Genomic DNA, 288,358 nt, shown 5'->3' with positions numbered 1-288,358 from the left:
TCACCCTATGGCACCCCAAAGACACCCCCGGTTCTCAGATGCCGAACTCCGGGTCATGGTGGAGGAAATAGTTCGGGTAGAGCCCCAGCTCTTCGGGACACAGGTGCAGCACACCACCATTGCCAGGAAGATGGAGCTATGGCAAAGGATAGTCGACAGGGTCAACGCTGTGGGACAGCATCCACAAAATCGGGATGACATCAGGAAGCGCTGGAACGACCTACGGGGGAAGGTGCGTTCCATGGTATCAAGGCACAACATTGCGGTGCAGAAGACTGGCGGCGGACCCCCACTTACTCCCCCAGAATTTATAGCATGGGAGGAGGAAGTCTTGCACATCCTGCATCCTGAGGGCCTCGCAGGAGTAGGCGGACGAATGGACTCTGGTAAGTCAAATCTTAACTACTTCTTCCCAACCCCACCCCACCTGCATCCCAAATCATACCCCCACCCCCATCACACCTACTCCCTGCAAATGGCTCACCATCACAACCCACCCATCCCAACACCAAGCCCTGCATGCGTCCACAAAGCATGGACACCCATCACCAAAGCATGCCCACTGCACATACACATCTCTCCCACAAGCCACCCTCACAAACGCCCACACACAGGAATGCCAGCCCTGGGGTACACGGGCACCCACCCATTGACCGACATGGCACATACTGAAGCAATAACCATACCTCTATACCCCTGCAGGACCCGAACGCCACTACACCGCCCAGGAGGGTCCAGAAATGTCCATCCCACCCCCGGAAGAGGCCACCAGTGATGGCAGCAGCTCTGTCTCCCTGGACCCAGATGACCAGCCTGGACCATCGGGGACCTCGGGACAGTCGGTTCCCCTCACACAGCCACAGGCCACAGCAGACCCAACCCACTCTGGGAACACCAGCACAGCTCCCACCCAGCGGGACCATGCCTCTGTCTCCAGGACACGTCAATCAGCGGTGTGTCCACCACTACAGGGCACCCAGGTTAACCCACCACCCCAACAACAACAGGGACCTGGGGGCAGTGGTAGTGGGCACACGCTCCAGGGGACAGAGGCACCTGGAAACAGGGGAACTGGGAGGGCTGCTGTGCGACAGGGGGGGGCCAGGCCCAGGGAACCCACTCTCCACGAGGCCCTCTCCTCCATCATTGGAGCATACCACCACTCCCAGGAGACGATGGCGACGGTACTGGCCAGGTTCCAGGAGATCCAGGTCATGCAGGAGCAACAGTACATGGGGTTCAGGGAAGAACTTAGAAGCATCAGTTCCGCAATGGGCACCATCGTAGGGGCACTCAACATGATTGTCACCACATTGCAGGACCATGTGGCACCACAAAGGGCCCCTGTCACTAGCATGGACCAAGAACAGGCAACCACCTCCGCCGGCGCTAGTGGACAGGAGGCCCCCACACAACAACAGGCCACCAGAACCCCACCTCCTGCAGAAGAAGAACCACCCCGCAAGCGGGGCCTGAGATCTCGTAAGAAGACAGAGTAGGATGTCAAGACCCCCGCCAGCTAAGGATACCCCCTGATGTCATCCCACTGTCCCACATTGTCACCCTGTCCAACCTTTAACTGCCCATGCTCCACCTTCCACAGGCACATGGACAATGCACCTGTGAGACTGAAAAGCTGGACTCTGCCATGGACATTCCTCCACCATCACCCATCACCGATTTCCCACCATGTCCCTAAATTCAGCATTTTAATAAAAACACTTATTGCACAAAAACAAACTGGAGTCTGCCTGTATTGTGAACAAATGTATTGAACATAATGTTGCCAAAATGTCCAGTTACACAGTGATGAAAACATACCAATGTCATACAGCTGTAGTCCTGTAGTGCTTTCCTCTTATCTAGTTTCTAAGCACTAACATAACACAACAGAAATGCACTTCTGAGGTCAAAGAAGACTTTTGTTGTTGTTATATGAATGACGAATTAGTAGCTTTCAAGTCCGCGTTAATCAAACAAAATATATCAGTTTGCAATATACACAGCAGGTTATATTTATAAGATATTGAATGCAAAGCAAAACAAATACTTCACCGTGTAGGAACTATTTACAGCTACATCTTTCTAAGGTCTGCAAGCTGATGACCCCTGTCAGCCGCGAGAAAGAGTTTCATCTACCCACACGGGATGCTGGCAGCTGGCGCCAAGCTCCAGCACGAGGTCCGGCAGATTCGAATCTCACCCCCTGCAGCCTGTTACATTCGTTACAAAGGTGTGCCCCCTCCTCTCAGACCTGGGAAACTGAGCAAGCCTTTTGGAGACTGGCCAGGTCTCCAAGACTACTCCTGTTCCCAAGCTCAAGCAGAGAGAAAAACAACACCCATGTACCCTCTCTTATCAGGTCTAGTCTACTGTGAGAGCAAAACATCTTGGTTCATCTGGTGCAAAAACACAGCTTGGAAAAATACAGCTTGGATTCTCAACTGCAATGTCTAACTCCACGTTAAAGGCAATGGGCAGCTAACCTAAATATCAAATGCAATGTCATGTTAAAGGCAATAGGCAGCTAACCTAAATATCAAATGCAATGTCTAGTGTCATGTCAAAGCCAATAGGCAGCTGAGCTGAATACAAAATGCAATGTATAATATCATGTCAAAGCCAATAGGCAGCGGAGCTGAATATCATGTCAAAGCCAATAGGCAGTTAAGCTGAATACAAAATGCAATATATAATATCATGTCAAAGCCCATAGGCAGAATATCTAATAGCATGTCAAAGTCAATAGGCAGCTAAATTGAATACATCGTGTCAAAGCCAATAGGAATGCAATGTCAAAGCCAATAGGCGGCTAGACTGGATACAGCATGTCAAAGCCAATAGGCAGAATACAGAATGTAATGGCTAATGCAATGTCAAAGCCCATAGGCGGCTAAACTGAACAAAACATACCATGTGCTACTGGTGAACATTGAGCAACTAATATGCGCAGTGGTGAAACACAAAGTCATTGGTCAAAACAAACTTTATCAAATGGCAGTACAAGTCCATGGGAAAACAAAGCAGAGGTCACGCAGTGGGGGCCACATCGCTGAAATTGGAAGGGAAAGTCACAACTCAGTTAACATACATTGGGGGAATAGGCCAGACAGTAGAGAGGCAGGAGACTGTAAGTAATAGTAAAATGCCAGTGTTGAATCTTACCTGTGTGTTATTGAAAATACTGTAGTATCACTCTGTCCCTGTTGTCTGTGTTGTCCCCGTCGTCTTCCTCCTCTTCACTCTCCACAGGTTCCACCGCTGCCACAATACCACCATCTGGACCATCCTCCTGCAGGAAAGGCACCTGGCGTCGCAAAGCCAGGTTGTGAAGCATACAGCAGGCCACGATGATATGACACACCTTCTTTGGTGAGTAAATTAGGGATCCACCTGTCATATGCAGGCACCTAAACCTGGCCTTCAAGAGGCCGAAGGTCCGCTCGATCACCCTCCTAGTACGCCCATGGGCCAAATTGTACCGTTCCTCTGCCCTGGTCCTGGGATTCCTCACTGGGGTCAGTAGCCATGACAGGCTGGGGTAACCAGAGTCATCGATTAGCCACACACGGTGTCTCTGTAGCTGTCCCATCACATAAGGGATGCTGCTATTTCGCATGATGTACGCGCCATGCACTGACCCTGGGAACTTGGCATTTACATGGGAGATGTACTGGTCAGCCAAACAGACCACCTGGACATTCATCGAATGATAACTTTTTCTGTTCCTGTACACCTGTTCACTTCCTCTGGGGGGTACCAAAGCCACATGGGTCCCATCAATGGCACCAATGATGTTGGGAATATGTCCAAGGGTATAGAAATCACCCTTCACTGTAGCCAAATTCTCCACCTCAGGGAAAACAATGTAGCTCCGCATGTATTTCATCAGGGCAGACAACACTCTGGACAAAACCTTAGAAAACATAGGCTGAGACATCCCAGATGAAATGGCCACTGTTGTTTGGAATGATCCACTTGCCAAAAAATGGAGTACTGACAGAACCTGCACTAGAGGGGGAATCCCTGTGGGTTGGCGGATGGGTGACATCAGGTCTGGCTCCAGCTGGGCACACAGTTGCTGTATAGTGGCACAGTCAAGTCTGTAGATGAGTATGACATGTCGTTTTTCCATTGTCGACAGGTCCACCAGCAGTCTGTACACGGGAACAGCCCTCCATCTCCTCACAAGTCCCTGCGGACGGTGCCTAGGAAGGACAACATGGAGCACAGAGTCAATCAACCCACAGGTACGTTCACACAGCTTGCACTGTACACGATTCTCTATGCATTGAATGGCTTGTATGAGTGGCAATGCAAGGCCTAGGCCTGTGTGACGCAGTAGAAATTAAGCCATGTGGGCCTTTTAAATGGCGGCTGCCTGACCTGTGAAGTGTGACAATGGGATGTGAGCTCATTGCGATGGCATGGCACACCGTGGCGGTAGGTGGTCGAAGACCGCGGTGCAAAGCCGCATTGGTTAACATTGAACCCTATGGGTTTCAGAAGCCAATGAGGATGTGCGCCGGCGGTCGCGGTACGCACCGCCGGGATACGCACCGCCGCGGGCGTGACCGCCATTTTCTATCTGCTTAATCACTCGAGACCTGATCATCCACAGGAGAGGACCTATACTGCAAGTGCTGCTGTGACCTCGGTCTGGAAGTGACAATGGTTGCTGCGACTGGGGAAAGGGCCCCTGCCTTCACTTCAGAAGAGTTGGAGACACTCGTGGATGGGGTCCTCCCCCAGTATGCACTACTCTACGGTCCTCCAGACCAACAGGTGAGTACACTGGGACCATGCTTAGTGGGCAATGCCTGGGTTGAGTGGGGTGAATGAACAATGGTGGGGAGGGGAGCGAATGAGGAATGCATCGCACGACAGATGAGAGCATGTGACACATGGCAAGGGTGGGTAGGGGGGGCCACTCACATCGACCATGCAGAAAAAAGATGATGTTTCTTTTCCCACCCTGTACATGTCACATAGGTCAGCGCCCATCAGAAGATCGACATTTGGCGTGCCATTGCCAAGGACGTCCGGGCCCTGGGGGTCCACAACAGACGGGGCACCCACTGCCGCAAGAGGTGGGAGGACATCCGCCGCGGAAGCAGAAAGACCACCGAGGCTCTGCTGGGGATGGCCTCCCAACCTAGGAGGGGTGCCACACGGCAATTGACCCCCCTGATGTCCCGGATCCTGCCGGTGGCCTACCCCGATTTGGATGGGCGCGTGAGGACATCACAGCAGACACAAGGGGGTGAGTATCAGCACATTCTGCTATATTAGCGCACAGTGGAGGTGTCTGGGTGGGGGAGGAGGGCTGTGGCTATCTCTAGGCCAGGGCGGTTTCTGTAGGCTAGGCCCTCCGTAAGGCATGGCCCTGTGCCCCCGCCCCCCCACCTCTGTAGGGTGCTAAGTACAGCTATCCATGGCCCGGGCTCACCTATGTGTGCATTTGTCGTCCATAGACTTGTAGGCCAAGTCACAATAATTGAGTAGTGTACCCCGAGTGCGCGGCATAGTGCAGGGGGCTTCTGTGTCTGTCCTCTCCGCCAACGGTGTCGCCAATGCATGCACTCAACATGTCTTTCTTTCTTCTCCCCCCCCCTTTTTTTTGGTTTTCCTGTTCATGTGTGCATTAGCATCATCAGGCGGAGGAGAAGTGGCATTGGCGCACGAGGGAGCTGCATCTCACATGGCCCCGGAGGGCCATGCAACCGACTCCGAGTTCACCAGTGAGACGGAGGGCGAGGGGAGCTCCACAACGGGGACCCGTGGAGACGTCAGCGACACCGACACGTCCTCGGAAGGGAGCCACCCAGCGCACCAGCTCCACCCTCCCAGCAGCCCCTCAGCGTTCGCCCCGTGCCCGCTCGGCCAGGAAGCCGGGCATCTCCTTCGCCCCAGGCACCTCAGGCCCTGCCCCAGTTACCCCTGCTGCCCTCAGTGCGGAGATCATTGACCTCCTCCAGACGCTCATTGTTGGGCAGTCTACCCTTTTGAATGCCATCCAGGGGGTAGAAAGGGAGGTGCATCGGAGCAATGCATACCTGGAGGGCATTCATTCGGGTCAGGCTGCCCATCAGCGATCGTTCAATGCTCTGGCCTCAGCACTGACGGCAGCCATTGTCCCTGTCTCCAGCCTCCCTCCTCCAACTCCCTCCACCCAGTCCCACTCCCCTGTTCCTTTGCCTATCCCAGCCACACCTACAGACCAGCCTGCACACACCTCAACACCCAAGGGCAGCTCATCCAGACATAAGCACCACAGATCACACAAGCATTCACCCAAGCAACATCCACATGCAGACATGCCAACAGCCACTGCCTCCTCTGTGTCCCCCTCCTCCTCGTCTCCCTCCTCCCTCCCTGTGACGTCTCCACTCACACCTGCATGCACACCACCATCAGGCAGTACGTCCATCACCAGCACACCCACCAGAACACTCCGCACACGTGCAGACACCACCCCCACTGCCATTTACACGTCCCCTGTGTCCTCTCCCAGTGTGTCTGTCACCCCCTCTTCCAAACCACACAAACGCAGGCAGCCACCCACCCAACAGCCATCCACCTCACGACAGCCTCCGTCACAAGCACCTGCACCCAAAGACAGCACACTTGACTCTCCTACAACCACATCCTCTTCCTCCACTCCCATACCCACTGCAGCTACCCTTCCCATTGCTCCTAAAAAACTTTTCCTCTCCAAAATTAACCTCTTTGCATCACCTGACCCACCCCCTCCATCTGGTAAGAGTCCAAACAGCACCTCAGCCACCACAAGCCCTGCACCTACTAGGACCATAGTTCAGGGCTATTGGAGTCCACCAGATCTTAGGGCAGGAACATCGGCCAGCAGCAAGGGGACAGCCAGCCCACCCCCTGGGAAAAGAACCAAAAAAGGGAAGGGAAGGGCCGGCGCGACAGGCCTGAGACGGCTGCCCCCAAGGACACTACCCTTGCACCGTCACCTAGCACATCCACAAAGGGAGGCAAGGGCCCCAGAGATTCGGCGAAAGAGGGCAAGGGCAGCAGGGCGGACAAGTCCGGCAGCAGGCGAGCTGCCCAGGAGGGCCCCACCAGCCCCATTTCGGGTGTGACGGAGGACACCCACGGTCCCAGGACTCCAGCACAGGAGGGCCCCGCAAGCGAAAGGTCGGATGGCGACTGAGCGGGAAATATTGGCCAGGTCTGGTTCCCTAGGAACACAAGACAAGCACCGCTGAACAGGGCCCCGCCGTGACAAGCACCGCTGAACAGGCCCCGCCGTGACAAGCACTGCTGAACAGGGCCCCGCCAAGACAGGCACCACTGAACAGGGCCCTGCGAAGACAGGCACCGCTGAACAGGGCCCCGCAGTGACAAGCACCGCTGAACAGGGCCCCGCCGTGACAAGCACCGCTGCGCTGGGCCCTTCCTGTCAAGCACCGCTGCACTGGGCCCTTCCTGTCAAGCACCGCTGCGCTGGGCCCTTCCTGTCAAGCACCACTCCGCTGGGCCCTTCCTGTCAAGCACCGCTCCGCTGGGCCCTTCATCTCAAGTACCGCTCCGCTGGGCACCGCCGTCTCTGAACTGTTCCGCTGGGCCCTTCCTGTCAAGCACCGCTCCGCTGGGCCCTTCATCTCAAATACCGCTCCGCTGGGCACTGCCGTCTCTGAACTGCTCCGCTGGGCCCTTCCTGTCAAGCACCGCTCCACTGGGCCCTTCATCTCAAGTACCGCTCCGCTGGGCCCTTCCTGTCAAGCACCGCTCTGCTGGGCCCTTCATCTCAAGTATTGCTCCGCTGGGCACCGCCGTCTCTGAACTGCTCCGCTGGGCCCTTCATCTCAAGCACCGCTCCGCTGGGCCCTTCACTTCAAGCACCGCTCCGCTAAGCCCTTCATCTCAAGTACCGCTCCGCTGGGCCCTTCATCTCAAGTACCGCTCCGCTGGGCACCGCCGTCTCTGAACTGCTCCGCTGGGCCCTTCATCTCAAGAACCGCTCCGCTGGGCCCTTCATCTCAAGCACCGCTCCGCTGGGCCCTTCATCTCAAGTACCGCTCCGCTGGGCACCGCCGTCTCTGAACTGCTCTGCTGGGCCCTTCCTGTCAAGCACCGCTCCGCTGGGCCCTTCCTGTCAAGCACCGCTCCGCTGGGCCCTTCATCTCAAGTACCGCTCCGCTGGGCACCGCCGTCTCTGAACTGCTCCGCTGGGCCCTTCATCTCAAGCACCGCTCCGCTGGGACCTTCATCTCAAGTACCACTCCGCTGGGCCCTTCATCTCAAGTACCGCTCCGCTGGGCACCGATGTCTCTGAACTGCTCCGCTGGGCCCTTCATCTCAAGCACCGCTCCGCTGGGCCCTTCATCTCAATTACCGCTCCGCTGGGCACCGCCGTCTCTGAACTGATCCGCTGGGCCCTTCCTGTCAAGCACCGCTCCGCTGGGCCCTTCATCTCAAGTACCGCTCCGCTGGGCCCTTCCTGTCAAGCACCGCTCCGCTGGGCCCTTCCTGTCAAGCACCGCTCCGCTGGGCCCTTCATCTCAAGTACCGCTCGGCTGGGCACCACCGTCTCTGAACTGCTCCGCTGGGCCCTTCCTGTCAAGCACCGCTCTGCTGGGCCCTTCCTGTCAAGCACCGCTCCGCTGGGCCCTTCATCTCAAGTACCGCTCCGCTGGGCACCGCCGTCTCTGAACTGCTCCGCTGGGCCCTTCATCTCAAGCACCGCTCCACTGGGCCCTTCATCTCAAGTACCGCTCCGCTGGGCATTTCCTGTCAAGCACCGCTCCGCTGGGCACAGCCGTCTCTGAACTGCTCTGCTGGGCCCTTCATCTCAAGCACCGCTGGCCCATTGGCAGGGCCGGATCTGTGTCGGGCAGGGCTTCACGAAGCACTCTGGCCAACATGCCTCCTCCATAACCAGTGGAGTCTGTAATCCACCTGATGGACTGTGGCTTTGCACTTCCCAGGATGTAACAGTGGTCAACCAACCCACTGTATAGACTTGAGAGACTGTGGCTTTGCACTCCCCAGGATAAAGCAGTGGGCAACCCACCCACTGCAGAGACTTGAGAGACTGTGGCTTTGCACTCCCAGGATAAAGTAGTGGGCAATCCACCCACTTGGGAGACTTGAGAGACTGTGGCTTTGCACTCCCCAGGATAAAGCAGTGGGCAATCCACCCACTGTAGAGACTTGAGAGACTGTGGCTTTGCACTCCCCAGGATGGTACAGTGGGCATGGAGGCCCCTCGTGGATCTGGCGTCGTGGACTCATGTGGCTGAGGTGCCCCCCCTTCCGTTCCCCCTGAGGTGCCTGTAGTTTTATTATCTGATGCCCCAGCAGTGTTCTCTCCAATGGAATCGGGTCTCGTGTGTGGGCTTTGCCCATGTGTTTAAGCACATTGACCCACGAACAATGGAAGGTTGCCAAAATGTGCCAGACTTTTGGGCTATGTATATATTGTTCATGTTGTTATTAATTTTATTTATATATTTATTATTTCACTTAACTTCAAATGTGCTATAATATACTTCAATTTTAATGATAATTTTATTTTGTCTTTGCATTATTCTGTGGGGTTTGGGGGGTGTCACTCTGACTTGTTGCTCTGCATTGGTGTGTAGGGATTGGGGGGGGGTGGGTGTGTCGCGTATGTGTGTGCCCGTAACCTTTTCTCCTCCCCCCTCCCCTGTGTCGTAGGTGCAGTACTCACCGTTGTCGTCTGCGCCGGCGTTCGTGCTCCTGGTAGAGGAGCAGGTAGACAATAGCTGGTAGGATGTTTAATTCGGGTTCCATGCTGTCCAGATTCCTCGTGGAGTGTATAGAGGTGAGCGTTTTCCCGTTCGTTGTCTGTTTCCGCCGTATTTTTATCGGTGGGGCTCCCGCCCCGGAAAAGGTGGCGGATTGGTGAGTTGTGATAGGGTGGGCGGTACATTGTCTGCCGCCTGTCTGTTGGCGGTGACCGCTGCGCTGTTTGTTTGTCCCGCCGTGGCGGTCGGAGTGTTAAAGTGGCGGGCTGTGTTGGCGGTTCCCGCCAGGGTCAGAATTCCATTTTTTTTACCGCCTGCCTGTTCGCCAGTTGGCCGCCGCTTTAACACCGACCGCCAGGGTTGGAATGACCCCCTAAGTCTTTTTTGGTTGTGAGACTTCAGGGAAGAAGAGGCAAGCTCTATCCAAGCACTTGGAGAGCACTTCTCAGCACAGCCAGAGAGCAGCAAGGCAAAAGGGCAACAGCAAAGCAGCAGTCCTTCTTAGAAAATCAGTCAGGTGAGTCCTTTGGGCAGCCAGACAGTTCTTCTTGGCAGGTTGCAGGTTCTGGTTCAGGTTCTCTTCTCCAGAATGTGTCTGTGACAAGAGTGCCTTGTCAAGAAGTATCTATCTCAGAAGTGTCTGAGTTGGTAGGGTGAGAGACCCTGATTAAATACTCAAATGTGCCTTTGAAGTGGGAGAGACTTCAAAGAGTGGCTTAGAAGTGCACATGGTCCCCTTTCAGTTCCATCCTGTCTGCCAGGGTCCCAGTAGGGGGTGTGACAGTCCTTTGTGTAAGGACAGGCTACTGTCCTTTGACATGTAAGTGTCAAGCCCTCCACCCGCCCAGCCCAGGAAGACCCATTCAATATGCAGACGTATGCAAGTGTGACTGAGCATCCTGTGTTTGGGACTGTCTGAGTGAATGCACAAGGGAGCTGTCAACCAAACCAAGCCAAACGTGGATTGGAAGGCACAGAAGAATTTAAGTGTAGAGAAATGCTCACTTTCTAAAAGTGGCATTTCTAAAATAGTAATATAAAATCCAAATTCACCATTAAGCAGGATTTTTATATCACCATTCTGGCCATACTAAATTTGACCTGGCTGCTCCTTTCAGATCAGGATCTACCACTCAAACAGTATATGAGGGTAACCCCAGTGCTATCCTATGAAAGGGGCAGGCCTCACAGCAGTGTAAAACAAATTTAAGAGTTTTACACTCCCAGGACATATAGAACACACATGTCCATGTCCTTCCTTTTACCTACATAGCACCCTGCCCTATGGTCTACCTAGGGCCTAGCTTAGGGGTGACTTATAGGTCGAAAAGGGGGAGTTTAAGGCTTGGCAAGTACTTTCAAATGCCAAGTCGAAGTGGCAGTGAAACTGCACACAAAGGCATTGCAGAGGCATGCCTGAGACATGGTTAGGGGGCTACTTATAAGGGTGGCACAACCAGTGCTGCAGCCCACTAGTAGCATTTAATTTACAGGCCCTGGGCACATGTAGTGCACTTGACTAGCAACTTACAAGTAAATTAAATAAGCCAATTGGGTATGAGCCAATGTCACCATGTTTTAAGGAGAGAGCATATGCACTTTAGCACTGATTAGCAGTGGTAAAGTGCGCAGTGTCCTAAAGCCAGCAAAAATGAGGCCAGAAAAAGAGAAGGAGGAAGGTAGAAAGTTTGGGGAAGACCCTGCAGAAAGACCATTTCCAACAGTCCTCCTATGGATCGTGCCCTTCCGCAAGCAGTCATGGTACAAGTTGGAGGGAGGTATGAACTACTGGTATCTGAGTCTGTATGAGAAGATTCAGGAAGGGATTGTGGAGAGCGAAGCTGTAAATGTGCTAGGTCATGGGTGTGGCAGTGGTGAAGGGGAACAGTTAGGGGCAGGGGAATTAGTGGTAAGCTTGTGGCACTGCCCTAACCCTTGTGGGCACAGGAGGTGTAAGAGGCTTAAAAGGTAACTCCTCTTCAAAGGTCTGTTTCTTATGGATACAGTAGGGTCTGTTTTTGGGCTTAGGAGCAGGAGACATATGCCCTCATTATGATCTTGGCGGTCTGGGCCTCCATGGCGGCGGTGGCGGGAAATCCTGCCATCCGGCATGGCGGCCCAGACCTCCACATAATGAAGACAGGGAGGGCCGCAATAGGCGGCCCTCCTCCACCGCGAGGCTGCCTCCGACAGGCAGCCTGACGGTGGACGGCATCATTATCCGACAGGGCAGTGCTGCTGCCCCTCGGATAATGAACCCATTTACCCCAGCTGGTAGAAGGGGTGCTCCGGGGCCCCCCTGGGGGCCTCTGCACTGCCCATGCTCTTGGCATGGGCCGTCCAGGGGCCCCAGTGCAGTGCCCCATCGTGCAGGTCACTGCCCGATTTACAGACAGTGATCTGCGTGACAGGTGCAGCTGCACCAGCCGCACAGAGGCATTGACGGCGGCTCCATGTGGAGCCACCGGCAATGTCCCGGCTAGGCATTCTGCTGGGCCGGCGGGCAGAAACAATGTTTCCGCCCGCCGGCCCTGCAGAATGTATATTATATGGCCGGCAGGGTTCCAGGGGGGCTGGCGGTCTATAGAAAGACCGCCAGCATGAACACAGCAGTGTTAACCGCCGTGATCATCATGACCCCCTTAGTGAGGATGTTCCTCGTACAGAGGTGGATGTATATTTTTTCTGTCTACTGTCAAGAACCTCAGGCATCTATAGCTCAAATAATCCCTCAGTGGTATCATATCTCGGCAGCAAGGTTTCCTTCTGCACTGGTCTTAAGGCTGGTTTAAACGAGGGCATGAGATGGCAGTGATGAAGGGGGTATGCCTAGGAGCATGGGAAGTAGTTGGTAAACTCGTGGCACCACCTCTAACCTTTTTGGGCTCAGGAGCTGTAAGAGGCTCAAAGGGTGACTCCTCTTCAAAGACCAACCTATGTTTCTTAGGGATACAGAAGGGTGTGTGTGGTATGTGAGCTCAGGAGCTGGAGGCTTCTCAAGAATACCTACTGTAGAGAGGAGGATGCATATTTTTTCTATCTGGCAAGATCACAGGCAATTGTAGCTCGAATGATCCCTCTGTGTTGTCACATGTTGCCATCCAGAACTCTGTCTGTGATGGTCTGGAAGCTCGTTTAGCCAGGTGTGCGAAGGTATGTGGTGAAGGAGAACAACTGGGGGTAGGGTAAAGTGGTGGTGGGCTTGTGGTGGAGGGTTCCGTCTGTGCTGGTCTTGAGGCTTGTTTAGGCAGACCTTTTGGGGTCAAAATCTGCTATGAATCTGGCTGGTCAATGCCTCGGTATTGAGGGGCGGCAATGGGCATCATGTCTCACAACCCTTAGGTGGAGGCTTAATTTACATCAAACAAGGCTCTTGGAGTCGACCAGTGTTTGCTGGCGGAGCTGGACTTTAAGTTCTGTGCCTTTTCAGGTTGGACTCTGGGCACAATGCCCAACTCCCTCATTCTTTCAGCCCTGCTTCAGTCTGGGGACACTTCAGATGTTGAGATTGCTGTGTCTTTGACAGGAATGAGGACCTATGCATGGATCTGGTCTTCAGTTCCGAGTGCTTCTGGGTTGGACACTCAGCTTCTTCCTGCTCAACGTCAGAGGCCATCATCTCTGGGCTCTCGACCCCTGGTGGCTGCAAGGACAGATGGGCTTGCTTCTTCCTCCTAAGTGCCAAACAGATCTAGTTGGGAGAATTGGGGGTCTCAGGGAAGGCTTTGCTTTGCAGTTTGTGATGGGCCCAATATTTCTATATTCTTTGCTGGAGGGCTTGCTTATGCTTGCAAACTTTGTCATGTTTCAGACAGGCGCAGGTTACACATGGCATGTTGGCCTGACAAGGAGTTCTTGGTGTTGCACCTAGGGTAGTTCTGGTAAGTTATCGGTTCCATAATCCCCCCTCACAATCATTCTATGGATTATGAAGTGAAGTGCATCAACATCCCACTGATGCTGGTTGTTGGTGGGGGTGTTTGGCCGTGATGCATTGAAACAGTGTTCACACATCAGTGAAGGGTTCTCCCACTAGCATGGGCTAGGCAGTAATTATTTTCTAAGTTGCTGAGGTCAGAAGAACACATCAGTCATGAAACTGGCACTCAAATGTCCAAATCTGACTGCACAAGAGAACAATCTGAGGTGCAGTAGTTGTCCTGGTGCACTGTGGATTAAGAGCCGCAACAGATCATGAAGAACAAAAACGTCTTTGAAGAAAAGAAAAAACACCTACAAACTCTGTACAAACCATGGTGATGGGAAAAAGAAACTCTACAGGGTGCAAGTGAGGATGTGCACAAGACGTATTAAGACAGGATGCGATTTTCAGCAATGAAAACAATGAATTATGAGTCACACGTTGCCCTTTTAAGTTGTCCTTTTTAAACAAGTGTCCTCTTCCATGGTTTAGATGGTATTTTCCTAATCCATAGGCTTTCATCTTTAGCCTGAAATGGTAAACCTTTTAGGAGGTACCTGGCTCGGCATGGATCATATTTTCCCGATCTAGTATTAAAAAACGATGCCAGTATACAGACTTTTGAGTGACTTAAGTGTCATTTGTACATTTCATCTGGAATTCACGCCTCATAAAACATCAACAACATTGGATTCCTCTACTTTACACAACGTAATCAGTTTTTTTCGACCCACCGTTTTTGTCTATAAATGTATTAATTAACAGACCCGCCACTCTGGGAGTATGTGCTTTATAAGTTTATTTAGAAATCAAAATGGTTAGGAAACCTAATTACAGTCTGAACTGCCTGTGTGGTCAACTGTGATGTCATGGATAGCATGAACGTACTGGAACAACACACCTGCAACATACTGCCGGAGCAGTAACCATCTTATGCTGACATTTGATTTCACTTTTTTTTTTAAGATACCAGCAGATTCGACAGATCATCATGTTTTGTACAAGCAGTTGCTTTAGATCTTCTTGATGAGTAACTAAAGAACAACCACTTTGAAATCTAAAGCACAGACAAGGAAAAAAAGAGCTGTATTTAGGATTTTAAGGAGAAGTCCTATGATGCAAACCTAGGAATATACTGAGTAACTTTTCCTTCTGCATCCTAAAGCTTAGGTTGGAGTAACACGCACATCCTCTGAGATGAAGAGGGATAGCTAGATGGTGGTACAAATGTAGGATCAAAGAAAAACATTTATCTAAAAAGATTCTTGAAACTAACCTCGCCGACTTTGGTAGAATCTGAACTGCACTTCCACATAGACAAATATAAAAATCTTTCTGTAGCTTCTCTGCATATATTCACAGTAGGGACATGTGCAATAAGGTTTCCGCTTCCCTGACAAGGAATTACTTTCTGACACACCTCCATTACACATGAAACAATCCACCTTGACATACACTGTTTGGAAGCAGATATCCTGATTCTAACACAACCATAACTCTCAAATAGTTACCGATACTCTCAAACACCTTGGGTCTCAGGCCTATGACAACAAGAGTATGTAATGATCCTGCTGGAGAGTTAGGATGTTTTTAAATATATGAAAATAGGTTGGTGGACATAAAATTCCAAGGCAAATTTAGGAAAGAAAGAAGGCGGAGTTCTCGTTTCAGACAACCTGCACTGGAAAACATGGTTAAAATCCTGGGAGAACAGACCTTGAAATTCACATTAACTACGTGACCTGAAGTTACTGCTCCTTAAAAAAGCTGTCTTCTATGAAATATACTGCAATGCGAATAGTTTCAAATAGTGGAGCCATTCATTTTGTTAAAACAACATTATGCGCCTAAGAGATCGTGTCCTAACAGGTTGAGAAACACCTTTGAGCACTTAATAAAGTCGTTTATAACAGCAATTGTCAAAAAAGTGCAAGATGGTCTTTTTCTGTAAGCTGAGATAAATGTATACTATACCTCAATAGAAAAAAACCCAGAAGTATTCATTTTGCCAGATACAGAATATATGGAAATACAGCCTACTTCTGGCAGATCAAAAGGCTGCCAGTACTCTGCTTGTCACTTTAAAATGTGTTTTTTCCAGTGAATTTCTGTTTTTTTTTTTTATATCATTTTCAAACTTGAGCATATGCTCAACACCTGCTTTGGCAACCTTCATCCTACCCCTTAGTCCATGTACAGTAGGGGCTGTGCCAAAACCCCCCATCCTCCTCCCTTCACCCCCAGGGAAGCCAACCCACTAAGTGCATGATCTCCAGCCTTGCCCAGCAGAGGCTTGGCTGCATGGCCTGGCCTTTGGCCAAGCCGTGCCCAACAACCAGCATGGGGGCAACCCCTGCTAGACACATCCTTCACCTGTGAACACCCAATCAGAATTCTCCCCTTTTCTGTCATTTTTTTCAGGTACAGTTGTACTTTTGTGGTGCCTGGCACGCAAGTTACCAGATCATAGAACTGCAGTGAAACTTCCACGGTAGTGATGTACCACGGCGTGGAGGTCTGTATGATAGCTCTGGCAAGATTACCACCATACCTCATGGGAAAACTGTGCTTGGTCACGCCAGAATAGTGCAGTATCAGTTTCCCAATGTAGGTCCCTCTGGGTTCTCCATCCCAACCAAATTCCTAGGGGGAAAGGTGTCCCTACCGTGTTCCTGTATGCCCTTTTCAAAACTTTGTGAGAACATGGGATGGAGTCCCCGAGTCCTGTAATGATAGCCGCAACATTTTTTTTCAGATGTGTGCCTAGTCAATTAGGTCAATCGACACTGGTATCACAATATCAATACAATAGCCGATGGGAGAAAAAGCTCCCTCCCCAATCAGAAGGCCTTATATTATTTTAATTTGTCAGTACTCTGGGACTCCCACCAGACCAACAGTTTAGATATAAATAACGTTTCCTGTATGTTCTTCATTCCCAACCTGAACACTTCTTTAAATGCTAATTTCGCACAAATGGCTGGACAGATTTACAACAAAACATAAGAGCAAGCTTTTTGAATGAAGTTCTGACTATTTGCGAAAATCAGTGTAATTCCATTTAGCCGTTTTTCTGTATTGGAGAGTAAAGTTTCCTAAGAAACATAGGAAATCAAAAGTCCCGTCCCCCCCACTGCTTTTACTTGGTCCCCGCCAGACAGATCAGCATAAAAGTTCTCATGAAAGAACTGAGGTTGACGAACTTTGTATTTGGAAAGTTCCACGTAGATTTGCCAGAGAAATACTCTTCCTAGGGAAACGTTGCCCTCATTATAACTACACAGAGCCGATGTCTACAGAGTAATATCAGATTTATATAGCTACACACATTTATTTTTAATTCCATATACTGTTAATAAATGCCTAATGTCACCCCTCCTGCCAGCATGTTCCCAATTCTGCATAATCCTCTGCATGTCATCTCCTTGCAAACCATTGTCTGGCAACATAGAAATACTGTCCCTCTGTTTAACATTAACGTGAAGCTCTGAAAGACAACCACAACTTCCAGCCAAGTACGACACCATGAGCAGTTGCTACTGGTTAATATGGTTATTTTCATTGATAAGGGCAAGTCAACACTTTGAAGGGTAGCCACCAAATTACTCTCACAAATTATTATTGAAATCAGTCTAATCTTGGGGGAGCTTTTACATGGGACCAAATAGAGAGCAGGTGTGGCACCAGTGCCAGCACCAAGAGTTCGGAAGGAGTAGGACTGGGACATGATCCAAATTGCCATACCTTTACCCTGTGAGTGGAGTAAGATTTCAATGATGCTCTAATCAAAACCACGGGTACAACCAGGTTCAAAAGCCCCAACAATACCTGCACTGCACAATTAGAGGGCTGCAGCACCTCTATTCCTCAGGCACAAAGGTTTAAAGAAAGGCTATTTGAAACTCCATGGTGTCCATCTGTGTAACATTAAAAAAGGAGACAAGACAATAGGGGAAAGGGGTAGCTAAATTGGACGTCTTTACCATTCTCAGTATCGTCATATACGTTGGTTGGGGGAGGGCGAGAATAAATGGCTACTATCAATAATCCTGTTAAGGATGAGTGGGAATTAAGAGTGGCACCAAATAAATTTGCAAAGTTGATTTGGAGCAGTCTTTTGGGATATCCCAGATCGGAATTCTCCGTGGTTTAATGAATAGCTAAAAGAACCCTGCAAATGGGTTTCTAACAGTAAGGTCATGTAATTTTGTGATTCCATCAAGCCTCTGGACTTAAACAGGCGTGTCCAAGGAATAAAGAAAAGTGATGGACAAGAGGTGTGCAAGTCACTTCCAAAGTGTAAGTGGGTTCTTCTTGGGGTCAAGAAGCAGAGCCTTTCTCCCAGGGGCAAAGCCCACTTTTTAAGGGTCGACTCATAGCTGAGGGACTTGTTCTTTGTTTTAGGGTCTTCGATGTCCATCTCCCCTGAATGCTGACCGACACTCACAATCTATGTTCTGACAGCTGCAAGACTTGGGCACTGTTTCGGCAATGACTGCATACAGTAGTGCATTGTTCAAATGGAAGATACAATAGTGTAATTCTGCCATTTTGCAGTAAAAATGAATGGACTCATAACAGCCTTAAGTTATTTACTCAAGAAATCCCATAGGCCCCGAAAATCATCAGTAGCAATTGTTCAAAGAATGACCGAAGAAAAAGACACTGATGAAATCGCAGGCAAGAAAAAAACACAAAAAATGTTAGCTCTGATTTGAAGAATGTTCACGGGGGAAGGAGTGTCACCCTTTGGGGCCTATGATCCATGCCAATGCTCAGTAGTAAAGAAAATGTAAATGGGAGATCTTTCCCCCTGAAATGGCTCCTTTTGACATAGGACGAGTGTTTGGAAAGTGGGCAAGAGTGTCGAACGGGCAAAGTTCCACCATGCCCCAGCGGCAGGTCGGAGATAATGCCACTTTTTATAAGGAAGGATTCTGTTTTGGGGAAAAATGAAAACAGAAGGAGGAAGGTAGAAAGTTTGGGGGAGACCCTGCAGAAAGACCATTTCCAACAGTCCTCCTATGGATCGTGCCCTTCCGCAAGCAGTCATGGTACAAGTTGTGAGGGAGGTATGAACTACTGGTATCTGAGTCTATATGAGAAGATTCAGGAAGGGATTGTGGAGAGCGAAGCTGTAAATGTGCTAGGTCATGGGTGTGGCAGTGGTGAAGGGGAACAGTTAGGGGCAGGGGAATTAGTGGTAAGCTTGTGGCACTGCCCTAACCCTTGTGGGCACAGGAGGTGTAAGAGGCTTAAAAGGTAACTCCTCTTCAAAGGTCTGTTTCTTATGGATACAGTAGGGTCTGTTTTTGGGCTTAGGAGCAGGAGACATAGGCCCTCATTATGATCTTGGCGGTCTGGGCCTCCATGGCGGCGGTGGCGGGAAATCCTGCCATCCGGCATGGCGGCCCAGACCTCCACATAATGAAGACAGGGAGGGCCGCAATAGGCGGCCCTCCTCCACCGCGAGGCTGCCTCCGACAGGCAGCCTGACGGTGGACGGCATCATTATCCGACAGGGCAGTGCTACTGCCCCTCGGATAATGAACCCATTTACCCCAGCTGGTAGAAGGGGTGCTCCGGGGCCCCCCTGGGGGCCCCTGCCCTGCCCATGCTCTTGGCATGGGCCGTGCAGGGGCCCCAGTGCAGTGCCCCATCGTGCAGGTCACTGCCCGATTTACAGACAGTGATCTGCGTGACAGGTGCAGCTGCACCAGCCGCACAGAGGCATTGACGGCGGCTCCATGTGGAGCCACCGGCAATGTCCCGGCTAGGCATTCTGCTGGGCCGGCGGGCAGAAACAATGTTTCCGCCCGCCGGCCCTGCAGAATGTATATTATATGGCCGGCAGGGTTCCAGGGGGGCTGGCGGTCTATAGAAAGACCGCCAGCATGAACACAGCAGTGTTAACCGCCGTGATCATCATGACCCCCTTAGTGAGGATGTTCCTCGTACAGAGGTGGATGTATATTTTTTCTGTCTACTGTCAAGAACCTCAGGCATCTATAGCTCAAATAATCCCTCAGTGGTATCATATCTCGGCAGCAAGGTTTCCTTCTGCACTGGTCTTAAGGCTGGTTTAAACGAGGGCATGAGATGGCAGTGATGAAGGGGGTATGCCTAGGAGCATGGGAAGTAGTTGGTAAACTCGTGGCACCACCTCTAACCTTTTTGGGCTCAGGAGCTGTAAGAGGCTCAAAGGGTGACTCCTCTTCAAAGATCAACCTATGTTTCTTAGGGATACAGAAGGGTGTGTGTGGTATGTGAGCTCAGGAGCTGGAGGCTTCTCAAGAATACCTACTGTAGAGAGGAGGATGCATATTTTTTCTATCTGGCAAGATCACAGGCAATTGTAGCTCGAATGATCCCTCTGTGTTGTCACATGTTGCCATCCAGAACTCTGTCTGTGATGGTCTGGAAGCTCGTTTAGCCAGGTGTGCGAAGGTATGTGGTGAAGGAGAACAACTGGGGGTAGGGTAAAGTGGTGGTGGGCTTGTGGTGGAGGGTTCCGTCTGTGCTGGTCTTGAGGCTTGTTTAGGCAGACCTTTTGGGGTCAAAATCTGCTATGAATCTGGCTGGTCAATGCCTCGGTATTGAGGGGCGGCAATGGGCATCATGTCTCACAACCCTTAGGTGGAGGCTCAATTTACATCAAACAAGGCTCTTGGAGTCGACCAGTGTTTGCTGGCGGAGCTGGACTTTAAGTTCTGTGCCTTTTCAGGTTGGACTCTGGGCACAATGCCCAACTCCCTCATTCTTTCAGCCCTGCTTCAGTCTGGGGACACTTCAGATGTTGAGATTGCTGTGTCTTTGACAGGAATGAGGACCTATGCATGGATCTGGTCTTCAGTTCCGAGTGCTTCTGGGTTGGACACTCAGCTTCTTCCTGCTCAACGTCAGAGGCCATCATCTCTGGGCTCTCGACCCCTGGTGGCTGCAAGGACAGATGGGCTTGCTTCTTCCTCCTAAGTGCCAAACAGATCTAGTTGGGAGAATTGGGGGTCTCAGGGAAGGCTTTGCTTTGCAGTTTGTGATGGGCCCAATATTTCTATATTCTTTGCTGGAAGGCTTGCTTATGCTTGCAAACTTTGTCATGTTTCAGACAGGCGCAGGTTACACATGGCATGTTGGCCTGACAAGGAGTTCTTGGTGTTGCACCTAGGGTAGTTCTGGTAAGTTATCGGTTCCATAATCCCCCCTCACAATCATTCTATGGATTATGAAGTGAAGTGCATCAACATCCCACTGATGCTGGTTGTTGGTGGGGGTGTTTGGCCGTGATGCATTGAAACAGTGTTCACACATCAGTGAAGGGTTCTCCCACTAGCATGGGCTAGGCAGTAATTATTTTCTAAGTTGCTGAGGTCAGAAGAACACATCAGTCATGAAACTGGCACTCAAATGTCCAAATCTGACTGCACAAGAGAACAATCTGAGGTGCAGTAGTTGTCCTGGTGCACTGTGGATTAAGAGCCGCAACAGATCATGAAGAACAAAAACGTCTTTGAAGAAAAGAAAAAACACCTACAAACTCTGTACAAACCATGGTGATGGGAAAAAGAAACTCTACAGGGTGCAAGTGAGGATGTGCACAAGACGTATTAAGACAGGATGCGATTTTCAGCAATGAAAACAATGAATTATGAGTCACACGTTGCCCTTTTAAGTTGTCCTTTTTAAACAAGTGTCCTCTTCCATGGTTTAGATGGTATTTTCCTAATCCATAGGCTTTCATCTTTAGCCTGAAATGGTAAACCTTTTAGGAGGTACCTGGCTCGGCATGGATCATATTTTCCCGATCTAGTATTAAAAAACGATGCCAGTATACAGACTTTTGAGTGACTTAAGTGTCATTTGTACATTTCATCTGGAATTCACGCCTCATAAAACATCAACAACATTGGATTCCTCTACTTTACACAACGTAATCAGTTTTTTTCGACCCACCGTTTTTGTCTATAAATGTATTAATTAACAGACCCGCCACTCTGGGAGTATGTGCTTTATAAGTTTATTTAGAAATCAAAATGGTTAGGAAACCTAATTACAGTCTGAACTGCCTGTGTGGTCAACTGTGATGTCATGGATAGCATGAACGTACTGGAACAACACACCTGCAACATACTGCCGGAGCAGTAACCATCTTATGCTGACATTTGATTTCACTTTTTTTTTTAAGATACCAGCAGATTCGACAGATCATCATGTTTTGTACAAGCAGTTGCTTTAGATCTTCTTGATGAGTAACTAAAGAACAACCACTTTGAAATCTAAAGCACAGACAAGGAAAAAAAGAGCTGTATTTAGGATTTTAAGGAGAAGTCCTATGATGCAAACCTAGGAATATACTGAGTAACTTTTCCTTCTGCATCCTAAAGCTTAGGTTGGAGTAACAAGCACATCCTCTGAGATGAAGAGGGATAGCTAGATGGTGGTACAAATGTAGGATCAAAGAAAAACATTTATCTAAAAAGATTCTTGAAACTAACCTCGCCGACTTTGGTAGAATCTGAACTGCACTTCCACATAGACAAATATAAAAATCTTTCTGTAGCTTCTCTGCATATATTCACAGTAGGGACATGTGCAATAAGGTTTCCGCTTCCCTGACAAGGAATTACTTTCTGACACACCTCCATTACACATGAAACAATCCACCTTGACATACACTGTTTGGAAGCAGATATCCTGATTCTAACACAACCATAACTCTCAAATAGTTACCGATACTCTCAAACACCTTGGGTCTCAGGCCTATGACAACAAGAGTATGTAATGATCCTGCTGGAGAGTTAGGATGTTTTTAAATATATGAAAATAGGTTGGTGGACATAAAATTCCAAGGCAAATTTAGGAAAGAAAGAAGGCGGAGTTCTCGTTTCAGACAACCTGCACTGGAAAACATGGTTAAAATCCTGGGAGAACAGACCTTGAAATTCACATTAACTACGTGACCTGAAGTTACTGCTCCTTAAAAAAGCTGTCTTCTATGAAATATACTGCAATGCGAATAGTTTCAAATAGTGGAGCCATTCATTTTGTTAAAACAACATTATGCGCCTAAGAGATCGTGTCCTAACAGGTTGAGAAACACCTTTGAGCACTTAATAAAGTCGTTTATAACAGCAATTGTCAAAAAAGTGCAAGATGGTCTTTTTCTGTAAGCTGAGATAAATGTATACTATACCTCAATAGAAAAAACCCCAGAAGTATTCATTTTGCCAGATACAGAATATATGGAAATACAGCCTACTTCTGGCAGATCAAAAGGCTGCCAGTACTCTGCTTGTCACTTTAAAATGTGTTTTTCCAGTGAATTTCTGTTTTTTTTTTTAATATCATTTTCAAACTTGAGCATATGCTCAACACCTGCTTTGGCAACCTTCATCCTACCCCTTAGTCCATGTACAGTAGGGGCTGTGCCAAAACCCCCCATCCTCCTCCCTTCACCCCCAGGGAAGCCAACCCACTAAGTGCATGATCTCCAGCCTTGCCCAGCAGAGGCTTGGCTGCATGGCCTGGCCTTTGGCCAAGCCGTGCCCAACAACCAGCATGGGGGCAACCCCTGCTAGACACATCCTTCACCTGTGAACACCCAATCAGAATTCTCCCCTTTTCTGTCATTTTTTTCAGGTACAGTTGTACTTTTGTGGTGCCTGGCACGCAAGTTACCAGATCATAGAACTGCAGTGAAACTTCCACGGTAGTGATGTACCACGGCGTGGAGGTCTGTATGATAGCTCTGGCAAGATTACCACCATACCTCATGGGAAAACTGTGCTTGGTCACGCCAGAATAGTGCAGTATCAGTTTCCCAATGTAGGTCCCTCTGGGTTCTCCATCCCAACCAAATTCCTAGGGGGAAAGGTGTCCCTACCGTGTTCCTGTATGCCCTTTTCAAAACTTTGTGAGAACATGGGATGGAGTCCCCGAGTCCTGTAATGATAGCTGCAACATTTTTTTTCAGATGTGTGCCTAGTCAATTAGGTCAATCGACACTGGTATCACAATATCAATACAATAGCCGATGGGAGAAAAAGCTCCCTCCCCAATCAGAAGGCCTTATATTATTTTAATTTGTCAGTACTCTGGGACTCCCACCAGACCAACAGTTTAGATATAAATAACGTTTCCTGTATGTTCTTCATTCCCAACCTGAACACTTCTTTAAATGCTAATTTCGCACAAATGGCTGGACAGATTTACAACAAAACATAAGAGCAAGCTTTTTGAATGAAGTTCTGACTATTTGCGAAAATCAGTGTAATTCCATTTAGCCGTTTTTCTGTATTGGAGAGTAAAGTTTCCTAAGAAACATAGGAAATCAAAAGTCCCGTCCCCCCCACTGCTTTTACTTGGTCCCCGCCAGACAGATCAGCATAAAAGTTCTCATGAAAGAACTGAGGTTGACGAACTTTGTATTTGGAAAGTTCCACGTAGATTTGCCAGAGAAATACTCTTCCTAGGGAAACGTTGCCCTCATTATAACTACACAGAGCCGATGTCTACAGAGTAATATCAGATTTATATAGCTACACACATTTATTTTTAATTCCATATACTGTTAATAAATGCCTAATGTCACCCCTCCTGCCAGCATGTTCCCAATTCTGCATAATCCTCTGCATGTCATCTCCTTGCAAACCATTGTCTGGCAACATAGAAATACTGTCCCTCTGTTTAACATTAACGTGAAGCTCTGAAAGACAACCACAACTTCCAGCCAAGTATGACACCATGAGCAGTTGCTACTGGTTAATATGGTTATTTTCATTGATAAGGGCAAGTCAACACTTTGAAGGGTAGCCACCAAATTACTCTCACAAATTATTATTGAAATCAGTCTAATCTTGGGGGAGCTTTTACATGGGACCAAATAGAGAGCAGGTGTGGCACCAGTGCCAGCACCAAGAGTTCGGAAGGAGTAGGACTGGGACATGATCCAAATTGCCATACCTTTACCCTGTGAGTGGAGTAAGATTTCAATGATGCTCTAATCAAAACCACGGGTACAACCAGGTTCAAAAGCCCCAACAATACCTGCACTGCACAATTAGAGGGCTGCAGCACCTCTATTCCTCAGGCACAAAGGTTTAAAGAAAGGCTATTTGAAACTCCATGGTGTCCATCTGTGTAACATTAAAAAAGGAGACAAGACAATAGGGGAAAGGGGTAGCTAAATTGGACGTCTTTACCATTCTCAGTATCGTCATATACGTTGGTTGGGGGAGGGCGAGAATAAATGGCTACTATCAATAATCCTGTTAAGGATGAGTGGGAATTAAGAGTGGCACCAAATAAATTTGCAAAGTTGATTTGGAGCAGTCTTTTGGGATATCCCAGATCGGAATTCTCCGTGGTTTAATGAATAGCTAAAAGAACCCTGCAAATGGGTTTCTAACAGTAAGGTCATGTAATTTTGTGATTCCATCAAGCCTCTGGACTTAAACAGGCGTGTCCAAGGAATAAAGAAAAGTGATGGACAAGAGGTGTGCAAGTCACTTCCAAAGTGTAAGTGGGTTCTTCTTGGGGTCAAGAAGCAGAGCCTTTCTCCCAGGGGCAAAGCCCACTTTTTAAGGGTCGACTCATAGCTGAGGGACTTGTTCTTTGTTTTAGGGTCTTCGATGTCCATCTCCCCTGAATGCTGACCGACACTCACAATCTATGTTCTGACAGCTGCAAGACTTGGGCACTGTTTCGGCAATGACTGCATACAGTAGTGCATTGTTCAAATGGAAGATACAATAGTGTAATTCTGCCATTTTGCAGTAAAAATGAATGGACTCATAACAGCCTTAAGTTATTTACTCAAGAAATCCCATAGGCCCCGAAAATCATCAGTAGCAATTGTTCAAAGAATGACCGAAGAAAAAGACACTGATGAAATCGCAGGCAAGAAAAAAACACAAAAAATGTTAGCTCTGATTTGAAGAATGTTCACGGGGGAAGGAGTGTCACCCTTTGGGGCCTATGATCCATGCCAATGCTCAGTAGTAAAGAAAATGTAAATGGGAGATCTTTCCCCCTGAAATGGCTCCTTTTGACATAGGACGAGTGTTTGGAAAGTGGGCAAGAGTGTCGAACGGGCAAAGTTCCACCATGCCCCAGCGGCAGGTCGGAGATAATGCCACTTTTTATAAGGAAGGATTCTGTTTTGGGGAAAAATGAAAACAGAAGGAGGAAGGTAGAAAGTTTGGGGGAGACCCTGCAGAAAGACCATTTCCAACAGTCCTCCTATGGATCGTGCCCTTCCGCAAGCAGTCATGGTACAAGTTGTGAGGGAGGTATGAACTACTGGTATCTGAGTCTATATGAGAAGATTCAGGAAGGGATTGTGGAGAGCGAAGCTGTAAATGTGCTAGGTCATGGGTGTGGCAGTGGTGAAGGGGAACAGTTAGGGGCAGGGGAATTAGTGGTAAGCTTGTGGCACTGCCCTAACCCTTGTGGGCACAGGAGGTGTAAGAGGCTTAAAAGGTAACTCCTCTTCAAAGGTCTGTTTCTTATGGATACAGTAGGGTCTGTTTTTGGGCTTAGGAGCAGGAGACATAGGCCCTCATTATGATCTTGGCGGTCTGGGCCTCCATGGCGGCGGTGGCGGGAAATCCTGCCATCCGGCATGGCGGCCCAGACCTCCACATAATGAAGACAGGGAGGGCCGCAATAGGCGGCCCTCCTCCACCGCGAGGCTGCCTCCGACAGGCAGCCTGACGGTGGACGGCATCATTATCCGACAGGGCAGTGCTACTGCCCCTCGGATAATGAACCCATTTACCCCAGCTGGTAGAAGGGGTGCTCCGGGGCCCCCCTGGGGGCCCCTGCCCTGCCCATGCTCTTGGCATGGGCCGTGCAGGGGCCCCAGTGCAGTGCCCCATCGTGCAGGTCACTGCCCGATTTACAGACAGTGATCTGCGTGACAGGTGCAGCTGCACCAGCCGCACAGAGGCATTGACGGCGGCTCCATGTGGAGCCACCGGCAATGTCCCGGCTAGGCATTCTGCTGGGCCGGCGGGCAGAAACAATGTTTCCGCCCGCCGGCCCTGCAGAATGTATATTATATGGCCGGCAGGGTTCCAGGGGGGCTGGCGGTCTATAGAAAGACCGCCAGCATGAACACAGCAGTGTTAACCGCCGTGATCATCATGACCCCCTTAGTGAGGATGTTCCTCGTACAGAGGTGGATGTATATTTTTTCTGTCTACTGTCAAGAACCTCAGGCATCTATAGCTCAAATAATCCCTCAGTGGTATCATATCTCGGCAGCAAGGTTTCCTTCTGCACTGGTCTTAAGGCTGGTTTAAACGAGGGCATGAGATGGCAGTGATGAAGGGGGTATGCCTAGGAGCATGGGAAGTAGTTGGTAAACTCGTGGCACCACCTCTAACCTTTTTGGGCTCAGGAGCTGTAAGAGGCTCAAAGGGTGACTCCTCTTCAAAGATCAACCTATGTTTCTTAGGGATACAGAAGGGTGTGTGTGGTATGTGAGCTCAGGAGCTGGAGGCTTCTCAAGAATACCTACTGTAGAGAGGAGGATGCATATTTTTTCTATCTGGCAAGATCACAGGCAATTGTAGCTCGAATGATCCCTCTGTGTTGTCACATGTTGCCATCCAGAACTCTGTCTGTGATGGTCTGGAAGCTCGTTTAGCCAGGTGTGCGAAGGTATGTGGTGAAGGAGAACAACTGGGGGTAGGGTAAAGTGGTGGTGGGCTTGTGGTGGAGGGTTCCGTCTGTGCTGGTCTTGAGGCTTGTTTAGGCAGACCTTTTGGGGTCAAAATCTGCTATGAATCTGGCTGGTCAATGCCTCGGTATTGAGGGGCGGCAATGGGCATCATGTCTCACAACCCTTAGGTGGAGGCTCAATTTACATCAAACAAGGCTCTTGGAGTCGACCAGTGTTTGCTGGCGGAGCTGGACTTTAAGTTCTGTGCCTTTTCAGGTTGGACTCTGGGCACAATGCCCAACTCCCTCATTCTTTCAGCCCTGCTTCAGTCTGGGGACACTTCAGATGTTGAGATTGCTGTGTCTTTGACAGGAATGAGGACCTATGCATGGATCTGGTCTTCAGTTCCGAGTGCTTCTGGGTTGGACACTCAGCTTCTTCCTGCTCAACGTCAGAGGCCATCATCTCTGGGCTCTCGACCCCTGGTGGCTGCAAGGACAGATGGGCTTGCTTCTTCCTCCTAAGTGCCAAACAGATCTAGTTGGGAGAATTGGGGGTCTCAGGGAAGGCTTTGCTTTGCAGTTTGTGATGGGCCCAATATTTCTATATTCTTTGCTGGAAGGCTTGCTTATGCTTGCAAACTTTGTCATGTTTCAGACAGGCGCAGGTTACACATGGCATGTTGGCCTGACAAGGAGTTCTTGGTGTTGCACCTAGGGTAGTTCTGGTAAGTTATCGGTTCCATAATCCCCCCTCACAATCATTCTATGGATTATGAAGTGAAGTGCATCAACATCCCACTGATGCTGGTTGTTGGTGGGGGTGTTTGGCCGTGATGCATTGAAACAGTGTTCACACATCAGTGAAGGGTTCTCCCACTAGCATGGGCTAGGCAGTAATTATTTTCTAAGTTGCTGAGGTCAGAAGAACACATCAGTCATGAAACTGGCACTCAAATGTCCAAATCTGACTGCACAAGAGAACAATCTGAGGTGCAGTAGTTGTCCTGGTGCACTGTGGATTAAGAGCCGCAACAGATCATGAAGAACAAAAACGTCTTTGAAGAAAAGAAAAAACACCTACAAACTCTGTACAAACCATGGTGATGGGAAAAAGAAACTCTACAGGGTGCAAGTGAGGATGTGCACAAGACGTATTAAGACAGGATGCGATTTTCAGCAATGAAAACAATGAATTATGAGTCACACGTTGCCCTTTTAAGTTGTCCTTTTTAAACAAGTGTCCTCTTCCATGGTTTAGATGGTATTTTCCTAATCCATAGGCTTTCATCTTTAGCCTGAAATGGTAAACCTTTTAGGAGGTACCTGGCTCGGCATGGATCATATTTTCCCGATCTAGTATTAAAAAACGATGCCAGTATACAGACTTTTGAGTGACTTAAGTGTCATTTGTACATTTCATCTGGAATTCACGCCTCATAAAACATCAACAACATTGGATTCCTCTACTTTACACAACGTAATCAGTTTTTTTCGACCCACCGTTTTTGTCTATAAATGTATTAATTAACAGACCCGCCACTCTGGGAGTATGTGCTTTATAAGTTTATTTAGAAATCAAAATGGTTAGGAAACCTAATTACAGTCTGAACTGCCTGTGTGGTCAACTGTGATGTCATGGATAGCATGAACGTACTGGAACAACACACCTGCAACATACTGCCGGAGCAGTAACCATCTTATGCTGACATTTGATTTCACTTTTTTTTTTAAGATACCAGCAGATTCGACAGATCATCATGTTTTGTACAAGCAGTTGCTTTAGATCTTCTTGATGAGTAACTAAAGAACAACCACTTTGAAATCTAAAGCACAGACAAGGAAAAAAAGAGCTGTATTTAGGATTTTAAGGAGAAGTCCTATGATGCAAACCTAGGAATATACTGAGTAACTTTTCCTTCTGCATCCTAAAGCTTAGGTTGGAGTAACACGCACATCCTCTGAGATGAAGAGGGATAGCTAGATGGTGGTACAAATGTAGGATCAAAGAAAAACATTTATCTAAAAAGATTCTTGAAACTAACCTCGCCGACTTTGGTAGAATCTGAACTGCACTTCCACATAGACAAATATAAAAATCTTTCTGTAGCTTCTCTGCATATATTCACAGTAGGGACATGTGCAATAAGGTTTCCGCTTCCCTGACAAGGAATTACTTTCTGACACACCTCCATTACACATGAAACAATCCACCTTGACATACACTGTTTGGAAGCAGATATCCTGATTCTAACACAACCATAACTCTCAAATAGTTACCGATACTCTCAAACACCTTGGGTCTCAGGCCTATGACAACAAGAGTATGTAATGATCCTGCTGGAGAGTTAGGATGTTTTTAAATATATGAAAATAGGTTGGTGGACATAAAATTCCAAGGCAAATTTAGGAAAGAAAGAAGGCGGAGTTCTCGTTTCAGACAACCTGCACTGGAAAACATGGTTAAAATCCTGGGAGAACAGACCTTGAAATTCACATTAACTACGTGACCTGAAGTTACTGCTCCTTAAAAAAGCTGTCTTCTATGAAATATACTGCAATGCGAATAGTTTCAAATAGTGGAGCCATTCATTTTGTTAAAACAACATTATGCGCCTAAGAGATCGTGTCCTAACAGGTTGAGAAACACCTTTGAGCACTTAATAAAGTCGTTTATAACAGCAATTGTCAAAAAAGTGCAAGATGGTCTTTTTCTGTAAGCTGAGATAAATGTATACTATACCTCAATAGAAAAAAACCCAGAAGTATTCATTTTGCCAGATACAGAATATATGGAAATACAGCCTACTTCTGGCAGATCAAAAGGCTGCCAGTACTCTGCTTGTCACTTTAAAATGTGTTTTTCCAGTGAATTTCTGTTTTTTTTTTTAATATCATTTTCAAACTTGAGCATATGCTCAACACCTGCTTTGGCAACCTTCATCCTACCCCTTAGTCCATGTACAGTAGGGGCTGTGCCAAAACCCCCCATCCTCCTCCCTTCACCCCCAGGGAAGCCAACCCACTAAGTGCATGATCTCCAGCCTTGCCCAGCAGAGGCTTGGCTGCATGGCCTGGCCTTTGGCCAAGCCGTGCCCAACAACCAGCATGGGGGCAACCCCTGCTAGACACATCCTTCACCTGTGAACACCCAATCAGAATTCTCCCCTTTTCTGTCATTTTTTTCAGGTACAGTTGTACTTTTGTGGTGCCTGGCACGCAAGTTACCAGATCATAGAACTGCAGTGAAACTTCCACGGTAGTGATGTACCACGGCGTGGAGGTCTGTATGATAGCTCTGGCAAGATTACCACCATACCTCATGGGAAAACTGTGCTTGGTCACGCCAGAATAGTGCAGTATCAGTTTCCCAATGTAGGTCCCTCTGGGTTCTCCATCCCAACCAAATTCCTAGGGGGAAAGGTGTCCCTACCGTGTTCCTGTATGCCCTTTTCAAAACTTTGTGAGAACATGGGATGGAGTCCCCGAGTCCTGTAATGATAGCCGCAACATTTTTTTTCAGATGTGTGCCTAGTCAATTAGGTCAATCGACACTGGTATCAAAATATCAATACAATAGCCGATGGGAGAAAAAGCTCCCTCCCCAATCAGAAGGCCTTATATTATTTTAATTTGTCAGTACTCTGGGACTCCCACCAGACCAACAGTTTAGATATAAATAACGTTTCCTGTATGTTCTTCATTCCCAACCTGAACACTTCTTTAAATGCTAATTTCGCACAAATGGCTGGACAGATTTACAACAAAACATAAGAGCAAGCTTTTTGAATGAAGTTCTGACTATTTGCGAAAATCAGTGTAATTCCATTTAGGCGTTTTTCTGTACTGGAGAGTAAAGTTTCCTAAGAAACATAGGAAATCAAAAGTCCCGTCTCCCCCACTGCTTTTACTTGGTCCCCGCCAGACAGATCAGCATAAAAGTTCTCATGAAAGAACTGAGGTTGACGAACTTTGTATTTGGAAAGTTCCACGTAGATTTGCCAGAGAAATACTCTTCCTAGGGAAACGTTGCCCTCATTATAACTACACAGAGCCGATGTCTACAGAGTAATATCAGATTTATATAGCTACACACATTTATTTTTAATTCCATATACTGTTAATAAATGCCTAATGTCACCCCTCCTGCCAGCATGTTCCCAATTCTGCATAATCCTCTGCATGTCATCTCCTTGCAAACCATTGTCTGGCAACATAGAAATACTGTCCCTCTGTTTAACATTAACGTGAAGCTCTGAAAGACAACCACAACTTCCAGCCAAGTAGGACACCATGAGCAGTTGCTACTGGTTAATATGGTTATTTTCATTGATAAGGGCAAGTCAACACTTTGAAGGGTAGCCACCAAATTACTCTCACAAATTATTATTGAAATCAGTCTAATCTTGGGGGAGCTTTTACATGGGACCAAATAGAGAGCAGGTGTGGCACCAGTGCCAGCACCAAGAGTTCGGAAGGAGTAGGACTGGGACATGATCCAAATTGCCATACCCTTACCCTGTGAGTGGAGTAAGATTTCAATGATGCTCTAATCAAAACCACGGGTACAACCAGGTTCAAAAGCCCCAACAATACCTGCACTGCACAATTAGAGGGCTGCAGCACCTCTATTCCTCAGGCACAAAGGTTTAAAGAAAGGCTATTTGAAACTCCATGGTGTCCATCTGTGTAACATTAAAAAAGGAGACAAGACAATAGGGGAAAGGGGTAGCTAAATTGGACGTCTTTACCATTCTCAGTATCGTCATATACGTTGGTTGGGGGAGGGCGAGAATAAATGGCTACTATCAATAATCCTGTTAAGGATGAGTGGGAATTAAGAGTGGCACCAAATAAATTTGCAAAGTTGATTTGGAGCAGTCTTTTGGGATATCCCAGATCGGAATTCTCCGTGGTTTAATGAATAGCTAAAAGAACCCTGCAAATGGGTTTCTAACAGTAAGGTCATGTAATTTTGTGATTCCATCAAGCCTCTGGACTTAAACAGGCGTGTCCAAGGAATAAAGAAAAGTGATGGACAAGAGGTGTGCAAGTCACTTCCAAAGTGTAAGTGGGTTCTTCTTGGGGTCAAGAAGCAGAGCCTTTCTCCCAGGGGCAAAGCCCACTTTTTAAGGGTCGACTCATAGCTGAGGGACTTGTTCTTTGTTTTAGGGTCTTCGATGTCCATCTCCCCTGAATGCTGACCGACACTCACAATCTATGTTCTGACAGCTGCAAGACTTGGGCACTGTTTCGGCAATGACTGCATACAGTAGTGCATTGTTCAAATGGAAGATACAATAGTGTAATTCTGCCATTTTGCAGTAAAAATGAATGGACTCATAACAGCCTTAAGTTATTTACTCAAGAAATCCCATAGGCCCCGAAAATCATCAGTAGCAATTGTTCAAAGAATGACCGAAGAAAAAGACACTGATGAAATCGCAGGCAAGAAAAAAACACAAAAAATGTTAGCTCTGATTTGAGGAATGTTCACGGGGGAAGGAGTGTCACCCTTTGGGGCCTATGATCCATGCCAATGCTCAGTAGTAAAGAAAATGTAAATGGGAGATCTTTCCCCCTGAAATGGCTCCTTTTGACATAGGACGAGTGTTTGGAAAGTGGGCAAGAGTGTCGAACGGGCAAAGTTCCACCATGCCCCAGCGGCAGGGCGGAGATAATGCCACTTTTTATAAGGAAGGATTCTGTTTTGGGGAAAAATGAAAACAGAAGGAGGAAGGTAGAAAGTTTGGGGGAGACCCTGCAGAAAGACCATTTCCAACAGTCCTCCTATGGATCGTGCCCTTCCGCAAGCAGTCATGGTACAAGTTGTGAGGGAGGTATGAACTACTGGTATCTGAGTCTGTATGAGAAGATTCAGGAAGGGATTGTGGAGAGCGAAGCTGTAAATGTGCTAGGTCATGGGTGTGGCAGTGGTGAAGGGGAACAGTTAGGGGCAGGGGAATTAGTGGTAAGCTTGTGGCACTGCCCTAACCCTTGTGGGCACAGGAGGTGTAAGAGGCTTAAAAGGTAACTCCTCTTCAAAGGTCTGTTTCTTATGGATACAGTAGGGTCTGTTTTTGGGCTTAGGAGCAGGAGACATAGGCCCTCATTATGATCTTGGCGGTCTGGGCCTCCATGGCGGCGGTGGCGGGAAATCCTGCCATCCGGCATGGCGGCCCAGACCTCCACATAATGAAGACAGGGAGGGCCGCAATAGGCGGCCCTCCTCCACCGCGAGGCTGCCTCCGACAGGCAGCCTGACGGTGGACGGCATCATTATCCGACAGGGCAGTGCTACTGCCCCTCGGATAATGAACCCATTTACCCCAGCTGGTAGAAGGGGTGCTCCGGGGCCCCCTGCACTGCCCATGCTCTTGGCATGGGCCGTGCAGGGGCCCCAGTGCAGTGCCCCATCGTGCAGGTCACTGCCCGATTTACAGACAGTGATCTGCGTGACAGGTGCAGCTGCACCAGCCGCACAGAGGCATTGACGGCGGCTCCATGTGGAGCCACCGGCAATGTCCCGGCTAGGCATTCTGCTGGGCCGGCGGGCAGAAACAATGTTTCCGCCCGCCGGCCCTGCAGAATGTATATTATATGGCCGGCAGGGTTCCAGGGGGGCTGGCGGTCTATAGAAAGACCGCCAGCATGAACACAGCTGTGTTAACCGCCGTGATCATCATGACCCCCTTAGTGAGGATGTTCCTCGTACAGAGGTGGATGTATATTTTTTCTGTCTACCGTCAAGAACCTCAGGCATCTATAGCTCAAATAATCCCTCAGTGGTATCATATCTCGGCAGCAAGGTTTCCTTCTGCACTGGTCTTAAGGCTGGTTTAAACGAGGGCATGAGATGGCAGTGATGAAGGGGGTATGCCTAGGAGCATGGGAAGTAGTTGGTAAACTCGTGGCACCACCTCTAACCTTTTTGGGCTCAGGAGCTGTAAGAGGCTCAAAGGGTGACTCCTCTTCAAAGATCAACCTATGTTTCTTAGGGATACAGAAGGGTGTGTGTGGTATGTGAGCTCAGGAGCTGGAGGCTTCTCAAGAATACCTACTGTAGAGAGGAGGATGCATATTTTTTCTATCTGGCAAGATCACAGGCAATTGTAGCTCGAATGATCCCTCTGTGTTGTCACATGTTGCCATCCAGAACTCTGTCTGTGATGGTCTGGAAGCTCGTTTAGCCAGGTGTGCGAAGGTATGTGGTGAAGGAGAACAACTGGGGGTAGGGTAAAGTGGTGGTGGGCTTGTGGTGGAGGGTTCCGTCTGTGCTGGTCTTGAGGCTTGTTTAGGCAGACCTTTTGGGGTCAAAATCTGCTTGAATCTGGCTGGTCAATGCCTCGGTATTGAGGGGCGGCAATGGGCATCATGTCTCACAACCCTTAGGTGGAGGCTCAATTTACACCAAACAAGGCTCTTGGAGTCGACCAGTGTTTGCTGGCGGAGCTGGACTTTAAGTTCTGTGCCTTTTCAGGTTGGACTCTGGGCACAATGCCCAACTCCCTCATTCTTTCAGCCCTGCTTCAGTCTGGGGACACTTCAGATGTTGAGATTGCTGTGTCTTTGACAGGAATGAGGACCTATGCATGGATCTGGTCTTCAGTTCCGAGTGCTTCTGGGTTGGACACTCAGCTTCTTCCTGCTCAACGTCAGAGGCCATCATCTCTGGGCTCTCGACCCCTGGTGGCTGCAAGGACAGATGGGCTTGCTTCTTCCTCCTAAGTGCCAAACAGATCTAGTTGGGAGAATTGGGGGTCTCAGGGAAGGCTTTGCTTTGCAGTTTGTGATGGGCCCAATATTTCTATATTCTTTGCTGGAGGGCTTGCTTATGCTTGCAAACTTTGTCATGTTTCAGACAGGCGCAGGTTACACATGGCATGTTGGCCTGACAAGGAGTTCTTGGTGTTGCACCTAGGGTTGCTCTGGTAAGTTATCGGTTCCATAATCCCCCCTCACAATCATTCTATGGATTATGAAGTGAAGTACATCAACATCCCACTGATGCTGGTTGTTGGTGGGGGTGTTTGGCCGTGATGCATTGAAACAGTGTTCACACATCAGTGAAGGGTTCTCCCACTAGCATGGGCTAGGCAGTAATTATTTTCTAAGTTGCTGAGGTCAGAAGAACACATCAGTCATGAAACTGGCACTCAAATGTCCAAATCTGACTGCACAAGAGAACAATCTGAGGTGCAGTAGTTGTCCTGGTGCACTGTGGATTAAGAGCCGCAACAGATCATGAAGAACAAAAACGTCTTTGAAGAAAAGAAAAAACACCTACAAACTCTGTACAAACCATGGTGATGGGAAAAAGAAACTCTACAGGGTGCAAGTGAGGATGTGCACAAGACGTATTAAGACAGGATGCGATTTTCAGCAATGAAAACAATGAATTATGAGTCACACGTTGCCCTTTTAAGTTGTCCTTTTTAAACAAGTGTCCTCTTCCATGGTTTAGATGGTATTTTCCTAATCCATAGGCTTTCATCTTTAGCCTGAAATGGTAAACCTTTTAGGAGGTACCTGGCTCGGCATGGATCATATTTTCCCGATCTAGTATTAAAAAACGATGCCAGTATACAGACTTTTGAGTGACTTAAGTGTCATTTGTACATTTCATCTGGAATTCACGCCTCATAAAACATCAACAACATTGGATTCCTCTACTTTACACAACGTAATCAGTTTTTTTCGACCCACCGTTTTTGTCTATAAATGTATTAATTAACAGACCCGCCACTCTGGGAGTATGTGCTTTATAAGTTTATTTAGAAATCAAAATGGTTAGGAAACCTAATTACAGTCTGAACTGCCTGTGTGGTCAACTGTGATGTCATGGATAGCATGAACGTACTGGAACAACACACCTGCAACATACTGCCGGAGCAGTAACCATCTTATGCTGACATTTGATTTCACTTTTTTTTTTAAGATACCAGCAGATTCGACAGATCATCATGTTTTGTACAAGCAGTTGCTTTAGATCTTCTTGATGAGTAACTAAAGAACAACCACTTTGAAATCTAAAGCACAGACAAGGAAAAAAAGAGCTGTATTTAGGATTTTAAGGAGAAGTCCTATGATGCAAACCTAGGAATATACTGAGTAACTTTTCCTTCTGCATCCTAAAGCTTAGGTTGGAGTAACACGCACATCCTCTGAGATGAAGAGGGATAGCTAGATGGTGGTACAAATGTAGGATCAAAGAAAAACATTTATCTAAAAAGATTCTTGAAACTAACCTCGCCGACTTTGGTAGAATCTGAACTGCACTTCCACATAGACAAATATAAAAATCTTTCTGTAGCTTCTCTGCATATATTCACAGTAGGGACATGTGCAATAAGGTTTCCGCTTCCCTGACAAGGAATTACTTTCTGACACACCTCCATTACACATGAAACAATCCACCTTGACATACACTGTTTGGAAGCAGATATCCTGATTCTAACACAACCATAACTCTCAAATAGTTACCGATATTCTCAAACACCTTGGGTCTCAGGCCTATGACAACAAGAGTATGTAATGATCCTGCTGGAGAGTTAGGATGTTTTTAAATATATGAAAATAGGTTGGTGGACATAAAATTCCAAGGCAAATTTAGGAAAGAAAGAAGGCGGAGTTCTCGTTTCAGACAACCTGCACTGGAAAACATGGTTAAAATCCTGGGAGAACAGACCTTGAAATTCACATTAACTACGTGACCTGAAGTTACTGCTCCTTAAAAAAGCTGTCTTCTATGAAATATACTGCAATGCGAATAGTTTCAAATAGTGGAGCCATTCATTTTGTTAAAACAACATTATGCGCCTAAGAGATCGTGTCCTAACAGGTTGAGAAACACCTTTGAGCACTTAATAAAGTCGTTTATAACAGCAATTGTCAAAAAAGTGCAAGATGGTCTTTTTCTGTAAGCTGAGATAAATGTATACTATACCTCAATAGAAAAAAACCCAGAAGTATTCATTTTGCCAGATACAGAATATATGGAAATACAGCCTACTTCTGGCAGATCAAAAGGCTGCCAGTACTCTGCTTGTCACTTTAAAATGTGTTTTTCCAGTGAATTTCTGTTTTTTTTTTTAATATCATTTTCAAACTTGAGCATATGCTCAACACCTGCTTTGGCAACCTTCATCCTACCCCTTAGTCCATGTACAGTAGGGGCTGTGCCAAAACCCCCCATCCTCCTCCCTTCACCCCCAGGGAAGCCAACCCACTAAGTGCATGATCTCCAGCCTTGCCCAGCAGAGGCTTGGCTGCATGGCCTGGCCTTTGGCCAAGCCGTGCCCAACAACCAGCATGGGGGCAACCCCTGCTAGACACATCCTTCACCTGTGAACACCCAATCAGAATTCTCCCCTTTTCTGTCATTTTTTTCAGGTACAGTTGTACTTTTGTGGTGCCTGGCACGCAAGTTACCAGATCATAGAACTGCAGTGAAACTTCCACGGTAGTGATGTACCACGGCGTGGAGGTCTGTATGATAGCTCTGGCAAGATTACCACCATACCTCATGGGAAAACTGTGCTTGGTCACGCCAGAATAGTGCAGTATCAGTTTCCCAATGTAGGTCCCTCTGGGTTCTCCATCCCAACCAAATTCCTAGGGGGAAAGGTGTCCCTACCGTGTTCCTGTATGCCCTTTTCAAAACTTTGTGAGAACATGGGATGGAGTCCCCGAGTCCTGTAATGATAGCCGCAACATTTTTTTTCAGATGTGTGCCTAGTCAATTAGGTCAATCGACACTGGTATCACAATATCAATACAATAGCCGATGGGAGAAAAAGCTCCCTCCCCAATCAGAAGGCCTTATATTATTTTAATTTGTCAGTACTCTGGGACTCCCACCAGACCAACAGTTTAGATATAAATAACGTTTCCTGTATGTTCTTCATTCCCAACCTGAACACTTCTTTAAATGCTAATTTCGCACAAATGGCTGGACAGATTTACAACAAAACATAAGAGCAAGCTTTTTGAATGAAGTTCTGACTATTTGCGAAAATCAGTGTAATTCCATTTAGCCGTTTTTCTGTATTGGAGAGTAAAGTTTCCTAAGAAACATAGGAAATCAAAAGTCCCGTCCCCCCCACTGCTTTTACTTGGTCCCCGCCAGACAGATCAGCATAAAAGTTCTCATGAAAGAACTGAGGTTGACGAACTTTGTATTTGGAAAGTTCCACGTAGATTTGCCAGAGAAATACTCTTCCTAGGGAAACGTTGCCCTCATTATAACTACACAGAGCCGATGTCTACAGAGTAATATCAGATTTATATAGCTACACACATTTATTTTTAATTCCATATACTGTTAATAAATGCCTAATGTCACCCCTCCTGCCAGCATGTTCCCAATTCTGCATAATCCTCTGCATGTCATCTCCTTGCAAACCATTGTCTGGCAACATAGAAATACTGTCCCTCTGTTTAACATTAACGTGAAGCTCTGAAAGACAACCACAACTTCCAGCCAAGTACGACACCATGAGCAGTTGCTACTGGTTAATATGGTTATTTTCATTGATAAGGGCAAGTCAACACTTTGAAGGGTAGCCACCAAATTACTCTCACAAATTATTATTGAAATCAGTCTAATCTTGGGGGAGCTTTTACATGGGACCAAATAGAGAGCAGGTGTGGCACCAGTGCCAGCACCAAGAGTTCGGAAGGAGTAGGACTGGGACATGATCCAAATTGCCATACCCTTACCCTGTGAGTGGAGTAAGATTTCAATGATGCTCTAATCAAAACCACGGGTACAACCAGGTTCAAAAGCCCCAACAATACCTGCACTGCACAATTAGAGGGCTGCAGCACCTCTATTCCTCAGGCACAAAGGTTTAAAGAAAGGCTATTTGAAACTCCATGGTGTCCATCTGTGTAACATTAAAAAAGGAGACAAGACAATAGGGGAAAGGGGTAGCTAAATTGGACGTCTTTACCATTCTCAGTATCGTCATATACGTTGGTTGGGGGAGGGCGAGAATAAATGGCTACTATCAATAATCCTGTTAAGGATGAGTGGGAATTAAGAGTGGCACCAAATAAATTTGCAAAGTTGATTTGGAGCAGTCTTTTGGGATATCCCAGATCGGAATTCTCCGTGGTTTAATGAATAGCTAAAAGAACCCTGCAAATGGGTTTCTAACAGTAAGGTCATGTAATTTTGTGATTCCATCAAGCCTCTGGACTTAAACAGGCGTGTCCAAGGAATAAAGAAAAGTGATGGACAAGAGGTGTGCAAGTCACTTCCAAAGTGTAAGTGGGTTCTTCTTGGGGTCAAGAAGCAGAGCCTTTCTCCCAGGGGCAAAGCCCACTTTTTAAGGGTCGACTCATAGCTGAGGGACTTGTTCTTTGTTTTAGGGTCTTCGATGTCCATCTCCCCTGAATGCTGACCGACACTCACAATCTATGTTCTGACAGCTGCAAGACTTGGGCACTGTTTCGGCAATGACTGCATACAGTAGTGCATTGTTCAAATGGAAGATACAATAGTGTAATTCTGCCATTTTGCAGTAAAAATGAATGGACTCATAACAGCCTTAAGTTATTTACTCAAGAAATCCCATAGGCCCCGAAAATCTTCAGTAGCAATTGTTCAAAGAATGACCGAAGAAAAAGACACTGATGAAATCGCAGGAAAGAAAAAAAACACAAAAAATGTTAGCTCTGATTTGAGGAATGTTCACGGGGGAAGGAGTGTCACCCTTTGGGGCCTATGATCCATGCCAATGCTCAGTAGTAAAGAAAATGTAAATGGGAGATCTTTCCCCCTGAAATGGCTCCTTTTGACATAGGACGAGTGTTTGGAAAGTGGGCAAGAGTGTCAAACGGGCAAAGTTCCACCATGCCCCAGCGGCAGGGCGGAGATAATGCCACTTTTTATAAGGAAGGATTCTGTTTTGGGGAAAAATGAAAACAAACATCCCTCAATCGATGAGTGCTTTTTTGCTGCGCGTAAAGGAAAATCTTTGGACCTGTTCGAGACCGACACAGTTGGCACGGTAATCCGAGAAAGAAAAGACGCCAGCGGGAATGCTGTACGCAGTGCAGTACATTGGGCAGACAATTTTGCAAATATCCTGCTTCTGCCCTCCCCTAGACTTTGGGTTTATATGGATTTTCTCAAAGGTTCTTAATCGTTGTTCTCATTACTGGAAGACATTTGGTTTGTGTTCTCAAATGAGCTGCAAGTGGTCTGTGAACTGGGACCACCATCTAACAGACTGTCAGGAGCAAGTGGAGGCGTCAGTAGGACAATTAGGAGTTTAGGACAGATGACATTTCAAGATTTATAGTGGGAACAGACTGCGTTGTGCTTTGAAACTCACTCAGCACATATGGAAGAATATTAAGATAATGGCTCCAGACCTCACCATTCGAGTCAGGGCAGACATTAGTGAAGAGCATGGTAAATACGAACAGTGTCATACTTAGCTACTGTAATATAGTGCCTCCACATGAGTGAAATACATTACGTTGCCTTGAAGTTTGTAGTACTGAAAATTCTGGACCCGTGTTATAAACATCGTCGTATCACAACGATTTTGGTATCAGCAGACCAAGAATGATTAGAATAGTATGCACAAGCATTGTATTCATATTCAGGTGACGAAATCACCCGAATATCAGAGTTTCCGTCCTGAAACTCTGAGGTTCCATTTGAACGACAGCCATTTTGTGATTGCCCTCACATAGGCCAATGACTAATGCTGAAAACGAGTCTGAAGGACACGCACATCTTTGCTGACTCCTCTGTGACCTGAGCAAGCTGACTCCACTGCCTGAAGCCAAACCTGTTCGGCTTGTTTCTTTCCCAGTGGCCGAATGAGATTAGTATCAAGGCACAACACATCATAAAACCTTTTCATCACATCCAAACCATGCCTAATCTTACACACACCTGTCCCTGTTTCTTTCTTTATGACTTGCTTTACAAGGAGGAGGTGCCTGTTTATATTGGGGGTCCGTCGATATCTGATGAAAGTAATGAGCCTTGCCGGGTAATTGATTGAGGGCTGGACAAACTGAAATATGGCTTGTCATCATAACCCTGCTATTTCTTTGTAGTGAAAATATGTGAATGGTCAACTGTAAAATAAGGAATGTTTGGCTAAAGCATAATATTTTGTATAAAAGAGAAGGTTAGCTTTGCAAGGAGAGCAGTCTCCTGAGAATATACACCGTGTCGTACTTCTAGGATACCTGTTACTGGCTGCAGCCAATAAACAAGATCTTTGACTTCACCAAGAAGACTCTGTGTTTCTGTAGTCTGAAACAGGAAGGACTCAAGGTCTTAGGGTGTGTTCCCTGGCACCACTGGGTTCTGAAAAACCCAGTACTTCAGTTGGCGCCCAACGTGGGGCGATTTCAGCGGTACCAGTCCAAGCCAGAGGTTCGTGAGGAGCTTCGTGTGAAAATTCTGGAGGGAGGCTGCCACTTCATCGACCCCTGTATGTCGATGTGGTCCGAAAGTCTTTGCTGCAAGGTTCCCCGCTTTCCGACGGCTACGAAGGACTGCTGCCCTGACTATCGCCCTGTTTTGGACCCTTGATGATTTGGTAGAGCGAAACGATAAACGAGTCTTCTGGTGACGTCATCGATACCTCAGTTAAGTATAAGTGGAGTGTCTCCCAGTCCTTAGTTTGGTTCTTAGTTTGGTATCCCCTTGGGATCTTTGATTTGGAACTTGCAAGTTCCCAAGCCGAGGGATTCGTGTATTCACGAGAGTATCGTATTCGATAATCCTTTTAAGTTTGACGCTAAACTGGAGAGCGAAGATGCCTGGTCTTAGCAGACATGGAAATTTGTTTTGTCTTGGTTATAATAGGGATTCCCGATTGGAGGACTCGTGTCCGGTTCCTCCGATTGGAACTCCAACCTATGAACTATATGTGAAACATGGCATAGGCCCCCTCACATATAATGAAGTATGGATCCGATACACCAGGAAAGATGGTGTTTTAAAATGGCCCCAATATGGTAGTTTTGACACAGAGATTCTGGATAATCTGGAGGTTAAACTTTTTAAGAAGAAAGCCCGTCCGGCGATGTTTGACTCTTTCCGCCTATGGCGTAAGGAAGCCAAACAGAAGGAAATTAAATTAGCAAAGAGAAATAAGAGGGAGGAGGGTATCTCGATAATGCAAGCTGCCATGCAGTTTAAAGATGATGAAGAAGAACAGATGTATGAGCAGTTGCACAGGAAACGTAAAATGGTGACCGATAAATGTTATCCAGTTTTTCCGCTTCTTCAGCAAGATGCAGCAAAAGAACTTGAGAAAGATCCTTTAATGTCACACTTGTTGAGTTCGTCACCCCCTTATGCGCAGAATGCTACAGCACCTCCGCAACCTTTAGCTGTGCAACCTCCGGTTATTGTGCCTCAGGTTCTTCCACAGCCGCCAGCCCCTCTTCAGTTGGCTCCTACTACTATGGCGCAGCCCCTTCAAGGGCCGCCGACTTCGCTACCTGCTCCATCTGTACCTCCTACAACTTTATGTACTACATCGACTGCCTCTTCTGGTATTCTTCCTGATACTGCCTCTGCGTCTGCCTTGCCTCCCTCTGTTTTTCCTCCTGTTCTTTCATCAACTTCTCCTTCTGTCTGACAGAGAATGACAGATACTGTTGCCAGCCTTATATTTCCTCTCTTTGGGTCATCTGGTGTGACCCCAGATTCGGAGCGTAAGCAGTCGCGTAGTCAACTGCCTAATTCTCGAGAGAGAGAAATGTTTGACCGTATGGCGCGTAAATGGGTTGTTTACCCTTCAAGATACGATGTAGAGTCTGTTATGGATGTCTTCTGTCAATGGGAAGCACCGAAACAAAGATACGTTTTTGAGAAAATGTGTGCTTTCCTTTGTGAGGAATTGGAGGATAATGATTTGGAAACAAATCCGCCTGATTTGTGCCATGTACGGTTTGAGTTTGCAAAGGGCACGATTGTGGGTTCCGATGTTGAGAAAGCAGTTGCGACGTTGTTGTCCTTTAGGAATAAGGATCCTTCTCAGTCATTGTTCGAACATGACTCCTCTGTTACAAAAAAAGGTGCGACAGTACCCAATGAGAGAAGTCCCTCCGGTATGGAAGGACGCCGTTGAGGCTGATGTTGCTAATCAAATTGATGCCGTCCCAGCTCATTTTCAGCGTGTTTGGGTACATGTTCCGTGGAAGCGAGCTGAAGTTTTAGCCCTTAAGCAGACTTTGCCTGATCCCCGTAAAAACCCTGCAGGGTATTATAAGGAATTATCACAGACTGCAGACTCATGCATTATGAATTTAGCCGACATAGACATGTTATTTGGGAATGTTGTTCCACAGCCTTTGTGGGGATTGATTCGCCATACAGATCATGCGCAAGAGTTAGGTGACTCATGGGCTAATATTAGTGCTGCAAATGATAGACAAGTTGGTGGTGCCAAGCCTGAGCCTTTGGTAGCAGAACTGCCTGCTAGAATCATTACTTACATGAAGACTTTAATGCCTGCGATGCGTGTGAATTGGGATAAATTGTCTGCGTGTAAGCAGAAGAAAGATGAAACAGTGTCTGATTTCTTCACCAGGTTTGAGGAAACGTTTATCGACCACAGTGGTCAAGATATGAGTACAGAAGGTGGTCAACGGTTGTTCGTCGACAAGTTTGTGCACAATTTGCTTGCCGAGCTGTGTAAGAAATTGAAGGATTCAGAGAGTTCTTGGGCCGTTTCCTCTTCAGCACAAATATTGGCTACTGCACAGTACTACGAAAATAGGGATAAAGATGAGAAGGATAGAGCAGACAAGAAAACTAAAGAATTAAAGACGAAGGTTCTTTTACAACAGGCGTATCCGCCACGTGGTGGTCAGAGTAACTATCAGCAACCTCAACAGTTCCAGAGAAACTCACAAAGGTTCGAGTTTTCTCAACCACGTGTTCCTGTAGGTCCCAATCAGTGTTCATATTGTAAAGAAGAGGGTCATTTCAAGTATAGTTGTCCTATTTTGTTACAGCGTATGAATGATGCTTCTGGCGCAAGAGGTCGAGGTGTTCAACAAGCTCCTAGAGGTAGAGGACGTGGAAGTTTCCCCAAGAACACGCGTTCCTTTCCGTCTCAAAACTCAATGAATAGCTTTGACCAGCAACATAACGCGTCTGGTAGGACGGCTCAGTACTATGCTGACGACTACTATACAGAAGATGAGAACCTGGAAGGTAATAATTGCTAGGACAGCCATAGACGGAGAGAGGGATTTCTTTTTTGTTCCAGTAGATCAGAATGGACCTTATGTTAAGGTGATTACATCAGGTGTGTCGGAGCCTTTTCTGTTGGATACTGGTGCTACAAAGAGTTCTATTATGCACTCAAAACTCCCCGGCGCACCTTTGTCTGGCGAGATGAATGTTTCAGTAGGTTTTTCTGGCGCCCCGGTTAGGAACCCGATTTCTAGTCCTATGTCCCTTTCTGTTGGACCTTGTGAATTGGAAGCACCCCTTATTCTGACGACAGGTTGTGGTGAAAACTTGTTAGGATTGGATTTGTTGAAAAGATTGTATGCGACATTATATTGTTCTCCTTCGGGAGTACAACTTACACTGGGTAGGAAAACGGTCTCTCCAATGTATTTGTCGAAGGATAAACTTCCGACCGAATTGTCGTTTCTTCCTGATATCATTTGGGCTACTGGTCCTAATGATGTGGGTCTTTTGGAAATACCGCCTTATGTTGTGACATTGAAAGCCAATGTTAAATTACCACGCATTCAACAATACAAGATCTCTAGTGAAGGTGAAAAGGCTTTGCTAGCGATAATTTATGATTTAATTGAAAAAGATGTAATTGAAGAGACAAGAGGCAACGTTTGTAATAGTCCTGTTCTGCCTGTTTTGAAACGTACTGACCCCTCTAAGCCACCTGTTTACAGGTTCGTGATTGATCTTAGAGGTAAATAAAATAGTTGTGCCACAGTTTCCAGTTGTTCCTGATATCACTGCCATATTAACTATGATTCCAGCTTCCGCCACCTGGTTCTCGGTGATTGACTTAAAGAATGCTTTCTTCAGCATCCCGATTGCCGAGGAGAGCAGGGATATTTTTGGCTTCAGTTTAGGAGGCCGAAGTTTCCGCTTCAAACGCGCTCCTCAAGGCTACTGTGAAAGTCTATCAATATATAGTCAGGCTTTAAAAACACAGCTTGATGCAATTGTTTTACCTGACTGCGCTACCCTTATTCAGTACATTGATGATTTGCTAGTCGCTACAGATACTGAAGAGATTTGTAAAGAAGCCACCTTGTTGTTGTTGCGTCATTTGTCTGATTTACATCACAAAGTGTCCCTTTCAAAACTGCAATATTGTCGACAAGAAGTGACCTACTTAGGTCATCTCTTATCGAAGGAGGGAAGGAAACTGACCTCAGAAAGAATTCAGGCAATTGCAAAATTGAGGGTGCCAAGGACACAGAGAGAAGTACGTGCTTTCTTGGGCATTACATCATACTGCAGACAATGGATACAGAATTTTTCTTTGCTGGCCAAACCTTTGGTAGCATTGACCTATAAAAGATACACCGAATCCCGTTCCGTGGTCTGAAGATTGTCAGAAAAGTTTTTCCGAATTGCGTAATGCATTGTGTTCAGCTCCTGTGTTGGGTACCCCCGACTACAGTAAGCCCTTTACACTGTATGTCCATGAGAGAGAGGGTTGTGCATTGTCAGTGCTGACACAGTCTTTTGGAGACAAGCAGCGCCCATGCGCATATTTTTCGTCGACTTTGGATCCGGTAGCTAAAGCATTGCCGAGTTGCTTGAGAGCCACAGCGTCAGCAGCTGTTTCTATTCGACAGTCTGCTGGGTTAGTGATGAATAATATGTTGATTGTGATGGTTCCACATGCAGTGGACACGTTGTTAAACAGGACCAAGACACAGCATTTAACTAGTGCTCGATTGTCAGGTTACGAGTTGACACTGTTAGCGAGTCATGTGCACATAAAGAGGTGCAATACGTTGAATCCAGCCACGTTATTGCCGATTTCAGTAGAAACAGATGATGTTGAACAACATGATTGTTTTCTTAGGACAGAAGAAGAAACGAAAGGGAGAGTAGATCTTAAAGATACTCCTCTTGTAAAGTGTGATGGTACCTTATGGGTGGATGGTTCATGCTTCAAGCTTCCGAATGGTGATACGACTGCAGCATATGCTGTCACAACTTTGCATACGATTGTTGAAGCTGCACGTATACCACATAATTCAGCTCAAGCAGCAGAGCTTATTGCACTTACGAGAGCGTGTGTGTTATCGAAAGGAATGAAAGTGACCATATATACCGACAGCCAGTATGCATTTGGTGTGGCCCATAGTTTTGGACGATTGTGGAAAGAACGTGGGTTCCTGACTTCACATGGAACTAAAATTCAGCATGGTCAGTTGGTGAATGAGCTTCTTGAGTCACTGACCTTGCCATTACAAGTTGCGATTGTGAAATGCAGTGCACACAAGAAGGTTACTGATGATGTCGGTCGTGGCAATGCATTTGCTGACGAAATCGCAAAAGAAACAGCAAAAGATGTGATGAATCGAATGTATGTTGCAGGCCCCGCAAGATGGGTTGGTGACGTTGTAATGTGTGAAGATACGATAGAGGGTGTGAAGTCTCTTCAAGCTGAAGCTTCAGAGAAAGAGTTGAATGTGTGGAAAGAAAGTACGGGTAAATTGGATGAAAATGGTTGTTGGGTTGACTTGTCAGAACATCAGCGATGGTTGTTACCCGATACGTATGTACTTGCAGTGGTGACATTGGCTCATGGAATGGCCCATATCAGTGTGAAAGGGATTTGTAAGTTGTTGGCTCCAGTATGGCAAAATGCTGGAATTCCTAAATGTGCAGAGAATGTGGTCAAGAATTGCATGGTGTGTCTGAAATACAATCCTGGTAGGGGAACCCCAACTCCAGCTGGTCATTTTGCGCCTCCAACGTATCCGTTCGAGGTTTTGCAGCTAAATTTCATCCACATGGAAAGGTGCAACAATCTGAAATACGTACTCGTTGTTGTTTGTGCCTTTTCAAGATGGGTAGAAGCATATCCCTTAAAAGACAACACTGCCTTATCCACAGCTAAAGCCCTTGCCAAATAATTCTTCCCTAGGTTTGGAATGCCGAGAATGGTCTGGAGTGATAATGGGAGTGAATTTGTGGGTCGAGTGATGAAAAAAGTATGTGAGGGGCTAGGTATCCAGCAAAAATTCCACGCTGCAAATCACCCCCAATCAGCTGGACTAGTAGAGTGCTATAATGGCACGCTAAAACTGAAGTTGGCAAAGATACAAGCGAGCTCTGGTCTTAAATGGCCTGACGCTCTGCCTTTAGCACTCCTATCAACAAGAATGACTGTGCATTCGCGAGTGGGACTTAGTCCCTATGAAATTGTGTTCGGCCGCCCGGCCAACATATGGGGAGTGCCAAGACCAACAAAATTCAGTGAGATCGAACACCCTGTACTGCTTGATTATTTGTATGAAGTGACGGCTAAATTGCGTGTTCTACACCAACAGGTTCACAATACTCTGCCTCAGGTCTCTGAAGCTCCAGGACATCTTATCGATCCTGGATCATGGGTGCTGGTCAAGAACTTCCAGCGGATAAAGAATGACCAGCCCCGTTGGACTGGCCCCCACCTCGTCCTTCTCTCAACAAGATCAGCTGTTCGAGTGGAAGGGAAAAAGAACTGGATCCACGGCGTACACTGCAAGAAGGTCCCTTTTCCTCTACCGTACGACCGGTGGGTCCAGGAGGGGATCGCTGACTCTGAGACTGTGCCTCGTTTTTTGCCATTTAGCGATGCACATGTAAAAGGAACAATTTCTGAACGAGAAAGTGACAATAATTTGCAAGAAGCTGTGCCACCGTCAATTCAATTGAACACTACAGAGCCTGAACTCTTGTTCCAGAACCAGACAGTACCTGGAAAAAGCCGTTATAATTTGAGACCAAGAACTAAGGACAAATAATTTTTTCCCGTTCCTTTGCTATTTTTTTGAAAGTGCGTCTCTCTCATCTGAGAAACTTTCTTATTTATTTTATTTTTTTTCTTTTCGAACCGCCATCCGGGTTCAGCTGTAGGGTCGTGGTTGCCCAAGTCTTTGGAGTGCAGCTGAAGACGTTAGGTCGACAGTTCTGGTTGGTCTAAGGGAGTTGCCCTGGACTGACAGAAGCATTCCCTAGCATAGAACACCCTACCACCGCGAGCAGCAATTAGAGAGGATGGAGTTTTTCAAGAATGAGAGACCTGCCAAACAGATGGATTTTAAAGCCAGAATGTGTATAATAATGACAAAGAAACGATTTTTGATATTATGTATTTTCATGTTGCTCAGTGTGATGACGTTTTTAATAGGATATGTTTTATTCTCTTTTCAAGTGACATTTGCACCCATTACACAGCCCATACCTCCTTCTACTGTTTCCTCGCATTCTTTTCACCCCCTGCCTGAACACGAGTCTGCCAGAAGATTAGAATTTGTCAACAATTCATTCATTCAGCTTCTACACCAACACCAATTAGTAGTGAACACAACTAACTGTTGGGTGTGTGGTCTTATGCCTCATACTACTGATAAAGGTATTCCTTATCTGGTCCTGCCTTTCAGCCATAATGGTTCTGTGTGGGCATATAGAACGGTGTTCATATACGCGTATGAAGCCAACCCCCTACGTTCTGTGAAAGATAATCCTAAGAATAGTGCTCTAGCTAAGGGTATAGTAGATATGATTAGGGAAGATATTTCCTATGAGACTATCCCGAGAGATGAGACACTAGCATATATTGGATGGAACATAACAGGATATGGAGTTACTCTGAGTGGAAACCAGCGAGCAAAGAGATCCTTTCCGATTTGGATTGTACCCCATCAGGGTCACCTATGTCTGCAAAGTAATGGCAAGAATCCCAGAGCTCAGTTAGGGAAAAGTATCTGCACTGAAACATATGTTTTTGCATCTCAGACTTCTCCTTCGTTATTAGCAGCTAAGGGTACCTATTTCATCTGCCATAATAGAGCCTATACATGGTTGCCCCCTGACTTCTCAGGCACATGTTTTGTTTCGTTCCTGTTACCTCCCACCTACACGCCGCGGCAGATTACCATAAGACAAGGATAGTTAGAGGTGTCATAAGTAAAGAAGACACCACAGGACAAGAATTTGGAGATTTCGTAAAGGGTTTTCTGCCGTTTTGGGGTCCTATGGTTAACAGCAGGAACATAAGGCAATTGACAAGGGTGGTTGAATCCACGGTAGTTGAAACCGCCGGTGCCCTTGGTAATTTGACTGCTGAGCTCCAGTCGGATCGCCTTATGACTCTTCAGAACAGGGTCGCATTAGACGTCATACTTGCAGACCGAGGTGGGGTATGTAAAGTGATCCAATCAAGTTGTTGTGTTTTCATCCCAGATAATGCTCCGACAGTCTCCAGGCCATTTCCAAACTGCATAAGATCTCCGAATCTATTCACGTGGATAAAGGAGATTGGTCATTGATGGGGTGGTTCTGGGAGCTGATATCCGCCTGGGGATAGAAGACTCTGGTAGTCATTGGGATGATCTTAGCCATTCTTTTCCTGTCCTGTTTGTGTGTACAGTGTGCTCCTGCAATATGTGGCCTCTGTGCTACATCGTGTGTAAGGAAACCTGTATCAAAAGACGAGCTAAGTAATAGGATGATGCTACAGCAACATCTCAACGACTTTATGAATATAGACCTGGACTCAGATTAGCGTGAGTATGGGTTATTGCCTATGTAAGGGCAAAAGGAGGGTCTGTGGTACTGAAAATTCTGGACCCGTGTTATAAACATCGTCGTATAACAACGATTTTGGTATCAGCAGACCGAGAATGATTAGAATAGAATGCACAAGCATTGTATTCATATTCAGGTGACGAAATCACCCGAATATCAGAGTTTCCGTCCTGAAACTCTGAGGTTCCATTTGAACGACAGCCATTTTGTGATTGCCCTCACATAGGCCAATGACTAATGCTGAAAACGAGTCTGAAGGACACGTACATCTTTGCTGACTCCTCTGTGACCTGAGCAAGCTGACTCCACTGCCTGAAGCCAAACCTGTTCGGCTTGTTTCTTTCCCAGTGGCCGAATGAGATTAGTATCAAGGTACAACACATCATAAAACCTTTTCATCACATCCAAACAATGCCTAATCTTACACACACCTGTCCCTGTTTCTTTCTTTATGACTTGCTTTACAAGGAGGAGGTGCCTGTTTATATTGGGGGTCCGTCGATATGTGATGAAAGTACTGAGCCTTGCCGGGTAATTGATTGAGGGCTGGACAAACTGAAATATGGCTTGTCATCATAACCCTGCTATTTCTTTGTAGTGAAAATATGTGAATGGTCAACTGTAAAATAAGGAATGTTTGCCTAAAGCATAATATTTTGTATAAAAGAGAAGGTTAGCTTTGCAAGGAGAGCAGTCTCCTGAGAATATACACCGTGTTGTACTTCTAGGATACCTGTTACTGGCTGCAGCCAATAAACAAGATCTTTGACTTCACCAAGAAGACTCTGTGTTTCTGTAGTCTGAAACAGGAAGGACTCAAAGTCTTAGGGTGTGTTCCCTGGCACCACTGGGTTCTGAAAAACCCAGTACTTCAAGTTGATTGGCCCAATCGTCGATTCCCAAATTATGTTTGTGTGGTGGTGGCACAGAGACAGCACCGCTCCTCAGCAAGACGGCACTGGAACAACTGTGCAACAATGCAATGTGATAGTATAAAATAATCTACAAACAGGCTACTGATCAACAAGAGCACAAACACCAGGAAGTACGGGCTGGGGTAATTTGTCTAACGAGCAGTACACAAACACTATAAGTAATAGGATGGTTATGTGGATCATAAGCGACTGTGAAGCAAAGAAGGCAAATATTCAACATAAATGACCCAGGACAATGTGCTTTGACAGAAAAGGGGGAAAAACACAGAAAGAAGGCATCTATTGCTACTGAGCACGAAAATGTAAAACAAAAAGGGAAATGCCGAACAGAAAGAAAAATGGGCTTTAATAATATTGGTACTGACAGTATGCGGCAACACTACCACCAAGAATAGGTACGAGGAGGATTTTCTAAATAAATGCACAGATGCATCAACAAAAAAAAGTATGTTTTAGTAAAACACTGCAGCAGTTCTGCTCAATGATAAGAAGTACTCTTTATTGGTGATTTTAGGGAAGTCCATCGAGTAGATGACTTTGAAATCCATTCTTGAATTTCAACTTTGAGGTGTTTTCCCCTAGCATCTTGGTGCTCTACAACCCAGAGCTCAAACAAAAATATCTCAGGTAAAAATCAGGGAGAAAGGTATCCAGAACTAAAGAATCCCATTTTTTTTTAACAATGGAAACCATTATCCCACCACCCCTAAGGACTGACAAAGACACATGCTTAAAACTCCAGTTCCTCTATTCAATTAAACATGAGATTACTGAGTCTAGAAATTGAGGCATAAGACAGGAACCCCTAACAAAGTAAGTCGAATTGACCCATTGTTAAGTTTATTTCACCTCTGTGTAACACAAATAACCATGACTAGATAGGCTTGAGAAGTATTTGTGGTCTTCCTGATGCAGAACAGGTAAGCACTGAAGTGTTAAGGTCTACATTGAAAAGGACACACACTGGAACAAACACCTCATTACTGAGAGCAGAGGAGGTTTTCGATGCAGTTTATTTCCTGTTGTGTTTGATGCTGTCAGTAAAAACATGGTGTAGTGCCAACTTTAAGCCCTTTTCCCTGCTACATTCTCACAAGCCTATGCCAGCATTCTTTGGTGGGTTCTAAAACAAAGCTGGCCAAATATTATTAATAATACAAGTCCTCGTGCACATGACAAGATAGACACAAGGCCCGCAGAGGTGTTCTGCCAGCTCTTGCTTAATGCCAGCCCTTTTTTAAACTGGTCATGCCTTATCCTGGGATGTCAGAATCTGTCAAGCAATTTCATAATAGTTTTCTATGTTAATGTCTATTCGGTGCAGGCCTTAGATCGGGTTTTGATAGTCAAGAGCAGCCCTAGGTGACAACAACTTGTATTATGGAACCGGTCATCCCTCGATGGGTCTTCTTGTGCTGGCTTAGGGCTGATGTGTGGTGGTAGCTCTTGTCACACACTGTGCACTTATATGGCCTCTCCCCAGTATGGGTCCTAACGTGCTGAGTGAGGTCTGAGCTCTGACAGAAGCTCTTCCCACAGGCCAAACATTTGTAGGGTTTGAGGCCTGTATGTGTCCGCTGGTGCCGAATCAGATTGGAGCTGCTGCTGAAACCCTTCCCACACTGCTTGCAACGGTAGGGCCTCTCGCCGGTGTGCGTTCGGTGGTGCAGCTTCAGGCTTGGTTTATCACTAAAACTTTTTTCGCATTCTGTGCACTTATAGGGCCTCTCCCCAGTGTGAGTCCGTTGGTGAATCACCAGACGCGAGTTGTTGATGAAACTTTTCTTGCAAATAGTACACTGGTACAACCTTTCCACTGTGTGGGTCTTCAAGTGCAGAGTGAGGTGTGTGTAAGTGGTGAAGGTTTTGTTGCAAGCTGTGCACTGGTATGGCCGTTCCCCGGTGTGGTTCCGAAGGTGAATCTTCAGCTTGGAGCTGTTGATAAAGCTCTTCTCACACTCTGTGCACTTGAAAGGGCGCGCCAACCTGTGAGTCTTTTGGTGGCGGATAAGGTTGGTGCTGTCACCAAAGCTTTTGTCGCACTCATTGCAGGGGTAGGATTTCTCTCCACTATGTGTTCGCAGATGGATTACCAGCAAGGCACTTTTTGTGAAGCTCTTATCACATGCGCTGCATTTGAAACGCCTTTCTATTGGTTGCTGCTTGGGTGGTACAGCATAGTTTATGGGCCGGCTGCAATCCCGTGCATACTCATGTGATTGCTCTAGTCGTGATTTTTCTAGCTGGTATCTCGTCAGATTAATCGGCTGCTGCATTGGTGTTTTTTCAGTTTTCTCAAAGACCTTTTCTTCATAGAAGCACGTAGGATTATTTTCTTTGGTTTTCCCTGAGGCTTGTCTCAGGAATAGTTTTTCAGTGGTTCTCTTGGGGTCTTGGTCTCGATTCTTGCCCGTTCGCAAGTCTCCTGTGGAACAAAGTGGAGAGACGGTTTGATCAGTTTTTGAAAAAATAAATAAATAAATAAATAAAATAAAAATAGTTCTTCTAACTATATTGAAACAACACTGAGAGGGTGAAAGCCCAATTAGGTATCCCATCCGACAACTGATTACTTTGTAACCCATATATTTTACTGTGATTTTTAACATTTTGGTTAGGTATGAAGTAACCGAAACAGGTGATATCCTAAATTTGTATCCCCACCGTAATGCCTCAAGTGGTTTTCTTCATTATTTAACTTCTGGTTGGCGGTAGCACGGTTGTAGTATTGAGGAATATTAGTGAAATGTGCTCCTTGCGTAATAGTCAGTGGCCTCTGGGAACAGTGACCCATTTGGTTAATACATTAAAAAAAAAAAAATTGTGACGGTCACAATTGTTATCTGGAATATAATTACAGCATTGATCATTATCATTGAAAGGCGCACATGTGAAGAAATAACGATCTCTAATACAATCACATCCGATCATAGACATCTTTGTGTTTACATGGACTGCAAGACAGGTGCTGTTCAAAGTACAAAGTTCTGACTCTATACAGCGCTCCATTACCTTTTGGCTGAGTTTGCACTATACAAATACCACATACATACGAAAAGTGCCTATCTGTTTCTCCCTTCTTCCCAGCGATTGTATTAAGGAGAGAGAGCAATCTCTTTATGCGAGGACACATAGCTGCCAGTGATGCAGTACACGTGAGCAGATAATCAAAGACCCACTTCAAACAACCATGCATAAAACCTATGTCTTCATTCACTCTATAGAACCCGAGTCGGGAGTCATTACTTGAGAGAGTAGAATTCAGTAGATTCAGGTCCTATTCAGTAACATAACATTGGTTTTTTTGGTTCTTCTTTCTTGTGACCTTAAATACGAACCTCACAGTGACTGAGGTCATGACAATGATCAAATAGGCATATTTTTATTTAAATCTGGGTATCATGTGTTGAAACTATGTTTTGTACATATATCGTATTGTGTGTTCTATACTGTTTGGGTTTCATTGTACTGTGCACGTATTTCAATTTCCTTTAAAAAGTAACAACTTGGGTTAGACACTTCATCGTTGCTGATATTGCATCAACAGTGTAATACTCTAAGTAAGCTCACCCTTCACAACACCTCCTGGGAGCTAGGCCTTGTATTGCGACCCTCTTCTATCCTAGAGTCAAGGAGGCTTTGGTAGGAAATTTGTGTATCGTAGACCAAGTGCCAAATATCCTGGTCAGTAGGGAACACATGCAATCCTACCTTTAGTATTGCAAGTTGGTTCCAATCGCTTCAACCACCTTGGAAAAAGATTGGCAACTACTGAGCAGTATTTCAAAATAATAATTCAATGAGAAAACAATAGTAAGTCTTGTAGTAACTGTTCTGCTCTTAGTCCCGGGCAACACCATGACTCACAGCAGAGCTGTGAGTGAGGACAAATATGCTTTGTTGGCCTTTCAAATAGTTCTGTCCTCACTGCTATGCTTCAAAACTGTTTCCAGACAAGAACCCAAACGCAATGTATCAGTCTTCAAAGACAATAGACATATGCCTTTGTGGCATAGGTGGGTATTTGTATTAATTGATTAATTTTATTAATTGATTTGCATTGTTTCCAAAAGGAGGGGCCTTTACCTCCCCACTCCAAACCACAAAAAAAAAACATAAGGCATGTTAGACTGGTGCTAGGCATTCAAGAGGCACTTAATATGTTCATTACTCACTGCTACTGCATGGAGGTTGGGATGTGGATTAAAGTGGCCATGCTGATTTTTGTCATTTTTTAAGTGGTTCAAATTGTTCAGTCAGGCCAACCTGAATAAATTACATAAAGCTCATGTATTTCTTTAACCATAAAGAGTCTGTAGTAGAAGCTCTGCCCCAACCACACCGAAATCAATGGCTTACCGGTCTTGGAATCTGACCATTTACAAGGAGTTCTGCGTGGTACATCTGCTGACTTAGGAATTCCTTGAAAAGAGGTTCACATCTTGTGGGAACTTGCAAAGGAGACCGAGATTCAGTGAAAAAATGATTTGCCTAAGCCACGGATAGGATAGGTAACCCTTCCAGAAAATCTGAGACTTTTTTTCTCTAGGTTTATCTTGCCTAAGAATTTCTCTCTAAGAAGCTTATCTGCAATTACCAGTAGTGTTCCCCTGTAGAGCTCAACGAGCACTATCAGGGGGCACAATGTCAGCTTTGGTAAGAATTACTCAAGAAAATATCTAATACCACTTAATTTGACGAGGTACGCCTCTTTCACACTTCAATAAAGAAGTTGTTTAGTTGTAGGTTCAAGAGATACCAGCTATGTCCACTACCATTACCCTGTTCTGGCAGCATAGTAGGTAAGGGAACTTAGTAACGCCCAATTTGGGACTGGCTTATCTGCTTTTCAAGGGCAAGGAACAAACACAAAAAACTCTCAGTTGGAAGAAGGTGGAAAGTCCAGAATGCAACTTGAATGCTGAACAATGGACAGTATGAATAATACCCCCCCTTGATCTATGATCACCAGAACAATGTTCCCTAAGGGTTACACCAAATAATTATTTGTCCTTGTATGTACGAATCAATTTCTCCAAGGAGTTTGGGCAGCCCAGCCTGATTGAGCCTGCCTGTCCCTTGCACATCGGAGGAGCTGTAGGGGGACGGTGAATAGGGTGGGGGGGATATGGGTAAAAAGAAGCAACAGCAGCTAGCTAGCCATCTGGTGACAAAAGGAGTTGTATTGCTAGGTGAGAAGCTGGCCTGGTCCGATTGTCCAATGGAAAGTACACCGGTGCCCCACACCTGGAGGCATGGCTTCTATGGTTGCTTCGCAACTGTAATTAATGTAGAAGAAAGACTAACACTTAATGTTAGCATTTGGAAATATTTACTGATACATGGATTTTGACAGTTTAAAGCAAACATTGTTGGGTCAAGGAAAGGTTATACCATCTTGAAAGTGCTCCAGTACTGAATTGTATTATGTTTCAAAGTTTATATTGTGCAACTGATTTAATCTGCAACACCCTAACAAAGCTTGTAGCCGGCCATTTTTATAATGCATCTCTCACTGTGTTTTAGGGACATGGGGTACATCGTCTCTAGGGGTTAGGTCTTGCTGGTGTGCAGGTTGTTAGGGGTACCCCCAGTGCGGGTGGCCTGGTTACATTGAAGGGAGTATTAGACTGGTTGGACCTTTCTTTGCGGTGTGACCATCACCATTAGTATTTCTTTTTTGGGGAAGTTGACAACAGAAAAACCAAAAGACTACCGCACATTCCTATATTACAGAGTGTTGTTAAGGTGCTCAAACATTCAAAACATGCCCGTTGTCAAGCATGTGTATCAGAACAATGAGCCTTGTACCTGCAAGTTAGTTCTATTAGAAAAAAAAAAAATGGAGCACACAAATAGTGATGTCATTCTATGAATAGTGTTCAGATAGTTATGACTCATTGAGTGTATGAGAGAAACATGGTGTAAATCCCCATAAAGGTGGTATCAATATAAGAAGTATTCATTAAGAAATTACAGAAGAAGATCATAGTTAGGTGATTAGATAAATCATAAATATTGAGTTTAATGTGTACATGGAAAGTTATTATACAATAATTTCTAAAAAAGTAATAAACAATATAACTATAGTTCCATAACAAAAAGCCTATTCATAAATGAAGTGGATGCACTAACAAATATATGTGTTACATCAACCAACGGGTGATTCATCCCCTGAAAGAGAACATATATAGTCCCATAGATTGATGAAAGGAATGGAATTATCCACTTGGAAGATTGAGAAGCTGAAGGATATTATCTTCATCCAATTGACAGAAGGATAGTTCAGTTCATCCAAGTTCAGCCGACAAGTGTTTCGTCCTCTAAGGGACTTTATCAAGGCTGACAAAAACAAAATTCCAAATAATTTGTTTTTACCCCTAGTATCATTTATGTCCAAGATGATACAAACATAAACATTGGAGGTGTCCCGCAATAAGTCAGCATGGTAGTGACAATGTGTATGTCATAAGAGTGTGAAAACCACCATAATACCACCGATAGATATTTCCGATTCTTAGGTATTTAACACAAACAGAGACCATGCTTCCAGAGAGTATTACTTAGTATCAGAAAAATTGTTACCGTCAAAAGAAGTGATGAGAGGAAATGAAGAGGGTGAAAATCCCATATTTGAAATGAAGAAAACACCGATAGGCAGAAAGAGCCTAGTGCATATTTGTTACACTCTATTTTGAAAATCCAAAAATTTGTGATGATTGCCCCAACAGATTAGTGGTAGTACATGATTATTCATTAGGTTCAAGACTGTGTGCCCAAACATATGTGTTGACGACTGAAAAGATACATTAGATTTTATACCTTACGGTTTCTAGTAATTTCTCAATGTCTTTATAGCCTTCATAGTTTGAGGTAGATACTGTGGGTCCAGAATGTTTCAAAAGTCCCGGAAAGTCTGTAAGAGAGGCAATCACAACTGTCCCTTAATTCAAAAAATATAAAAAGTCCTATGGGGAATGAATTTGTAAAAAATGGTGTGTCTGATCATTAACTGACCTGTGATAGGATTCTCCTAAATTAGAAGTCAATTGATATGAGTTCAATGTGGTCCCAGCATCCAAAAATAGAGTGCCTAAAGCGAACAGAAATGAAAAAAGGTTCAATATATTGTTCTTAAAAAGAGAGATGAAGAGGATTCCCCAAATGCATCTGTGGAGTCCTACGGTTGAGATGACGGATATTAGTCGTACATGACATTTAGACTAAGAGTAACTATCGGGGAGTTCCCATGTGTTGCCTATCACCCCTCGTTGTCTATAGAAATTGTGCGCTGTCCCATGTCAGTCCTTCGGTGGCAGTTATCAAAAAATCGACTGCCTGTTTGACTCGTTTTGAGCGTAAGAGAAAAAAGTAACAAAAAGGACTCTTGTCTTTTAACCGGCGTCTCCATGTGACGATAGCCATCGTAAGGTGAGAATTCCCCAAATTTATCTATGGAGTCCCATGGTTGAGACGACGGATATTGATCGTAATTATCATCTAAACTAAGAGTAACTACCGGGGAGTGCCCGTATATTGCCTATCACCCCTCGTTACCTTTGAGAATGGTGCGCTGTCCTATGTCAGTCCTTCGGTGGCAGTTTTCAAAGATCGGCTGCCCGTGAGACTAGTTTTAAGCGTGAAAGAAAACAGTAAAAAAGGACTCTTCTTTTTAATCGGCGTCTCCAAGTAAAGATAGCCATCGTAAAAAGACCGCCATCTTGGAATCGCCAACCGGTAATTGAGTATAATCCCCGGTTGGTTGGTTAACAAAATAAATATAGCAGTCCTTCTAGAAAAAGGAATTGTAAAGAGGGGGGCAGTTGTTATCCACTAATCTCCAAAAAACAAAAAACGTCAATGCTAGGCTCGACGCAAAGGCTCGTGCGCTACCTGGTTTTGTAGCTAGGAGCAAATAATAAGATCAGGCGATTGCTCAAATCTAACCTCCCTATTGAGTGTGGTAGTTCTTAGTGAATATAAGACCAGTACTCATATAAGGGGGCGATGTATATCCACGGTCAGTTTAACTGAGAAAGTATAGAAAAGAGACTAGACCGCAGTCAAGAAATCATGGAATAAGTGGACGCCATCTTGAATAATCTATGGAAAAAACGATCACCGTAGTGATCGTCAGAGATGCTATGGCTAGAAAGCGTGTATAAAAATGTATAAATGACACAATCGCCAAAATGGCGTGTGGGTAACTGTGTTCCTTTTGGTACCAGGTCAGCCAAAAACGGTCAGAGCAAATATAAACCTGAAGTTCATTATGGATATGACCAAGAACAAAATAAATTATGGATGCTTTTCTTATAGGTACCTCTCAGGTCATAATGAAAAGGTAATAAAAATATCACAGTAGTGATAAGAATAAGCGACTATAACGGTCATATTATCTACAGGCTGAGATGATTGTGTCATATGAAACCGTGACGTGAATTACTAGTCAATGCTAAAGAACATATCCAAAGTATCTGTTCCTAGTCGTCAATAAGAAAGGATGATGTAGTGTATATGTAGAGGACTCAGAAATTCATATAGTATATTGTTATCCCCTGATGGACTAAAGGGCAAATGTTAATTCCGTGTGTGATAAGAAGATTGTCATATGTGGAGAAATCATGAGACCCAAGAGGTGATGCATTATACAGGTGAAATAACATCTGTGCGTACATAAGAAAAACCGATCAATCGATTATTGACAAGTATATCCATTATTCCTAGAACACTTAACAACACAGTTCTGACAGAGTTTTTTGACAACATGAACAATCATAGAAAATAATGCAATTCATGATCAATATTAATTCCCATTCTTATGCTCTTAAGCCTAAGTATCCATTTCGCCTCGTTTCTTCTAAGTTCCAACTCACGGTTTCCTCCCCTAGGATGTGCCTGTGTTTGACTGATACCCATGTATTTTAGCATCGGGACCTCTGTACCAGAGTGTTCCCTATTGACATGGCGTACTATGGGTGACAGAGGGTCGTTGTTTCTTAGGGCAGTTTCATGTTCTTGAATCCTTTCCTTTAGGGGTCTAATCGTACTCCCAACATAGATTTTTTCACAATCGCATATAAGTAGACTACATACTTGGTATTACAATTGATAAACTCTTGTATTTTGTATGTTTTGCTACCATTAAAATTAAAGCTGAAAGTCCTGTGCAGGGCAAGATTACATACATTGCATCTACTACAGTTGAAGATACCCTTGGGTTTATTGGGTAACCAGGTAATAGATTTGTCCTTGGACAGTGGTAGATAGCTTTTACATACAAGGTCTCGAATTGTAGTCCCCCTTTTGTGAATCATTGTGGGTTTGGTCAGCAATAGATGTTTGAGAGTATTGTCAGTGTGTAAGATGCCCCAGTTTTTGCAGAGGATTTTATAAATGTCCTGGCTGTTCTGACTGAACGGGGTACAGAATGTCACCAGTCCTTTTGATAATCGATTCTTATTATCACTCTTTTTTAGGAGGGAAGATCTTTGAATTTTGTTTATTTTCTTTCAAGCCTTGCTTATGGTTTGTGCAGAGTATCCTCTCTGAAGAAATCTGTTTTCTAGTTTATTGAGTTCATAATCACATAATTTGCTATCGCTACAGTTTCTTTTAACCCGAATCATTTCTCCAAATGGGATGGCATTCTTTTGAGAGGTGGGGTGAGAACGTCCTGCATGTAGTAGTGCATTGCAAGCAGTAGATTTTCGGTAAAGGTTAGAATGTACATAGTTATTCTTAACATATATTTCCAGATCTAAAAATTGGATACGATCCTTGTTATGTTCATAGGTCATCTTGATGTTAAAGTCATTTGCATTAATGTGATCTATGAATTCCAGCAAATGTGGCTCATCGCCAGTCCAAATCATGAGTACATCGTCGATGTACCGTCCCCAAAATAATATATGTTCTGTCAAATGGGGGGATATTAAATTTAGATACATTTTTGGGGAATTCTCACCTTACGATGGCTATCTTCACATGGAGACGCCGGTTAAAAGACAAGAGTCCTTTTTGTTACTGTTTTCTCTTACGCTCAAAACTAATCTAACAGGCAGTCGATTTTTTGATAACTGCCACCGAAGGACTGACATGGGACAGTGCACAATTTCTATAGACAACGAGGGGTGATAGGCAACACATGGGAACTCCCCGATAGATACTCTTAGTCTAAATGTCATGTACGACTAATATCCGTCGTCTCAACCGTGGGACTCCACAGATACATTTGGGAAGTCTTCTTCATATCTCTTTTTAAGAACAATATATTGAACCTTTTTTCATTTCTGTTCGCTTTAGGCACTCTATTTTTGGATGCTGGGACCACATTGAACTCATATCAATTGACTTCTAATTTAGGAGAATCCTATCACAGGTCAGTTAATGATCAGACACACCATTTTTTACAAATTCATTCCCCATAGGACTTTTTATATTTTTTGAATTAAGGGACAGTTGTGATTGCCTCTCTTACAGACTTTCTGTGACTTTTGAAACATTCTGGACCCACAGTATCTACCTCAAACTATGAAGGCTATAAAGACATTGAGAAATTACTAGAAACCGTAAGGTATAAAATCTAATGTATCTTTTCAGTCGTCAACACATATGTTTGGGCACACAGTATTATTATTTGGTATTATGGTGGTTTTCACACTCTTATGACATACACATTGTCACTACCATGCTGACTTATTGCGGGACACCTCCAATGTTTATGTTTGTATCATCTTGGACATAAATGATACTAGGGGTAAAAACAAATTATTTGGAATTTTGTTTTTGTCAGCCTTGATAAAGTCCCTTAGAGGACGAAACACTTGTCGGCTGAACTTGGATGAACTGAACTATCCTTCTGTCAATTGGATGAAGATAATATCCTTCAGCTTCTCAATCTTCCAAGTGGATAATTCCATTCCTTTCATCAATCTATGGGACTATATATGTTCTCTTTCAGGGGATGAATCACCCGTTGGTTGATGTAACACATATATTTGTTAGTGCATCCACTTCATTTATGAATAGGCTTTGTGTTATGGAACTATAGTTATATTATTACTGTTAGACCTGACAGCCTTAGGGTAGTCACCCCTAACTTTTTGTCTGCCTCCCTCCACTTTTTGGACATTGTTTTTGCTGGTTTTTAGACTCTGCGCACTTTACCACTGCTAACCAGTGCTAAAGTGCATATGCTCTCTCCCTTAAAACATGGTAACCTTGAATCATACCTGATTGGACTATTAATTTACTTATAAGTCCCTAGTAAGGTGCACTTCATGTGCATAGGGCTGGTAAATTAAATGCTACTAGTGGGCCTGCAGCACTGGTTGTGCCACCCACTTAAGTAGCCCCTTTTCCTTGTCTCAGGCCTGCCATTGCAAGGCCTGTGTGTGCAGTTTCACTGCCACCTCGACTTGGCATTTAAAAGTACTTGCCAAGCCTAGAACTCCCCTTTTTCTACATATAAGTCACCCTTAATGTGTGCCCTAGGTAACCCCTAGAGCAGGGTGCTGGGTAGGTAAAAGGCAGGACATGTACCTGGGTAGTTATATGTCCTGGTAGTGTAAAACTCCTAAAATCGTTTTTACACTACTGTGAGGCCTGCTCCCTTCATAGGCTAACATTGGGGCTGCCCTCATACACTGTTGAAGTGGCAGCTGCTGTTCTGAAAGGAGCAGGAAGGTCATATTTAGTATGGCCAGAATGGTAATACAAAATCCTGCTGACTGGTGAAGTCGGATTTAATATTACTATTCTAGAAATGCCACTTTTAGAAAGTGAGCATTTCTTTGCACTTAAATCTTTCTGTGCCTTACAATCCACGTCTGGCTGGGCTTGGTTGACAGCTCCTTGTGCATTCACTCAGACACACCCCAAACACAAGGTACTCAGCCTCACTTGCATACATCTGCATTTTGAATGGGTCTTCCTGGGCTGGGAGGGTGGAGGGCCTGCCCTCACACAAAGGACTGCCACACCCCCTACTGGGACCCTGGCAGACAGGATTGAACTGAAAGGGGACCTGGTGCACTTCTTAGCCACTCTTTGAAGTCTCCCCCACTTCAAAGGCACATTTGGGTATAAAACAGGGCCTCTGCCCTACCTCATCAGACGCTTGCTGGAGAAGAAACCTGAACCAGAAACTACATCCGGCCAAGAAGAACTGCCTGGCTGCTCAAAGGACTCACCTGTCTGCTTTCTACAAAGGACTGCTGCCTTGCTGTTGGCCTGCTGCCTTGCTGAACTCTTGTCTGGCTGTGAAGGTGCTCTCCAAGGGCTTGGATAGAGCTTGCCTCCTGTTCCCTGAAGTCTCAGGACCAAAAAGACTTCTCTTTATCACTTGGACGCTCCGTGCGCCGAAAATTTCGACGCACAGCTTGTTCCGCGGCGAGAAAAACGCCGCACACCGACGCTGATCGATGCGACGCTTTCGGGACGACCGGAAAACCGACGCACGGCTTCGCAAGGACAACGCCGCCCGACCTCTAGAGGAGAAATCGACGCGACGCCTGCCGTGAGATCGTAATTTAGACGCGCAGCCCCGCAGAACGACGCGCAGCCGGAAAACAAGCAGGAAAATCCACGCACAGACCCGGGACATCTGGTAATCCCCGCGATCCACAGAAAGAGACTGTCCGCGCGCCGGAAAACGACACCCGACTCCCCGCGTGAAAAATAACGACGCAAGTCCGTGTGTGCTGGGAAGAAATCGACGCACACATCCTTTTTCCACGCCTCTCTTCTTTTGTGGCCCTCTGAGGAGATTTTCCACTCTAAACCAGGTACTTGTGCTTGAAAAAGACTGTTTACCTTTTAAAGACTTAAGACACTTTATATCACTTTTCAGTGATATCTCTACAATTTCGCATTGCAACTTTATTCTTTTTGACCTACAATTATCCTGATAAATATTATATATTTTTCTAAACACTGTGTGGTGTATTGTTGTGGTGCTATATGGTGGTATTGTATGATTTATTGCACAAATACTTTACACATTGCCTTCTAAGTTAAGCCTGACTGCTTGTGCCAAGCTACCAGAGGGTGGGCACAGGATAATCTTGGATTGTGTGTGACTTACCCTGACTAGAGTGAGGGCTTTTGCTTGGACAGGGGGTAACCTGACTGCCAACCAAAAACCCCATTTCTAACAATTACTTTTTCAGAAATTATTGTATAATAACTTTCCATGTACACATTAAACTCAATATTTATGATGTATCTAATCACCTAACCATTAGTATTTCTACCTGCTATTCTGTATCACCTAACCATTAGTATTTCTACCTGCTATTCTGTAAATATTTGTAAAATTGTGTACAGTATTTAGTAGTATGTTTAATAAACCATTTTTCTTTTCTGATAAGAAAAAGCACTGACTGGACAGCAAATGAATAAGTGCTTAGCTATGTTCTGAGTATCTAGCCTACCATACCTCCTGTGAGTAAGCCTAGACTACTCTGCTCCTCTACCCTGAGGGCCAAGTACAAAAAAGTGCACTTTTGCCCCCCTTTGAAGTTTACAGTCGTATCCTCTGTTCGCCATAGTATCCAGATTTTTCACAGCCTACAGCTCTGTTTTGCCATATCTACTGCCCGTACAACCTTCTTCTCATTACCTCAAGCAAGAAATAATTTCTCACACTGCGTCCGGATACCTAGTGAGACCACTAACAAAGAATTTTCCAATTTCTAGAAGGAAATATTGAATAACCTGCACCCCCACTCTGCTGCCTGGTTTTAACTCACTCAGGGGAGGGCTTTTTTCAGTGCCAGGGAGTACCATGCCAAGTCAGCTGAGCATCCTACCACTGTACTCTAAATATCGATTTCACAGAGATTAGTATATCTGGACCCTTTCCAAGATGGGACTGGCTGACTGCTTCTCGAAGAGGTAGCCTGTCTACCCTGTAGGAAGACAACAACAGAGTATGAAAAACACCCTCTATACGATCAGAAGCAGAGGAAGTCAGAATGGGGGTGACTGTGACAACCGCACACTGGTCATTGTTCACCACGGAGAGGGTCCATGTAGTGTTGGTGTTATGTTCCCAGCGGGACACAGAAGACACAACGAAGAGGTGCGTTGACTTCCAAAACTTTTATTCAGTGTGGGAAATGCTGCGTGTTCCTCAACGACCCACCATGTTCACCAACGCTGCCCCGAACTGTCTTCGAACCTCATATCCCGATCAAACCCAAACATTCCACTTGCTGTTCCCGTGCACACCACAAGCCAGGTGCAGCACGAGAACACCAAATGGGACAATATAACAGATGGTGATCTGGATGAGGAAGAAAAGCCTTCCTCACCCAGTCTTTGTACGAGTCTAGGGGATCAGGCACTTTCGTCCCCTGACCGGTGTCCTCTTTGTCCATCTGCCTCATCTCTAGTATTGGGCACTTTAAATTTGTGCATGGTCTAATTCAAGGAGCTTACAAAGAGAAACTTTCTTCTATGATTATGAAGGATATTACGTCGTCCACTAATTAATTCTCACGAATGGTCCTATCGTCAGTGGTAAAGTGGAGTTAAGGATAGATATAAGGTATGCTCTGTAGTCAGTGACGGACATTAGCTGGCCTCAAAAAGCTCTGTAGTGAATTTGTGGGAGTACCTTGGAGCAAGGGTTTTGTTTCCTTATTTGTCTCAGGTCCCCAATAGGAGATTGAGAATCGCTATTCAACATCTTTGTATTGGTATTGACTCTGGTTGGAGCATGGTTGGTTAGAAAAAGAGAGTTTTGGAAAACAATGGATGCTGTTTTTGTACTTTAAAATTAAGTACTCCATAACTCATTTACTGCTAGACTGCAAACACTTTTCAATGAAAGGAAAAAAAGATGTTGCATCCACATTTTATGAAGTAGTGTAAGACAGCGGAGTGAAGCACGTCACTTTATTTGCTATGAAATAATCTGAACTTTCACCACAATTTAAAGATATATACAGCTTATCCAAAAACTGGAGTTTTAAAGAACGGTATGGGGGAAGGGTATTCTATTGTCAGCAATGCTGTTTTATTCTAGTTGTTTTTAGAATCAATTTGGCAATAGAATACAGTATATTTTGAGTGATATAGTGATGGAATTCCAATGTTTCTCTCTGTTTGATAACTTGTAAGTATATATTTTTATAAGATGAATGTCTTGGGAATAAATATTGTTTATTACCTACTAGCTGGGAAAGAGGAGGTCAGGCCAGTATCTCTTGGATGAGTCAGAAATTTGTATGAGACTGCCTGCCTCGAACTGGTGGAGGACCTCTGCATATTTCGCACTGAAGAGGAGGCGGATGACTTTCTCCCTCATATCTGCTTCAGATCTGACCACTTCAGCCAAGACTGAAGAAGCATGGTTAGAGCTAAGATCCAGGCCCAGGTAGTCAGGTTGATGAGGTCCCCGGATATCAGTATTTTTTTTTTTTAAATTAACATCTTACTCACCAAAGCTTCCGGAGCACAGGATCATACTGATCAAACTTGTGCAAGAGGTGGAAACCGTAGCAGCATATGATGGCATTGCCTTGCCACTGGGAGAGGCTAATGGACTTGTAGATCTTCCCACATGCTTCCGAACACAAGTATTCTGGACTGGTACATCATCTTCCCTGATGTCTCCATGCACAAGTCTTCATGAGCATGTGGGTGGACAATGCTTTGTCCTTAAGAGAAGTTGCTATCATCACAGCAGACGAAGAGCTTGGTGATTTCTGGACATAAATATACCTGGGAGATTCCTGGGCACAAACAAAGTCCATTAAAGGACAGGTATTTGTTGCCCAATTGTAATGAGATTACAGGTTGGGAGACAGGTGTCTTCCACATTTCTTGAGCCCTCTTGAGATCTTAGGGTTCTATAACTAGGGTAGGTCTGGGTGGGGTGCCACTGCGGCTCCAAAGTCCTCACTATCTGGCGCTAATGTAGTCATTGTTATGGACAATGCCATCAAGGCCTTGGTTACAGCAGCATGATAAAGTCTGGTTGAAAACAGGTCTGCATGGCCGCTGGTTCAACAAAATGTGCTCCCCTGGATTAGTATTATTATTTTACAAATAATATATTCTATATGCAAAATGATCACAATGCATCTCAAAATATGACTTATTTGAAAGTATAATTCCGTCTTAAAATTTCCTTTACTGTCAAAAATCCTTTTTTCACCCATGTATATGGGGAACTAAGAAGTATTAAAGTATGCCTATACTTAAACTATTACATGTACTATTACTCACTCTGTAGATTCTGTTTTACAACACCCAGGTTTTCTTTGTGAAAAGTTGCTTAATCAAAGATCACAAAGACTGTGCTAACAATAATCTTCATCATTATACTTGTTTATCAAAAATAGTTCTAAGATAGGTTTACATATTTAAATACAATAATTTCATAATACAAGGTGATAGTCGTGCATATTGAACATATATTTTGTGAAATAATAATAATGATCAACTGGAGTATATTTTCTTGAAATTGTATTCTGATTTGAGATTCAAGGTTACAGGTACCAGTCTCCAAGCCAATGCCTGCCTCTCACATGCACAGCCTTTTGCAAGGAGAAGGCTTCTGAGGCAGATCCGAAGAGCAATTGTTATTCCTGAAGGGCCTTCAGCTGCAACTGAAGTCAGTCTGTTAATTGGACCCGGGTCGACAGTGCAAGTTCGCGAATGGGTACCCCTGTCAGTCCTGATTCTTTGGTCTAAGGAACTGCACCAGAGCTTGCAAGATCTGCATTGTATTTCAAGGCAGTGGGGCCACTGGCTTCTCTTTGGCTTACAACTTTATACTCAGACAATGCATCACCCAGTTATCTGAACACTTGTTCCAGCCACATAATTATAAAATATAGGCAGAGTGGGAAGAGGAGATCATTCTTTGAAGTGAGGGATGGGTTGTCAATTCTTCAGGGGAATCACAATAGAGCTTTGAAATCAGGATTGCAGCTCCCTGGAGGGAAACCACGAGGAGTTCTAGGAGGGAGCTGTTCCCCGATTGCAAGAAATGGAACAATCCAACCTGCCCACCAAGGAGTAAAATCCGATCATGGGGGTAAGGGTGTCTCCTCCCCCAGCCCAATTAAGACACTGGGCTGTCTGGTGAAAATCTTCTTATTAGGAGGTTTCCACCGGCCAGCCCAGTGGAAACCTACATAGTTGTGGGTAGTGCAGGGGTAGTGCCCCTCTGTGGACCATAGCACTGCGTTTCCACCAGCCTTTTCATGGCGGGACCCCGTCATGAAATGGCTGGCGGAAAGTGAAGTCGATGTGGCTGGCCACGACTTCGACCGCTGCCATCCCATCAGGATCTATTATACTGGCAGTGGCAGCTGTTTAATGGCGGTCAGATCGCCAGAGTCGTAATTTGGTGGTCGGACCGCCAGGAGTGCGATGGTCTGACCGCTGACAGCTAGATATTGTGTCTACCAGATAAGGCGTCACCTTAGGTGACTAACTTGTTCATCTGATAGAGACTTCTAGCTGCAGATTCCTTATCTTTGAATAGATGCCCAAGATGCCCAAGCAATACCATCCACGGAGGTGAGTCAGCAAACCAAGTCCATACTAGAAAGTCATACCTGACCGAACCGTCAAGGTACCTTTCCCTTCGGACAGCCCTGACCGGACTGTCCAGGTAGTAGTGTTTGGTAAACATGTGCAGAGATGCCCACATTGCCATCTAACAGATACATGTCAAAGACTGGACCTACCGCAGTGGTCTCACCTTTAGCTCGGACAAAATGAGCATGCAAACCCTCAGGGGGTTTGCTTTTTGGCCAGTGCCTAGCAGATCTTAAAGTAGAGTATGACCCATCTGGAGATGGTCTGCTTCTGCACTGCCGGACCTTTCTTTGCACCCACATAATCTACAAAGAATTGGTCATCCACCTTGAACTCCTTTGTACGATCAAGGTAGAATACCAATGCTCTTTTTGTGTCCAGGCAATAGAGTCTCTATTCTTCTTAAAATGGACGTGGGTGTGCAAAAAGTAGTGAAAAAAGGTTTTCAATGCCAGCCGGATCACACGGAGCAGGTTGATGGAGTCTGGTTTCCATTGGAGACTAGATGCTTCTGATCTCCACCTCTCCCAGGTGGCCGCTCCATCCCAGGAGTGGCGCATCTGCCACTATTGTCACGTCTGGTTGGGGAAGGGAGAGGGATATGCCTCTGACCCAATCACAGTTCATTAACAGCCGCTGCAGATCGTTTGCAGTTCCCTCCGACATCTGAAGGAGAGATACCTCAGATGCTGCACCCACTGGAACTTCAGGTCCCACTGCAGAGCCTGCATATGCCATCAGGCATGTACCTAAAGCAGGATGCAGGAGGCAATGAGGCCCAGCAGCCTCAGAGTCATTCTCACCGAAATCCTAGATAGAGGCTGAAACATTGTTATCATAGCTGAATATCCTGGACTCGCCACTTGGGTGTATAAGCCAGAAAATTCACAGTTTCCAATGAAAGGGATTGTCCGATAGGGATTCGAGTGTGACTTTGGCACGTTTATAGCCCGCTTTAAACAGCCAGTCGTCAAAATAGAGGGAAGGGAAGAGTGAAATCCCTTATCTCCGCAGATGAGCCACAACCACAGCCATCACATTGGTGAACACCCGAGGGGCTCTGTTAAGGCCAAAGGGGAGCATAGTGAATTGAAAGTGTTTGGGGTTGACCGTGAACTGCAATGAACATCTGTGGGCAGGTAGGATGGGGATATGAAAATAAGCATCCTGTTAGTCAAATGCTACCATCCAGTCTCATGGGTAGAGGGCAGTTAGAATATGAGCCAAAGTGAGCATCTTGAACTTCTCCTTCTTGAGGAAGGATTGAGAGACAGAAGGTCTTGGATAGAGCGGAGGCCCTTTACATTTTGGGGACCAGAAAGTAGCACGAATACCAACCATGATCTACTTTTGGCAGGAGAACCCTCTCAATGGCTCCCTTGGCCAAAACAGACGTAACTTCCTTGTGGAGAAGGAACAAATTATCCTCCGTTATCCGACTGTAGGATGGTGGCATGGATAGAGGGGTAGTCTCGAAGGGCAGGAAGTAGCTCCTCTCGACATTCTGAAAAACCCACCTGTCTGACGTGATGGTTTGCCAATGGAGGAGGGGATGGCGAATCCTGCCTTCAACTGGCCCATGGTGGGGGAGAGAGTCAGACCAGGGAGGTTAAGGGGCTCCTGCAGAGGGGGTAGAGTGGGGGTACTGTCCAGACCACTCGCCACCTTATCCACAAGATTGGTGGATCCTGCGCCCTTGGCCTCACAGAGACTGGTCAGCATGCATGGCACAGTGGCTGGCCAAGAATGGACGTGGCTGGAGGCCCCTTCCATAGAAGGGAGCAAAAGACAGAATGAGGGGATGTGGGGCACTGCGAGGCCCAAGGGCCTGGCCGTATCCCAAGAATCCTTGAAGCTCTTTAGTGCCGAGTCTGCCTTGTCTCCGAAGAGACGGGTGTCATCAAAGGGCATGTCCATCAAGAAGCTTGGACATCCCCTGAAAAGCCAGACATCCTCAGACAGGCGTGGCGCCCCACGGCCACTGTCAATGAAACCCTTCTGTCTAGTAAGCTGGTCATTTCCAGTCCGCAACAGATTGTGAAACTTCGCTGTATCTCTCCAGTCAGCAACAGCCTGAGAGACTACAGCCCTAGGCATCCTCCAGGACCTGTGGCAGCACTTGTACAACCATCTACCAAAGCATGTGGGAATAATGGCCCAAAGGGCATCCGGTGTTCATGGACCGCAATGCAAGACCAGTGGAAGAAAGAATCTTTGTCCCAAGTGAGTCCAAAGTTTGGGATTCTCTATTCGGGGGAGCAGAAGGGAATGTGTCCTGGAAGGTAGAGGCTTGGTCCACCAAGCTCTCAGGGGCAGGGTGATGTGTCAAACTTGGATCCTCAGGTGCAGGGCAATGGCAGCGGTCAAGCATCCTGTTCACAGGAACCCCTGTGCTAGGGTTTGACCAGGTACCCAGTAGGACGTCAGGGAGGGCCTCATTAAATGGGAGCAGGGGTTCTGAGGTAGAAGCTCCCGGTTGCAGCACATCTGTCAAGAGACTGGTCTTGACTGTCACTGAAGGCAGTTGAAGTTCTAGGACCTCAACCACTCTTCTCACCACCATAGCATAAGATGCTCCCTCCTCCAAAGCCACGGTAGAGGAAGAAAGCCTGCCAGTACCTGGAAAAGTATCCAGTCTGCTGTCCTAACTCAAGTCCTCATGCCAGTCCATACCTTCATGGGGCTGGTATTCTAAAGGGTCCAGCAACACCTCTCAATCAGCCTAACGCATAGTAAAGGGGCTCAGGATCCGATCTAGGATGAAAGGCTCCTGCTGGCATCAGAGTCGGCTCCCATCCGGCTCTGTGTCCAAGCTGGGGATTACAACGGGGATGGCACCGGGAGCACCAGGACCAGCGTTGGGGAAGGTCATGGTGGTACGACCAATGCCTGTCCGGTTCCAGGAATGGATCCCTGGGTGCACCTTGGCACTGAGACCGAAGCCAGCGGTGCTGACCCCGAAAGGCCGCCTTTCGACTCTGTGGGGCCCAAAAGCGAACCAGTGGTGACAGGCTGCCCAAAAATGAGGCACATGGTTCTGTAAAACTTTTGGAGTTGGGCAAGAGTCACTCTGGCTCCCAAAAACCTGAGGAGGCGTGGAGTTGGCCCAGGCATAGGTTCGGCAGAATGAGGCCTAGATTGCATATGCTCCCTTGTCTCGTCAGCTGATGTACGAGAAGAAGTCAAAGAATGCTTTGTCTTCTTAGACATCTTCTACTGCCTCGATGTAACAGATCCCCCTGAAGACACGTACTGGGACGACGATGATGGAGGACTCTGAAACCGATGCCGGGACCTTCCTCTCAACTGAGATCTTGACTTTCTTGGAGTCGAGCGTCGGGACTCCATCAGCCACTGGGACTGCTCCCTCAAAGCCTTCGGATGCATCGCCCGACACTCAGTACATGACTTTGGGTCGTGGTCGCGTTCCAGGCACCAAAGACATATGAGGTGCGGATCAGTCACGGACATTGCCCGATGACTGGATCCACAGGGCTTGAAGCCGGTCTTTCTGGAGGACATCCTTGATGCAACAGGAGTAGAACACTCGAAAAACGTGACAAAAAGTTTTTAAAAAGTCAGTCAAAAATTGACTGAGGGGTAGCTCTCTTCGGATAAGCACTTGCTGGCGCGGAAATAAAAGAACCAACAACAGAATGTCAGGATGGCACCTATCTAGGAACCGCAACGTCATATCCGGCGCAGAAGATGCCAATGACAGATGTGGAACAAATCAACACCACCTATCTGCCAATGACAGATGTGGAACAAATCAACACTACCTAACAGCGTGCAGGGGATTTTGCTCACAAAGATCTTGCAGATCCAGTCGGACGCCTGGGGAGAAATCAAAAGCAAGGAATATGCAACTAGAAGTCAGTCAGATACAGTGGGCCAGACATATTAAAGCACAACTGTTATCTTATTTTAGTTTTAGGCTTGCTCCCCACCCAGCCCCACACAAACAGTTATGACTACAGCAGCGAAAGGCAAGTTTACAAACACAGTAAAATAAAAGGCTCAATACATCCAGAAAATTCCCCAAAGCAATCCAAACAACTGCAAAGCATAACAGTGGTCAAATGGCCCATCTGACAGAAAACAGATAAGCACTATGAAACCATTTAGCTGTCATTACTACAGAAGATGCTAGCTCCTTCTGGTTTTTCTGTTGGTCCAATTTTAGCTGCTCCATTTACTTACATGTAAACACAAGAGCTATATCTATTTAAACATTGTTGCTTTAGTATTATTTACTGTGTTCGAGTCGCTGTCCATATCAAGTCATACAGTGAACCTTGACTGCTCAATCTTGCTACCCTAGGAGACTCACATGCCTAATGAGAACAAATGGATTAGTAACTATCTAACATGAGTGGTAACCGACACTAGCCACACAGTAGACTAAAATGTACAGTCCTCTGCATATATTACTGCTTCCTAAGTATTTTCCCTTTTTAGAATTACAGTCTTTTTGCCTCTGTTACAATGTGTCTTCCCAAATGACCTTGCACATTTATATTCTTCTGACAGTTGTATTCATTAGTAAGGGGAAACTCTGAGGCACTTACAATGGCTAGCTAATGTTGAAGTCGTAGACCAGCTTTTTTTGTAATTGACAGTGTTACCTGGTAATTTGATCAGTTCTGCAGTAAGTCACTGTTTGACTGGAGCAGTAAAACTGAATAATGCAATATCAAACTAAAGATACAAACCTGTAAATAAGTAACATTTTAACAATCTTAATAAGTGAGTAACATTTTTAAGGTTTTGAAAAATTTGATATTTTAGTTAAAATGTATGGTGATTGTATTCTTGTTTATTTAGGTTTTGGTTTTCCAAACCATTCAAAAAAACATAATTGACAATGACAAAAAAGCACCATTTAGGAAACTTAAATCCACCTTATAGTTGCTGCCATCCTACCATGGAGTATTAACTTAATATACGAGAAATGAAAAATGATAGTTCTATTATCACACAGTAAGTAAGGTATGGCTATCAGGGCATTTCCCTAATTTACCCACCAATCTTTCAAAATCTGATTATTACTACTCACTAGCTGTGAAACTGGTCATGTGGTCCTTAGTCATGGGATCATGATAGACACTGGAAGAATGCTCAGTTTCTTGTTTGATCCTTAATAAGCTACCAGGTGTCAGGATCTGGTAGGCAGCCCCTAGAGACAAAGTGCAAAATAAGGTCACTTTAAGACTTGACTGATTGGAAATATTTTGAGTAGAACATAAAACAAATGCAGCTATATCCCTCCTTTCACATGCACATGTTCGGATAAGAATCCAAGTATCTTTAGCTTCTTGCAAGCTATCCCAAAAGGTAAATGTAATTTGTAGCCACCTTTAAAAACCTGTCGCCGGCACGGTAATTCACTTAACATGACAAAATCACAGGGTTGATACAATCGAGAAAAGCGACCCGTCATCAACACGAGAGGATGCCACCCTTCAACAAAAGTACCAAAGTTACAGATCTTCGAACTCTCAACTTTGCCACATCATTGGGAAAAATGTTAGAGCTAGAATGGCACTGTGTACGCCACAAATAACACCTTTAAACATGAAGGATAAATTGAGCTTGTTGCTTAGGCTCAGAAGACTAGTGGGAGGCTGAGTCCTAACTGATTACCAAATGACAAGGAACAGCCTTTGCAAAGCAAGAATAATCACTAGCGAATTTCAGAACATTTACTTTGCCCATATATTGCTCTATCACTGCATGCAGTATATCGGTTTTAAAAAATCATGTGTCAACAAAGTAATGAGCAATACTGTAATAAAATAATCTAACCCAACATTTATTTTGCCCACACAGTGCTTCATCACTTCATGTGGTGCATTGTTTTTTCAAAACCATGTGTCAACGTAATAATTAGCAATACTTCAAGGAAATACCACAACACACCATAAACCAAGGTTGTTACGTATTGAATTAATGTAGAACAACATTAGCTATAAAGCAGTGAAGCCCTGTGCATTGAAGGGGGTCACTAAGAAAGAAAATGTAAAGAGGAAGCCACCCATATCGGCGGAAAAAAAGAAAATGTCTCCCCTCTGGGGCATCATAATGGGGGGTAAGCATGTCTTAAGCTATACATTATGAGGTTTTTGCTTTGAAAGCAATGCCTTTTTTGAACAAGAGAATGAATAGCATTTGGTGCGTTTTGACTGAGATGGCACTTTAATGTCTTTTTCTTACAACTCCTGAGTTCCAGACTGCTGACGCTGATGGTTTTCCAGAGGCCCCTGGAAAGTCTGGATTTGTGAAGACTTCTATTGTTGATGACTTTGAAGGAGCTCTTCCAGAGTTGGCCGAATTTTTAAAACTCCTTAAAAGGCAAGTTAGTACATGGAAAAAAAAATATTCAGAGAGGGCAGGTGGGCCTCTGTATTTATTTTTTTATTTGCGCTGTTTCATACAGCGCATATGGCCCACCTCATTATGCACTGAACTATGGAAGGGCATAAGAGACCAAAATGCCCTGCAAGAGACCAACAAACAATTTTACCATAAAATGTTGAAGCAATGCCAGTGTGTGACATTGTAGTGAAACGACTAGCAGAATGTAGCATGCGTTCCTAGTGAAGCATCGAGGAGGGTTAAAGCAAAATACATACAACTACACATAAAAGAAGTCAGGCATGAGAAGGGTGGTCAGATTACAGCATCGGTGAGGTAAAGATAAATTGGGTCATAACTTGGTTAGGATTTACGGTTATTTTTTTAATGTAGATAAACAGGGCAGCAGAGGAGAACTCTTGTGTTTCTAGATAAGTCTCGAGCTATTGTTTTTTTTTTTTCAATTTAAAATACAAGGCTTTTGAACAGCAACAAATTAGAGTAGCGCAAAAGACACTGGCCACCTGAGAATTTCAGTTTTTCCGCCAGACAGCTGGGGTAAACTCTGAGAAGGGTTTGAAGGTGATGCACACTAACAAGACCTGAGCTCTAGCTTCAGTGGGAAGCGACTGTAACGCAAAAAGCATAGGGCTAATAATATGCCAGACTTTTTGCCTCGGGAGACAAATCGAACAACAGCATTCAACACTACTTAAGAGGGGACAGGTAGGCTTTGAGTAGACCTATGAAGAGTTGCTTCCAGTATTTAAGCTTATTGGGAACGTGGACTTCAACCACGAATTTCAGTTCCTCTTCAGAATGATTGGAGGGGACACTGATCACTTCTGGCTAGGGCATTGGTTTGGAACTGGAGCTCCCAGTGATTTGCCATTCTCAACTATGGTGGGGTGGCAGTCAAGAGTCGATCCAGGAACGTACTGGTAAGTTGGTTAAATTAAGAGAAATTCTGGTGTTTCATTTGGCTTTTTGAGGTTTGAGTTTTAGGTGGACAGTGTGCATCCATCTTTTAATTGTTTCCAGTAGTTTAGAAAAGAGAGAAATGTTACAGAGGGAGGACAGCTTTCGGTCCAGCAGAGTGTCAACAGCAAATCAATAAAAGAGGATACCCAAGTTTTTCAGAAGAACTCTGAGAGGTGCCATGTAGAAATTAATATGTTGGGTGAAACAATAGAGTCTTATGGAACCTCTTGTAGTATCTTGTAAAAAGTTGTAAAAGAAAAGTTGCACAAAAAAACTCCCGGTTTTAACTCCTAGGGGCCGATTGGGCACATAGGAAGGAAACCATTCAAGAACAAATTCCCTCAAAGACCATTCCCTCTTTGTGGATGCTGACAAACAGAATTAATGACCGTATCAAAGGCAGCAGACAGGTCTAGGAGCACTAATGTGCAGGAGTTCCCAGTGTCGAGCAGTGGTAAATCATTTGTCAACAATTTAGAGGATGAAGGATTCCGTGCTCCAAACCTGTAGGAAACAGTGTTGACAGCTACTGAGGAGATCATTGATTTTGTTGTGTTGTGTGAGCTGCAGAGAGACAATGTTCTATCATCTTTTCTAGTAAGGGCAGACTAGAGATACAACAAGGTCATTAGATAGTTTAAGTTCGCTAAACGATTTGTGGATATTCCACTGCAGGGAAAACACAGACACACAATTGACACCGGTGTTTGCCCCGCAGTCTTTTTTTAATGTATTTGTAAAGGGGGTGCCCCTCCCATGATCTTGCTGCCCTTCCCACCCTGCCCCAGGGCATTTCGCCATCTCCAACTGCAGTGCTGGTTAATTAGACGCTGCAGGCGGCGAAATGTCCATCAGCAAAATAAACGCAGCACAAAGCCTGCATACCCTGCTAAACACTTCTTTAAAAGGGGTGAGACCTGGCCAGTTTTAAGGCAGTCAAGGAAAGAGCCTTGTGAGATTGAAGAGTTTGATGACAAGTAGAATATTGCTACCATCAAGGCGGAACGAGCCGAAGGCTTGCTCTGAATTCAACTTTCAACAGAAAAGATTTCACTTTGACAACAAGGGAGAGTTTCTGCGATATTGTCCTGGTGTTGGCCTGCGATATATGATGCAAAGCTTAAGTTGTTGTTAATGTGAAAGCAGAAGAATATGGCACTGTTGACGAGGCTCTGGCTGAAGCCACTCTGGCTTGTTTCGTCCAACTATCATTGGGCCTGTTGTTCTCTGACAGCACTGGCACGGAGGCCATACTCTGTCTTGGGTGGCTTGAGATATAAATGGCAACTAGGTTTGGAAAGTTGAAAGACAGGTATTCAGTTGGGTGCTGTGGCTAGTGCATGCAAACAAAGGCATGCAAAAATGGTGTACTTTCTGCAGTGTCTCTGTACAACCTGTTTCTTTCTGTGCCCAGATTCATGAGGATGATGCACAGTACATAAATTATCTTTTACAAAGGGAAACTATGAAACGTCTATAGTAAACTTAAGGAATCAACTTCAGAACAGTAGTCTTCTAGGGCGGTACTGAAGAGAAGGCAACTCAATTGAATGAGTGTGTTCTATGATTGGTGTAGTCTGGAATTCCAAGGAAGGGCTCACATCTAATCCTTACAAAAGCTTGAAAAATCTACAGTTCTAAAATAAAAATTACAAAAAACTGTTTTCTGTATACAAAGCATTAACAAGTGCTTCCCAAACGTTTTAGAACTACGGGCCAATTTTAAGAATCACATTCTTTTGTTACTGACCTAACTTTAATGGACATGAAGCAGGTGATTTTTTTTATGTAATTAAAGCATTGTGTGGTAGCGCGCGGTCTTTTCCAGAAAGCACATTTTTCATTGAAATAGACACTTGATTATGATTTCAGCGGTCTATTATGTAGACGGCTGCAGTCACAGCCGCCACATGACCGCCAGTGTTGGCGTCCTGAAAACCAGCATAGTATGACTGCTGGCTGCTCTCCGCCACAATCTGGACAGAAAGCCGCCAGCAGCCATACTGGCAGTCGGCGGTCTAGTGTAGGTTGCTCCATCACCACCGCCACGTCACCACAACACCGCCCGCAGTATTACAACACTGTAAACGGAGTGGCGGTGTTGTGTTGGCGGGGCGCTAGCGGCGGAGCAAGCGCCATGGACCCCGTTCGTTCCCAGACGACCTCTGTGACCACCAGGTAAGGTGATCGTCCGACTGGGGGAGGGGGTATGGGAGTGGTTGGGGTGTAGTGGGGGGTGCTGAATGTTTTGTGTGTGTGTGTGTGTGAATGGAGGGGGGTTGGGGGCATTGTATATGTTGGTGTGTGTGCATGTGTCTGTGTCAATGCGTATAAGCGGGGAGTGTGTTGTGGCCGTGTGTGTATGTGTGAACGAATGAGTGAGTGTGGATGTGTGCATGTATGTATGGTATGTGTGGTGGGGGTCAGTACGTGGACCGGGGGGGGGGGCTTCGCTGCTTGGGTGGGTGGGGTGCGTGTGATGGGGTCATGGGTGGGCTCTTAGGGGGGTTGGGGAGTCCTGTTGTAGCAACAGGAATTTGAATTCCTGTTGCCATTATCCTTTCCACCAGCTGCCACCACGGAATCCCTGGCAAAAAGGATACTCTTAATACCGCAGGCAGTGTTAGGTAGACCGCCGGGTCAAAGGTGGTCAACCTTCAGCCAGGCAGTCTCACCACCCTGGCTGTACAGGCGGTGAACAGGCTGTGATGCAACCAGTTCACCGCTGCGATCATAATTTGGCAGTCCTGCCCTGCCAGGCTGTCGGCGGTCTGACCGCCAAACACATTGACCACCATAGTTTTACTGAATAAACTATATGTGGAAATTGGGCTTCGGTGAATATTTGTTGTTTGTGCACCACCAAGTAACGTGCCTTGATTTGTTTTCAATTTATTAAATCTTAATTTTTGCTTTCCTAACTGAATATGTACAGTTAATCTACAGGCATTTACATTGTGTTGTGTGTTACAAAAAATTACATTCCACAGCCTTTCCTTTCACAATCCCTGACCCCAGCAAGACTGTCACATAATTCAATTCACTTTCGGCGACTGCAAAGTGAGAGGTGCTTGTAAACACCAATACTCTTGTTAAAAAATAAGCAGCAATGTGTCAGAAGACATAGCCTGACATTCGACCTCTGTCTTTGAAGATCAGTACATGTTGCAAGATAAACACAGACTTTAGAAGCATCTTTTTCCACGAACCACAGTTTGAGAAATGCTGACATTAAACAATTGAAAGTGTATTCAACGATAATTTAGTGTACTTCTATTATCATAGATTGAAACACACGCACCTTGTAGGAGAAAAATGATACATTAAACAGCGTGAGGTGAGAGAGTACTTCCAAAGTCCATTTTATGCATGTTTAAGGAATTGGTAACAGTAGGTGCTGCTAAGAACTTCGCTGCCAGGCTGGACCCCTGAATGTTGCAAAATGCAAACATTGTTTGTAACCATGGCAAGGCTTCCTCATAGATCTGTGCACATTCAGTCGTGGCTCTGAACCAGGCCATTGAGAGAAGAGAATAAAATATGTGCCAATGGGTTGGTAATAACACCCCCATTAACATTTCTGTCACATGCTTTAAAATAGGTAACCAAAGACTGATACTTTCATCCTTGCAAAGAGCAAGTTCAAAGTTTAACTAACGTAGTAATTAATGGCACTTATTATTAACCTCAAGGCCAGGCGATCTTCTAATTCAGACTAAACATATGGTCCTACGAGGTCGTTTAGAAAAAGCATGTTGCTTAAAAAAATATAAAGTGAGTGATAATGCCCTTTTAACAATGTATACTGGTTCTATTTCTCTTAACCAATCACAAACAAGTTAGCCAAACTGGCTTTCTCAACGAGTTCCTAGTCACCTGTAGGCGCCTGCAACATGGACTCTCGTACACCAGAGACTTGGTAGTCCAAACATTTGAGGTCATGCTCTTGTTTGATCCGGCACAGGATGTCCGGGCTGATGAAGGGGCGGCCTGTAGGAAAAGAAGGCAGCAGATGAGGAAGTGTCACTGTTAAATTATGGAGAATGCAGACTGCATTGAAAGGTGACGTACACTGGAAGTATCAACAAGAAAAAAACAGACACACCAGTTAGAGCAACTTAAAGCACGTCCTTGCAGGCAGTACTTTTAAGCCTACAAGCCCCATACATTGGAAAGTTGAATAGTAGGGTTCCATATGTTTATCTTAGGACCATTTACTTTGTAGAGACTAAGCTCAGGTGATTAATTTCTGCATAATTATTTTACAGGGTCTTACTTTTGTGTCTGTCTTATCAACATCAGAATAACACCACCTTTTTGATGTGATGTTACAACGTTTTACCCTGTAGGTGGTAGTGTTGCTTCATCTAGAAGCATCCGTTGTGCTTTAATTATAACCATTCTTTTAAACAGCGGAGTTGTCTGCTAGTGTGTTGTTAACAAATCTTTAAAATATACATAGTGGGATTTGACTCTTCCAACAAGGGTATAACTCTCAGTGAATGCCTGTTTGGTGTATCATTCTGCCTTTCAGGAAGTGCTTCCAGAGAGATACATGGGGGACTATTAGATATGCAAAGAATATCCACTAGTCATGCTGTCGTCACAATCAATTCTTGATTTCTTACATATATTCTGAACAGGAAGCTATACTTTCAATGTACTTTTTCAGAGCACTTGCAAAGCCAATAGGAAAGGATTTAATTATATAAACAGCATGTGTGCACACAACACATGTACACAGCATTGGTGAAAGCCTGCGTTACAAGCTTTGTCATCTAAAAAAAAAACAGACCTATTACCTCTGCCAACACTTGTACTGCTATATGTAACATAAATCCATTTATTTAATTACTAGATGAATACCCCTGTACTTCCCCTTTTAAGACTATTCAGTACTCCTTTTCCGCACCACTTTTACACTACCCCGTACTCCCTTTTCCGTTACAGTACCCCTATTATTTATTGTGCCGCTAACCCTATTTATTATTCCTTTCACAATATTTTAACCCTGCCTTTCCGATATTTAAATAAAATAGCTCTGGGGTGATTACATTCTGACAAATGGAACCGAAAATACACATCACCACTAGGGTTCGAATGTCCTCACACTGAGTATTGTTAGCAGTTAAGTTTCTTTATGAACATCATTGAAATAGGAGGTCCACTGCTGGAACTGCCACACCTATTCTAAACAGCACCCTCACAGAAGGCTGGTGAATCTTGATGGTATTCGGAAATGTGTGATTTATACATAACCATTACCTCTGCATTTTAGAACTCAACGGTCTCATTGTGAAGATCAGGCCTATTTACCAGCCAGGAGAATATAGACATGCAGGACAATGGACAAAACAGATATTCTGCAAATGTGATAGTCAGTGCATCACGGCTTTTACCCGAGGTGTCCTTAGCAGCATCCACACAATGCCGATCTCTTGAACTTGGCTTATCTGCCTCCTTAACTCGAAGCAAAGTGTCGCTGTTGACAATTGTGTAGCCTGATGGAGCAAAATAAAAAATATTTACATTTTACATAATCATATAATGAGCCATGCAAGAGGTCACTACTTTTCACATTTTCGTGGCATGTACGCACTGAAAAAGAAACCTCTGCCTTGTTTCCTCTTGAAAGGTACAGAAACTGAGCACCAAATGTGAACAACAGGAGTATCGGTAGATGCAATTACTGCCCTCTATGGAGAAAGTGGCCTTGAATAGCAGGTGAGCTGTGACTTGCACATGAAGTCAAGTCCGGTATATAAACAGCCATAAATACGCAACTATGATTAAAGACACACTATTGATTTGACATTATGGTGTGCTTTTTTTAGAACTCGTATACTATGAGCAGACTGTACCACTTTTCAGTATTTCTCTGAAGTACAGTAGAGTTTTGCTCCCATGCATATTGTTCGAGGGAGGATACTTCTGCAGGTTCAAATGCTCTAGACTATGTGCAAAGGTTTGTGAGGAAGGCAGGAACAAGAATTTGTAAGAGAAAACTCCAGTGGAAGCGAACAGCCTCTAGGATTAAATTTCCAGACATTCCAGAGGTATGATAACTTAAGAAATGAGACAACGAAGGAATTTGTCTTTATCAGGCAAGATTCTACCCGAAATGCTCTATTGTTCCACTTCTATTACCTGCCTTTCCATGCGAACACTATGGAGACGATTATTGATTCTAAGGGTCATGACCCTCAAAGCTAATGATTCCGACATTAGCAAGGTCTACTCAATCTCATTACAGGAGTAGTTTATAACATAACATAACATCTGCTTACTTTGAAGATATGTTTATCCTAAAGTTATGCAGAATGGTTGTACAGAACAGTACATCTATACTTACCTCCATATAATACCTTCCTTCCACATTTACTTACCTTGTTCCATTTCTACATACCCTGATGATACACCTTAGACTTGACAGCCTTATGGTGGTCTTCTCTCAACTTTCTGCCTGCCTCCCCCCATTTTTCTGACCTCGTTTTTGCTGGTTTTAGGACTGTGTGCAGTGTACCACTGCTGACCAGTGCTTGTGCTCTTCCCGAATAGAAGGTAATATTGGCTCACACCCAATTAGTATATTTAATTTACTTATGAGTCCCTAGTAAAGTGTACTACATGTGCCCAGGGCCTGTAAATTAAATGCTACTATTGAGCCTGCAGCACTGATTGTGCCAACCACATAAGTAGCCTCTTAACCATGTCTGAACCCTGCCATTGCAGGGACTGTGTGTGCAGTTTAGTGCCACTTTGGTTTGGCATTTGAAACCCCTTCCAAAGCCTTCAATGACAGTAGAGCATGGTGCTATGTAACTAAAAGGTAAGACATTTACTTTTTTGATTTACCTGTCCTGGAAGTGAAAAACTCCTAAAGTCTTTTTTCACTACTGTGAGGCTTACCTCTCTCACAGGGTAACATTGGGAATTCCTTAATCCACTGTTAAATTGTAATTCCTGATTGAGAAGGGGTAGCTACACCATGTTTCATCTCTTTGAAATGGTAATGATACATCCTATTTACTGGTAAAGTTGGATTTAACATTACAATTTTAGAAATGTCAATTTTAGAAAGTATGTATTTCTCTGCTCTTACAGCTCTATGTGCCTGCAGCATGTCTCCAAAACACGTCTGGGCTGGGTGACAGCTACACTTTGGGCATCACCCCCAGACAGCCACAAACAGAGGAAGATTAGGTGTGTCCGAGTACTCATCTGCATTCAGATGGCTTTTCCTGGGTAGGAAAGGCGGGAGTGAATGATATTTACACGTGAAAAGGCAGTGCCTGTCCCCACACAAAGGGCTGATTACCCCTTCCTGATATTCTGGAGCCAAGGCTGGGAAGAAAGGGCCTCTTTGCATTTCAAAAACCCATGTTTGAAGTCTCCCCGACTTCAAAGGCACAACTGGGTATAAGTACTGGGTCTCCAACCCCACTAAATCAGACACCTCTAGACCTACAACTGGGTGCTGTGCTGCAACAAAGACTGTTACTCTGATGGTCTGTACTAGATAGGACCATATTATCCAATAAACATTATGTTTATTCTTATGATATGAACATGATGTGCATGTTGTACCTGAACCAAGGCCTGCCATCACATATTGTTTGAAACATGAAGCATACAATCGTAAAAACATGAGTTTAGACCAAGATTACGCAGGAAGATGCAGCTACAGATGGAGTTACAAATGTTTAACAGCATACTGCGTGAATATCAAAGGACTTGTTTTCAATGAAGATTTGAAATTTGCAAATCTGTCTATTGAAGAACCTTGTGCAAAATGTAACCAAATGACTTAGATATATATATATATATATATATATATATATCTCCATAGATATAAATATATATATATATATATATATACACACACACACACACACACACACACACACACACAGTCTCACTAAGAAAACAAAGGTTACAGGGATGTTATAGTTAGGTTCACATTTTACATGCACAAAACCATAGAAATTCAGCAGTTATAGTTACAGTTATCTCAAGTAACCATAACTTGTGCCCAGAGTTAACTATAACTCAAGCCCCCACCATCCGCAAATTTCTTATCAATAATTTTACAGCAAATGTTGCTGAGATATCAATGATGTCATATAAGATGTTATGAGTGTTGCAATATGTAGGGTGATTAGCAGTACATGGCAATATTGAATTGATGGGGCTTTTATTTTAGAGATAAATACCTCAGTGCTTCATTTGTTCACCTCGGTGCCCCAGTCACAGACTGGGTCATAAATCTGACTGAGCACTGCTTGCTATGAGGTCCTGCTATCTGCAGCCTGATTATAATAATGAAAAATAAACACAGCCTTCTCTTAACTTCAAAAGGAAAATGTGACCTTGTGCATATTTAAAAATGAACTCAAGGCTGTGAGCTACTCTTAAGGTGTCTGGGAGCTACTGGTTACTTGCGATCAACTGGTTGGAGACACCTGTTCTAGTTAGTTGAGATAACTGGAACTATAACTGCTGAATTTCCATGGTTTTGTGTGTGTACAATGTGAACCTGAATATAACGTCTCTGTAGCCTTTGCTTTTTTAGTGAATTTTAAAGCTTTTTTTTTATGTTTTAACTATAAATTCCCTGTAGTCTTTGATTTTTTTACAGTGAATTTCTATGTTTTTTTAATGTTAAGTAATAATATTGGCCCTGGGAACTTCATCCCCTGGGACCTGCCCAGCATTTAAAGGAGCAAGGGGAGCACACAGACCCCCTCCCCGGGCCAATATTGGCCCCCGGCACCCAATCCCCAGTGGCCTTCCCAGTATTTAAAGGAGGGGCACACAGCACCCCTCCCTCCCTGGGCCAATATTGGCCCCGGGGACCCCAAATCCCTCTGGGCCTGCCAGCATTTAAATGGGGGCATGCAGCCCCCCAATCTCTGGGTTAATATTTACCCCGGTGACCTAATTCCCAAGGGCCTTCCCCGTATTTATAGAGGGGGGGGGCACACAGCACCAAATACCCAGGCCAATATTGGCCCAGGGGACCACATTTCCCGGTGCCTGACCTTAAATTGTTGGGTGCCCTGTCCCGCCCAGGGCACCAATTTCCATCTTGTTGGAGGCTGCAGTGGTAGCCCCAATGTAGGTCCTGGGAGGTGAAAGGGGCACTGTGAGGCGGTGGGCAGGCTAGGCAGGAAATAGCAGGCAGAATGCAGGAGCGGCAATGAGGGAAAAAGAAAGGAGAAAGCAGTGAAAACGAGGGCAAAGCAAGGAGAAGGCACTCAAAAAACAGGGGGAAAAGAAAGGAGAAATAGTGGAAATGAGTGAAAAATAAGGAGAAGGCACGAAAAGTGGTGGAAAAAGCAAAGAGAAAGCAGTGAAAATGAGGAAAAAGCTAAAAAATATACATATTAACATTTGTACCCGGGACCTGACCCACCTGGGGGATGTAGTATATATATATTTTTTTTATTTTTGCATGAATTTGCAGGTCATACTCAAATCTGCAGCAACATTTAAAAACAAAAAAAAAAGGTTTTGCCCCCCAATTTCAGATATTGCAGTGATGACATGAGTGATGTAATATGTGCAGTGCATGGTGGGGGGTTTTGAGGATGTGGTGGCAGCCAGTAAGACATCCACGGAGCCGCCACGGCATGATGTATACATACATTTTGAATCCTAATTTCTAAAAAAATACTGAACGGATTCACCTCAAATCACAAACAGCACACTTTTTGGACCAAGATTTAGCTTTCTTCCAACTATAGTGTAATGTCGTTCAGCGTTTTGGATGTAGCTGTGCCTAATTTTCCTATAAAAAAATTGCATTATGAAAACGAGTTTCGGGACCCTCTGCCCTTTCCTGGCTCCTGCATGATGGATCACCCTGAAACTATCCAGGAAGGAGCTTAGGTGGATGAACGGTTGGAAAGCTTTGTGAAGATTCATCAAGAGGCAGAAAAGCTATTAGCAAACCAAAAAAACAATTTCCAATCGAAACATGGTGCACTAACTATAACTACCCAGTATCAACGGCCACTGTGAAATATACATATGAAACATATGTTAGGAAAGTGTCTTTTTGGATGATACCCCGCTTCAACTCTGCACTATACTGGACCCTGCTGTACAGGCCCCAGTGCTTGTGCTCTGATCCATCAAAAGTGTAAGAGTGATTGGCAAATACCTGATTACCATAGTTAACATATGATTACTATAAGATCATAGTATATGGAAGTTAGGTGTCACCAGTGGGCTAAAGCAGTTATTTTACCACAACTGTTGTGACAAAGGGACAATATAACTCTAGGTCTGCCATTGCAGCCTAGTCAGGCAGCTTCTGAACCTGCCATCTCATTGTAGCAAAATAACCCTTTTACCAGGTTCAAACCTACCTTTTTAATATCTATACGTCACCCATAGGGTAGGCTGTATAAGCTTACAGGACAGGATGACACTATTAAACAGACGGACATTTAAATTATATCATACATGACCGGACAGTAAAAACTCAAGACTGTCAGGTTTACTGTAGTAAGGCAAGTGGCCCCATTGGCTAACATGGAATTTCATTTTCCCATGCACTAAATGCTAACTTCCATATAAGACCACTAATCATGGTACTTCACAGTATCAAATTAATCATTGTATTAAATTAAGACTTACTGCTGAATTTTGGATTTAAGGAAACCTTTAATGCAAAGGTGACTTTTGAAAGTCACCACTTTGGAGCACAAACTGTGGGAGCCTTTCCTGATTGTCCGCTGATGTTGTCCCCCGACAAAACATGCTGCCCCTCCGACTAAGAAGCATGAAGCGCTTCCAGAAACAAGGAACAAAGGGAACTTTAGGTGGGAGGAGAAATAACCTTCTCCAGTAGGATGACTACGAGGCAGTGGCCACAAATGGCCAAGCTTCAAAGATGCTACCTCCTCAGTGAAGCAAATGGCAATCGCACCTCAGCCTGCCCGTTCCTTTGCGTAGGTAGATTGGCTGACATCTCCTCTAGAAGGGGAATATCCGCTGTAGAACCGTTTTCCCAGGAGGAGCATCTCATTTTACTGGGTATACTCTAGAGGTGTGCCTAGATCGCTGCACAGTGGAAGAGGACCTGAGCCATCTTGGATTCAGGCAGAGAAAGATACCCTGGGACTGTTTTTTAGTTAAACACTCAGGAAGTGATGTAAAGTGGAAAGGAGTGCCCCATGGGAACTGGTGCCCATTGGCTAGTGAGTCCTTTCCCTCCCACAAACACAAAGCTGGCATAAAAGTGGTCCCTCTTGCAGTCAGTTCTTAGATCACTAGTGGACTGGAAAGACAGAAGAAGGACTGTTCTGTTGCTCCCTGAACCTAGCAAAGGAAAGCTGCACCTAAGACTGGACTGCACCTGAGGGACCTGCAAAGAGGACTGTGCCTGTTGTGCCCACTCATGGAAAAGAGGTCCACTTGTGCCAGGACATAAGAAGTGGCTGAAAAGTCTAGGTGGCTAGTCCCCGTTAAACATCAGGGCTACAGAAGCTAATGAAGTCTGCACCCTCAAGAGTCCAGCTGCCCATGAACACCTGCCCGCTCCTGGATGCCAAAGTGCAGACCCTCGTGTGGTGCCCCCCCGAGGTCGTCGGACCTGTGACCAAAGTCAGCATGGACTCTGAACCTCAAACAACAAATATATGCTTACCTGTAGGGGACCACTGAGTCATCTGTGACCAGGAGAATAGTTGCCAGTGGCGAATGGACCTGCAATGGACTCCAGTGGTGCATTGTGGGTGATAGAGACCTGAGGAGAGGACCCCTAGCACTCACTGATAACAGCATAGCCCCAGGAACACTCATCGTATCTCTGTATCCCCAGCATCAGAACCACTTCTTTGCTGGACTGAAGTCAAGGATATTAATACAGCGAGGACCTTGAGGCTTCTGCTGGACCTGAAAGGTAACTGTCTCCTTGAACCTAAGTGGTCCCTTGGTGACTGGCTCCCAACTCGTAATGATCGGTCCAGGTGATTATTAGTAGTTGTTCTTGCCCACTCGTGCAGAAACCGCTAAGTGATTTACACTGATTTTTTTCGATTTTTGAAGTGAAACCACAGTATTTTACTTACCTTGAAAAATCATATCTCCAGTTTTTTGGCGACAGATTTTTGTTGTTTTGGTGTATTAAATTTTTTCCTTTGATTAAGACTGACTGCTCTGTGCCAGAGCTACCCAGTACTGAGTTAAGTGTTCGATTAAAGAAACCTAACTGACCCTGATAGAGATTGTGATGTTATTACATGGTGAGATCTCACAACCACACCACATAATATTCCACTTTCCTACATACTCACACACATTTATATTTTACAGTTCACTCCAAACCCATATGACCAAGGTTGTCAGACCAAGTGGGGAGATCCTTGAGCACCAGTAGGGGTAAACTATACCTTTCACTCCATGATACAAGACTAGAAAAGCACCTAGACATGGGTGTCAGAGATTCAAAAAGTGCAATTTATTTCAGCGATCCAGACTCAACCTTACGAGCCTTGCTCACGGATGGGCATCGTCTTATCTTTGGTGATTCATAAACAAACGTGCAGTGAGGAACAAGAAAAAAAACAAAGACAAAAACACAACCAATTACTTAATTTTCCTCATATGCGCCACAACAAGTTTTAAAGACAGTAACATTTTATCATTTGCAATTCAGTTCTCTACTCAATATAATATTCAATTGATTTAAACATAGTTCATCCTTATTCTATCATACGTATCCAACACATACATAAATAGGTAATCCCTGACATACTTGGTTTATTTCCTAAAATTATTGCCCTGTGGATATTATACCCATAACAATCAAGTTGATTCAACATAGCTCATGTCTTGTTTATGCAAAGCATGCTTTCCAAAATAATTTCTGCCAGAGTTGGCTTACTCTATCAAGTATCTCATTGTGGATTTCATATTAGACTGAGTCAATTATCCAACTATTCTCCACCGTTCAGTCACACAGAGGCATATACTTCTAGATCCTTCCATAATTGGCTTACTCTGTCAAAATATTTTGCTCTGGAAATTGTATTAGACAAATTCACACATTCCTCTATTCTCAATAGCTCATTCACATGGCATAGAATACTAGAAATGTGTTTAAATCTAAGTTATAAAGAAGATTAAAAAGAAAAGAAACTGCAAAACAGACCTAAAATGCAGATACCCATCTAATGCAAAGCTCGGTAAATGTACTGCTAGTTCCTCACTCGTATTCAAATCAATAGGTACACAGGTGCCAAATCTAACATGTAACGTGACTCAAGCCTGCATTATCAACAACAATTATCTCTGCCTCTAGGGTGAATTTCAATTTTATCTGCCCCAAAGAACGTCAATTTTGTCCAATCCCCTTGATGGAAATTATGGAACGGTGCGCCACTGGGTATTTATTGTTTCTGTTCAAAATTGCCTGGATATGTCCCAATATGTGTTTTTTTTACTTGGAACACAGTGTTCCCAATATGCTTCTTTTTGCAAGGTATTCACTACAGTAAATTACAGGATCCGTTTTACATCAAATAAATTTCTCAATGCTGTGTAATTTGTTTTCATAAATTACCTCTTAACTAATTTTATGGCTACTGCATTTACATGCCTTGCACTTAGCCAAATAATAAAACCTTTTGGTTTATGACCCAACAAAGTAACAGAACATGTGCACTCCTCCTAATCAAGTAGTCTTGTAGTTTTTACTTCTTCTGTTTCTTATACTAGGACGTAGTCCAGTCTAATCTCTTAGCAGCTTCTCATTTTTGAGTAACCCTCAATGTTTAGTTAATATCCTCCCAGCCTTAGACAGATAGGGCCTGATTCTAACTTTGGAGGACGGTGTTAAACCGTCCCAAAAGTGGCGGATATACCACCTACCGTATTACGAGTCCATTATATCCTATGGAACTCGTAATACGGTAGGTGGTATATCCGCCACTTTTGGGACGGTTTAACACCGTCCTCCAAAGTTAGAATCAGGCCCATAATGTATTATATGTGGCAATATTTATAATTTGTTTTTTTGTGGGAACTCTAACTTTATCTATATTCTTAGACATTTGTTGTTGTTTATACATGCGGTCATCTCTAGTAACCATTTTATTCTTCTGTATAACTGTACCTAATACCTTTAAAGGATAGTCTCTTGCTGAAAACTGTTTGAGCACATCTTCTTGAACTATAGAGGATTTAATCTCAGTGCTACAATTTCGTTGGTGGAGGATAGGTGCTTAGAGCATGCACCTCCGTATTCCCTGTGGTTTGTTTCCCAATAGGGAAGTCATTATAAGAACTCACTAATCTCTAGCCTTATATCCAGTATATCTATGGAGGTTTTTGACTGTGCCGGAGCAAATGTTAAAAATCAAAGTATTCTCATTCAACCGTGAAACAAAAGCTCATGAAGTTCTTAATGAACCACTCCAAACTATGAAGATGTGATAGATGCAGTGTAGTCATACTTCAAAATCCTCCAAGAAACATTCTAGGCTACAATCCCTGGACACCTGTTCCTCTCACCAGTCTGGTATAGCTGTGGAAGAAGCAGGTGCCTATGGCAGTGTCCTGTTTCTATTTGTACATGGAGTTATTGTACAAAAATACATTCTCATAAAGACAAAAAGTGGTCATGGTCAAGAGCAACCTATTATGTTCAAATAATGTAAATGGTCTTCCTTTCAGATAATGCTCACAAGCTCTCAAACCATGCTATGTTTAATACTGATATAAAGCAACTGTTCATTGAGCCTTACAAGCCAGAAGCGCTCTTCCATTAAACACAATGAAGACACTCAACAAACGGGAACAAAAAATAATACATATAAATTAATGTCCTTTCAAAAGGTCTACTTCTAACAGAAACTAAAGGTCACCCTGGTGGGTTCTCTTTACCTCTGTGGGGTTGGGGAGTAAATAGAAAGTTGGTATGGTTGTATTATCATTCTTCAAATATTGAAAAATATTTTGACTTGAAAGATCTTCATCCCTCTTAACCATCAATTGATTACACTACTTGATGATTAACTCCTTATAACAGTCAACTCCAATCTTTCTGTAGAATTTAATTTCACTCAATTGTATCAATGCCTCCTTCATGTATTTATCTTTCTCCCTAAGCAGCACATTTCTTCCTTCTTTCTATGTCCGACTGTTTAATAACAAATTCATTAGCCACTCAATTCATTGATTGTTTTGTATTGTGAACAGGCTAAGTTCTTTTTGCGTCTAGGAATCTGGGATGTATTAAGTCTGCTAATTCATGAAAAAATATTGAATCAAGTACTGTGGTTGATAGGAAGCTCTCGATTTTGGTTTGAAATTACTTCCACTACTTTGCTTTGTTGTTATACCCATCACTTAAGGTGTTAATAAAGTCATCATCATCATCTCTTTTACTTTCCAAGTCTAGATCCTCCAAGCATTCTGTTTATTCAGATCCTAGGCATCACAAGGGCCTTCAACATCATTTACTATCAAACGGTGTCCTTGGCATTTTCCTCCAGTGAGATATGGTTAGATGTTTTCTGTGTCATCTTAGGTATGTTGGTTAGTTTTAATTTTCGAACAAATTGGAAAAGATCTATGAGGGTCTCTGTAAAATCATAGCTTTAGGCAAAATATTAAACCCAGACTGAGGACCTCCATTTCTTATTCATAAATTGTTTTGTGGAAAGATCAATCACTGTGTTGGTGTTGTCTAAAATTAACATTATTTGTCTCTGTATGGTTTTCTTCCTCTGACTGCGATTTTTTGTTTCCATCTTTTTTTGCGGTGGTGCCATTTCCTGTACTTGGGACTCTGGGTGCACACTGACGTCGCTCTTTAATACTTTGTGTATTTGTCAAAAAAAAAAAAAAACACCACTTTCAAGCTGGAGGCTGTTGTGGTGCCACTATGGTCTCCCTGATCTATATTGAAGCTGGCTTCAAAACTGAAGTCTGTTTGTATTATGTTACTTTTGTCTTCATTGATGTTTCTAGTCTCAGCTTCTACTATTTGTTCAAACTTCTCGGCGAACTTCTTCCACTCACATAGCCCCGTTTTGTCTCTTGTGAATTTCCATTATTTTCCTCTTCATAATCTCACCCTCATTAGCTGTGTTCCATTCCATCTCTACATTTTTGTCAATCTCAGTTTGAACACTGGATTGTATATCAGCTTCCAGTTACTCATTCTCCTCAATCTCCTTAATTGTAGTTTCATACTACTTTTGTGCAAGATTAACTAATATTTTTAATATTCCTAATGACCACTGGGTTGAATTCTCAGTCCATTCATTCAGTGAAAAGGGCTAAGGTTCACTTGTGTTGGCACACTGTATATTTGAAGACCCCAAAGGACTCTTCCTGCATCAAAATATTTCTGTAAAATGGCTGCTTTCCACCATCTATTCAACTCATATCTCCAATTTGCTTGAATTTACTGGAGCTGTACTAGTTAATTAATGCCCCACTTCGGCTTCTGTTGCAAATAAAGTGTCTGCAAATGTTTGACTCTGTCAGGAATAAGGCCATGCGCGGTCCAGGTCCCGCCCAAAACTCCGCTGCGCGGCTCTGCAGCACTTTATGCGCACCACTTGTCATCCCCTCTTGTTGCAAAAGGTGGCCATCAGCGTCGTCTGCCCTGTGGCAAAGCTCATAGAGCTGCAGGTTCAGGACATTGGTGGACAAGATGCACTTATCAGTGCTACTCCATGAAGGGACTACAATTCCCATGTTTGTAGAGGCAGCAGCCATCTTGGGGTGTGGCAGGCCTATAAAGCCTAGCCACACCCAAGCACGTTGCTCACTATTTTGAAGACTTCATTGCAGTCAGACCTCGTTGGGGGTTCTCTGAAGAAGAGCAGAGTTCCTGCATGGCAGAGTGACATCCAATCGAAGTATCCTTGCTTCCATGGTGAATTAAAAAATGAGTAGGTCGTACTCGTAGCGGTAAGGCCTTGATGAATCCAATTTTGGAGGAAGTCATTACTTCCAGAAGTACAATTTTGGAGGAAGTCATTACTTCCAGAAGTAAAGCGCCCCTTAGCACAATGAGCAAAGCGTTTTCAGTTTCTAGAGTACAGCGGCCTTGGCGCGACGATCAAAGGCGTTTCAGAGCACAGATGTAAATCGCTCTTTGCACGACAATTCAAGTGCTTCAGTTCACAGATATAAAGCGCTCTAGGCACGGCAATTCAAGCTCTTCAGTCCACAGGTGTAAAGCGCTCTTGGCACGGCAATTCAAGCGCTTCAGTCCACAGATGTAAATCGCTCTTGGCACTGCAATTCAAGTGCTTCAGTCCACAGTTGTAAAGCGCTCTTGGCACGGCAAATCAAGCTCTTCAGTCCACAGGTGTAAAGCGCACATGGCATAGCAATTTAAGCGCTTCAGTCGAAAGATGTAAAGCGCTCTTGGTGCGGCAATTCAAGCGCTTCAGTCCACAGATGTAAAGCGCTCTTGGCACGGCAAATCAAGCGCTTCGGTCCACAGGTGTAAAACGCTCTTGGCACGGTATTCCAAGCGCATCAGTCCATAAGTGTAAAGCGCTCTTGGCACGGCAATCCAAGCGCTTCAATCCACAGATGTAAAGCGCTCTTGGCACAGTAATTCAATCGCTTCAGTCCACAGATATAAAGCGCTATTGGCACAGCAATTCAAGCACTTCAGTCCACAGATGCAAGGCACTCTTGGCACGATAATCAAAGAGCTTCAATCCACAGGAGTAAAAGCCTCTTGGCACAACAATAAAAGTGATTCAGGCCACATGAGTAAAGCGCCCCTTAGCATATCTAGTAAAAGTGCTTCCTGGTATTATAAGTAAATCGCTTCAAGTTCAATGAGTAAAAACTTTTCGGTCTTTATAGTTGTGAATGTGAAAGTATTTCTGGAGTTAAGCAAATCATAGTTTTCATTGTTTTTTGGAAAGCATAATATGTGAAAAGCATATTTAATTCTTTGAGATTTTCTAAGTCATGATCAAAGGTTTATGTTATGAATGAATTGATGTTACAGGGTTGATATTCTGAGTATGGTCATAGTCCAAAGCTCTTGCCATCTCTTGGTTCTGAGGTCGTAGTTTATTCTTGTTCCATGATGATCATAGTCCAAAGCTCTTGCCATCTCTTGGTTCTGAGGTCGTAGTTTATTCTTGTTCTATGATTCAAAGAAGGGGCTTTGCCCTCATTTCAAAAGGGGTCTCCATCTGATATCAGAGACTCATTTAGTCAAGAGTCTATTGATGAATTATATTTCTATGAATGAGTAAGTGCATATTTGTTCTATCCTTTTCTTTTCGGATCTCTCTCCCTTCCCCCCGACTGGCTTCATCATAACTCTGTGCTATAAGCACTTTATGAGTTGGAGACGCCGGAAGGTGGGCCTTTTGTTCAGCAACGTGCAGATCCCGAGGAAAGGACACTGTGACAGACTCTTGTTAGCCCTGTCTGCTGCACTGACTGATTAGCAAGAACTACAATGTTTTGCGGTGGCTGGCACTGGCACAAACAAGCCCACACACACACTGTTTCCACACAAACTGTGTGTAAATGTCAATGTGGGGCGGCAGGCCTAAAAACAAGCTGCAGCTTTATTATAAGCTGTTAGGTGAATAGCCAAGTGTTGCCCTCAACAAGCACCTTCCTTTCATTGACTGTCTTTCACTTCCCTGTGCACAAGTGCAGTCTGAGAGGAGTTGAGTGGGTGCAGTTCCAGACCACCTGCTGCTGTCTCTCACTGTCCATGAAGAAAGATTGCCTCTGTCTCTAAGGGGGGGCATGGCTGGGCGCCCACATGATGCACATTCGCTAATTGTGCTCCTAAGCCCCCAGACCAGTTTTCTGTTAGGAAAGACAACATATGACTGGCCTGGTCTGATGTCATTTGTGGGGGTTGCTCGGGTGCTGGAGAGCAGCTTGATAAATGTTTTCAACCAATGTCAGCATTCATAAGTCATTAACTTTCTCTAGAAGCTCCCTGTTTGTGCTCCTCAGACACGCCAGCTGTCCCATCGCAACTATGATTGAAGGACTTTCACTGCACACTATGTTTTTCAGCTCCTCCGGGGCTTCTCATTTGAACTTCTTGACTAGAGTTATCTTTTTGTCTCTATAGTTATCTACATTCACAATTTTTACATAATGAGCACAATTTTCTGAAGGCAACCTGTACAGCATATGGTACATTCTGTCAGAAGTGAAGCTGAGAGGAATAATATTTTGAACTGATTCATTTAATACAATATCAGAAGGGTCTTAACCTTTACGTTTTGAGTATACTTTATTGACGATGCCGGCCTGGCAATTCATTATTTGCTTATCTGAGGCGGGTTGACCTGCATGAGACTAGATTAAAGTATGGTTTAATTTACATTTTGTCCGAATTGCTGCTGCAAGGCGACTTTTGAATTAATCTATTTAATTAACAGAAAAAAAAATTATTAACTGACTTCTGGATTCTGAATAGGTTTTTGTCTAATATATGAAAAACCACTGTCATGGTAATTATTATTAACTGCATTTAGGTGGATATTCTCAAGACTGACAATTGCTCATTGCCACAGCTAAATTATTATTAATGATGACCATTTAGCAGTGGTAGTGAGCAATGTATAGTCATCAATAATGATTTGAAGTTTTTTATTTGTATTCTTTGTCTTTTTTCTAATTTTTTTTTTTTTTTTTTTCTTTTGGATCGATTGGTAACATTGCCATTCTCCTTCAACTCAATACTTTTACCATATTTTCAAATGGGAAGAACCAGATGTATTCAGAAATCACATTTTATCCCTAACAAGTTCTCTGCAGCTTCCTATTTAGCTCACAACAGTGGTGCTCATAGTGTTGTGCCAGAAAGAATAGCCAGATGTCTTCTATATCAAAAACTGTGGTGCAGCAACCATCTACTACTTCTAATTCTCATAAAGAAAGAAATGGAGGTAGCAACAAGCGCCCCAAAAAATACCCTGACTCTTCTATCAAATCTCCTCCTTCACTCACCTTCGAGGATTTTATGGAAGAGATTGAACTTGAAACCCTTTGCCATGGAAGTGAATAGCACTCTTCAAAGATTAGATGAAAGGTGGTCCAATCTCAAACCTAGAATTCTGGAAGTTAAGCTACAAATTTGTGACACGCTGGATGCTGTCAAAAAGGTAGAGGACATAGCCAAAGAAATGTCATCTCTTAAAAGGCAAATATAAGATTTAGAAGAGCATAACCAACATAATAATTTCAGAATTTAAAGTATTCCCGAAGGTGTTGAAGAGGTGACGTATTATCCTTTTTAAATTTTAAACTACCTAAAATTGTTGGCCTATCAGACAATGTTTCTCTTAACATTCGAAGAACTCTATGGCTTGGCTCTAAACTCTTTTCTGCTAGCACCACTTTCAAACCTGGAGGCATTATTGTCCTTTTCTTATCGTTTGAAAATCTCATGAAGATTATTTCTGCCTCTAAGCAAAGAAAACAGATGTCATGGTCGGGTCAAAAGAATTTCTTCTCCCAAGATATTTCAATTATTAATGTAGGCAGAAGAAAGACATTTCTAGAAAGGAGTCCTGACTTAAGATCTATGAATGCAAGACTTGGCTAAATAAACCCCTGTCTATTTGAAGTCTCCTATAAAGACTATGCTAATACATTAGAGTCTCCTGCTCAACTTTGAGACTTTATTCAACTTGATAAGTGAAAAAAAATGGAAATTGGTGTACATGATTTCTACTATTTGTTGCCTGTTCAGTAAAGTGCTGTCCCTCTTTGTATTTTGTGATTTATACTGCGCATTAATTCTATCGCTTTTTAGATGGTTTTCCTTCTAACAAACTGTATTTATGTTCTTTTTTACAGATACGTTGTTTTGTCCTTATGATGTTTGCGGATGTGCTTCACATTAATTGTTCAGTCATTTAACCCCCTCCCTGACAGGCCTTTTCCCCCCTCAGGTTCCAGGCCTTTTTTTTGGCTATTTGGGGCAGTTTGCGATTAGGCCCTCATAACTTTTTGTTCACATAAGCTACCTACAGCAAGCTTACGTCCTTTTTTTCCAACATCCTAGGGATTCTAGAGGTACCCAGTGTTTGTGGGTTCCCCTGAACTTTGCCAAAATACAGTGAAAATGTAGTTTTTGTTGTTTTTTTAAATGGGAAAAAAGGGCTGCAGAAGAAGGCTTGTGTTTTTTCCCCTGACAATGGCATTAACAAAGGGTTTGCGATACTAACATCACCATCTTCCCAGCTTTCAGGAACAGGCAGACTTGAATCAGAAAATAAAAAATTTCAACGAGAATTTAGCATTTTACTGGGACATAACCCATTTTTACTATTTTTTGTGCTTTTAGCCTCCTTCCAGTTAGTGACAGAAATGGGTGTGAAACCAATGCTGGATCCCGAAAAGATAAACATTTCTGAAAAGTAGAAAAAATCACTTGTTTTGGTGGGCCAAGTGCCATGTCAAAACTGGGGGGGAACCAAAGCGGGTCCAAAAGGGCAGTCTTGAAAAAAAACATTTTTAGGCTGACAAGTGGGGCAGAATTTTTATCGGTACAGATGCGACAATGCTGGGTGGTAGGAAGTTTGTGGACTCCTGCAGATTCTGGAAGGTTCCATCACATGTGGAAAACATTTGTGATTTCCAGAAAAGTTGGAGGTTTGCAGGGCATTCTGGGTAAAAATAATGGTGCGGGTTCATGTGAAGCACAACACCCTCGACTCACCCAGATGTTTAGTTTTCAGATGTGTCTAAGTCTTGTGGATTTTTCTACATGGCAGCGTCCCAAAGTCCAAAAAGTGCAGCACTCACCATGCCAAATGGGATGATGTTGAGAGTTAGACAAGCTCTGATGGCCCAAATATAAAACCAAAACCCCAAATAATCAAATGTCCTCTTGCTTGCTTGGTGTAGGATAACATGTTTTAGTGTGCAGGCGAGAGCTGAAAGACTGCAACCCCCTTTAGTTGGGGTGGGGGTATAACCATGTCAATACTTGTTGGTAGCCACCACCCCACTATTTTTTTGTTTTTTAAAAAAATTCCCTGGCATCTAGTAGCCTTTCTGTCCCCACCCCCCGGCGAGTGGGTTGGGGTAATTGCCCAATCTGCCCACCGGTGGGCAGAACAACTTTGGCCCCATTTATCTGGGGTGGGGGTATGACCATATCCCCCTCCCTATTTTGAAAAATAAATCTTCCCTAGTCCTTTGGGGGCAGATAGGCCTTACAAAAATAGGCTTATCTGCCCTAGCAATGGTCAACAGTAATGTGCCCCCATGGGAAGCGACCCTTGCCCAAGGGTTTGCCCCCCCAAACAAAAACACACACATACCATTCCCTGGTGGAAAAGTGGTTTCAGCTGCCCCTTGGGGCAGATCGGCCTAATAGAAATAGGCTGATCTGCCCACAAGGGGGGCAGAAATAGGCTAAAAAAATTTGCCCCCCAGGGAAACGACCCTTGCCTAAGGGGTCGATCCCCTTGCGTCAAATTGACACAAAAAATATAAAAATCCCTGATGTCTAGTTGTTTCGGCCCTAAAAAAAGCTTTATCAGTTGACATACTTAAACATGAACTTGATAATCATGGTAGATAGTTGTTTCTTGATTTTAAAAGTAAATCGGCTTCTTTTTAGATTTTGCCTGACAGAGCGCACGTTTTGGTGGCAAATCGTTTGTAAACAAAGAAAAAGCTTTAAACAGGCTTACAGCCTGGCCATTTATTATTTTTAAACCATCAGTTGGCTCTGACGTCACTCTCTTTTACTTGGCTTTGTCAATGTTCTTTTAGACATGTTGCTTAATAGCGCAGGCTGCTGAGTAACATGGCTTAAAGAAAATAAAATGCTATGACCAGTCAACGCTGACCAAGACATAGCACTTGTTTCTATACTTTAAGCAATGGTGCACTGCGCTTGCGCTGCTGTGCAACATGTCTAAAAAAAACATTAACAAAGCCAATAGGTCCTAATGGAGTTGATATACAGTTCTGGGAATTCTTATCCTTTATGTTGTTATCTTAGACTAATGCTATCCATGTGATGGTGGAGACTAACCAATTGTTAGAACCTGTTCTTGGCAGAAGCTCTGCCCTCAAATACATTTCCAATAAAATGCAAAAGGCTTTTTTCAACTAACTATTTCTGCTAGAGCCCTAGGTGATGCATGGCATATTTATATATTGGGATATTCTTTTAAATTTTCCTCTCACCATTCTAGATCTAGAATTGGTTATATTTTCCTTGATGGAAGTTATACACAGAATTCGAATAATACTGAAATAGGTGACATTTCGATTTTTGATCATGTTCCAGTCACAGTTAGTTTAGATGCAAAAAACATTCAAACTGGTTCCAATAGATGCTGTTTAAGAATGATTGGCTGCAAGACAAAGACTTTGATAATAGATTTAAACAATTTTCTATTGAATCATTTGATAGTAATACAACTAAGGAGTCTAAATTTCATTTTATTTAGGGATTCATTCAAGGCGACAGTGGAGGGACACATTATTAATTATGTAGCCAAAAATAAAAAAAGGCTCTGAAGGAATCTTCTTACTTATTGCAACTCATCAGAAAAATTGGAGCTTGATTAATTATTCTACCAATCGTAATGACACCTTGGCTTGCCTTAGCTAAACTTCAAATTAACAAAAAAGCATTTGAACATGCTTGTGGTAGTCTTATGAAGATAAATGTCAGATGTTATGGAGATACTAATAGAGCTGAAAGCTACTGGCAGATTATTTAAAAGTTAAGCATCAAAATTCCCCAAACTAAGGACCTGATTACAACCCTGGCGGTCTTCAGACCGTCAGGGTTGCGGTGGCGGTCTGACCGCCGCCAAAGTGGTGGTCCGACCGCCACATTATGACTGCAGCGGTCATGCCGCGGTTGGACCACCAGCACCGCCAGTTTCCCTCCACAGGAGGGGCTGGCCGTCCTAATCCGCCAGGGCACCCTACACCCCATCCCCGCCAGCTTTTACATGGCGGTAGTACCATGGCATATGGCATGGGCAGTGCAGGGGCCCCAATGGAAGCTTACTTACTGCAATACGCTAGGCATGGGCATTGCTTGTGATTAACTTTTTAATGTTATCTCTAAACTCACTAAACAGAAGGCTCCAGGTCTTGATGTTTTTACAAACTAATGTTTACCTTAAATTTGCTAAGATGCTTGTTCATGATGTTTTTAAAGACTTTCTTTAAATTAATAGATATATATGGCTCCTCCTCAGACATTATGATATGTCTAATCCCTAAAAAAGGCAAAGATCTTTCCAAATCTAAAAATAATTATGGACCAAACGCTCTAATTAACTCTGTATTAATGACTTCATGCCTCGTCTTGTAGGTATTGAACAGTGTTGTTTTGTTAAGGGTCTCAATATTACAGATAACTCTAGGACATATCTTAATGTGATTCAGGTGCGACAAAACATGACCCCATTGGCTACAGTTTCACTTGTTGCGGAAAAGGCCTTTGATCGAGTATGTTGAGAATTTATATGGAAGGCCCAAAAATGGCATGGTTTTGGTCTCATGTTCTTACAACTTGATAAGCTTTATTATGACACTCCTAAAACCTTCATTTTCGTCAGTGGTTTTTAATTTTATTATTTAGCCCCTAAAAAAGTTACAGGACAGGACTGTCTTTTATCCCTACCATTTTTTATGACATGCTTGCAACTATTCTTGGAATCTATTCATAGATATAAGAATTTTACCGGTTATAAAACATTAATGTGGAGCTCAATTTGCTGCTTATTACACAAGTGTAAACCACAAACTTATTTTCTTGGTTTTCTTGAGATTTTATCCTCTTATTCATTAGTATCAGGTTATGAACTGAATACTGATAAATCTGACATGATTCCACTTAATACATTTTGCTTTAAATATATGTTTTAAGATTTGTTTTTTTTAATGGAACCCTACTCAGATCAACCATGTTGGCGTTTATACTACAATACGATTAAAGATAGTCTTTAGGAATTTAGAGATATAAAAAATTTATACCTATCCTTCTGAATTGTAGCACCCTAGGTACCAATAAAATGATAGTGCATCCAATTATCAATGTTTATCTATTTATTTTTCTAGTTAAACTTCCACCAAACGTCTTCAAATCTATTGTTAGTATTTGTCCATGTTCTTGTGGAACAATGAACCTGCTCATATTTCTCTATTCAAATTTAAAAAGCTAAAAGATAATGATGTTGTTAACCTCCTCAATTTCACTCAATAGCATACTGCCTTTGCCCTCAAACAGATATGGACTTCTTTTAAGGAACTGGTACTTATTTCCCAAAGGCCCAAGTCACTCTCTTAACCTTTATTAAATCATTCTAGTGCTGTGGTCTGATTTTTTCCCCATATTTATTCATATACCCCAATATGGCATAACTCTAGCATCAAAATTGCTATATGAATTGCTTAAAACTATGTAACAGAATATTCTAGATCCTTCCTTGGTATACTATGAAGACATTATGACTTCATTGCAATTGCATGACATCAAAACTGAAGTTCAAGCCTATTACATATATAAATATTTTCTGACTCTGAAACTAACAAGCAAAACTAAAATTAAACTACTATGGGGAAAAGTACTTAGTATGATCTTTTCTACTAATTTAGTTTAAAATTCATTCTACTTCTTGCACCACCAGTACCATCTAGATTCTATTCTTCTCTTATAATAGTCTAGTTTTTACCCCATGTCCTATGTATAAAAAGAAAGTTTCAAAAGATAGTAAATGAAGGTCTTGTAAAGCAAATAATGTGGATTTTGTTTGTATTGTCCTCAAGTTAGTTTCAGAAACAAGTATGGAATAACATGTGTTCAATTTCCACACCATTTGCTGTTTTACATATTCCTCTCTGTGATTCCTCTGGTATTAGGTCAACAAATACATTAACAGGCAAGTTTGTTGATCTTCTCATTGCTATTACATTGCAACTGGAACAACATTGATAACATTATTTTTCTGAAATTGTGGCATTTGATTTGTCATAACCATAAAATATATACAGTTAATTTACCCTCTGTTCATTTATTTATTAAAAGAGATCTGTTGTGCTGGCCATGGACTTCCTTTTATTAAACACTAATCCTAATATTACAACCACTGGCCCTTTTAAACCTCCTTCAGAAATTACATTTAGGTATCAAACATTTATTTCTTTATGTCATGTCTTTCGTGTGCACATTTGAGTTCATTTCTGTCTCTCTTGATTAGACAAATGGTTTGTAATGCATTATATGTAGGACTCTATGGCTGTGAAAAATGTTTTTGTACAGATGTTAAAATTCATTACAACTTAAAATCAAGAACGGTCAAGTAGTACAGTACACAATTGAAAAACCCAAGTTACCAATGAACATGGGATTAAAATCAGACATAAAATACATGATAAATAATTAATTGATTTGTTCAGTAATTTAAGAACAAACCCATAATAGAGGCGATCCATGAAAGAAAGTATAACACTGCATATAATTATGATAAAATTTGACTACGGGCCCCCTAGCAGCCTAACGCCCACCTGGTAATTGTGAACATAGTAAAATAGAGAATTCATACAATATTTGTCGATTTTTTTTTTTTTTTAATTTTAAAATGCTAATTGATTTATTTAGCAATTTCTTTGTCAATACTTTGAACAGAGATATTTTTGTTATCTCATCAAATCAGATTTGAGATTGCTATTTTAAATGACACCCTTTCATGTATCATTATAATGCTGTAGACGCATACCCCTAATGATAATTTATTTTATTACTACTGCTAATATTGCTAAGTGAACACGTTTTCTTCAATAAAACACTTTTAAACTACAAAAAGAAGTTGAAGAGTAAACACCTGAAAGAAATGTGCACCTGACCCCACAGTTTTGCACATCAGACCACCTTAACTGTTGTCAGCTGCTACAAGTGTGCTATTTGAACAATTAAGAAAACATAAATGGTGTGATTGTTGAGAAGTGTGGGGTTATTGGCGAGCTGTATCATACGCTCAACTCCCTGTCCAGACTCCAGCTGCTTAGAACAGATTCCTCTCTTCCTCACTCCCATTCAAATGTAAATAAAAACAAAACATAAGAGATGTAATTGTTGGGCATCGTGAGGCTCATGGCAACCTGTACCATACTCTCACCTCACACCACCTGTCCTCACTCCAGCCAGTTAGGGAATCTGTTGCTCTCTCTTTCTCCCATTCAAATGTAAATAAAAAACCAGACCTGCGCCCGTCTCCAACTCTAGCACTTGCTTATGTAGTGATAAACAAGTACCTCACTGAAGCATATAACTTGTACCTGTGAGCCAGCAGCACCTCTTCCCTGTCCCCTACACTACTCCTAGGTTATCAGATCGATACAGCAACAGTGTCCCTCTGTAAACCTACTTGTGCATGTGGCCTATTTCTCAGACTTGAGCAGGTTTTAAAGAATGCACCTTTTGAATCTGCATACTTTCTGGTTTCTGTATTCTTAATATTACTTTAGATTTGTGTAATTTAAGCCTGTGCTGAACTTTTTTTTTTTTATTACAAGGCCTACATAAATCCTATGCAGTATAGACTTTGTGTATTTGTAGGTTTATGTACTATTAGGAGGGATACTTTTAGGAGATGGATCTCTGTTTAATGCACTTGAAGAAATATGCTGTATTATTTTTTGTGATCGTGCTCAGAGAAAATGGACTTCTACAGAGCGCCTTACCAACAGGCTATTAAGTGTGCATTGTTGCCTTCATCTGTATAGAGCACATACTCTACTTCGGGATTTCTACAATTTTATGCTTGGCTTAAAAAGTTCTTACTAGTGCTATTGGTTCTAATATACAATTTCTATTGGCCACCAAAGACAGTAAATGTGCTCCTGAAAAACATGCATCGATGTAAAGCAGTGTGTGATAAAGGGCGAGGTGCAGTGCAATACCCACAAGCACACCAAGTCCAGCACTACATATTGTATATCAGGCTATGCTGTTTTGCTCTGCCTAAAGTTTCACCCGGAGTCTTTTGTGTTGAAACATCAGGTATGTGACAGGGCTACATTTTTCTGTTAAAACTGCAAACACGTCCATTGTTTTCCATAGACGGTAAAAGCCCACTCGTAAAAGTCGCTCAGGGAAACAGGCATATTGACATGAACAAGTTATTTCTGATTCATATCTTTGAATGAACAGATCAACATGAAATGCCAAACACTGATCCCCTTTTTAGGGATCAATACACAACCATGCCCAGGAACATGCATTCCACGGCTAGGTCTTTAAGATCCTTATTGAGGCTGCACGGCACATTATATTGCAGGTCGTTTCTCATGCAGTGCAAAGAGGAATTTTACTGTCATTTAATTGCTCTTTGCCTGAAGGATGCTGAAAGAAAAGAGTGGATGTTATTTGTATTTTTTCTTTCGAGGTTATTATTATATTGCAGTACCCATATTTTGTGCGAATTATTCATTCACTAGATATCTGTTTGAATTTAGATAGAACCTTTGTAGAAAGGAAGGTAACAACGAAATAATGCAACTTTCCTGAGTGCTAAACTGGAATGAGAGCTCTATCTTAATCAAGGATCAAAACATGACAGAAAGAACAGATTCCCAGTTAAGGAGAACAGAAAGCTTACCCAGGGAAATTAGCGCTGTATGTATGTCTTGCATCACATTCTTGTACAACTCCTTCTGCCAGTCTCCCATAAGCTGCCACTCCTTCTCTGAGAAATAGGCAACCACATCACTGAATGTCACAGAGGCCTGAAAGTAGATGAACATTGTTGTAAACCCTGAGCAATTTTTTATTCATGTCCGTTTTTCCGAATGCCATTTTGATTCCCTCCTTTTATCTCTATTTTCAGTTTACAAGAGGATGGTGGGGAGGTGTATTTTTACATGTGTGCGTTTACTAGGGGCAAGGGGTTGAATCTTTATGTCAGGATGCAGACCTGAAGCCTGGGGAGTCTGGCAAAGGCAGCTGAAGTCTTTCTGTATACTTGGTTGGGGTGCTCGTTATCAAAACTTCCTTATCATTGACTTGTAATTTCTAAAATTCCTTAGTGAGGTGTCTTAATATAAATTCCATAAACGTCTTCCCAACTCCCTCCCAAAAACACTGATTAACAGTGTGGTGCAAGTCAAATTGATTACAGCTCATAACTTACCCTGATGGAAAAATACTCAGTCACGTTCATGGCTACTGAAGCACAAGGTTGCAAAACCTAGAGCTACAAGTACGGGGACAAATATGCACAGCTCTCCTACTGAGGCCTTGACCAACAAGGAAATAACAGCCATCCAGTTTAATCGATTAGAGGAAACCTGTATCAAAAACAAAAACATGCAAATGCTTAGATAACTCACTACAGAAAACTGGCAACATTCCTGATGCAATGATCGGATCGCTTCTTGATAAATGGTTTTGACATCCTGAAATAACTCCTTGTTCAGTCTTCTGAGAAACAAATAAATATGCATGAACTATATATGGTCCCTCTCAAAACTTAGTTTTAAAATCCAGCTTGAAGTGGCAACACTTGTGCATAAAGAATACTGAAAATGTGGAAAGATGGAGGGTAATCTCCATAGTCCATTTTGCCACATTAAAACATTTAAAATGAAGGCCAGATAATAATATAAAAGGTGGAAGAGTTCAGCCACGTTGAGACTTCTTCAGTGGATTCAAAAGGGGCATAGGTGGAATGAAATTGTAAATGTAATTAATTTAACTAGATAAAAAGTCATAATTAGTTTTACCACTGCCTGATGCATGAAGTGGACTGTCGCTAGACAGAGCAACGTGCTCTCTATCAACTGGATCAGTGCCACTGCATACTGGAGTGTGCTAAACCCACAGAATATGCGCTCAGTGATTTATGTACCAAATCTAATTAGCCAATATTAATCACGCCTGCATGTTCTTGTTGTTCTTCGCGTAACGGGGATCCCATTGAGCTATGAGTCTCACTACATATACCTTTACTCAGAGAACCCTTTTCACAACATCTGTATCCCTTCCAGGGTTGATAATATAAACAATCTTTTATAATGTTGCTTGATATGGCAATATTGCTTACTTTATTAATTCATGTAGCTATTAATGAGTTATTATCATTCATTGATTTTCAATATGCCGCAACATCCTAAATGCAGTTCAACGATTCAGCATTTTGTGCAGCTTTTTATGCATTTAGGGCAGATTCTTGCCCTTTAACAGGAGAACACAAGGGAGTGCAAGCAATTAAAGATTATTCCTTAGCGTCATAATGTTGTGGTGGGCTTCCAAGAAATGCATTGCAATGCACGATTTCTAATGTTTTGTTCATATGTTCCTTTACTTTTTTTCTGTTTGCCAACATTTCAGGGTCTACTCACAAACTGCATTTTCGAAGTACCTTTAGTATTAATACTGTTAAAGGTACTACAAAATGCCATGTAGAAAGCTACGAGTGCAAATCTTCACCTCCACCTCTCCTATGTTTTCAATGGGAAGATCCTCTTACTAGTAAGTTTGCTACTTAGAAGTAAATGTGGAACAAAGGGGAGTTGCTGAAAAAAATGGGCCGTACTTACTACTAAATAGGTGGACATTAGGAGGAGAAAGGTGAGGATAAGGGAGTGTTAGGGTGCGGTTCAGTAGGGACGTGCAACCACCCACAAAACAGTAAGCCCATTCCTGTTCACAAACTGCACTTCTAGAGCTACTACAGTTAACAAGCATTTGCAATGCAACAGGTCTCGCATTTGCTCGCATTAGAGCTATTAGCATTGTAAACTCATAACCGGACTTTTCTTGCCACATAACCTGATAATGAAAAGTAAAACGGTTTCACATATGCGAGCTGACGGTTGCCATTTGCGTGAAGGAGACACAGAAAAGGAAACAGAAGTTCCCTTGCAGTGAAACTTATTGGCAAAAGTGCAATTATCCATGTAACCGGGAAAAGAGCATTTATCCATCTAACATGGTAGATGTCATGCAAACCGCTCTACTTCTGACCAGTGAGATCGCGCTGAGCAGGAAATTAAAAGATAAAGTAGTCCAGAAACCAGCTGAAATCACGGTGTCTCGTATATTTTCAGTAGCTTACCAGTGCACTCGAGGAGGGCTAAACACTGGAAAAGGCAGTGGAAAAGGTATGTATGCCTTTCACAAATGGAATCAATCGATTTTTAAATGACAAACTCACGAACTAATGAAAGTGACGGGCGCGACATGAGTGTGGTTAGAAGCCCACAAAGAGATTACAAAATGGTCCACAGCACTTGCACACGCTCTACCCTAAAAAGGGTCTCCAAACAGCAGCTCACAGCTGGAGCAAGTCCAACACCACACTGGCACTGCAACATCCTCCTAAAATAAATAACAGAGGTAGGGGCTTAAAATAAAACCCCATAGGAAATAATGCTAAATTAAATTATTTAAAATAGTTAAACAATATAAATAAAGTTGATGTTTAAAAACACATCTAAAAACATTTCATATCAGTTGCATTTATTAACCTTGGAAAACGTTAGTAAATGGATGTTTATGTTAAATGTCACTGTAAATTCATTTTAAATATTTATTTATATATTTATTCTAAATTAATAACAAAAGGCAAATATGCTAAAGCACTATTAATTTAGAAATAAATCTTGAACTGAAATGTATCAAATGAAAATTATTTTTCTGAAATTAAAATTAAAAAATAAATTCCCACCTAAAGTAAAAACATATTTTTACTATGCATTATTAAATAATAAAGGGGATGTCTATATTTAATCAAAAGTAATTTAATTAGAGTTCAAGATGAACGTTACATTATTATTTTATAAACTCAATATAGGTAAAAATATTTTATCAGGGGTGTGGTAAATCCACTTATCCTTTTAGTGCCATGCAGTGTAGCAACAAATTATGGCAGCAATCTGATTAAATAAGAGCTCTGATAATAGCCTCACTGATTATACCAGGTCTCATAAAGTAGTAGTGTCTGAATACTAGCTATTCCCTTTATTTCACACCTTTCTGCAGATCTACATACTCGGTCTATGCAAACCTACTAACTTGCATGTTTATGGGGTTTTAACCAGCTATATATTAAGCAGCCACAAGAGAAATAGTCCATCTTTCTCTCTCCCTTTCTTCCCGTCGCTCCTCTATCTCCCACCACAAAAGACAGTCTGGTTCGTAGTTTATACATCCTGCTTAGTTAAAAAGTTGTATACTAATAGAAGGTAGATACATGAAGCCAAGTTAAGAACTGCAGGTAACGGTGGTATGCTTTTTATAGAACAAGATGGTTGTGCTTCCATTTTGCACATTCACAGCAACATATGGCTGTTCTAACTTCCTTGGGGCCATGCACCTCCTGCCACAGCCTCATCATACAGTTGACTACCTCACTAAAGTAATTGGTCGTTGAATCTTCTAAGGTGTACAGTTACCTTGAAGGGTTAAAATGGTGTTTGTCACAAATGAAGAAGTCCTGAGAGACATTGAGTAAGGCTAAAAGTTTCACTTGGTCAGTGTTCTCTCTACCGAATGGTGAATGTAAGATGAATAGACATCTGTAGGAAGAGACATGTTTTCATTAGTGAGTGATTTTAAGCTCCTTTCCAGAGACTCAATAATGAGCCTGGGCACTGAGAATGTGTTCACTGTATTTGAAAAAAAACATTGGCAAATACAGTTGGACTAGACATAATGTGCTGACTCATGCAAAAACGCAGTGAACAAGAAAATATGACAATAAATAAAGTGAATGAGCTCATAAGAGAGGCAGCTAAGTGAGAGTGGGTGAAAGTGGTGGGATGAACACAAAGATACAAACAAAAGGGTAAAAAATTATTGAAGGAGAGAAGACAAAGACATACTAACATCAGAACACAGAAAGCAGCTCTTAAATAGTTGAAAGGCTAAGAATAGGAGGGAAAATAGCGTGGATGCAAGTATGATTGAAAATTGGGTAAAATAGCATACTGAAAGAAAAGAGGATGAGAACACATGCAGATACATTAAGGATGAGCTGAGCAAGCAAACCAGAGGAAGAGAACACAAAACATAGCATACGGCTGGGTCCAAACCGAGGTGGCCTGGTGGACAAAAAAACGATAGATTGGGATGCGGTCTGAGCGATCCCCAGTAGCTGAGAGTAATTCATGCATTCCATCCATCACCTTGTTATTTGAGTACACAAAAGGTAGCATACATGAAGATAATAGAAACAAATAATCATGTTAATGTGGAAAAAGTGTGAATATCAGTCTGGGAAAGAACAAAAGATGCTGTGGAGAACAAAAGAACTGTAAGTATAATAGGAAAAGAGGATGAAACAACAGAATGGGTGAGTGAATGGAGGAAAGTGGAAATTAATTAGACTGAAGACAGTAAAGTAATAGCAAAAAAGATTGTGAGATAGTGACAGATGAAAAGATGAAAGTGAGAACATAATGGTTAAATAAAAACTTGTAAAGGCACACTGCACACAGTTTGAACAGAGTTGTGCGTCTGAAAAGGGGCATGCAAGTACCAGACATGAGCCCAACAGAGCCATGTACACGAAGACGCATCCCTGTTAGATGTTTACACGATGCAAATGTTGAACAGAGACACACAAACAGGCTTATGATACCAGAATCATACATTTCAAGAGGTAACTGCAGTTTCACGTGAGCTGTGACGATAGACCACAATCATGAGTTACAGAGATGAGGGGCAATACTTGTCTCTGAGTCCACAAGGTATTCTACAACTGCCTTGTGAGTGATAATGTAGCGAGCTATTCGGTTTTAAATTAGTGGTATTTTACGTTGTCATCTGTAATTGGACTGAAATAGCTTGCTATGTAAAACTATCTAAAGGTCACTTTGTCACAGAGACTTGTTTCAACATGTTAATGCAGTCACAAGTACATTGCAATGTTAAATTCCTGTCTAGGGGACACTTGTTGTTTCTGAGGACAGATTGATAAACTCTTGGTCTCATGAGGCAACAAAATATGTTTAAACATCATGACAGAGACCCCACAACAAAGTAATCATCAATGCAAGGAGTATAAACCCAGGTCTTCATTCATCTCTCCTACAAGTCACAGAAGTCTTGGCAGCTTTGAGGTACCAGTACCAGATATCTCAAAAGAATACATCCATGCAAGATCCATTGTTAAATGGATGGAAGGCAATTGCCTCAAACTAAATGGTGGCAAAATTGAGATCTTGCGGTTTGGCAAAGTCAACATCTGGTCACTAAGCAGGTGTCCAAGTGTACTAGGCTTTCCTTCAATTCACCTAAGACAGCCCGCAATCTTGACATCTTGGTAGACAACACTTTATCAATACAAAATCAAATCATGGAGGTCTGTGAATCCTGCTACAGGACCCTTCATATTCTACAGAAAAATTTAAATGGATCCCTTTGGAATGTAGGAAAAAAGATACACAAGCACTCATCACCAGCTGTCCAGCCCTTAGTAATACCCTATGTGTTGGTATTGCCCAGTATATTCTAGAAAGACTCCAAACCAGGTTTCTCTGACGAGCTCTTGAGCAATTGGTAACTCCCCAGGTACCTATAGATAGCTCTTCTGTGTGCAATCTAGCCTAATAAGCATTTGTTTTGTTGAATTAATTTAGGTATACCAAAACTGAAAAGTATGTATTTGAGATGAAAATGTGTCTATGTCCTACCTGCTGTGCCACACCCACAGAGACTTTTATGCTACTGATGCCTAATACTGCCAGATAAAAATCTCTCCTTAAAACCCATCAAGAGTCCTGCATTACTCTTCCTGGCCCGTAGCCCTACCCCCGGATTCTCTGCACCAGAACGGGTGGAAGATCTTGTTCTTACTTGGCCAACATTCATTGGAACTCTCTTCCTTTTCATATACACCCCATCCTCGATTCATGCATTCTTCAGGAAATTGATAAAAACCTGTCTCTTTTAAAATTCCCCTTCTACCGCCCGCAACCTAGGCAGAACAGCACCCCACTATTTGGATACTCTTACGGCTAGATATCCTTTTGAGGATGAGCAGGGCGCAATTTACATTTATTTAACATAACAAATTTCAATGAACAGAACAAGTAAAGGATGTAACTATTGTGCTTCACATTACCCTTGCCACCACCCACTCTGGCATTTTCACGGATATCACTGTTACACAGGAGGCGTGGCATATCTCTTTTGATCCATACGGTGGCAGCATTTCTCCTGCTGGTGCCTGCAGCTCTCCTTTGCACACCATTTTGCTTCCACTGCTCCACTTCAAGTACATCTGCATGCACTTGTGGCCCCTTTACACATACTACCTCGAACAGAAGGCTGCCTCCCTCACACTACCCATGCCTCTTTCCTGCTGTAAGATTTCAGGGACAGCAGCCTCCACATTTTCTCCGCTCCTAAGCCTTTGCTAGGTATGGATACAAACAAAGATAGAGAAATGCAGAATATCAATGAGTAACCATCCCCTTACCCTATACATATTGCCATCAACAGTCGCACCATGAGACCCAGCGCTATTGAGCTCCTATGTCATATGTTACAGTAAAAAAAGAAAGAGAGAAATCCAAACTGTAGGGAGCTGCCACCACTGTGCACCTACTAAGGTAAATAAAGTAAGAAAATCCCCACCAGCAAGACTGGGACCTACGCTGAGCATCCCTTCCCAATCTGCCAACAGATGCAGGGCTGCCCAAGGGTATGCACAAACATGAGGGGCGGGCCCCCACACCACCTGCATCGGCGGGGAGAACTCACTGGGTCCCCCACGAGCTGAATTCCAACAGTCAGCTGCCTGCGTCCTAGTGGTGCAGCTGAAGGTACTCAGCCCTGCTGTGACGGGGTGAAAATGCTTCCAAAGATACATTTAAAGGGGGTGAGGAAAGCCCACACACCTTCCTCATTGGCGGGGTACCCTACCGGGGTCCCTCCCCATGTGGGGAGATAAGCAAACAGCCACCCGCGTCCTCGCAGTGGGACTGCTGACACCTGCAGCTGCCTTGTGGGCTGCCATCAATGGGCAGCCCATCCGGACCCCTCCAAGGCCTCCCGAACCGATACCCTCCTCCTCACGGGGCGGCCCAGCCTAGGAAATCCTTCCTGAGTCTCCAGACAAGAGCCAACTCCTTTCCTTCTGTGCCTCAGGCCGCGGGTGTGAAGGGCCTCCAAAGTGGATCCCTGCTTGTGACATGGGGGCTCTGAAAAGAGTACGTTTCATCCATGTTTGCTGATTGCCGATTGCTTCTGGCGACTGGGCGTACTACTCCTTCCTCTTCGGCCATGGGGGAAAACGGAAGCGTTCACCACATGCATCCTGGACTCCTGACAAGGCACTTCCCACGCACTGGAGGCACAACTCCAAAAAAGGATTACAGCGCTCAGCGTAAGCATCTCCAGCAGAACTGGGAGGGTGGAGGGACATACACACATCTCCCTAGCTCCGGAAAACAACTGGTAAGCAAGTTTATGAGGGGAGCCAGCAGCAGGCCAGCACATCAGGGTCCTGGTAGGCAAAATGACAGTCCTTCTAGAGACCTAGCTGGCCACAGGTCAGCACAACAGCAGGGCAGTCTCAACGGCGGTTCCCCTGGAATAACAGTTCCCTCAACCAGCACCTGGTGCCAAGTCCACACAGTGTCCGCAAACATGGGGTACAACCCCTTTACCTATACTCATAATCTCTTTGATCTCAGGGGGCACTTCAAGGGAACTTTAAAAGTGCATAACACCCCCTCTAAACCACAGCCCTGGCTCCAGACATCAGTAGGGAATAAACAAGCCCTTTGTGTAAGGGCAGGACACAGCCTATACAAATGTGAGTGTGCCCTGCCTCCCAATCTCCCTGCCCCGGAAGACCACTCAGTATGCAGATGTAATCCTGCTAATCCACCCTTCCTGTGCGATGGCCGACTCGAAAGTATGCACAAAGCCCACCTGTCGATTTACACCAGATGAGGGTTGGAGTCAGTCTGTAAAGCACAAGAGTCATAAGCATAGTGAAATGCCCACTTTCTAAAAGTGGCATTAACACAATAGTAATAAAAAATCCACCTACACCAATAACTATGGTTTCTCACTACCATTCCAAACATACTAAACATGCCGACGTGACTCCTCGTAGATCAGAAATTACTACTTAGACATATATAAGGGAATTCCTAATACAAACGTATGAGAAGGGCAGCACGCTCAGCAGTGAGAAACCAAACAGGTTGTTTGTCACTACCAGGACATGACACACAATGAGGGCACATGTCCTAACTTTTACCCCCATAGCACCTAGCCATAGGGCTATCTATATGTAGTAAAAGGGGAGTTCCAGGCCTGGCAAGTGATTTTAGATGCCAAGACAGGGTGGCAATAAACTGTGCATGCAGCCCTTGCTGTGGCAGGCTTGAGACAGGTTGAAAGGCTACTTCTGTGAGTGGCGCAATCTGCGCTGCAGGCCCACAGTAGCATTTAATATACAGGCCCTGAGTATAAGAGATACTACTGTGCAAGGGGCATGCAGGTAAATTAAATGTGCCAATCAAGTGTAAGTCAATCATACCAAGTTTAGAGGGGAGTGCACATGCACTTTAGCACTGGTCAGCAGTGATAAAGTGCTCAGAGTCCTACAACCAACAAAAGAAGGGTCAGAAAAACAGGAGGAGGAAGGCAAAAAGTTTGGGGATGACCCTGCAAAAAGGGTCAGGTCCAACAGAGACCTTAGGGAATAATTTCATATTAATATAATAATGAGGAGAGACCAATTGCAGGAGCACTGTAGCGTGTATCAATGTCAACGCTCAATGTTGGTGTATCAATGTCAACAGTCAATGTTGGTCAATGGGGTGTGTGTAGGGGGAAGGGAGCGAGGGGGAGACAGGAGTGGCACGTGGGCTGTGTAATGATGTGTAAGGGCGATAGACCTCTCATGCCATTATACCAGCATTCCTTTGTGTCCACTATTTGTGTCACCACTTACATTACCCCACCCAGTTAAGCAGTCTAAGGAGGAGGTGGGTGTACTTTATCAAACAATTTAAGTACATAGGTGTTCTAGAGCGTACAAACTACATCACCACCACGCCGCTGGTTGGACACCATAGTGTCCACCTCAGCTAGTGTCCATTTATGCTTTGCCTGAAGCCAACCATTAATCATGAGTAGTTGCGCGACCTTCCATATCATAGCTATCAGGAGCTTAAACAAGGCCAATGCACGATCGGTCATTTTTAAGTAGAATTTGGAGCACATGGTGCATTTTGTAACTCCCATGAGACACAAAAGCAGATCTAGAGACAACTTGATGTCGACCACTGCTGATATATGGGACATAACCTGGATCTACATGAGTGCCAATAGCAGGCACTCCCAAACCATGTGGAATAATATGGCATCCCCATACCCACATCAAGGGCAGGCAGGCCAGACCAACAGGAACAGCACATGAAGCTTATGCTGCGTGAAGCTTGTCTGCTGGACATAATTAAACTGGGTGAATTTCAGGTGAGCATTCTTTGATACATGCTTCACGTGTTCTACTGCCATCCTCCATTGTTTGACAGTGAGTTCAGTACCTGGACAATCGTGCCAGTGCAGTTTACTATGAAGCGCCCATTTCTGCACCTCCCGCCAACAGCGCCGAATAAAGCACTGATATCGCCCTGCGTCCCAGTCCAGGCGTAGGGAAGAATTGCAATCACTGATACAATGTTGGCTTAGCTTTACCCATCACCCATGTGTCCTTTAGGGCTAGTGTAAGTGCATGGGAGGTGAGGAAGGAGCACAGTGAACCATCACCGTATAAGTCACTCTGACGGACTAACCCTGCCTCCAGCCATGGTGCCGGATCATGGGTCTCTGACATCACTTTCGTAGCCGGCACCACTCATATTGGAAGTTTTGATGTGTATGCGACTGGGTCTGCCGGGGTTGAGTATATCTATTCCAGACCTGCTTGGCAACCCGTGCGAGTTTCCCCGAGTCTCTTGATGGGCCTTCAGGTGTAAACAGCCATTCCAGTAAGCCTATGTTGCCCAATTACACGAGCACCAATCTACCCTCCTTCTTTCTGTCCCCCGCTAGCCATCTCATGGGCCACTGTAGTTATACTGATGTGAAATGTAATTTGAGGTCCGGCACCCCCAGGCCGTCCTCTAGCAATGGAAGCTGGAACAGCTGAACCGAGGCCCACTTTCGGGCTGGTCCCCACACCAAGTCAGATATCAGCCTTCTCAATTCCTTGAATACAGATCAAGCAGATAATCACGTAGTGCCACAAAGAAGTATAGTAGTTGAGGAAGAACTAGCATTTTGGCTATTGACGCATGTCCCATGGACACTAAGAGCCAGAAGGTCATAGACTGTTGGATAGAGGTCAGTGCCCGTCTGTGATTCTCATGAAGGAGGTCTTTGTGGTACACGTTCACCCCCAAGTAGTACAAGGTCTCAAAACTCCAAGGGAGTCGTCTGGGATCCAGAACTTCCTGATCACCCTGATCCACACAACGGAAGGGGAAAATACAAGATTTGCACCAGTTCACTCTGAGGCCCGCCAAGTCACAGAAGCGATTCAATAGAGCATTAAGGACAGGGAGTGTCCGCAATCGATCTCGCAGGTCAGTGATTCCCAACCTTTTGACTCTAGAGGACCCCTAATGAATCATTACTGAAAGCAACGGACTCCTAAGCAATTTGTACAATTTAAATTCCAAATATTATAACAGTAATTCACAAAAAATACACAAACAAGTGCATACTAAACAAATACCTGAATTACTAAGGATTTAATTAATTTACATTGAAAAAATATGCATCTCGGAGACCAACTTTTCAATGTTTGGTTTTATTTAGGATAGCTGAATCCTCAGGCCAGGTTCTACATTTCCCAAGCCATTTCTATTTTTATTTTTTAGGTACATAAAATCTGAGAAAACGTTCACATAAATATGTAGTGGGGAAAGGAGGTAAAATAAGGGCCTCTCATCTCTCCATAGCTTCTCAGTCACATGTAATTCATTTGTGTTGTAGTACCTCTTGTACCAGTGTAGGGTGTCAAAGCACTTTACAACGTGCAGGATTCACATGTCATCCAAACTGGTAGGCATTTTCCAAGAGTGCTTGGTCTGGAGAGGCAAAAACTCAGGATTCAGAAGATAACACAGTGGGTAAGATTGACTTAAAAAGAACGTATTCCTATGAAAGCAAACCTTTTTTTAGCAGCATAAGCAAAATGAAAGACTGGGAAAAAAACATAACTTTCCAATTTGTGCCATGCAGTTTGCATGAAGTTCTTTCATGGCAGTTTATAGCTCACTGTGTTAGATTACGATTGTAACTGTTGAGCTGCTCAGTAACAAAAGAATATCATTAATAAAAGCAGTAACCCGCTGTGCATGCACATTAAATACATGTCTTTGCATGATACACATTCTTTGCAGTAGGCATATTAACCACCTGCACTACTTCAGATGTGGCACAACTGCCACCAGACAAAACTCTCAACTCTCTCCAGCAGGTACATTAATCAACAGAGTCATCTTGACACTTATCTTTGCCCAAATGATGCTGGAACTTTGCTGTGCTTTTAAAAATGCTGCATAAGGAGGTAATATGTTTTACAAAACACACTTTTCTGTCAGAGGCCCCAGATGGAGAAGTGCCTTCCTGCCGGCCCAGGTCTGCGGACCCCCCGGGAATGTGTCACGGACCCCTGGAGGCTGCAGACCCCAGGTTAGGAAGAACTGTTGCAAAGATATCAGTATATCTTCTGCATACAATGAGAGGTTATACCAGTCTGAGCCAACTCACATGCCCCAAATAAGGCCCCTGATCTGCAACAATGCATCCAGGAGTTCCATGGACAGGTAAAAAATGATGGGCGAAAGTGAGCAGCCCTGGCAGGTCCCTCTCTCTATCGCAAACTGGTACGAGATCTGTTGCCCTGTGCATATCCAGGTTTGCAGTTCAGTGTACAGCAGTTCAACCCATTGAAGGAATATCAGGGCCTGTCCCCAAGGCCTCCAATCCTGGAACCAAGTACGCCCATTCAAGAGTGTTGAAGACCTTTTCAAAGTTTAAAGAGACTGCCACTAGGAGGACGGTTGTTTCCTCCATAACACCCATGATATGACATAGGCCCTCACATTATAGCCAGTTCCTAGTTGGTGGAATAATCCTGCACTGATCCGAGGGGACCAAGGAATCAAGCATCGGAAGCAATCAATTGGCCAGTACCTTCCTTAATATCCTGTTATCACCAGTAGGGGCTCTTTACGAGGTTTTGGTAGCAACACAAGGAGGACCTCATGAAATGATTCAGGAAGAATGCCGCTCTGGTGAGACTTTTGGTAAACCTCTAGCAGCCTAGAGGCAAGAGTGGTCCGAAACATCACATAATATTCCACTGGGAACCCATCTATACCTGGTGCCATCTGGCGAATCACAAGTTCAATTTCCTCCAACAGCAAGGGGCGTTCCAATTCTGATACTTGTAGTGGGGACAGACGGGGAGAGCTGCATCATGGAAGGAAGCTCTGATAGCATTCTGGGGGATTGGGAGGTCCGGAGGAGAAAAATACAGGTCCTCATAAAACCAAACAAACACCTCAAAAATGTTAACTTAAGTACTGAATATGTGGCCCGCCGAATCGCGTATTGTGCCAATCAGTGCTTTGGGGATCTCTGAGCACAACAACCAAACCAGTGTGTGGCCAGTTTATTACCATCCTGGTGCTGGCAAGCCAGACAGGTCTTATAGTCAAGGTCACTCAATTATGTTATCTCCTCGCGTTAGGGATGGTGGAGCTCCGCCAAACGCAGTCTCGCATCAGGCACAGTCACTGCTTCGATTTCCGCAGCCCTTATTCATCATTTCAAGTCTGCAACGCCATAGGGAAGAATTTGCCCCCAAGCATGTGTGTATACATTGCCTCCTCATAACCAACCTCATGACATCCCATTCCTGTCCCTGAGAGCCCACTGTACCAGTTTTCTCTGTATAGTGTGAGGTGAGTGTCAATAGCATCTCTGTACGACACATCCTGTAAAGCCTCCATCTGCAGCCTTCATTTCGGGTATGCCTGCCCGAGTCCCACCCAATTTACATGTAACCTTAAGGGGGCTAAGGGCCAACATGGTCCTGCTCAATATTCAGAATCATGTCTGAAGCCAAAGATCTGTGTTAGAAAAAATTATATTCGATCCTGGTGTGCACATGGTGGCCCAGTGCATACTAGGAGTACACAGCCGTCCCAGGGTGCCTCTTGCAACAGATATCATAAAGATATAGGGGGTTATTCCAACTTTGGAGGAGTGTTAATTCGTCCCAAAAGTGACGGTAAAGTGACGGATATACCACCAGCCGTATTACGAGTTCCATAGGATATAATGGACTCGTAATACGGCTGGTGGTAAATCCGTCACTTTTCTGTCACTTTTGGGACGGATTAACACCTCCTCCAAAGTTGGAATAACCCCCATAGTGCTTGGGTCCAATTTGGAAAATTTTTAGTGGCATGTTCGCCTTTGGTACATGGGACTGGAGGAATAGATTGATCAAGCCCAGCGACATGTTTTCAAATAAAATCACCATTCCACAACCCTAGAGCCTGGGGATTAGGTAATAGAGTAGGTGACAGTGCGTGGAAAAACTTGCCTTGGTGTGCGTTAGGAGTGTACAGTGATATCAATGAGATGGGGCACCTTCAAGGATCAAGTATCAGCCTTCTGTATCAATTACCTCTTCCAGGATCATGTATCTGCCTTTTGCGTCAATTACCTCTCTATGTTTCACAAAAGGCACTCCAGAAGCAACTTATATGAACAGGCCTTGCGCATATGCGGAATCTCCTATGCCATATATCTGCCCACTCCAGCGCCTGCAACACCTTCTCAAATTATCCCTAGGTGAGGTGTGTCTCTTGAAGAAAGGTGAAGAGTACGTGCCTGTGCCTTAGTTCTGCATACATTTTATGTCTTTGTACAGGAGTTGCCATGCGCCAGATGTATGTTCAAATTATTATAGTAAAGGAGTTAGTCATGTTTGCCTCAGTGTCTAAACTCTCAGATGTTCCAGGTCGCCCCTCCACTCAGCCAATCTGCATCCCCATCTCCCTCCTGCCTCCCTTCCCTCCAACCAGAACAAAAACGCAGATCTAAAACTTTAGAAAATCTCCCCTACCCCAGGCTTGGGCATTGTGCCACAAAGTCCCATACAGGAAAAAAAACAATAGGCAGGGTGGATCTGTGGGAATGATAGGTCCTTGCAGAGGTCTCTGATGGCAGCAGGCCAGGTTCAATAACCACCAACACTATGTCAAACCCCCTATAACCGTACCCGGGCCCAGCTCTCTGGAAAGCTCAGTAAGCATATATTATTACATCTACAGTATCCTTCCACATCTTCAGCCCTTGCCTTAAGAACTCAGACTTCTGATTGCAGCGCCTTTATTTGGTCCTGCATCGCCACCATGGAGGACCAAAAAGTGGTTAAAGCAGATTACATCTCGTCCACACGTTCTGTCACTATGCCGTGGTCCGCTCGCAGGAGACCTGTTTGAACTTGTATGGCTCCCAATTGGGATTCCATGGCACCTTTGGAGTCCTGTATAGCCTGTAAGATTTTGTCAAACATGCTTGTTTGCTTCTCTAATGTGCTTTCCAGTTGTTGGATTGGATCCGCAGGGAATTGGGTGGGTGATAACATGGCCATTATCGATTTCTGGGGAAGGGGCTTAAAGGTATTCTGGCACACCATACCCCCACAGTTCCTTCTCTCGGCACCCATCAGTGTGTGCTCCCGATCTAATTGAGGATCAGTGACGCAGTTGTCACACTCTCGCTCCCCATGCGCTGCTATATCCACAAAAGGGCAAGTGTCTGTAGATACTTGTGGGTCAGAAGTTGCCTTGCCCATATGACATCACCACGACCACCCCGTCAGTGATGTGTAGTGGCACTAGACGGAGGGAGCAGTTGAGGATGCGGTATAAAGCAAGTATGTCCTAACAGAAATGGCCGAAGCTGCTGTGAGAAGGTCATTAGCTAGTCTGTGGGGCCTCCCACATCATGCAATAGTCTGGGGATCAAAAAGACAGATGGACTGCATGACATCTCCCCCCACCCCCCCAACAGAAGTAGTCGTTGGGGCCCAGTAACAGTTCTTTGGGCAGATAAGGAGGCAGCCCTGGACAGAGTAGCTGTTGTGTGGCACCGCAGGGCGCAGTCACACAGTCATGTGATACAATGCTATGAGGGGGTTTTAAGCCTCTCTTACAGGGTTGTTCTGTAGGCATGTGGGGCACCCTGCTCCATCCTGTACCCCTGAAGTCACAGTTTGCACCCTGAGCTTGAAGTCCATGTGCCCCATACAGTCTGTTCATTGGTAATGGGTGGGGTAGGCAGCCGGTAATCCTCTGGGTTTATGGTATTCATGTTGTCAGAATCCGCCCCCAAAGATTTCAGAGTGCCCCCACTCCCCAGTAGGGGGCAGTGGTGTGGGGGTTGAGGAAGTGTGGACATCAATTGCCTGAGGAAATTATAGAGTGCACTGTTGACTCTCAGAAAGAGATCTTTCACATTTTTAAAGAACTTACCCATATATCTTCTGATGAGTCTCCTATAGAGGCTTCTATTGAGCACAGCAATAAATTGGCGGTCTTCTTTCTGGAAAAAATTACTGATATATACTCTTCCTTTCCAACTATACCCATCCATGAAACCATTAGCGATCAACTCGCCAACCCCCAACCTTTATCGATCTCATTTGCACGTTTTCAGCCTTTAACAGAATCTTCGGTTACAAATCTTCTTTATAATATTAAGTCAGGATCCCTCCCTCGATCCAGCCCCTCCTACTACCCTGGCATTGGCCTCCGGCACTATTGTTCCACCCCTGACAAGTATTATTAATCACCTTCTAACCTCAGCATCTCTGCCACAATCCCTTAAACATGGGGTTATTAAACCTCTTTTGAAAAAACTCAAACTTGACCCTACTTTGCTCAGCAATTACAGGCCTATCGCTCTCCTTCCAATCCTAGCCAAAATCATGGAAAAGCACATTAACAAGAAATTGACATGCTTTCTCGAGGACTATGAACTCTTAGATTCTACCCAAATGGGATTCAGACCCCAATACAGCACAGAATCAGCCCTTCTGGCAGTCACTGAAACCACCCGTCAATTGTTAGATCATGGAGGGCACGCAGCCATCATCTTACTTGATCTCAGTGCCGCTTTTGACACTGTAGATCACAATACCCTCCTCCATAGGCTCTCCAACTTAGGGATAGAAGGCACAGCATTAGCTTGGTTTTCCTCATTGCCGAATGGTAGAACCATTTAAGTCTTTGATCGGTCCTTTCTGTCTGATATATTCCCCCTTACTTGCGGTGTTCCACAGGGCTCCTCTTTGAGCCCCACTCTCTTTAATATCTATCTTTCTTCCCTAGCTAAAGTTGTAAAACCATACAATATTTCGGTGGTCCCATATGCTGACGATACCAAACTAGTAGTATCCCTTTCCAACGACAAGGATCCTTCCTTGACTAATCTTTCTCTTTGCCTCGCTGATATTGGCAAATAGATGAACATGTCTAAACTAAAACTCAATGACGGAAAATCAGAGGTGATGATCATAGGCAATGGTGCCCCTTCTAATTTTCTGGCATTATACCCAGAGGTTTTCAGCAACTTTCCGCTCCCCAAGGATCACATTAAGAGCCTTGGCTTCTGGCTTGACCGTCGCCTCACAATCGAACAGCAATCTAAAAAGATTTCCTCATCCTGTTTTGGCCTCCTTAGAACTCTAACGAAAATCTTTAAGCTGTTACCCCCTCCGGCTAAAAGAATTCTCATCCAGGCCATGATACTTTCCCGATTGGATTATGGTAACTCCCTTTTTCTTAGTTCCCCTGATTATGTAGCACAGAAACTTCAGGTTGTGCAAAATGCGGCTGCAAGACTAATCACAAATTTACCCAGACATCAATCAGCCAAATCAGCCTTGGCTTCCCTTCATTGGCTACCAATAAAACAGAGGATTCATTTTAAGGCCCTCTGCATGATACATAAAGCCCTGCATAACAAAGGTCTCCAGTTCCTCAGACAAAGCATCTCCCCTTATATCCCTACAAGAACTCTGAGATCCTTTACCACCCAGCTAGTTCATATATCATGGTTTAAGAGGGCATCATGGGGAAGTAACTCCTTTTCAGTCAAGGCATAGTGCCTTTGGAATTCCTTACCTCTAGAACTCCGGCAAGAACCCTTGGAACTACTGTTCTGGAAAAAATTAAAGGCCTTCCTTTATTTGACCTAATCCTTTTCACTTTATATAGGTTACTTCCTGTGTCGGAGTTGTCACTTCCTTTTTTAGCGCTCGGAAGCCTTCGGGTAGCTATGCACTTTATAAATCTGTTAAACTAAACTAAACTTAACCAGCGCCACAGTGCATCAAGCTATGTAAACAGCGTCCTCTTGCCCATTCTTCTCCACCCAGTCAGCGTCGATGCACCTCACTGCTTGAAGAGCTGGAGCTCCACAGACGGCGCAGTCCATGCAGGATAGTGGGCCCCGGTTTAGGTGTCACTTCGCTTCCCGCCTTGTCAAGCCACTAGGGCACCGTGCAGGCCTGTAGGCAAAGTCACCTCATGTGGCAGAGCCTCCTATTTGAATTAGGGAACGGCATAAGTGCTGTCTGATCCGGGTAGGCTGCGACACCCGCGTCCACCCTCAGCACCCACACACTCATCGGGACACTGCTGGCAACGTCCCAAGAGACCCTCTGCTGTCGCCTGAGCACTGATGCATCTTTTCAGGCCAGCTAGTGCGGTCTTTATCGCAGGATGTCGTCAGCTGTGCCCAGGTGAACACGGAGCCTCAGTGCAAGGCCACCTTGTTCACCCCCCATCTCTCTTTCACTGTACATGTTTGCTTTCTTCAAGAATCTTGCCACAATCAAGGGATCATCAAGTGACTACCCACTGCAGCCAAGGCAATTTGGCAAGGTGGTGGGGGGAGAGGGGATATATTTTTTGTTTTGGATAAAAGGGAGAAAAAGAGACATTTTGGGATATAAAACAGTGGGTGCCTGGCTCAGGAGGCAGACACGGCCGCAGAAGTCTCTCCTAATGTGAACTTGTGTTGAGGGAGCATAGAAGGACGAGAGGGAGGTGTTCGGCGCCCATGAAGTGCCCAGAGACAAAAACGAAAATAGTTCCCTCAAGCCTCAGTGGAAGGATACATGTCATGCAATGACGAACATGGTAAATAAGTGATGCTCAAGAGGTGGGGCAAACAAAAGATTAGGGATGAACGCCACCAGATAAAGAGCAGGGAAATGAGACGGTCAAGAATGCCAATCAATCATGAACAAGGGATGCTGCAACACCCGCTATAAGTACACCACCTCAGACAATAGGTGAAAGCTGTCTGCAGGCAAGACCTAAAAATAAGAACTGTGCGAAAACGTGTAGTTTGCTATAGCACGATTATACAAAATGACTGCAAAAATATGCATAATTATGTGAAATGCAAATCATCATTTTGCACGTTTTAATTTGCGCCCAAGCGTACTACAAACCTACGCTGGAGCAGCTAGTTACACATGACCCTGGGAAAGTAAAAAATTAAGTTATTGTTACACTGGGCAGTCACTATGTATGGTCCTCGTGCTTGATTGACTGACAGCTGCAAGGAGTATCTGTCCACTCAACACTCGCTACAACTTACCCACTTGCAGAAGAGCTGAAAGTTATGCATTCAAACAGATTCCTAAGAGGCTGGAGTAGCAAAAGTTAAACGCGCCCCATAAAGCAAGGCACAGTGTGGCATTTTGTTAGGAAAAATACCAAGAAACCGACATTGGTGTTCTTTAGAACCTAAAAATTAACAGCGTTGCCATGTTTGTGCTACAAAAAAAATCTAAAACCACATCAGGTGCGATACAAATGTCACACACTATAGCACTTAAAATCTACCAATGGAAAGGTGTTTTAAAGACGGCTCTTCACACAAGTCACTAGGACCGCCTCAAAGAGAGAAATCGCATAGTCCCCAAAACAAACGGCGCCTCTCGTCCAAAGCATTTTAATGCACTGTTGGGGCATCTCGACAGTTAAAGCCTGTCGCATTCCGCACTGCTCCCAAAAGGAGCCTAAAGGAGAAGCATCCAAGGCTGTGCAGCTGTGGTTACGAGGATGCGGACTAGTCCCGCCCACCACTGAGCAGGAGGGGGTGCGCAGCCTGGCAGTTCAGCCTCGCAGAGAGAAACGTCCTGAGCCGCCCAGCACAACCCACTCACCGTCCTCTTAACGGTATCACCTGCGGCGCAGGCCCGAAATAGGTAAAAGGAGAAGTCGGACTGCAACACCAGGTTACACCTGGGCTGGAAACGGATCGCCGGTCCTAGGGAAGCAGAGACTGGTCGGGGCCGCAGGAGATGACGCGCCCCATGATGCAACTACAGGCCGGGTGGCTATCGGCCGCGAATGTTGTTACAAGAGGTGTACTGTACAGGCTGTGTCAGTGAAAAGCACAATTAGTTAACCGAATCTTTATTAGCGGTGGGAAAGCCAGCAAATCTATAGGGAGAATAGAGAACGGAGCCAAGGGTCTGGTTGGATTTAACAGCCAAACACGTGCCGTGCGATGTACATTTTTGGCTTGTAAATCTCCCAACAAATGCCATGTAAAATATGATAAATACTTCAAAATGATAAAGAGTATTTTTTTTTTTTACCACGCGCAAGCACTTTAAATTAGTACATAAAACTGGATTACTGCACTAAGTGGAATTTATTAGAAGTATAGTTTCTAAACATGAACTTAGAAACTGTAATGTCCCACCTTGTCCTCACCCACCAGGGCCCTAATGATGCCATTAGGGAACAACGAGTCAAGTTAGGAGTCTTGTGCACCTTCCATGTGGTCTAAGTGGTATCCCTAGATGGAACAAGTAATGCGTCCCTTTTTGATATTTTATTACACATTAGGACTCGTTTTAGGCCAATAAATCTTTTGACCCAGTTGAGAGGACAAGATAGCTAATCAATATATCAATCAATACATCAATAATGTCATCAATATTTATCACGACAATGCATTTCACTTTAGTCAAAGTCATTGATCAATTCAAAGGCACTACCATGACCTTTCAGCCATGAATAACGACACCTAGTTTAGTAGAATTTTATGAATTTTATTCCCTATTAATTACAATCTAACAGCAAATGCGTTAATCTCAACACCAAGAAACATAATAGCATAGTCACAATATGGCAACTTTGATAAGCTTTCATGTAGACGAGAATCACAAACATCAGAACATAACACAACGTGAACATAGATACATTTTAGCAGAGTGAGTCAATAACACGTCAGTTCAACAAAGCATAATCTCAGTTGTTTGTCTATTTGCGTCAGTTTGATGAACACCTGTCCTAACCACTGATTAGCATTCGCATGTTGGGCTTCATGCAAAACAATTTAGAACACTAATTTGGAAAACATCTAGCTAAGGTCTCTGTTAAAAGCAAGCAGTTGGTACCTAGAAAGGAAAAGCAAACAGACAAATTACAAATGCATTGTCATAATTACCCTCCAAGGATTAGGTCAGCACACAGGATCAGTCTTCGTCTTCAGGACATCAGTCAAATCGCCATCAGTCAGAACTCAGCTCTGGGGCAAAAGGGCACTTCCCTCATAAGGAGATAAAGTGTAAAATAGACAATCTAAGGGCGAGGATGGTTTTAAGTAAACCAAAAGGTCACCAAACAGAGTGACAGAGTTTCTGGATAAAATCAATAGCATTCCCTACCTAATTCTAAATGACTTCCCGTGACATGGGTTTTCATCCGTTTTTTTAATGTACATTGACCCAAAATTCTATTGGACATTCGTTATACCCCACTATCTTTAACCTATCAAATAAGCATTAGGTAATCTTAATCTTCACCCCATATTATTTTACAAGTCTTTGATTGGTCTTCGTAATTGACGTCTTCAGAAGTGGCACGTCCGGTATGATTTTATCTATTTGTAATTCTTTGCACATCTTTTGGTCAGCAGTTCCATTGTCTTCACCGGTTTGAATGACCTTGTACATTACATTAATCTACACTGTTTCAAATCATTTTAACATTTATTTTGCAATACGATGAGAAGCGGTGGGAAACGGATTTACATGGTTACGTTCATCTTCCAAAAAGAACTTGCAGGGTCATGTACCCTGTGGGTCAGCACACTGAAAAATAGAAAATGCATTTAATATGAGAGCCAAGCAGCTAAGCTGCAGCTCATGCTAACTTAAGGCATATGAGTTTTTCAATACAGATTTAATAACGCAAATGTTAGTATAAGCTCATTTGAACGTAACATAAACATTTTGGTCATTGTTAGACCTGACAGCCTTAGGATAGTCACCCCTAACTTTTTGCCTGCCACCCTCCACTTTTTGGACACTGTTTTTGCTGGTTTATAGACTCTACGCACTTTACCCCTGCTAACCAGGGCTAAAGTGCATATGCTCTCTCCCCTGAAACATGGTAAGCTTGAATCATACCTGATTGGACTATTAATTTACTTATAAGTCCCTAGTAAGGTGCACTTTATGTGCATAGGGCTAGTAAATTAAATGCTACTAGTGGGCCTGCAGCACTGGTTGTGCCACCCACTTAAGTAGCCCCTTTTTCTTGTCTCAGGCCTGCCATTGCAAGGCCTGTGGGTGCAGTTTCACTGCCACCTCGACTTGGCATTTAAAAGTACTTGCCAAGCCTAGAACTCCCCTTTTTCTACACATAAGTCACCCTTAATGTGTGCCCTAGGTAACCCCTAGAGCAGGGTGCTGTGTAGATAAAAGGCAGGACATATACCTGTGTAGTTATATGTCCTGGTAATATAAAACTCCTAAATTCGTTTTTACACTACTGTGAGGCCTGCTCCCTTCATAGGCTAACATTGGGGCTGCCCTCATACACTGTTGAAGTGGCAGCTGCTGATCTGAAAGGAGCAGGAAGGTCATATTTAGTATGGCCAGAATGGTAATACAAAATCCTGCTGACTGGTGAAGTCGGATTTAATATTACTATTCTAGAAATGCCACTTTTAGAAAATGAGCATTTCTTTGCACTTAAATCTTTCTGTGCCTTACAATCCACGTCTGGCTGGGCTTGGTTGACAGCTCCTTGTGCATTCACTCAGACACCCCCCAAACACAGGGTACCCAGCCTCACTTGCATACATCTGCATTTTGAATGGGTCTTCCTGGGCTGGGAGGGTGGAGGGCCTGCTCTCACACAAAGGACTGCCACACCCCCTACTGGGACCCTGGCAGACAGGATTGAACTGAAAGGGGACCTGGTGCACTTCTTAGCCACTCTTTGAAGTCTCCCCCACTTCAAAGGCACATTTGGGTATAAAACAGGGCCTCTGCCCTACCTCATCAGACACTTGCTGGAGAAGAAACCTGAACCAGAAACTACATCCTGCCAAGAAGAACTGCCTGGCTGCTCAAAGGACTCACCTGTCTGCTTTCTACAAAGGAATGCTGCCTTGCTGTTGCCCTGCTGCCTTGCTGAACTCTTGTCTGGCTGTGAAAGTGCTCTCCAAGGGCTTGGATAGAGCTTGCCTCCTGTTCCCTGAAGTCTCAGGACCAAAAAGACTTCTCTCTTTTACTTGGACGCTCCGTGCGCCGAAAATTTCAACGCACAGCTTGTTCCGCGGCGAGAAAAACGCCGCACACCGACGCTGATCGACGCGACGCTCTTGGGACGATCGAAAATCCAACGCACGGCCTCGCAAGGACAACGCCGCCCGACCTCTAGAGGAGAAATCGACGCAACACCTGCCGTGAGATCATAATTTCAACGCGCAGCCCCGCCGATCGACATCCAGAGGAGAAATCGACGCGACGCCTGCCGTGAGATCGTAATTTCGACGCGCAGCCCCGCAGACCGACACGCAGCCGGAGAACAAGCAGGAAAATCCACGCACAGACCCGGGACATCTGGTAATCCCCGCGATCCACAGAAAGTGACTGTCCGCGCGCCGGAAAACGACGCCGACTTCCCCGCGTGGAAAATAACGACGCAAGTCCGTGTGTGCTGGGGAGAAATCGACGCACACACCCTTTTTCCACGCACCTCTTCTCTTGTGGCCCTCTGAGGAGATTTTTCCACTCCCAACCAGGTACTTGTGCTTGAAAGAGACTTTGTTTATATTCTAAAGACTTAAGACACTTTATACCACTTTTCAGTGATATTTCTACAATTTCCCATTGCAACTTTATTCTTTTTGACCTACAATTATCCTGATAAATATTATATATATTTTTCTAAACACTGTGTGGTGTATTTTTGTGGTGCTATATGGTGGTATTGTATGATTTATTGCACAAATACTTTACACATTGCCTTCTAAGTTAAGCCTGACTGCTCGTGCCAAGCTACCAGAGGGTGGGCACAGGATAATCTTGGATTGTGTGTGATTTACCCTGACTAGAGTGAGGGCTTTTGCTTGGACAGGGGGTAACCTGACTGCCAACCAAAAACCCAATTTCTAACATTGGTGATCAGCGGTGAGGATAGGACTTGTATTTGTGCAGTGACATACAGTAGCTAAGTATTTCACTACCTACCCACAGTTGAAGGTCAACTTGGTTTTTATCTCTTTTTGAAAACCCGATTTTTTTCCTGACAATTTTCAAAAACGAAATCCTCACTCAACATGTCTCTGACTGGGTCTCAGACAAGGGACTTTGACCTAGTCCAGTTGGATGCATATACGGTCAAACAACTAAGAGGATTCTGCAGGGCATTGAGGGTACCCACCCAAGGGGCCTCCAGAAAGGAGGACTTTCAAGTGGCGCTGAGGGCCTGGGCAGAAGCCCATTTAGAGGATGATGAGGAAGAGGAGCCAGAACATGGCCCTTCAGAGGAATTTTCACTATCTGTGGATGGTGTTACCACTGCAATTGTGCCCCCTTCCAGACCAGGGAGCAGTGTCTCTATGCAAAGCCTGACCGCAGAGGAAAGGAGAGAGGAAAGGGAGTTCCAATTGCAAATGGCAAAACTGAAAATTGAGGCTCAACAGGAGGAGAGGAGGGCAGAGAGAGAAGCCAAACAAGCTGAGGCTGAAAGAGCAGCCAAACAGATTGAAGCTGAAAGAACAGCCAAACAGATTCAAGCAGAAGCTGAAAGGGCAGCCAAACAAGCGGAAGCTGAATGAGCAGCCAAACAAGTGGAAGCTGAAAGAGCTTTGGCTGAAAAGAAACTATTGTTGGCTCATGAACTGAGTCTCAAGGAGCTGGAGATCAAGGCGAGACAGTCTGAATCCAGCAATAATGGTGGCAGCATACAGACAGGACCTGCTGGAGAAAAGAAGGTTCGTATACCCAAAAATGTGGTGCCCAGTTTTGTGGTGGGAGATGACATAGATAAATGGTTAGCTGCTTATGAAGTTGCACTAAGGGCTCATGAGGTTCCTGAAGGGCAATGGGGGGTAGCTATGTGGGGTTATGTGCCGCCATTGGGGAGGGACACACTTCTCACATTGGATCAACCTGATCAAAACACATACCCACTTCAGAAAGCCACTTTACTTGCCAAGTTTGGGCTGACCCCTGAGGGATACCGTCAGAGGTTCAGGGACAGCACCAAACAAACCACACAAACATGGGTAGATTTCTTTGATTTCTCCAGTAAGGCACTGAATGGATGGGAGATAAACTTGCAGATAAGGAACTCTCTAAAGGCCCCCAAAAGAATTCCCAGGGAGGGGGTGGCAACCCTTCCTTTTCCAAATTTGGGAAAAAGCCAGGGACATATGACAAGTCAGGGAAATCTAGCCCCAAATATATGGAGTGTTACCAGTATGGTCACTACAAAGGCGATCCACAGTGCCCCAAGAGGGCACCGTCCACTACCGGACAGGCACCTGGGTTGACTAGTGTAGCGCTAGGGGGGGAGATGGACCCAAATAGCTTTGGGGAGCAGGTAGAGATTTACCTAGTGTCCCTGGGAGAAGGAGAAATGGTGCCCAAGGCCCACATGCCCAGAAATACTTCCAAGTACCGGCAGTGGGTCACCATTGATGGGCAGAAGGTGGAGGCTCTGCGTGACACAGGAGCCAGTATGACTACTATCAAGAGTCAGCTGGTGTCAACAGAGCAGATAGTACCTAATACATTCCACCAGGTCAGAGTCGCTGACAATCGCGAGAGTCACCTACCGGTGGCTCTGGTTCCCTTTGAGTGGGGGGGGGGTCTCTGGTACTCTGAAAGTAGCTGTGAGTCCTGCCATGCCTGTAGATTGTCTGTTAGGCAATGATCTTGAGCACACTGCTTGGAAAGAAGTGGAGCTCAGGTCTCACCTGGAGATGTTAGGGTTACCTGAGTGGGTCTGCATGACCACACGGTCCATGGCTGACCGAGAGGGAAGTCAAGGGCATCTGGAGCCTGGAACGATGGCCCAGAGAGCTGCCAGGAGGAGGGACCAGGGGTGCGGGAAACCGGCCCCAGAAGTTCCCACAGTGGCTGACGGGGCTCCTGAGGAGGAGGCTCCCGAGCCAACTGGGAAAGACATTGCCGCCCTAGGTGACTTACCTGAGCTTGCTGGCTGGCAAGTTGAGGGTGGACCCACCAGGGAGGAATTCTGCAAGGCGCAGAAAGAATGTCCCACTCTGGAAGGTTTGAGGAAACAAGCCTCAAACCAGGCAGCAGGCGACGCCTCTGGCGATCACCACCTATATTGGGAGAATGATCTCCTCTACAGTGAGCCTAAGGTTCCGGCCTTTGGGGCAGCACGTATGCTGGTGGTCCCCCAATGTTACCGAACCTTCCTACTGGGTCTGGCTCACGACATTCCCCTGGCAGGACATTTGGGGCAGGGCAAGACCTTTAACAGGCTTGTCACCCACTTTTATTGGCCCAAAATGAGGACACACTCAGATAAGTTCTGCAGATCTTGTCCTACCTGCCAGGCCAGTGGTAAAGCAGGAAAAAGGGTTAAAACCCCCCTGATTCCACTTCCTGTCGTTGGCACCCCCTTTGAAAGGGTGGGCATCAACATTGTTGGTCCCTTGGACCCCAAAACTGCCTTAGGCAACAGGTTCATCCTGGTTTTGGTGGACCATGCCACCGTTACCCAGAGGCAATCCCTCTGAGGACCATAACTGCACAGGTGGTGGCCAGAACCCTGATGGGGATATTTACCCGTGTGGGATTCCCCAAGGAAATAGTGTCTGACAGAGGCACTAACTTCATGTCTGCATACATGAAGTCTCTGTGGGATGCGTGTGGTGTAACTTACAAGTTCACCACACCCTATCACCCCCAGTCTAATGGTCTTGTGGAGAGATTCAACAAGACCCTGAAAGGCATGATTGGTGGCCTCCCTGAGGCCATGAGGCGTAAGTGGGACGTCCTCTTACCATGCCTTCTCTTTGCTTACAGAGAGGTCCCCCAGAGGGGGGTAGGGTTCAGTCCCTTTGAGCTTCTCTACGGGTACCCTGTCAGGGGACCCTTAAGCATTGTCCAGGAGGGATTGGAGAAAGATCCAAAGACACCCCCTCAGGATGTGGTCAGCTGTATGTTGGCCCTCCGCAACCAGATGACCCGCTTCTGGAAAGAGGCCCAAAGTAACCTTGAGGCCAGTCAAGAGGTAATGAAACACTGGTATGATCAGAAGGCCACCCTGGTAGAGTTTCAACCTGGAGACAAAGTGTGGGTAATGGAGCCAGTAGAGCCCAGAGCTCTCCAGGACCGCTGGTCTGGCCCATTTGAAATAAAGGAGCGGAAAGGGGAGGCCACTTACCTAGTGGACCTCCAAACCCCTAGGAATCCCCTAAGGGTGCTCCATGTGAACCGACTAAAAGCTCATTTTGAGAGGTCGGAGATCAACATGCTTCTGGTCACAGATGAAGGAACGGAAGAGGAGAGTGAACCTCTCCCCGACCTCCTCTCTGCCCAAGAAGGTGATGGGTCAGTAAGCGGGGTCATTCTGTCTGACTCCCTGGCTCTAAACCAGAAAGGAGACTGCTATGAGCTGTTGGAGCAGTTCTCCCCCCTGTTCTCCCTTACTCCTGGACTGACCCACCTCTGTGTTCATGATATTGACACTGGTGACAGTCTCCCTGTGAAGAACAAAATTTACAGGTTGTCGGATAAGGTGAAGGCCAGCATCAAGGAGGAGGTCTCCAAGATGTTGACTCTAGGGGTTATCGAGAAATCCAGTAGTCCCTGGGCCAGCCCAGTGGTGTTGGTCCCTAAGGCTACTGCCCCAGGTGCAAAGCCAGAACTCCGGTTCTGTGTGGACTACCGGGGTCTCAACTCAGTCACACGGACTGATGCTCACCCCATCCCCCGAGCTGATGAGCTCGTGGACCGGCTAGGCGCTACCAAGTTCCTGAGTACGTTTGATCTTACTTCAGGGTACTGGCAGATCGCCCTGACTGAGGGGGCTAAGGAAAGATCCGCATTCTCAACCCCTGATGGCCATTACCAGTTCCGGGTGATGCCGTTTGTGTTGAAAAATGCCCCCGCTACCTTCCAACGGTTGGTTAACGGGGTCCTAGCTGGCAAGGATGCCTTCTGTGCAGCTACCTGGATGACATAGCTGTCTACAGTTCCAGCTGGGAGGAACACCTGCTTCACCTCAGGGAGGTGCTTCAGGCCCTGCAACAGACAGGCCTGACCATCAAGGCCAGTAAGTGCCAGATTGGGCAGGGTTCCGTGGTGTACTTGGGACACCTAGTGGGTGGTGGCAAGGTGCAGCCACTCCAGGCCAAGATTGAAACTATCAAGGCCTGGCAACCACCCCGAACGCAGACTGAGGTGAGAGCCTTTCTAGGCCTCACAGGATACTACCGCAGGTTTGTCAAGGGCTATGGTACCATTGTAACACCCTTGACAGAACTCACTTCCAAGAAACAACCTAGGTTGGTGAATTGGACAGAGGCTTGTCAGAAAGCCTTTGACGCCCTGAAGGAAGCCATGTGCACGGCCCCCGTACTCATGGCCCCTGACTACTCCCAGGAATTTATCGTGCAGACAGACGCTTCAGAGCATGGCATAGGGGCAGTCCTAGCACAGCTAAATGAGGAGGGCAGAGATCAACCGTTAGTCTTTATTAGCAGAAGGCTATTACCACAGGAACAGAGGTGGAGTGCTATTGAGAGAGAAGCTTTTGCTGTGGTCTGGGCACTGAAGAAGCTAAGACCCTACCTGTTTGGGACTCACTTCCGGGTTCAGACAGACCACAGGCCCCTCAGATGGCTCATGCAGATGAGGGGTGAGAATCCAAAACTCTTGAGGTGGTCCATTTCCCTACAGGGGATGGACTTTACGGTGGAACATCACCCAGGGGTTGACCACGCCAATGCTGATGGTCTCTCCAGGTACTTCCGCCTTAGCGATGAGAGCTCCCAGGAGGTCGGGTAGCTCTCCCCACTTTCAGCTGGGGGGGACACATGTTAGACCTGACAGCCTTAGGGTAGTCACCCCTAACTTTTTGCCTGCCTCCCTCCACTTTTTGGACACTGTTTTTGCTGGTTTATAGACTCTACGCACTTTACCCCTGCTAACCAGGGCTAAAGTGCATATGCTCTCTCCCCTGAAACATGGTAACCTTGAATCATACCTGATTGGACTATTAATTTACTTATGAGTCCCTAGTAAGGTGCACTTTATGTGCATAGGGCTAGTAAATTAAATACTACTAGTGGGTCTGCAGCACTGGTTGTGCCACCCACTTAAGTAGCCCCCTTTTCTTGTCTCAGGCCTGCCATTGCAAGGCCTGTGGGTGCAGTTTCACTGCCACCTCGACTTGGCATTTAAAAGTACTTGCCAAGCCTAGAACTCCCCTTTTTCTACACATAAGTCACCCTTAATGTGTGCCCTAGGTAACCCCTAGAGCAGGGTGCTGTGTAGATAAAAGGCAGGACATATACCTGTGTAGTTATATGTCCTGGTAGTATAAAACTCCTAAATTCGTTTTTACACTACTGTGAGGCCTGCTCCCTTCATAGGCTAACATTGGGGCTGCCCTCATACACTGTTGAAGTGGCAGCTGCTGATCTGAAAGGAGCAGGAAGGTCATATTTAGTATGGCCAGAATGGTAATACAAAATCCTGCTGACTGGTGAAGTCGGATTTAATATTACTATTCTAGAAATGCCACTTTTAGAAAATGAGCATTTCTTTGCACTTAAATCTTTCTGTGCCTTACAATCCACGTCTGGCTGGGCCTGGTTGACAGCTCCTTGTGCATTCACTCAGACACCCCCCAAACACAGGGTACTCAGCCTCACTTGCATACATCTGCATTTTGAATGGGTCTTCCTGGGCTGGGAGGGTGGAGGGCCTGCTCTCACACAAAGGACTGCCACACCCCCTACTGGGACCCTGGCAGACAGGATTGAACTAAAAGGGGACCTGGTGCACTTCTTAGCCACTCTTTGAAGTCTCCCCCACTTCAAAGGCACATTTGGGTATAAAACAGGGCCTCTGCCCTACCTCATCAGACACTTGCTGGAGAAGAAACCTGAACCAGAAACTACATCCTGCCAAGAAGAACTGCCTGGCTGCTCAAAGGACTCACCTGTCTGCTTTCTACAAAGGACTGCTGCCTTGCTGTTGCCCTGCTGCCTTGCTGAACTCTTGTCTGGCTGTGAAAGTGCTCTCCAAGGGCTTGGATAGAGCTTGCCTCCTGTTCCCTGAAGTTTCAGGACCAAAAAGACTTCTCTCTTTTACTTGGACGCTCCGTGCGCCGAAAATTTCGACGCACAGCTTGTTCCGCGGCGAGAAAAACGCCGCACACCGACGCTGATCGACGCGACGCTCTTGGGACGATCGAAAATCCGACGCACGGCCTCGCAAGGACAACGCCGCCCGACCTCTAGAGGAGAAATTGACGCGACGCCTGCCGTGAGATCGTAATTTCAACGCGCAGCCCCGCAGATCGACATCCAGAGGAGAAATCGACGCGACGCCTGCCATGAGATCGTAATTTCGATGCGCAGCCCCGCAGACCGATGCGCAGCCGGAGAACAAGCAGGAAAATCCACGCACAGACCCGGGACATCTGGTAATCGCCGCGATCCACAGAAAGAGACTGTCCGCGCGCCGGAAAACGACGCCGACTTCCCCGCGTGGAAAATAACGATGCAAGTCCGTGTGTGCTGGGGAGAAATCGACACACACACCCTTTTTCCACACACCTCTTCTCTTGTGGCCCTCTGAGGAGATTTTTCCACTCCCAACCAAGTACTTGTGCTTGAAAGAGACTTTGTTTATATTCTAAAGACTTAAGACACTTTATACCACTTTTCAGTGATATTTTTACAATTTCCCATTGCAACTTTATTCTTTTTGACCTACAATTATCCTGACAAATATTATATATATTTTTCTAAACACTGTGTGGTGTATTTTTGTGGTGCTATATGGTGGTATTGTATGATTTATTGCACAAATACTTTACACATTGCCTTCTAAGTTAAGCCTGACTGCTCGTGCCAAGCTACCAAAGGGTGGGCACAGGATAATCTTGGATTGTGTGTGACTTACCCTGACTAGAGTGAGGGCTTTTGCTTGGACAGGGGGTAACCTGACTGCCAACCAAAAACCCCATTTCTAACAGTCATCATTATTAGTTTGCGTATACATTGATGGCCATTCTTCATGGTCACAATTCAAGCACACCTCTAAGCAAAATTGCTATTATTATAGTTTCTATGCAGCATCATCACACCTTAATTCATAAACATTTCATGTTAATATAGATTATATAAGCTACGCTCTCTCAGTCCCTCCTCCGATGACGTTCGTCATCACACAAACCTTTCCCTTTGACCTTTCACTTTAATTTTTCACTTTACGCATAATGCGCTTTTCAACATCTTGTCCCTTATGTGAACTTTCCCAAATTTCGTTGAACATTTTCTCCCTTTCACTTTCTTCATTTTTCCTGGTTCTCTTTGTCCAATTTCTTTTAATTTTATCATTAATTTTGCATGCTCCCCATAATCCTAATAGACAGGCAATAACAATTAATAGACCCCCTAATATTTTTGCGAGTACCCCATTCCAAATATTGCTGAACCAGATCCCTACTCTGGCAATTCCTTTTCCAAATTTTTCCCACACTCCAGGTTCCTTCAAATCCTTCAAATCTGCACTATCTCTAGTTAGGTTAGTAAGCATACCTCTAATCTTTTTACTATTGTCCGGTATAAATGAGCAACAATGACGCTCGTTGAGCATCTTGCAGACCCCCCACTCTTTGCTAAAAGAATGTCTAAAGCAAGCTGATTTTGAAGAGTCATAGCTTTTCCGCAGCAAGTTCAGTATCCATCAGGAGTATAGCCCCTGTAAAATTTGTCAGCATGTTATCCACAATAGTAGACAACTTTTGAATCTTTATGGAGTTTAAGATAACCCCCAATGAAGGAATTATGGCTCCAAATATGTCTCCAACGACAGCAGCCGCTGTCTCTCGTTTTTGTCTAGCATGTTGTAATTCAGACGTTTTAGGTATTTGCTTTAAGTCATCAATTTGGTAAATCTTTGGGAAAACTATTCCCAAATAACATGTCCCATACCATCCCTTAGGGAGACGGTAATAAGCATTAAGTCCACAGATATAATAGATCCCAAGGATTGCTGGATCCTGTCCATTAAGTATAAATGTCCATTTACTCTGAAACAAAAATACATGCCTGCATTCACTCGTTCCCACAAATAAAGTGTCATGTTCTGATTTTGGCCTATATATACAAAGCCTCCCTACATGTAATGCATCTATAGCTAATTTGCCTTGCGTCTTGATTGCGGTGTAAGCATAATCATTTGCATATGTGCATTTTTCTAGCCCCTTTTCTAATCTTTCCTTCAATGCTTTGCGTCTGACATCAGTGTGATCTAAGAAGCTTTTCTCTACAGGTGTTAATAAGCAAGTCAGATTGTTGCGGTGTGCATAAGCTGTCCCAAATGTAAGCGTTGGTTCAAAGAAACCTCTCACTAATTTTATACTATGTTTTTTAGCTAGCTTGTTCAGAAACTCAATCACAGGCACAAAAGAAAACACAACATGCAGATTTGAATAAAAGTATTGCACATGCTCTTGATTATAGAATCTTGTTAATAGCAAGCTACAGCTTATCCCGTATGTTAGTGAAGGCTATGGTAAGTGACCCCTTCTTGCACTGATGAAGGAATCTTTGTACACACATAACAGTTTTTCGCATCCATGGTCTCAACGTACTCATTCAGCAAGCGATAGAAGACATTAGTAGAAAGTTCCCCCTTTGAATTAGTTCCCTCATGCAAGTGTTTTGCATCCTGCTCAAATTTTTCCCACAGTGTTAGTGTTGTAGTCTCAGGTTTTGAAGCAGTGTTAGTTGCTTTCTTATCCAACCACGGCATTCCGACAATCACTCCCACAATTATTATTGCACACACAATACCTAATATAAGACCAAACCAACCACACACCTTACCCTTCTTGTTACTACCTCTATTATAAGCCATGTCTGTAAAGAATCAGATAACAAACAACAATCAACTTGAGGACGATATAAAACTCTTTTCTTTTCTCTTTTGATGCAAAAGTCTCTTTCTCTCTGCATATATTTACAGCGTTTCACTCACTCCAGGACCCCTTTGTCAAATCAGGTTAGCAGCTTGTCACAATCAGGTTCTCAAAGTCAAATCAGGTTATTAGTGTCTCATTCGGTAATTTATAAGTCTCTTTTCATAAGTTTTCAATTTTCTTTTTAACAAAATCTCTTTCTTTGATTCACTTCAGGTACCGTAGTATTGGCCTGGCACTTCTCGATCAAAACAGAACGCTAAGAATTCTTGTTGCCATTCAGATGTTGTTGCATATGCCCATTCAGGACCTGCGTACCTTCTATTTGTGGTTCTCTTTCTTTTCAGTCTGCGTTCACCTTGCAATTCTCCTTCACTCAGATCTACTACTCGGGATGTATCAGTCTCTTCTGTTATTGTTTCACCTGGTACACTCTTTTCTCTTACAGCCTGTTTCTCTGGCCAGTTATCTCCCTTATGCGTCTTCTTTCAACCTGTTCTTTCAGGACGTTGAACAGCTCCCTCCTCTTGTACTATGGTGTTTTCTCTTAATGGACCTGCAACTGGCTCATGGGATGCCGAGTACTTTGGTCTCTTTCTATTATTTCCCCTTCTTCTTCTTCTGGATCTGTAACGGGTTCAAGTTCTAACCCGTATCCGTCTATTTCTGGGAGAACCTCTCCTTGATTTTGTTCTCCTGCTGCCTCTACTGAGATAGGCACACTGTCACCTCTCTCAAACTCGTTCACTGTTTGAGGGACTAGGCTGTTCTCAGTGGGCTCTCCTGCAGTCTCAGTTCCCTCTTGGCTGTTTTCTGGCCCTGAGACTTCCCTCTCTGGAACTGTTGTGCCGGAAACTTCAAGTTCCTCATCGGTTGGACATGTTACCTTTTTTGTTTGACTGGCATGTATCCAATTTGGAACGCCTGCACATTTCACAGCAGTGGTTGTTGTCAAGATTACTTGATATGGCCACTCCCAGCGAGGCTCCAAACACGACTTTCTCACATGCTTCTTGACAACCACCCAGTCACCGGCTTGTAGTGTGTGACGTGGATCACCGATCGGTGGCAATGTGTTAGCTTCTACCTAGTGAGAGAAAGAGCGAATCATATCAGCCAAGCCTTTGCAGTAGTCCAACACCATAACATCCGTGATATTCACTAGAGCATTTGCAGGTACTGTGGGTAAGCTCATAGCTCTGCCCATGAGGATCTCATGGGGTGATAGTCCTGTCTTCTTATCAGAGGTGTTCCTCATTGACATCAGCACTAAGGGTAATGCATCTGGCCATTTCATATTGGTAGCTGCGCACATCTTTGCCATTCTTGATTTCAAGGTACCATTCACTTGCTCTACTAATCCTGATGTTTCAGGGCGGTAGCTACAGTGCAGCTTCTGTTCAATATCTAATGCGGCACACAAGAGTTTAATTACCTCATTGTCAAAGTGTCTGCCTCAATCTGATTCTATAGAAACCGGAAACCCGAACCTGGGTATTAGTTCCCTAAGCAGCAGCTTTGCAACTGTGAGACTGTCATTTCTACGTGTGGGGTAAGCTTCAATCCAGTGGCTGAAAACACACACAATCACCAACACATACTTCAATCCTCCGCAAACAGGCATTTCAATGAAATCCATTTGCATCTTGCTAAATGGACCACCAGCTCTCCCTATGTGGCTCAAAGTTACCACAGTCCCTTTTCCGGCATTCATCTGCTGACAGATGATGCACCTGTGACAGGTAACCTCCATGGCATGTCTGAACTTTGGGTTAAACCAATCGATTTTGAATGACCTGATCATTGCATCTCTTCCAAGATGAGCCTGTCCATGATAGAGCCTAGCGAATTGTGACAGAAGACTGTTTGGCAAAACTAATTTCCCCTCCTCTGAGACCCACAAGTCGTCAGCCCTCTGTACACATTGCATTCTTTGCCAGGAGCGTTTTTCCTCTTTGCTAGCACGACCCTGTAGTGTCTTTAGCTCATCTAGTGTATCGACCACCCTTAATGCAAGGTTCAAGCATGTGTCATTTTCAGTTTGCGGCATCAATTCCCACTGATCCTTAAACGATATACAGTTCAATGTGCAAAACCTTGCAACTTGATCTGCATAGCCGTTTCCCATGGACACAAATTCTTGTGACTTAACGTGAGCATTGCATTTCACCACGGCAATTTCAAGAGGTAACTGAATCGCATGTAACAAATCCTTAATTTATTCACCATTTTTCACATGAGAACCAGAAGAGGTCATGAAACCTCTCTGCGACCACAATCGGCAAAAATCATGTACAATTTCAAATCCGTACCTGCTGTCAGTATAGATAGTGACTCTCAGATTTTCAGCTGCGTGGCATGCCTTAGTAAGGGCAATTAGCTCTGCCAGTTGTGCTGAATACACTGTCTCGAGCCAGGAAGCTTCAATGATACCAGCTATGGTACATACAGCGTAACCGGCTCTCAGCATTCCAACTGAGTCTCTCAAACAGGATCCATCAACAAACATAATACAGTCATTTTCTTTTAACTGTGTATCTTGAATATCAGGTCGTGGCTTGGTACATAGTTCTGTTACCTCAAGACAATCATGCTCAACTTCCTCTTCATTATTAACCTCAGTATTCTCAGCAGGAAGTCGAGTTGCCGGGTTCCACACAGTACATCGTTTCAGCGAAACATTAGGTGACCCCAGTATAATTGTCTCATATTTGGTAAGACGAGCATTTGTCATGTGCTGAGTTTTGGTTCGAGTCAACAAAATTTCAACTGAATGCGGAACCATTACTGTTAGGGGATATCCTATTACTATGCCTTCACACTGCGTGAGGCTCTGACCAACTGCTGCAACTGCACGCAAACAACCGGGTAAGGCTGCTGCGACGGGGTCCAAGGTAGCTGAAAAATATGCTACAGGGTGATTTGCACCTCCATGGACCTGTGTCAAGACAGACAAAGAACAAGCATCACGTTCATGACAAAACAGTAGAAAAGGCTTCGTGTAATCAGGCATACCCAAAGCTGGTGCCCTGCACATGCACTCTCTCAATTCCATGAATGACTCAAGCTCTTCCTTGGACAAGGCTATGGTATACGGTTCATCTTTAATCTCTTTCCCTGTCAGTTTTATCAAAGGGTTTGAGATAATTGAGAAGTTGGGTATCCACTGGCGGCAGTAGCCCACCATTCCCCAAAACATCCTGACATCTCTCTTTGTTGTTGGGGGGTTCATTTGCAAAATGGCTGTTATTCTTTCTTTCAATATTCTCCTGCACCCTCTTTCAATTAAGTTTCCTAAGTACTTCACTTCTTTCTGGCAGTACTGCAGCTGCTTGGGTGACACTTTATGTCCATTCTTTCCCAAATGATTCAGTAAAGCAATTGTGTCATACCTACAGTCATCCCTTGTCCTGGATGCAATCAACAAGTCGTCAATGTACTGCACTAGAGTTGAGTTAAAAATGCAGTAATAAGGATTCTAAGTCCTTTTTCAATATCTGATTGAAGATGGACGGTGACTCAGATAACCCTTGAGGAATTCTGCATCAACTGTACACTTTGTCTAGGAATTTGAAACTGAATAAAAACTGGCGGTCCTCGTGAAGAGGTATTGAAAAGAAGGCTTGTGACAGGTCTACAACGGTGAACCATTCAGCATCACATGGGACCTGAAACATAATCACTGCTGCATTGGGTACTATGTGGCAACATTTCACCACAATCTTGTTTATGTTTCTTAAATCCTGCACAATTCGAACTTTCCCACAAGGCTTTTTCAGACCCATTATCGGTGAATTACATGGGCTGCTCAACACTTCATTCAGGACTCCCTGTTTCACAAAGTCTGCAATTATTTGTGACACTTGAATAAGAACATCTTGTGCCATGTGATATTGCGGCACCTGGGAAACACTGCATTTGGTTTCACTTGTACTTTAACTGGTTCTACTCCTTTTATCAATCCCACTTCTTTTCCTGTCAAATCCCACACTTTCTCTGTCACTGTCCCTTATAACTCAGCAGGTAAGTCGATCACTGTAAGCATCTGGAATAATGTAATCAAAGGGTAATCTTAATTTGCAGTTGCTGTCTCTAACTCTGAGAACTGACCACCATCCCCTTTATCATCACTGTTTGTCTGCACTTCGATTCCATCATTGGAACAGGTAATCAAACATTTTGTCTTGCACAGTAAGTCTCTTCCCAGTAGGGATACTGGACTAGAATCGCAGACTACAAACTTATGCAGTCCCTGGAAGTTGCCGATCTCAACTTGCACTGGATCTGTAATCGGATTTGTCAGGTACTGGTTTGCTACTCCGACCACTCTTATGTTAGCCTCGAAAGTGGTAATTTCGGAACCTCTGCACTTCTGACTGTAGAGTGTGTAGCTCCGGTATCAACCAAGAATGAAACTTTGTGATCCATTACCTTTCCCTCTACATAGGGTCCCCTCTGATCTACCTCTAGGGACGCTGCAAGTCTGCACTCTTCGCTATCTGAGCTGTCATCCGACCACTCCTCATTCATTCCATCTTCACCTCGCAATGGGAACTGTTGTACTGTATTATTTTGACTCATCACTTGACCTGTGACCTGCTGAGGAAGCATCACCTGCTGCTGTCCCATCGGAGCCATTGGTAATTGCATTTGCTGTCTAGGTACCATGGGAACCTGCTGTTGTACTTGCTGCATTTGCTCTGGCTGAACACGCAGCATTTACATTTGCTGAATGGGCTGTAACCCTTGCATCTGAACCATGGTATTTTGGAAGTTCGGGTTTTGATTTCTCAACTTTGGACCTCTCATATTTTGCAATGTACCAACATTAGTGCTTTGTTGAACGACACCATCCTGCACCACATTTGGGCATTCCCGCTTCCAATGCCCCACGCCCCCACACGCGTGACATGGTGACATCCTTTTCATCCCTTGTGCATCATTTTGAACCACAACAGTATTCAAGTCTGGACCGCAATTCACAAAACCTCGACCTCGACCTCTCGGTTGTGCCTGAAGCACATCATTCCCTTGCGGTTGCTGCTGCATCATCTGTTGAACTCCATTTCCCTGCATACCAGCCTGCGCTGCTCTTATCTGCATCACCATCACTTTCTCCTTTAACTTTTTCTGCTTCAGCTCAATTTCGTCACTACAGTAGTTCACATACTGCAACACCCTATCAATCGGCTTCGCTTGCCAACAAATCAAATGATTCTTAATCATCTGGCTAACCTCTGGTCTCAGCCCTTCAACAAATCTGAACACAAGATGGTTCATGTCTTTCGGCTCAATGGTCTCAGCACCACTATAATGTTTGAATGCCTTTAACAACCTCTCATAGTAAGCATGTATTGATCCCTTAACCTCCTGTGAGGTCCGGTCGATTTTCTGCCAGTCAGTCACCTTCGGCGACACTTTCTGCTTCAAAAATTCAATCACTATGATAGTACTTCATCACCTCCTCGGAGGGATCTCCGGTCACCTTATCCCTGGCCGGCTCCTTCGTCGGCCAATCTACCCCTCTCTTGCACTCGAGCCACAAATCAGGCGGAACAATGATCTCAAACAAGGTATTCAAGTCTTCCCAGAGACACTTTGCAAGCTTCACAAACCTATCTGTTTGTTGATACCACTCGATCGGTTTCTCCCTCAATCTGGGATAATCATTTGTAAAAGATAGGATGTCTCCTCTGGACCAGGGCACATGAATTAAAACTCCACCAGCTGTTTCTCTCATGGGTAGTATTTTTACCGATTCCGTATTGGGTGAAGCTTTAGCCTGACTTGAACCCGGACTGTCACCTTTCTCCTTATCTATTTTCTTTGCCCATCTGCCTTCCCACTTTTCTAATGCTCCCCAGATTTGCGCACTTTGCAGTATTTCTTTTAAATGCGCTTTCATTCCGGCAGACCTCATATGCTCAAAGTCTTTTGAATCAAAGTCTAACCTGTAACTTCTTTTCAAATGTTTAGTGTTCTCAATATCAATGTTGTACTTGTCTGCCAGGTTCGCTAATCTCTGATGTACCTTGCCTACCTCTTTAGTAATCTTAGGACACAGATATCTCAGTTCTGCTTCTGTGTATGACTCTAATCTGTGTACCCCCATTGTTCCGTCCACTAGTTCAGCAGCTTCCACCCCCAGTCTCACAAAATTCAGGTACTCATCTCTCCCCATCCTTTCCGGTTCTACTGCAGTCACTGTAGTCTTCTGTGAAGCATAGGTCTTCTCTAACCACTCATTCAACTGTTGTACTGTAAAACCTTGCAGTGAAATGTTCCCTGCATGCATCATTGGCAATTGTGAAGCATTCGTACTTATCGTCTGTGGGGTTAGCACTCCTAGCCCTGCCTGTCTCATTGCCTCCAACGGTGCTTCAGCTGGGCTAAGGTTTAACAAGGACCTCGGTTTTTCAACCACTTGCTCTCCTGGGGCCATTAACTGGGGAGTTCCTATGAACCCTCCTCTTATTGCATCTTGGGTCATTACTCCCTGATCACATACGCCAGGCTTACCTTGTGCATACAATGGCACTGGTGGACCAACAGTAATTGGTAGCAATATTGCAGTGGGTGTCTGACTTGGTCCCAAACCTCGTGGAGCTGCGACTCCAAAGGTCTGATCCTCTGAAGCCGGAGCAGGTATTAATGGAGGACCTCCTGCTGGGTTATATCCTGGTATCAGTTGTGGCTGTGTCTGGGGCAGCAATTGTGGAGTTGGCTCAATCTGTACTAACCTTGATTTTGTATATAACGGGTCTGGCGGCACTATCAGATTTGTAGTAGTCTCTAGTACTGGGACATCTGGATAGATTCTCTGTATCTGCGGTGGAGGTTGCAACTGTATCTGCATGTCTGGCGCAGTGGGTACACTGACACCATTCTGTATCAAAGCCGTATCACTAGTCTGTGCTGTATCAGTAACTCCCTTCTCCTTCGTCTGGTTCCCAGGACCCGTACTAGTGCTTGGAACATTATCGCTTACCGCATAAGGTGGCGGGCGATCATGTAATATTCGATCCATAAATTCTTCATCGTCTGAATCATCTTCTTCTTCCCAAGGTCTCTTAGTTTCCTTAGGCTTACTAAAGTCTTTGTCTGTTTTAAAGGTGGCTTTCTTTCCCTGCGTCTCTTCTCCCAGTGTTATTGCTGGGAACAATTTCAATCCATCAACTATTCCCCATTTCCACATTTTGCTCTCTTTATCCCACCTAGATTCTGCATAAGTCTTTTCTGCCCTTTTTATTCTTCTTTGGAATTTTTCTTGTCTCTGTTTAAGAGCCATTACATCCCAAACTGCTAAAGCCTCATACTGAGCTGGCCTCGGAGGTGGTTTTTGTACGCTTAACATCCACCTCAAATTCTCTAGCACTCTCGTATTGAACGTCCCATGTTCTGGGAACGCTAAACATCCCTCTTTCTCTGTTAATTTGCGCCACTGTTTCACCCATAAACAAGGAGCAACACCTTTTTCCTCCATAACTATGTAGGCTGGAGTACCCTCCGGCGGTGTAGGTTCCCCATCACTCGCCATAATGTATACATCTCCTTTCAGAGCACTCTTAAAGGCCTTGACAAAATTTATTTTTACGTTTTCTCTTATTTGTATTTAATCAGAAAGTGACTTAGTTCCCAGGACACTCTTCACCCACCTTTCTCAACCTATTGCCTTTCACGGACGGCAGCCAATCCGTGCGCGACCCCTCGCAACAACTGACCTATCTCAGCGCGGCACCACTGACGTCACACTCACATACTGCAGCTGACAAAGTCTCCCTCACTGGTAAGCCGCAAAACATGTTGACATTCAGAGTGGTATAAGAAATAGTATTCTAAACCACCCTTTGTTAAAGTAAAGGATCATCAATTCCCTTATCTCGCTTTTTGTTTTTAACCTTGACCAACGCTCTATGATACTAATTAAAGGATTTCTTTAGGGAGAGTTGAGTCAATTTTAACACCTTTTTCTTCACTCCACTTTCTTTTTCATCCTTTTTTTGCACAGAAGTTTGGCTTAGTGGCCCCAATTAGGGTCCCGTCAGACAGTGCAGTGCCAGTCTGACGTGGAGCAAGCCCAGTGATGATACTTGGGGGCCCCAGCTTCTGGAGGAGCCATACTTGAATGACACCGTGGAGTTTGGAGTCGTTGTCACATTTTGGAACAGTGTACATTTTTGATAGTTACAGTATGATAAGGGAGGATGTACACTGGACCAGTTAACCTCCTATTCCCCTTATTTTTTTGGTTCGAATGTGGTTGTTTGCCTCGGATGTCCTGGCATCCATCCTGCTATTGATCTGCAAACTGGGCCAAGTACAACCTCAGTCACAGACTTCTTAGGGCAGTAGTGTGGGACTGTGAAAACTCAGCACTCAGAAATCACGTAGCAGCGCTCAAACTGAATGTCCAACCCAGTGCTTTACTTTGATTAAAAGTATTTTAATCCAGACACTTAAAGGTTAATGCTTCACAGCACTTAAGACAGTCACAATTCCAATACTGGTGCTTGAGCCACTGCACCTTGTATTCTGCTCCACCTTACCCCTCTCTAGAATGCCTCACCACCCCTTTGGCAGGTTTAGGTAGCCCCCCCATCCCAACTTTTTGAGTGTCCCTTGGGCATGTATCAAGTCTTAGGTAGAGATTACCTGAGTTCAATTCTAGCACACAGTTCTTAATCAAGTCTGCTATTGTAAGTCTCCCCACAGCGCATGCCACAGTCCAATTTACAGCAAATTGGGGAACCTTCCGCACAGATCTCGCTTCACTCCCTCATCTGTGAGGATATGCGTAGGCTGGAGGCTCGACTTGCAATCCGGGGCACAGCAGTAGTAAGACGCCTGCAGGGGGAGCCTTCCGATGTCATCACATGCAGGCGGTTATTCTAGAAATGGTGGGCTGTTTTCTGGGTCGCTGCTGAGGTGCAGTAGGTGGGCCACCAAGGTCAGATATCAAACGGACACAAGGAAGATGCAATGTGGTTTAGGTTGCAGAGGCACAGAACACTTCTAGCACATATCTTGTTCAGGCAGTAGCAAATTGAATTGGGCAAATGTGTTTTTTTGGCCTGACTATGGCCTAAGTAGCACGACAAAACTCGAATCTGTCCATCTGGGCTACCCAATAACACGTTTAACAGTGTAAAAGGGTTCATGAGGGTCTGCCAATGGCAAGACTAGCCTGTATCCCTCTGGGTTCGACAGTGGCAATCTGAATTGTGCAAAAAAGCTCTTTGGGGCCTGGCACTGGCAAATGTAGCATGCAGCAGTGCAATTTGTCCTTCAGGGTCACACAGTGACAAAATCTGTAAGCATCCTTCTGGGTCCAACAGTGGCGAGTTTAATGGCACAAATCATTTTATAGGACGTGGCCCTAGCAAGAGTAGCATGGATCTGTCTTAATTGGCAGCGGTAATTTTCTTTGTGCAAAAGGGTAAATGCTATTATCATGCATGTTAGCATTTTTGCCGGCCCGAAAAAGCTGTTGTAAATCATAGCGTTTAACCTTAATATAATGGAGTTTTGGTATGGTGAATTTGTGGGAGTAGAAAGAGGTCATGGTAGGGCTGAGTGTGTGATAAGCCAAGTGCCAAGGAATGAACTTGCATATGCAGCTGGTATTTGACCGCACAAAAGGATGGTAGTGTGCTGTAGTCGTTGTAGTCTGTTTGACCCAATTTAGTGTGAGAGATGTTTTGTTCCTGGACAGAATGATATGATGCATAAGGTTTAGTTTAGGTGTTCAAATATACAGTAAAATAATTAACTGTTCATACTAGTGTTGAACTTTGTCAGCAATTAAGGAGTTAGGGGCATAAATGAGGATGAAGTGAAGCCAATGTGCTTTAGTCCAAACTTTATATGAATTATACTCACAAGTGGTTTTAGCTCTGTTCATTTTAATTTCTTTTTCAGAATGGGCATTTATGAGGACACTCTTTCATCCCGTATATAGCATATTGCCAGAGTTAACATTCTGATGGCACCCACAGCTAGTTCCTGAAAACAATTATTTGTGGCTGCCCCATAGTAGTTATAACCTCCATCCAAAACAATGCCATGTTTTATATGTTGGTAAATGCACAAGAAGGCCCTGTTTATCTTTCTGTGGGGCGAGTTAAAATGTATTTGGCTTAAAAAGTTCCAAATTTCTTAACAAGCCCTGAATTTGTGCACCTGATATTCTGCTGTCAAAACATTAATAAAGACCATGTACCGTATCTAATTGCAGTCCTTGGCAGCAGCAGGTAATTTAATTGTTTGCATCTTCTGGTGGAACACAAGGCTAAGGAGGCTCTCCTCCTGAAACAGATTAATACCACTAATGTGCAGCTCAAACGTGTGGAATAATTGTTTATTGATGCAGCTGAAGCTGAAAACACTGAGCTTTAGAATTCTTCTTATAGTTGACACATAAAGAGTATAGAAATCTTGAAATATTTGTCTCAGCATAGTACATTTCTTGCAGCATTTCTGCTGCATAACGATGTTCCACCGACATGCTGCCAAATTTCAATTTTAATGTACCGTTTGGCTCTAACAAAAAAGCTCTCACAAACCGCCATTATTAGCCATCATGTTTCTTATAGCGAAATGAGCACTAGTAGCATTTTCCATCAAATGTTACACTCTAGTGTCTCCCTGGTGCTTTGGAAAAGTTGTTGTACTCTGGAAGTGACAAGCGGGGCTGCATATAAGTGTCATTCAGGCACTGATGTAAGTTGCTTTTGAAGAACTGTCTGTGCCTCTAGTCATAGAGCCCATCAGCAAATTGGCTTGACCAGTGTTCATATTTCTAGTTTGGGATCTAATTCGCTGAAAAGGAAACTATCCCACAGAATTGAGAGGTGGACGCAGTGAGGAATCTGTGGTTAGATAGAGTATCCATCAGAAAGAGCATTACTGAAAGTAAGTAACTTTTTCTTCTGATGGATACTTCTAACTGCAGATTCCTCTCCTTGTGAATAGATACCAGATCCATACCTTTCCAGTGGTGGGATTGTGGAATGGCTCATGCCAAAAAGTCCTGCAAGGCCGAATTAGTAAAATGCCCATCCCTACGGAGTTGACTGTCAAGACAGTGGTGCTTCATGAATGTGCACTGATGCTTATGTAGCAGCCTGACAGATGTTCAAGACATTTACTCCTTGTGCCAATGCGTAGTAGTAGCCTTAGCTTGAGTGGAGTGGGCCCATAACCCCTCCGGGGCTGCTTTTTAGCTAGAGTAGCATATTTTAACACAGAGTAGTATCCATCTAGGAATAGTTCTTTTATGCACTTCTTTGGTTTTCTTTGCCCCAGAGAAATCCACAAAGAGCTGCTCATCCACGCAATGGTCCCCCATCAATTTAAAAAATAAGGGCTCTCTTGGTATTCAAGTAATGTAGTTTCTTCTCCTCTTCCAAGGGGTGAGGTGGGCCTAAGAATGGCATGTGGGTGACAGCCTATCCGATATGAAAGGTAGACAGGAATTCTGGTCATATCTTCAAAATCAGCTTGTCGGGATAAAATGACGTGTATGGCACGTGAACTCAGAGTGCCTGAAGCACACTCTCACTCCGAGCCACTGTTTTGGCAATTACAAAACTAGTCTTTAATGTTAAAAAAGGAAGGGGACCACTGTGCATTGTCTGAAAGGGGTGTATATGAGGAAAGCAAAATCCAGATTTAAATCCCACTGTGGCATCACAAAGAGCTTTGGTGGAAACAAATGCTGCAAAACTTTGAGAAACCTCATTGGATTCGGTGATTGAAACAAGGAAGGCTGAGATGGCAATCATAAAAATGCCAAAAGAGCTGACAAATAGCCTTTAACAATGCCCAACAAAGACCTTGCTGGCCCAAAAACAAAACAAACATTTCATACAGTTTATCTTGTAGTGGGTGTTATGTGACGAGTGATGCACCAAGCCACAAAGTTGTCCAAGCATCTGGCATATACTCACTTCATAGACAAGCATTGGCTGCCAGAATAACATCAATGACCTTTGGAAAATGACTGACGGAAACTGGCTGCGGCCGCCCATTCTCCACATATGGAAGTGCAAATTTTGAAAGCCCGGGTGCAGCAACAGTACATCCTCCCAAAGCATCAGCTGATTGGAGGATAGATACTCCTGCTCAGATGCTTTAGCTACCAAACCCATCTGTCCAAATCCAGAGATACTAGGATAACTTGGGATCTTTTTTAGAACTTGAGCTAGGGGGGAAGAGGTGGGAAGGCATGCAGGAGTCTTGAGCGCCACTTTAGGTGTAATGCGTCTCTGAAAGTGAGTCGTCTTGGGGACTGTAGTGCACAAAAACACAGACACTGCATGTTCTTAGTTGTGGGGAAAAGGTGGTGCTAGGGTTCTCCCAATTACTGAAAATGCCCTCCTCCACATGTCATGTAACTGCTATTTGTGATCCACTTAGCATCAGTGAATGAGTTCTTCCGCCACATAATGTAGAGATTTGGGCAGGTGGTTCACTGCCAGAGAAGTGTGCAAGCAAGTCAGCCTGTTCCAGAGGCACAAAAAGACTGCCGACACAAGACCAATGGCCCCACTGTGCCCTGCTTGTTGCTGTGTCATAAGGCAGTGGAGTTGTCTGTGTGGACCTGTACCACCATCTCTTTGATGGTCGGTAGGAAAGTCTTCAACGCCAAGCAGATTGCCTGTAATTTCAACAGACTGATGTTGATTTGAGTTTACACATGAGCCCAGACTCTTCTGATCTTCACTTCCCATAAATTACCATCCCAGCCTGGCAGTGATGCATCCATTACTGGGAGGGGTAAGGAGAGTGGTCTGCCACTGACCCATCTATGGTCTAGCAGCCACCACTGCAGATGTTTTGCAGTCTCCTCCGAAAACTGGATGGAATCTGATAGTTCCTCTAGACTTCAGACCCCAGTGCAGAGCCCACATGTGCCATCTGGCATGCTTGACTAGCAGGATGCTGGAGGCCACCAGCCCAAAAAACCTCAACATCATCCTCACTGAGATCCAGGGCAGAGACTGAAACATTGGGATTATAGCCTGAATGAACTAGACTTTCCACTTCAGGGGGGAGGCACAAAACTCCAATATATTGATGATGGCTCTGATGAACATTAGGTCTGCAAAGGAGGCAGATGTGAATTTGGCATGTTGATAGTGAACCCCAATGATGTTGGGAGGTTTGCAGTCATCTGGAGGTGGTCTGCTTGGGACGAGCTTGCTTTCAACAGCCAGTCATCAAGATCGGGAATGACTAGCTCACCCAACCTCCGAAGGTACGCTGGAAATACCACCATCACGTTTGTGAACAGCTAAGGGACACTGGTGATATCAAAAGAGAGTACTATGAACTAAAAAAGGTCCATGCCTCTGATGACCTAAGCACTCTCTTTGGGAGCTGTGGTCTTCTGCCACAAAAGGAAAGAGAAGTTTGTTGTGCTGGCAGCAAAGTCTGGCACTGGTGATATTAGAAACTCCTGGCGCAGTTGTGTTGGTGGAGGTTCCTGGTACGAGTAGACAAACGCCCTGTGGCACAACTTTCTTTACATAGGTCCAGGGCTGAGTTCACTTTCTCAACAAAGAGGCGAGAACCAACGAATGGCTCAAGGTTGACCAGACATCCTATCAGAAGCCCGTAGACATTATCCAGGTGTGGCACTGAAGCACCACTCTTGTGCCTATTCCCCGGCTCAAGCAGTCAGTTATGTCCATGCCAGACCAAATTACAAATTTCACTGCATTCTGCCCATTCTCAATGGTTCAGGCTAAAGTTGCCGCAGGCTGCCTGGAACCGCCAGTAGGATTTGGCCTACCATGTCCCACAATGCATACAAGCAGCATCCAAGAAGGCAGCAAGTTTTGACAGAATGCAGGGCAGGGCTGGCAGATAATATCACGCACTTGCCAAAGGTCCTCATATGTGCAGTCGGAGGGGTTGTAGGAGTCAGGAAGTACAGGTCATCGGGCTCTGGTTTATCATGACGAGTTCCCTGCCTACTAACTGGGGACCCAAAACATGGTTTTGCATGTGTGCCCATGATGATATCAGTAAAGGCTTTGTTGAATTGCTGGGGAGGTTCAGTATATGGCTGGCCTGGCTGCAGAAGGTCCATGAGGCTATTAGACTTTACTTCCATGTAAGAAGCTGCAGGTCAAGGACCTTCGCAGCCCTTCAAATGACAGTGACCAAAAAAGCACTCTTATCTATGGTAAAACCAGGAAGAAAAGGCAATTCCAGTGTGTGGGGAGGTATTTAGAGCACTGGAATCCTTTAGTTCTTCATATTAATTGTCCTATTCCTACTGTGGGACAAATTCACCACCTCCATCATGGTTGTCGTTATTGTCAAGCCAGAACCAAAGAGCTAGTGTAATGTATGAGCTCTGCCATGTGTTAACAGCAATGTGTCAGAAGGTTTGCCTATTGGCTGTGCTCCAGTAGGTTCAGAAAGCAACATCGTCCCAGCTCATCAATTCCGGAGCAGAATTACATTGGTGAGGAGCTTTGCAACACCAACTACCAGCGCACAGTACTGCTTGTAAGTATCCAGAGGCAGTCTGACACCAGAGGAAATATTTGCACGGATTTCCAGCTAGAAGTATCCATCTGAACTGTAAGTTTATCAGAGTTTATAAAGAACCTAATAAGTGTCTCAGGCCTTATTATTTTCCTGATGTATGGTATCTTACTTTGTGCGTTGTTTTCTGTATTTTCTTCCAGCTTTAAGAAACAAGACTTTTGGGGATCACAGGATGTGGAGCAGATGCGAAAGAACAGAGCTGTTGAAACTTCAACAACTAACAACAGATATTAGACACCTCTAGATTTCCATAGCGTTTCTAATTTAGGAAGCATTTCTACATCTGATTGTGGTACAGATAGATAAGAAATAAAAAGGATGGATAAACAGCTACTCATTTCATAGGAATCTCCCCAAAGTGGGGGCGTGGTCTGGCCACTAGGCGCGATGGGCGCCTGAACGCCGAGCTCCGTGGAGCAGTGGGCCTTCGGCCGGGGACAGCGGCGCAGGGCATGAGTCTGGCACCACACGGTGAACGTCGGATGGGTGCTGGGGCCCACTGATGCCAGGGGACCCCCCTTGAATGACTGCCAGGGGGCCCCTGAAACATCCTGCTGGGATTGTGGGAGCCGCAGCGGCCTGGCGGCTTGTGTGCGGATAGCGAGCCGCGGCCTTGCGTGACTCAGAGGCCCGGCTCAGAGCAAGCAGCTCCCTGGGCGCACTGGGCGCCCCGAGGGGGGGGGCACAGACAGAGGCGGCGAGCTCGGCGGCTGAGCGAGGGCCCAGACTGCGAATGCGCCCGTGCCCGCGCCCGTCTGTATACGGGTGCCGTCGCTCGCCCTGCCTTTCTGTCTCTCAGTTTTCTTGCCCCCTCGCTGAGGAGCGGGGGACGCCTGGGGCAGTGCCTGCAGCCCCGTTTTTGGAGCACCTTCAAGCAGGATCTCAACAGGGGCAGGGAGTTGACGGCCTGATCTGCCCCCGCATCAACACTGCCCCCGACCCTCCCCTGCCCGAGCGGTGGCCCGGGAGCAAGCTTCGGTGCCTCAGTGTGATTTACCGAGGCCTGGACGAGGCCGCTACAGGCACCGGGGGCACGGCAGAGTGACACTACAGAGGATGGACCCTAGGCTGGATGTGCTGGAGGGGGGGCCTGCGACAGGATTGAGGGGGCTGAACTTTGCGGGGTGCGGAGAGGTGCCTGGCGAGGTGGGGGCCGACGAGCCCAATCAGGGAGCCCCTGCTCTTTCGGAGGCGGCACTGCACTCTACCCTACACCTTACAGACGCAACCGAGGTGGGGCCCTAATTTCATCAACAGGAGGGTACCACCTGCGACGCTGCTAACAGCGGGGGGCCCTGTGCTGCCCCATATTACTTCAGACCATCGAGATGGTGAGCTGATAATACTTGGCGCTGGCTCAACGGAGGGCCCTCTGGTCTGTCCTTTCTCTCCCTGTTGGGCCATAAGCGACAGAGCCCAACACCGCCCACCTTGCTCTGGACCTAGGACTCTGGGCTTTTGCCTTCTGCCTTCTGATTTTGGCCCGTTGACTACTGACTGCTGGCGCCCCAGTGGATGCTTTTGTACTTCATCAGGCCCTGCACCCTGCACCTAGGGAAATGACTCACCCCCCCCCTCCTCCTTCTGCCTATTCTACATCGCCCACCGGTCCTACCTCACTTACCTCACTGTGGGTCGATACCCTCCCGACCCCTGCTTCTACTTGGGAGCTTGAGATGCCTGGCGGTAGGACGGCGAACAAGCAACCGGGTAAGCCATCCCGGCAACTATTCTTCTCTGAAGCATTGCGCCACCAGAGAGATCCGCCTGCAGAGGAGCACCCCCTCACTCCGCCCAGCAGTATGGCGGACACCGTGCAGGGTGCAACCATGGATCGCATCCTGCAGGAGATATCGGCGGTGGGTCGCAAGCTCGAAGGTATGGACAGTGCCATGGCCTCGTTGACGGTGGAGACCGCAGGCTTTCAGTCGCAAGTTACAGGTCTGGATCAGCGAGTAACATCGGTGGAAACACATATAGCCTCCTGGGCGGACAGAGACCAAGAACTTTTTTACCTCCGTAGCAAACTGATTGACTTGGAGGATAGGAGCCGCACGAATAACGTTCGTTTTCTAGGGTTCCTGGAAAGCATCAACGGCACGGACATATGCTCTTAACTACGTGAGACCCCACCTAAGCTGACCGGCATTACTTTTGACCCTCCCCTGGAATTTCAAAGGGTGTACAGACTGGGTCCCAATTGGCAGGATGTCACCAACCATCCCCGCCCAATCATAGCCTGTCTGCTGCGCCATATGCAGACCCGTCAACTACTACAAGCGGCCCGAGCGCACAGCCCATTCCGGTCGGATGACCTGGAGGTTAGATTAACGACCGACTTTTCCAAGGAGACCAGCGACCGCAGGGGAGCATTCTTGGCCCTCCGGCCCCCTCAGCTGGATGTGAAATATGGCTTGTTTGAGCCAGCCAGGATGTGAATCACCAAAATGGGGAGTCACAAGAGTTCTATGACCCAGCAGACCTTGGAGTGTCTTGGAGGGACTTCAGGATCACACCCAGCCCATAGACATGGAAACCTCGATCCGGACTCAGGACATACAGAGTCTGCTCCCGAGTGTCGCCCCCTCTGCTCCCATTCTTGAAGCAGGGGACGGACCGTCACTGACTCCCACGCGAGGGTTGAGACTTGGAGAGACTCACGTAGAGCTATGATAACAGGGCATACGCAGATCGCTGACAGGGACAAGTCCTGTTCTCCTCTGAAACCAACCTTGACCCTTACCTGAGTGCAAGAGGACAAGGTCACGTAGTACTCCGAAGACATCTCACCATCGGCGGACACGGAGTTCTGCGAGAAGTTGCGGAGGTCTTCCTGCGGGGACGATGACGAGGAGAGATGAGTACCTGCCTTTATTGCATCATTGACACTTTGAGGACCAGTATCTCCTCAGGTCCTAAGGCAACATTCCTTGGCTGCCTAGACCTAATCTAGCTTGTCCAAGTGTGCTTGGTAACGCTTAAGAGTCGTTTTTGATTCTGTTCGTTAGCCATGTGTCTTACGGTTGACTGTTTTTCACTGATAAATGTTCGTTATTGTACACTCTCCCCACTGCTTGGTGCAACATGACAGAGGGTTTTTCCTGTCTGTCTCTCTCTCTCTCTCTTTCTCTCAGGCCCGGCCTCTCCACTCCCTGCATTCCTCCCCTTCCCTCCCCCACTCCTTTCCCTTATTTGCGATTAGACGTCTCTCCTTCCCAGGCTGGATTGTAACCCCCCCCTCTGTGTAGCTCGGTCAACCCATCCATAGATGCGCAGTCGCGCTCTTTCTCGCTCAAGCCTCGATGCTGGGTGCTCTGCCATGTGTCCCTTATCTGGGGGACACTTCTTCTCATACTCTACAGGCACTCTACACGCGTCGTTTTTCGTCTTTCACGCAATACTCACAATTTTGCTAGCCTTCCTGCTGAACCTTGTGGTAGCTGCCCCCCTCCCCCGCCAAAGCGCCCTCCCTCTCCCCTTCCTCCTTGTTCCCTTCCCCTCCTCTCCTGGTACGACGCCGCTCTGGCTTCTGCTGCGTGCTTCGCGAGCGCCTGCTGAATGTCCTGGCACTGCCCCCCTCCACCTTCCCGGATATTTGCGCCTTGGCGGAGAGAATGGGATTGTGGGACTGGGGTGCCCCGCGCGCACCGCTCTCCCAGGTCGGGGCCCGCTGGCCGGGCGAATGAGCTCTGTAAGCTTAGGTTTAGACCCGCAGGTTACAGATCAGGATCGTCAGAACTTTTGTTCCGATCTCTTTGTTTCTCCTTTCCTCTTTTTGCTTCTCTTTCTCTTCTCTCCTCCTTCATCTTCTCCTCCTTTCCTCTCTCTTATTCTCTTCCCCCCTTTTTTTCTCTCCCTTTTCTTACCCCTTCTCCGTTTCTGAAGACAGCACTGAGTCCTTCCTACCCCCACCGGCCCATTCCTCGTGTTGCCTCCCCCCCTTCTTGCTCTTAGCCTCTTTCTCCTCCACCCCCCCTTCACTCTCTGTCCTTCTCACTAGGACTCTATGATGACAGGCTCCCACACGTCCTCTTCAGAACCATTACGGATTGTATCTTGGAATGTAAATGGTCTCACTCATTTTACAAAACGGAAAAAGGTTCTGTCCTATCTTAACTCCAAGCGGGCTGATATTGCTTTACTACAAGAGACACATTTAGACAGTGAGGAGTCTAGCCAACTGCACAGAGACTGGGTGGGTACTGCGCTGTTCAGTTGCAGCCCTCCCCCGCCCAATTCGGGTAGCGTCCCTAGGAAATGTGGTGTTGCATTGCTGATTCAAACAACCCTCCCCCTCGTAGTAATTAAGTCATGGACTGACCCAGAGGGACGCTTTGTGTTCACCAAATTAAAGATCGCGCCAATTGGCTCAAAGCATCTGTTCTTCCTGAAACTCAACCGCCTTTTGGCGGAGATAGGAGCGACCCGCTATGTGATAGGTGGCGATTGAAATCTAGCCAGGGACGCAGTGTTGGACAGGATGGGGCCCTTGGACGTTAGTAATAATGCTGACATAATGCCCTCCCGCCTCCCCCTCCTTCTCACCGTTCCTTTGTCAATTTCCCTGCCGCTGTGTCCCCTGCGGCCCCTCCCGCCTCCCCCTCCTTCTCACCGTTCCTTTGTCAATTTCCCTGCTGCTGCGTCCCCTGCAGCCCCTCCCATCTCCCCCCTCCTTCTCACCGTTCCTTTGTCAATATTCCCTGCCGCTGCATCCCCTGCGGCCCCAGCCCTCTCATTCGACAGGCCCTCCCGCATCCCAGCCGCCACTCCCACCCTCCCCTCCTCTTATGGCAGCCACGGCACGGCCGCGCCGCTGGTGCACCAAAAGCAAGCCCGTCTGCGCCCGTCCGCACCTGGACCGCGCCCATCGCCAGAACCCCTGGCCCTCTCAGACACACCTACTCCCCCCTCACCCTCCACTCTCTCAACCCAGGCCCCCACCCCACATGCACCACATCTAGCCCCACACACACTCATGGCCCCTTCACCTGCCACACCTGCCACTTCTCCTGCTGGACATCCCTCACACCACACACCACACACCAACCATAGCGACCCCACCTTCAACAAACACAACACCCCCCAACACAAGACTCATCCACCCTGCCCCCACCAACCAACCCCCCAGCACTCCAGCCCACAACCAGAACACACCCCGCAACAACACCCTCACGCACCACACCAACACCACCCACCACAACCACCTCAACTGCCTGCTCCTCAACATCCGCTCCCTTCACAAACATGCCATAGAACTCTGGGACCTCATCACATCACACTCACCTGACATCACCTTCCTCACGGAAACCTGGACCAGCCCCTCCTCAAAACCCGACATAGCCATAGCCACCCCCAAGGGATGCAAACTCCAACACGAAGACCGCCTCAACAGGCCAGGCAGTGGCATTGCCATCCTACACAGAGACACCATCAAAGTCACCACCAGCTCCCAAGACACTATCGACAACACTGAACACATCCACTTCCTCATCCACATTAACAACAACTCAACCCTCAGAGGCACACTGATCTACAGATCACCCGGACCATGCCCCACCTTCTGCGACACCATCGCCAACAGCATCAGCTTGCACGCCCTCACCTCCAAAGACTACATCATCCTCGGTGATTTCAACTTTCACTTAGAAAACCTACAAGACCACAACACTACCTCCCTCATAGACAACCTCACCAACTACGGACTCAAACAACTGGTCACCGCACCCACCCACTCAGCAGGACACACGCTCGACGCAATTTTCACCTCAAGCCAACACATAGCCTACACCCACACCACCGAACTCCTGTGGACTGACCACTGCTGCGTCCACTTCTCCTTCACCAAACCCCCCACACACCACCATCAACACACCACACCCTACCGCATGTAGGACAAGATCCCCACAGAACGACTAAACTCCCAACTGGCCCATAACCCCCCCCCCCACACCAACGACCCCAACACAGGAGCACACAACCTCTACAAATGGATCACTACCTGCGCAGACACACTAGCCCCCATGAGAAAACACATCGCCACCTGCAACATCAAGAACGCCCCATGGTTCACCCCTGAACTCCAAGACTGCAAGCTCAAATGCTGCCAAGCTGAGAAAATATGGAGACTGGAACCTTCCACAACCAACTTCTCCACCCTCAAAACCACCATTCGCACCCATCACCAACTCATACGCACCGCCAAAAGAGATCACTACAAGACACGCCTTGACAACAACTCCAAAAACAGCAAAGAACTCTTCACCATCATCAATGAACTTGCCAAGCCCAAAGCCAGCAACATAGACCCCACACACACACAGCCCCTATGTGACGCCCTTTCCAACCACTTCCTCCACAAAATCCTGGACATCCACAACAGCTTCATACCACACTCACCCACCACACACACCCCTCACCCACCCAACCCAACCCCCGCTCAGGACCCCCCACCACACTCTCCACATGGACCCCCACCACACACGAAGAAACTGAAAAAAACATGAACTCCATCCACTCCGGTCCCCCTCCGACCCCTGTCCACACCGCATCTACAACAAAGCTAGCCCTACCATCCCCCCTATACTCTACAACATAATCAACTCCTCTTTCGACTCTACCCAGACCCCTGGAAACAGGCGGAAATCACCGCTCTCCTAAAAAAAAAAAACAAGCCGCCCCAGAGATCCTCTCCAACTACCGCCCCATCTCCCTCCTCCCTTTCCCCGCCAAGGTTGCAGAGAAATTAGTCAACACCCGTCTATCCCACTTCCTCAAAGCAAACAACACTCTTGACCCCTCACAATCTGGTTTCCGCAAGAACCACAGCACAGAAACCACCCTCATCGCATGCACTGACGATATCAGGACCAAAGTCGACAAAGGTGAGACGTCGCACTCATCCTCCTAGACCTCTCCGCAGCTTTTGACACCGTCTGCCACCACACACTCCGCACACGCCTCCACAACATAGGAATTCGCCACAAAGCCTTAGACTGGCTCACCTCCTTCCTCACCGACCGGACCCAGAGAGTCCGCCTTCTGCCTTTCCACTCCAACACTACCAAGATCACCTGCTGAGTCCCCCAAGTGTCCTCCCTCAGCCCCACACTTTTCAACATCTACATGATCCCCCTATCCAACATCCTCCGAGCACACGGAATCACTATCCTCTCCAATGCAGATGACACCCAACTCATCCTCTCCCTCACCCACACCCCACCACTGCCAAAACCAACCTACACGCCGCTCTCCTCGACACCGCCAGCTGGATGACCACTAACCACCTCAAGCTTAACTCAAACAAAACCGAGATCATCATCTTCGGCCCCAACAAGACGATTCCTGGTGGCCCACCGCCCTAGGCCCAGCACCCACCCCCGCAACCCACGCACGCAACCTCGGCATCATCCTCGACCCCTCCCTCTCCATGACACAGCAAGTCAATGCTCTAACCTCCTCCTGATTCCACACACTCCGCACTCTAAAAAAATCCTTCAAATGGATTCCCCCAGAAACCAGAAAGACAGTCACCCACGCACTCATTAGCAGCAGACTGGACTACGGTAACGCACTCTACGCCGGCACCACACTCAAACTCAAACGCAAACTCCAGAGAATCCAGAACACAGCCGCACGCCTCATCCTTGGCCTCCCCCGCCACGAACGAATCTCACCACACCTCAAATCCCTTTACTGGCTCCCCATAGACAAGAGAATCACATTCAAGATCCTCATCCACGCACACAAATCCCTCCACACCACCGGCCCAACCTAACTCAATGAAAGAGTTAACTTCCACACTCCCACACGCAAACTCCGATCAGCCGACCTCGCCCTAGCCACAGTCCCCCGCATCCAACGCACCACCACAGGAGGCAGGTCTTTCTCCTACCACGCCCCCAAAACCCAGAACTCCCTCCCCACCGACCTTTGCAAAACCAAAGACCTACTGGTCTTCAGAAAGAACCTCAAGACATGGTTGTTCGATCAGTGAAAACCCCCCTGTTTCCCCTCCCCCAGCGCCTTGAGACCCTCACAGGTGAGTAGCGCGCTCTACAAATTTTTTGATTGATTGATTGATTGACAGAGGCCTACAGTCCAATATATTGTCGGGCATTGGCCTGGTGGATCATTGGAGGCTGACACACCCGACTGATAGAGAGTACACTTTCCTGTCGCCGGTGCACAGCACCCAATCCCGCCTCAACTACTTCCTTCTGTCACATAACCTAGTGGCCCATGTCTACGATGCCTGCATACTTGCATGTGGCCTTTCAGACAACTCTCCAATCACCGTCGCGGTCCAGGTAGGCCTGGTATCTGTGAAGATTTGCTTCCTTCTGGTACCATTCTCCTCAGGGAAAGACAAGGCTGAGAGCTCATGCTTCAGCCTTTGCTCAAGACAACGTGGGTACTGTTGAATACAGGCGTATTTTGTGAGCTGCAGCCAAGGCAACGATCCGGGGGCAGCTTTGCAGGACACGGCGTTAGCAAATAAAGACAGGAAAGAGCGGCAAGCGGCACTGGAACTTGACATCCGCCGCCTCACATGCCAGTATACTGACTGTCCTTCCCTTCCAGGACGTCGGTTTCTGGAACGTGCCCGAATGGCTCTTAATGAGCTATACAGGTACGCAGTACAGCGCCTACAGGGGAGGCACCACGAACAAGGTGAGAAGGCTGGCCGGCTATTTGCAGCTCAGCTCTGTCAGAGGACAGCAGCCCTCACCATTCTGACCATTCGTACCCACTCGGGAGAGGTGCTCACGCACCCACAGGCAATAGCCAACAGATTTGCGTCCTTCTACCGGCAGCTTTGTACACCAGAGACGGCATCCAGTCCTTCCCAGATTGTGGCCTTCCTTGCTGATCTTGATTTACCCTCCTGGAAGGTGAGATTAGCAGGCTGGAAATAGAGAGGGTTATCTCCGACCTCCCCTACCACACATCGCCTGGAGAGGATGTATTCCCCGTGGAATTTTACAAATGGGTGGGGGAAGAGGCGATTGACATGTTGCATGAGGCTTTGAGTGAAGCATGCAGGACGAAGGCTTTGGGGGCTATCTCCAACAATGCTACGATAGCGATTATACCAAAACCTGGGAGAGACCCCCTGCTCTGCCGCAGTTACCGGCCCATCTCCCTTCTTAATGGCGACATCAAAATCTTAGCCAGTATTTTAGCAAACCGGCTTCGCAAAGTAATACCGTCCCTGATTCATCATACCCAGGTGGGATTTGTACCGGGCCGAACTGGCCAACACACTGCCAGGAGTGCCAGATCCGCCACAGTGGGTAGCCCTGGAAAGGGTGTTGCTTTCCACGGTGGGGGGACTAGGAGGGCTCTATTGCGATGACCTCTCGGCCTCTACCACAGCTAATTCAATTCTGAGGGTGACTGAGGCGGCCTGGCGTAGGGCCCACCGCTTGTTTGGGGTCCATCCTCTCCTGCACGCCCAAGCCCCCTTATGGAACAACAACGGCCTACTAATAGGCGGGGAGGTGCTAAACTGGCCGCAATGGAGCAGGGTAGGTATCCTAGACTTTGCTCAGATTCTGGAGGGCGGCGCGCTCAAACCCTTCGCTAAGCTACAAGAAGAATTCAATCTCCATCCGCGGCAGGAATGGAGATACCTGCAACTCAAACACTGCCTGCCACAAGGTGTTGACACCATCCGCTGGGGGCTTCAGACCTCACCCGTGGTGACCTACCTGAAGACATGGGGACAGCACAGGGGCGTCATGGCAGGCCTCTACGAGGTCCTTACCTGGCAGTTATACTCTCAGCCTCTTCTGGACAAACTGCGTTTGCAATGGCAGGACCGCCTACAGCGGACGTTTGATATGGAGGAATGGGTAGACATCCTGGAGGCCTTGGACAGGGGCACTTGGGAAGCCCGATTAAAGTTCTGTCTCTTCAAGTTGCTACACAACTGGTACTGGTCTCCAGCAAAGCTACCTAGGACGGGACTCCTCCCGCATGCAAAATGTTGGCGCTATGCGGAGGTGCACTGTGATCTGATGCATATTTTGATTGGCTGTCTGACGGTCCGGCCCTTGTGGACAGCTGTGGGCTCCACTCTGGCTGAGTCAGTACTACTACCTTCGCCGCTCCCCCCCTTTCTGATCATATTACATGATATGACTCCTTTCCCGGCTCTGTCTCGACCGCAAAGACGACTGTTACATACGGCATTAGCGACCGCAAAAATTCGCATCCTTCGTCATTGGCGATCGATGGCCGCCCCCAACCCCAGAGGAGTGGATCGTAGCTATGACCCGTATAGCCGCACACAAAAGAGTCATCTACAAACCTGCAGGACCAGGCTCAGATATTTAACCAGGTGTAGGCCCCCTTCCTCACTGCAGGACTGACGTAGGCTAGACGGTCCTGCCTGTACTTGCTGACTACAGCCACTCTTCTCCCGTATCCCTCACACACGTCCCTGATAGCTCCTCAGCTTCTCACTGAGGTTACACTTATACGTAGACCCAGACCTACGATTCAAGCCGAAGTCTTGGCTATTGCACTTCTATCGCTCTTTAGCCTTTTGCTCGTAGCCCTCACCTTTCCCTCCTTTACGACAGCTTTACCCTGACATGCTCGTCTTCCGCCCCCTCTCCCCCCTCTTAACCCCCCTCCTTACCCCTCCCCATCCCTCCCGCCTCTTCTTCAGCACTGATGGTCTCTATCTGGGTCCACTTTCCTTCTACGGCACTTACTGGTACCTGTGGCACACCTCCATCCAGTTCAACATCTTCCCCCATCTCCCTACTCTTCGCTGTCCTACTGTCATCACATCCTTTCTCCCCCTCTTCTCTCCCTCTTTCTCTTTTTCCTTTTCTTTTCCCTATTTGACAACTGATCTTAGTCTTCTACTCCATCCCTCGCAAGACCCCCTCATAGTTGTGCCCTATTTATCGAGTCACAGTTGTTGCACGAGGCACTCATCACTGCCCACATCGGGGGTATGCCTGGACGCAAATGGTCCCAGCTGTTTTGTTACTTTGGAATTGTGATATCTTATTACTCTGATACCCTGATATTCTGCTCTTTAGCACGAAGGAAGACAACCTGTACTGGAGTTCTATTCTAAATCGACGATCCGATGTGATTCAGGCATACGCCACATTCCAAGAGAGGATCGACATCCCTGCCATTACGCACCTAGACTGCTCTGTGTCACTATTGTCCTAGTATCCTGTCGCTCCACCTCCTCCCTTTTTTTTTCTTCTCTCCTCTTCCCTCCCCCGAGCTCCCTTTTTTTTTTCTTCTCTCTTTCTCTCTCTCTCTCTTATTTTCCTAATTTTGAGACTTTGATTTTAGATTTTTCTCTTTCTAATGTTTTTATTGTACTTGTTCATCTCTCACAAATCAGAAGTATGGTTGATTGTGTTTCATTGTTTCATTCGTATTTTTTTTTCCTCCATGATTCATTCCGTGCCATTCCTCGTTCATGCTGGGACCTTGTTTCCCCTTTCGTTCTGTATCATTTTGCAGTGTTAATAAAGAATTTCAACACAAAAAAAGGAATCTCCCCAAAGCCTGCATGGATCTCCATGATGACTGACCTCACTGCTGGATATTTCTACCTCTAACATCTAGGCTTCTACTACTGGCCATTCTGTCCTCCTGCAGAGCCACACCTGCTCCTTCCATCTCTGAGCAAGAAGGTTAACAGGATTCTAGGTGCTAGACAGACCCTCAGCTTCCCCCGCAAGTTGTACAGACTTTAGGTGATGTCCTCTCACCTCAAAGAGGCTAGCCGTCATGAAAACACCAGCCCTGGTCTCACAGCAACAGTGTGAATACTCTGCAGAGCACTTCCTTCCTTGGTTAATATACCAGCTTGGATCTGGAACCCAGTGTGGTGGGTTGGGTAACATTGTTATACTCATTTTTAGACAGGGCATGTCAATTCACTGTCTGAGATCCCCAGATTTCATTTTCTTACTGTAGTGCAGACACAGCCTTTGTGTAATGTGAAGGTACTCACAGCAGGTAGTCATGATGCTAGCTCTGAGCAATAGTACCCAAAACAATAAAATTAGAAGATTATGCATCTGACTGGCATTAGTCTTCCTGAAGTAGCAACTAGGGAGAAACAAAAGGGCTGGCCTTGCCCAGAAACTTCCTTACCTTTAAAGAATGTGGGGACTAACTTGTTTGCAGGTTTATCTCACGGAGCAGGTTCCAAGCAATGATAGGCACCTCATTATCTAAGATGCAGTATTTTTAGTTGAAATCTATCCTTGCATGGATTATTAACCCTCCACGTCTTAGTTATCAGTTGAGAGTGTGCGTGTAAGAAGATAACCAATATTTAAATCCTAATATTAGATGTTCCACAACAGAACATTGATGCTCAGAGAAATTGTTTATTATGGACAATTAATGAGTAGGCACTTGTTTCTGTGCCTGTACTATCTTTCTGAAACCTAGTTACAGATTAGTTTACTATAGTTCTGACTAGAAGATACTAATCACTTTGCTCTGTTACATAGGATTAACCCTCACTCTTTCCCCACGTTTTCACTGTAGACGAGGCATGCTTATTGTGGCCCTGTGCATCAGTTCAGCAATTTTAGCAGAAGATGGCTTATAAAATCATTGTCATGCTTGGGGTCTGTCACATAGATCTGTCTTACCCCATTCAGAGCACCAAAAGGCAAAAAGGAGCTACTGGGCCTTATGTGTGAGGATCACTTTTGCTCCTGATGTCCTGGGGTCTGTCTTACTATGTCTCCGGAAATAGCCAAGTACAACCCTTTAATACTGAACTCTCAGGGTACCGGGCGATCACTCACAGGCTTCTCAGGGAGGTAGTCTGGGGGTGGTAGTGCTCAACAATCCATCATCAAGCTAATAAAGTAAACATGAAGTCCACTGCTTAACTTTTAAAAACACAAAGTACTTTATGACACATTGGTACTTAATACAAAATACAACTAGCAATAAAACACAAGCTAGCGGTACTGGATGCCGTTTAGGCAGATACAGTCCCCGTTTTATATCTCATAGGTTTAAGTGTCTCATTCTCTCTACTTGCTGGAGGCAAAGGGGATAGGAGGATGGTAGTAGAGTGGATCAGGTGTGAGTTAATTTCCACCCAAAACAATACGTGTGCTCAGTCTTTTAGCTCTTACCTGCTTGTGGGCAATTGATAGTTTGTCCAAGGCTCGCGTGCTCCACCCAGTAGCTTGAGTGTATGTGGGCAAATGGTTGAGTGGGGGCGCACCAGCAGGCAGTCCTGATTCTCTTCCGCTTATGCATAGGGCTGTGCTTGGCAGCACAACTGCACCTGCTCTTCAGGTGCCCAAGAACAACAGGAACTTGTGGCAATTGATGTAACATCACGCTGTGGCTGGTCACACATTCGTACAATGCAAGTAGCTGCTGCCCTCCACCAGAACAACCACATACAACACATTTGGTGTTTCACTAATGCAATTCAATTCTGGTGACTGCATTAGTCATGCAAAATTAGCGCACCAGGGACCACCTTGAGGCACGCTGTAATGAGTGAAGGTTGGAATGCATTTAACCAGCCCATTTCCAAAAATTCTCTCCAAGAGTAGACCAACTTAACCTCTGCACTCCTTCAAACAAATACCACAAAGTGAATCTATGGATCTGGTCAAAGAAAGCAGACCTTCTGGCTGCCCTTCTGACCCTTGTCCACCCCACATCTTCAGAAATATTCTTTTATTTACTTTTGCTGCCACACCAGGAAGAAAGACATCAACACTTCTTTAACTATAGGAATCTTGCCTGAAGATCTTAAAAAGGCATACGTACACCCGTTATTCAAGAAAACAAACCTGGACCTGCAGGACCCCAACAATTGCAGACCGATTACAAATGGTCCTTTCCTGGGCAAACTGCTAGAAAGAGAAGCTTTCTCCCAGATGTCACAATTCATTGAAGATAACTCCATATTTTCAGACTACTCACATGTGGCGATTGGAAAAATTATGACCCACTCTGCACTTGGCCTGACGATCTGGGGCTGCCTCCTAAACTATCAAAGGAAGTAAAAAACCTTGGAATTCCCATGGACTCCAGTTAACAATGGATGCTCAAGTGGATAAATTAGCAAGATCAAGCTTCATCACCGTAAAAAATCTGCAACGCCTCTTTCCCCCAGCTCGGATTTCCACACAAGGTGCAGGCTACTATCTCTCTTGAATTATCTGATCTATATTACGCCACTGGCTTCTACCATGGATCATTTCTATCTACTATGAAAAAACTACAACACATTTGGAATTCGGCTGCCAGACTACTTGTACATGTAAAGCCACCAGCCCACATCTCCCCTGCCTTGAGGGCCCTACATTAGTTACTGGTTGCCAGAACATCCACCTTCAAGCTCCTCTCTATCACCCACAAAGCAATACATCAAACAGGACCACTTTTCATTAGGTATAAAATCACCAAATACATTCAACAAGGAACCCTCTCAAGATTGGCACCCCGCCTCAAAACACCACCATACAAGAAAAAGACAATAGGTGGTACATCTTTCTCTGTTCAAGTGGACAAACTATGGAATTCATTACTCCCAAATATAGGATCCACAGATAACTATCTTATCTTGAGAAGACTACTCAAGACTTGGATCTTTCCTACATGTTATAATTTGATTATCTGTATATATCTAGATATGTGTATTTCTTTGTTAACTATGTTATCTTCAAATATATGCATACTCTTTAGGCCTGTTTAACAAATGTATATTTTACTTCAATTAAATGTATATATGTATGTTTTTGTAGGCATATGTGTAAATATATATCATGGATATGTGAATGATTTGATATGTGTGTGTATATTATTCTAAATTTGACATGTTCATAGATCATGGCATAGTTTCAATATAAGTTGCTCGATTAGATGCTTATCAGTCTCTGTTTATTTATCTACAAGCATTTCACTATTGAAATAATGAGGAAAGATAAAATACTGTTATAAAAGTACACAAATAAATTAACTTCAAATACTGTAAATCTTGAAAGCCTGTGTTTCTATGTTACAACTTTACATCTCTATATATTCCTTACACATTTGTTCCCTTGATTATATAATCATCTATCTATATATTTACTACTCTAATCCTACTTTATGAGAAAAAAGGGTTAACTCTCTTGAAAGCTTTACTCTGTCTGACCATCACCATATAACTTTATCAATCCATCCTCTATCTCCACTCTCGGACTCATCCCAAACCCATTCTACTACTATGATCACCAAAATGACCTTTCCCGGGCCCTTCCCTCCTCTACCCCTCCTGACTCACCCCAAACCTCAGTTTACGACTATGAATTCCCAAACAACCCTACTAAATTCTCCCTCATTTATCTCCCCTTTGATTTGTCCCAAACCCCATTTAACTACTAAGGTCTCCCTAATACCTTTCTACAGACTCTTAAATCCTCCACCTCTCCTTTACTCATCCCAAACCTCATCTTAATACTATGATCTCCCAATTAACACTTCTGGATTCTTCCCTCCTCCATCCCACATTATTCTATTAAGACCAACTAATAGGCTCACATTTCCTATGCTCAAATTAACTCAGACCTCCCTATACTAATACCGTACAAAAATGTCCCTATACTAATCCACCACTAATCCTTTTTGGTTCCGGAGTAGCGTGCTACTCACTGAAAAGTTCTTTCAACGCCTCGTCAGGGGTAGTAAGCACTACTTAAATACAATTACAATCAGCAAGCACGATGTGCTGCTCAGCTGTATGCTCTTTGTTCTCATAACAGTGGCTGCGTCAAACTTAATTTTCACCCAAAGAACATTAAATATACCATGCATTGGCTTTGGAGTGACCACGCTGTGGGATTAGCTGAGACCAGTCACTGAGACGGTGGGGGGCAGTTTTGTTTTTCTTGCTGTACCCGAGTGGCGCCTCGCCTATGCACAAAGCAAGAGGGTAGCACTCACTGCTACTGAGCACACCTGTAGTCAATTTTTCACTGCTCAGTGCCATCTGATTGCACAGCGAAGACAATGACCGGTGCTGGACTCTCCTGAATTGAGGGCTAGGTACAGTCACAGGGAACACGATCCGTCTGAAGCCAGACAAACGATGCTAGGCCCAGGCACTCTCATATTCTATACTGCAGCACTTTAGAGCACCGCATGATCACCCCAGCACCATCGGCAGCATGAAAACACCCTGGCTAAATCTGACAGTCAGTGAGTCACTGAGCTGGCACTTGGCACAAGTGAGTTAAACAGGGCTGTTATTGGGATTAATTTAAGACTGGGTAGGCCAGTAGTGTTGCATCCTTTCCAGGAAATAATACTATATGTGTTCTTAAGACTCAGCAAAGGCCTGAACATAGTAACAGTATTTAAGTAAAATCGCCTCTGTTCCTTATTAAAACTGTTTTTCTGATTTTGTTTAATTTAATTGCAAATCACTGATTATAAAGATAGCTCTTAAAATCATTTTAAAGTCCTTTGTTCTTATTTTTACCGTTTTTAATATGTACTGATAAGAGGAAAGAAATACTGGTTTAAGATGCTTTTCTTTCTTGTGCAGGCCAGGACATTAAAATATTAATCGCACCATGTGGTAACCCTATTTGAGGCTGGTTCTGATTGATGTACATGGGGGTAGAATGGTTGGAATTGGCTGGGTTGCATGGGGGGGTAGAATGGTTGGAATTGGCTGGGTTGCATGGCTCTTTATGGTGTATGAATGCACTGGGCAGGCAAGGCTAGTTCTAAATGATGTAACTGGATCTACGACGGACTTGATAGGGCCACACGGGTTCTGGTGGATGGAAATATGGCTATAAAGGCTTTGAAGTGACTGGCTGATTGATTTAAATGGGATTAGAGCACACTGAGCAGGTTTAGATCTGGTGCATGTATACAAGATTTGAACACACTGGATGGGCTGGCTGTTTCTGATACTGTTAATGGAGTTCGGATGAACTGGGGTTGGCTCATGCTACTTCTTGGGTGTTAATGGTGATAGAATGGACCATGTAGTCAGGCTAGGTCTTCTCATTGCTCTAAAGCAATGCTCTAAAACTGGTACCTTATATTAGCTAGCACTTTATATGGACTTTAGTGCTTGGGTTTGCTGTTGTGACAGTGCCACTCGAAGTGTCACACGTTTGGCAGCAGAATGTCACACATAATAACATACACTATGGAAATGTCACACATAGGCAGTCTGAAAACATGGCAGCTTTGCTCCACCGGCCAGATAACTCAATGCTTTCATCCATTAGCTAACATTTGTTCTGGTGCAGTGGGAGGCCTCACTGAGATGTGCTGCAGAATGGCAAGAGGGTGTCAGTGAGGCACAGATATGGTGTGGAGGAGTATGTCATCACTCACAATCATAAACACCATCCAAACTTAATAGTATTTCACACATATCAAAATCAACAGAATGCCCTATGTGCATTAAATTAATCTATTAATGATTTAAACCTTTATTTGACATCTTGTACTACAAAATACAAAAATGAAAGGAGAAAACAGTTTTTAATCATTCTGTACTTTAATTTGTATATGATTTAAAAAATATATATATATCCTATCTATATCCCACTCCTGAGCCAGGCCCAATTACATTTTCAGTGGCTCACAGGTCTTCCAGCTCAACTCTTGTACTTGGGGTCGAAAGGTGAAAGCACTGTGCATTGCCTGTAGTCAGTCTGTTACAACTGTATTGGCTGCACTTTCTAACAGTCAAGTTCAAGGAAAAGTTGTTTGTACTGTTGAAGGACTATTTTCTAACTCACAGGCATTGCCATTCATTACAAAATCAATGGGTTCAAAGGCTCCAGTAGTCTGGTAGCTTATTAATGTCTCTCCGCTGCATTCTGTTGTGAAGAACACTACATTGATTGGCTTTTTTAAAAGTTCTTTTTATTGTTTTTCAACAACAACGGAAACCGTATGAAGGCATACAAAGTATCGTCAAAAATAAATGGTGCACATGTATATTAATTACATCATGTCTGGATTACACGAGCAATAACATTGTTGCAGGAGCAAAATCTAAACAAGGCAGGTACAGACACGTAGCAATGAGGTTAGTGAAGGCCACATAAATTGCAGCTTATGGCGTTAAAACAGAGCAATAACCAGGCAATGAACACCAGGGAATGCTGTGGTATCAACATTGCAGCTGTCAGTTAGCGGTGCTGGCAGCGACACCACGCAACCACACATTGTGCAGATGAGTGTGGGGACCACCAGGCAGTAGAGAAATGCAAGAAGTGTGGATCTGTGTAATCACACCTGTTCACACCTACAGTAACTCTGGTGTGACCCCTCAAGATGTGTGGGTGCATTTCTTACCCTGATTATTAACTATGTAGGTGTGCTGTTACTCCCCCCACTACCATGCCCACTCCACTGGTGCGCAGCGAGTGCAATGTATTAGCCTCCACGTGTGCCCACTGCAGGAACGTGAGTAGCCACCTCCGTGTATCTGGTACAGAGGGCACCTTCACGTCATGGCAATTTGCTGTTGGAAAAGTACAAAAAACAAGATCTATAAACCTGTGTAAGTATTTATCTCCCTTGGCTTTGGGTGAAGGGCCAGAAGGCAGGACTCAGGGGTGGGCAGGAAAGTATGTCGCACTAGGTCCCCAGTGGTAGACGTAACCTCTGCCCAGGTTAATTGTAGTGGTAGACACTCCAACACCATGTGACAAAAACTGTCCTCCACAAGTTTGCACTGCGGACATTCAGGTGTGGCTGCAGGGAACATAGGCTTAATACGCTGGGGGAGAGATATGAATGGTGTGTGTAATTAAATTATGTGAAACTGAATCTGGGATTCCTGGACACCACCTTCACTTGTTTTCTAATGCTCGTGCCCAAGACTTATCCTTCAGTGGCTGCAGGAGAACACTGTCATCTGGCCGGTGCTTTTCCTGTGCCTTCCATCGCGCCAGGCGGCAATGTGAAGCATAACGTAGAGATAGCTCATCGCATGTTACATGCGTAAGGAGATTCTCAAGTAGACCTCACAATTCGCTGCATGGCATGATACGCCAAAAAGTGGCCTGCACCCTACACTGTATGTGTCCATTACAACCTGAAAAGACATAAGGATTCCCTCATGAAAAGGCCTTCTAATGGGTCTATCCCAGCCACCTTCCATGAAGCCAAATCATGTCTTCCAGCCAGTGCAAGAATGCCCAGTAACTGCCTTAGTGTTATGGATGGTGAGTAAGGAATGTGGGGGCTCTTACCATGCACAAACTAATGCCAGCGGCTCGGCCCCCACTGCGGCTGACAGTCACAATCTATCAACCAAGAATACACACTTGTCCCTCCTAGTACTTTGCAGATGACCTCCAGCTCAGGGCAGGGGAGTTGCGCCCAGCCAGCGCATTGGTCATTGTAACTGCGCTGCACTACCATTTTGGGTAGGTCGGTGGTCTAGACTCTTAGGGCCTCATGTTAGGAAACCACATTGAAGCGATTGCAAGACGCGTACACACCATAGGTGTGCCTAAGGCAAGCCCGTCAGCACCTGTCCACGTCCAGTGCCAGCCCTCCAGCCACTTTCTCTGCTCGTTTTATATTTAAATGGTGCTGCACTATAATAGGGAGCAATTGCTGAATCTCCGCCCATCCGGTGAGAGTCACTTTTGCCGCACCATAGATACTCCTACATTTTGGGATTTGACAAAGTGCACTAGTTTAAGCTTTTTAATTCTAATGTTAGGAATGTGGCATAGGATGTTGGAACCAATCTAAAGGCTAATCAGCAACTGTTTTGCAGCTCACTTACTAATGCCAGGTCACTGATCAAAAATAAGCTGAAATTTTATGAGTTTCGACAGGCTCAGGGCCTGGACGCAGCATTTATTACTGAAACCTGGACGGATGCCAGCTCAGGTCCAGATTTGGTGCTAGTCATTCCTGACCGATTTGCAATCTTAAGGCACGAGTATGCTGCTAAGAAGGGTGGGGGACTTGCCATTATCAGTTGTGACTATCTTTCTGGGATCTTTACTTCTGTCCCGAATTTATCTGAGTGTGAACCATTAGCCTTCAAACTTGCCCTCAACAAAAATACCTAATTTAATTGGCTCCTAGTATATCGACCTCCTGGCCCCACAGCACCTTTTGTTCGATCTATTAGTCAGTGGTTGGCACTAGGGTCAATTCTGCAGATTATACTATTTTAGGAGACTTCAATTTTCATCTAGAAAATAACCAGGATGAAGAATCTGTATCCCTTACTGACATTTTGTGTAGCCTTGTTTTGGCACAGTTAGTCAGTACGGCCACTCACTCGCCCCTGCATAGACTGGATGGGTTTTTCACTGACAATAGGTTTTTATCCTTCACAGACTCACTGCCGCTTACGTGCTCCGATCATTTTGCAGTACTGTTTAAAATAAAAATGGTGTTCAATCCAGTGAAGCCTAAATTAATGAATCCTAAATCAATGAAAACTCGGCCGTGGCACCAAATACATAATGGCATTCTCACCCGCTTTTGGTACTAACCTTGATCATGCAACCACAATCTGCCTTGGTTGGATAAGGCTACTAAACAAATAACGCATGAAAAAACTTCTTTGAAGAGTAGAGCCTCTCCGTCACAACCTTAGTTCACTGACAAACTGGGAGAATGCAAGCAGGCCTATAGGAAACAGGAGCATAAATGGAGGCTTAATTATGATAGGAGGGAAAAAGAACAATATAAACGAACAATTAGCAAATATAAAGCCTTAATTTATAAAGAAAAATCGGCCTACTTCATGCATAAAATAAAAATGGCAAAGAACTCGATTAAGGAGCTGGTCTCTACGGTAAAAAAAAATTCTTTAATATTGAATTTTCTAAAAGAACTGTTAGCAATCAATCTTTGTGTGACTTCATTGCCTCTTTCTTTGTGGCAAAGGTGGAAGACATCTATAATGCTTTCACTGCGAAGAGCATATCAGTCCCCTCATTATCTGGGTCGGATGAGCAAGAAAGGAAATGCAAAGACCTCCTTAACTCTAGCTCTCAACCCAATAACTGTGACACCAGTTCTAACCTGTCAGTTGAATATATCAAGGAACTTCTTTTATCAACTAAATCAGGTTCTACTATTGACCCCTGTTGGCCTCAGATTCTGCAGTTCAATCCCAATGTTTTAGCTACCCAATTGATTATTTTTAATGAAACGATTAGTCAAGGATACTTTCTGAGAGCATGGAAAGTAGCATCTATTCTTCTTCTGCTGAAAAAAATAAATTTGTCTCCCTAAGTCCCAAATTCCTATCGGGCCATATCACACCTCCCCTTCCCTTCTAAGATTATTGAAAAATGTGCTTAACAAAGAATTGGTGACAATTCTTGAGGCTCACCATCTATTGGACCACTCTCAATACAACTTTAGGGTTGAACAAAGTACAGAGTCAGCTCTGATAGTTGCTTCGGAAGAGCTGAGGTCTACTTTGGATTCAGAATCAGTGGCAGCCTTGATCCTATTGGATCTTTCGGCTGCTTTTGATAGGTCAACCATGGTATACTCATGAACCGGCTTTATTCCTTCAGCATTAGGGGCTCTGCTTTGGCTCTTCTTAAATCTTTTCTTTCTGAGAAACAGCAATTTGTGGCTCTGGATGATTTTTCCTCAAGTACATTTTCACTTCCATGTGGTGTTCCACAGGGCTCTTCTTTGAGCCCTGCATTCTTTAATCTTTATGTAATTTCCCCTGGCTACACTAATTAAAAAGCTTGGTTTTTCAGTCATCATTTATGCAGATGACACCCAGATAACAGTCTCGGTGGCTGGCAACCCAGAAGACACAGTTAGTAAATTTTATAGCTGTATATTGGAAATTGGCAACTGGATGTCCAAACAACTGCCTAAAGCTAAATTCTAGCAAAACTGGGGTGCTCTTGTTGGGCAATAATCCATCTTTTTGGACTCTTCCTGGTGGATTCAGGAATTTGGAGCCCTACCTTCCCCATTTTCCACAGTCAAATATCTGGGTGGCATATTTGATGACAAATGGACATTTGCTAAAAATATTAATGTTGTGACTTGCTCAGCTTTTTTGTCCTTAAACTTCTGAGGAAAATCTGTCCTTTTATCCTGCAAGACTTGAAGAAGTTGGTGGTCACTGCACTAGTGATTGTTGCAATGCACTATATGTCAATTTTCAGCGGAGACTTATAGACAAACTGAAAGCAGAATTCTGCAGCTCGTTTCCAAAACATCACTCGAACCCTCAAGTCTTGGATCATCTTCATAGGCTACCTACTCGCAAACCTACTGACTTCAAAGCTCTTTGTATAGTGTTTGAAGCTTTGACTGGCCGCAGCCCAGAGTATCTGCGGTAGAAATTTACTTTGTACCCCCGTCCATAACTCTGCGATCCTCCTCAGCCTTAAGTTGGAATGTTCACAAAGTTAAAAGGGACCGCTCGGGGTGTGGGGGGGATGCAGGAGTTTAATTTATTGTACTGCCAAAAAGTGGTATTCCCTCCCTCCTCATCTCAAGAAACGTGTAGATCTCAGGGCCTTTAGGAAAGCCTTGAAAACCTGGCTTTTCAGCAAATCAGAGTGTTCCCCCTTGTCAATATTCCTTTCACCATTTTGCACTGTCTTTGTGTGTCGTCTTCTGTAGTTGCAAGTGCCTAGATGCTGTCGGCAGTAGTTGCGCTAAATAAAATACGTTTTTCATTTCATTTCAAGATTTTTGAGATATTTGATAATCTTCTGCCGAATTTCTGGCCACTGTAAATATGGACCACTCCCTAACCACAACCCCGGCACTTCTCTTGGGGCCACCTTTTAACCTTTTTATACTTCTGCTTGCATTTTCTGACACCTGGTTGATCTCTGCCAGGCAGCATTTCTGTTCACGGCATTGCCTGATGAATGATAATGGTCTTTAGTTGTGCATTTGTAAATCTGGTTGAATCCGCCTTCAGCATGAATGCGCCATACAATGTATAACTTTATATTGTGTGGCAGCGCAGTACCTTTTTGTATGATCTTGGTCGTAGCTTCTTCACCAACGATGCTTAAACTTCTTAGTGAAGCTTTCTTTCCATTTACACGCTTTACACTGGCTGGATTTGTACATCTGCCAACCATCCACTCGGAACTTAGACGAAGGCCCACATGGCACACAAGAGCAGTTTGCTTGGATCACGTCAAACTCTCATGGAGATCACTTTCTTCTTTGGGTTACTTATTCCCTATCTTGTCGCCAGTTGTAGTGTCTTCCCCATCCTGTGTACACGCCAATGACTAGGCCACACATAGAGCTATAAATCACGTCTTTATTTCTCTGCGTGTACCTGTGAACTCCAACATTGTAAACCAAGCTTTCAGTACACTCTATTCTAGCGATTACGTCTCACAGATTAGAGTCAGTTGGGAGCCAGAAAGGTTTTGTTCTAAGTCATGCAAGACACTACATCATGGATGCGCTGCAGTAGTCACCAGATACTGAGGAAGGTGCCACACCCAGGTGTAAATCCCAACTGATCAGCATGCACCAATGTACTGACTATTTGAAGCAGCCTATTTCCAAGCACCTTTCCTAAGACTTAACAGTCAAGGCTGAGGAGAGATAACGGGCGGTATGAATGCACATCTAAGCAGCCACAATCCGGTTTGGGGAGGGCTACAATCAGCGCTTCACACAGTGAGTATGGGAGCTGGCAGATTGATTAGCTTCATTAAACACATCCAATAGGTGCTGGGTAGTCAGAGCTAAAAAAGTGGTGTGGTACTCAATTGGCAACCCATCTGTGCTTGGTGTTTTGTTCCGGGCAATCTGAGCTATAGCTTTTCTGATATCTTCCAACTGGATTGGCTCATCCAGATTGGCTCTATGAAGCAGGGACAGGCAGGGCATGTTTGAAAACCTGTGTGTCAGCGCAGGGGCACCTCCAGATCCATACAGTTAGTGATAATAGCCCCAAAATGTATAATTGATACCAGCCTGCGTGGTTACCAACAAGCCATCATTGCAGTGAATGGTACCAATCAGAGTGCACTGTTGGTCCTCCTTGGCCAGCCACACCAGCAATCTGCCCAATCGATTACCCTCCAAATGCAACATGGTCAAGCAATGCATATAATCGTGCTACCCCAAACGGGTTTCGTACTCCACCCCTATTGTGTGATTAGCCACTGCCCTCCCCAAAGGGCACAGCTCTCTTTCCAGTGCCATCAACTCATTCTGCAGTAGGCGGCAGACCCCCCCCCCGCCCCACATGGCAGCCATACTGTGGCCTGACACAACTTATTTTTGCACATCCCACTCCAGAGCCCTGGATGGAGTGAACCCTTGTTGAGGTCGAAATAGTGAGTGATGCATTTCAATAGATCATCCCTAAATGGGATCAAGCAGCGGCTCAGTCTGTGGTCGCCAGGTCAGAATTCTCGGGCATGATCTTCCCCACAAAAGAGCTACCTGAGGTGGGCAATGATCTGATGAAGTGCGGGCTAAATATTCTGATCGGAGAATCTATGACCACAGCTGATCAGGGGAGTAAAACAAAAATGTGCGGTCTACTTGATGACCCATGTGCCACACATCACGCAATCGCCTTTGGGTCAGCCAACTATGGAAGTGTTGCATTGTTCTAATACATGTGGCATTGCACAAAGGAGGAAGAGAACCGTCGATGTCCACATCCGGCACACAATTGAAACTCCCCTAGGGCCAGGTGCATGGGGATCCCAGAAAAGTGCAGGAGTAAGTGCATCAAAGAATTGTGACTGGTTGGCGTTAGGTGCGTATATCTCCACAATCATCTGCTCGGCCCGTGTAGGTGTCCCTTTGCTATCACATATTGTCAGCAAGTGTGGAAACCCAGGCGCAATCCATGTAAGTACTCCTTAGGCATATGCAGACTAGGACGTACAGGAGACCTGTCCCTGCCACTTTTCGCAGAACTTTTGGAGTTCTGTAGCTGTGAGGTGAGTTTCCTCCAGCATGGTGATATGTGTATGACAGTGCTTGAGTTAGGCTTAAATTCAGTATTGTTTAGCAGGAGTAGCCATACCACGCACACATTCCATGTTATCAAACTGTGCTGTAGAGGAAGACTGTCTGTGCAAGTGGGTTAATGAGTGGCCTGAACGGACTGGCATCCAAATGTTGCATGCTGCATGCCCTACTTTACTAACACCAACACAGAGTAACCCTCTCAGTCACCAAAGTGCACCCAAGAAATGCTTGATTGCATACCAAGGCTCCATGAAAACAAACAAAAAACAACAAAAAGAGAATAAGAATCCCCCAGATGCCAAGTGAGCCTCAGCCATATGCCCTCAAGAAATAACCAGAACTAAAAATAAAAAAAATAAATCTCTTCAACAGGCAAAACATACCCACTTCAGAGTCTATGTGGGGCATGCAAAATTCAGAACCCAGCATGTCTGTAGCATGACCCCAATACGAAGGTCTGAACATCCAGCCTGTGCCAATCACAGTGGTTTACCTTAGCAGAGCCCAGCAGCACCCATAGGCCAAGTCTGCCAGTAATCTCCAGTGGGATCCAGATGGATGCGCACTACATGACATCTGCATATCGTGGAGTGATGTTCAGGCCCTGGTGGACATCAGCTGTTGAGGATCCAGAGCCACCCGTGTCCGACCCAAACTCTGAGCGCCACTCCACACGCAACCGGGCAAATAGGTTTGTGCTGTTCTGCAAAGTCTCTCTCACCGATCTTGCCTGTTCTTCAGCCAATTGATCCTGTGTGGGTCAGGTCTTGGTAGATCGCCGCTTTCATTGGCAGGGGTTGGTCAAGATCCTGGGAGGAGCATGGGCCAGGCCCTTGGTGTGTGACCAGTTCCACACATCCTCCAGAGGGAAGAAGACATAGGTTGTCTCGCCGTTGACTGCTCATATTTTTGCTGGTAACAAGAGAGCATATTTAAAGTTAGATTCCCTGAGACATTGCTTGACCCTGATATAGGATCCACAGTCGTTCCACTTGTGCTGTGAAGTCAGGGTATGCTGTGATCACAGCATTGTTATACTTCCGGGGGCTCTTTGCCCCAACTGCTGGAGCACCAAGTCACGGTCCCGTAAGTTAACAAGTTGAGCAATGATGGCCAGCAGTGGGGCTCCTGCAGGGGGTGGCCACCAGGTATCCGATGAGAAGAATTTAGACACTTTGTCAGCCATTACCATGTCCATCAGCCAGGTTTCTATAAATAGGTCCACAGTGGGGCCCTCTGATCGTTCGAGAAATCACAGTAGGCGGGCATTGTTGCGCTGAGAGCTCCCTTCAGCATCCTCTGATCTGTGATATAAAGAGGACGCCTCTGCACTCAATAATTTCATTTGTACCTGGAGCTCTTGTACCGTGAGTCTCAGGGTGATCAAGGAGGACAGAGTCTCATCCACTCGATCACCTAGCTTACGATGATTGGCCCTCAGCAGACTCACATCTAGAGAGACGGTGTCAATCTTGGCATCCAAATATGTTTTAGTGTCCAGGACTGATTGAAGTACATTTTCAGACTGAGTGGAATGTGTGTGAAAAGTGGCCTCAAGGTGTCCAGGATTCGTCCAAGGGAATAGAGGGCGGCACCGAGCTACTAAGGTTATGTGTCAGAGGCTTGGTAGATTTTGGTTGTACCATTGTGATATCTCACAGCATGGCCTCCGAGATGAATGGGAAAGGCAGTGGGTGTGTTGACACCCCACTACACACAGTGGCATTCACCCACAGTCCAGCATCAGGGAACAGAAACCTGGCCCCTGCCGTCACTGACCAACACTCAGGTCTGTTATGTCTTAATCCCTAGAAAAGTCTACAGTGGTCCTTCCCACTGCAAACAGTGGGCACACGTAGATTGCAATATAGGCAGGTCCCCAGTCTATTCCAGCATCAAAGGTGCCAATGTTGTGTGTGTAGCGTGATAGGGGCTGTCCTAGAGTCGGCTGTTCGGGACAACCGGTTCCCCTTGGTAACTCAGCACAAATCTTGGCACCACAGATGTGCGCTGGAGCAGAAAGGAGGGGATGAAAGAGGAATCTGCACCTGTCCTTAGTAATAATCAATGGAGGATCCAGGCAGGAAATACCACTAGTCGACAGAAAGGAGCAGCACTAAAGTGTAGACAGGACTTCACCAGTCCGCTCTCCCAGGGTATGCAGGGCCTCCCTCCTGCAATCTGGGCCTCCGAAGTAACAAGGAGTAGGGATCCTTTGAAACAAATAGCCCTCAACAGCCTCAAGTCTAGGCGGGCAAACAGCAGGGCAAGCGTGGAGTTTTGGGGGGGTCACTATATAAGACGCAATTCAGGGGCCAGATGCAGGGAACAACACACTGAGAAACTCACCATGGCCCCGCCACACTGGCACACTGTAATAATGATAGTCTTCCTGGCAAGTCTCAAATTCGACCGGTTCAATTCAATCATGCAGTTGTGAACTTCCTCAAGTGGCACAGGCGTTCCCATCCTCGTGCTCCACACTCACTTTCCAGGGAACTGCAGTGTCATTCAGGCAGGAGACCAGGAGCAGTCTCGCCCAAAGGTGTGTAGGCCCCTATGGTCATAGGTGTTCAGGCAGGAGGCGACTGCCTGGTGCAGCACACCCTATTGAGTCTCCTCAGGACTCAGATCCAGGTGACGCAGGGTGTCCCGCACACAAAGAGCAAGAGCCACCCTCCAGGACACTGCAGGTATATTGGCAGGGGTGAGCGTCCCCACCTCTCGTAGGTGCCTCACTCCTCATACCAAGTCCTCTGCGGTGTACGCAGTGGCAGGCCCATGTGCCACACTCACGCACAGGAAGAGCGCAGCGCTGACAGGCAGTCCAAGTTGGGTGCAATATCGACCGATGTAGACAGGCCTCTATGACCTCAAGTATGGGGGGTGGAACCTTGTAGGTACTCAGATCGCAGACCCAGGTAAAGCAGGGCAGAGGGTCCCATGCATGAAGGTCAGGAGCCGCTTTCCAGGTGTATGGGTGGGAGACAGATGTCCTCACCTCCCCAAGGCACTCCACTGCTTGCTCCCACTCTTCAGTGGCAATCCCCCCCATGTAGTATTGAGACCTCGCTGACACAGGCCCCGTGCTATGCCTTCTCTGCCGAAAAAGCGGAGGCAACGCACATTGGATAATGCTTCAGGTGGCGCCCTCCGGCCAAGAGGGCAGTCTGGGCTATTACTGCCCGCTTGGGGAAGACTAGAAGATTAGAGGAGCATTATATACAGGCTATCCTCGTTTGGATGCGGCCATCTTGGCCACACCCTCTGCATTGATAAGACATTTTCTATATTTTTATGACCAATGTGGTTGATAAGGGCAGCCCCCGATGCACAGATCCTGATGGCTGTATATGCTAGTTTGGGACTAGGCTTCAATTCTCCATTATGTTTACTCTAGTACCTTGTGGCATCAAAAGTTAATAAAAATGAGTATTTACAAATATATACACATATATCTACTATATCAGTTTCCAAAGTTGATGGTAGGTCACTGTGAATAAAGAAAGAAGGTGTGTGTGGCTTAGCTGTGACCTGTGTTCGAAACGACCATTGTTAGCCCAACACCTAGTGTGAGTCACCCTGGTGATCCCACGATGGAAGTAATGTTTCAGGTCTTCCAACCCCACCTGCAGTGCAATCAATTAGACAGTATTGATGAAAAGAACATATTCCTGATATGCTCATTTTGTCCTTTAGCACTTATTTATATTATCTGTTGGAGGCTGACAGTTGTGGCTTCAAGGGCGACTTTCCCTGTTCACGGTGTGCTGTATTGTTTGTGTCTTGTTGATGTCATGACACAAACCACATTTTGCCGCTGACTGTAGTTAATGTGTGAATAGTCAGTTTCTGAAAGGTCTTCACAACGGCCAGAGCACCTTCAGCTTCCACAACCCCACAGCCACTGGGAAAAAGATCACCCCCTCCCAGGAACTGTGTGACGCCCTAGAAGACTTCTTCTGTGACAAGATTTGAGCCATCTATTAGAACTTCAAACCCAAACCCCACACACCTGCTCAATCATTGGGATCCTCTTACAAATCCAAACACAAACTCCATCATGAACTCCATACATTCAGGAGCATCCACGGACCTCTGCTCCACCACATCTTCAACCTCGGAAACAAAACGGTTGGCGACAAGCTCAAGGAAATCCTGAACTCCTCCATCATCACGGCCTCCTTCCCTAAGGACTGGAAACATGCTGAAGAAACCATCTGCTGACCCTGTAGAACTGAAGAACAACCAGCCCATCCCCCTACTCCCGTTTCCAGTGAAGGTTCTCAAAAAAGCAATCAACCCAGCAACTCACTGAACACATGGCATATGGAACATGAAAACCTCCTTGACCCCTCTCAATTCGGAATCCAAGCACCGAGACAACCCCGATCACAGCCACTGGCATCAAGGCCCTCCTACACCGCAGCAAAACACCAACTCTCATCGACCTGGACCTGTCAGCCACCTTCGACACCACCTCCCACCACATCTTGATCAACAGACTCCACCAAATCGGAATCCAAAGAGACGCCCTCAAATGAATCGCCTCATACCTCACCAGAAGAACCCAGAAAATCCATCTCCTCCCTGTTCACCTTGGAACCCAAGAAGATCTACTGTGGTATCCCACAAGGATCACCCGTCAGCCCCACCCTCTTCAACAGATACATGAACCCCCAGGCCAACACCGTCAGATCAAATGGACTCAGCATCAACTCCTACACCAACACCACCCAGGTCATGCTTTCATTGTCAGAAGACCCCCCAACACCACAGCCAACTTTCACAGATCTATGATGAACTTCAACGATTGCATGAAGAACAACTGTCTCAAGCTCAACACAGACAAGACGGAACTCGGCATCTTTAGGAACAACACCTTGCCATGGAACGACGCTTGGTGGCCTGCTAAACTCGGCCCTTCCTCTGCCAGCATCTTGGGCATCATCTTGGACAGCAAGTTGTCTATGCAGAAACCGGTAAACGCAGTCTTACCCGCCTCCTTTCACACCCTAGGCATGCTACAAAAGATTTTCAGGTGGCTTCAAATGAACACCAGAAGAACCACTGAATGCGTGTCACCAGCTGGCTAGACTACGGGAACACTCTCTACATAGGAACCACTGCACGCCTCCTGAAGGGACTACAAACAATACAAAACTCAGTGGAAGGACTCATCTTCAACCTCACAAGACAGACCCACATCGCTCCACACAGCAAGAAGCTACACTGGCTCTCGATCAAGAAGAGGTGCCAGTTCAAAATGTTGACCATGCATACAAGCCCTACACAACTAAGGGTAGCATACATCAACAAACAAATGAACTTCCACCAACCAGACACCTGCGATCCACCTCCCTCTTCTGCTGAGCCAACAGGGGAGGTAGCTCCTTCTCTCACCTGCTGCCCAAAGCCTGGAACGACATTCCCCTGCACCTTAGGACTGCCTCATCGTTCCTAATTTCAGGAAAAGACTCAAGACATGGATGTACGAATTAACAGAGCACCGCGAAGCAGCTAGCAAATCCAGTGCCTTGAGACCCTCACATGTAATTTGCTGTGCTTTATAAATCCTGACTGATTGATTTCTAGGCTCCGATAGTCTTCTTGTACACTTTCTTCAATGACCCTGCTCCTGTCACACATGTTAGTTACATTGTAATCATGGGCCTTGCTGCTTATGTCGTTGAATGGGACAACGCACAAGTAAGGCGTTGTGCAGGAGAGATACAAGACTAATACAATGAGTAACTGGTTCTATACTAGCACTATTTTAATGGTCCTGTGCAGCTGTGACCATTTGCAGGGGTGTGTAAAGCTATATAGGAAAAGTGTATCAGTCTTACATAAGACCCTTAAAGCCAAATGTATTTGATTCACATCTTTTGCTGTCTCCTTCACATCCAGGATTTATCGATGATGGGAAAACATGGTCTGAGCAAATGTGCATATGCATTCGAATTCCAGCATCAGCACAACCAAATGTACAAAAAACTCCAGTACCCATGAGAAGGTGACTCTATTTTAAAGGTTGAGCAGACCCTAGCTCTTGTACTAAGAAGTTAAGAAACTGATCAATTTCATCACTATCAGTACTGCTATAATCCAATGATAAGAGTGGCACTTTTTAATTACCTTTTCCTATGTACTAGAGCTCGGATCTATGCATGGGATGCTACATAGGTAAAACAGATTACCCCTTTTTACTATTTGACTTACAGCTGACCCCGCAGTATCAACATTATAAATAAACTTTATAAAAAGTATAATGAAATGGGATTTACATATGTGGGATATATGTTTAACTAAAAAAAACTAATGTATTAAAAAGAGGCAATGTCAAAGTATGGGGGGGTCTGTGGAAAATTGTCTGTACGAAATCTGTGAATACAAGCACAAATAATATAGCTTTAAGATAGTATTTATGAACCTATGATTTACCAAACATCATTCAAAGGCACTCAAAAATGCAAAGTACACACTGAGGCTCTGAATGCAAGACAACTGTCAGCTATACAAAGGGTTTGAGAACCCCTTCTGTATTTAATCTTATGATTAACTTTCAAGAATAAAATTTGGAGATTCCAATCAAACATTACAGTTTTAATTACATATGAAAAACATGGCTGTGGGCTTACAGTGACAAAAACACATCGACAAACAGGGTTGTGACTAGAACTAGGGTTAGACTAGGTCATGTAGGAAGAAATGCACCTGTGATGGGGAAGAGTAGCTAACAAGATGCCAGCAGTCAGGTACAAATTAGGAAAAACCTCTACTACAGATTGCACATAGGGCCTGCACTTACCAAATCAGAAATTTTTAAATTTACTAAAAACTGCGTGCTGCAAGGCCACTATACATTGTGTAGTCAACAAAACTGAACAGCCGTAGGACAAAATACTGGAGAAACCTAAAAGCTAGTATGTACACATGTATGTATGCGTGTGTCTTTTTATAAATATATATATATGTATATATATATATGTATATTTATATATATATATATATATGGAAAATGTCACTTACCCAGTGTACATCTGTTCGTGGCATGTGCACTGCAGATTCACATGCTGTGCACTGTTCCTGCCATCTAGTGTTGGGCTCGGAGTGTTACAAGTTGTTTTTCTTCAAAGAAGTCTTTGAGTCACGGGACCGAGTGACTCATCCCTTCCGGCTCCATTGCACATGGGCGTCGACTCCATCTTAGATTGTTTTCCCCGCAGAGGGTGAGGTAGGAGTTGTTAAAGTAAGGATACTAGTGGTGCCCATGCAATGGAGTAAATGTGTATGTACATAGTGTATTAAAGTCAAAATTATTTACATATTTACAGTTTTAATGCAACTAAAACGGCTACAGGCTCCCAGGGAGGTGGGAGGGCGCATGTGAATCTGCAGCACAACATGCCACAAACAAATGTAAACTGGGTGTAACGGGCGAGGTGCCGATCTCGGGTCCGAAGCTCCCGTCGGGGAAGAAAATCGATACCCCCGGGGCAACGAGGAGGATTCCCCTAGAATGACGTATGACGCGGAGGGCGTCATAAAGAGGAAAAGAGAAGACGGACGACAAGAGAGGTCGGAGGAAAAGGAGGAGCCGAGAACGCGGAAGAGCCGAGGAGAGGAAACCACCACCATCCAGGAGCCGGAGGAAGAGCGAGAGAACACCGGGGCAGGAGAGCAGAGCACGAAAAGAGAACCCACCTTCACCCAGGAGCTAAAGGGAGAGGAAGACACCGCCAGCAACGTGATCGAGACGGAGGGAGAGACCCGGAAGGCGGGACGCCTCGAGGACAGGAGGAACCAGTGGGCGACCCCCAACCCGACCGAAGAGAAATCGGGGGACCACCTACTTGCCGGCCGCGCCCCTGGAGGGACGTGGCCCTCCCAGGTACGACTATACCCTGCCTGGCAGACTCTGTCAGGTTGGCTCACAGGGAAAAGAGGGAGGTGGGGGGAGAAAAGGGAGGACGGGGAGGTTTCTTCAAAGGAAGGGCATAGACCTGCAGAGAGAGGGGAAACCCGTTTACTTAACCCACGGACTGGGACACCTCCGGAGAAACCCTAGAAAGAAGAGAAGGGGTTGACCGGGACACAGGGGAGAGAAGGCACAATAAATAAATAGAGAAACCCACCACAACCAGCACCGCCGCCCTACCTGTTTCACCACCCCTACTAACCCCTATCTGACCCCTTACCTTAGCCCTACTTCAATTTTCACTTACCTGATTATTTTTATTTTCCTTTCTTTTGGGGAATACGGGCGACCGGAGGACGGGAAACCAGACCGCCTCAAGACGGAGCCAAGACACCACCAGAGCCTGGAAAGAGAAAAGAAAAGGGGCTTTGAGGAAATAGAAACTAGGGCTGATCTTGTGAAGAGGAACAAGAGAGGACGGGCCAAGCTATAAATAAAACAATAATATTCCCTCAAATAGCAGTGCCTGTCGTATTCTTCCAATATCTTGCATATGTCAGATAACGAACCCATTTACAGTGGTGTCAGAAGTGGGATATTGGAACAAGCGACAGGAGAATTCTAGAAGATGGAGGGTGCACCCACAATGGCCGACATGATGCAGCAACTGGCTGAGGGCCAACGCCATCTGCAAATTGTATGGGAGGAACAACAGAAGGCTGCCAAGGTGGAAAGGGAGGCTCTGCAAAATGCACTTAAAAGTCAGGCCACTATCATGGCCAACAATCAGTTGGTACATGACAACGCCATAAAAACTTTGACTGATACCATTGCCGCAACTAGGGTACATCCAAATGTACCGAGTTCCGTTTTGCAGAGATATCAGGAAGGCGAAGATCCCGACGCCTTCTTTACTAACTTTGAGCGCGTTGCCCTTTCAGCCACCTGGCCGCAGGACAGATGGGGTCAATATATCGCTCCCTTGTTAACCGGGACACTTCAAGCAGCATATCAAGCGGTTAACCCAGGAGGAACAACGCCCTATCCGGACATCAAGAAGAGTATCCTAGAAAGGGTCGGTTTTGATACAGAACATTATCGGGTTCGCTTCCGGAAGGCCAAGTGGGGCCCCGCTGAGAACCCTCGAGCCTTATATTTCCGGGTCAAAGACCTAGGGCTCAAATGGCTTGGACCCATAGGGACGAATAGGGAAGACGTTATCGAGGCCGTCCTCCTAGAACAATATTTAGATGCCCTACCCACCAATACTCGCCATTGGATCAAGCAACACCCAAACCCCGACACGAATACTACTATTGAGCTGGCCTGCGCTTTCCACCGCTCCCTCGAATTCAAAACACCACTCCCGCGGTTGTTACCTCAACCCGTTAGGCAAAACCCAGGACAATCCGCAGCCACAGGGAAAAGGCTAATAGAGGAACCAGGAAGATTACGAGGGATGGAAAAACCATATGGGCAGCAGCCCCAATGTTTTAGTTGTGGGGAGTGGGGACACATTGCCCGCTTTTGTCCTTTGAAGGCCGGGAAACCCGAACCCATGGAAATAGGGATTACGAGAGGCCGGGTATTCTACACCGGGGGGAAAGAAACTCAATACAAAAAAATAGTGTCCATTAATGGAAGGGATACGTTGGCGCTCATCGACTCCGGATGTAGCCAGTCCGTAATTAGAGCGGACCTAATTACTGAGCATAACCTTGATCCGGATTTCACGGTATCCATATGCTGCATTCATGGGGAAACAAGGGAATACCCCCTAATATGGACTACCCTTTTTTGGGAAGGAAAAGAGACCCCCATACGGCTGGGGGTAGTTGAAGGTTTGGTGGAAGAAGCCATCATAGGAACAGACTTTAAAGACTTTCCGATCCTCTTAGACAGCACACAGAGTAAGAATGACCTGGATGCCTGGTTGGGAAGTGCCCCTTTTTCTGAACTAAACATACCAACCCCAGTGATCCGCTATAAACCCACTGTTGGACTTTTGCTTTTGCAGGGTCATCCCCAGACTTTTTTGCCTCCTGCCTCCTATATTTTTCTGACATGTTGCTGTTGGCTTTTCAACTCTGAGCACTTTACCACTGCTAACCAGTGCTAAAGTGCATATGCTCTCCTGTTTAAATTGTATGTAAGTGGTTTATCCATGATTGGCATATTTGATTTACTAGTAAGTCCCTAGTAAGGTGCACTAGAGGTGCCAGGGCCTGTAAATCAAATGCTACTAGTGGGCCTGCAGCACTGGTTGTGCCACCCACATAAGTAGCTCTGTAATCATGTCTCAGACCTGCCACTGCAGTGTCTGTGTGTGTATTTTTACACTGTAAATTCGACTTGGCAAGTGTACCCACTTGCCAGGCCTAAACCTTCCCTTTCCTTACATGTAAGGCACCCCTAAGGTATGCCCTAGGTAGCCCCAAGGGCAGGGTGCAGTGTATGGATAAGGTAGGACATATAGTAATGTGGTTTATATGTCCTGACAGTGAAATACTGCCAATTTCGTTTTCACTGTTGCAAGGTCTGTCTCTCTCTCATAGGATAATATGGGGGCTACCTTTAAATATGATTAAAGTGTAGATTCCCCTAGAGAAGAGATGGACAGGTGGAGTTTGGGATCCCTGAACTCACAATTTAAAAATGCATCTTTTAGTAAAGTTGATTTTGAGATTGTGCGTTTGAAAATGCCACTTTTAGAAAGTGAGCATTTTCTTGCTTAAACCATTCTGTGACTCTGCCTTGTTTGTGGATTCCCTGTCTGGGTCAGTTGACAGTTGGGTTGTTTTTCACCTCACACCAGACAGTGACACAAAGGGAGCTGGGGTGTGATCTGCATTCCTGATTAGCCATCTCTGCTAGGAGGGAGGGGTGGAGTGGTCACTCTCATCTGAAAGGACTGTGCCTGCCTCTGACAATGCTGTCTCCAGCCCCCTGGTGTGTGTCTGAGGCCTTGCCTGGGCAAGGCAGGATCTCACAAGAAGGTGTGAGTCCCCTTTGAAGAAAGGTGACTTCAAAGACTAAAATGAGTATAAGAAGGGCACCCAAACTTACAAACTTTAGAAACACTTCTGGAATCAAGGGGAACCTCTGCCTGGAGAAGAGCTGATCGCTGAGGAACAAGTGCTGCCCTGCCTGTGACTGTGCTTTGTGGAGCTTTCCTGCAGTGCTGCTTCTGCCTGAGTAAGAGGGCAAAGACTGGACTTTGTGTGCCTTCCATCTTGAAGAAGAAATCTCCAAGGGCTTGATGTAGAGCTTGCCTCCTGTTATTGAAGTCTCAGGGATAGCAAAGACTTCTTCCTGCCAGCACCTGGAGTCTCTGGAGAGACCCCTACTCTGCTCTGTGGTGCCCTTCCAGTTCCTGGGACCCTGAAAGGAGAGGCTGGCAGCCTAAGGACAAAAATACACGCACCGAGCGCCGTGCGGAGAAAAGATCGACGCGAATCCGATCGCGGCTGAGAAAACGACGCGACGCCGGCTCCGCAGCTGAGAAACGACGCCGCAGGAAACGCGACCGGAGAATCGACGCCCGGAGCAGGAGAAACGACGCGCAGCATCGCTGACGAAGGCTGAGAGATCGCAACCTGCGCCGCGGGACTTTCGGACCGTCGCGTGGCTGGCTTTTTCGACGCGCATCGCCGTGCCGAGTTGTTTTCGACGCATATAACCGTGCAGGGTTATTTTCGACGCGCACCGCCCGTGCGGGGTTATTTTTGACGCAAACCAGGTACATTTACACGCTAGCAGCGCTAGTGTGTTGTTACAACTACCTAAAGACTCTTTTTATTTTAAACCTTTAAAAAATCATAACTTGACTTGTGTATGTTGGATTTTTGTCGTTTTGGTCTTGTTTTGTCTAGATAAATATTTCCTATTTTTCTAAACTGGTGTTGTGTCATTTTGTAGTGTTTTCATTAAGTTACTGTGTGTGTTGGTACAAATACTTTACGCCCAGCACTCTGAGGTTAAGCCTACTGCTCTGCCAAGCTACCAAGGGGGTAAGCAGGGGTTAGCTGAGGGTGATTCTCTTTTATCCTAACTAGAGTGAGGGTCCTTGCTTGAACAGGGGGTAACCTGACTGTCAACCAAAGACCCCATTTCTAACATTGGTGGCAGCGGTGGGATGGGTGAGGGACCCCATGTCCAGTCTCAGAGGAGAGGGAATGGGGATGGGTTGAGGCCCAAGGTGCCCGAGATCCGGTCCCAGGTCCTGGAGGGTTCCCTGCGGGAACCCCAGGAGGGGAGCCTAGCCTGTACCATAGGGCCATCTGTTGAGGGAGACCCCACAGTGTCAGGAGAACTTGGGGGGGCGGCTGTAGCCAGCGTCCCACCAGTTCTGGTGTCTGGCAGTACCACTCCTAGTGAGGGGTTGCAGAAGTCCAGACAGAGGGTTGAGAGGGGGTTGCGGACCCCAGTGGAGAACCTGGAGGGTCAGGGGTCAGCTCTGAGAGCAGAGCCCCCCATGAATGACCTTGGTGAGACCATTTCTGGGTTGGGGGGAATCCAGACTCTGTCAGATGGGCAGAGGTCAGGAGACCTGCGCCAGCCAGACTCTTGTGTGGCCCTTCGGGACAGTGTGTCCCTTGAGGGGGGTAAGTGTGCCCCCCTGGAAGTCCTGGTGTGCCAGGCAATGGTTCAACCGCAGGGTGGTGACTCTGGGTTGAATGATCAGGTTCAGGGGGTAAACTCTGACCTGATGGGGGGTAAGTGTGCTCCCAAGGAAGTCCTGGTGTGCCAGGCAGTGGTTCAACCGCAGGGTGGTGACTCTGGGTTGAATAATCAGGTTCAGGGGGTAAACTCTGACCTGATGGGGGGTAAGTGTGCTCCCCAGGAAGTCCTGGTGTGCCAGGCAGTGGTTCAACCGCAGGGTGGTGACCCTGGGTTGGATGACCAGGTTCAGAGGGTAAACTCTGACCTGGTAGGGGGTAGGTATGCCCCCCAGGAAGTCCTGGGTTGCCAGGCAGTGATCCAGTCTGTGGGTACAGGCCCTGGATTGGGAGGCCAGGTTAAGGGTGTCCCCCCTGACCTGGAGGAAGGGGCTACTGCTAACAGTGCCCCTACCATGTTGTCTTCTGGGGGGGCCGCTCCTAGTTGGGTGGTTCAGGACCCCAGAAGAGAGGGCAGGGGGAGGGAAGCCTCACCCCTGGCCCTGGTCCAACCTGAAGGTACAGACCCCAGGTTGGAGGATCAGTTGCAGGTTAACATCCCTGCACTGATGGAAGAATTGTGCAGGACTGCTTCTACAAGCACCCTGACAGTTTTTGACTCTGGGGGTGCCGCTTCTGCAGGGAGGGTACAGAGCCCCAGAGGGGAGGACCAGGGTCAGGTTGTCATCCCTGACCTGGTGGAAGAGAGAGTGGTCAAAGGGTGCCAGGCACCTGGGGCTACCACCCCCCACTCTCCACAGTCACAGTGGTTAGAGAGGCCTGAGGTCGGGCTCTCATCCCTGACAGTTGTCTGGGGCCACTGTGGCTTGCTGTCCTGGTGGACAGAGTTGCCCCTGGGGGGGGAAGGACGAGAGTCACACCCCAGGGGTGGAGTGGGCAACACCATTGTGTTGGCCCTGGTGGTACTATCTGCCCATTGCAATACATCTGTGAGCAAAGTAAAGTTAGGTGTTGCACAGATGGTGTCTGTAGATGTGGAGAAGGGTTCCCCATGGGTTAGCTTAGTGGGCCCTGAGAGTATGGACAGAGGGATCCAACTGGAGTCAGGAAGGCGTAGAACTGGAGCATGCCCCTGCTGTTGTGGGCCTGGGTCCCTGTTCTATCGCCCCAATCAGGGAAGTACATCAAGGTATTGATTGTTCTCCCCTGGCTTTAGGCTGGTAGGGGGTCGTGTTGGACTTTTGCTTTTGCAGGGTCATCCCCAGACTTTTTTGCCTCCTGCCTCCTATATTTTTCTGACATGTTGCTGTTGGCTTTTCAACTCTGAGCACTTTACCACTGCTAACCAGTGCTAAAGTGCATATGCTCTCCTGTTTAAATTGTATGTAAGTGGTTTATCCATGATTGGCATATTTGATTTACTAGTAAGTCCCTAGTAAGGTGCACTAGAGGTGCCAGGGCCTGTAAATCAAATGCTACTAGTGGGCCTGCAGCACTGGTTGTGCCACCCACATAAGTAGCTCTGTAATCATGTCTCAGACCTGCCACTGCAGTGTCTGTGTGTGTATTTTTACACTGTAAATTCGACTTGGCAAGTGTACCCACTTGCCAGGCCTAAACCTTCCCTTTCCTTACATGTAAGGCACCCCTAAGGTATGCCCTAGGTAGCCCCAAGGGCAGGGTGCAGTGTATGGATAAGGTAGGACATATAGTAATGTGGTTTATATGTCCTGACAGTGAAATACTGCCAATTTCGTTTTCACTGTTGCAAGGTCTGTCTCTCTCTCATAGGATAATATGGGGGCTACCTTTAAATATGATTAAAGTGTAGATTCCCCTAGAGAAGAGATGGACAGGTGGAGTTTGGGATCCCTGAACTCACAATTTAAAAATGCATCTTTTAGTAAAGTTGATTTTGAGATTGTGCGTTTGAAAATGCCACTTTTAGAAAGTGAGCATTTTCTTGCTTAAACCATTCTGTGACTCTGCCTTGTTTGTGGATTCCCTGTCTGGGTCAGTTGACAGTTGGGTTGTTTTTCACCTCACACCAGACAGTGACACAAAGGGAGCTGGGGTGTGATCTGCATTCCTGATTAGCCATCTCTGCTAGGAGGGAGGGGTGGAGTGGTCACTCTCATCTGAAAGGACTGTGCCTGCCTCTGACAATGCTGTCTCCAGCCCCCTGGTGTGTGTCTGAGGCCTTGCCTGGGCAAGGCAGGATCTCACAAGAAGGTGTGAGTCCCCTTTGAAGAAAGGTGACTTCAAAGACTAAAATGAGTATAAGAAGGGCACCCAAACTTACAAACTTTAGAAACACTTCTGGAATCAAGGGGAACCTCTGCCTGGAGAAGAGCTGATCGCTGAGGAACAAGTGCTGCCCTGCCTGTGACTGTGCTTTGTGGAGCTTTCCTGCAGTGCTGCTTCTGCCTGAGTAAGAGGGCAAAGACTGGACTTTGTGTGCCTTCCATCTTGAAGAAGAAATCTCCAAGGGCTTGATGTAGAGCTTGCCTCCTGTTATTGAAGTCTCAGGGATAGCAAAGACTTCTTCCTGCCAGCACCTGGAGTCTCTGGAGAGACCCCTACTCTGCTCTGTGGTGCCCTTCCAGTTCCTGGGACCCTGAAAGGAGAGGCTGGCAGCCTAAGGACAAAAATACACGCACCGAGCGCCGTGCGGAGAAAAGATCGACGCGAATCCGATCGCGGCTGAGAAAACGACGCGACGCCGGCTCCGCAGCTGAGAAACGACGCCGCAGGAAACGCGACCGGAGAATCGACGCCCGGAGCAGGAGAAACGACGCGCAGCATCGCTGACGAAGGCTGAGAGATCGCAACCTGCGCCGCGGGACTTTCGGACCGTCGCGTGGCTGGCTTTTTCGACGCGCATCGCCGTGCCGAGTTGTTTTCGACGCATATAACCGTGCAGGGTTATTTTCGACGCGCACCGCCCGTGCGGGGTTATTTTTGACGCAAACCAGGTACATTTACACGCTAGCAGCGCTAGTGTGTTGTTACAACTACCTAAAGACTCTTTTTATTTTAAACCTTTAAAAAAATCATAACTTGACTTGTGTATGTTGGATTTTTGTCGTTTTGGTCTTGTTTTGTCTAGATAAATATTTCCTATTTTTCTAAACTGGTGTTGTGTCATTTTGTAGTGTTTTCATTAAGTTACTGTGTGTGTTGGTACAAATACTTTACGCCCAGCACTCTGAGGTTAAGCCTACTGCTCTGCCAAGCTACCAAGGGGGTAAGCAGGGGTTAGCTGAGGGTGATTCTCTTTTATCCTAACTAGAGTGAGGGTCCTTGCTTGAACAGGGGGTAACCTGACTGTCAACCAAAGACCCCATTTCTAACACCCACTAAAAGAGAGAAACGAGAAGCCAGGAAGTCCTATGAAAGAGGAGATATGAACCACGATAGTCTTAATGCACAGGTACTCGCCCTCGTTGGTCTTACACCCTTCCGCTGTAGTCAAAGAGACGATCCCAGTCTGATCCATGCCTGGAAAAGCGCCAAACCTCGAACCATAGAGGATAAGGGTCCCTCCTTTATAATAAATAGAAATCTGCTATATCGGGTCACCAGTAACGAGAGAGGGGAAAAGAAACAATTATTGGTTCCCGAACCCTATAGGCAGCAGGTGTTGCACCTAGCCCATAGTCAGCCGGGGGGTGGTCATTATGGGATAGAGAAAACCGAGGAGTACCTATTAAGGAAGTTCTATTGGCCTGGGGTTTTTTCTCATATCAGAAAGTTCTGTCAACAATGCCCTAGATGTCAGTTAATCGATCCCGGACCCCAGAAAAAAGCCCCCCTACATCCTCTGCCCATTATTGACGTACCTTTCTCTAGAATAGGAATGGATTTAGTCGGACCACTTCTAATGTCTTCCAAGGGATACCGATATATCCTAGTATTGGTCGACTACGCCTCTAGATATCCGGAAGCTATCCCCCTGAACAGTATTAGCACCAAAAGTGTCGCCAACGCCATGATAAGTTTCTTCTCACGAATAGGGTTTCCCCGAGAAATATTGACGGACCAAGGGACCCAGTTTATGTCCAATCTAATGGCTCAGATCTGTCAAATATTAGGGATACGACAGCTCAGGACAGCGGTTTATCATCCCCAGACAGACGGATTAGTAGAGAGGTATAATCGCACCCTGAAGACCCTCCTGAGAAAGACGATTTCCGAGTCAGGTAAAGATTGGGACAAGAAACTTCCTCTAGTGTTATATGCGGTCAGAACCCATGAACAAGCCTCTACAGGGCATAGTCCATTCGAACTGCTGTTTGGGCGACAGCCTAGAACCCTATTGGACATGGCAGCTGAACTATGGGAGGAAGACGAAAACGGGGAAAAGCCTCTCCTAGAGTACACTAGCGAGTTAAAGTCTCGACTACAAACAATATGGGAAGATGTGAGAGGGCATATGGAAAAAGCCCAGGAGAAACAGAAACGATACTATGATAGGAACACGCAAGTGCGATCTTTTGTAGAGGGAGACCGAGTATTAGTGCTTTTACCCAGTTCAGACAATAAACTCTTGGCAAAATGGCAAGGACCCTATAAAGTAATAGCAGCAGTAACTCCCGTTACCTATAAGCTACAACTAACAACTAATCCCAACCGATTTCAGATCTTTCATGTTAACTTACTAAAAAGATGGGAGGAATCACAGGTGGATCAAAATATGAACTGTTTAATTAATACAGTAAAAGAGCTAGAAATAGGGTGGTGCCCCACGGACCCCCCCCCAAGGGGCGAGGTACCCCTCCGAAATGCAGAGTTAACAGTGCAACAGAACCAACAACTAAACCAACTCCTTAATAAGCAGCCCCACATGTTTTCCCCGATGCCAGGTAAAACAGATCTAATCCACCACCAGATTATAACCCAACCGGGAAAAATAATCCGGTTACGCCCCTATCGCATTCCCGAAGCAAGGAAGGTCATAGTTGAAGAGGAGGTAAAAAGGATGTTAGACATGGGTATTATAGAGCCGTCCCAAAGTCCCTGGTGCTCCCCGGTTGTATTAGTGCCAAAACCGGACGGATCTATACGGTTCTGTATCGACTTTAGACAAGTCAATGCCGTGTCCCAATTTGACACGTATCCTCTTCCCAGGGTAGACGAACTTCTAGAACGGCTGGGTAAAGCTAAATACATGTCTACCCTGGACCTAACCAAGGGGTACTGGCAGATTCCTTTAGCTAAAGCAGATAAAGAAAAAACGGCGTTCTCCACCTCTTCCGGTTTATATCACTTTAACGTACTTCCCTTTGGACTACATGGGGCCCCCGCCACTTTTCAGAGACTGATCAATACTATATTGCGACCACATACCAGATACGCAGCCGCCTATCTAGATGACATCGTTATTCATAGCGAAACCTGGGAAGACCATTTATCCCATTTAGAACTGATCATTAAAGCACTGGCGGCGGCCGGATTGACCGCCAATCCTTCCAAGAGCCGACTGGCCTTCAATGAAATTCCCTATCTGGGGTATCATATTGGAAACGGGAATATCAGACCACAAATGAGTAAAATTGAAGCCATTTTACGCATAAGAGCACCCAGTACAAAAAAGGAGATCCGTTCCTTCCTCGGACTAGTGGGATATTATCGTAGATTCATACCCCACTACTCTACAGTAGCCGCCCCTCTCACTGACCTGTTGAGGAAAGGTCAACCTAAGAACATCACAAGTTTAACTATTCTACAATCCCATAGCTATCGTACCTTACAACGATGTCTAACCACGCAACCGGTGTTAAAATGTCCTGAGTTCAGCCGTCCCTTCCACCTCCAAACGGACGCATCGGACGTAGGCCTGGGTGCAGTACTTTTTCAAAAAGATGAAAATGAGATAAGCCATCCAGTGGTCTTCATTAGTCGCAAGCTATTTCCACGGGAACAGAACTATCCCATAATAGAGCGTGAGTGCCTGGCCATTAAATGGGCTGTGGAAAGTCTTCAGTATTATCTCCTAGGGAGGTCCTTCCTTTTATACACCGACCACGCACCTCTTACCTGGCTCTCGAGGTATAAAGATACCAACGCTCGCATTTTAAGATGGTTTATGGAGCTTCAACCTTTCTCCTTCCAGGTTTGTCATCTCCCTGGGGACCTTATGGGGCAAGCGGACTATCTGTCTCGATTTCCGGGACCTGGGGGGCTCGAACAGCCCCATCCAAGGGAGGGGATGTGTAACGGGCGAGGTGCCGATCCCGGGTCCGAAGCTCCCGTCTGGGAAGAAAATCGATACCCCCGGGGCATGGAGGAGGATTCCCCTAGAATGACGTATGACGCGGAGGGCGTCATAAAGAGGAAAAGAGAAGACGGACGACAAGAGAGGTCGGAGGAAAAGGAGGAGCCGAGAACGCGGAAGAGCCGAGGAGAGGAAACCACCACCATCCAGGAGCCGGAGGAAGAGCGAGAGAACACCGGGGCAGGAGAGCAGAGCACGAAAAGAGAACCCACCTTCACCCAGGAGCTAAAGGGAGAGGAAGACACCGCCAGCAACGTGATCGAGACGGAGGGAGAGACCCGGAAGGCGGGACGCCTCGAGGACAGGAGGAACCAGTGGGCGACCCCCAACCCGACCGAAGAGAAATCGGGGGACCACCTACTTGCCGGCCGCGCCCCTGGAGGGACGTGGCCCTCCCAGGTACGACTATACCCTGCCTGGCAGACTCTGTCAGGTTGGCTCACAGGGAAAAGAGGGAGGTGGGGGGAGAAAAGGGAGGACGGGGAGGTTTCTTCAAAGGAAGGGCATAGACCTGCAGAGAGAGGGGAAACCCGTTTACTTAACCCACGGACTGGGACACCTCCGGAGAAACCCTAGAAAGAAGAGAAGGGGTTGACCGGGACACAGGGGAGAGAAGGCACAATAAATAAATAGAGAAACCCACCACAACCAGCACCGCCGCCCTACCTGTTTCACCACCCCTACTAACCCCTATCTGACCCCTTACCTTAGCCCTACTTCAATTTTCACTTACCTGATTATTTTTATTTTCCTTTCTTTTGGGGAATACGGGCGACCGGAGGACGGGAAACCAGACCGCCTCAAGACGGAGCCAAGACACCACCAGAGCCTGGAAAGAGAAAAGAAAAGGGGCTTTGAGGAAATAGAAACTAGGGCTGATCTTGTGAAGAGGAACAAGAGAGGACGGGCCAAGCTATAAATAAAACAATAATATTCCCTCAAATAGCAGTGCCTGTCGTATTCTTCCAATATCTTGCATATGTCAGATAACGAACCCATTTACACTGGGTAAGTGACATTTTCCGTTCAATGGCATGTGTAGCTGCAGATACACATGCTGTGCATAGACTACAAAGCAGTAATCTCCCCAAAAGGGGTGGTTAGCCTGTAGGAGTTGAAGTTGTCTGAAATAGTGTTCTTAGTACAGCCTGTCCTACTGTGGCTTGTTGTGCTGCTAACACATCTACACAGTAATGCTTAGTAAATGTATGAGGCGTAGACCAAGTGGCTGCCTTACAAATCTCTGTCCTTGGTATATTACCAAGGAAAGCCATTGTGGCACCTTTCTTTCTAGTGGAGTGTGCCCTTGGAGTAATGGGTAATTCTCTTTTAGCTTTTTGGTAACAGGTTTGTATGCATTTGACTATCTATCTGGCAATGCCCTGTTTGGATATCGGGTTACCTGCATGTGGTTTTTGGAAACCTACGAACAATTGTTTGGTTTTACGAAATTGTTTTGTTCTGTCAATGTAATACATTAGCGCTCTTTTTATGTCTAACGTATGTAATGCCCTTTCTGCTACTGAGTCTGGCTGTGGGAAGAAGACTGGGAGTTCTACCATTTGGTTTAGATGAAACGGTGATATGACTTTTGGTAAGAATTGTGGATTTGTACAGAGAACCACCTTATGTTTATGTGTTTGTATAAAGGGATCTTGAATAGTAAACGCCTGTATTTCGTTAACTCTTCTAAGTGAAGTGATGGCTATTAGAAAGGCTACTTTCCAAGAAAAAATTGGATTTGACAAAAATGCATGGGCTCAAATGGTGAGCCCATGAGTCGTGTTAATACAAGATTCCACGAAAGCACTGGTGGTGTCCTTGGGGGTATGATTATTTTAGTCCTTCCATAAAGGCTTTAATAACTGGGATTCTAAAAAGCGGTTTTGTTTTGCAGATAAGCAGATATTGCAGTGAGATGTATTTTAATGGAAGAGAAGGCTAGATTAGACTTTTGTAAGTGTAGTAAATAACTTACAATGTTTTGTGTGGATGCGTCTAGTGCCGTAATCTGATTAGCTTGGCAGTAAGAAACAAATCTTTTCCATTTGTGAGCGTAACAATGTCTGGTTGTGGGTTTTCTTGCTTGTTTAATGACCTCCATACACTCATTAGAAAGGTTTAGATATCCAAATTCTAAGACTTCAGGAGCCAGATTGCTAGGTTGAGCGATGCTGGATTCGGGTGTCTGATCTGTTGTTTGTGTTGTGTTAACAAATCTGGTCTGTTTGGTAGTTTGATGTGAGGTACCACAGATAGGTCCAACAGTGTGGTGTACCACGGCTGGCGAGCCCACGTTGGTGCTATAAGTATTAGTTTGAGTTTGTTTTGACTCAGTTTATTGACCAGATAAGGAATGAGCAGGAGAGGGGGAAAAAAATATCCCTGACCAGCTGATCCATAGAGCATTGCCCTTGGACTGAGGGTGTGGGTACCTGGACGCGAAGTTTTGGCATTTTGCGTTTTCTTTTGTTGCAAATAGATCTATGTTTGGTGTCCCCCCAGCGGTAGAAGTGATCTTGTAGAATCTGGGGGATGTATTTCCCATTCATGAGTTTGCTGTTGACCTTGACTGAGATTGTCGGCCAACTGATTTTGAATGCCTGGTATGTATTGTGCTATCAGGCGAATGTTGTTGTGAATTGCCCAATGCCAAATTTTTTGTGCTAAGAGACACAGCTGTAACAAGTGTGTCCCCCCTTGTTTGTTTAGATAATACATTGTTGTCATATTGTCTGTCTTGACAAGAATGTGTTTGTGGGCTAGAAGTGGCTGAAACGCTTTTAATGCTAGAAATACAGCTAGCAGTTCCAAGTGATTTATGTGAAGTAGTTTTTGTTGATTGTCCCATTGACCTTGTATGCTGTGATTGTTGAGGTGTGCTCCCCACCCAATCATGGAAGCATCTGTTGTGATAATGGCGTGAGGCACTGGGTCTTGAAAAGGCCGCCCTTTGTTTAAATTTACAGGGTTCCACCAATGAAGCGAAGAGTGTGTTTGGCGGTCTATCAGCACTAGATCTTGGAGTTGACCCTGTGCCTGAGTCCATTGTTTTGCTAGGCACTGCTGTAGAGGCCGCATGTGTAGCCTTGCATTTGGGACAATAGCTATGCATGACGACATCATGCCAAGTAGTTTAATCACAAAACCTTACTGTGTATTGTTGGTTTGGTTATATGCTTGATGTTATATTTTGAAACGACTGAACTCTTTGTGGACTTGGAGTGGCAATTGCTCTTTGTGTGTTGAGTGTTGCTCCCAAGTATTGTTGTATTTGGGATGGTTGTAGATGTGATTTTTGGTAATTTATAGAAAACCCTAGTTTGTGTAGAGTATCTATGACGTATTGCGTGTGAAATTGATATTGTTGCTGAGTTTTGGCTTTTATTAGCCAATCGTCTAGATATGGGAATACGTGCATGTGCGGTCTCCTTATATGAGCTGCTACTACTGCTAGGCATTTTGTAAATACTCTGGGGGCTGTCCTTATTCTGAGCGGTAGCACTTTGAATTGATAATGTTTGCCTTGTATTACAAACCTGAGGTATTTCCTGTGAGATGGATGGATGGGTATGTGAAAATACGCATATTTGAGATCCAGTGTTGTCATGTATTCCCCTTTTTTTAGTAAGGGAACTACGCCCAGAAGTGTTACCATGTGGAAATTATCTGGTTTGATGAAGAGATTCAGTGTTCTGAGATCTAAGATAGGCCTTAGCGTTTTGTCTTTTTTTGGGATAAGGAAATACAGGGAGTAAACGCCTGTTCCTTTCCGGTTATAGGGTACTAGCTCTCTGGCTTGTTTTTGTAGCAGTGCTATTTGTAATAGGTCTAAGTGTTGTGGAGACAATCTGTGCGGTCTTGGTGGAACATCTGGAAGGAATGTTGTGAATTCTATGCAATAACCATGTTGGATAATTGATAGGACCCACGTGTCTGTTGTAATGTGTGTCCAATTGTGATTGTATTTGGTTAGCCTCCCCCCCTGTGGTGATGAGTGTTGGGGAAGTGTGACATTGAAGTCACTGTTTGCTAGGGCTTGGTTTGGAGGGCTGGAATTTCCCTCTTCATCTTGGGAATTGTCCTCTGTAGGAACCACGAAACCCCCCTCTTTGGTATTGCGACTGGTAGGTGGGTTTTGTTTGGGAGGTGGATGGTTCTGGTGTCTGTTGTCTAAACCCTCCCCTAAATTGTGGTTTCCTAAATGTTCCTCTGTATTGTGAGGAGTAAAGCGCGCCCATGGCTTTGGCCGTGTCCGTGTCTTTTTTCATCTTCTCGATTGCGGTATCCACTATCTGGGCCAAACAACTGATGTTGATTAAACGTCATATTCAGTACCGCCTGTTGTATTTTTGGTTAAATCCAGAACTTGCATGCCTTTGAATTGTTACAGTTGTGTTTACTGTCCGTGATGCTGTATCTGCAGAGTCTAGGGCAGATAGTATTTGGTTGTTCGATATGGCTTGTCCCTCTTCAACCACTTGTTGGGCACATTTTTGGTGTTCCTTGGGCAAATGCTGGATCATGTCTTGCATTTCGTCCCAGTGTACCCTGTCGTAGCGTGCAAGTAGGGCTTGAGAGTTTGCAATTCACCATTGATTGGCTGCTTGCGATGCCACTCTTTTCCCCGCTGCGCTGAATTTTCGACTCTCTTTATCAGGAGGTGGGGCATCCCCTGATGATTGTGAATTCGCCCTTTTTCTTGCAGCCCCCACAACCACTGAGTCCGGAGGGAGCTGTTGAGTAATATACACTGGGTCTGATGGGGGCGGTTTATATTTCTTTTCGACCCTTGGCGTGATGGCCCTCCCATTTACAGGCTCTTGGAAGACCTGTTGTGCGTGTTTGAGCATGCCTGGTAGCATTGGTAAAGTTTGGTAGGATGAGTGAGTGGATGCTAGGGTGTTGAACAGGAAGTCATCATCCACTGGTTCAGAGTACATTGTTACGTTGTGGAACGTAGCTGCCCTGGCTAGTACTTGCGTATATGCTGTACTTTCCTCTCGTGGTGAAGGCATGGTTGGATATGTCTGGGCTGTTGTACGATATAGGTGGGTCGTATAGATCCCAGGGATCCACATCATCTTGAGTCATCCCAGTATGTGTGAGTGACTGCGCCATTGGTGTACCCACTGGTGACAAGTGTGGTGATTGCAGTGGGGATGGTTGTGGTGAGAACTGTGGTGGTGGTGACTTGTCTCTAATCACTTTGGCTTTCGGTTGCATGTCAGTCTCTTGAAAAGCTAGTTTCCTTTTCCATTTAAGTGGAGGGATGGTTTGTATCTTCCCTGTGTCCTTCTGGATTTCTAACCATTGTTGTGTTTGGTCATGTTCTTCTAAATCCAGATCTTGCTCAAATCTGTGCCTTTCTGTGAGCTGCATAGAAAGGCCTTGCTCCTCAGTGTAGGAAGAGCTCCGAAGCCGTTTTTTTCAGTACCGAAATTCACAACGAAATTGTCTTTTTCGGTTCCGAAGAGCTTTTTCGAGGCTTGCCCGACTCGATAACTCGATGGCAATTTTTTTTGGTGCCGGATTCTCAACCGGAGTCGGAAGTCTTCAGCAAATCTTTGGCCTTTTTCGGTGCCGATGTTATTTGGTCACCTTCTTTTCTGTGGGTTGAGCCATGGCCTCCTGGCGGTGGCTACCCCGTGGCCTTGAATTTTTTGGTGTGACCCTGGGTGTGGGACGGCGCAGATGTACTCCCTGTTTGCCGCGCTGTCGAGGGTCGATCACCGTTGCCCCCAGCTATGCAAATCTGCATATGGGCTGGTGGGAGGAGCAACTGCTCAATGGGGGTAGAGATGTAGAGACCACATATTATTATGGGTCTTCTACATAGATTATATTTTCATTATCTGGGGCAGTAATAAGTAGGATAAAGAGAGTTTTGTGAAAGTGATCAACCAGAATAAATTGAATTTTCAATTTACCAGCAATATAAATGCAGAATCTATAGAATTTTTAGATATAAGACTCATTGTTGATCAAGATAAACTCGCTACCACCTTATATCACAAACAAAGTGCAGGTAATAGTATATTACACACATGCAGTTTTCATCCAACTCCTTTAAGAGATAGCATTCCTTATGGAGAACTCTTGAGAATAAAAAGATCTTGTAGCACAGAAGAAGACTACAAGCATGATGAACCAGACCTATTAACCAGATTCAAAATGAGAGATTATTTAGAGGAAGCTCTACCGGGTACAGTCAGTAGAATGGAGAGGGATGATAGCCTCCTTAAATCTAGCAAGAGGGACTACAGGAAGAAGAAATGAGACTAAATGCTGATTTGTTACTGATTATCACAAACAACATGCTCATATAGGATCTATTCTGAGAAAACATTGGCATTTTCTGAGGAGCGATCCATTCAAAGATACACCTATATCTAGGAGACCACTGATAACTTTTAAAACAGGACGCTCCATGAAGAGATATTTTGGAAAAAAGCACCGTAGTGAAAGAAAAAGGCCCCCAATTGGTTAAAACCACTAGAAGGCTTCTATAAATGTAGTAGATGCAAGGCTTGCAGACAATGTGAGAATGTGAAAGAGGTCACTAACCCTTGTAAGAAAGTGTTTACAATTAAGATACATCTTACCTGCAAAAGTGAATATATGGTATACATGTTGAAATATCCATGCCCTAAGGTGTATATAGGGAGCAACATTGTACCAGCTCACAAAAGAGTCCTTCAACTTGGAACCATTAGAAATAAGGACTCTAGCTATTCAGTCTCTGGACATTTTCACATGTTCCATGGAGGAGCAGCAGACTCACTCTAAAACTCTGTGACTGATAGTATCGCCAAGAACATAAGTGGGGGGGGGGGGGTCAGTAGAGAGAAACAGTTGCGCAGAATGGAATTGTGATATATTCTTCTGTGGGATTGCAAATAGGCAAGCGCTTTAAACTGATGAGGAGTTCTACACACATTTAAAGTGTCTGTTTCGCCGCCAGTTCATGTCTGTTATTGAGCATTTCTTATATGTATATTTTTCAAGCTCTTCGGACAATGACATTGGATGCTGACCACTTGGAGTTATGACAGTCTTCAAGATTGTCCTGAGACAGGAAGGAGTTTGTACCTTGATTTTCTTTTACTTGCCCACTTAGGCTAGATGGATAGAACATTGCAGTTTAATGCAAGTTGATGTATCTTGCACTGAATGGATTAGTCTCATAAATGTATTGTACATACAGTTTTTCAATTTTGTGCATATAGCGCCCACTGGGGGTGTAGTCTTTTTTTATTCTGTGCTTTTTCTATCTGGTACACATTCATCATTATTCACTTTTTACTCATTTGTAATTGAATTTTCTGAAATATTTGTGTCAGAAAAGATATGTTTTATGTTAGAGAGGACTCAATAGGCGTGTGTCTCTGTCTATGAATCCCCCAAGTATTGTCCCTCAGCCCAACACCTCAGGACCGCACCATCACTCCAGTGATTCAGAAGAGAAATAAAGACCTGGATGTTCGAAAGATCAGTCCTCCCCGCAGCCGCATACAGCAGCATACAGATTGAGCGCCTCAAGACCCTCACAGGTGATTTGTCGCGCTCTATAAATGTTTCTCTTTGTAAATAAAGGCATTCCAAAATGGTGGAAACAGTTGGGAGCACACTGCTTCACATTCCAGCATACAGGGCTAAATCCAAAAACATGCGTCTAGAGATTCACAGCACTAGCTGCGCCCACTAAGGTGAAAAACTACAGCCTACAGATGAAGTAAGCATACATTTACTCTGCATTTACCATAATTCAATGGGGCAAACTGCATGCTGGAGGCAGTGTGTTCCCAAATGTTTCCTGTTTAAAAAGGCTGCCTTGAGTCAGCAAGCTGACGAGCTTTGGTTGATGCACCTGTGTTACAGTGAGTGGCACTGAGACCTGAGAGGCTTTTGTTAGCATTTCCAGCAACCCCAGAAAAAAACCTGCTGCTCTCTACTGAAGGGCTAAACCCAGAAACACATGTCTAGAGACATACAGCACTAGCTGCACCCACTAAGGTGAAACTACAGACTACAGAAGAAGTAAGCATTAATTTGTACTGCATTTACCATCATTCAAAGGAGCAAACTGCGTGCTGGAGTGTAAGGCAGTATGGTCCCAACTGTTTCCCATTTCAAAATGGTGCTGTTGTTATGATCAAGGCTCGTATGGGAGCTGAAGTGTGCTAAACTTTCTTTACGGCTTCAATATGAAATAAACCAACTGGAAGTGCTCCTGGAGTGTAGTATTTTCCTTGGTCGTGAAAAGTGTTTATTGGCGGTCACCACTAGGTAGGACCTAGTTTCTATAGAAAGTGGCGCCAGTTGATGAATCTTCCTAAACTTTTCTAAAAACATGACGCTCACTTCAGCTGCTGTTTGGAAAGTTTCAGGTTGATCCATCAAGCGGGGGCCAAGAAAAAGTGCGGGGGAGGGAAACATGTTTTCTCCATGTTAATTTCCACAGGGACTTTGGACAGGAAGTGAGGCAGAAACATAGGACTGAATTACACCAAATTTTGCAGAAAGCTAGCTCTTGGTCCAGAAAGAGCTCTTTTTGTTGTTTGGGGTAAATCAGTTCAGTAGTTTTTGAAATATTAAAGAAACCAAATTTGTATATATAGGAACGTGAAGGCTTTGTGAACCCTCCCGATCTCGTGCTGAGGTCCAATCAGCAGCCAACACTTGAACAAGGAAGTGTTGGCAGCCATCTTGGGACTCTGCTTCTACCAAGTCCCAGAAAAAAAACATAAAAAAGGGGGCCAGAGTAGGGACACCCTGACCCCTTGCTCTGGTTCTGGGGTTCCAGAAGTAAGAAGGTCTCCTGTACTTCTTTCAATAAAGCCCATGGGTGGGCAAGGTCCCAGGGGCATGTTAACAATAAAGGAGGGTGGTGCAAGCCCCCCCCCCCTCCCCCCATCTTTAGGGCTTATTTATGCCTCGGGGACCGTCACCTCCCCAGAGCTTAATTTATATAGATAGAAGGGGGTCGCATGGCCCCGTGCACTGGGGACCACCACCTCCCAGGGGCAAAAACACCTTATTTATATAAGGTGGGGGTCCTGCAACCCCCTACTTACCCCAGAGACCGCCACCTCCCTGGGGCTGTTTAGATTAAAAGCGGGTCCCGGGGGATGGGGTCCCCAGGACCAAAATCAGCCAGGAAAGGGGGGAGGGGCGCACAGTCTCACTCCCCCACACTGCCCATTAAACTAACAAGGTAGCACTTACTACCTAACCAGTGGAGGCACTCCATCTGGATAGACATTTTGTGCAAGACTGTGGACTCTTGTTGGCTAAACGAGCAGGTGAGCTTCCATTCTGGCCATGATGCTCATTTCATAGAAATTAAACCTCAACTGAAGCACTTACAAATATAAACGTAGCAGGTGCCCCAGTTGAAGCTCCACTTCTGGAATGAACAAATTATCCTAACTCCTGGGCATGGTGAAGGCAAAGCAAGTGTGTTTACTCTGCTATTCCATATTGAAAAATTATCTGAAATGTTTGTGGAGGTAAATGCATCTTTCATCCATTGGTGCACAATCAGACACTCTCACACCCAGAGACACCTTCTCACACCTATTCTCAGAGAGACCGGCCATGCGGCCAACGCCTGCTATGTACAGCCAAAGGCCATGAGCAGCATGGGGTTGGGGGTGGTTGGCTGGAGGAACTGGCCGCAGGCCAGGCCCTGCGGACCTCAGCCACGCACAAGCGGGATTGAGTGGTTGTAGGGGCTTGGCCACAGGGTCTGGCCATGGTGCGAGTTAGTTACCTAGGCTGCGAGTTATAGTTGCTTGAAATAACCTACTATAACTTCTGACTGCTGAATTCCCCTGATTTTGTGCGAGTAAACCCAGAACCTAACTATAGCATTGATGCAACCATTGTTTTTTTAAGTGAATACACATACACACACACACATATATATGGAAAATGTTACTTACCAGTAGGCATCTGTTCCTGGCATGTGGTGCTGTAGATTCACTTGCTTTGCATAAGATCACATCCAATGTTGGGTCCAGAGTGGTACAACTTAATTTCCTACGAAGAAGCTTTTCAAGTCACTGGATCGAGTGACTCCTCCCCTCGGTGATAATGCGCATGGGCATCAAGTCCTTTGTTAGATTTTTTGTCCACAGGTGGAAGAGTTAAGTAGTGTGAAGGGAGTAAGAGAGAAAGAGATGTCCATGCAACATATCTACATATGTGCAATATTTACATGTTAACATAATTCCAATGTCCACAGTCATCCGGGAAGGAGGGAGGATGCATGTGAATCTACAGCACTACATGCTACAAACAGATGTCTACTGGTAAGTAACATTTTCCGTTTGATGGCATGTGTGGCTGTAGATACACATGTTTTGCTAGAGTGTAAAGCAGTGCCTCCATAAAGCTGTGGCTAGCGTGCAGGAGTTGCAACTGTTTGGAAAAGTGTTCAAACAATGCTTGCCCAACATTGTCTTGTTGATGTCCTAGTACATCTACACAATAGTGTTTCGTAAAGGTATGTGGCTTAGGCCATGTAGCTGCTTTACAAATGTATGCTATAGGTATGTTACCTATACATGCCATCGAAGCACCCTTTTTCCTAGCAGAGTGTGTTCTAGGTGTCACAGGTAAGTGTTGTTTTGCTTTAGCATAGCAAATTTTAATACACTTGACTATCCATCTAGCTATACCAGTTTTTGATATATGGTTTCCTTTTTTGGGGTATTGAAAAGACCACAAACAGTTCTTTACTTTTTCTGTAATGTTTGGTTCTATCTATATAATTCATTAGAGCCCTTTTCACATCAAGGGTTTATAGAGCTCTTTCCACTACAGAATCAGGTTGTGGAAAGACAACTGGTGGTTCTACTGAATGATTGATATGAAATTGTGAAACTACTATTGGAAGGAATTTAGGGTTAGTTGGAAGAACTACCTTATCTTTATGAATCTGGAAGAATGGTTCTTCCATGGTTAAAGCCAGGAGCTCACTCACACGTCTAAGGGAAGTGATAGCCACCAGAAAAGCTGCCTTCCAAGATAAGAATTGCAAGGGGCATGCATGCAGTAGCTCAAAAAGGGAATCCATGAGACTTGTGAGGACAAAGTTAAGGTTCCAGGATGGTACCTGAGGTAACCTTGGGGGAATGATTTTTTTAAGTCCTTCCACAAATGTTTTAATGACTGAAACTCTAAAGAAATATGCTGTCTGTTTTTAAGATATGCAGCTACAGCTGCTAAATGAAGTTGAATAGATAAGAAAGCCTAAATTAGATTTTTGTAAATGCAATAAGTAACAATGGCTTGAACCCTTGGCTTAAGAGGGTCAATGTTTTTTGATGGCTAGTAACAGACAAAGCAGTTCCACTTTGGTGCGTAACATTGTCTAGTTGTGGGTCTACATGGTTCTTCAAGAATGTCCATACATTCCTGCGGTAGTTGTAAATATCCAAAGTCTAGGACCTTAGGAGCCATATTGCTAAGTTGAGTGACGTGGGTCTGGATGTCTTATTTGCCCTTGATTCTGTGTTAAAAGGTCCAGCCTGCTGGGGAGCTTCTGGTGTGGAACTAGTGAGAGATCAGAAAATGTTGTGAACCATGGTTGGCGTGCCTATGTAGAAGCTACAAGTATCATGGTGAGAGGAGATTTTCTGAGTTTCCGAACTGGAAAAGGAACGAGTGTGAGTGCAGAACAGCTTAACCAAATATCCCTGACCAGCTCATCCATAGAGCATTGCCTCTGGACTGATGGTGAGGGTACCTGGATGAAAAGTTTTGACATTTTGTGTTTTGAGGAGAGGCAAATAGGTCTATTTGAGGTGTTCCCCACTTTAGAAAGTACTGCTGAAGGACTTGCGGGTGGAGTTCCCATTCGTGGGCTTGTTGTTGTATCCTGCTGAGCAGGTCTGCAAATTGTCAGTTCCTGGGAGATACTGTGCCGGTATCTGAATGTGGTGATGATGTGCACATTTCCATATTGTCTATGAAAGATGGGACAGCTGAGATGACCGTGTCCACCCCTGTTTTTGAAGATAATACACAGCAGGCATGTTGTCTGTACGTACTAGCACAACTTTGCTTTGCAATTGTGGGAGGAATGCCTTCATTGCTAGGAAGACTGCCTGCAGTTCCAGGTAGATGTGTAAGGACTGGTGGGTGATATCCTATATATCTTGCACTGTGAGGTTGTGGAGATGCGCTCCCTAACCTGTCTGTGATACGTCTGTTGTGAGAATTATCTGAGGTAGAAGGTCCAAAAATGGCCACCCTTTCATAAGGTTGGTGGTGTTCCACCACTGCAGAGATCAGTGAGCCTGGTAGTCCATCAACACTAGATCTTCGAGTTGACCCTGTGCCTGAGACCACTGAAGAGCGAGACACTATTGAAGGGGACATGTGTGAAGTCTGGCATGAGGTACAGTGGCAATACAGGGTGCCATCATCCCTAGCAGATACAATTGAGTCCTCACTGTGTATGAGTGGTTCTCTTAACTGAGAAATCAATATGTGAAAAGCTAGCCTCAATTGTGTATTGAGTACCGCTCGTAGATAAGGCTGTATCTGAAGCGGCTGGAGATGGGATTTGAGATAATTTATTGTGAATCCCAGAGTGTTTAGGAGATTGACTGTGAGTTGAGTATGATGTTGACATTGTTGTAACATGCTGGATTTGATGAGTCAGTCGTCCAAGTAGGGGAAGACCTGAATGTGTTGTTGCCTGAGGTGTGTAGCAACTATTGCGAGATACTTGGTGAATACTCTGGGGGCGGTTGTGACCCCAAAAGGTAAGACCTTGGACTGGTAATGTTTTCCTGCAACCACAAATCTGAGGTTTTTGCGGTATGCTGGATGGATGGGAATGTGAAGATAGTGATCTTTAGATCTAGTGCTGTCATAAAGTCGCATTGTTGGAGAATGGGAATGACATCCTGAAGAGTGACCATATGAAAATGCTCTGATAGAATGTAGTGGTTTAACAACCTGAGATCTAGAATTGGCCTGCATGAACCATTCTTTTAGGGTATAAGAAAGTACAGGGATTATAGTTCAGAACCTTGATGTATTAATGGAACTGGCTCTATGGCCCCTTTAAGGAGAAAGGATTGCACACTTCTTCCTTGAGAACAGTGGAAGGTGAGGGGGTATGTTTGGGGGGAGTGGAAATGAGCTCCAGACAATTGCCAATTTGGATAACTGAAAGAACACACTGGACGATGGTGCTGTCTGACTACTGTGGGTAAAAATGTTGAAGTCTTCCCCCTACAGAAGTGGTGTGAGGTGGTGGAAGGTGGAGGTAGTCATTGTCTGACAGTGGAGGTGGAGCCTCTAGAAGTGGTCTTCTTCTACCTTTGTTATTGTACCTTCTATAGGAACCTCTATACAAATCTCTGGTGTAGGACTGAGAGGTGTCCTTGGCTTGTGTGGAAGACTGGTCTGTAAAGGATGACCTAAAACCCTCTTGTGAATCCTGGGCGATGAAAAGTACCACGTTGTGCAGTGGGCTTGCAGTTCCCCCATAGCTTTGGCAGTTTCATTATCGTTTTTAATTTTTCTAGTGTGATATCCACTTGTGGGCAAAAAAGGTGCTCTTTATCAAAAGGCATTTTAACACTGCCTGTTGTACCTCTGGCTTAAACCCTGAACACCCAAGCCAAGCATGTCTTCTTATAATGAAGCTAGTATTAATGCTGCGTGCAGCAGTATCAGCAGCATCCAGCGCACAAAAAATAGAATTATTCGTAATATCTTGTCCTTCTGCAACACTTTTCGCAACCCTTTTTACAATGCTCCTCAGGGTGATACAGAAGGAGATCTTCCATTGCATCCCCATGAACCCTTTCATAGCGTGCTAGCAACACCTGCACGTTAGCAATATGCCAGTGGTTGCCTGAGCTGCGACTGCCTGTTGCATCTAATTTCTTACTTTCCTTGTCAGGAGTGTGAGTGTCTCCTGTAGACTGACTATTTGCTGTTTTACGTGCAGTTGATGTGACAATTGAATCTGTAGGAATTTGAGCCCTTATACACAAAGGGTCTGTTGGTGCAGGCTTATATTTTTTTATCAACTTGGGAAGTGATAATGCGTGCTCTTACTGGCTCCTTAAGGATCTCATCAGCATGCCGAAACATGCCTGGAAGCATGGGAAGGAACTTACTTTCTTTATGCATTGTGGCAAGAGTATCACATAGAAAGTTTTGCTCGACCGGGTCAGTGTACGGTGGTACATTATGGAAGGCTGCTGCCCTAGCTATGACCTCAGGTGGAGATGGTCTAGCTAGGTAGAGATCCGGATTATTGGGTGTTATTGGATCCAGATTATATACATCCCAAGGATCTGGGCCATCTTATGTGTCCCCCCAAGTCATGAGACCCATATGAAGGTGAATTGCTTGATGTAAATCCTTAGGGAAGTGGAGGTGTAGGTGAAGGAGAAGGAGCTGGAGAAGGAGGAGGGGGAGAGACTTGAGGAGAAGGCTAAGGAAAGGACGGAGCCTTATCTTTGGAGGCCTTTTTGGAGGCAGAGAGGTATTAGGCGCCTCCTGAAAAGTTAATTTTATCTTTAAAGGAACAGGAGTAATACCACAATAGGACCTGTTCCTCCTGAATATGAAGTCAGCGCTGCCGAGAATCCATTTATTTATTTATTTTATAAAGCGCATGGCTACCCAAAGGGAATCCCAGCGCTACTATGATTATCAGATCCAAAAAAACATCCAGCTACACCACATACTTGAAAAAGAAAAAAAAATCAATTTGACTGACCGCCCCCTTGAGTTCTTCTGATTCTAGGAACTACTTAGAGTTTGAGTCCGTTGGACCTGAGATCTCCGTTAAATTGATAGGGAGTGATCAACTGTTGCAAAATCGATGGACCAAGGCTATTTTTGGCTTGGTGCACAAAGCACAAAGCCTTAAACTGTATTCTGCAGTGGACTGAAGCCAGTGCAAAGCTTTAAGCTCTTGGCGTGCTGATTACATTTTAGGGACATCAAAAGTTGTGCAGCTGCGATCTGAATTACTTGCAATCTTGCAGTAACACATTGTGGACTTCCCAGACATAGATAATTACTATGTTCAAGATGGGAGAGAACCAATCTCTAAATCACTATTATTCAAACAGCTACCGGCAGCCACTTCAGGGTATTTCTCAGAGCTCGCAGCAAACTAAAACAGCTGCCAGCCATCCTCTGTACTTGAGATGACACAGTAAGCTGACTGATAAAGCCAAGACTTTTCACTTCTAATTCTGGGGACGGATGATTAAGCTGATTAAGTTCCAGAGTGAGGGGTTATTACCCACTATCATAACCTCTGTTTTGTCTCAGTTAAGTTTCAAACAGCTGGCTGCCCTTCACCTGGAGACTTTCTCTAAACAGTTATTTAACATTATAGAGGTGTAGTAAGTGTCAGAGGATAATGAAACAATCAGCTGAGTATTGTCAGTGTACAATAACATATTAAAGCCAAATGAGTCAATAATGTTAGAAGGAGGGCGGACAAAGATTGAAAAACGTAGGGCTCAAAGACTAACCCTGAGGCAGTCTTTTTTGACATTTTCAGCCTTGAAGTCTTTGGTTGGTGCGATGGTGTCAGCACCGAAATAGAGGAGGCCCCCTTTTTGGTGGTATGGAAACAGCAGGTACCGAAGCACCGTGTGCAACTGTTTGTTTCGATGCCGAAGTGCTGCCACCAGAGCCTGAGGTCGATGCCGAAGATTTAATCTTGGCTTTTTTTGGTGCTGAGCTGAAGGGTGGGGCACCCGAATCGGTTTCTTGGTTCTGACCATGGCCGGGAGGCAGTGGATGACTGATGACCTCTTTCGATGTAGTTTGTACAGTCTTTGTAGGGACCTTTGTACTCATGGTCTGTGCCAACTGCAACAGCTGGCTCTCGACTGGATGTCGGAGTCTTGGATAGAGAAGGACTCTTCTTGATCCAGCTCCTCTTGGACGTTCTACTCCCCCCAGATGTCTGGAGTCCGAGATGCCATTTCCAGTCGACAAGCACTTCTGTTTCTAAGAGTTTCCTTTGACTGAAAGGATTGACAAGCCTTGCAGATTTGCCAGTTATGTTCAGGGGAGAGACACAAATTACATACCCGATGTTGATAAGTATGGGGGAATTTTGAATGGCATCAAGGGCTAAAGCGAAATGGAGTCTGTTCCATCAGGTCTGAATAGCCAGATGTTACATGGAGGATGTAGGCCTTAGAAGGGGTGCGGACGCCCCGAAGGGCAGTGAGTCTGTTCTGGAATTAAAATTTGAACCGCGGATAGGCTGTGAGAGAAAACAAAATTGAAACAATACCATCGCTGAAAGGAATACGGAGAGAAAGCCGTTTTGGACTGGATCAAGCCAAGAATTCAGAGCGAGAGAAACACACGTTAAACCCGACTGCGGACAAAAAAAACACATTTGACAAAGGACTTGATGCCCATGCGCAGCATCACAAAGAGAAAGAGTCACTCGATCACGTGACTCAAAAAGCTTCTTCAAAGAAGAACAAGTTGGACCACTCCGGAACCAACACTAGATGCCAAGCTTATGCAAAGCATGTGTATCTACAGCCATACATGCCATGAACAAATATTTATATATCGGGAGCTGGACCCAACCCCTTCCCCCCAGCTAGCGCACACCATCCAGTGGGTGCCCTACCCACCAGCAGGGTGCATCTTTTGCCCATGCGTGGCAAGAGAATGGGCACACGTTGTGCATGCAGCCAGGCCCTGTGCCTAAATCCCTGCGGCACATGGACTTTGGCAGTGTGAAGCGTGATATTGGGTGTAGGCCTCTGGCCTGCAGCTATGTCCTGCAGCCAAACCCCACATTGGGTGCCAAACATCCACAGCCATGCATGGTTGACTACGTGATGTAACAATATAAAGGGTGTCATTTTAATTAAGGCACACCTACCAACATTATCTAAGAGTCAGAACATCAAAACATGAAGAGTGGACCTATTGGCTTTATCAAACAATCAGGATAATGACATTTTCAAAGTTGACCTATCAGCAATAATTGTAATTAAATGTATATTATATACATTCAAACATCACAATGTTTAATAAAAGTAATTATCACTATTTTAATAAAGCCTCATTTAAAAAAAAAATTGTGTCTCTCTTTTAACATTTTTCTGGCCACAAAGTGAAGCGCCATAGAACCCACCAAACAGGGTCCTGCACTCCAGCTGAAGAGCTCAGAGTGCTTTGAAAAAATGTGATAAGCTCTCTTGTGGTCACTACCTTAAGTGCGAAGGGTATGCCCAGATGCGGATCCCGTGCTCACTGTGCCAATGGATCGAAGCTATACTGGCTGATGAAGTGTGATACCCTGAAACCAGTCCCAGCATGCTTGTTTTGGGTCCAGGGAGGACCTGGCCTGGCAGTTCGGGCTGGACTGTTGCCATGGGGAACAGGGTCAAGAATGATTTGCATATGGCTGGGTCCAAACTGGAGTGGCATGGTGCGCAAACGAATGACGGATTAAACCCAGATCTGTGACTAGGGGTGAGTGTTTGAAAAGTTTCAGCACTCCATCCATCATCCTTTTGTGTTGCTAGTCATAGATTTAATGACATAGGAAACTATGTTGTCACCCTGAAAAGCAAACACAATACACTGATATATCTCTATTAAATTTATCAACATTAAAAAATATACAATGATATGGGTAGTAGACACTTCAATTACAAATGTTAATGGTGCAAGGGTTAATGGTACTAGTTGCTGCTACTTGTAATTGCATTGGTAATAAAACAACATATTTACTTCAAAGGACCACTATGTCTATGCTTTATTATTGCAAATAATTTGTCCCATGGTTCTGGTAACTGTAGTTTACTTTTCTTTGAAATCTACAACCACTGCCTTTTCAAGCTTTATCCAAAGATCCTAAAGTAAGCGTGCTTTATATTATGAAGAGGGCCTAAAAGTCTGAGATGTACAATATCTACATTTTAAAGGAAATCAGAACACATGTGTTAAAAGTTGGTTAGTCCAACAAAAAATCAGGGCAAGTAACAAACATTAAGATCTATAGCACAAAAAAATGACTAACAATTCAATTATCAGTATTTTATTAAAAAAGAAAAACAGATGAGATCTCACATTAAGAAACCAGATATTACAGGAGAGGTCATAACAGATGACAACATTCAAACCATCTTGCAGTAACAATTCTAAGACCCCACAATAGAAGTTGTGAAATATCAGATCATATATCTGAGCTTTCCTTGCTTCCTTTTTAGAGTTTTCCAATATGATAAAGTGGACAGAAACCAAGGACTGGCAATTACCTTACAGCAAGACGACAAATAATATTCCCTATTACAACATTGGAATGTTGAATGCTCCATTAAAGGAAATGGAGTAGCTCCTGGCTTCTAATGGCTGGTAAAAGCCTGAAGCATCAACATTCCAATGTTTGGCTTTCACAGATGTTGCTGTAAACTAAGACCTCACGGAGCCCGAGAGGATTTCAACCCTCTCAGGCTCCATGAGGCCATTGTTCTAATTAAAACATTCTGCCTTTTGGGGTGGAATGTACTAATAGCCTTATAGCTCGCCTAACCAAGTTATACTGGCCATTAAAGGCCTGCTCCCTTCGGCTCAGGCCTTTAACACTGGAGGGTGCCTATAATAAGTTGCCTTGTGATAATCTCTCAAACCCCAACAACAAACAATTCACTTAACTCAAACCACAACACTGTGTCTCTGCCGTAGTGCTAATACTTTAATGTACATGGAGCCTACTTGTAGCCAGAGGGCTTTGATGGTTTATTGTTTTTAACTTGCAGCCCAATACAGCACAAGACACCAAAAATAATAAAACAAATGTATTATGCTCCAAAGTTAAAGAATAAACATCATATATGAAAATCAAAGTTTGTAGTCTGCCCCTAAAAACATGTCATTTGGAATGTGAGACAAGATAGAGAAGAAAGTCTACATGCACCAGGTTTATTGTGTGACAATAAGCTCCACTGGCTGGACTAGTTTTGGTTACTATGGATGCTTGATAGCAGCCTTGAACAGAACTGAGTGTCTAATTTCAACACAGTACAACTTGCTTTTCAGGTTGGGCGCCCCTTTTGTGTATTATTTCCTAATTTTCACCCTCCTAGTCTGATTAAAAGAACAAGAACAGAAGTAAAGGAATGGGGGATGTTACTTATTGTAACCTATACCTCGATTTTCACAGATGGCCATACAATGCTCTTGCACCGCTTCATGTTTTACCAGATAAGGGATCAGAGAAGTATTTCAACAGCTTTCCTACAGATTTACTTTCTCTTTTGAAACATTCTTTTACAGGCTGTTGCCATTGTTCCAGTGGCATGTGACACTACGAGATAAATGTTTTGGTGTCCGAGAGGTCAACTTCAACATAAGGTTTCAGAAGTAGAAGTAACAATTTGGGTTAATTTTAGTGCTTGATTTTTTTTTTTTGATGTCTGCAACCCAACTTGGGTTAATGACTTTAACTCTTCATCTTTAATATATTCTCAAAAAGCTAGCTTCAATACAGATTTAAAAAAAAAATCCTCAGTCATAATATTCAATTAACAAATCTGTACTGGCCTCTTGGGGCCTTCAAAACAAGTCCGCTGACAACAGGGCAACAGCAAAATCTGTGTACAGTTTTTGGATTTCTTTCTATGAAGCACATCCTCACATGAATGTTATTTTAGATTTGTCCGGTATTCCATTCAGCTTTATCAAGATATTAGTTAGAAAAGGTATCTTCTGGCAATAAAAGGACGACGGCGTAGTGGACCTAGCACGTACTTCGAAACTCCTCCAGACCAAAACTGATTTCGTACTACAGGCTCTGCTAGTTGGGGCTTATGTCTAAGACGTTTTACATGATTTCATTCTCCTCAGTAGTTAAACCACAATCACTTCTATGATTGGGCTGTTTTCCGAACTATGAATCATTTTATGCTTAGCAAAGGCCATGCCATCCTGGTATTGCTCTTTGTACCAAATGTTGTGGTGTTGTCGCTCAGCCACGTGTGTCTGCATGTGTTGGTTAAGTTCAATACGCTTATTGTAGCATTTCCCGCACTCTGTGCATATGTAGGGTCTGAGGCGCGCATGTGTTTTCTGGTGTCTGACAAGGTTTGAGCAGCTGCTAAAGCCCTTCCCACACAGCTTGCATCGATAAGGCCTCTCACCTGTGTGACTTCTATGGTGGAGTTTAAGACTTTTGTTGTCACTGAATCGCTTATCACACTCTGAGCACTTATAGGGCCTTTCCCCAGTGTGCGTTCTCTGGTGCACTATTAATCTCGAATTATTGAGAAAGCTCTTCTGGCACTGGTTACATTGGTATGATCGCTCCTGAGCATGGGTTTTTTGGTGAAGGGTGAGATAGGTGTGTGATGTGAAGGTTTTTTCACATTCAGTACACTGGTAAGGTCTCTCCCCTGTGTGGTTCCTCAAGTGTATTTTCAATTTCGAGCAGATGACAAAGCTCTTCTCACAAACTGGGCACTTATAGGGGCGGTCTCCTCTGTGTGATATTTGATGGCGGCTAAGATTGGCACGGCTGATGAAGCTCCGGTCACATGCATTGCATGGGTATGACAGCTCACCAGTGTGTGTTCGTAAGTGTACGTCCAGGAATGTATTTGTAGTAAAACTTTTTTCGCACAAGGTGCACTGAAACTGCTTTTCCGGAACTTGAGGTTTATGTTGTGCTTTGGAGGGAAAGTAGGTTGGTTTGAATGGAGTGGAAATAGCTGGTTTGAGTCCAATGCGACGAGGCTCCACCTTTTGTGCCCTGTTTTGATTTTCCAAAAATGACCCCTTTTCGGACCCTTGGGAGCTATACTCTTTGATCTTTTTGAGTAGCATGTGCCTGGTGTTGAGGCTATCAACTAACGTCTGATGACCTTGGTTCTTTGGAGCCGTTTCACTTGGCAAGGCACCTATAAAAATAAATAAAAAACACGTTATAAAAACTTAGGCAGCTCAAAGGAAGGGATATGGGTTGAGGGTGTGAAGAGAGAAATGAGACGTGGGGATGGGTGTGCATTTTCATGGTTTTATTTTTCAATTAAAGAGTGATGGCAATTCATGAATGCATTTCAGTATTCCTTATAAATGCTCCTTTAGAAGACTCCTCACAAGGCCCTACATGATTACATTATTTTATAGGGTCATGGTGATAGACAATTTAAGTTCACCAAATTCTATAAAAGACCTATACATTTTCGTTCATAAATTTCACATTATAAGTCCAACTTTGAGGCTGCAGGATCTGTTACCCTTTATAGGCCAGAATTTACAAACACATTGTTACAAGTGTTAAGGCTTTGTCTATAGTACATGTAAAGTACACAACAGATTCCTGTAGTTAAGAGTTGTGGCCCTTGACGTACTTTTTTGACTTACAGAAGCCATAAATTACTAAAAGAGCATTGTACTTTCTCGTAACAAGACCAACCATCCTTATGAATTTTTTTATTTAATTCACTTGTCTCTTACCATGTAAGTACCCTGTGCCCAGGGCAAAGATTCCAGCTCTCTAGTACCAAACTTAAACCTTTGAAAACACTAATAGAAGGTTCTTATCACACAACACCTCTCTGATCACTCCATGAGAAGTATTTTCTTTTTCTGAGCTCATTTACATAGTATTAGAAATGGGGTCTTTGGTTGGCAGTCTGGTTACCCCCTGTCTAAGCAAGGACCCTCACTATAGTCAGGATAAAAGAGAATCACCCTCAGCTAACCCCCGCTCACCCCTTTAGTAGCTTGGCACGAGCAGTAGGCTTAACTTCAGAGTGCTAGGTGTAAAGTATTTGTACCAACACACACAGTAACTCAATGAAAACACTCCAAAATGGCACAACACAGGTTTAGAAAAATAGAAACTATTTGTCTAAACAAAACAAGATCAAAACTACAAAAATCCACAATACCCAAGTCAAGTTATCAATAAAAATGCAAAAAGAGTCTTCATGTAATTTTAATCACAACGCTAACACTGTTAGCGTGAAAATGTACCTTGGGCGCGTCAAAAATAACCCTGCATGGGCGGGTGTCTGTCAAGAAGGGCTTACGATGTGTCGATGTCACACACGAGCGAGACCTTGAGTCGTTTCTCTTTCAGTCAAGTCAGCATGTGTTGTTTCTTCTCTCCGCAGGAGAGTGATGCGTCGATTCGGTCCGTAGTCTCAGGTCCCGTCAGGCCTTGCAATCTCACCAGTCTCCGTCAGCGATGCGGAGTCTCATTTCTCCAGCCGCGGGCGTCGATCTTCCAGTTGCGTTGCAGGCGAGCACCGATTTTCAGCTGCAAAGCCGTAGATCGGAGCTGCGTCGATCTTTTCCCCACACGGCAGTCAGTGTGTGGATTTCTCACTCTTGGGCTGCCAGCTTCTCCTTTTAGGGTCCCAGGAACTGGATGGGCACCACTTGGCAGAGTAGGAGTCTCAGCAGACGCTCCAGGTCCTGGCAGAGAGAAGTCTTTGCTGTCCCTGACAGTTCAAACAACAGGAGGCAAGCTCTAAATCAAGCACTTGGAGAGTTCTTCACAAGAAGGAAGGCAACACAAAGTCCAGTCTTTGTCCTCTAGCACAGGCAGAAGCAACAATTGCAGGATAGCTCCACAAAGCACAGTCACAGGCAGGGCAGATCTTCTTCCTAAGCTCTTCAGCTCTTCTCGATTCACAGGTTCCTCTTGGTTTCCAGAAGTGTTCTAAAGTCTAAAGATGTATTTTTAAATTGTGAGCTCAGAGACCCAAAACTCCACATGTCTATCCGCTCCCAAAGAGAATCTACACTTTAATCATATTCAAAGGTAGCCCCCATGCTAACCTATGAGAAGAACAGGCCTTGCAACAGAGAAAAATGAATTTAGCAGTATTTGACTGTCAGGACATTTAAAACATATTACTATATGTCCTACCTTACCCATACACTGCACCCTGCCCTTGGGGCTACCTAGGGCCTACCTTAGGGGTGTCTTACATGTAAGAAAAGGGAAGGTTTAGGCCTGGCAAGTGGGTACACTTGCCAAGTCGAATTTACAGTTACAACTGCACACACAGACATTGCAGTGGCAGGTCTGAGCCATGTTTACAGAGCTACTAATGTGGGTGGCACAACCAGTGCTACAGGCCCACTAGTAGCATTTGATTTACAGGCCCTGGGCACCTCTAGCGCACTGTACTAGGGACTTACTAGTAAATCAAATATGCCAATTATGGATGAACCAATTACATACACATTGTGTATAGGAGCACTTGCACTTTAGCACTGGTTAGCAGTGGTAAAGTGCCCAGAGCAACAAAAACAGCAAAAACAGATTCCAGCACACATCAACAACCTGGGAAACAGAGGCAAAATGTTAAGGGAAACCACACCAAGGATGAAAAGTCAAACACACAGTAGCCCATTAGACCAGATATGTGCATTACCTTCATCCCTCTTGTCATCAACCCTTCTTTCCCCAACCATGCCGTCTTTGACCTAATCATTAATACACCCTCCACCCTACTGCTAACCCATCTCATATCAAAACAAAAATACTCAAGAGTTCGTGTAGCCTAGTACCACTTTATTGCATCTAGTATGACACCACCGTGTGATTTATTCCACAGCATTCTTTGATCACTACTACAATATACCTCTGGTGAAGGGGAGCTGGTTAGTGAGGTAGGAGTTAATACATAAAATAGGTTAAACTCTCAACTACTTGGTGGCATGTTTCATTATTGGATTAGCCTTTTGGGAGGGAAAACCCCTGCACTGAATTGACCACCTACTGATGGTACAAAAGCGATATCTAAATTTTAAACTGCCACACCTATTTGATCATCACCAAGACAATATAAGTTTGTTTGAGGGTAAGTTAAAAGTAATTTTATGAGACCTTCCTTTCACAGACTTATACAATATTGGCCAAGCAAATGGGTCTTGCTTATATCTTCTGATATTAACTGAATTAATTGGATTTGCCAATGCTCATTACTGATAGAGTGCACATGCACATATACACACTTTGGTGGGAATAGTGACGGTGGTTGGTGGTGATAATGATGGTAAGTGCTGGTAATGGCAGTGATGATGGTAATAATACAAACAGTAATGCTAATGTTGGTGGTGCTGATGGTAATATGTATAAAATATATCTATGATATTAAAAAGTGAGTGTGTGATGAGCGAGCATAATTTAGGTATAAAAAAGTCAGTTATGCATTGCAATGCAAGCACTTCATAAGAGCTAACTGCATGAACTGACACAAAAACAAGTCCTCAGGCAAATCACAATAGTGCAGCCATCCCGAATCAAGAAAATTGCAATTCATAATTAAGACTGAAATAAATTAAAGTTTTACTCACATGTGATAGTCTTGGTAACAGAGGCACTTTCCCTATAGATGTGCTGGCTCATGAAGGGACTGTCTGGAAGATGCCGAACTCTACATAAAATATCAGGAGTAACTCGGCAGCCTACAACATACAAGAAGATACATGAGCATAGCAAATGTGAAATAAAGGATAGAGTCCTGCGATCCTTGGGCCACAGCCTCAAGCCATAGATGACACAACCAGTCAATTGTTGATGGGCAGTAGTAGAAATTGGTAACGTTGAGGAGAGAGGTTGATGTCATTGCCAAAAAAAGCCATAAAAGTAAACCTATATCTCACTTTGAAAAGGCACAGGTATTTGTTGCTCATTCCCAAATACCAATTGCCCAGCCGAACGGACACATCTCCATCATCCATTCATATTTCTTATGATACATGCATAAGAAACGGCCCAGAAAGAATCCCACTAAGTATGTACAATAGACTTTTTTTTTATTTAACAAAGTAGACACCAGAGACACAAAAACATATTTAAGAAGGTAGATAGAGAACAAGGGGCGGAATACAGATTAGAGCAGGTGTCTCCAACAAGTAGCTTGTGAGCTAACAGTAGCTCTCGAGCTACCAGTGAACAGCTCTCCTGTGTGCAAGCCCTGCAAATTAATACAGACACTTTTGCTTGGTTGAAGTATTACTTCTATACCAAAAATGCATGCATTTGAGGTGAAAATATGTTTTTCTTCAGAACTCATAAGCTGATGTTTGGAGGAAAATGGCTACACTTTCAAAATGAATTTGAAGCCATTATTTGAGTTGAAGAGATTTATTACTCATATTTTTACCTGGTGCCACGGGGATTGCAGTTATGGCTGTTATGTATTACCCATGTAGATAATTGATAGTGCTTTTTTACTTTATGGCAGGCAACACTGTCCAACACACTGATGTGATCACTGCCGACAATCTTGGATAGGGTGGTCACTATCAAATCACTAACATTAGTCGCTCAGGATGATTTTCATTGAACATAAGTAGCTCTTATTACAGAAAAAGTTGGAGACCTCTGGGCTAGAGTGTCTCATTAATGTTTTAATAGATATATCCAGGTTATGGTTAACCAAAATTGGAGTTAGGTGATATTTGTCTGTATCCAAAGCCATCCAGGAATTTCTAATATAAAGATGTAGCCTCAGAGAAGTATGAAAAATAGAAACACTTAGCCCATATTCCTCATTACCTGATGACATTCATCTCCACTGTTCTCACTGGAATATGAACCCACCTTGTTTTTTCACTTCAAAGATAATTTTGAACAATCATGTCCTCACCTGTGGACATGCCTGTTTTAGCAGAATCTTTGTGCTCCACGTTGCGCTGCTCCTGGTCCTCTTCTTTAACCCGTAATAGAGTGTCACTGTTGAGGATTGTGTACCCTGTTTAAAGAAAATATTAAGTAAATGGTCACAAGTGCCTGGAATGGTTGTTTACTAAAGTGCCATTTCTCAGGTATAGGGAATAGCTTGGCAATAGTGGGTGTGGGCAGCCTGATGAACACTACTACACTAACAAGCTTCACCCTTGTCTGTGCAGCAGACATCTAATGAATTGGTAGCCTTGTTGTGAACTGTTTCTGTATTTAAATTGATGAGCTGCAGTTTCAAGGAATGCTCACTCCTTAGTAATGTTATTTTATTCTAATTGCTCAATGTATACATTCCATGGAGATTCGTAGAGCCACCTGGATGTCTACTTGGTGTAATGTGCCATAAATACATATTATTTTTATAAAAGGAACAACTGTCCATCACGTGAAAGTATGTAAGTTAATGAAACATAGAAACACAACGGAGCCTCTGCATAATTTCCAAATATATGGAGTACATTTATTGAAATTTTAAAGGCATTGCAGTGGGAAAACAAAACAAACAAAAAGACTGATATTTACAACAAGGAGTTGAGTGCGCCAACATTACACATGTGACAAAAATCGCATTTCATGGGAGAAGCCACAATACTCAAATGCCCATGCTCATATCAACCTAATAGAAAATACAATGAAAGAATCACGGTACTACAGTCGAAGTTTCAATCCTTTGGTCCAATGCTGGGATCATCATCAGGACATTGGATTATGCCTGCGATAAGGAGGTCACTAATTACATAACCCAATGACTGATGGGAACAAAGTAAGCTCCTAAATTTCTCATGTACGAATTTCACATGCATATACTGGATCAAGAGTCACACTCCATTATGCTGAAGTACAAAACCACACTGCCAGAGGCAACCATTTAGTTAAATCGGCACCATTGTATATTCAGCTGTTTGTAATGATAGTGATGTAGGGCATGGTGAATCCCAATAAACCCAGAAGGGAGCAGCGTCACTTGAGGAGGGACCATTGTTCCCTTTATAAAATACTTTGACCCCTGGTCCCTGAGCACCAGAGAGTTTCCCTTGCTTGTGTAAATATAAATACATAAAAATCAAAGCAATGTTTTTTTTTTTTGTGTTGTATTTTTTTTTTTTTATTATTGTTAATTGCATCATATTACACAGTATATAGTGAACAGTCTATTTACCTAAGCCATTTCTGTTTCTAATCATATTTTCTCTTAGGGAAGGCAACAAGTACAATTTTACATTCTGTGAGTCATTATCAATACACGTCTGTTTCCTTTAAGCATTATGCATGTAAAATTATTGTTTTATATCTCTCTTGTCTATTGCTATGCCATTTGCCATAGTTGTGGCCTTTTCTTATAATAATGCAGATACAATCAGAGGTACGTTAAACGATTCAGTATAACCAACTTATAGAAGAAGAGGAAGAAAACAAAAGAACAAGGATCCATTCGCTCCATGATGTCCTCGTTATACAATTCTACTGTAATAACAGTCGAGTTCAATACTAATCAGGTGTCCCATTTGCCATCTCCTTGAGTCTCCCAGAGATATGCTGCTAGTCCTTTAAAGAGTATGAGTCATAATGTTTTGTGATAAGGATGGGATACGGTCAAGGGTAATGGGGGACCATTAGGAGTGTAATGAGGGATATAAGGAAAAGCAGTGATTAGTGTGGGTCGTGGAAATGGGAGAAGGAAGGGGGGTGGCGGGTGAGGGGATAAGGCGTCTGGGTAGGAATCAAAGAGTATAGAAAATGTAGAATAGAGAGAGAAGGTATGGAAGGGCTAGGGGGAGAGAGGACATATATATGAATTGTATTAGTGTCCATGATGTCTAATAGGCAGAAGAAGAAGAAGAAAGGGACAACGATAGTAACAATAATAATCATTGTAATAATAATGATGTTAATATTAGCAGAGATAGTGACTGAGGGGAGGGGATCGTGTGAATTCAAAAGGCAAGTCATTATAGTGGCTGCATCCGTATAAAGAGAATAGGGCCAGGCTACAAAATGTTACAATATGAACATCAATAATATATTTCTAAGGATTGGGATATGAATATTGGTATAGGTTATGCCAAGAAGGTCAATGAATAGTGGATAGTGAGCGGCGGCTTTAACATAGGTTATACGGGGTGACTTTCTACCTTTCTACAGGGGGGGGGGTCATCTGAGTCCAGGAGAGGAGGGATGGTGTGTTAGGTATGGGCGGATGTACCTGCATGGGCATGGCATCAGGAATGGTGTGTTCCCACTACGTGGTCTTTTGTGGAGTTCTTTAGGGGTGATCCGGTCCTAGTGTCAGGAGATGAAGGGTGACCAGGTCTGGAGAAACACCTCCGTTCTGTCCTGTAAACTGTAGATAAGTCGTTCATGTGTGGCTGCTTGGTACATTGCTGTCAACCATTCATTATGGGAGGGGACGGTCGGTGCACGCCAGTGTCTAAGGATGCATAATTTGGCCGTTGTTAGTGCGGTGTGTAGGAGTCTACTTTGAGTTCATGTGATCTTATGGAGTTCTCCCATGTCGTGTAGCAGTAGGAGAGATGGGGTGAGAAGTGGTGGGAGGGGTAGAGTTTCTCGGAGGGTGTTTTCCACTGATCTCCAAAAAGGTTGTACGGCTGCGCAATCGTGTAGGATATGGAGTAAGTCACAGTGCGTGTGTGGGCACCTCCAGCAGTTTGCATGGGGGAGAAGTCTTGCCATATGTAATTTTTGTGGGGTCCAATACCAATCATGTAGTGTCTTAAAAAGGCAGAATTTAAGGCGAGCCTTGCGTGCTCCGCGGTCTCTAGCTTCGATCAGGTCTGTCCAATCCTCCAAGTCATATTCAGTTTGTAGGTGCGTCTGCCATTTGTTTTTGAGGGAAGTCAGGAGTGGGAGTGAGAAGAGGTGGCGATTCAGCAATGCCTGAAGTCCCGATATCGCGCCTTTCATCTGCCCCCATGTCTCTAGATAATGTAATATAGGAGAGCGAGGGAGCTGTCGGGGAAGGACACCTAGTCTCTGTTTAAGACAATGTCTGAGTTGGAGGTAGCGCCATGAGTGGCATTCCGGGAGGTTGAATTCCACCTGTAGGTCCCTAAATGTTTTCCAGGTTTCCCCTGATATAAGTTGGTCCACTCGCATGACGCCTCGCTGACCCCAGTCCTTCCAGATAATAGTTTTCCCTCCAATTTGGAACCCTTTGTTGCCCCATAGCGGAGCTCTGTCATGTAGGTGGGGGTCTATCTTAAGGAGCCGATTTACCTGCTGCCAGGTTTTCTTCATGGCTCCTATCATAGGATTGGTGGGTCAGGGCATTTTTGGCTCGTATCGTATAATAGCTGAAGGCCGTAGGGGGCCCCTGTAAGGGCTCGTTCTACATCCAACCATAACGGCGGATTTATTACAGTCAGGAGTAGGAGGGCCATTTGTGAAAGATGTAACGCATAAAAATAGTGTTCGATCGAGGGAAGGCTTAGTCCACCACATTCCCGACAGGCTATCAAGGTGGTTCTGGGTATTCGTGGGCGCATGGATCCCCAAGCAAAGGAGCGGATACAGCGGTCTATCTCTCTTAATACAGGTAAGGGGATCTGTAAGGGGAGCATACCTAGAACATATAGGAACCTCGGCAAGGTTACCATCCGCACCGCTTGTACCCTGCCCCACATGGAGAGGCTCAGCTGACCCCATTTTTCAAAGTCCCGTTTCATGGCATTGATCAGTGGGTCTATATTGTCTGTCACTACATTGACCAACCCTGTATTTACGTCAATTCCTAGATATTTTAGTCGGGAGTGTTTCCATTTAATCGGTAAACCTTGTATGGAGGCACTCACTGTGACTGGGGAAAGTGGTAGAGCTTCGCACTTGTCCCAATTGATTCAATATCCTGATATGCATTCGAATTCCGTTAGAATCTCCCTCAAGGCAGTGATGGAGTTGGGCAGGTCAGTAAGGGTAAGTAAGATGTCATCTGCGTATAAATATATGTCAGATTTTCCGCCTGGTAGTGGGATTCCTGATATGAGGTTGGAACTACGGATAGCTGCCGCCAGATGCTCCACCGCGAGTAGAAATAGGAGGGGGGATAGTAGGCATCTTTGACGTGTCCCACTCCGGATCGCAAAAGTGTCCGACAGGAACCCCCCACAGTTTACCTGTGCTGTCGGGGAGCCATATAGGAGGCGCACCTTGTTAATGAAACCTTCTCCTAACCCGAATCGTTTCAAGATTTCGAAGAGGTACCACCATTCTATTCGGTCGAATGCTTTCTTGGCATCCAACGAGAGGGCTAAGGCTTCCTCTCGTGTATCGCGGGCAGTCCAAATGGCATGGAAGAGTGTGCGGAGGTGATTCCTGGAGGAGCGGCCCGGCACAACGCCTACTTGGGAGTGATGGAATAACAAGGGAATAACTTTTTTTTTAGGCGAGTGGCCAGTATTCCCACTAATATTTTAATATCTCCGTTCAATAAGGAGATAGGACGATAGCTTCCGCTGAAAAGTGGGTCTTTTCCGGGTTTCGGCAAGACTGTGATAGTGGCTTTATTAGACATAGGATGTATGGAGCCTTCCCTTTCGGCCCCTTGAAATGCCTCGTATAAGACATCTACTGTGTCGGTTCCCGTCCATTTATAGAATACAGATGTGAACCCATCCTCCCCCAGTGCTTTGTGATATGATAGATTAGCTATTGCCTGTTGTATCTCTTCCTTACTAATGTCCCCTGCCTTCATCTGTAAGATGGGGGATATGCGTCCTCTGCAGGAATGCGTCTAAGCGGGCAATGTCCTCCGATGTTTCTGAGGAATACAAAGTTTGGTAGTACCGGCCGAATTCTTCTGCAATCGCCTGGGGGTGTGTGATGAGTAAGTTATCCTGGGTGCGTAGTGCCGGTATAGCAAGTGCTGTTTCCCGTTATCGTAGTTGGCAGCCAATAAGCGGGCCGCCTTCTCTCCGTGCTCATGGTGTCTTCCCTTCAGCCGTTGTAGGGCATATTCTGCCTGTGAGGTGTAGAGGGTGTTAAGATCCATTTTAGCCTGTTCTAGGGAGCGGCGATTGGGTGGGGTGGGTTGCTGTGTGTATTTCCCCGTGGCCTGCGTTATTGTGTCTTCTAACGTACATTGTCGGCCCGTCTATGGGTCATGCCGTGTACATTCCAGGACAGGGCCGTGAGTGGAGTTGTTGATCCCGAGGGTGCCGGATGTGTCATGGTTTATGGTGTATTGAATATGTTATGGTCCGTGTGGTAGGGCCAGGAAGTAAGTAATGATCGGTCTGAGAGGCGAGGAATATGGGTTTCTTTTTCAGTTAGGCCTTGGGAGGTTGGGAGAGTTCCCCTTGGTCACAATACGAAGAATATAGAAGAGGAGGAAAAAAAGGGGGGGGGGTGGAGAGAGATATTGTGGAATGTGCAGAGAGAGACGGACAGCGACTCCTGCGTGGGTATGAGTAAGTATAGAAGTGGAGAGAGGAGTGGGTCCAGGAACCTCACTAAAACGAAAAAGTAAATGATAATAATAATAAAAGAATAAAAAAAAAAAAAGAATAGAGAGTGGAAATTGGTCAGAGTATGAAAATACTCACTACAAATGTTAGGGTCCAAGAATGAGGAGGGAGGGGGAGGGGAACAGGGACGGGCTCGGGGCTACGCGCCACAGGACCTCCCACTACAAGTTCTGTGCTTATCATCTGTTAAGACATCTTAGAATGTGAAAATCCGTAGTATCTTATGATGGCCTACGGTGTTGTGTTTTGAGTGATCCCCCGGGAGCATGTCCCTTGTGGTAGCTTCGGAGCCACTGTGACCCCGAGTTGTGTTAGTCTCATTGCTCTCTTCAGTGCGGTTGTTATATGCCTAAGAGTTAGCTGCGCTGTTCTGCAGGTGAACCTTTTGTGGTTTGTCTTCAGTAAGAGTAGGGGCGGTTGTCGTCTGTTAATATCATCTGTAGGTTTTCCTAGTGGGTAGGGGCGTTGGGGCTTTCCCAAAGGATGCTATCAGTATTATTACGCTGCTGCTGTTTGGGCCTAGGGTATTGAGTGGTCCGCCCATCCCCTCCTGGGACGGCGGGGGGGGGCAGGAAGAGGGGGAGGCCTCGCCAGCGGGTCATCAGGTTGACCTCCCCTATGAGCCGTCTATCCAGTAAATGAATAGTGTTCGAGACTGCACGGCGCTGGGGGTGCGGTGTGTATCTTAACGTTTGTGTATGTCTGTCCTAAGAGGGGGGGCGTACGTGTGACTTGAGTATGACTGTGTTAAGCGCTCCCCCATTAATGAGGTTGGGGGTGATGCTGTGTGGTGTCCCACAAGTCTAATCCTATCTGTTCCTTGTCCTGGTTCCTATGTGATATTCCCCCCCCCGTCCCACATCAGAACCTGGGTTGGCCTCCTCGCCGTGGCGGGGTCAGCAGTTAATGGATACGGCTTGTCCTATGTGTTACACTGCGGCAATCAGCATTTGATAAATGTGTTTTTAGTAGGCCCCCACCCCCCTGCTGGGTGAGCAGCAGATAGGGTGGATGGGTATGTCACTTATCTGTCCCAAGGTGGAGAGTAGATGGTCTAGAAGCAGGTCCGGATCTCCGGGTCATCTGTCCTACTGTGAGCTTAGTGTTCAGCATGCTGATCTTCTGATGATGGTTTCAAGGGGGAGTGGGATTTGTCTCTGCCCGTATCTTGAGTGTGATCAATCACTGCTTGCAGGATGTGCTCCCGGGCTTCCTGTGTCTTTGGGGGCCGATCATATCCTCGGCCTCTTTTTTGCGAGGGGGGACGTTGAGTCTGGGGCCATGGAGTTGACAAGCTAATAGCAGTTTCTGTATGTGGCGCTGGAGAGTCCAGATGGCCGGGGGCGGTGTCCATAGATTGCGAGGTCACACTATGCAGATAGGCGCTGAGGTCCTCGGGGTCAGTGAAGTCTCTGGATGTTCCATGGTGTGTGATCCACATACGTGCCGGTTCAAAAAGACCATACTTGATGTCTAGAGATCTTAGTTGCGGACGTAGGACAAGAAATGCTCTTCTTCTGTCATTCGTTAACTTCGAGAAGTCTGCCGCCACTCTGATTTCGTGTCCATCCAGTGATATCGGTTGTCGTGCTTTAGCTGTGGAGATGACCTGGCGGGCTTGTTCATGGCGCAGGAAACATGCGATGATAGGGCGCGGTTTATTTGTAGACGCTTTGTGTGGGGGACCAATTCTGTGCACCCTCTGAAATTCTGGAGGTGGTGAAAACTCTATGCCGAAGTGGTTGGTCAGCAGTGAGCTAAGAAAGGTTTTGATATCGGATCCTTCTTTTTGTTCCGGTATACCAAAAAAGGGTACATTGTCTCTACAACTTCGGTCCTCCAGTTCAGTGAGTTTAGCTCTGAGCGACTTTAGCTCCTCTTCCTGATCAGGGGTTGCTGCTATATGGTCTTCTACTGCCGACAGGCGCTGATCTAGGTTGTTTGCTGTTTCTCTGAAGCCTGCTATATCAGCGCGGATTGAGGAGGAGGCCAAAGTTAGGTCTGTTATTTTTAGGTCCATTACCTCCAGGCGCCGTCCAACTGAGGCAATCTCTTGCAGTATACGATCTGTGGCATCTAGTGTGGGTTGATCTACTGGGGGAGATGTATGTCCCTGTGGTGCCGTTTGTGCCGTCATAGCTTTGGGTTGATCAATGGCTTCCGAGAATAGCAGTTGACGAGAATGTTTATTTGCGGTCTTGTCATTGGGCATTGTTCTCAAGGAGTGGAAGTCAGATAGAAGATATTATTTTAAGAGCTAGCACTCGAGAACTTGTATGAGTCTCTGCAGATCTACGGACAGTTTCCTCGACTTCCGAGGATGGGTCATACCTTGGGGTATAGGATCTGTAGATAAGGTACCTACTCGGTTTGGTGTCCTGCTGTGACCTGCCAAGCTTTAGAGCGTGATCTATAGAGGACTAGAATACGCCCAGTTTCTGATAGAGGTCCATTGATATAGGGCTGAAGAGAGATCAACGAATTTGAGTGTGGTGCAGCGTGCAACAGGGGGGGGGCATCTTGTCTATGTTTTATTGTAGATCAGTCTCTTGTTGTGATACCCAGTACAATGGTCCTTGTTTTTGGGAGGGCAATTGGCTGGAGGGTCAGGTTGCGTAGTGCAGCACGTTTTGTTCAAGGTCCTATACCCCTCTTATTGTGTTCTGCTCTCCTTTCTTCTTCCTATTCTGGCTTTCCTCCCCCTTCTTTGCTTCTTTATTGTTCCTTATGTGTGAAATCTTTGTCCCTCCGTTGCTCTTTGAAATCCTTTCGCTGTCTCCCCCTTTTCTTCCTTCCCCCTTCTCCCCCGCTCCCCTTCTGGGTGTCGTGGAGAGTCTTATTCTTCGCGCGCTAGGTCATAAACAAGGGGTGGGGGGAGTGTGCCCTTTATTTGCTGCTGGTGGGGTCTTTTCGTTGGATAATGCTGCTTGGGGGATCTCACCCATCAGGCACTATTTAGTCCTTGTGGGATAGTGCTTCTTTGCCTGTGCTTTTCTGTTCCGCCGTGGTCATCTTCAGGACCAGGTTCCTCGGTGGTCCATCTTCCTTGTGGTCCCCTCTCCCCCCCTCCGCACGAGGGGGCAGTGCGGTGCCCCAGCACCTGGGGAGCCGAGGCAGAAGAGGGCCGATCCGGGCGCCTCCATCGCGACGCGCCCCAGGCCCGTGCGGCGCCGCGAAAGCCCGGAGGCCGCATTCACTCCCACGTCTCCGGATGTGGCTGCCGTCGCTCGGGTCCCACAACTTCGCCCCTCCGGAGGCCCCCTCTCTCCACCAGCCGGGAGGCCACACCGGGGGTCAGGATCGCAGGGGGGAGACCCTCTGCCAGCTTGGCCTGCCCGGCGCGCGGAGATCTTTTCTCAGGCGGCCATTTTCTTCGACGGCCAGCCCACGCCCCCCCAAAGCAATGTTTTAGTAACCAAAAGGACATTGATGTTCACAGGGCCAGAAATGAAGGATGGCCAGAAATGAAGGATAGCCAGACGACTGAGCACATTCAGATACGATTTTAAGACTGCAAATGGGTGATCTTGCATTGTTCCGGATCTGCCCAATATAATTTCTGACTTGGTCAGAACATTTATTTACCATATTTTTCACTGACCGGGCATACTGGTTTCTTCCCTTCAACTTAAGTCACCTATTTGCAGGCCTGGGCTGCGATGCTTACAGACTCACTGGACCCCTTCCTATGCACGTCCGCCATGATCTGTGTAATGTAGGGGTTTGGACTCCCCACAAGAGGTTGAGGTTGGATTTCATCCCTCATAAGTGGAGGCTGGGGGGAGTGCACTGTTAATAATATGACTAGTGTCCAATTTAATTATATGTTGGGGTCAGAAACTTATATGGGGACCCAGAGACTGAAGAAGGAACTCTGATGATGATTGCAATACCACATGATATCATGGTCACGCTGCCATGTCGATTTGTTATTACTTCGTCTTGATATTGTATAAGTGGCAATAAAAACTTATACACACAAAAAAAAATCGTAGGTCACCTGAATCGAGAAACATTTTCAACATTTATGCAGTCCTGATAGTTCCAGAGGCAGTGGTGGCTGGTGAAATTTTAATTAGGTGGGGTGTAAAACCAAATCATGTAGTACCTTGTGCAGGTGAGTGCATGTGTCCTAAGGAGTGTTCATGTTATTGTTCTGCGTTTTATTTAACACATGCTGGTCCTTTCAAGCTGGACTATCCAGCAATGCCTACCTGCCTGACAGGCAATGTGACACTGCTGAAGATGCACATAGGTCTGCAGTGGGTGCACTAACGCACTAAACTATCTTACTAAGACTGAAAAGAGCAACCAGCAACTTACAAACAGATCTCTGCTACAGAACCATTAGCCTGCTGGGAATAAAATGTGACCTACTCTGTAGAGACACCTCTTGCCTTCTGCCATAGTTGTATTTACCCACTACGTTTTCCGTCAGCAACCACCATGAGACACTGAGGGCCTAATTAAGAGTTTGGCAGACGGGTAAGCTCGTCCGCCAAACCCAACAAGGTGGCCGCCACCTTTGTGGCGACCACCCTAGCGGAGTTAGCAAGAGTTTACCGCTAGGATGGCAGGCAGAAACCTCTGTTTCTGCCCGCCAGCCTAGCGGGAAGCAGGCTACAGCATTGTCTCCGGCTTGTAATCGAGCCGGTGGCAATGCTGTAGCCCGCAGGGTGCGCCAACCTGTTCTCCGCCAGCCTTTTCATGGTGGCGTTACTGCCATGAAAAGGCTGTCGGAGAACAAGGTCGTAATCCGCAGGGCTGCCCTGGTGGATTACCATCTCCTCCACTGCCAGACAACCAGGGTCATAGACAGTGTGTGTGTGGGGTTCCTGGCACTGGCACGGCTGAGGGCTTGGAGTGTGTGAACTGCGGTGCACTGATGGAGCTGCACCCGAGGTCCAAGTACTGGAGCAGCAGTGTACTGACTGCAAGAACTGAGGTGCTCTGGCAGACAGTGTGTGTGGGGTTCCTGGCACTGGCACGGTTGAGCCAAGGAAGGGCGGGAGCCAGGCAGCTGAGAGAGAGTGGAGAGAGCCCACAAAGACCAAATGTGACCAAGGTAACAGCCTGATTTGTAGCCTTGTTTACAGTTAAGCTCACAGGAAAAATGCTCTGCAAATGAAAAGGGAAGCTTCCATGGAAAGGGGCAGAAAACAAAGTAAAAAATGTACCCTATAGACCAGATAAAGAGGACAAAGCATAATTATACAGTAGAAGATCCCTGCTCCCACACAGAAGCAGGAGGGACAAAGAGCCATGATTGACCACTAGCAAGCAAGGATTTGTAAATGACACTGAAACTAACAAATGAAATAGCTGGAAGCACACAGAAGAAGTATACTTAAAGGTATACAAGAGGTCTTACGCTTGTGCTCAACCTAAAAATACCAACATTTAACATTTTGTATTCAGTCAAAATGGTACCCAACCATTCTCCTTGAAAATAAATAGCATTCTGTAATATACGAACAAATTCTTTTTCCAATACACAAAATGTTCAAACACATTGTCATTGTCATTGAAAGGTTAATATTCTTATATTTAAATCCCACGCATAAGGTGCAAAGATCACACACTTCAATGCTACAGAGGATCACTGTGCTCATGTAACATCTGTTTCCCAGTGGAAAAAGTTCTGGCAATTCACAGATTAATGCAGTGTATCACACATGTTCACACATGTTCACATTATGTTACTGTGTGCTCTTCGCAACATCAAACTCTTGAAAAATGTCCTATACATCATACTACCTCCAGCCTGGCAAACTAGCTGCACTTTGGAAGATTAGGGAAAATATAATGTAAAAATTCTTGTGAAACAGCGTTTCTCAAAAAAAGCTGCATTCTGGGCAGCCCAGCATCATCTAACTCCATTAAAACACAGGTAACTACAGTTCTAATCTTCCTGAAACTGCTGTATGACAGTCCATGATATCAGGCACACATAGCATACTCAGTCTTATGTATTTTCTTTGTACCTTCTTTAGCCTGAGTCATGCACTCTTTACTGGACACAACTCTCCACATAGGCCTTCTTCCATCTGGACATGTCCCCTGCACTGGTAAGCAGCGTTGTGTTTAGTGAAAAAGTGTTCAGTATATGAAGATGTCCATTTGAACAAGGCATTGCATAATGGACTGTGACATGTGGATGTTACTCCACCACAAGCAATAAAGTCACTAATTTGTTCGGTCCAAGCAAAAGGTTTCAATAATTGAAACCTGAGCTCACCCCTTATAGCTGTGGAACATGGCTGACAGGCTTCACTTAGAGAACATGTGTACAGCATTTAAAAGTACCAAAACAGTTAAAAATGTCAAAGACACAACTTAATAAAAATCCCACTCTAGTTCATACAGATGGAAATGTAAGGAACATAATGACACCAAAATGACAAAACACCCAGTACTGGGAACTGATGATATTATTTTTAGAAGAATTAAGAGAGTTTTACCTTAAGGCTTAGTCTCTGACATGAAAGTCAAAATTCTTCAGCAGGGACAGGCTGCAGACTGTATGACTGTATGTGATGAAGTTCTCTCAAAGCAGGATAGCTGTTGGACGAGGTCCAGCTAAAGCCATTGTTTTTTTGCAGGGAAAACATTTCTGCCCAGGGAGCTCCTTGTTGGTCTGATATTTTTCATGCCTGCCAAGATTTCTTTGTTCACACTTTTTTTTTTAAGTGCAGAATCCTCCAGCGGGGCAAGATGGTAGGCTGTGTCCAGGTAGGTCCCAATTAAGTCAGATAAGCTTGTCGCGAGGATCTGCTGAACAGGTTGTTCCAAGCAACAAAAAGTTATGAGTAGGACCACTTGGTTTACTTGTCCAGCGAAGTCACGCCTTTGGATGATTGACGTGGTTGGTTGGACAGAGTCCTCAAAAGGGCTGAAAGTCCCAAACTTTAAGATTGTTAGAGAAGTCTAACTGGACATAGCTAAGGGTCCCAGGACCATAGAGATAGCACAGGGTCAGAACCTACTCCAGCAGAGGCCACCAGCAGGGTCCAGTCCTCTTCCAATTTCAACTGGTTAACCCAGTAAAAAGGCTGCCTGAAGCCTGTTGTGTCCTTGAGCACCACAGGAGGCCAGTCAACAAACCCTTGCAGTCCAGTTCTTGTCCTGGGTGCACACAGGAGCAGGTCCCGCTTTTCATGTCCCCTTATAAGTCTCAACCAACAGGTGCAGTCCTTCTTTCTGTCACTAGCCAGTGGGTGGGGATGACTCCTGAACACTCCCTAACAAAGAGAGGAAAAAGTTCCCAGGTACAACCCTGACCACTTTTATAGCACATTCTCTTTGCCTTATTGCAAAATATCCCAGAGCGCGCTAGTCTCTAAGTGAAATTCAACATGGCACAGGCCTTTTGCCCTTGGAGGAGTTTGTGTGCCAGGCAGCAGTATGTTTAAGGAAATTAATAGCCCCCTCCTCCTGAGCTACCCTAAACAGATTATGGCACTAGCTCCCTCTCCTACTAGGATGGTACCAAACGGGCTACTTTGGGCCTAAAGAACAAAGGCTTCTCCTTCCTTAGGTTTCCCGTTACACTAAAATATGAATAGGCAAGCTTTACCTCGGTCCCTTTCAAATTAATGAAGTTCCTGGAGCATCACCAAATGCTCTTCCTGAGCTGATAGGGATCACCTGTCGGACACCTGACTTATCCTGTCAACAAGCCTAATCCAGTCATCTGCTTTTTGAGCTGTTTTCACATCTTACTATGGCGAAGCACTGTCTGGCAGCTGCTGGCAGCCTCATATAGCATTATAGCCTGTCGTAGTGGGCTATACCGGCCATTAAAGGCACGCTCCAGCATTAAAGGAGACAAAGGGGGGGGCCTTTAACAACAGAGCAGGACTTTAATGCCAGTTTAGCCCAACTATGGAGTTCTATAAGGCTATTAGAACTCGAGCCACTAGAGGGCAGAATGTTCTAATACAGTGGTTCCCAATCTTTTGACTTCTGTGGACCCCCACTTTATCATTACTGGAACCCAGGGACCCCAACTGAATCATTATTGGAATCCGGGGAGTCCCTACACTGACTGCTGGGACCTAAACTGTTAATATTATTTAATTTTCTATGCAGTCGCGGACCCCCTGAGGAGGCTCTGTGGACCCCCAGGGGTCCTCGGACCACAGGTTGGGAACCACTGTTCTAATAAATAAATCAAAGGTCTCACGGAGCCTGAGGGGACTGATAACTCCTCGGGCTCCGTGAGGCCTATGTTCACAGCAACAGCTGTGAACAAAAACATTGGAATGATGGAGCTCTGGGCTTCTATTGGCAATTACAAGCCCAGAGCACTCCACTGTTTCCAACATTCCAATGTTCATAGTGAAAATAAGTATACCAGGCTTGTCACTGCAAGGATATGGTAATATTTAATTTCAACATGTTTCACTATTAAATACTACACACACTACCTTATGGGCTACAAGACCTACATAGGGCTGACTTACTAATATTTAAAAGGAAGGTAATTTCCCTGCCAAAAAGGTTATTTTCACAGGTCGGGCTGCATGTAAATTGAAACAATCAGGCTACAATGATAGGCGTAAAGCCATGTTCCTTTATCACACTAGTGGATGGCACAATAATACCGCAAGTGATATTTACCTTTCCATGATATGCACCATATAGGAAAGTTAACTGTGCCAATTAGGGGTTAGTCAATTTTATCAGATTTTAGGAGCCACATCACATCACATGCAGTGGGCCTGATTAGTAGCATTCCGAGTCAACAACCAGCAGCCTCTTTCAAAAAACATTGGGGTGATCACTCCAAAAAGGGCCCTTTTTCACCTGTATATATTTGGAAATATGTATTACCATGTACAGCTGTACAGACGCTAGGTAGATAGGTAAGGGAATCTGTGCCCTTCCAGGAGCTTGGTGTTAACAGCTCAGCCCTGGGTAGCTTCTCCTGATTCCCAGCTGACACCAACAGAATCCTGAGGAAGTGCATCATGGCACATGACATTACACACAAATGGCACCAAATGACAGATACTAGATAGAACAAAGGTCCAATACTTTCACCACCCAAAATAATGTGCTCATTTGAAGCAATAAGATGCTTCTGAAATCCACTAATATCGATTTTGTATATAAAAGGTGAGTGTGAGGCATCAAAAAAAAAAAAAAAACATTTACAGCTAAAAAAAAAAAAAAAAAAAAAGAAGAAACTACAAGAGAAGTCTCATTCCTTTTGGGTGCCTAAACCTGCAATTAACGTAAAGGTGTTAGGAAGAAAATACACACATTCGTTCTTCATGTGTTAATCTTCTACCGCACAACAAATTACAATATTCTTTTGTACAAGGTGCTTCTGCATGGCCAACCTTTCACAGCTCAGTCCTTTCTAATTTCCAGTTTGCAAAACAACTCAGCAAAACTGCATTACATTACGAAACATCTGCCACCGGCTCATTTCGTACAACCATAAGCAAATTGCTGCTATGATGATAATTACCAGTGATGGAGCAGATATGCTAATTTGAGAAATTTCTAATGACTAGTGTGCTTATTAATGAAGAAAATCTCATAAGTAAAGAGATATTAGAAAATAACATGTGTGAGCAAAATGTGCCCACCGGGAGTGGTCACAATGTGTATTAACAAGATGCTAAAATATGAGAGAAATATATGTAAAATGTATTAATATATCATAACTGGACGTATAACCTATGTTTTGTGTTAATTCGCATTTTTAACTTAGCCGAACCAAAGGCCTGGTTTTACTGGGCCTTGCCTGCTCACAACGCAAAGACTCGACGAGGCTTGCAAGGACTGGTAACCAGGAGGAAGGACCTTGAACTGTGCAGAGTTCAGATGGCTCTGCTAAAACATTCTGAAAATGTACCAGCGGACAGGAGATGAAGACAATTTGATACAATTACGTGTAGTGTAGGCTAAATGTACTTTCCCAGGACTTGAACAATGGAAGCACTGACCAAAGACTCGTATGCAACAATTTTGTTACCTAAAGTGCCGGATGATGTTCTCATCACCAGGAGGACCAATAAAATTAATGGAACTTGAAGCTTAAGTAGACATGTAAATGCGGTAAACAAAAACTATAGGTTAGAGTCATAACTTCTGATAAAGTTGACCAATTAGTAATTAGTGGGACGGACTGAGAGACCCTAATAAAAAGTTATGACAAGGGGAGCGGAGAGGGGAAAGTTGATGACGTCAGGAGGCGCGGTCTGAAGTGCTGATAACTGGGCTTGCTCTCTGTGAGCCTGATACGTTTCTGATTACTGATGACCTGGGCATGAAGACTGACTCGTTGTTGATCCATCTTGGATAGGTAGCTATAATAATGTGACTGATTAATTTGTGCCTTTTCTTTTAGGTACCAACTGTGCTGTGATCTGCTTTGATCGCTTGTGATTCTTTTGGTGAATAATGTTTTTGTGATGTTTAATAAAGCTTTGATCAATAAAAGGAATATAAAGGTTTTGATTAGAATTGTAATTAATAGGGAATAAAAACTATTAACCTTTTCCAGTGAGTGATGGTTATTTTTGGTAATTAGGGTTTCCATTCTTGGTTATTCAATTGTTGACATTGATTTATTAATGTTGATTATTGGATTAGTAATCGCTGCATGACTAGGATACTCCATGCGATTCAAAAGGTTCATCGACCTATAGACGTCCCCTTGTAAGTTTACTTACTAAGGATCATGCACGCTAGCACCAGATACAGACAACATGTCACTGCAGTCTTCACTAGGAAGTAAGGCTAGTGGGTGTCATCTTACCGAGGGAGATTAGAGCCGTATGGATCTCCCTCATCACTCTCCTGTACAGTTCCTTCTGCCAGTCTCCCAGTAGTCTCCATTCCTTCTCTGAAAAATAGGCAGCCACGTCACTGAACGTCACGGAGACCTGAAATGACAAAAACTCAGTATGTGTGCTGTGAAACCTCATCTTAGGCAGCAGTTAGCTCCCATAGCCCACAGCACGTCTATAAACTAAGTGTCAGTGCAGTGACATCTCCTGAAGGTACTGCATCTCAAGTGGTTTGTGAAAGCAAACTACTACAGCTAATAAAACAACTAATTCTAAATGAGCTTTTAGCTGACACGTCTCTAGCAATAGAAATACCAGATGCTACATGATGCCAAGATGGAGATTGCAGCTTTCCCAAACATACAGTACATCTTGCTTTTAGCGGACACGTCTCTAGCAATAGAAATACCATACGCTACATGATGCCAAGATTGAGATTGCAGCTTTCCCAAACATACAGCACATCTTGATAATTCACTGCTCAAAAGACCTGTAAATATTATGAACAGGAATACTTCCAAATAGCCAGCTTGTGAGCAAACTAATGGCATGCACACTCTGCCCCTCCAGTACTCTTGTTCCACATCAACTCAGTCCCTATCAGTGGGATGAAATAATTTCCTATGACTGATGGTTTGTAACAATTCATCAGACAAGTGAAATAGCAATACAATTCTAATGAGAAAAGGTTAATGGGTCACCGAGAAAATGTGAAGTAGGGCACAACATGCACTAGCACCAAATAACAAATAATATATCAAAATAAATCCACATGATACTGTTACAACCCAGTACAATGTGTTTCTCCAAAAGGGGCAGGAAAATGCCACTGTTAAAACATAGTAGACTTTTATCATATTACATCAGTTTTGGCTGAGCCCAACTTCAAAAATATAGTTGTGAGTAATTATTGAATTTCTTTCAAATGTTATTTATAACCAATCTACCAGTTCTTGCTAAGCATTCTGATTGTTACAGTAAACCGATACTCCTTTAATACTTACTGGTTAGCTACAGAATGCGATTCCGGTGTGGTGAAAAGTTTACCCTGAATCTCAATTACAGAATGAAGAAATCAACCCCTTAAGAGGAGCTGAGAATCATACTAGGTTGAGCTTCTGGCCTAAAATGTCTACATGTTCTGCAACAAAATAGAATCTGGTAACTGATTTCTTTTACATAACAGAAACCTTGTTTACAAGCTGGTTCAAGTCTGAATGGATTTTACATCCAGAATACTCAAGCTCAAAAAGGAGCACAATACTGACTAAGCTTTGCTATAAGATTGTGTCTATCTTGATTTTAGATGTATCTTGCTTTCTCTTCCTATGTTTTCCTCTTGTCTGCCTAAAGAAAGTATGCGTGTAAGGCCTTTTTTGTGGGATCCCTTGGCTGTCATATTTGACAGTATCTAGTGTGCTCTACAGCATCCCAGTGCTACCAAAACTGACGCACTGCAGTCAGATAACAAAGATACTCCCCTATGCATATGGTTTTCCGGAAGCACCAACCTAAAGCGGTGAAAGTTTACTTTATGACTTCTGGGTATTAGAAACATGGAAATACAATGGCATAGTAAACAACACTTGATAAACGCAATACTCATCTTTAAAGGAACACTGGAATTTTATTTACCGGTAACAACAGTTATCAAATACAATGTGCTAAACAGAGAGAACAAGAAGGTTCTAGCACCTTCTGGGATCACATTATGACAACAAACCTATATACAGTGCTCATGCACTACGCTCAAAAGTTTCTACAACACTGGCCCTGTCCTGTGGCCAATGTTAGTCTATGGAGCTATGCTCAAAAAGACTCTGGGAACTACACACTAGTCAGGTCATTTACTACCACATAAACAACTATCCCTTTAATGATTTGGCTTATAAGACAGAGGAAAAATGATAACATTTAGCAGCCTTGCAATGTTATGTCTAGCTCATTGCTTCAGTGGCTCTAAATGTAAGATTGGGCAACTCAATTAGTGTAAGCCTTGGGTGCTGAGTTTCCAGTCACGCAAAATAATAAAATAAATCCCCAAACTCAAAAGCTGTAGACTGAAACAACAATGGCTACCTAATGTAGTCAGTCCTGCACATCTTTGTTTTTGCTTCTCTCAGTTCCTGGAGGAATTCTCCACACAGATTATGTAGTTATCTGGCCTTTTTAGAGATCTCAGGACCAGGAGACCATCTCTGCTTACAGAAAACCCAGCTCATTTCTTTCAGGACAGGACAACTACCCTTTACCCCAAAAGCCTAGATGGTGTTCTTTGCCAGCCTAAAACTGCAACCTAGCAGTTGTTCAATGTTTAAACACTTCCCAATCCAGAAGAATCACATCTTCCTCTTTGTCTGTTGGTTTTCACAGTATTTCACCATAGTCCATGGTCAAACTGATCTGAAAAGGTCAAAGTGTGAATGTGGCTAGCCTTCAGTCGACAATCAGCATAAAGGAATCATTACTCACTGACAGCAAGCAACAAAGGGGGAGGGGATTTTCACCAACGCAGGAGAAACCTACAAAGTAAACAAAGGAAGGGGCTGAAAAGCTACCCCCCCCCGTCCTAAGCATGGCATCAGGGAGGGATTCTCCATGTTGGGAAATTTTATCCCATTAATGGCACCGTTTTGAGATGGGCAACATTGCATTCTAATGTTAAAATACACTTCAAGAGCCTGGGGGTTAATTTAAATATACAAATTAAGATTTAAAAAAAAAAAAAAATGATCTTGATATTCCACTTATGAACATTTCACTACTTGACATTACATGGCCACATTAATGTTATATTTCATGAGCTTAACAACCTTTCAAAGATGCTAATTAGGAGCTCACTAAAGTTGTAAGTAATGTATGTTTACGATCCTCATTTCTATGTTGTAATGTTATTGCATAGATTTTTTTGTAAGTCCTCCATTATTATTTCATTATTCTTACTGTTTTAGCAGTAAATCTACCTCTGTCCTTCAGCAAGCTCATACAAGGATCTCATAGTAAGAAGTATGAAATATTTACGAAGCCTTCTTTACGCGGAACAGTCTTCAGGAGCTATTCTGTTTAATTACGAGCAACTTTATAAGCATAATTCAAACTATGTATAAGACATAAAAGATTCTCATAAAGGAAGACCTGAGATTATTTCTTTGGTTTGGTGATTTAATATGAGTTTCACAGAGAAACACAGAGACTTGTGCAGCTTGTTTTTGATGTCAACAATAATCTGTTTGCCTGCATTTCGTTGCAATGAGATGTTGTTTATCCAAGTCTTGAAGTTGTCTTGCTTGAACAGGACTTTAAGTTTTCTAAATATCCAATATCATCTTTACCTTCAACATTTAACTTTAGTCACCATATAACTGAAACACAAGCCTGTCTTACCTAATCAGATATAGTACTAAGTTTAATACAGAGATACTGTCTGTAGATAGAGGACAGTTGACTGAACTTTACATTTGTTAAGCAGTAGCCTAGTATAAAACATACTATAACTGGTAAAACACCACTATACTCCTCTAGCTCAGTTTTTAGGGTCCAGTGTCAAAAACAGAGAACAAGTCCCACAACACCAGCACGATGGTCTCTCCACCATCAAAAATCTGATGAAGTGTGTTTACTATAACCAGTAACACTTTTTCTGTTCTGTGTCTAGGACAGACCGTAACTGGCAGGAACCCAGTGGATTAAATGGGTTTTTGGCATGTTTCAAACTTTGACTAGGTCTTTTAAGTACCCTAAGCAGAAGCCTGGTATGTGTAAAGTGAAATGTTATTTGCATTTTCTTAATTGAATATTAGCAAATTGAGAAAAAAAGATCTTTGGAAAAAGGGAATCTGACAGGTCACAATGATTTCAATGCTTTTAAGGTCAGGAGTCACTTCTTTCTCACTTTACAGTGGGTTAGTGGTTAACTACTCACTTTTGTAACAGACCTGACTGCTAATTCTGCATTCTATATATTGCAAAACTTGAGTAAACATGGGGAGATCACCTCTGCTCATTAGATCATCTTGCCCAAAACATGGAGACTTTAATAACAGGCCAACCTAGATCATTAAAATCATTTTGAAAATTCTAAAGTGCATTTAAAAGAGAATCAGTTTGCAATGATACACTAAACAAGTATAGTCTTTCACATTTTACTTTACCATTAAGTTCCATAACCAAAAACAATCAGAGGTACAAATTTGGTGCTCTGAAATCATCCTTACCGGCTTCAATCCTAGACTTGTCAACAATGCCAAGTTTCTAAAGTTAGACCTTGATATCAACACAGACTGTGGGTTAACAGATGGGGAAAAGCTCTAAACAAGGCAGGCTAAGCCACGCTTACATTTAGCACATAAGCAGAACAAAGCTTGCCTTAACAACGGTTGCATGCATGTCTGCCTTAACCACAAATATGCCTAAGGCAGAGAGCGGTCTCGTGGTGCAAGGAAGGATCGGGAGAGGACATGGCGAGGTAAGATGGGGTTGAGGGGTGGCCTTAGGGTGGGTGGTGGGGGTCGGAGTAGTTTTTTTTTTTTTATTAGTGGTGCGAATGGGCGGAGCAGGATGATCGGGAGAGGACACGGCGATGTAAGTGGGGCTGGGGCAGGATTTGGGGGTAGTTTAGTGGGGTGGATTTAGGGCTTAGGGTGGGTGATGTGGGTCGGAGTAGTTGTTTAGGGTCGAGCCTGCGTTGCATGCGCTTGCGCATGTGTTTTGCTTGGAAAACGCTTTAGTAGTTAGAAAAGGGCTTGGAGCCCCGTCCATATCACGTCAGTGTCTTACATTGGTTCGTGGGCTTGCCTCTTAAAATCTGCTTTCTTTCATTAGTGGAAGGCATGCATACGTCATGCCTTTTCCGGTGGTTAGCCTTCCTCAAGCGCAGTGAGACCCAGTACTGAAAACATGCGTGGCATTGCTGTTTTCTGTCCAGTTTGTGGACTACTTTTTATCTTTTTTCGCAGTGTGATCTCGCTTGGCAGAAGTTGAGCGCTTTCCATGCCATCGACCCTGTTACATAGTTAATTGCACTTTTGCCGGTTACGTAGATAATTGCACTTTTGCCGATAGGTTTCACTACGAGTGAACTGTAGCATTGCAAAGGCGCTTTTTTTTTCCATTTAATGTGGCAAGAAAAGTCTGGTTGGGAGTTTACAACTGCTAATAGCTCTAGCTCGTTTTTAATTCTGACTGCCTGAGTCAGACCTTTGAGCTCGCTGTGTTTACACTTCTTGGATTATCAGCAGCGGAGAGGGCAAGATTTCAGCATCACGTCAGATACAGTCGATCACTGGTCTCCTGCAGTTTGATTGCGGCAATGTATTAGCGTGTCATTTATCTCAGCACCTTTAGGGAAGAGTGAGCTTTGGTGTACAGCGTGGCGACACATTGTGTTGTGGGGGGGTGTTGGTGGGGAGAAGAGCTCTGTGATCTGTGGCCATCTTGGCTTGGTCCAAGCCCTGCCTCTTTGGAATACTGTTCCTTGTGAATCTTTCAATGGCACTTGTAGCAGGAAGAAACTGAAACGTTAAACACATGTTCTGTTGTGAAGTTCTTTTCGCAGACAGCAAAGCAAGAGCAGAGTTTCCTCTTCGCTCAGAAAACGTGGCGGAGTTCTGTCTGGCGTCAGAACGTCCCCCAAATATCACTTAGGTGCTTTCCTGGTACGTCAGTGAGTGTGCTGATTCTCGGACCATGTTCGGCTGTTATTCTTTCGGGCTGCACGGTTGAATATGTTCAGTGCTGTGGCAGCGTTTATTACCATCTCCTAGCACAGTGAGGGAAATTTTCAGATCCGTGTCGCCAGCATGGATCTGTGCGTCCACAATAGTGCATGACCCAGGTGAGTATTTAGGGCCTGAAGCTCTGTGGGTCGGCATGCATGACTTAATGATTTGCAGAGTTCTTTATTCTTGGCACAATGTCAAGTATGTGCACAAGCAGTCTGCCTTGATCAGTGCGCATGCTGACCACATGTTCTATGGTTTCAGCTGCTAACCTTTTTCTCACTTAAATTGCTCTCCCAGACAATAATGCTAGATACAACTCTTTTGTAAACAGGCAAAACCTGTCCCTTTTATTTAAACTTGCCTGCAGATCAAAAGAGGGCTACAAAAATACTCCCAAAATAGTTAAGTATGTGCAGTTTGTGTGGTTCTCTATGACTTAACAAGGGCCAGGCAGAATAGGAAAACCTGCCCATGAACTGGGCAGTTTGTATGGTTCTCACTGGGCCTTGCACAGACAGTTCTGGTCTCAATTCAGGGGGCTTTTCTCCTCTATCATAGGTAGCAGCAAATTTTTCTGAATTTCACTGGAATTATCTTCTGCATGTAATCATATAATAATAACACAGATCACCCGGCACGATCAAGGATGTTTATACTTGTATGGAGCAGTGCCGTTCATTGACATTGACCTACAGGGAAGACTGTTACCAGACCTTACTCCCTCAGCAGTTTCTTATCCGGGCACAATGTGTCTTTGGTCCAATGATATTTGTATCTTTGAATGACTGTGAGAAGTGATTCAGTGAATGTAAATTAAACTATAGTTTTTCCCCTTCATTCCACAATCAAGTTGCATCGAAATGAGACTAAAGAGTTTTTCTATAGTATTTCCACAGCGTCCCTTGTGGATTTACATTGTGATTTACATATTATGATTTACATTATGAATTCAACTTTTCAGATATGCTCGCTGTACGGTATTAGGATGGCGAACCGTTTCTCCTTCAATAGGCATTTCTGGTGCTCTTCATTATTAACAACACATGTCACTTGAGTGTGGGATAGTCTTCCTGCTGAATTATATTTGCATTTTGCTGTACCGTAGATCTTGTTTTTCAGTTGGTTTGAGGTTTTTAGGTTGTGCGCGCAAGCGCTTTGACCTGTTGTAAATATTGTGGGCTTTTAACCAACCTCATCGCACCCCCATCACTTTCACTAGTTCGTGAGCTTGCCTTTCAAAAATTCTTTGTTATTACTAGTAAATGCTTTACGTTTGTCTCTCCTTTGGGCTTTTTTGTTACTGCCTTGCAGACTGTCCCTGTTACATGGATAATTGCACGATTCCCAATACGCTTCACTCCAAGCAAACTTCACGCTCTCCTTGAATCGCCTCACTTATGTCAGCTGTTTTACTGTTAATTTTCAAGTTAAGTGGCAAGAAAAGTCCAGTTAGGAGCAACTCGAGCAAATGCGAGACCCAGTGCATTGCAAATGCTTGTTTTATACATGGGGGAGGGATTTAAGGGCTCAGGAAGGGGAAGGTCTGGGGCTAGGTTTTTTGGGGGGGCGGAGTTTTTAGGAATGGGAGAAGGTTTTAGGGCTAAAGGTGAGTGGGGGTGTCAGGGTAATTTAGTTTTTTAAGAGGGAAGGTTTCAGGACTCAGGGTGGGCGAAGGGTTCAGGGCAGTTTTTTTTTTTTTTTTTTTTATAACAGGGGCCACGGTTTTTGGGGGGGGGGGGGGTTCAGGGTATTTTATTTCCACAGGGGCAGGGTTTTAGGGCTCAGGGCGGGGAGGGGCTGGTGTCAGGTTTTGGGGGACGTTTTTAGGAGTGGGGGAAGGTTATAGGGCTCACGGCGAGTGCAGGGTTTCAGGGTAATTATTTTGTTATCGGTGGGGAAGGTTTTAGGGCTCAGGACGGGTGGGGGTTCGGGGTAGTTTTTATTTTTTTGTAATAGGCCACTGTTTTGAGGGGTTTGTGGTATTTTTCTTTTTTTTTGCAGGGGCAGGGTTTTAGGGCTTAGGGCTGAGAGGGGCTGGTTTAAGGTTTTTGGGGGAGGTTTTTAGGGGTGAAGTCGTTTTAGCCCCCAGGGCTGGTGAGGTTGGGGTAGTTTTTTTGGTGGGGGGGGGTTTACATAACACAACCACGCATGCCGTTACCATATACTCCTTTACTAAGCCTGCCATTACAACGATATTCGCGGTAAAGCATGCATGGTAAAGACGCGGTCTTGGTTCCGACGGCTTTGTTAAGGCACGTGTGGTTGTGTCACACAACGGACAGATGAAAACTGCCCGGCCCCAACTACTCCTGCTCCATAGAGGCAATTGTTTTTGTATTAAAACCCAACTTCAGGACCACTAATGTGAGAGAGGCAATGCTCTGGATAGCAGCACCCACGAGAACACACATTATCATTTACACATCACCAAGTAGTGTTCTGATTTGTTTTCATCCTATTAAAATATTGTTTTCAACACACAGAAGTACAAAAAAATAGGCTTTCACAACTACTAAAATATATTTTGAAATGTTTGTACAGTTTGATCTAAATGTGTGCTAGGCAAGACCAGACACTCTACAGCCTGTCATTTCACACTTTGTACAGCAGGTCAGAAAGTTCACCTAACAAAATCCTGGAACTCTTCAGTCAGAAGGAAAAGTAATCTTAAAACACACTGACTTTTGACCTCTGTCTCTGAACACAAAGCAAATGTGACAAAATAAGAAGATTTAAAGGTGTCTCTATTGCTCCTTCACTTTCTGACTGAACAGAACACCCTTTCTTTGTCAATCTGCCAGAAGGGACAAGTACACACTAAAAATAGCTCGACCTGACAAAGTATGACTCGCCATAGCGAGTGGGCGAGTGTGTTTTTCGAGGCCCGTAGTAATTTAAGCAATTGCCAGTTTTGTGTTTTTTTAAAGCACTGAAATATATATACATACAGATTGTATGGTATGCCTATCCCTCAGCTGTAACACTATGTTTATCTTAGTGCTGACAGCAAAATCTCTCTCTTACTTTGCATTTACTCCATAATCTAGAACTCATAAATGACACAATAATATAGGAATATCATTCAGCCATGACAATTGTCTCCGTCACTCTCACTGCTAGGTTAGACCTTAACTCATCTTGGCCTATCCCATAATCCATTACTATTCCTGCACAGATGAGACACACGTATTAAAAGGACCATGGGACAATTTTCTGGTCCTAAGAAATGGCGTAAAAGTGGTCTCTTGGAATATTAGCAAGTTGTCTCAAATGCAATGCAGCAACAACGGAGACATGAATAACTTGACGCTGTACTAGTTTGAGCATCTCTCTCTCAATCATTCAACCGCAGGCCAAGACCCTAACAATGGTAATTGAATGATTAGAATCACAGGACCACTGTGAGAGGGGATAAGATGCCATGTTCTCCAAAACTCACACATGCAAAAACAACAGATGATGGACAGAATGCAGAACAAATCAAACATTCACCCCCAGTCACAGATCTGCGTTTAATCCATCACTTTTTTTTGCTTGCCATGCCATTCCAGTTTAGACCCAGCCATTTGCAAATCAGTATTGACCCTGTTCCCCATGGGAACAGTCCAGCCCAAACTGCCAAGCCAGGTCTTCCCCGGACCAGAAACAAGAATTCTAGGGCCGGTTTCAGGGTATCACCCTTCATCAGCCAGGCTAGCTTGAATCTAGTGGCATAGCAAGCACTCACACATCAATGATTTTCACTTGCAACAGAAAAAACTGTAATGTATTTAAAACATGTCTGTAACTAGTGGAAAAATTAATATGTAGTACCTGTGATGAAATATATCCTTCCATGTTCTGATCAGTTTCCTTCCACTAGGCTGGTTTTTGTGGTCACTTTTAAAATTAATTTTAAAAGTGACAAAGTGTCAATGAGAAGACGTCTCTATCCATCTCCAACTGCAGAGAAAGAAAAAACATTTAAGACGATAAGATTTGACTGAAGTGATTATTGACAGCTTTGTTTGTCTTCCTCTTTTAAATCAGGTTCTGGACTGGAGCAAGCGAATCATTAACATGCACACAACTGAGAAAACAGAAAATGTATAGCTATCAGAAACAAATGGACAGGCAAGGCAAACTTGCAGCAAACATGAAGCTCCACAGTCATAAAAGGGCACTCTGATGCATTTAAGTGTCCTGATGGTACTCCATAAGAATTATAAAGTAACAAATAACTAAACAGATGAGAAAAAAAGATAGGCAACATGGTTCCCATACACACCTCAGATATCCAATATAAATAATAAACAGTCCGGCTAAGTACCACACATCTGGGGTGAGACTAACATTTTAATGCTGCTGTTCACATCACCGCAATAAATGCAAAACTCATGCAATTACAGTGTTCCCAACCACCTGACGTGGCACGCTCTAGGGGATCTACAGCACAGCATTAAGCGATCACGCTGGGGTGTGCTGTGCATGGAAAGCCTGTTGTCTCACTTTAAAGTTTAATTAGTGGCATGGCCAAGATGGCAGGTAGCTAAGATGTGCTTCTCTGTTTCTCCGCCACCCGCCGTACACAGCAGCAGAAAGCGCCCTTTGTGCCACAGCTCTCGCCTCGCATAGCTCTCTCCAGACTGCCGGGAGGCTGCGGACGCCATGTGGACCCCTCGGTGCTCTCACCCTACCACCAAAGAAGGTGCATCAGGAAGACTGACACAAAGGAGGCACCCGAATGAGATAAGATGGCACAGTCCGGCTGCGCTGTTTAGAATGTGCGGCCCCAGAACAGGGCATCTTTCTGGCTCCAGAGCGGCACCAGCAGATGGTGAGGTCAGGGTTCCCACAGAGAAGCCCGCCTCAGTGGTGAGTGTCCCCCTCCACCCCCCCATGGCATTCCAAACTGTTCTTGCTGTCGCTCCCACTCTTAGGCACAGCGGTACAGTGTTCACCTTGTGGCAGCTCCCAGGCACAAAAAGGAGACCGTGGATGCCCGTGATTGTTGGCGCCTGCCCCAGACTCATAACAAGGGGCTTAACTGCATTTTAGTGGATGCCAACAAACCCTAAGGCCCCAAAGTCACACATGGTGCGGGGTGCGGCTGCTGAGTGAAAAGCGGCCTCCTGACATCCGCCCAGAGTTTGAAGGCCTAGTGCTACAATCAATCAATCAATCAAAAAAATGTATACAGCGCGCTACTCACCCGTAAGGGTCTCAAGGCGTGGGGGTGGGGGAGGAGAGAATAGGGGAGGGGGGCTGTTGTTTTACTGTTCAAAAAGCCATGTCTTGAGGAGTTTTCTGAAGGACAGGGGGTCTTGGGTCTTGCAAAGGTTGGTGGGGAGGGAGTTCCAGGTTTTGGGGGCGAGGTAGGAGAAGGATCTGCCTCCGGAAGTGTTGTGTTGGATGCAGGGGACTGTGGCGAGGGCGAGGTCGGCGGAGCGGAGGTGGCGGGTGGGAATGTGGAAGTTCACTCTTTCATTGAGTTAGGCTGGTCCAGTGTTGTGGAGGGATTTGTGTGCGTGGATGAGGACTTTGAAGATGATCCTTTTGTCGATAGGAAGCCAGTGAAGGGATCTGAGGTGGGCGGAGATGTGTTCATGGCGTGGGAGGTTCAAGATGAGGCGTGCTGCTGCGTTCTGGATCCTCTGGAGTTTCTGCTGAAGCTTGATTGTGATGCCAGCGTAGAGGGCGTTTCCGTAGTCTAGTCTGCTGCTGATGAGTGCATGGGTGACAGTCTTTCTGGTTTCTATGGGTATCCATTTGAAGGTTTTTTGCAGCATGCGGAGGGTGTTGAAACAGGAGGAGGTGATAGAGTTGATTTGTTGGGTCATGGAGAGAGAAGAATCTAAGACGACGCCGAGGTTGCGTGCATGGTGGCGGGTGTTGGGGATGATCCTAGGGCGGTGGGCCACCAGGAGTCGTCCCATATTGTTTTGTTGGGGCCGAAGATGATGATTTCAGTTTTGTTGGAGTTTAGTTTGTGGTGGCTTGCTGTCATCCATTTGGTGGTGTCTAAGACTCCGGCGTGGATGTTGGTCTTGGCGGTGGTGGGGTTACTGGTGAGGGAGATGACGAGCTGGGTGTTGTCTGCGTAGGATATGACAGTGATTCTGTGTGGGCGGAGGATGTTGGCGAGCGGGGCCATGTAAATGTTCAAAAAGTGTGGGGCTGATGGAGGATCCTTGGGGAACTCCGCAGATTATCTTGAGTGGAAGGGAGGGAGGCAGACTTTCTGGGTCCTTTCAGCGAGGAAGGAGGCGAGCCAGTCCAGGGCCTTGTGTTGGATTCCTGCGTCATAGAGGCGTGTATGGAGTATTTGGTAGCAGACAGTGTTGTAAGTTGCGGAGAGGTCCAGGAGGATGAGTGTGATGGTCTCGCCCTTGTCGACTCTGGTTCTGATGTAATCAGTACAGGCGATGAGGGCGGTCTCAGTACTGTGGTTCTTGCGGAATCCAGACTGGGAGGCGTCGAGTGCGTTGTTTACCTCTAGGAAGTGAGACAGGCGGGCGTTCACTAACTTCTTAGCGACCTTGGCGGGGAAGGGGAGAAGAGAAATTGGGCGGTAGTTCATGAGGTCATCAGGGTCTGCTTTGCGTTTTTTCAGGAGTGCAGTTACTTCTGCGTGCTTCCAGGAGTCTGGGAAGGTGGCTGCTGATGATTACGGCGCAAAGCTTGGGAGTGATGGTTGGGCTGGCCTTGTTGAAAATGCAGTGGGGGCAGGGGCCCTAGGGGGAGCCTGATTGGATGGCATTTATGTTTTTTTCGGTTTCTTCGTCATTGGTAGGGGCCCAGGTGTGTAGTAAGTTGGGGGGGGGAGTGTTGTTGTTGGTCATGTCGATGGTGGGTGCTGGTGGTGTGAAGCTGTTGTGTATGTCTAAAATTTTGAGGTGGAAGTGGTTGGAGAGGGAGTTGCAGAGGTTTTGTGTGTGCGTGGGGTCGATGTTGCAGGATTTATGTTTGGTGAGCTTTTTGATGATGGTTAAGAGTTCCTTTCTGTTATGTGAGTTACTGTCTATGCATTCCTTGTAGTAAGCCCTTTTGGTGGTCCGTATGAATTGGTGATGTTTGCGTATTGTGGTTTTGAGGGTGGAGAAGTTGGTCATTGAGGGTTCCTGGCACCAAGCTTTCTTGGTTTTGCGGCATTCACGCTTGGAGGCTTGGAGTTCAGTGGTGAACCAGGGGGCGTTCTTGATGTTGCGGGTGGTGATGTTTCTTCTCAGAGGGGCGAGTGAGTCAGCGCAAGTTGTAATCCATTGTGTGAGGTTATGGGCAGCAATGTTGGGGTTGTTGGTGTTGGGGGGGTTATGTGCAAGCTGGGCGTTCAGGTGTTCTGTGGGTGTGGTGTGTTGGTGGTGGTGTGTGGGGGGTTTCGAGAAGGAGAAGTGGACCCAGTGGTGGTCGGTCCATTGGAGTTCGGTGGTGTGTGTGAAGGTTATGTGGTTGCTGGAGGTGAAAATTGCATCCAGCGTGTGTCCTGCTGAGTGGCTGGGTGAGGTGACTAGTTGTTTGAGTACTAGGTTCGTGAGGTTATCTAGTAGGGATGTGGAGTTCTAGTTGTGGGGGTTCTCCAGGTGAAAGTTAATGTCACCAAGGAGGATGTAGTCTGTGAAGGTGAGGGCGTGGTGGCTGAAGGGGGGCGAGGTCCTGGTGGTCTGTAGATGAGGGTTCCTCTGAGGGTGGTGTTGGCGTTTATGTGAATTAGGAAGTGTAGGTGTTCTGTGCTGTCTAGGGTGTCGTGTGTGTTGGTGGTGATCTTTTTGGTGTTTTTATGTACAATGGCGATGCCACCTCCTGGTTTGTTTAGACAATCTCTGCGATAGATTTTGTAGCCTTCTGGGATGGCTATGGCTATGTCGGGCTCAGATGAGGGATTCATCCAAGTTTCCGTGAGGAAGGCAATGTCCGGGGAGTGTGACGTGGTCAGGTCCCAGAGTTCAATGGCACGCGTGTGTACGGAGCGGGTGTTTAGGAGTATGCAGTTAAGGTGGTTGCGGGGGCTGCTGTTGTGGTGCGTGATGGTGTTGTTGTGGGGGGGTGTTAGTGTTGTTGTGGGTTGTGTTAGTAGTGTTGTAAAACATGCTGGCTTTGTTGTGGGGTGTGTTGGAGTAGGGCATGTTGGGGTTGGTGTGGAACGTGTGGGTGTTTTTGGTGTTTGTGGGGGTGCTGGAGAACCAGCATGCATAGCATGTAAAGGGTCCATGTGTGTGCTTGCGGTTGGCTTGGGGTTCAGACCTTGGTTGAGGGCGTGGAGTGCGGTGGCTGAGTAGTGTTGTCTAGGGGGGTCAGGGTTGAGAGGACCAGGGGGACAGGCGCTGGGCGCAGCCCAGGCGCGGATGGGCACAGACAGGCTTGTCTCTGGCACGCCTGCTGTGCGGCTGCAATTAAGACGGGGAGGCGGGAGGGAGGAGCAGCTGGAAGGCGGGAGGCGAGGGACCAATGGGTGCATGAGGGGGACGGGCCGCAGGGACGCAGCGGCAGGGGCTAGGAGACCAGTGAGAGCCGGTTGAGCCGGGCCGGCTCTAAAAAACAGGCACAGTAAACGAAAGGGGCAGAATCAAAGGCACAATGGCAATTCAAAACAGTACAGTGAATGAAATAACAGTTCTAAACAACGAAAAAAGCTAAATGCAATGACACAGTAAGCCTACCATTAGGCACCAGAGATGAGGCGCAGGCAGGTGCCTGTGGGTGGTGGAGGGCCTCAATCTCGATTCCAGGTGGCAGCCGGGGATCAGGGGCACGGAGGCGGCTGGTGGAGCCAAATGGACTCCTGGCTACACGCCTAGCACATACGCTTGTGGCAGACACCATCTGATTAGTGCCTGCCTGAACTTCTCATTAGCCTGCAACCACAGAAGGGGAGTCAACGCAACTCCCCCTGACCATCTTGACTGTTACCTGGGAAGTCCCTGACCAAGGGGTCATCCACTGTTTTGGAGACGTGTGCTGATCATCCCCAGGTGTATCTTGCTTCAACTGCACCTACTGACTGTCTGGACTTGGATACCTACCTGTACTGCGCCTTGCCCATTGCACCACTTTCCTGCTAACATTCCACACTTCACCGGTGTTCTCTGGGAGGCCTGTGCAGAGCTAGGTTCCACTCTCCTAGTGCTGAAGCTTACTTGACGCAAATTTTAAGGAAGGGCCCAAGAATCCTCTTGGGGCTGCATGCTCCTAGCTAGACAGCCTTCCTGGTATCCAGGGTTGCTCCCATCGGTGCCCAAGCGGCATGCTTGTGAGTTTCCAGAGGCCTTGGAGAACAAAGGCCCTTGCTGCCTTTTGAGACCAAGATTGCTCACCGACTGCAAAGAGACGCCATCAGCATGTCCACAGCCCGAAACAAAAAGACTGCTCACTTCGAGAGATGTTGACAAGACCCACTGGGAGCTCAATGGGCATGGCTCCTCTACCAGCGAACCTGATCATGTGCCCAAAACCGATGATGCAGGGTTTCTTGGAGTCCTATTCTCCTTCCTCCAAACAACTTACAAGAGGTCAAGAAAGACCTCTCAGCTGACCTGCAGGACGTACGCTGCAACTTGGATGAAATCTGTGAGAGGGTCTCCGTACTATAAGACAAGGACGAGGGAACTGACCTCCGTGAATATATTACGCCCTCTTCCGGCAAGTAGATAGGCTTCACGGGTAGGCCCGCCACGACCGGCGAATGCCCCTTCTGCAGATATCCTGGTTTGCCTCCATGAATTTCAGTACAAGGAAGCCATCTTGCATAAGGCATGGGCCTCACATCCACTCCAATTCAGAAGCCACACTCTGCTGCTCTTCCAGGATCTTGCGGCCATCACGCTCCAGAAACGACATCCTTTCCGTCCCGTTGTGGCCCATCTGCGGAACCTGGTGGATTCCTACTCTTGGAGCCACCCCTTTTGAATTGTCTTTCGACTCAATGGAAACTACGCCAGATCCACCCCCCAAGTCGCATGCTGGGCATCAAGGAGGCTTCCACAGATGACTGCCCAGATAGCCAAAGGAGCTAGTTGATGCAGAAACGGCACCAGAGACACTGCCCTAATTGCACTGCTAAAGTGGTTATCCCAGATCCTGCAACAATGGCAATAGAAAGACAGGCTGTTCTGGATTCCCTTTTAGGGGACACAGATAAAGTTGACTCTACCTAAAACAGGGTCTACGACTTCAACATTGGCTTGGGTGGGGAACACAATGAGGCAGATGCGGGCTGGGGGTCTCTTCCTTTTTTAACTGACCGACTTTTGGTGTCATCAGACCTACGGCACACTTGGAGCAGACACTTCCTCGCCTACAGTCACCTGTCTGGACTATTTACTACTCAACATTTCCATGGTACCCCATGGTTACTGGACTGTTATGTGTTTAAAGATGAAACTTTTCTTCTGTTGTTCGGGAAGGTTTTTTTATTATTTCCCTGGTGCCTCCACCTGCTACAGTTCTTTCCCACACCTTATCTGTTCTGCCACTATACAGGGCAGATGTCAAACACATTACTAGGGTGAACTACCGAGGCCCCATAGGGACCTCCTTAGAGCCTGCACTATACTCAATGGAACTTAAAATCCTTAATCGCAATGTCTGGGGACTCAACAATCACTCAGAGATTAGCTGTTCTATCCCTCTGGAAGCAAACGGGGTGCAATACCTGTCTTCTACAAGAAACACAATTTCTCACTAAAGATATCCAGAGGATGCACTCCCGCTGGTTCCCACATCAGTACTGGCCATCAGGTCCCACTAAGAAAGACTTGGTTGCATTCTTTTTTCCCCAGCAGATTCCAAGACAATGTCCTCTCCACAACAGCTGAGGTGAAGGGGCTGATGTTGGCACTCAAACTTAAGATTGGCCCTTTCCGTTTTCCCTTAGCAAATATTTGTGCCCTCAACACTCATCACGAGACCTTCAGCCTGAATTTTCTAGCCCCAATACTTCGAACGCCAGATGCAGCTATGCTGGTGGGTGGGGACCTAAGCCTGGTTATGAATACCGACATAGGCAGATCCGGTCAACAACCAGACCAAACAGGGGCCTTCTCGGAGGCAGGGAAGCAGTGTCTCAAGTGCTGTGGCCTTCAAGACACCTAGCAGCACTTTCACCCTACTTCAAGAGACTACTCAGCTGTTCATAAGACCTACGCACACATTGACCACTTCTCTGCCACATCCCCGATGCTATCACTTACCATAGACATTGCTATCACCCCACATTCCCTCTCCAACCACACCCCTTAAATTTACAAAGTGCGTCTACCCCTTCCCCAGCTTTCCTGCAGCACCTGGTGCTTGTGAGATTCTCTGCTCCAATCACTGGCAACGGCAGAGTGCAACCACCAAACAATCACGTCCTACCTACAGGCCAATGACAGCAGAGAGACTTCTCTCGCCTCAGTCTGGGAGGCCCTGAAAATTGGTAGTCAGAGGAGAAATAATAGCTATGTCCGCGGTCAAGAATAAATGTCATCGAGACAAAGGACGCAGCCAGGAGGAGACCGTCTCTGAGCTAGAAGGAATACATAAACGCACGGGGCACATAAGATCTGGAGGGAATTAGAGAAGACCAGATGCCTTCTTAAGCGTTTGGATTTAGAGAGAACCAAATACGCAATATTACACCTTAAGCATAAATTCCACTTGGGGAGCAATCGCTGGGGGCATAAGCTCGTGCACAGGCTACAGAACAAAATCCTTGCCAGCTCTGTTAAATTGTTCCATACTCCGGCAGCCAGAAAGATTAGATCCTCTGAGGGTATAGCCCCTGACTTACAAGCCAACTATAGAGTGCTCTACTCATCAGAATGAGACCTATCTGAAGACTCCCCAGATTATAGCCAAACTGCCGCCCTTGGGCGCTGCTAGGGACGGAGGCAGATGCACTGGATTCACCTATTCACATAGATGAGGTAATTGCAGCCATAGCTCGTCTTAAAACAATAAAATCACCCGGATCGGCTTCATTTTACAAGACATTCTGCCCAGTTCTGGCCCAATTGCGGACTTGTCTATTCAACTCTTTTGCAGAGATGGGGTCACTCACCAATACCATGTTAGACGCTGTTAGTTCAGTGATACCTAAGCCTGGCAAAGACTGGACTCTTTGCAGCTCGTATAGACCCAACTCCCTCCTGAAAATCGACGCAAAACTCTTCACTAGTGTCCTTGCGCACTGCCTTAACACTTTAATGCCAGGATTAATCGATCCAGAACAGACTGGATTAATATCCTCCCGACAATGAAGTGATAATACCAAGTGTCTTCGGCATCTTATTGATATGACCTATCAGTCGTATACAGAAGCACTCCTCCTGTCTTTTGACACAGAGAAGGCATTAAATCAACGTAATGCTATGTGTATTTGACCACCGACTGCATCTTGACCATTGACTCAGTTTTGTGTTCAGCTTCAGGTGCTGTCACAGTGGCGGTGTAGGGTGTTTTTCACACTTAACGTGTTTTCGCTCTTCTCACCAAAGCAGGATCATACCATGCTAGAACATATTATGGGGGACGAGGCTTCGATAGATAAGTACAAGGCTGAGGATGTTTTCATCAGAGAAAAGTACAGCTCTATCTCAGGAATGCGCATGAGGGTCCGGCCAGTTCTTCTGCATGTTTTCGACACAGAACAAGCATAGCCAGCGTTTGAATTCCATAACAGAAGGGAGGGGGGTTACCACAATCTTCCTCTTGAGGTCGTTTAAGGTATAAAAGACGAGGAAACTTAGTGCTGAGACAGGAACTCATCTGTGGAGTGGACGCACTGCCCAGGAAATCCCATTTGGGGAAGGTCTCCTGTCTCAGCTGTTTGAGGGTTCCCCGGCTTGGAGCTAGTAAGGATGATTAGTTTAAGCAAGAGCAGAACAATTTGGTGTCACTTGTAGGATACAACGAGAAAGATTAAAAAATTCTAAATATTTGGCAAAAAAACAAATACAATTTCCCAGATGCCAAGTGAAATACCGGGGTGGGAAAAAGCTCCTTAAGATGTACTTGCAAATGAGTGGGATTGCATTGCCGGATTTAGTGAGAATTGGGACAGATGTATGACAGATGCTGAACCATCAAAAGTATTAACCTGTTTGCAAAAAGTTGCATTAGAGAAAGGAAGAGAATTATCTATCTTAGGCAGAAGGGGTTGGATCCATTTATATGCCTATCTGAAAATGCATGAGAAATGTGTTCAGTTAGAACAGGAACGTGAACAATTAGAAAGGTAGCTAGTGGAAGCCAAAAATGCCTCGACAATGTTGTCATGTCAAAATAAATTACTACAGGATAAAGTTGATACTTACCAGACTGTGGCTACACGAGCCGCAGTGCGTGTGGCACAGTATAAATATAATAAGCGCCGGGGAAGGATTAACAAAAAGAAGATTAATTTAGCTATTGCTTAAGCAGGGCTTCCCTGGAATCTGCATAATTGGGATTCTAATAATCGGGATTCCTCTGAATTTTCTGACTCCAGTAAAGAGTCTTTTCAAAACAGTGGGGGTCAGGGAGAGCCAAAAGTCATTTGTGCGCAGCCCAAACACGGACAAAAGATACAAGCAGGTCCACAGTATCCTCAGGGGGGCCGCGATGGACTGCCTGGAGGATTACACTCAACAGGAGATCAATGATATGATAGACAGATTTCAGCAGAGACCTGGGGAAACATTTCTTACGTGGATGGTACAACTATTTGACAAAGGAGCACCTGGAGTGATGCTAGATGTAGGAGAAGCACCAACGTTTTGTATACTTAGCACTGATCCCACTGTACAGGACTAGTTTAGCGGTTATCAGGGTAACCAACAGATCACCCTACCGCAGTTAGCAGTCATAGGGTGTAATCATCAGTATCCTACAGAGTCAGACGGGCCACAAAACAATAAGTACTGGTATACATTAAGAGATGCAATGCAGAGAACTAAGGAAGAGGGTATGAAAACTGCCATTTTTATGGGTCTGTTGGATGGACCGCTGACTAGGTCAGTGCGAAACCAAATAATTTGATTGACTCCCCCAGACCACAAGCATGTAATGATGACCTCATTAATCAATCAGACAGGTAATCCTTTAAAGAATGTACTAGAGGCTGTCCATGAGCTAGGAGCTGGGAGAATGGATGAAACCTGAGAGAGCTTTGAGGTCTGAGGTCAGTACAGATAATAACAGAGTATCTAGGAAATATATGTTTATGGCATTGCTGAAGGATGGTGTCAACAAAGAACAGATAGATGGAATAGATACCAAGAGTCTGTGGGATTTGTATTGCAATTGAGGACTCAACAGAAAGGAGGGCAACAGGAAGGTGAATAAGCAGGATAACAAATGGATGAGTCAGGGCAGGGCAGAGGTGCTCAAGGAAGGAAAGGAGAGAGCGAGAAAGAAGTGTTTCCTAAAGGGTGAAGGAGGAGGAAAATCTGCATATTGACTGGTTGACTGAGGAAAATAGGGAAGGAGAGGAATCTCCTCGCAGGTATGAGAGCATGTATCCTGACTTGACTTGGGCAAAAGTTGAAAGGTTTAAATTAGATTAGGAAATAGGCCAGACTCCGGTACAGGGATGGGCTTGCAACAATATTAGACCCCATGTTGATTTAGCAATCCACTGGAAAAAAACAGAAATGTTCAAAAGGTTCAGGCCTTGGGGGACACCAGAGCGGAGGCCTCCTTAATATATGGAAATCCGAAAAAGTTCACAGGTCAGCACTACACCATCACAGGGCTGGGTGGAAAGCAAACCCTCGCTGTGAAGACTGATGTTCAAATGAAAAAAGGGAGAATGCCAAAAAGAGAATACACTGGCTTGATAGTGCCCCTTTTAGAGTATATTCTTGGAATTGACCTTCTGAAGGGAATGACTTTATATTTGGAGGATGGGTGTTATCAATTTGGATTGAAGAGATACATTTCAGCAACAGCAGTGAGGGTGGGCCATCTGAAGATAGCCCCAGTGAAGGTGCCCCTAGCCACCAAAGTGGTTCATTTGAAACAGTATTGAATCCCAGGAGGGCATGAGGAGATAAGTAAGACTATACAGGATTTGATAGAGGTAGGTGTGGTGGCTCCAGTCACCAATGCGTGGAACAATCCTTTGCGGCCTGTGTGCAAACCAGATTGGAGCCTCAGAAAGACCACTGATTATCATAAATTTAACAAATATACACCCCCTTTACTACCGTAGTCCCCGACACCATAACTTTGATTGAAAGGATACAAAAACATAAAGGGACCTGGTATGCAACCACTGATATTGCTAATGCCTTCTTTTCCATACCATTGGCCCCTGAGAGCAAGGAGCAATTTGCTTTTTCACACCTTGAAAGACAATTTAAGCCGTTATGATTGCCTACAGGGTACGCACACAGCCCCACCATCTGTCAATGGATGGTGGCAGAACACATGGATGAAGCACTGGTCATTCCAGGGGTGCAGCTAAAATTATTATAATCGATGATGTGATGATTCTGGGAGAAACACAAGAAAGGGTGCAGACTCAGTCGGACAGGGTTGTGGAACATTTGCAAAGCAAAGGGTGATGGGGCTTTTCCAGTGGATTCCAGATTTTGGTCAGCTTTGTTCCAGTTTAGGTGGAATACTTGCATTAATCTGTATTATAATAATGCTATGTTGCTGTATACAAGGCATACCTAACCTAATGACCATGTTTAGAGCAAAAAGGGTTACTTTCAGACCAGTATATTATAGGAGTCATTGGTCAAAGAGCGGAGTGAAATTCTACGTGTATTTGACCACGACTCCATCTTGACCATTGACTCCATTCTATGCTTAGCTTCAGGTGCTGTCACAGCAGCAGCGCAGGGATTTTGAACACAAAGCTTGTTTTTCACACTGTTAGTGTTTTCACTCTTTTCGCCATAGAAGGGTCATACTGGGCTAATACATATTATGAGGGATGTGGCTGCGATAAAAGAGTACAAGGCTGAGAATGTTTTTTTATCAGAGACAGGTACAGCTCGGTCTCAGAAATGCACACTGGTGCCTGGCCAGTTCTTTTACATGTTTTCGACACAGACCAAGTACAGCCAGCATTTGAATTCCATATCAGAAGCAATGGGGGTTACTAGAGTCTTCCTCTTGAGTTAGTTTAACGTTTAAAAATTAAGCGCCGAGACAGAAACTCAACTGTGGAGTGGATGCACTTCCTAGAAAATCCCATTTGGGTAACGTCTCCTGCCTCAGCGGTTTGGTGCTTGGTGCTGGCAAGGATGATGGATTTAACTCCCATGGTGATGCATTTTAATTCTTAATGATTTAGCTTATGTATATATTCACTGCTGATGTACTGCACATTTTTGCCTGTGATTCTTTACCTGCTGTGATTATTCTGGCATATGCATGTGTTTCACTTCATTTGAGTTAAATGCTTATTTTCATATATTTGTGTGCTTTTATTTGATATCTGGGAAGTGCCTTCATAAATTCATTACTCAGACTAAGAGTGCTGCATTCTTTGGCATAATTTCCTCTTAGTTTAAGCAAGAGCAGAACAATCGTGTACACTGGCCCTACCTCTTCAAAACGCTACGTCGCTTCGGGATCAAAGATCGCTTTTATAAATGGATCCAAAGTGTATACAGAGCCCCAAAATGCTCAGTCCGAGTCAACGGCGTCTCCACCTCATCCTTTCCTATGCACAGAGGGACTAGTCAGGGCTGCCCCTTATCCCTTATCCCTTCGCCTGTATGCTCTTTATATGGAGCCCTTTCCCCAGGGACTAAGACAGAACCCAGAAATCTCCAGGATCCTATCTGGAGGATGTTAACATCTCATTAGCCTGTACGCAGATGACAAGATCCTTTCCATTGAGAACCCCATGACCTCCCTTCCTACGCTAACTGATGAGCTCCAACAATTCAGCCAGGTTTCGAGCTTCAAAGTCAATCTTCAGAAATCTCAAAGCCTGAACCTCTCGGTTGACCCTGACCACGAACGTACTTGGCAGTCGCAATTCCTCTTTGATTGGATGAAATACACCATCCCATATTTGGGTATCGCTTTGGCCCATTCGATCCCCAGTACGGTGACAGCCAACTACTCTGGCCTACGTTCACAGATTCGGAAAGACCTGGTGACGTGTTCATGCCTCCGCCTTTCCTGGATGGGTAGGATTGCGACGGTCAAAATGACTATACTCCCCCACCTCTTTTACCCCTTTCAGGCATGACCCTTTTCCTCCGGGAATGATACAGTACCTCCAACTTGAAACTGATAGGTTTGTTTGGGATCGTAAGAAACCTCATTTGCACCAACACTTCCTAGCCAGTCCCAAAACATTGGATGGAATCGTGGTCATAATTGCTCCCCTATTACCAGGCAGTCCAGCTTCGATACATGATAGAATGGAACCACTCACTGATGGAGAAGCATTGGATCTTTATGGACCAATCTATTGCAGGCTCTCATATATGGAAAGAAATGTGGCATTACCACTTTTCCTTCCCCCAAGACTCCCATCCTGGCCAACCCTGACTTTATCCCTGGGATGTAGCTCGAACAATTTAGCCGCTGGTGTCAGGCTGGGTGTAAGCGGGTCAGCAGCCTCTTTCATACCCAAGGGGTTATACCCTTTGCCAGAATGAAGAACGACTATCCCCTAACAGAAGCTGATTACATTCACTACCTCCAAATCTGCCACTGGGAGTAAATGCCAGGGACCTGGCTGGGAGCAAATAGGCCGCTATCATCCTTCGAAAAGTGGCTTGTACTTAAACAAGATGACAAAAGCCTACCACGAGAAGCAGTTTGTGTGCCCAGGATCTGCTAGTGACTCCTGAAGCATGCAGTTTGGAGCAACTCACAAGCACTGAATTATGAGGGTAGGAGAAATATCTAAGCCTGTAGAAGTCTAGTCTGAACACAGAGGTAAGCAAGGACCCTAAAACCAGAAGTGACATCCCTGTGGCAGCAGAAGATCAAGGCTGGAGGCTGCCAGCGCTGATTGGTTTCCACGCTCCCGCCCAACAGCAAGCTGGGGATACTGCTGAAAAGTCTACCTGGACAGAGAGGAGAGACACATGCACCAGCACAACTGTCCATCAGTGTAGCAGGCTATCCTCTGCCGCTAAGGCACCACCAATTTGATAGTGGCATGCAGCAGCACTTGGCGTGCATGCACAGAAAGACCAGAGTAAAGGCAACAGGTAGACTTGAATGACCAGCAGAAGAACCAAGCCCCGCAGCCACCGTCCCCATATACTCACTCATCAGCCATGGTGCTTCTCCCACTCAGCTAGCTGATGGACCCTGCCAAGGCAGCCTCAAGATGGCACTTCTAGATTAGACGTTGTTGGAAATGGCCCTTTTTGCAGGGTCATCCCCAGTCTTTTTGCCTCCTGTCTCCTATTTTTTCTGACCTGCTGCTGTTGGCTTTTGAACTCTGAGCACTTTACCACTGCTAACCAGTGCTAAAGTGCATATGCTCTCTGTGTAAATTGTACATCATTGGTTTATCCATGAATGGCATATTTGGTTTACTGGTGAGTACCTAGTAAAGTGCACTAGAGGTGCCAGGGCCTGTAAATCAAATGCTACTAGTGGGCCTGCAGCACTGGTTGTGCCACCCACATAAGTAGCTCTGTAATCATGTCTCAGACCTGCCATTGCAGTATCTGTGTGTGCAGTTTTAACTGTAAATTGAACTTGGCAAGTGTACCCACTTGCCAGGCCTAAACCTTCCCCTTTCTTACATGTAAGGCACCCCTAAGGTAGGCCCTAGGTAGCCCCAAGGGCAGGGTGCAGTGTATGGTTAAGGTAGGACATATAGTAATGTGTTTTATATGTCCTGACAGTGAAATATTGCTAAATTTGTTTTTCACTGTTGCAAGGCCTATCCCTCTATTAGGTTAACATGGGGGCTACCTTTAAATCTGATTAAAGTGTAGATTCCCTTTGGGAGCGGATGGGCATGTGGAGTTTGGGGTCTCTGAGCTCACAATTAAAAAATACATCTTTTAGTAAAGTTGATTTTAAGATTGTGTGTTTGAAAATGCCACTTTTAGAAAGTGAGCATTTTCTTGCTTATACCATTTCTATGACTTTGCCTGTTTGTGGATTACCTGTTTGGGTCAGTTTGACAGTTGGGCTGGTTGCACCTCGCACTAGACAGTGACACAAAGGGAGCTGGGGTGTAGTCTGCATTTCCTGATGAGCCATCTGTGCTAGGAGGGAGGGGAGGAGTGGGCACTTACACCTTAAAGGGCTGTGCCTGTCCTCACACAATGCCGTCTCCGACCCCTTGGTGAGCGTCTGGGGCCTTGCCTGGGAAAGGCAGATTTCACATTCAAAAGAGACTTTACTTTGAAGTAGGCATACTTCAAAGGAGAAAATGGGTATAAGAAGGGTACCCAACACCACAGACTTTAGAACACTTCTGGAAACAAGAGGAACCTCTGCCTGGAGAAAAGCTGAAGAGCAGAGGAGAAGTGCTGCCCTGCCTGTGACACATGGAGCTATCCTGCAGTTGCTGCTTCTGCCAGAGTAAGAGGGCAAAGACTGGACCTTGTGTGCCTTCCATCTTGTGAAGAAATCTCCAAGGGCTTGATTTAGAGCTTGCCTCCTGTTGTTTGAAGTCTCAGGGACAGCAAAGACTTCTCTCTGCCAGCACCTGGAGTCTCTGGAGAGACTCTTGCTCTGACAAGTGGTGCCCTATCCAGTCCCTGGGCCCTTGAAAGGAAAGCTGGTGGAAATCCAAGGAAATCGACATTGGATGACTTCGGACCGACGCCGCTGCAGAATCCGGTGACGCCGCCTGCACCCGACTCCGTGATCTTCGCTGGAACGCGACGACCTTCGAAGGCCCGACGCCGCTTAAGTCCGCGTAAGTCGCCACACCACGTTGTGACTGCCGCTCGAAGTACGCGGATTCAACATTTCGCACAGACGCTGCGATCCCCGACTTCGTACATCGACTTGTTTTCACTCTTCACCAAAGGTACTGCCCTTGGGGGTCTACGCGACTCAGTGTCCGGCGCCGCTGGTGTCAGCTTGTTGGGAACGACTCCGTCACTACACCGTGTTAACACACCATGAAAGCATTTTGTGTTTCTAAGCGCTATTTTTGAGTTTAATCTTTAAAAATTCATAACTTGACTTGTGTATGTTGGATTATTGTCGTTTTGGTCTTGTTTTGTTTAGATAAATATTTCCTATTTTTCTAAACTGGTGTTGTGTCATTTTGTAGTGTTTTCATTAAGTTACTCTGTGTGTTGGTACAAATACTTTACACCTAGCACTCTGAAGTTAAGCCTACTGCTCTGCCAAGCTACCAAGGGGGTAAGCAGGGGTTAGCTGAGGGTGATTCTCTTTTACCCTGACTAGAGTGAGGGTCCTTGCTTGAACGGGGGGTAACCTGACTGTCAACCAAAGACCCCATTTCTAACAGACGTGTACAACACTACTTCCGTGCCATGCGGGAGACAGACGGGGCTGCACTTCGGTGGGGCGGAACTGTATGATCTGTTTGAGACATTGCCCAACAAAGGGAGGATGTTGATTTTGATTATGAACTATTCAAATTGTGACAAGCACGTCAGACAGAGGACGAGTCAGTCAACATGTCCTACGCATGCCTCAGGAAGCTGACGAGCACGTGTCAACATTGATCAGTCGGAGAAGATACGTGCTCAAGTGATACAGGGGTGCAAGTTGGCGGTGCTATGGCATGTCCTCCTGCTCCAGAAAGGAATATCCCAAGACGACATCCTGTTTCTTGATCGGTCCCACGACCTGTCGAACAGCAGAACAGATGGGATCAGGGTGGCCCTAGCAAGAGGCATGAACCAAGGGGGGGCCCGCGTGTTGAGGGAAAGTGAAGGAAGAACAGGTCTATGCCATACAGAGATGGCTCCGCACCCCAAACACGCCAATGCCGCAAAGTGACAAGTGTGGTAACTGTGCCTGGAACATTGTATCCTGAATGTCTGCCCCATGTGGGGATGCACATGCTGAGGTTGCCGGTGGATGAACCACTTCGCCAAGGCATGCAGGAGTGAGAAGCAGAGACTCAGACTAAAAAACCAAGGCAGAGCAATGGCCACGCTATAGCAATTGTCAGTGGAGGAACGGGAGGCAGACGCCTGTCAGAGGAGGCGCACTGTCTGCACAGCAGGACAATGATGATACGACGAAGTCTTTGTAATCTCATCCGCAGGTGTAAAGGGGAACTGAAAGAGACCGCCGAAATTGAATTTGGGGGCACATTTGTCAGGGCACTGATAGACATAAGGGTGTCAGTCAAACTGATGGACTCTTCCCATTTTGATAAACTCAAACAGCACCCCAAGCTGTCCAGCCACCAAGACATGAATCTGTACATACAGGGGAACTGAACCCTTAATACTGAAAGGAATGGTGGAAGTCAAAGTCATGAGTGAAAGACAATCAAAGCGATCCTAGTTCCACATCACCAAAGGGGACATGAGCACACTTGTAGGGCACCACACGGCGGAAGACCTGGGCCTGGTCTTCTTTGCTAGACAAGTACATGAATCGCATGCTGATGCCATTCAGCAGGAGTTTCCCCCAGCTGTTTAGAGGCCTAGCGCGGCTCAAGGGAAAACAAGTCCGTCTACACATCGACGAAGCTGTCAGGCCAACAGTGGTACGGCACATAAGGGGTCCTTTTTTAACCTGCGCCCTCTGGTAGAGAGCGCTGCAGAACCTGGACCGGAATGGAGTCATTAAGAAGGTCACCAGCATTATGCCCTGGGTATCCCCACTAATGACTGCACCAAAGCCCAAACAGACAGAGGCTATTAGGCTGTGCGTCGACATGAGACTCACGAAGAAGGTCATCCCTGGGCCAGACGTTTTAAAGCTATTTGTGGCACTGCCACCCATTTGTTAACAAGTAATAAGCCATATAAAACCTGCTTATCACATTCTTGGTTTAACTTTGAATGTACAATAGCGTTCAAATCTCTTAAGAAGGCCACTACCACCATTCCACGCAACAAAGAGGAAATTAGGGCAGCAAGGAAAATGTATAAACAGGCAATAGAAAGAAGAAAAAAAGAAATCCGGGCTAAAGCCTGGGAAGACCTTGATACTGCAGCCAATTAAAAAAAATAAAAGCCTGTTTTGGGAAGTTATAAACCATCTCTTTTTCTCAGACAGTCCAGCTAATGGCATAGAGTGCCATATCTTAAAAGAATAATTTTTCTGGAATTTTTAACCCCCATACCCGGATGGCTGAACCCTTTGCAGATAGAGCAATCGGCCCACTCTTCGCAGATGAAAACTGGCTTAATGATTTTATTAATATAGCAGCAGTTGCTAAGGCTATTCAGAGAGCAGCACCAGGAAAAGCCCTAGGCCCTGATGGTGTTCCAATAGATTTGTTTGAGAGCAACCTAGGACTCAGGGCGCCACTAGTTACAAATGTCCTTAGAGCAGATGTCAAGGACTGACTGACTTGTGGAGAGGATCAATTGTAGTTCCAATATACAAAAGAGGGGACAGAAACCTCCGGGCATGCTATCTCCCAATTTCACTGTTATATGCTACAGCTAAAATATTAGGCCATGTCATACTGGGAAAACCTGAAAATGGGGCCGAAGATAAATATTTTTTCTCCGAAGTTCAATACGGCTTTCGCCCGGGCCTAGGGACCACCAAGCAAGCAATGAAGCTATCCCTTATCATGGAGAAGTACGTCAAGGCCAGGAAAGTGCCCTCCACATGGTTTCATGACCCGGACCTCTCTAATGTCTTTGATTTGGTAGACAGAGGGAAATTATGGAAATTGATGGAGCTCGCAGGGATGGAAACCCCCTTGTTGAACTTTATTAGGCATCTGCACTGGGGAACACAGACTAATGTTCGCTATACACAACATGGAGAGCGCACACGCCCCATAATGGCAGCAAGAAGGGTAAGACAGGACTGTATCTTAGCCCCATTTCTGTTTTTATTTTATATTAATGCTTTAGATATATTCCTGAGCTCTTGTAGTAATGATATCCCTAAAATTGGCTCTGATCCTGTCCCAGTTTTACTTTATGCGGATGATGCGGTTTTAGTTGCACTCACAGTGAATGGCTTGCAAAAGTTCTTAAATGGTTCAATCTTTATGACTAATTTACATCTTTAAGTAAACCATCAAAAATCTTTTATCTTAACTAGTAGTCCTAAAAAATCAAAATCAAAAGGCTTTTTTATAGGGGAAACTCCAGTTACTAAGATTTCACATTTTAATTACCAAGGTATTTTATTTGAAGTTGATCTGACATGGGGTAGTTAAAAAAAAAAAAAATCAAAGAACTCAGAAAATGGGGATAGCTTGTCACTCGATCTTTAAATATGAAAGAAAACTGGGCCACAAACCTATAAAGGAGATGGCTCAACTTCACCAGAGTAAATGCCTTGCCATAGGAACCTATGGAGCAGGAATTGGAGTTATGAATGCCTGGAGAGACTATAGGCAATCGAGAATAAATTCCTCTGTAGACTCTTATCTAGCCACTGACCTACTGCTAGTTTCATTTTGCGTTTTGGACTGGGTGTTGGGTTTTTGGAAGATGCTGTTAATATGGCCACACTTCTATTGTGGATTAGAATTTGGAGCACCCCTGAAGCTGGCTTCTCTATGTGTGAATTGAAGAATTGTTTACATTTAACTAACAGCTGTTCTATCCCATAGCTGGCCTCTGTTAGGAATACCTTATCCAATTTAGAACTTAGAACACTTTTTGATTTCCCAACCAGCAATGGACCACAATTAAAAGCTTTAGTAAAACGAAAATATCTCTTGTATAGAGGGGAGGCTCGATTGGTGAGAGCTTTAGTGTTAAATTATATACAAGTCTCTATCACTTCTAGTGTAGAGCCCTATCTAAAATGGATTGAAAACCCAGAGCACAGATTTTATTTAATTTGGTTAAGACTGAACAAAATCTACTTTTTAATTGCCTTTTCCTGCTCTGGATCTTGGTTTGCATTCCTACCATGCTGCCCATGTCATGCCTCTTCCACTCAATCTACTGTGCACTTTATGTTATTTTGTACTTCATACCACCCCTTAAGGGCTGTTTTTTTAAGCTTGATTTTGAAGTCTGAGCATCTTACATCTTATAAAGAAGGAATGGATTTTTTAAAATGTTTATCTTCTCACAAAATTTGTTTTGCTATCCTCACTAATGTTTCTGCTGCTATCAAATTGAGATGGAGATATGCCCTATGAAACAGGAAAACTCTTTAGGGTTGTTAATTGTATGCTCTTTGCTTCTATAATTTTATGGTCATGTTAACAACCGAATAAAGATCATTGAAACAAAACGATTTACCACCCAGGAGCAGACAACCCACCGGACTACTTATCCACAAACACTGGAAGGAAGGGAACAAGCTGAGGATGATGAAGAGGCCGAGGACTTTGTGTGGATGGTGGTGCAGGGGGCATATCTTAACGCGTTGTCACTAGAAGAGATCAAAGTACAACATTAGCGGATGACAGTCTGTCAAAAACAAAAGAAGAGCTATTCCGGAAGCAATGCTGCAACTTCCTAGATAGATCCAAATCAATAAAGTCTTCTGAACAGGCCACAAGAAGCCAGTTCTAGAAGGTCAGGGACAAACTAAGCACAAGTGGGGAAGGACTACTGCACAGAGGTTGGCATATTGTAGTGCCTAAGAGTCTGTGGACCTGTGTGGTCTACCTGGCTCATGAAGGTCACCAGGGTGTGGTTAAGACCAAGGCAAGACTCAGGGACAAAGTTTGGTTCCCCAGGGTAGATATCCACATAGAGGAAAAGGTACTCAGAGTTATTCATGTGCAACCACCGGTGGTGAGTCCCTGCTCACACCCGTACTTATGGAAGTAACACTGTGGTGCTGATGGACTCACACACAAAATTTCCAGTGGTTGAGCTGGTTCAGTCGACAGCATTTTCAAAAGTGAAACTGGTCCTGGAAAAAGATATTTGCTTTAATTGGCCTTCCCAAAGAAATCAAGACGGACAACAGCCCACCATTCCAGGGCCAAGAATTCCAGGAATACTTCACGTCCCTCGCTATGAAACACAGAAAAGTAATCCCCCAATGGCCTCAGGCAACTGGAGAGGTAAAACGTTTCATGTGGACAATGAATGGAGCCCTCCACTTTAGAGTGAAACAGGGCAAGGATGCGGAGTGCTGCCTTCACAGATTTCTCAGAGCTTATTGACAGACTCCCACAACACCACCAATTGAGCTGTGATGGATCTTCTGATCAAAAGACAAATCCAAAAGAGCCTCTCAGTGGGGCCAGGTTGGCAACTTGTGAACCTTGATGCTATGGCCACGCAAGCAAAAGGAAGCACAAACAATCATCGCATGAATATGGAACGAACAGCAATAGTGCTTGATTTAAAAAAGGGGAACTGAATCATCGTGAGAGACCGCCACCCTGGCTGGAAGTTCTGCATCCCCTTCGAAAAAGAAACATGGTGAGTAACAAGTGTTCAAGGAACCATGTTCATCGACGAGCGTGGTCTCACCACCATAGCCAGGAATGTGTCCTGGTTCAAAAGAGTGACCATGACAATAAGGTGGAGGAGCAGACAGCAATGTCACTGGAGGGGAGGTGAAGACCGTCAAATTTTTTCTGTTAACAAGCTTCCCAGGCAAGTGTAGTCCAGTGGGCGCTACTCACATCTGTGTGTCAGACTCCGGTCAGGGACTGGTATCAGTGGCAGTCAGTCCGCCAGCAGACGCCCCAACGTATGCGAGCAGCGGAAGCGGTGTTCCAACAAGCGGGGTGACAAGGCGATCCGGAGCCAGAAGTATCAACTTCTACCCCATGCCGAGCCAAAGGCTCAAGGACTATGCCTGCTCAGTATGAAAACGCAGACTGATGTGTTTGTTCCAATACAAGATGGATGGGATGTAGAGTGCCACTCAGTCTCTACGATAAAATGTATCCACACTACATTCCAAGGGCGGGGCGCAGCCCGATAGTATAAATAAAGTGCAGGGTGGTTGCTTAAGGTCACTTCTGCGTCAACCATCTAAAACAGTCTGCATGTGGTTCCTTTTACAGTATAGCACAGGTGCAATCAAAAGCTACCTGAACCCTGCGGCCTCTTCAACAGTGCCTTTACAGCCCATGCCTTTATCGCCAACCGCCCGGCATGAGAAAATGGCCAGCTGCGCTGTGGCTCGATCAGTCTGCAGCAGGCAGATTATGTTTTCATCATAGACCTGCAGCCTCAGCCCACTGGGCACCATTTGCACCTCTGCCAGAGACAATAAATGTTGGTGCCCAGACAGGGCCCGCCCTCACCAGATCAAATTGTGGCGTCAGAACTTTCATATGTTCATGTAGACTTGTAACTTTACCAGCTCACTGTCATCTTGATTTGCAACAGGCCCTAACTGATCAAGAATAGCCATGTTTATTTTGCTGCTAAGTTATTTCCATTTATAAAACCAATGGCCTACTGCCTCAGCATGAGTGAAAGGATCCGGTTGCCTAATTTCCTACTAGTCCAATGGTTAATACAATCACTGTAGATGTCTGTATGTGAATAACCAGAGAGAAACAAAATTCAGTTATGGCTGGCGCAGTGGCGAACACTGACTTCTGTATTTATAGTGTTAAAAGCTCCCAACCTGCAACTGAAAGCAATGTGAATATGCAAGTCATTATTTCACAGCTCGATTACACACAGTATAAGGTACGCTGACACACGGAAGACGGGATATCCATCACGTTTATCACGGAGTAACCAGTCCGCCAAACTCTAAATCAGGCCCTTAGTGTCTATAGTGCACAAAAGTAATTACATTTAAAATAACATCAATGCACCTTTCACGTTATGAAACCTCCCTTAATGCAATTACTGCAGAGGTGTGCGTATGTTAATGTCTGTATATAGTCATGGAGCAACAGAATTAAATCTTCGCAGTGAGGAATGCAGCCTGTGCATTTATACTGCTACAAGCTACTGGCCTGCAACCGAAAGCACTGTGAATTTTCAAGTCATTATTTTAAAATAGGGACAGCTGGTTAGTGGCATTCCGTGTCAGAAGTTTCAACACCTTTTTAGAATTTCATATTGCTCAAAAGGGTGCTGATTTTGGTATCTCTTTCCATGGACTTCATGGCTTGTTTGTACTCGTGAGAAAGTGTCATTCTAAGTCTCACCCATTTGGTAGTGGAATGTCTGTCATAAGTAGATTGAAACAATGGAAATGTAATGCAAAAGCAATCCGAAAACTTGGCAACTATGAACAAAATAACAAACGTAAAACATAAAAAATAAACAGGAAAAACACAGTTTCCAAGCAGTCAAGTAGATCAGTGTCAGGAGTTGTGTCCACAATGGAGATAATAATATGCAATGCTTCTTGTCAGTGTGCAAAAGGAGTTGGGAGGATCCAGCATTCATAGTCCAGTACAATCAGAGCTAGAGGTGGGGGTTGGTGTGGGTAAGGCCCATCATCACAGAAGGGGGCACAGGTGTATTTGGCCAAAGTGGGGAGGGGAATCATCTTCAATTAAAAAAGGATCAGGACCGAAATGCGCCATGCAAGAGGCTAGTCTGTTCATGCTGGGGTGCAATCAGTTTGCACTAGGAGGGCGCTTTCAACTTATTGTTTTAAGTGAAGCACGGCACACATTTTGTTAATTTAGCTAGAAATGGTTCCTATGCTTTGATACTTTATTTAATTCAATGTTATTTTACCAAGTAGTCTTCATAGAAAGGGATCTTTCCTTTAGAGGCAGAATTGGCTGAGCACCACTTAGTGCTTTCCTTCCTGCACCATGTGTGTCTTTTATTTTTATTGTAGCTCCCATTGACTTGGGAATGCTGCCCTGCCTACATCCCTCCCGCCGCATAGCAGCAGTGGACTACAAAACCTTAACAGCCGAAGATGTTCCAAAAGCAAGTTGGTCTGTGCCCGTGTGAGCACTGACTCCCTAGTTATAGTACCACAAGCCTGACACATCCATTAACAACTCGTTAGACAAAAAGGCCATGTTTCATTGAGTAATAAAGCTTTACTTACGTGTCAGAATGGGGCTTTTGTACCGCCCAATCAAAGCCACTACCTTGTCCTCCACTGTTCACTCCTCTCCCTGGAACAGTATTTTACTTAATACTTGCTTGCTTACCTGTCATAAAATAGAAATTTGAAGTCTTATTAACCCTACTCAGGTGATATTTTCCTTAAGGAGACTTGTCTCGGTCATAGGGACGAGAAGTAGCAATTGCTATTCCATCAGACTTTAAAATAAATCACATGATAGGTTGTTTACTGTGATATTATATTGAATATTTATTTTTGTTTGCTTCCAGTTTCGACCTATTCTATTATAACTAACTTATTGGCAACGTGAGCCAATGGTTTGTTAATAATATATCTGAAATTTCCTGCAGGTGAATGTGTTTTTCCTAATAACTTAATACGTGGATACTGGGGGGGATAGTAAGCTCGAACTCTGGTCTGTAGTCATATGTAAATGTAAATCTCTTTCGATATTTTCTGCGTTAATGGTTGGAATGTAAATTTGGTATGTGAATCTCCTGCATTGTATCCAATCGACTTTAACATTGCTCAAGTAAATTAACACAGATGGGATACTTATGATTCGGCTATCTATCGATGGCTAAATTTGATTTCTTGTTGAGACTTTGCATCGAATTCATTTAATATGGGCTCCATTTAGGTTATTTGAGTAGTGACCAAAAGGATAAGGTACGATGTCCCCACGGCCCAGTACTGGCTCTAAGGGGGGATGGACGTTGGATTCCAAGGTAGATTTTGTCAAATTATAGCAAACATATTGGGAGTTTTTAAACCGCTCATATTAATTTGAACTATGGGAGCTAACTGCTTGTCGTGCCACGTGAGGTAATTTTTATGTCATTATTCAGATTTTTTTTTTTTTTTTTAAGTATGGCATACTTGTTACAATGTGTATGTAGAGGTTTGTTCCATGAAAACGCATCTTGCACTTCCTCTTACAAAGAGGGTGTTAACTTGGTGGAGGTTTTGTAAATATAAGTACTGTACAGAGTAACACTATACTATACCTATCCTAGCCCTGAAGAAGTCGATGGCAACAAGATCCAATAACAAGTGTTTTACTGTGCCTTGCCCTTTGCGGCCATATCAATAAAGTCTCATCCATACTGCTTTTAGTTTAAAATGTTGTACATGACTATACTGTTGGTCCCCTTGGAATGCTGTGAAACTGTGATTCAAGTAATAATTAAATCCAGAAACAGTTACAAGAACATTTTACTTGGCCTTTCTAAATAACGGAGACAGCAGATCAAGTTCATTTAAATAATAGCATCTAGATTTCGTCGTGGATTTAAAACCCATGCCTCTATTTCTGGACAGATGGCTGCCAGGTTTATTTTTAAAACAATCACATTGATTACCCTTTGAGCCCTCCATATGAGAGGTCTGATGTTTATTCAGCACAGAATAACACACGAGGTCCATCGGGAATCTCTCTGCTCTGCATAAGCTCATTTCAGCCAAAAAAAAAGTATTAGGATGTAAAGTCCTCCTTTAATTGTCTATCGGGAAGAGTTGGTGGTCACTTCCACTGTTTATCTGTGAATAGACAGATTATGCCATCTTCTGCCAATGCGTTCCGTTCTGTGCACCGCAATAGGAGAGGTGCACCTGGACAGTAGTGAACCGATGGGTTTGGAGCGGGGCCACTAATCTGCACCGTGAGGGGGAAGAGTGCTCCTGTGTATCTTGGGATAAGTAACGCATATGCACCAGAGCGAATGAGAAACTATTCGAGCTACTTGTAGGCTAGGGATGCAGAGTATATGTCTGCACCAGAGCGAGAAAGGGGGAATAGATCTGCACTGCTGAGGAAGTGACGAAAGGTATACAACTGCAATGTACTTGGGGGACGAAGGGGCAGGATTCAACTTCAGCGGGTGTACCTTTATAACCAGAGTTTGCTGTCATTGATAAAGTAATCCCAGGCCACTGGTCTCTTAATCAAAATACATTTTGTGCAGAAATGACGAAGCCAATGTACCACGAAACATAAAAGATTCCTATACAATTTAAATCTCCAAGAAGAGTTCTTCTAAACGCGAGCGGGGAGGCAAACATAGCAAGCAATGGCAAAGCTCACAGGTTTGACGACTCTATGGTGAAAGCAGATGAATGGTTAATACGAGTGAGTGCTTGGAAGAACAAGTGACTAAAAGCGTATATAGATGGTTGGATGGATGAGTGAGTGGATGGATATATTTCTGTGGGTGGATGGATGGATGGATGGGTGGAGTGCACAAGAGCAGTGTGAGAAAGTAGTGTGGGAGAAGCAGCAGTGTGTTAGGTGAGTGTAGTATTGTACTATTACTTGTTAGCACTGCAGACAAAAAAGCAACAGATGGGACAGCTGGATCGCCTGTGGCACCTAGATGCTGGGTCAAAGAGGCAATTTCTTCTCCATTCCACTTAGGCACCAAAGAGGGGATTGGATTGCAAAGCATTTATCATAAGAACCAATTAACGTGGGTAAGTAGAATATAAAGGAATGGTGAACGTGGAAATCTAACATCACTATATAGAAACACAGCCATAAAAGTAGCCTTGCACTCGTCATCTCTGAAAACAAAATTCTACTTCAGCAGAAATGTGCTTATATATTGCTTGACTCCCTTTGCCTAGGCACAGTAATATAACTGTAGATCGGGGTGTAAAAGGTACAGACACCTATTAGACCGAGGGATACACCTGCCTTCCCAAAATGAGAGGCTGAACAGGAAGCAGCTAGGAACAGCCAATGAATAAAATGACAAACACATTTTAAAACAACCAAAAATAAATGTAAGTTCCAAACATGTCTGTTGTCAATGGATCCCAAGAGACTGTGTACCTGCTTTCAATATGGTATTAAAGTCTCTGACCATGTATAGCCATTGTGGCTGTTGGGAGCCAGGAGAAACTAACTGTAGTGAGGGGACAATCTTTTGTTATTAGTAATCGGAATAGGATGTAAGAGTGTAAATGAAAGAGTGAGTAACCAAAGCTCAGCACAGCCTTTTTTTGAACGGGGGTTAGAGGGCACCCTGTAGATTTCCAAAGCTCCCAAAGGAAACTGTCACCTTTGCGGAGAAAAGAAACAGACGGGTATTTACCATAACAGACAGGTATTTACCATAACACACCCCTGTGTATACGTGTAGGAGTGAATGGATGATTAGAACCCGACAGACCCACCAGAGAATCTCTTGCGCTTACAGTGGAAAATAAACAGACACACCATAAACCCACAGTATTAGTGTATACACTAACTTTAGTGTTTTATGATAATTAGTATTTATTACGCACTATTCCTCTGCAAATAATGAGCTAGTAGTCTCACAGTATTAACCTATTTAAGTGCAGTTGTTGACCAATTGCCAACAACCACACTACCTCCCCAGTACATCTGCCAGCCAAAGGGATTCCTTTATTCAATTATAAGCTAAGGCTGCTGAAGAAAAGCTTCTCAAGAAGCCAGTCTTTTTTATGGGTGAGTGCAAAGCGATCCGTCCCATGCTGTAATCTCTCTTTGGGCTTCTAACCACGCCCATGTCACGTCAGTCACTTTCACTGGTTCGTGGGCTCACCTTTTAAAATCCGCTTGCTTTTATTTGTGAAAGGCATGCATACGTCATTCCTTTTCCGTTGTTTAGCCCACCTACACAGCATCGGTAAACTACTGAAACTATTCGAGGCTCAATGATTTCAGCATGGTTTCCGGACTACTTTATCTTTTTATCACGCTGGGGTTTACATAGCGCAATCGCGCTCAGTTTTTCCGTTTTCATTTTCAGCGCAGTCACGCTGCATTTTACATAGCGCAATCGTAATGTTTTTTTTTTCGTCTCTTTTTTCTATACCCTTTGCCCTCACGGTGGCCATGGTGCTCACAGCGCCAGCTCGAGCGGCTGTATCGAAGTACTGTTTTTTTTTTTAGGTATGTACCGTTTAATAGCTTGTTATTAAAAATATGTCAACATTAAACACAGTGGCAACTAAAGATGAAATGCGTTTTTTTAGGATATTTGAGAGACTTGTCTTTAGTACGTGCATACAATGTATGTGTTCCATTATCCTCACACACACTGTGACATTAATTCCTAATATTTTCTGAGATTGTTTTTGTTCCTATCTTTTTACTGTATTTGCATCTTTATTCTCAGGGCGTTTTCCCTGCCACAAGTGTTTTACTGAGGAAGGTAATTTGCTTTTAATGGACATTCGCCCGTGTAAACCATATCCAACCCAAAAGGATAGTGTGCACCTTAAAATAGCACCCTCTCTCTAAACCTCGCTTCTAGCCTACAGGCACTTTTATTTGTGTATGTTTATCATTTTGCCAACTTGCGGCCAGGTTCCATCATGAAGGTCGGGGCAGCAGCTCCTTGTGTCGGTGGTGTTGGCGTTCTGCTGTTTCTTACAGCTTTTGTAACAGATTGTTGGTTCCTGCAACGGAGGACTGTGGGATTCTTGTATCAGAACAGCTCAACCCATCCTGCCTTCTGGAAAGGTGAATCAAACCTTCAGAATCATGGCTACAATACCGCTAAGGACGGTTTTAATCTATTAAACAAATATAGTCCGCACTGCTGCGAAATGTACAAAACATTCTTTGATGAGCTCAATATTTACATTTAGGCCAGCCCACCGTGAGAAGAGGCATCCTGCAGGACTAGGAAGCAGACAGCTACAAAGGAGCTGATAGATTTTATTTATTTTACCTTGAAAGCATTTTTTTCAACAGCGCCTGTGTTTGTCATTTTTTTGCAATCGTATTTTTTTATGGAAATTCAAGATTTTTCAGAGTCTTGATTTGCAACAGTTTCCTAATGTTCTCAAGATTAATGGAAAAATGCACGCCCGTTTAAAACAGTGTGAAACGACCTTTTAGGTCACACAAGCAAACGCATACTTTTTGAAGATTCAATCTCGGCTGATTTGTGTTTCAGGTCTTTCCAACACATTTCAGTTCCCAGAGGGAAAGCAATGTGTACATTTGTACGAATTCAAAATTAATAAAAGTGTAATTTGCGTTCATAAATCTAAGTTACTCGCACAGAATATTAAGGCAGCGTTGTGTAAAGTTGCTTTCAATGGTGGAAAGTGACGTTCCAGTGCAGGAAATATATATCTTTGGCCGACGTAGGAAAAAATGTTCATCCACAGGGGTTAATATTTTACATGTGGGAAAAAGTTAGCATGTGTAAAATCCGTGAAATGTTTACATCTTCTCATGCAATGTACATTTACACATGTTCGAATTCTTATATGTTTGAATACTCTTGATATGTTTGGGTGACCCTTTTTTTTTATTTCTCCTCTGTGGCTGTCTTGTTTTAGGATTAGCCAGCCAGCAGCCCTGATGGTGGGGTGGTGAAAGTAATATTCTATTGGAATTTAGGTGGCAGATTTAAATGAGGATGCTAAATGGCAACATTTTCATTTTTGGCCGCAGATAGACGAAGAAGGTAAATGGGAGTGCTTTAATTATATGCAGGGCCACTAGAATTATATGGCAGGAAAAGACCAATTTATGTGGCAGGAAACGTCCAGTTAGGAATGTACAACACCATTAGCTGTAACTCAAGCAAATGCGAGACCCATTGCGTTGCAAATGCTTGTTTTACATTAGGCAATGACATTCAGAGTGCAGTATGGGCTGACATTATAACACAAAAGTGAAAGTAAAACGAACTATTGGGCTCATTTTACTTCAACTGCATCAGTGTTTGGGAGCATGGGGGAGGGAGTGGGGTAACATTAGGTGGTATGAATTTTGTGGATTCCTGCCGATTCCGTAAGCTTCCATCACAGAAATGCAAGTAAAATGTGTGACTTCAGGAAAGGTTTGAGGTTTGCAGAGCTTCTGGGTAAAATTACCTAGTGAGAGCCACGCAAATCACTCACCTGCATACTCCCCTTGTTGTCTAGTTTTTAAAATGTACAGGTGTTCTAGGTTTCCCTAGGTGTCGGCTGAGCTACGGCCCAAAATCCACAGCTACCCACTTTACAAAAGAAAAAACAAAAGGGTACATTTTGAGTGTAAGTGTTCGATGTATTTTGGGCCGTTTCCTGCTGCGGGGACTAGGCCTACCCACACAAGTGAGGTACCGTTTTTATCAGTCAACTTGGGAGAATGCTGGATCGAAGGAAGTATGTGGCTCCCCACAGACTTCAGAGCTTTCCATTAAAGAAATGTGAGGAAAATGTGTTTTTTAGTCAAAGTTTGAGGTTTGCAAGGGATTCTAGGCAGAAAAAAACATGGTGAGAGCCACGCAGCCATCCCACCCTGGATTACCCCATGTGTCCAGTTCTGAAAAATGCGCAAGTTTGATAGGTTTCCCTTAGGTACCGTTTGAGCTAGAGCCCAAAATCTACAGCTACCCACTTTGCCAAAAAAAGTCAGCTTTGAGTTTAAAAATGTGATGCAGTCATGTGGCGTTTTGGGCTTTTTCCGCCCGAAGATGCTAGCCATACCCACACAAGTGAGGTACCATTTTCATCAGAAAACATGCAGGAGCATAAAATAGTAGAACATTCATTATTACCAATTGGATTTGGCTGCATTTGTGCATTCTAAATGTAAGCCAGTGTGTAAGAAAGAAGACATTTTGAAAAATACCCTCTAAATCCTATGCTAGTATGAGGATCCACAAATTCCGAGATGTTCAAATAACCACTGCTGTTAAACTCAACATCTTATGGCCATTTCAGAAATACATTGGTTCTTTTGATACCCATTTTCACCATATGAATTGGTCTATACTGGGTACACAATGAAAAAGCATTGTACAGTGCTGGGCAGTTGTTTGCACTTGGTGTGTTTGATTCTTGGAGAACCTGCAAACTCTATACAGTCCCACAACCAGAAGGGTCTAGTGTACGTAACAGTATATTGCTTTTGTAAATCGGCCATTGTGACAAAAGGTTACAGATGAAAATGTTCTCACAAATGGCCGTTTTTTCCTTGTCATTGTCAATATTTTAACAATTAGTTTCCTGTGGAAAACCTTGAGGGGATCTACATATATAACCCCTTGCTGAATTTGGAATTTTTACTTTTCAGAAATCTATAGCTTTTCTGGATACCCAATAGGTTTCAAGCTGGCTTTAACCACAAACTGGAAGGAGGCTGAGAAAAAAAAAAAAAAAAAAATCGAGTGGATACCTCATATGGAAAAAAAGATATGGAGTTCTAAGCCCAAACTACCACCAGTAGCCAAAAAAAGGGTTAGCACTGTATGGGAAAAGGCCTAGCAGTGATGGGGTTAACATGCCCTAGTAAATTGATTGTAACCATAGAATCCCTTCTGAATCTGTGCACAACTACAAACGTGCATGTTTGAGGGTGTTCGCCAATTTTTTTCTTATCTTTTCCCACACTGAGAAAGGTTGAAAATGTACTCCTGACAGAGAGATTTATGAAGCATCCCGTCAAATGGGCAAGTAGATACTTAAAAAAATTCCACAAGCTGTGAAACTTTCTTTACCTCCATTGCATTGACATCTAGGTGATATGCTCCAATTATACCCAGCCAGGATCATACTCGAACAAAAGGAAGAATGGTGGCCACTTAAATTCGGCCTTTGTTTTGGACTCAGCTAAAATAAAAAATAGAAAACTCCCCTAACTGACTGCAGATTGCAGCTCTGAAAGAAAGCAGACAAAATGCAGGTGCTGCGGAATGTGTCTTGGTGTTGGCAAATTCAGCATATTTCATTGGGCTCAGCAAAGATCCTGAATCTGGCTCAATTAAAGTTCCTGGATTTGGATGATTCCCCTTTATTTCCTGCACTGGTGGTCGCTGACAATAAGGATTTCGGGAAATGGGATCAGCTGGTAAAGATCTGAAGAATTCATTGGAGAGGTACTCACAAAGCCTGAAAAGTATAAACAGGAGCTGTGAAAATGTGCTAATGGGGGGCCAGTGTTTATTTTACTGTTTATTGTGAATATGGAGTTGCTGAACTTAAGGAACTGCGATTCTTTTTCAGAGACACTAGTAAGAAGCAATACAACCATCTAAGACAGTGATACTCAAAGTGCGGCCCTTTTGACCTTTACATGTGGCCCCCAAGGCAGCAGAAGCACTTGGCTGCTATGTACTCGACTTAACAGGCAATACTTTATTTGAACACTATTGAAGATAAAGAAAGGAAGTAAGGAATTTGTCCTGAACCGCTTAACTTCAGGAACACTTTCATTTTTTAATAAACCTTGCAGAAAATGTCTGCCACTATGATAAGGGTTCTTAAAAATTCTAAAAGTGTATTTCATTTACACACAGGATCATTTCATTTTACTACATCAGATTATAGCAGTGCATGGTTTTTTATTTTTTTTTAAGAACAATAGATTTCAAACATAAGTTCAGAAACATTAATTCTTACCCCAACCTTGGTAACAATGCCAATGGTGAATTAAGAGGCAAGTCAGTTATCTGCACTCTTTGATTGTCTTGATTTGCTATTATACATGAACAGCTTCAAAGTTTATTAAATCAAACACAGGTGAAGGGTTCACACAGTGGATATACTGAAGTCATGCATTGTGAAGTCCTCCTCCATACAAAAATGAAGAAAAGGAAGGGAACGTGAAATAAAACAATTGCCTAGGATCACACAATTTGGTAAAGTGGGGAAGCTGGGATTAATGTCACGTTTTCTGATTCACGTTGAGCGATTCAGCCACTAGATCTATATGCTTTGCTGCCTCCTACACCCACCAGAACGCCACAACCCCCACCCCTCCAATCCAGAGCCCCCTCCTCCCTTTGATCGCCACGCTGATAGCATCAGTGCGGCCCTCGGTCACACCACAGACCAAACTTTGTGGCCCCTGGGAAAATCACTCTTGAAACACACTAATCAATGCAGAGTAGTTAGACTGTGGACTTCATATTATACTGCTGCTGGTGAGTTTTATCTGGTGAAAGTGGAACTAATCTATATAGGTTTGGGATATTCCTTGCCTGATAGTGTGTTGTGAGTTGGCAGACCGGGTTCCATCTTGAATACAGAAAGGTATGAGAGATGTTTGTTGTAAACTACAAATTAGTGTAAAAATCCTACTGAAACATTCCCCTCCAGGGTCAAAGTGAAAAGAAACCAGCTGTCCCTTATAGTGTTGAAAGAGAAGCATAATGGGCAAGGCAGTGTCAAGAAGACAAGAATGTTTCTGGGGTGTCCCCGACATGACATTGGACATCTGTAAAATCTACCTACAGGTATCAACACCTGGAGCTATGTTAATGTTTTTAAAATTATAATGATTTCCAGTCTGCTTTGCATTTCAAATGTGCTAATCTGCACTAACTCAGTAGAGGTTTGAAAAGAGTTTACACACATTGATACCTGTGATGTCTAGCTCAGGGTTCCATCTTTGGTGTGCATTTTCTTCCACATCAGAGAATGCTACACCTGTTTCACTGAACTGTCTAGCCTCCTGTGTGTTCCTGTTTTTTCAGTAGTGTTTTGGTTGGATGCCTGTCTCTCTTTATGTTAGGCTCTGCCATTAGCCAAGATCTTTCAATTGTACAAAAAGTAGTAGGAGGGAAGTAGCTAGATAGATTTTAAACTGCCTCTTAACCACTGGTAAGTTGTAATTCACACAATACTTCCAGCCTCTATACTCTGCAGCTGTGGATCAGCCCACGTCAAGCCATTGGATATCTTCCCTTAAAGTGACTATTTTCCATTTTTGCTAAAGCCAAAAGACTGGCAGGTGTGACGTTTGCTGATCTGTTTGTAAAACTCATGCTTTGTCCTGAATTTCTACATGCACTGCCCAGAGTTGCCCTCCATGCCAGGGGGTCAATCAAGGTATACCTAGAGGGAGGCTGCATCTGGGTGAGGAGAGAGAAGAGGGTCAGGCTGCACCTGTATTTGAAAGTGGGGTCAAACGACACCTAGAGGTGGGGGCAAGCAGTCTGCAGAAGGTGCCATTTCTTTTGGAAGAATCTGCTTTGACTCATTCAGGACTTTACCTCCTCTCTAGACCTTAAGAAGTGTAGGTGCCTTACTTTGCTTTGGAAGAGTTGGTAGGACGTGCAACAGGGAAAAAAACATGACTTTCTCCATTTATGTCCTGACTTGTACCTATGAGAAGTTTAAACAAGCATTGGCAAAGCCAATAGGTTTCACCTACGCAAAATCTATTGGGTTAATCAATTTCTTTTTTTACATGTTGAAGAGCAGTTGAGCAGATGTGCAACATGGCTTAAAATAAACAAGGAACAAAAAACTTTGCAAAATGAAGTGTGTCTTAAAATAAAAAACAGCAGATAACTTGCCCTGTAACTCCTCCACTGGGATTCAAACACACTAGAGTTAGCTTATATGGCAAGGGACAGAAACTAGCCACTGGGCTGTGGCCGCGGGATACTGAAGCACGTTTACAATAATACTAGCTATGTGAAGAGAGAGCTACCGCCTGTTATCTCAGGGGACAAAGTAAAGAGTACAGGAGATCTGAAGTGAGCAGCTGGTAGCAGTGTGACAAGAGTTGCAGTGCCTTGCACAAAAATAAAATACAGTGTTTACAATGCACTTCCAAAAGAAGAGCACAAGAAACAAAAGATTTGAAAATAAAAACTTTTTACAATGTAATAAAACAGAAGCTTGATTGTGCAAAACACCTCTGCTGGGACAGGAACACATTAAGGCATCAAGCTAGCATTTCCAATGCAAAGGAATAAGTGCCACGTTATCGTTTTCACTTGTTTAAAGGGGGATCGCATCAAATCTATGTTGCTGCTGCTGGCTATCTAGGTGATAAAAATAGGATCTGAAGCAACCAGCCTGTCATATGCATGTCAGGAGCTGCCAGGCCTCACAGAAAACAAGCAATAGTGAAGAAATGCGATGGCAGACGGCCCCTCTTCATGCAGAGTGAAGAGGCAGCTGCAAAGGAACACATGTTGCGCTCACTTCACACAGCACTTTGTGTTGAAAATAATTTGACTGTCTGCCATTCAAGGCTTATGTGGACACAAACAGTGAAAAGCAAGGGTGGAAAGTAAGCCCCTTTTAAGATTTATATTAAATACAATAGACTTTGCAAGCGCTGTGCAGGCGAAACCTAAAAGTCACACAGGACGCTCTCACGTCTTTCCCATACCCAGCATTGTATCAGGGGAAATGGGTGAATGGGTGCCCGGTCCCAGGATTCGGAATCTGGGAGGGCCATGAAGAAGCATGGGTGGGCCATGATGATCAACATATTTGTGCAGAATCTCCCGGGTGTCTGAGACCTGGGTCTTACCATACCGGATAGTCTTTTTGGGGGATGAGATGCATACTCTGCTTACTGTGGGGGGCATGCTTACTAGTTTTACCTCTATTTACCTCAAGCAAGTGTTTGTTTTGTACCTAATTTCTTCATCTCCTTTGCTCTCTCCGTGCCACTCTCCTTTCTATCTGTCTCACCCTTATTTTTATCCACTGCACCATCCTTTCTCAAAACATCATCCTCCTTTCTCCATTGCGCACCCTCTTCTGCCTCCACCTCACCTTCCTCTACTCACCCTCTTCATCCTCCTCCCTCCCTGTTGTCTCGCTTCACCTCACCCTTCCCTTGCTCCATTTCACCCATCTCATCCTCCTTTCTCTCTGAGTGGCCTTCTCTTTGCTTCTTCTTCCACCTTCTTCTGTTGCCACTTCATTCTTCTCTCTCGCTTCACTTTTATTTTTCTGCTATGCCTCTCTCTCATTCTCCCCCTCACCCGTCTTTTCTCTCTTCATCTCATCAGCGTCACTCTCTCTTCCTCAGTATCCTTCCCCTCTTTGCGTCACTCTCCCCTCTCTCTCGCACACACCTACTTATCCCCCTTCTTGTCCATGCTCCAAAATCCCTTCTTTGAAATACAACCTTGACTCTCTCCACCTCACCTGCTTCTGTCAGCCTTACCTTAATATATATATATGTATATATATATTCTACTTTTTATGTGAAACTCTGGAGGGCCAAGAGACTACCTTGGGAGGGCCTGACCGCGCCCTGCTAGAACCGGGCCTGATCGGAATGTATTAGTCTACTCCCTCTGATGTACTCAACTGGGAGGAAATGACCCTGAGTTTCCCCGGAAAGTCCCGGTTTTTAGAGGACTGTCCCGGTGTCCCGACGCTTCTCTTAATTTTAAACAAATGTCCCGTTTTTTGGGAAAAAGGCCAGATCATTACATAAATGTCCCGGATTTTGGGACAAAGCTCAGATTATCTAGGGAAGCATAAATTCAAGGTATGCTCTCATTTAACAGACGCTTCAAATTATGCAATAATTAAAGTAATTTATCTGTTACTGTCAGGCAACACAGTCCCCTGTCTGCTCCCAGCAGAGACAAGTGGTGAGCAGAGAGAGGTGGCTGGGGGCGGGTTGGAGGTGCAGGGTGGGAGGTTAAGCCATAGCTAATTTTATATGTGAAGTCTTGTAAGTGTGTGTGTGTATATATATATATATATATATATACACACACACACATATATATATTTATATACAAAAACACACATGTATAGGCACGCATTCACAAAGCTATGCAAAAAAACGGGGCATGCCAGATATAAAAGTGAGTGTAAAGTTGTTAATCCTTCTTTTATGTCTGACGTGTCTCGGTTTTTGCTCCTCAAAATCTGGTCACCCTAACTCTGCAGCGCTTTGCCCATTACACTAACAACAAAAATAAACCCACTCTAACTGATAAAGGAACACACTCATCATGTTTTTTCCAAAACTCCCAAGTCTGTGCCCAGGAATGGGTCTGGCTCGAGTGGTCGTTAGGTAGATGTCAGCTGCACCGAAGAGAGTTGGTCTGTGTTGCGTGAGATGCCCTTTCCCTTGAGTTCGGGTAATGGGCTTAGGCGGCCTCTTGACCTTTCTGTGTTAGTCCCACATGCTCGCAGTCCACTTACCTACTAAAAACGTTAGTAAACCTCTGTGGACCCTCATTCAAGAAATACAAAATCACCTATCCCAACAGCGGCGGCAGTGCGCAAGTACAGGAGACACTGGAAGCGCATCCGAATGACGCCGCTGCCGATGTGCTGTGCGCGTGCGCCATACGGTGCTACTACACCGGTGGCTTAAACACGGTGAGGTATTTTTTAGAGCGTGCTCTCGGGGCTTCTCTTTTCAGGTTTAGCCCATTTGCAATGCAGTCTTAAAATCTTCCTTAATTTTAATTACCAGGTATAAATAATTGGGTAAACCTTATCAAGGTTGTTTTGCATAAGAGGGTTATGGCCTATATTGAAGCTCGGTGTTTTCAATTCAAATTAAATACTTAATTCCATTATGGTGGCATCCCTGTATGACTATGTAACAGATGATATACAGTCTAGTGCTTCGACTAATGTGCCAGTAGATGGCGCTGCACTGCAAGATTGAGCAGCTGTATCTGGTTTTTTTTGTTTTGCTGCATAGGTACATTTAAGGTAGTGTCGTTACTAACGGTAGGAACTGAATCTACTAAAATCGACTTTATATTAAAATGCAAATTTATACATAATATAGGGGCAATTGGTTCATTTTCAACGATCAAAAAAGCAAACGCTGTAGAGTAAAATGTGCAATTAATACGAAATGAAGCACACGTTTATATATATAAGAAACGTGCAATTAAACGCAGGAATGTGTTTGTAGGCACGTTATGCACATATAGATGTAGAGAACACGCGTAGACATCAGACAACGTTTGTTGAGTAGGGTGACCAGATTTTGAAAAGCGAAAACCGGAAAAGGACAGACAGAGAAGCAGGAGTAAAGGCTTACACTGCTAATGATATGCACCAGGCCTATTTCATTTTTACGTAGCCTAATATATATTCAACTCACCCTGCAAAGCAGAATCAAAACATATACTTTCGTTTCCACAGGCAGCACAGGAAGAGGTGAGATGTAAACGTGGTCTTGCAAATATGTGCCTGTTTTCCTACATTTACAAGGCTACGTGAGACTGTTGGATTAGGGGCGGCAGCACCTTGGCTTGTGTTCGACTAAGTCACTCCTACATCTGTTGGCAGTAGTCGGCTGAGTCCTTCGGCTTTCTAGCAGCACCTCACCAGCACACAGATAGTAAAGGCGATTTCTGGCAGCATAGCGCATGGACGCTGAGATTTTCCCAGAGAAAAATCGTGGTAGAATTAGTCGTAGCGTTTTCTCCCATTAGCAATAAGTCTCTTAAACACACACGGCCAAGAAAGGAGATGCAGGATAATTTTCAATACATTTATTGAAAATACTGCAGTCTACGATAAGATACATGAGTTGCATTGATTAGGTTAATGACAAGAGACAAACTCAGGATAGTGAGAATTTATGATGTGAATGTGAACAATCACAACATTGTGCAATAAACATAAATTCACAAATTCCCCCCTACAGCGTATTGGCTACCCTAAAGAGAGCAAAGCATGATAAACCTAATCTGCCCAAGCCATGTCCATGAGAAGCACCCAAACCCCTTCACCTTAGAAGAAGGTCGGCCTTCAGTCTCCAAATCAGGAGGTGTGGAGACACAAAGGCTGAGATCTACTGCAAAGTGACGTGCAGTATGGATGGAATATCGTGGTTGGTACCCCCTCTAAAGACCTTGGTCTCACAGAGTGTTTTTAAGGCCCATGTTATTGTCCATGCAGACATTCCGACGTGGGATTGTACCTAAGCGTTGGATTATGCGTGCAAACTTGGATCGGAAATATCATAATAAAATGCCTGACACATTCACATTATGTTTTTGTCTAAAGTGAAGCAAAAGGACATGATGAGAGTCCAGTACATTACTGATAATGTCGCTTTCACGGAATGGTGACTGATTAGAAAATAAAAACATTTCTCCTGAAATGCAAGAACTGCAAGTAATGCTAAAATGAATAAAACTGAATAATAAAACAGAACATGTTTATCTAGGTTAAAGGGCACAGGCCTGCAAGCCGAGGCTAAGCTAAACTCCTGTACCCATGCAAACTAAATAAATCCACAACACTTTCCCCTATTGATGAAACAAGGGTGCAAAATCCAAAGTCTAAAAAAGCTCTAAACTAAAAATCTAAAATCAAATATAAAGTCATACATCTGAGATATAATGTCAACAGTGGCACGCAATGCAGGACGGCAGACAGGCTGAATCGAAACATAATTTGGTGTCACACTTTATCCTTTGTAGAAAGAGCCAAGGGTCAAATCAACTATAATCATGACCGTGCAAAAGGTCTCCAATGTCATGAATGGAGATTGAGACCAAAAAGCATTCCACTCTGACAGGCTTTAGATCAGTCAAACGATTGGCAGAGGGATCCACAGAGCAGAAGTGAGCAGAAACCTCAAATGCAGAATGACCTGCACAGGCAGCACTGTCCATTGTGTCAGATGTCATTGGAACCAGGAAATCAACAAGCAATGGCTTATAAGATGCCCTGCGAATCAACCTCAGCCTTAAGGGGTGCAACAGTGAATGAACCCTCGAGAACATGACCAGTCCATTATCCTCTGGAGGCATGGTTTGCACAGCAAGACACACTATTGGTGCGTATTCCTAGGCACACCAAATGCAGTGGAAAACTGGCTGCACACAGGTTAGAATTGGCCTGAATGTCAATGACCAATCCAGTGAGGAGGTTCCTTAGTACTGCATCACGCGATCACGACACAGCTGGGTTGTTGGTAGCTCCATCACTCCGCTTGGCTAATATAGGGCAGCTGTTGTGTAGAAAAAAATTAAAAGCAGCAATATTGTGCCAATTAGCACCAAAATAACTGGGAATCCTCCAACGATTCTCGAAAAGAGTGAGTGTATGGCTGAAGGTATGACTCCAAACACGGTCTGGAAGATGCTGACAAACCCAGAACAGGCAGCCTTTAAAAAGTGCACAATCCCTTCAGTGCTAGAGGCGTTGAAAGCTCTGTTGACCAATTTTCCAAAGTGCTTGGGAAAATTTGTATTGTATCTTAGCTGATGACCTCGCTATCTGGAGAGCATACGTCTCTCCGGCTGATGTCAGGGTCACTTGTATTTGAAACAATAGCACCTTTAGTATGTCCAGCTTGTCAAAATTCATATTAAAAGTAAAAATGTGGGGCCACAATTTTGCTACTCTTATGTGGGAGGGAATAAAACATGGCCCCAAGAAGTTACCATTTGAAAAACCAAAATGACATAGGACATTCCAGGCTTCATACCACAGCAGCTGTCATCGTTCAGAACTAAGTAACTTCCATTTGAAAGTATCTGAAATACTGGATGAATCAAAGGGACAGGAGTACCCTTCAGATGGCATCCCAAGTGTGCCACCTAAGCATTGCAAAGCTCATGCAAGGACACCTGCCTACAAATAAAATAGAATGACTAACAGTAGTCTCACACTCGCTTCCTCTAAGAACGGCCATTTGGCATTTGAAATCGAAAGGCAGTTCCCGCACCTTGTGGATGTAACTGTCTCCTAGCCATTCATATCTGCCTACAGCAAAATGTTTCAAACAGTTTGTAAAATAGAAGGTGTAAAAGGGCAGATCTAAAACTCCACGTATTAACCATACAGCAAGGGGAATTTCTGCTGAAGTAAAATGCAACTTTTCAATGTTAAGCATGATGTAACTAGCTTACTTTTTAGCTGTTGTTTGTTGTTCCCTGGATAAATTAAATGCAGGAAATAATTTGCTACTGTTTATGTGTTTCCGGGGCGCGTGACAATTTAAAAAAAACTTGGAATGTCCAACCTAACTGTACGATGAAATGCAATTGACTCTGCCCAGTTGTAGAAAGGACATGTCAATTGCCGATGACCCATTATTATTTAAGGTGTAA

At 45.0% G+C, this 288,358-nt stretch overlaps 2 protein-coding genes across 5 annotated transcripts; both read right to left on the bottom strand.

The window, feature by feature from the left end:
- Positions 1–51,526: 51,526 nt before the first annotated feature.
- Positions 51,527–196,971, bottom strand: LOC138246164 (zinc finger protein 182-like). Of its 3 annotated transcripts, XM_069200475.1 has the most exons (8): positions 196,572–196,971; positions 185,250–185,345; positions 105,096–105,252; positions 104,565–104,691; positions 81,348–81,449; positions 79,825–79,938; positions 73,670–73,789; positions 51,527–53,473 (listed from the first exon to the last, which is right to left on the bottom strand). In XM_069200475.1, the coding sequence occupies exons 3-8, from the start codon at positions 105,123–105,125 to the stop codon at positions 52,407–52,409; spliced, it is 1,560 nt and encodes a 519-aa protein (XP_069056576.1). In that variant the 5' UTR covers positions 105,126–105,252; positions 185,250–185,345; positions 196,572–196,971; the 3' UTR covers positions 51,527–52,406. The 3 variants fall into 3 exon arrangements, with proteins under 3 accessions (XP_069056576.1, XP_069056575.1, XP_069056577.1); XM_069200474.1 differs by lacking the exons at positions 185,250–185,345; positions 196,572–196,971 and adding an exon at positions 124,206–124,369; XM_069200476.1 differs by lacking the exons at positions 185,250–185,345; positions 196,572–196,971 and adding an exon at positions 108,361–108,719.
- A 16,927-nt stretch (positions 196,972–213,898) lies between these two features.
- On the bottom strand, positions 213,899–284,587 carry LOC138246165 (zinc finger protein 1 homolog). Of its 2 annotated transcripts, XM_069200478.1 has the most exons (7): positions 284,469–284,564; positions 271,563–271,668; positions 247,401–247,529; positions 237,837–237,963; positions 221,488–221,592; positions 220,190–220,300; positions 213,899–216,771 (listed from the first exon to the last, which is right to left on the bottom strand). In XM_069200478.1, the coding sequence occupies exons 3-7, from the start codon at positions 247,422–247,424 to the stop codon at positions 215,726–215,728; spliced, it is 1,413 nt and encodes a 470-aa protein (XP_069056579.1). In that variant the 5' UTR covers positions 247,425–247,529; positions 271,563–271,668; positions 284,469–284,564; the 3' UTR covers positions 213,899–215,725. The 2 variants fall into 2 exon arrangements, with proteins under 2 accessions (XP_069056579.1, XP_069056578.1); XM_069200477.1 differs by lacking the exon at positions 271,563–271,668 and having other exon boundaries at positions 284,469–284,587.
- Between the last annotated feature and the right edge of the window lie 3,771 nt (positions 284,588–288,358).

This window comes from Pleurodeles waltl, chromosome 7 (genome assembly GCF_031143425.1).
Source record: "Pleurodeles waltl isolate 20211129_DDA chromosome 7, aPleWal1.hap1.20221129, whole genome shotgun sequence".
NCBI classification, from domain to species: domain Eukaryota; kingdom Metazoa; phylum Chordata; class Amphibia; order Caudata; family Salamandridae; genus Pleurodeles; species Pleurodeles waltl.
The sequence above is the reverse complement of the archived record's forward strand: the minus strand, read 5'-3'. Positions and strand labels throughout refer to the sequence as shown.

Coding starts and splice junctions, on each gene's coding strand:
- LOC138246165 (XM_069200477.1), bottom strand. CDS start 247,424: ATGGAAGGATATATTTCATCACAG. Junction 237,964..247,400: donor AAGGATATATTTCATCACAG/GTACTACATATT, acceptor TTGTCATTTCAG/GTCTCCGTGACGTTCAGTGA. Junction 216,772..220,189: donor TGTTACCAAGACTATCACAT/GTGAGTAAAACT, acceptor TTATTTTTATAG/GTGCCTTGCCAAGTGAAACG.
- LOC138246164 (XM_069200475.1), bottom strand. CDS start 105,125: ATGAACGTGACTGAGTATTTTTCCATCAGG. Junction 104,692..105,095: donor CTGAGTATTTTTCCATCAGG/GTAAGTTATGAG, acceptor ATCTACTTTCAG/GCCTCTGTGACATTCAGTGA. Junction 53,474..73,669: donor CATGACCAGTTTCACAGCTA/GTGAGTAGTAAT, acceptor TTTGTTCCACAG/GAGACTTGCGAACGGGCAAG.